Source organism: Mustela nivalis, assembly GCF_964662115.1.
Source record: "Mustela nivalis genome assembly, chromosome: 2".
Lineage (NCBI taxonomy): Eukaryota > Metazoa > Chordata > Mammalia > Carnivora > Mustelidae > Mustela > Mustela nivalis.
Genome location: NC_139021.1, coordinates 156,556,851 through 156,759,053, shown reverse-complemented (window position 1 = coordinate 156,759,053; position 202,203 = coordinate 156,556,851). Strand labels below are relative to the sequence as shown.

At 51.5% G+C, this 202,203-nt stretch overlaps 2 protein-coding genes and 1 long non-coding RNA gene across 4 annotated transcripts in view; 2 read left to right on the top strand and 1 right to left on the bottom strand.

Moving 5' to 3' along the window:
- Positions 1-4,637, top strand: part of ARHGAP19 (Rho GTPase activating protein 19) — a 63,154-nt gene extending 58,517 nt beyond the window's left edge. Inside the window, exon 12 of one of the 2 annotated variants that reach the window (XM_082722148.1) lies at positions 818-4,637. The gene's annotated coding sequence lies outside the window, so the exon portion shown is untranslated. The remainder of the gene's footprint in view (positions 1-817) is intronic. The other variant, XM_082722149.1, reaches the window with a different exon arrangement.
- A 31,331-nt stretch (positions 4,638-35,968) lies between these two features.
- SLIT1 (slit guidance ligand 1) lies at positions 35,969-200,182 on the top strand. Its single transcript, XM_082722141.1, has 37 exons — positions 35,969-36,549; positions 58,390-58,461; positions 60,501-60,572; positions 65,997-66,068; positions 149,358-149,429; positions 150,587-150,658; positions 151,259-151,330; positions 151,825-151,988; positions 153,152-153,299; positions 153,740-153,811; positions 154,357-154,428; positions 156,558-156,629; positions 157,376-157,519; positions 162,042-162,205; positions 162,927-162,950; positions 163,090-163,234; positions 163,844-163,918; positions 164,097-164,240; positions 166,834-166,977; positions 167,273-167,439; positions 169,354-169,486; positions 171,685-171,753; positions 174,394-174,465; positions 176,650-176,721; positions 177,545-177,616; positions 185,344-185,507; positions 187,247-187,371; positions 187,656-187,753; positions 190,397-190,536; positions 190,666-190,759; positions 193,254-193,391; positions 194,653-194,890; positions 196,345-196,475; positions 196,919-197,073; positions 198,099-198,387; positions 198,723-198,934; positions 199,720-200,182. Exons 1-37 carry the CDS (start codon positions 36,353-36,355, stop codon positions 199,956-199,958), a joined length of 4,605 nt encoding a protein of 1,534 aa, XP_082578267.1. The 5' UTR covers positions 35,969-36,352; the 3' UTR covers positions 199,959-200,182.
- On the bottom strand, positions 166,178-167,307 carry LOC309860277. Its single transcript, XR_014309294.1, has 2 exons — positions 167,075-167,307; positions 166,178-166,532 (listed from the first exon to the last, which is right to left on the bottom strand). It is a non-coding gene; the product is annotated as an uncharacterized lncRNA (long non-coding RNA).
- Positions 200,183-202,203: the final 2,021 nt, after the last annotated feature.

The following is a 202,203-nucleotide window of genomic DNA, read 5'->3' as shown; positions in this document are numbered from 1 at the left end:
ATTAATGGGCATTATTTTCATATTAATGGGCATTATTTCAGTATGCAGTAGTGAGAACCTTACCCATTCTTCAAAGCCCAACCTAAACCATATCTCCTCTTTGAAACCTTCTTTAGCTAATCCAGCCAGATGTACCTTTTCCATTGCTTATTGATGGTACTAAAACGTTGACATTTAGTATGATTTATTATAGTTATTGACTTCACATGTATTGTCTGGTATCTATAGCTAGTTTCTCTTCTGGAAGACAAGGGCCTGACTTAAGACTAGGTTTGTGACTTCCTGTTTTCTGTTCTTCTCTTCCTCCTGGTGCTGACAGTACCTTGCATGAACTAGGCATTTAGTAAACATTTGCTGGCAAGAGGCATAGTGGTGGGAAGGCCAGGAGCTCTGCATTCACTTAGGCTTTGGTTCAACTCCCAGCTTTTCTGCTTGTATCTATTTATCTTGGGGAAAGTTAATTTGTGTAGGCTTCAGATTCTTCACTTGTAACATGGCAAGAGCTTTATCTCATGTACAGATTGTTGTGAAGATAAATGAGATCATATACACAAGGAACTCAGAGCAGAGTCTGGTGCAAAATGTGCACTTAGTACAGCGGTAGCTGTTATTGCCATTAAGTTGTTTTAATGCATTGAGATTAAAGCACATAGACAAAGTAATGTTTACTTGGTAGAAGTCACAAATTCTCAATTAAGCTGTTTAATCCTCAGTTTGTAGAAAATATTAAGTACAACCTTGCTAGCTTTCAGGTGGGATGATTGCAAAAAGAAATATTTATGAATGTGCTTAATATTCTTGTTTTTTCTTCAACCTAGGATTCCTCTGAAGGATCCAGAGTGCTCCTGTTGTCCACCCGGAATTTCCTCTTTAGTGGGCCAGACGTCATTACTGCTCACAGAGAAGCTTGGACTTGCAGCTTGCTGTGTTTAGCATTGTGAAAGTCAACTAATCCTGTGACCTGACTGATACCTCTAACCGTACTCACTGGATAATGTCTGCAGACTCTGTCTACTGACTGGGTGCTGGCATCTCTCTCTTGTCTTTGAAAGCATTGTGGGGAAACCACTAAGCAGTCAGCCTGCTCACACAGCGCAGTAAATGGGCAGAACCAGCTGGGCTCCAGTGCTCATTCCATGAATTTGTTTTAGCAGATATTATTTTTAAAAATCTGAAAGTTCTCTCAACTACCAGTTTTTTTTTTTTTTTTAAGTGCTGTCAGTCCTGGTGGATGGATATTATTTTTAACTGATACTTGGGGCTTTTCTCTGTTTTGATAGTACGGGTATTATTTTGGTTATTTCTTGTTAATTTGCTGTTTGTTTTTTTAAAGCCATTTTTTGGATAGGTCTTCTAAATTATGCCTAAGACAGATACCTTTCCCTTGTTTTTTCACCATAAGCTTTGGGAAAGCTCTTAATCTCATGAGGCCGTATTCCTCAATACCGTTTGTCCAAAGAACTTCGAGCTTTCCTGGAATCACAAAAATAATTTCTTGGACCTGAGGGTATAGGATATTTGACCTGCGTTATTGAAAAAGGAGAATTCAGAATGATACCATATTTTAACAAATGTCAGTTATTAAACTTTGTCTCTTCTCCCTTCCTTCCCTCTCTTCCCCTTTCTTCCGTGGTGCCAAAGTGATTGTGCGGTTGCCAAACTCGTCGCCTTCATTCAGCCTCCCCTCGCCTAAAACATCTCTGGTGCCAATATTCTGTGCCAGATCCCTGTGACTCAAGGGAAGTCACTGACGGCTCGATAGAGATTTGCTGAAATATCTGAATGTACTGGAAACTCTGGAGTGTGACTAGGATGGGACCAGCTGGTTTTGTGTCCAGGGTGACTGCTGGTGGGTGGGATTATCTTGCATCCTTCTAAGGGATCAGGTGTGCAGGTCAGACTGTCCGCTGAGGGCAAGCTGGAGTCCCGGGAGGAAGGGCGCGTCACTCTGCAGGGCTGAGAGGATTTGAAAGAGCACATTCTCCTTTAGAAGCGGTTGTGGCTGATCACCAGTGTTGGAGGGGGGTTGCCATACCGCCCCTCTCCTTGTCAAGGTGGGCAAAGGGTAGTTTGGAGGTGGGGCTGGGGCTTTGACGGGGTTGAGGATGTTCATGTGTGTTAGAGGTAAGCAGCAGCGTGGCTTTGATCTGTTGTAAAAACTCACTGCCTGGGGGCGTGTGGCCAGAGGCAGGAGCGTTTGAGTGGGCCTGCTCTGTGGAGCCGTTGAGCTGCCCTCACCCTGTGCCAGAGCCCAGTCAGGCTCCTGGGGAGCGGCTGCCCTGCAAAGTGGGACTTGTTATCTTTGAACTCTTGAAAAAGCTGCATTTCTGCTGAAATGGGAGGATGATGCTGGCAGAGCACGGTTTGGTTTTGTGTCCAGCTGTCAGTCCTCTCTTCCGTACTTGTCTCACTGGCTACTCCAACAGTAGTGAAGAGAAGTGTAAGATTTGACCTTCCAGCCTGATGGATTGTGAACAACAGATGGTGAGGAGTATAAGCCTTGTAGAAGGCCCTTTCTCAGAGCATTTATATGTCTTTCTTAAAAATACTTGTTAGCAAATTTATTTGTGTAGGTTTCCAGTTAGCTTTTCCTTATTAAGAAAATAAGTGAATGCAGACAGAGACTGCTTTTGATAGGACCAGACTGAAATAGTGTTCTCCCTAACCCGAAGCTTCCTTTCTTAGTATACTAAGTGGTTCCTCCCAGAATGGCGTGGCATCAGGTGGAGAGTGCAGAGCAGTGACCTGATACCTTCCTGTCACCAGCTTTGTCCTGGGCTTCTATCTGAGGAGGCAGCTAAGACTTAGGAGACTTTCACTGGTTGAATGGGTTGGTACCCCAGGGAAGTGTGCCGGGCCTAGAGTGGTGGGAGAGGTGCTTGCCACGCACACATGATTTTGTGTAGCTCGCCCCCTTGGGCACTTTGTGTGTGAATTTGGGCATGTGTGTTTCATTTAAGTTATTTATTAAATATACTTTCCCTTGCTTAAAGGGTGTGATAGGTCATTTTTTAAGTTGAAGCTGTGATCCAGTTGGAATCCAAATTTGAGAAATAAACAGCATAACTTTGCCTTGCAATATGTAAGTGTTCCTATCCTGTGGAATCTTACAGAGAACTAACTACAAGACAAAAGCCCTTTATCATTTGCCACAGCAGGGTACTGTCTCCCTTTTGACTTGGTGGGTGGGTATTTTTGAGCCAGTATTTAACAGTTTTTTTAATCTATAAGTTTTTTTTTAATCTGATCTGTTTGTTTTTCATGTTGGAACAGTCTCTTTGGAAATCCCTCCTTTTATGTCTTTTAACATTTCATTTCTTTCTGCGGTTGTGATGGTTCTGATGGGGTGTCAGCACAGGGCAGTGTTTTTGTGCCAGCGGGCATAAACGTGAAGACAAGAGCACCTCCTCGATTCAGATCACCGGGAAAACCATAGACACTGGAGTTTCTAACCTTTTAGTGTGATAGACTTTTGCCCTGGGACCAGGGAATCTGGTTTGAAAACCTCCAGTGCCAAAGTGAAAGGTTAGAAGATACTGATTATACCTTTTTGTATCTGAGTGCCATGTACTTTTTTGTATCTGAGTGCCAGAACATGCTCAAGGAGCTGGTACTTAACAAATTGTAACAAACAAACCGCAGCCGCTCCTTCCCCAACTCATCACCCTAAATGTCCTTCTCAGGAGCACTTTGGGAAATGGAGTAGTACAGGGCAGTTGACTCTGGTGACTGCTGGGTGATCCAGAGGTGGCCATTTTCTTGGGTTGTAAGGAAGCCAGCAAATCCCTTCTCTCCGCCTGGACAGTGGTGGTTTTGTATAGCTTCCCTCCCAGGAGCCTCTGGATACAGAGAACCTGTGGTCCTTGCACCTGTGCCCTGCAGTGACCAGCCATGTGGCCCATGCATAGCCAGGGAAGCCATCTTTGGCAACAGACTTCTCTAGACTCTTTGCTGCTTCCTTGCATTGTACAGGGCCTCACACAAATGCTGGAAGGTCTTTTCTAAACAGAACTCCTTTTCCCAGGGAGATCTTCATCCCTGTCCCCTCCACCCTGAAGCTTTTGTACTGAAGACAGGACCTTGATCTAAACCTGGGTATTGGCATTTGGCAAGATTGCTGTAGAATTTGGGGAAAATTTGGGTCCCTAAAATGGACAAGCTTTTCAAACCAGTGTAATTAACCCAATCTAAAACTCCCCATGGAAAAGCTAGTTTTCCCAGGCAGCCAGTGCCAACCGACATCTTTCCACTCATGGAGAGTCAGTGGAGGGGCTAGTGAGGAGGTGAGTACATAATAGCCTGAGTGCTTGGGTTGCCATGGAAACTAAAGTATGCGAGGCCACAGCCAGGGGTGCTGAAGAGCCATTGAGCACTCCCCCAGACTTGGAGACTGGCAGAGCCTGTTGGGAAAAACACTCCCGCCCTAGGGCCTTTCGTAGCAGGGGTCACCCTTGGCTCTCCCTGAGCTTGCTCAGCAAGCGAAACAAGGTTTCTTAACTGTTTCACCATTTTTTGTCTTTCATTCTTATTTGACTATATATCATATATATATATGTAACTGTAAAGAAACAATCCTATGCATTGTCTTTGTTATTCATGTAATACTCTGAAATTAAATTTCTTTTGTTTCATATCCATAGGCTTTGACTGGTCTCTCAATTCCCATTTTGACTGATAGATTGTCTTAAAGAGAGGTTGCCTCTTTAAAAAATTTCCCTGTAGTTTTATTGAGATATTATTGACAGGTTGCTTCTGCTCTGAGGCTTATGAAACCTGGCTAAGAAAAGCACCTCTTCGGCTTGTTTCCTTTCTGGGCAGGTGAGTTCAGGAGGAGTGGGGCTTTTGGCTGATAGGATATGGGATTGGAACCCCTGGGAATTCTGAGCTTTCTGATGTGCTGTGGCTGAGTCTAGAATATTTTGCACAGATTTCAGTTTCTCACATAATCTTTTTTTAAAAAATAAGGAGTGACAGTTATAATAACACTAAAAATCAAATGACATTTTTATCTAGGACAGCAAGTAGTGTTCAGACAACTCTGTCTGAAATGTTTCTGATGTTTAGTATGTGACCTTTAGGGATGGCCCCTCATCTGTAAGGTAGGGATAATGGTATCTTGTCTCAATAATGACATGCTCTGGGATCCTAAGGGCTTAACACAAAGGGTTTTAATCTGGAGTCTGTGATTATGCTTTGGAACATTGTTTGCCCTTGTGATTCTTTGTAAAATTTTGTGTTCATTTGAGTTTTTCTAAGGGAGAGATTTTATAGTTTCCACAAGAATCCCAGAGGAGTCCTTGACCACTAAAATACTGAGAATCACTAGCCTTGCACAGTGCCTGGCAGATGGCAAGTGTTCATTAGATGTTAATTCCCCCTCTCTGCAAAGAATGCATTTTGTAATCAGCAGGTTATTGATGCTGACATAGTTATTTTTGATAACAAAAGAGTTACTTAAATCTGGAGCACAGATAAAAACCCTGCAGTTGTCTTTGCTCCATTATCTACCCATGTGCTCCTTTTTTTTTTTTCCTATGTTGGCTCTCTAGGTGCTGCTCAGACTGTCTGTCCCTCTTCTAATCCCCCAGGAGCAACTTGTTTATTGTAAAGAAAGGAGCCATGTCTTTTTCTTGAGAGTGAAGCATGGAGACTCAAAAAAAAAACCAACAACACAGGAAACTGAGTAATGCAAAAGAAAAGAAAAAGTGGTAGAGGGGACAAGAGTTATTTTGAAAAATAGGAGGATCAAAATGCCTAGGACAGGGCTGAGCACATAGTCAATATGTGAATTGTAGAAAGGAATGAAGAAGCAAATTTGCATTAAAGAGCAGAAAGGGAAGATGGGAAAACAGTTTGCCTGGGAAGAGTTTTCCTTAGTCTCCCTCATGGGCCAGTTCTGTGGCCTCTGTTCCCTGTGACTGGCTGCCCATGTTTTGTTCCTACCTACCTTTCTGAATTTAAAGCATATGGCGGTGGAGATGGTCAGGAAGGCTGAACCTCAGGCTAGAGGTTATCATGATTATATCATGATAGAGTTTATCATGATTGGTTTAGATGTTTTAAAGTCCCTGACTCTTAATTTCCCCCATAAAAAGCAAAAACAAAAACAAAAAACAAAAATGGGGGTCGAACAATGGCTAAGTCTTGGTCCAAGTTGGTCGTTAATATCTTTCACCAGCAGCATTCAGTGCCAATTCCAAGAGTCTTCCACCTTGGAAGCAGGAAGAAGGTTAGCAGGAGGGGCTGCTGATGTCATTGCTAGCTTTCCCCTTTCCTCCCCAGAAATAAGCTTTTTAAAATTTGTAGTGCCTTAGTAGTGAAGATTGCTTAATTCAGTTGAACCATACCTGGGGGCAACAGAGAAAGGAAACAAACTAAAAATTGTGAGTGCAGGAACCGTTGGCTAACATCTGTGTGTGTAAGTGGGGTTGTTTTTGAGAACTGCTGCTGTGCACATACTTCCCAATTTTCCCATACTGAAATAGGACCGTGATAGGGGCTCTATGGAGTTCAAGCCTCCTGTGAGTGAAAACTAATACCATCATTTATTGAGTACTTACTATGTACCCAGCTTTGTGCTAGCCAATTAATTCCTCATCTCACCAAAGTCAAACATCTGTGAAGTATCGTGATCTCCAGTTTTATAGTAGGAGACACATGAAGAATTCAATGTATCCAATGTCAGCTAAAAAGTGGGAGAGTCAAGATTAATCCAGGACTGTCTGTCTTCAAGAACTGTGGCCTTAACAGCAGTGTTTGCAAGAGCCAAGAAGGAAATACAAGGTTATAAATACAACAACTACTTCAAGAGATTGAAAAACACTGGGGGGAGCCAAATGCAGCTTCTCCATGGCCTGGATTGGGCCCACAAGCTGCACTCGGCATTGTCTTTAGGACACTGTGCTACACATCTTCTGGCTGGGCTCCAGGTCTGCGCAGGCCCTGCTCCTGAGCTGCTCAGTGCTGGCTCTGGGACACAGTAGGTGTGCCTGTTGGGAGTGGTGATGAACTACAGGAGGGTGGCGTCCGCCACAACTATTACCTGCCCTCCACCCACGCCTGCCACTGCTGGGAACTGTGAGGGTGAGTCTATCCTCATTTCCCTGCTTTCTCGTACACACTCACCAATAGGGTAGCCTCTAGTCATGTGGGTATTGAGTCCTTGAAATGTGGCAGCCTGAACTGAGATGTGCTCTCCATGTGAAATACACTCCTGAATTCAAAGCCTTAGGAAAAACAAAAAAGTTAAAATGTCTTAATTTTTGTAAGTATTACACATCAAAACGATATTTTGGACATACTGGGTAAATTATATTATTAAAACTAATTTTACTTGTTTCTTTTTACCTTTTTAACACTAGAAAATGTTATTAGACATTAGAAACCTAAACATTAGAAAATGTTAAATACATAAATGGCTCATGTTATACTGGTATGTTCTAGAACATCTGAGACTCTAATCCTAGGCTATCCTTCCTTCCCCCACCGCCAACCTACTCCTCAACTCCATTGGCACTTGTGGCCACGTCTTCTCTTTTCCTTTAGCCATGAGACAGACCACCCTGGAGAGGGGACGAAGGTCGCAAGGAAAGTGGTGAAAGGTTTATCCACTGGCTTTTCTGGGACTGGCTCCTGCCCACCATGGCTGGTTATGAGAGTGTGCCTCTGTGAGATCCAGCTGGTGGGTGTGCGTGGTCCCGGGCGCTGATGGCTACTTGGGGACTTCAAGTCAAGGTGTGTCCTGAACACGGCCTGCCTCTTCCAGAGGTGACTCTGTCCTTCAGTGTTTATCCATGTTGTGATCCATCAAGATATTTTTTAAGTTAATGAACTAATAATAGGGGTGTGTGTGTGTGTCCTCAAGTTTCAATATGGATCAAAATGCAGCTGTTAAAGTGTAGAAACTGAGCTTTGTGGATGTTAAGAAGGATCTTCATATTCCCAAATGCAGGGAACTAGTGATAAATTCTCTAAAAGCAAAATGAGCAGAAGTTGGGCTGGTCAGAGCAGGAGAGAAACATTAAAAATGTGACCTCCCTCCCCATGACCAACTACCTTGGGCATAAAGACCCATTAATTTTTCTGTTCAGCTTAGAGGCCTAGGGCCAGGCCTTCTGCCTCTCCCTGCTGAAAGACCACTGGGATTACGAGAAACCTAATGACCCAGTAATCCAGGCTTTATTAAGTACTTTAATGTAACTGGAATTGACCATTAATGAGAGGTCTCCTGTTGCAGCCACTTCTTGAACACTCGCTGCGGGTATTGTGTGGAATGAACCAGGAAGAGGAGGGGAAGGGAGAAGAGAGGCATAGCCCTTCTCTTGTCCCTGCTTCCCTCTTCTATGGGAGCATAAAAGCCTACTCTTTCCAGAGGAATCTAGAAACCATATGGTTTGGAGAAAGAAGGGATATATTTAGTCTGAGGCAAATCCCCAGCAGAGACAGAAGCAGTGCCTGTCAGAGCTAGGTGGGACTTGAAGACAATGGCGCCCTCTCATTGTGAGGAGGGGAAGGGGTTGGAAGGACACCATCAGATCGCCCCTGCCCACTTCAGCCAGGGAGCTAGCTCCTTTGTCTCTGGTTCACAGCAAGAATTTATTTAAACAAGGGGCCCGAAAGTCATCGAACTAGCTCACAAACCATGTTTACAGATAGAAATGGAGATTTACAAATAGAAATGAGGTGATACACCCAATGAGTGGCTGCGAGTCCCTGTGTGTGGACTTGAACCGTTTCCTTTTAAAGCAATTCTAAGCATACAGTTTGATAAGATGTATACATCCTTGTAACCACCACCCCAATTAAGATGGGCATTGCCATCCTTCCAGAAAGTTCTGGGCAGGGTGGGTCTTTGTGTGTTCTGAGAGAGCCTACACTTAAGGCATTGTTTCCCCCCAAGTAACATTTAGGTGGTACTTTGGATGAACTGCTCGAATTTTTAATAGTGTGTATTGCAATGCATAACAAAAATATAATTCACATATTATCCGAATTTATAGATTGTTTAGGACCAGAATTTATAGATTGTTTAGGACCAGGGTAAGGTGTATGTTTGAATTAGTGTCAAATTTAAAAATGTTGAGCAAGAAATAAGAAAGTGGTCTGCTTGTGTGATAAATATATTGAAGGTTTGCTAATGACAGGTTTGCTCAACATTACTGTAGGTGAAGAGGGCAAGGGGAAGAGTGTAGGATGGTTTTAGGTGCTGGGAGAGTTTCTCCATAATAGGATAGGGGGTCACCGGATGGAGGGGGTGGCCAAGGAGAAGGTGGGACCTAACCTCAGGAATCTGAGAGGAATAGGCCTGGTGTGTGTGTGTGTGGGGGGGTTGTAGAGCAGCGGTTCTCAAACTTCGCATGTCAGAGTCACCTGGAGGATATGTAACAACATTGCTGGGCCCACCCCCCGGCATTTCTGAGTCAGTTGGTCTGAGGCTTGGTGAGTTGCTTTTCTAACAGGTTCCCAGGTGAGGCTAATATTTTTGGTCTAGGGACCACCCTGAAAGCTGCTAATGGAGAGGTGGCACTGGGTGAGAAATTTGGGACCAGTCATAGGTGTGGAATATGGGGGCTGGAGAGGCAGGGGGCAGCTATATGGGAGGGGACAAGCAGGTGTATGGACGTGGTGACAGCCAGGCAGAGGCAGATTCAGCCTGGCCTGGTGGAGTGTGGAGCGAGTTGGCGCGGTGCCCAGGAGTGCTACTGCTGGAGCTGGTCCCCAGCCGTGGCACCCACAGCTTAATGAGAGCGTGGGACGAGGGAAGTAAGGCAAGAGCCTCTGACAGTACCTGGGGAGACCGTCTGCTCTAGTTCTCCCATTTTGATCAGCTCTGAGAGGAAAGGAACCACCTTCTGAGCACCTACTGCATCTCAGGAATTTTATACACCTTATCACATTTAATCATCACAATTCCATGATAAAGGTATCATTAATCCATTTTAAGAATGAGGAAAGGAAGGCCCTGAGAAGTGAAGGAACTTGCTCACTGTTATCTAGGCAAAGCTGTGATACTGTCAGCCCTGGGGCTGACTAATTAAGTCTCCTGGTTGTTTCCCACCCCCACCAAAATACTATCATTTCCACGTGCAATCCATTTTGTTCTTTTTTTTTCCTATGAAGAGTGTGTACCTGTAATCACCATGTCTACCACTAGATGGCGAAGGTGATCTTCCCCCAGTTAATGCATCAGGCCTTAGAGGTTGGGTGGGCGGGGACCTCTCTTAAATCTCCCTGTCTTTAATTTATTTGTTTATATTTTAGTCAGAAGTGAGCTTGAAAGATTGCAAACCATTATGAACGTACTCTAGAAATAAACATCTGCAGCTGGATCTGTGTACGTTTGGGGCCAGTTATATAACTGGGATTTCTCCACAATGACAACCATGTAAATTGCCATGTTCATTAGAAAAAACAGGTAGTAAAAAATGTGTTTATTTACAAATAAGTTATATATAAAAAATATATAATATATATACATATATAAAATTTATAAAACTACAATTTACTACTAACAGTAGCAATTGTTTAGAATTTAGGCAAACAAAAGGCTTTTTTGGGTGAGGAGTATTCTTTCACTTTAGAATTGCAGGTATTTGGTGATAATAAAAAGCAGACCAACTCCTAGTTCATTATTAAAAACAAAAAAACTCTCCATAAACAACTGATTCCCTTGTTGCCTGTACCCAAGGGGAACCAATCTGACCATCCCACCATCCCACACTTGGTACCACTGGTACCTGCTGTTCTGGGGCTTTCATTGTTTGTTTTTAAAGATTTATTTGTTTATTTTAGAGGGGAGAGGTGCCCAGGGAGAGGGAGAGAGAGAATCTTAGGCTCCCTGCTGAGCATGGAGCCTGCTGTGGAGCTTGATCTCATGACCCTGAGATCACGACCTGAGCGGAAATCAAGAGTCAACTCTTAACTGACTGAGCCACCCGGGCGCCCCTTACTCTGTTTTAAGAATGGGGAAACGGAGGCTGACAAGGCAATGTGCCTCTCTCCACATCAGAGGAGTGCTGATGGCTGGTCAAAACTAGAAGTCAAGCACTCCAACTCCTTGTCTAGGGCTCTTTCCATCATGTCATTCCATCTGAGAAGCGGTGGCAGCTGCAGCCATCTTGTTTCTCTGTGTCTGTGTACAAAAACCCTGAGCCTCACACCATGGCCAAGAGCCCAGCCCCTGCTGTGCCATCTCATCAGTAGATGCCAGTAGGCTTGTTTATGGGACCAGTTGTCCCGAAAGGTTGAGTTCTGCTGTAAGGGATGCATACTCTATGCTCTAAATCTGTGACTGTCTCCCATAGCTGTCAAGGGGTAGGAAGGGGAGGGCTATTCCTTACCCTCTAATTTACCCTCAGTCAAGGTTAGTTAAGGCTGGGCCAATGGTGCAGGGATACACTCAGAAAATCATTGTATGAATGAGGAAAGGAAGGAAAAAAATGCCCTCCAGACACTTTAGAAGCTCATCCTTCCTGAAGGTGACAGGGACCCGTCATCTGGTGGCAGACTGATCACATTGGACCCCTCCCATCATGGAAGGCATCGGTTTGGTCATCACTGCAATAAACACTTATTCTGGATGTGGATTTCCACCTTTTCCTGAAATGCTTCCACCAGCTTAACCATCTGTGTGCTCACAGAATCCCATTCACTGTCCTGATATTCTACATGATGTTGCTTCTGACCAGGGGGGTGTCCTCCCAGAGCAGTGTAAGGGGAACAACAGATTTGTGCTCACAGGAGTTCACTAGTCTTGCCACATGCCCTGTAACCCGGAAGCAGTTGGCCTGATGGAACGTGGGTTGATCCTCTAAAGGCTTGTTTACGGGACCAGTTGTCCCGAAAGGTTGAGTTCTACTGTAAGGGATGCACACTCTATGCTCTAAATCTGTGACTGTCTCCCATAGCTGTCAAGGGGTGGGAAGGGAAGAGCTATTCCTTACCCTCTAATTTACCCTCAGTCAAGGTTAGTTAAGCTAGTCGAGTTACCTTGAGGCAAGTCACTCCTCTAACTTACCTGCAGAAACTTACAGCTTAGCTGGTTTGAAGGCCTCAGTTGTGAGGGAGGTATGCTTCCATCAGGGAACACAACAGTGAGTCTGTTGAACTGAGACCACCATCCAGCCATGCTGGGCTCCTTGTGCCTCTGAACCAAAGGAAGTTGGGTTGCTGCTACAAAGTGGGGGCAAAAGAGCTATATCTGCAACTTTAGGGTACCTCTGAGTACAACTGGCCCTTGAATAATGTGGGGACTGGGGTGCTACCCCCACACCCCCACATACACAGTAGAAAATCTCTGTATATAATACAAAGTTAAAAAATGAAGTCCTCAGGGTGCCTGGGTGGCTCAGTGGGTTAAGCCTCTGCCTTCCCAGGGTTCTGGGATCGAGCCCCATATCGGGCTCTCTGCTCAGCAGGGAGCCTGCTTCCCTCTCTCTCTGTGCCTGCCTCTCTGCCTACTTGTGATCTCTGTCTGTCAAATAAATAAATAAATAAATAATCTTTAAAAAAAAAAAAATGAAGTCCTCTTTGACCCAGCATTTCAACTGTGGTGATGTCAGTCCAGTCCCCGACATATCACCCTAGCCTTCCTTGTTGTATTCTTACCCCCTTCCAGTCGAGAGGACTCATGCCCTGTTTGAGTTCCTTGTAACAGCTCAGTGATCCCCCAGGTCCTCTGTGTCAGGAAGGTCTTCTAACATGATCTGCGGGGCTCTTCCCACTCTCTTCTCCAGCCCATCTGAACATTCTCTGCCCATCTGCTACCCAGACTTTTGGATCCCAGAGCTTGCAGATGCCCTCTGGCCTCAGGACTTGTCTGTCCCATAATCAGGACTTGTCCCTCCCCCAGACCCCACCCAGAGGGACCTATGTGTCATCCCATGGCAGGTTGAAGGTTGAACGTCATCTCACAGAAGCCTTCTTGGGCTCCCAGCATCCTACGTGGTTCTGTCACAGCTCTTGCTACTTTTGGTAATTATAATCTCTGGCGATTCTTTGTTTTTCACTGATGTCTGTTGCCCCCACGAGATCATGGTCTTCCTGAGGGCAGGGACGTTCCGTATGACTTATTGTCGCGTCCCAGAGCCAGCACCGAGGCTGGCAGATAGGAAGCATTCATTATTCAATGGACAGATTCATATAAGAGGAAGGCATGTGCTGGAAACATCTTGGATGAAAGAAGTGTATGATGTTCTGGGAAAACCCCTCCTGGTTTCCTGAGAACACAGAGTTGGAAATGTTAGGGGGACCGGATCACAGGGGATGATTCAGATTGTTCAGATCCAGAGAACCACAGAAGGTGGCAAATGGAGGAGTGATGTGTGTGCCAGTCAACCCCTTTGGCTGTCTCCATGGTTGCAAAAGAAGAGCTGGGGGCCGGGAGGTCAGATGGGCTGGCACCACCATCCTGATTAGGGTCCTGGATATAGGTATAGAGTTAGCATTTGTGGCAATTAATCTAACCTCTTTGTTCTTCTTCCCTGAAAAAGCAGTATGTCTGTACGAGAGAGAGGGGGCAGTGGAAACCCAGAGGGGCCTGAGTGTGTTCCTTTGATCACAAAGAGATTTTCGCAAATGGTCCCTCCAGAGGCAGTCACCAGGACATGATTAGACAGCCCCGAGGCTTGGAACAGGGGCAGGGCCCTTGTCCCTATGGCCAGGAGCTGTGAGGACAGCAGAGCCTGGCAATAGTGAATGGAAAGTTGGCTTGTTAAGCAGTAAATCTCTCTCCAGCACTCCTTCATTTAGGGTTTGACACGGAGCCAGCGGAAGGAGCCTGGGAGACCCTGGAGCCTGAGAAGCCCCTGGAGCCTCAGCCGGAGCCAGGAAGGGGCTGCCGAGAGCTGGGTGTGTGCCATCCACCAGGAGCAGGCTGCCCTGGGACCTGTTGTGCTCCTGCTGTCCCAGTGCGTGCGTCACACTTGCGCTCCAGCCCCTAGGAGGCTTGTAATTGGTTGCAGCGATGGAGAGCGGGGCCACCAGGTCACCTAGCTCTTCTCCTCACAGTAAGTCACTGTGGGCGGGAGATGACAGGAAAGAGGCCAAGTGAAAACCTAGGTAATAGCTACCCTAGACTTGAATGCTTACTCCATGCCCGGAGTCAGTCTTTCTAAGGCTACGCATTCAATCTGAGCTCAGTTCTTTTCTTTCACTCCTAGTGTGCTCTGTGTTTGTCCTTTAGAACACTTAGCAGAGTTAAAACAGAGATATCATTTCCTGTGTTTGTTGATTTAATATCTGTCTTTCCTGCTAGACTATAAACTCCCTGAGGGCAGGGATTGGGTCCCACAAGGGTAGGGATTGGGTCCCAGCACCTCCCATGCCGCCTGACTGGTAACTGGCATGCACAAGGTGTTTGCTGGACACATGAATGACCTTCCTGGCAGAGCAGGTGCTGCTGCTACTCTGCTTAGTTCAGGACAGGTAAGCCGAGGCATAGAGAGGTTTGAGGGGCCAAGCCACAGAACCCAAAGGTGGCACTCAGCATCCAGACTTACAGTGAAGGTGTAGGGCCCAAGTTTGGAGCTGATAAAACTCAAACTGGGGAAAGGGAGGCCCCTGTCCTTTTTGGCCCTTGGCCGTTGGCATGTGAGATCAAGTCTACTGGTGGTCATGATTCCAGTCTAGCAGGGAGCTGGTCTGAAGGCATGGTGTCAGAGAGAAGCAAAGATGAGAGGGAATGGTCTGAGTTCCTGGATCCAGCCATCCCTTTGCCCTGTCTGCAGGTGAGAACGGAGCCCGTACATGTCTCTAGAGCTTAGGCTGGCTGGCTCCCACCCGTCATACTTGTAATGGAGAATTCCACCCAACATGGCAGTCAAACTCAGCTGCTCTGCTGGTGTGGCGGCAAGAGCCAACCTCCTGGGCTTTGGTTCCAAGTGCACCGGCACTGGCCCTCGGTATGTGACAGAGCAAGTTGTCTTCCACCTCTGGGTCTCAGTTTCTTCAGCTGTACAATGGGCATGATTGATTTCAGCTCTCCGGCAGGAGTGGGAAGCGCTGAGAGAGGAGCTCTCCGTGCCTGCCCTCCCGCAATTGCTCAGGAAGCTCTGGCTTCCTGAGGGAAGGCCTCAGGAAGGGCCTGTGGGCCTGTGTCGCCCCTCTAGGTGGCTTTTGGCTGCAAGGGACAGAAGACTCATGGGAGAGTAGCTTAAACCATGAAGGCTTTTAATCACCATGTGATAGACCAGGGGCTGGGCAGTCCCAGAGCAGTGGATTCAGAAGCTCAGCAGAGTCGTGAGGGGTCTAGGCTCTTCCTGTCTTTCAGCCTGCCATTCTCAGAGCGTCGTCCACTTCCCTCAGGGTCTCGAGGTGGCCAGCCATCTGCAGGCATCACCTGGTGTAGGCCTGAGGAGGAGGCGTTTCTGTTTATCTCCCCTTGTACGTGCGAGGAGACTTTCCTAGCAGGTCCCCAGTGGATTCCCCCTCAAGTTCGGTGGGCTGAAACTGTCATATGCCCTTTGTTACACCAGCATCTACAAGAGGAATAGAGTAACCCCACCCTAGGGATCTGGGGCAGGGGACTGAACACCGTTGGTTTTGTTAGCGAGGAGGAAGAGGAGAATAGCCGTTGGCTGCGTCTGCTGTGTTTGTCCACTGAGACGCCCCAACTGTCATCCACAGCGCCCGGCCGTAGTAGGTGCTCAGTAAGGACTCACTGAGCAAGTGACTCTGTGAGCCGGCTGTTCCAGCTGTCAGAGCAGAGCAGGAGCAGAGCAGCTCCATGAGGTTCTGCCATGGAGCAAGGTTCCTCAGATGACTGTGGCTCCGTGTCTTTCCTCCTGCCTTTGGGGAGGTACCCGAACTCATTGGCCTGCCACGGATGGGGGTGGGGCCTGCAGGGGAGGTTTGGGCTCAGTAGGGCCAGAGGGGCCAGGCTTCCACAGCTGCCTCAGTTCAAGGAAACAATCTAGGTCCACCCACTCTGGTCTGGAGGCTCCGAGGGGCAGGCCAGGCAGGTGGAAAGGAGGGAGCAGGTGAAGGTGGCTCCTCCAGGGAAGGCCCTAAGGGCTGCAGAGGTGGCAGGCTCCCTTGGGCCACAGCATGTGAATGGGGGAAACCTGCTCCTTTTTTACTCCAGTATTTAGCTCATTCCATGTATCTTCACCGAGCACCTGCGATGTCCCAGCATGTGCTGAAATCTGGTGAGTACTCAAAGGTCAGTAACACCAGCATGGCGCCTGTCCTCCTGGAACTGCTAGTCTAGTGGGGGAAGCAGATCCTAGTCAAACAACCAAAGGGGAGAATTTAAATGGTGGCCAAAGGAGTGACAAGGTGAGCGGCATGAGCCCCCCGGGGAGATGGCAGGTAGAGGGAGACAGGAGAAAGACTTTGTTAGGTGCTCAGAAGGTAAGGTCCTGGAGACAGGTCAGCAGTGAGGTGAGAAAGAGGAAAGAGTATGGGGCGCCCCTCAGGTTTCTGGTTCATCGAATTGGATAGATACGGCTGCTATTCAGAGAGATGGAAAACACTGGAAGAGGGTCAGGCTAGAGGAGAGGAGCAGGGGGAGCTCATGCACTGGGCTTTCCGTCCTGTTGAGTTTGAGCTATGCGTCAGCCAGCTGGATGAATAGGTCTGGAAGCAGCTAGACTTCTCCAGCCCTCCCATCCCCAGGACACGGGGAAGTTCTGTAGATGGGTAGATCCCCCTCTTGGCAGTTTTTTGTCCCTGGCCCTTGTGAGCCTGAGGCTTGGTCCTTAAGTGAAGTAAGGACAGGCACTGAGCACTTACCCAGAGCCAGGCTCTCTTTTTTAAAGACTTGACATATTTCAGCGTATCGAGGCCCTCTACCAACCCCAGAGAATAAACACTGTTGTAAACACCCACTTCACCTATGGGGAAACAGAGGCCCAGAGATCCTACGTAGCCTGTTGTGTGAGGTCAGGTGGCAGAGCCCAGATCTGGACCCTGCATTCTTACCCGCTGCCCCACCATACCATTTGCGTGAGCTTCAGGGACCCCGTGTTGGGTTGCTCCTCACCACAGGCTGACAGGAAGCTGTTCCAATCCTGACCCTGTGACGGCACATTATGGTGGCACAAAGATGTTACTAGAATTCACGTTAAAGAATTTGGGAACCAGAAAATGGAATTTGACAGCTGACAACAGAGGTGTCCGAGTCTTAAAACTTTGTGCTCCTCTGGGGAAGACCCTGGTTGTCGTGGTGCTGAGTCCTTTCCCTGTGACCCCTGGCAGAGCTCAGCTGTTTAAGCTCTGTGAGCAAGTCCCCAGGGGCAGAGGCAGGTGGTGCGCAGGACCAGGGACTCAGATACAGGGACGAGACAGGGAACACACGGGGCTGTCACAGATGTTCAGCAAGGGGGAGCTGAGGAAGAGCTGGTAGGCCTGGCTTCAGGCGGCCTCGCTCCCAAATCCTATTCTGTTAATTCAGCTTAAGTGGTTGTCTTACTGGAGTGTTGGTTGACAGGATTGTAGCAGGTTTCTTTATTCGTGGTTTTTTTTTTTTTTTTTTTACCCCCTTTACTTTTAAATTATACTTGAAACAGATAGAGAAAACCACAGAAGACAGAGGCAGAGTGAATTTGTATAAGGTGACCATTCTGGTAAATCAGCACCTAGATCAAGAAGTGGGCCCACGGCAACCTCTCTGTGCTCTGTCCTGAAGGCACATCTTTCCTGTCCCCAGAAAGTGGCTCCCCATCCCAACTTTTATGCTGATCATTGCCTTGCATCTCTCTATAACTTCATCGCCCAAGAGCACCTTCTTAAACTCTACCATTTAGTTTTACCTGCTTTTGCAAATTAGTAGTAAAAATTGTAGTAAAAAACACACGGCCTAAAATTCACCATCTTAACCATTTCAAGCGTGCAAGCGTGCAGCACCGCGGAACGTTCACGTTGTGCGATCATCACCACCGTCCCTCTCCGGAACTGCATCTCGCCGAATTAAAACTCTGCACCCGTTGAACGACTCTCTATCCCCTCTTCCTTCCCCTGCCCACCGAGAACCTCCATTCTACATTCTACTATGAATTTGATTACCTCACATAAGTGGAATCACACAGTGTTTGTCTTTTTGTGACTGGCTTTTTTCACTCGGCATTACTGTCCTCAGGGTTCATCCACATTGCTGCATGTGACAGGATTTCCTTCCTTTTTAAGGCTGCATCATAGGCCGTTTTTTGTTTATCCGTTTGTTTATAGACCGCATTTTGTTTATCCGTTCATCTGTGTGAAGGATACTTGAGTAGCTCCTACCGCTTGGCCATTGTGAATGAGGCTGCTGTGAACACGGGTGTATACTTAGCTACTTTTTTATTTGATATGTCTTCAAAGTCTCTTTTAACCCAAAGATTCTCCCATCATCCCTTACCCCCCTCTTTTAATTATATGGTGACGATCCCAGGGCATTGGACCAGTTGGCCTTCCCCAGTCTGGATTTTGCTGACTGCATAGTGGTGATGCATGAAGTTCAGCATCTGTATTTCCAATCAGTGGGTAGTGGGATACAGAGGCCTGATCAATTCAGGTTGTGATTTTTTGGCCACTATAGGTGGCGTGTTCTTCCATCAAAAGGTGCTCACAGGGATGCCTGTGTGGCTCATCGGTTAAGCATCCTGGGATCGAGTCCCACATCGGGCTCTTTGCTCTGCAGGGAGCCTGCTTCTCCCTCTGCCTCTACCTGTCACTCTGCCTGCCTGTGCTCGCTCTCTCTCTCTGATAAATAAATAAATAAAATCTTTAAAAAAAAAAAAAGGTGCTCACAATGTTGTGCTGTCATTTTATGTGTGTGCATGTAAGGGGGGATGCTAACAGCAGCTGATATTCAATACTTGGGTACATTAATTTGTGGGCACAAAATAATGTTGTTCTAATTTGCTCATTCCTTTTTCATTAATTAGCTGCAGCAACTTTCTTAACAGTTAACCATTGGAGAGAAACAATACTGCAACCAATGTGATATTGGTTTGGTGTGTTTTAGATATTTGTCTTTTGGATGAGGGTTTGTTTGAAGAAAGGGTCCACTGCTTTAAAAACAAAGAATGAGAGAGATGATGGGTAATGAAAATTGATTGAATATGTCCATTTTCACCCTCTTAAAATTCTACTAAATTGACAGAAAAAGGATATTTTGAAGGTGCAAGACAGAGAAAAGAGGGATAATAGCAACACAACTGTGGATCCACTGTAAATGGTTCGTCATCCTCAGAGATTCTTGAGAAAAAGGTACACGAGAAGTCAATATTTTCAGATATTTAATATGTGAAAATGTCTTTATTTTACCTTCACATTTGATGGATAGTTTGGCTGTGTGTAGAATTCTAAGTTGGGGATCCTTTTCCTTCACAATTTGCCTTCTGTGCTCTAGTGTTGTTGCTGTCGAGAGATCTGAGACCATTCTCATCCCTAGCTCTTTGTAGGGGAGGTTGTTTTTACTATTTCTGGAAGCTTGTGGGATCTTCTTTGTGTTCTCAGGATGCTGAGATGTTACAAGTGGCTTAGCTTGGTGTCGATTTGTTTTCTTACATTGTGGAGATAAGTTCCAAGAAGACCAGTCGTAAGAGGTGAATTTGGTAGCTCTCAGGAGGGGAAATGGTGGTGGTGGTGGTAGGGGGTGGGGACACCTGCCATTTTCAAAACCAATCTTACAGGATGACTTGGCCATTTTGGCGCATGTACCACTTTGATGTAAAAATAAAAAAAGAGAAGACAAAGAAGGAGCATGGGCTTTGGGGGAAGACAGACCTGCGTATGAATCCTGAATCCTTTACTTGCCTAAGAGGGTATTTGTGGGTCATACATCTTTGCTTCTGAGCCTCAGTTCTCTTACTTAAAATGGGGTGGAGATTCCCACTCTGTCCAGATCACGTGGTTGTTTGATGGAGGATGGAGGGGATTTGGGGAACCATGAGGCGTGAAACCACAGGAAGTTAGCATCCCTGATAAGATCTGACAGGGAGGCTATATTTCCAGCTGCTAGAAGACTTAGCATAAATCACGAGGCTGTCATTTCCCGCAGTCCAGCCTTTTCTTCCATCTTGTCCCTCTCTGTTCTCTGCTACTAGAGAAAAGCCAGTTTGTTCTACATAGTAGAATGCCGGCCCCCGTCGGACTGTAGCCTTTGCCAGGTGCCGGTGTTAACCTGTAGCTTTGAGTCATCACTTCGGCCTGGGATAGCTGTGGTCCCTCCCGCTCTCATTCTCCAGCTTCCTAGCCTGCTGTTCCGAAGCCATTTCTTCCTGGGAACTGCACCTGGAAGGGAGTGGTTGCCACAAGTCAGCGAGTAGAAGCCAGGCTTCTCCAAAGCATGGCCAAACGAATCAAAGAGGATGGCCTATCTTAATTAAGGTGCCCGTGTGCACACCAGGAGAAGGTAGTAGTTTCTGAGTCAGCACGATCTGGCCAGAGTGCGCGACTGAGAACGGTTCTGAACTGAGCTCAGCGAGAAGAAGGAGTTCGGTGGTTAATCAGTATCCCCAGGGAGGGGATAAGGGCAGCCCGCCAACCACGTACTTGTCATCCCTGATAGAAACATCCTTTTCCTTTTTTCTTGGGGCATACCCTCCATAAAGTACATTAAATTTAAGTGCACCACTTGGTGTCTTTTACACGCGCACATGTTATTACATCTAGATCAAAACAGAGTATTTCCAGTAGCCTGGAAGAATTTGCCACTCCTCCCTCAGAAGCAAGCATGACTTTGACCTCTATCACCATAGATTACTTTTGCTTGTGTTTTACTTCTTATAAACTGAATTAAACAAAAAAAAAATTAAACAGTCTTCTAGTGTCAAGCTTTCTTTCGGCATAATGCCTGTGTGATTTATTAATGTTCTTACTCATTATTCCACTGTATGGACACACCACAGTTTATCCATTTCCCCATTGATGATGAGCACTGGAATCTTCTCCAAGTCTGGGCTCTTATGAATGAGGCGGCTGCAACTATTCTTCTATGTGCCTTTTGGTTGACCAACCCCCTTGTTTCTTTTGGGTATTGTTCTGGACTGAGTGTTTCTATTCCCCCAAATTCCTGTATTGAAGCCCAACCCCTGATGCGATGGTATAAGGAGGTGGAGCCTTTGGGAGGCGATTAGGTTAAGATGAAGACCGGACAGAGAGTCCCGTGATGGGATTAGTGTCTCTACAAGAAGAGGAAGAAGCTCCAGACCTTCCTCTCTTGCTATGTGAGGATAGAGCAAGATGGCAGCTGTCTGCTAGCCAGGAAAAGGGACCTAAGCATGCAGGCACCTTGGTCTTGGACTTCGCAGCCTCCAAAATGATGAAAAATAAATGTCTGTGGTTCAAGCCACCCACTCAGTCTGTGATATTTTATCATAGCAGCCAGAAGCTAAGACATTAATTTACCTCTATCGATATCTCTATCTGTAGTTCTATTTCTATAGATATATCTATATCTATATCTATAATTCTACCTAGAAGAGAACTAGCTGGTTCATAGGTGGGTGAATGTTTAGCTGGATTTCTACTCACAAAGCACTGAACTGCATCAAATGTGAACCCAGCCTCTGTGCACATCAGATGTGGTGCTGGGCTCTCAGTCCACGTGGAACTGTTGAACTCTGACTCTGAGATTGGACATCAATTTCGCACAAGACTTAAAAGCAAACACTTATACAACCAGGCAGCTCCTTTTCTAAACTTTCACTATTTTAATATTTTTATAATATTTCATACTTTCTTTTTTTTTTTTTTAAAGATTTTATTTATTTATTTGACAGACAGAGATCACAAGTAGGCAGAGAGGCAGGCAGAGAGAGAGAGGAGGAAGCAGGCTCCCTGCTGAGCAGAGAGCCTGATGCGGGACTCCATCCCAGGACCCTGAGATCATGACCTGAGCTGAAGGCAGCGGCTTAACCCACTGAGCCATCCAGGCGCCCCATAATATTTCATACTTTCAATCACATGATTAAACTTTGGTTTTCTGCAGGCTTGCATAAATCTGGAATTACCTCTAATCCTTCCTTGACTTTTCAGGGGCTTTGTCTAGTTTTGCTTTGCCAGATGTCAAATCTTTAGCTCTCTTGAGTTGTTGTCCTAGAGTAGGTCTTGCCCATATCTGCTTGAAAAAGCCTTGGGATACTTCCCCGGTCCACTGATCAGTTCTCTATGCCTGGAAATTATGATTTTCTTTGCATCCAGAAAGCAGTAGTTTCTCTAAAAAAATGACCTCTTTTTAACTTTAACGCTTTGCTTTTGGAACGATGAGCTGCTGTGTAAACCATTTATATTGAATGTTGATTACGTTTGCTCACTAAATACCGTTGGCTGGAGAAAATTCTTGACTTACAAACTTCTGTCTAATTTTAACAAAGATCACACTTCTTGTTTCAGCAACACAGAGGCTTGTTCATGGTGGATGCACAATAAATATTTATTGAACGAACTTAGGGAAAATCATTTAAGAAAACATTATACAGAACTGTAACTGGAGGCTGTGGAAGTTTCCTCCCCGCTCGAAGTTTTTAAGGCAAAGCCCTCAGGTGATTTCCTCACCCTAAGCCCCTGGAGTAGGCCGCTGGAGGAAGGGTAAATAACTAATTTTCACAGCAGAATAGAGTAGAGATGCCTGGGCAGCAGTCCAGGGTCCCTGGTTGGGCCCATTTATCCAGCCACTAGCTGCTTTGTCACTGGATTTCTAAATTTTGTCTTTCCTCAAGGATTGAGGACCTGTGTTTTCAGTTCCCATTCTGGTTAATTTTGGTTTCACAAACATTACTGAGAATCTGCTAGGTCCCAGGTACTGGGCAAGGTGCTAGACAGCACACATGAACAGTGCACAAGCTGATAGATAGCCAATAAGCTCTGTGACCCTGGTTTAGTTATTTCTCCTGTAGGAGCTCTATTTCCTTATCTGTAAAATGGTCCTGAAGCTGGAGGATTGCAGTGTTTATCTCTGGAGAAGCACTGGGCTATGCTATGCTGAGGTGCTATGCATCTGTCTTCACAGAGGGAAACTGAAGACGTGGTGGCTGGAGTCAGGACTGGTCACAGAGCTGGACCAGCTCGGTGCTTCCTTGAGGGTTCCCTGCCCTCAGCTCCTCACAGATGGTGCCTGAAACCACCCAGAGGGCCTCTGCGCAGAGCCCATCACCATTTGTCCAGGGGTGCTGTCCTGATTGATCCGAGAAAAGTGCGTGTTTTCCTTGTGTTGGGAGCCCCCCCATTAGCAGACACTGCCCACCCCAGGGGGCAGGTCCAGATGGCCCCACCCCGCCCTCCCACGTCCTCATGTTGCCACCCTGACCTGCCTCCCTCTCTCCGGGGAACGCGCAGCAGCACCCCATCCGTGCCCTGACAGACAGAGCTTGCAGGAGCGAGTGTCTGCGAACCTGCTCAGGACGCTGGCTCCTGGGACGCTGCCCTGGCCACCCAGGGCCAGTTGGTGAACACTCATTGATGACGAGAGACCCTGCAAGGATCCAACCTGGTTTGGCAGAGCCCCAGACAACCTAACAGTTGATTTAAAAAATTCCTTCTGCCCTGCCTGGAAACCCTCCAAGCCTCCTCCAGCTCCAGCTCGGCCCCATTCCCCAACTCAATTTAAAATTTTTATTTTTATTTATTTGACAGAAAGAGATCACAAATAGGCAGAGAGGCAGGCAGAGAGAGAGAGAGGAAGAAGCAGAGTCCCCACTGAGCAGAGAGCCCTATGGGGGGCTCGATTCCAGGACCCTGGGATCATGACCTGAGCCGAAGGCAGAGGTTTAACGCACTGAGCCACCCAGGCATCCCTCCCCAACTCAATTGCAGGGTCACCTACAGATGATTCATGTCCTATGAAATCTTCAGCAGACATTTTTCCGTTGTGGAGTGCAGGGAGATGGGTTAAAGGTGTGACATTGGGAGTCACCTTGCCTGGGTTCTGTCCCCTGTCCCTGTCTGTGAGTGAGGATGATCAGCTTATTTACCTCTGGGTAGCAGTTGCTTATTGTTAGTGATAACTGCTGTTTTCATTTATTGGGTCCATTCTGGGCAGCTGGTGACAGACCAGTGATTGGACAGACATTCTATAACACAGCTTCTCCCTTAACGGCCCCATCACTTGTTATTTTTTATTGTGCTATCTTTCTATCTATCTATCTACATTTTAACCATTTTTAAGTGTACAATTCAGTGGCATCAATTACTTTTGCAGTATTGTGCAACATCACCCAATTTTCAAACAAACAACCTCTGTGCCCATTAAGCAATAACTCCCCATTCCTCCTTCCCTCCCACCCCTGCTGACTTCTAATCTATTCTCTGTCTGAGTTTGCCTATTCTAGATATTTCATAGAAGACATCACTTATTTTTAAAGCATCCTTTACAGATTTATAACAGCTCTTCAATGCAGGAGTGTAAAATGTATTTATTCAGTATTTGGTTTGCTTATAAAATAAATTTGGAATATTAAGTTTAGTGGCAATTTTATTTAGGCAGTAATTATAGATTTAGTGATTATATCTTTATTTCTAAAATAATATTTTTTGTTACAGCCTTTTTATTGTAGAAAATATGGAAAATATAAAAGTATAAAAGAAGAGGCTATCCCAATAACATTAATGTTTGGAAAGTTTTTTTTTTAAATTAGATTTATGATTACTCAACATAGTACTGGAAGTTCTGGTCAGAGCAATTAAACAAGAAGGAGAAATAAAAGGCATCCAAATTGCTAAGGAAGAAGTAAAACTCTCACTATTTGCAGATGACATGATACTTTATAAAAAACCATAAGGACTCCACCAAGAAACTATTAGGAATAATAAATGAATTCAGTAAATTTGTGGGTACAAGATGAATATATAGAAATCTGTGCATTTCCTCTATGCACTATTTCTTCTAGTTCTAACAATGAACTAGCAAAAAGAAAAATTCAGAAAAAGTCTCATTTACAATTACATCAAAAAGAATAAAGTACTTATTAATAAATTTAACCATGGGGGTAAAAAATCTGTACTCTGAAAACTATAAGAAGTTAATGAAAAAAATTGAAGATGATGCAAATAAATGGAAAGATATACTATGCTCATGGATTGGAAGAAATATTATTAAAATGTCCTTACAATCCAAAGCAATCTATGGATTCAATGCAATCTCTTTAAAAAATGTCAGTGTTTTTCACAGAATTAGAACAAATAATCCTAAAATTGGTATGGAAAAAACCTCTCTGAATATCCAAACCAATCTTCAGAAAGAACAAAGCTGGAGGTATCACAATCCCAGATTTTAAGATTTACTACAAAGCCATAGTAATTAAAACAGTGGGTACTAGTGTAAAAATAGACACATAGATCAATAAAACAGAATAGGGAGCCCAGAAATAAAGCTACATTTATGTGACCAATTATTCTGTGACACAGGATGCAAGAGTATGCAATGGGAAAGAGTCTCTTCAACAAATGGTTCTGGAAAAACTAGACAGCTACATGTAAAAGGATGAAACTGGATCAGTTTCTTATACCGTATGCAAAAATAAACTCAAAGTGGGGGTGCCCGGTTGGCTTAGTTGGTTAAGTGACCAACTCTTGACTTTGGCTCAGGTCATGATCTCAGGGTCGTGAGGTAGAGCCCTACATCAGGCTCCTCACTGGGCATGGAGCCTGGTTAGGATTCTTTTGCCCCTCTCTACTCTCTCTCTCTCTCTCTCTCAAATAAATAAATAAAAATTAAAAATGGATTACAGGCCTGTGCGTGAGACCTGAAACCATAAAACTAGAGAAAACATAGGCAATAAACTTAGATATCAGACTCAGCAATACCTTTCTGGATCTGTCTCCCCCAGACAAGGGAAATAAAAGCAAAAATAAATAGTTGGGCTTATATCAAACTAAAAAGCTTTTTGCACAACAGGAAAATATAAACAAAAAATAAGGTAACCTACTGGTTGGGAGAAGATATTTGAAATGATATATCTGATAAGGGATTGCTATCCAAAAAAATATAAAGAAATCCTACAACTCAACACCAAAAGAACAAACAATCTGATTTAAAAATGGATAGAGAGGGGGCGCCTGGGTGGCTCAGTGGGTTAAGCCGCTGCCTTCGGCTCAGGTCAGGATCTCAGGGTCCTGGGATCGAGGCCCGCATCGGGCTCTCTGCTCGGCAGGGAGCCTGCTTCCTCCTCTCTCTCTCCACCTGCCTCTCTGCCTACTTGTAATCTCTGTCTGTCAAATAAAAATAAATAAAATCTTTAAAAAAAAAAAATGGATAGAGAGGGGCACCTGGGTGGCTCAGTGGCTTAAGTCTTTGCCTTCAGCTCAGGTCATGATCTCAGGGTCCTGGAATTGAGCCCCGCATCGGGCTCTCTGCTCAGCAGGGAGCCTGCTTCCTCCTCTCTCTCTGCCTGTCTCTCTGCCTACTTGTGATCTCTCTCTGTCAAATAAATAAATAAAATCTTTACAAAAAATAAAAATGGACAGAGGATCAATAGACATTTTTCTGAAGAAGACATACATACATGAAAGCATACTCAGTATCACTAATCATCAGGAAAAGGCAAATCAAAACTACAGTGAGGTATCACCTCACACCAGTCAGAATGGCTAGTACCAGAAAGAAAAGAACGAGTGTTGGTAAGGATATGAAGAAAAAAGAACCCAAATGCACTGTTGGTGGGAATGTAAACTGGCCCAGTTACTATGAAAAATAGTATAGAGTTTCCTCAAAAAATTAAAAATAGAAATACCACACCATTCAGTAATTCCACTTCTGGATATTTACCAAAGAAAATAAAACAAAACAAAAAACCCTAATTCAAAAAGATATATTTACCCCTATGTTTATTGCATCAATTATTTACAATACAATTAAATTACAATTATTTACAATGCAATTATTACAATATATTACAAGGGATGGAAACAATCCAAGTGTCCATCAGTAGATGAATAAAGATGCTACACACACACACACATACACACATACATACATACACACATACATATGTGTGTATACATACATACATTCCATACATATATGGAATCGAATATTATTCAGCCATAAAAATGAATAAAATCTTGCCATTGATGGCAACATTCACGCTAGGTGAAATAAGTCAGATGGAGAAAGAAAAATACCGTAAGATTTTACTTATATTGGAATCTAAAAAAAAACAAAACAAATGAACAAGCAAAAAGAAAAACATAAACATAGAGAACAAACTGGAGATTTTCAGAGGGTAATAGGTGAAATTGATGAAGGGAATTCAGAGGGACAAACTTCTAGTTATAAAATAAATTACGAAGATGAGAAGTACAATATAGGGAATAAAGTCAATAATATTGTCATGACTTTGTATGGTGATGGGCAACTGTACTTAATTACGGTGAGCATTTTGTAATGCATATAATTGTCAAATCACTGTTATATATCTGAAACTAAAATAATATGTCAACTACAATTTTAAAAAAGTTTATGTCATATGCAAAAAAATTAGATTTACATTTAATTCATTTGGTGTTCTTAGGCTATAACCTGCTGAACTTGGGACTTTGCCAGTTTGAGAAGGACGGCCACATCTGAGGCTAGAAGATTCCTGTACTCTCTGATGGCAAGAAAATTCTGAGGATATCGGGTCTTTGTGTGGGTTATGTTGCCAAGCAGACTCAGAGGGCATTCATTTGCAGCAGCTGAGGAAAAAGGAGAGGAGGGAATCCTCTAAAATTAACCATACAATGTTTATCAGAAAGAACTTCCTCTAGATGGACTTTTTCTCTAAGCTGTCATTATTACCAGTTTTGGTTTTCTGAAAAAAATGAACACACTTACCATGGGTCTGCACACCACACAAGGCACTTTCATATGTACCTTTCATTCAATTCCACTTCCTCTCCAGAAGGTAGAACTTACCCCACTTTACATCCTGCCCCTGCCACTTAAATACTGTGTGACCTTGGGCAAGTTACTAAACCTCTCTGTGCTTCTAGCTTCTGGTTTGTAAAAATAGTCCCTGCCTCTTAAGTTTGTTTGGGAAGACTAAATGATTTAAGATGTACAACTCTTGGAATAGTATAAACTCTTAGAATGTACAGGCACGATGGAAGTTTTAGGTTAGCTGTTAACAAATGATGGCCCTGAAACTTGGGAGGATTAATGAGCTCCCTGGTGACAGTGTCTGCCATCTTCTTGAGTTTTGGAGAGAATAGAGAATACCTCCTCCTCTTCATGGATGGTTATGGGTACAGGATGGGCTTTGAAGCAGGGCTGTTCCTTTCTTACATGCCAAGGAGGCAGAGGGGCTGAGTCAGAGGAGAAGTAGAGCAGAGAAATGGATCATAGCTTACTCCTCAGCTTAAACCCCCCAGATGGCTTCCTATTCCTCTTGGGATTTGACTCAACACCTCAACAGATCTACTCAGCACTTTAAGATCTGTCCCTCTTTGACCACCACTCCAATCTCATCTCCATCCTGGAAAGCTACTCCCAGTCATGCCAAAGGCCCCGTGCCTATTTTTGCCTCTGGGCTTTCTTCTACCCTGTTCCCCGATCTATATTCAGGAATGAAGGACTTCTCCCCCAGCTGCAGGAAGAGCTGCCTGAGGATGGTTCTCAGCTGTCAGTCCTCTCTGGTGTTTGCCCTTAGCTGAAAAACCGCCTCATACAAGGCTACATCTCCCTTCAGGAGCAGCCTTGGTCCAGTGACTAGTAAATGCCACGGGATAAAGGCCCAGCACTCTTGCCACAACTTGGGACGGCTGCAAAGGAGCCTTTCTTCAGAACTTTCTGTAGAGCTTATCAAGTCCGCCATTGAACCGGCATTGTAGGTCAGCATCACCTCTGTGCAATCTTGCCCTTTCCTTTCCTCCCACAACCTTGATCCTGAGAGCATTCCCTAAATAAATGCTCTGTAAGCTCTTCTTCATCCCAGAGGCTCTTCCTAGGGAACCCAATCTGTGCTCTGTGCTGACTCTTCCCATCCATCCACTGGCTCGTTAAGGCCTCCAGAATAACATACAAGGGTCTCAGCCTGGCCTCTGGGTCCCTCAGCATCCGGGTCTCTCCCCAACACCCTAACTCACTGCTCCCTGGGGAATTATTTTTCAAGCCAAATGTGACTCTTCATTGCCCTGATTTTGACAGGAGACCTGCCTTTTTTGCACCTTTATTCTCAAGATACACCTCCCCTGAATGAGCCCTTCCTTATGCTTCCGTAGAAAATATTTTTTCAACATTTTCTGCATCCCAGTCCCTAAACCTGGCATCAGGGAACAAGATCAATGAGAATCTGCCCTTGTGGGGCTCCCACCTCAGAGGGAGGAGAGATCTTGTATAAACAAAGTCATTACAAGCAATAGTATCAGTGCTCTGAAGGGGTCACAGGGAGCCAGGAGACTGCATGACAGGGGAGAAGGTGGACTCAACCCAGGGTCAGAGAAGGCTTCCCAGAGGAGGTGCTGCTTAGGGTGAAAAGGACTAAGCCAGGTCGAGAACGGCAGAAAGAACATGCTGTCATGGGCACTGTCCTATCCAAGGAGTGTGAGGTGCTTTATGAACTGAGAGAAGCCCCATGTGGCTGAGTCCCCTTCCTCTCTGGCCAGTTTCATGGTACTTGTCGGAGTCAAGTGACTGCTTGGCTGTAGCTCCCTTGCATGCTGGGAATATTTAAAGGGTACAAAGTGTTGCTAAAAATCTCTTACAAACTTCTGTTTCTGTGCAGGATGGAGTAATGGGCCAAATTACCCTTCTATCTTAAACAACTAAAACAAACAAACAAACAAATGAAACAATTGTTTTCTGACGTTGAATAACTGGTAATGTGGGATGGTGATTTCTTCGAGAGGGAAAACAAGTATGGTGAACATTATATTTGACCTGGCATATAGGCTAGAGTTGCCAGGACACAGGGCAAGAGGGGTGCCCAAGTGTAGCACAGCACAAAGCTGAGTGGAAGAGTTGAAGCTGAGAGTTTGGGAGGGTCGGGGTGGCTAGAGTTCTCAGGGAGGTGGGAGAGGAAATTGCTGCGGAGAGAGCAGCCGGGGATCTGTAGATGGTTCCTTCCTGTGATCCATCCCACCCCTAGTCTTCAGCTGAGCACCAATCAGGGAATACTGTAAGCCACCTGAAGATGGGGAAAGTTCCACCCAAATGGAGTAGGCAGAAACAATCCTTGGTGCTCCCACAGATTTGGTGTTCCCACCAGCTAGAGGAGAAAGCCTCTGAATTCACAGGGCCTTGGGTAGAATATTCAGAAGGGTATCTCCTCAGTAGTGGGAAAATCAGCTCTAGACTAAAGGCTCCACTGCTCTTGCTTAAGAAAGTATAAAAATAAGCCTTGAAAAGATCAAATTGTTCCCAATAACTTGACTTTGTTCTAGACCAAGGCACAAGATTATTTTTTAAAAATACAAGGATATCCAGCACCCAATAAGGTAAAATCCACAAAGTCTGGCATCCAATCTGCAATTACCAGGATACAGAGTAGTAAGAAAATATGACCCAAAATGAAGAAAAAAAAGCAAACAATCAAAACTGACCCAGAAATGATTTTTTTTTAAGATTTTATTTATTTATTTGACAGACAGATTACAAGTAGGCAGAGAGGCAGTCAGAGAGAGGAGGAAGCAGGCTCCCCGCTGAGCAGAGACCCCAATGTGGGGCTCGATCCCAGGACCCTGGGATCACGACCCGAGCCAAAGGCAGAGCCTTTAACCCACTGAGCCACCCAGGCACCCCCAGAAATGATGCTGTTATTAGCATTCATAGACGTAGTTATTACAACTATATTCCCTGTGCATGAGAAGGCAGAGGAAACATAAAACACATTAAGAAGATACATGGAAGAGAAAGAAACACCTAAATAGATCTTCTGAAGATGAAAGCTACAATATCTGAGATAGAACTACGCTGGATGGGCTTACCCACAGATGAGTCACTGCAGAAGAAAAGATAATGAACATGAAAACACAGCAGTAGAAACTCATCAAGATGAAACACACAGAGAAGACTAAAACAATGAACAGAGCATCAGTAAGCTTTGGGAGAACTTCAAGTGGCCTAATATATGCGTAAGTGGGGTGCCCGGAAGCGAGGGAGAAGGAGATGTAAAAAACTTTTGAAGAAATAATGATTGAAATATCACATTTGATGAAAGCCATGAGCAAGATACAAGAAGCCCAATGAATCCCAAGCAAAAAATCTCTTATATTCCAATGCCTGGCTTCTAGTTGGCATGCAATCGATGTCTGATAAATGAATAAGCAAACTGCTGCCTGCAGACTCTCCCCACTGCTTTCTTCCTTCATTTTCTCTCCTGTTTTCTTCTCTCCCCTCTTTGCTTCTCTCTTGCTTCTTATCTGTCAGATTTGTCCTGCATGCATATGGTAGCCTCTGTAAAAGCCACTGATCTTAAGTCTAGTAATAGTTTCTTTCTGCTTTAGGCTTTTTCATTGAAAGCCTCAAGCAATCCAGCCAGCCTCCTTCAAAGCTGAGACGTTCAGGGATTAAAGGTAAAATATCCTGAGCACCGCTCGCACTACTTCCCAGAGACCCCTGGCTTTTCAGTTCCTATGGGAGTTGCAGGGTCAGGAGGAGTGCCCAGGTTGGATTGAATGCTGGGTTCTCCCCAGATGCATGGCCCAGCAGAGCAAGATCCAGTCTCATTCATGGCTCACCTCTGCCTTTGCCATGTGAGGTTAGGTTGCTAGTTTCACTTCTCTGGGCTGCTAGCTGTATGGTGGTGTTTGGATTTGATCATTTCTTTTCTTTTTCTTTTCTTTCTTTTTAGATTTTATTTATCTATTTGACAGAGATCACAAGTAGGCAGAGAGGCAGGCAGAGAGAGAGGAGGAAGCAGGTTCCCCGCTGAGCAGAGAGCCCAACGATCCCAGGACCCTGGGATCATGACCTGAACCGAAGGCAGAGGCTTTAACCCACTGAGCCACCCAGGCGCCCCGGATTTGATCATTTCTTTATCCTCTTGCAGCGCTGACATCTTGTGAATGAAGCCGCGATGTACCAGTGTCACATGGCTCTGTTCCCTCCCCTCCAGTCCCTTGTGGCTATCTTTTTCTTTGATGTCTCATCCTTGCTAAGAACATGTGGAAAATGAAGAGGAGGGAGGCAGACAGGCCTCAGACCCTTTGTCCTTGCTGGGCCCCTTCCTTGAGTGGCTCCCAGAGTTTTCAGGTCTGAGTTCAAACTCATTAATCCAGCACACCAGGCCTTGATTCCAGACCATGGTCTCTGGGGCATCTTGCATCAGAATCATACTGCCTCAGCCCCCTCTGTGCTAATAGTGAAGATTCTGATTAAGAAGGTCCTGAGAACTGGCATTTATAATAAGCATCCAAGGGGATTTAAAAATGTATTGGTGATTTAAAAAAAAAAAAAATGCATTGGTGGTGATGGAGAGGTTAAGTCATACTATATAGGTTAAAAAAATCCTAACAGTAGAAGCATATGCTGAAACTGTCTCCCTGCCATCATCCCAGGCCCTTCCATGGGAGCAACCACAGCCACTGGGTCCCGAGATAGTGCATTGCAGGCGCATGCGTATATGGGCTTCTGCTGGCACCCAGGGTAATTCTGCAAACCCGGTAAAGCCAGAATGGCTGCACCAGGGCATCTGGAATGTGCTCCTCCTCTCCTTCCCCACACCTCTCTGACCTCTGCCTGCATGAACCCCTGCCATGTTCTAGCCTTGCTGAACTTGCCCTAGCTCAGCCACTGAGGAACACCGCTATCATTTGTGTGCCTTACCTCTGTACTTCTCTCTGCCCAGGAAAACATTTCTTGCTATTTTCTTGCCCAGTCAATGCCTACTTATCCTTTAAGATTCAGCTCAAGTGATTCCTCTTCCAGGGACCCTTCGGGCGCATCCCTGAGCCCCACACTCTGACAGAGTGCAATTCCCTGCAATTCCACACTCCCTGTTACCAAACTAACCATGCAGAGTGGGCTTTCCTCTTTCTGTTCCCCACTGGACTGTGAGCCCAGTGCAGGCCTGGGCAGCTCTTACGCCCTGTTGAATCGCCCAGTCCTGGTTCTGGGCACATAGTACATGGATACTTAATAAATGGTGTTTAATCAATGCTCAGCAGGCATTTTGTCTCATTCTTGCATTTTGCAGCCCAGAGATCCAAGACACTGGGCTCTGCAGTCTCACCCAGCCTCTCTGCTTCTTGGTGTCTCAGAAGGGCTATTGGAGGCAGAGGACAGGCCCTGTGCAGAAAGCTGGAACAAGGCACTCCCCCAAATCTCCCCAAGTCACAGGCAGGAGGTGGTGGCCCTCAAAACTGAGCATCCGTGGCTGAGGGCACTGGAGAAGATTCATGCCACCAGGGTGGGGAGTCCCAGTCCCAAGTTGCCCTCCCCCGCTCGCCCCTCCGCCCAGGGGTTGCCCTGATGGTGGCCAGTGGGCTTTGGCAGAAGCAATGTGATAGGGCTACCTCTTCCCCACCCGTGCTGAAGGAGCAGGTGGCCCTGCTCTAGGGAGGGGGTAGGGAGATCCAACAGAGGGAGGGGCCTGGGAGAGGAAACTGAAGGGCAAAGCGGTGTGGGGGGTGGAGGGTGAGCTGCTGGCCAGGCGGTGGTTTCCGAGTAAATGTGCTAGGAACGCTAATGAGCTGCGTTCATTCATGGCTAGCTGCCTCCCAAATTGGGGATCCAGCCAGGTTCTGGGGTGGAGGAACTGGGGCTAGGAGCCAAGCTGGGGAGCTGCCTGGCTGCTGGGGCAGGGCCTCTCATGACTAGGCTGGCGTAGGGAGTCTTTGTCCTGGGTCTGAGGGAGCCCTCCTTCCTTCCCTCCCCTTTATAGGAAAGAGCAGACTTTGCCAGGTGGTGACCATTTGGGCTTCACTGTCCAGTCTAGTCTGGAAGCTTCTCGGGCACTGGCTGACTCTTGGGAGACACAGGCAGGGGTGATCTTGCCGCCCCCCTGCCCACCCCACCCCTCCTTCCGCTGCTTCACCGGACTACTCTGCAGCCCCCAGGGCATGTGGCCCAGTTAATCAACACTCTCTCTCTTCTCCACATGGGTCCTGGCTTCTGAAGAGCTCTCTGAGGTTACGGGGCTGGAGAGACACCGCTGGAGCCAAAGGTTGGAAACCGGACAGCTTCAACAATCTGAGCGCCTACTAAGTGCCAGGTGCTGGGTTGGTTAATCTCCAAAGTGAGGAAAAGAGTAAGCTCTGGGGGAAGGGGCGGGTTCTGCCCCCGGAGGAGTGTCAGGGAAGGAGCCACATGTGTAAACAGCTCCAGCTAAGAGGGGATAAACAAAGCAGCAGGCTCTGAGGAATGAGGATTTAACGCTGCCTGAGGCAGCTGGGGAGGGCCCGTGAGGAGAGGGGGGCTGAGCATCCTGCGGAGAAGCAGTGGAAATTTGTGAGGGAGAGGAGTGAGGAGCTCTGGCTTCATTTGTGGAAAGTTTCTCTAAGATCACACCCCCTGGGGACCCGTGAGAAAGCCCCTTCCTCCTCAGTTGTCTTTGAATTGATGCTGAAGAACCCATGGCCTTGGATGGAGGTCATGCCAGAAGTGTGTAAAAACTTTAAATAAAAAAGAACTGTCAAAAGCCCATAAGACCAGCCACATTAGTTGTGAGATGCTGGCCACAGTTCTCTCTGCGCTATGACCGTAGAGATAAAAAACTGTAAGATTTCCATCAAGATGGAAAAGAAAAACAAAGAAAAGCCCCAACTCTTGGAGACCTGGTGGATAAGGTTTTAATCCTGTGGAGCGTGTCCACCACTCCTGTGACAAGCGGTATCCATGCTGTGCCTTCTCCTGGCATCTCTTGGACCAGCTACCATTCTTCCTGGTTTCTCCCACCGGGAAACCCAGGTAGCCAACTCCTCGGAAGGAAGATGCTTATTGAGCTGCTCAAGTGTTTCTTCTTGCCAGCCTGTAGGCGGCCCAGAATCAGGGGACGGATGGACAGAGGACGTCTGGGTCCGACAGAGCCCAGGACAGCCATTGCTGTTCTTGAATTGGGGAGGTCCTTCATCTCTTCTGGGCTTGAGGGTGGTTCTCTCCAGATCTGGATTTCCTGTTTAGACCCACGCCCACATCTATGTCTACATCTTCCTTAGAGTAAGAAGAGTCCCTGCCGGAAGGAGGGTAAAATCTTGGGGTCTGACAGTGGTGGTTCGTGGAGCTACTCTCCCAAGCAGGCCACTGTGCCCTTTCCAGCTGTCTCTGCTGTCTTCTGATGGCAGGAATGAATATTCCTTTGCACCTGCAGAAATGGGAGAATGCTGGTGCGAGTGGAAGAAGGTATTTGCTGGATTTCCAACCCCCATTGCTACTCTGCCAACCCCCTAACCCTGACCTGGGAAGCCAGTATAGCCGAATGGCAGAAATGACATCTCTCCACGGGGCAAATGTCCAAATCAGGGTCATTTTCTTCTCGGTACAGCTAGCTTCAGTCTTCTCCGACAAGTGGGGTTGTTGCCATCTTGGTGGCGGAGGGGAGAAGACTGTACTCGATTTAGGGCTTTTATACACTCCTCCCTCCCCACTCCCAAGCTCTGTCTTCCAGGTCCCAGGCTCAGTAAAGGAGGCGGCTTGGAGTCCTGGGGCAGGGGGCTTGTTTTCACCAAGTATTGACAAAGCAAGTCTGGTGGGCCGGGGGAAAGGTTTCTGCCGTCGGGGGGATGGCGGGGAGGGAGAAAGCAGGTCTTTGGCCCCAGGGAAGGGGTCCAGGTGGCCAAATAAGATCTCCCTCCCCACTCTGGCCCAACTGCCTGGGCCGGCGTTCTGAGTGCGGGAGTCTCAGTGTGCACAAACTCGTGGTGTGTGTGTGTGTGTGTGTGTGTGTGTGTGTGTGTGTGTGTGTGTGATATTGCAACCGGCCAGGGCCAAGACTGGGCAGGTCGGGCCGTGGCCATCCTCCCATCCCCCGCGCAGTCCCCTGCCCGCGCCTGGCGCCTCGAAGGTTCCACCTTTGAAACTGTACGCGACTCGCTGCAGCCGCCGAGGGGTCGTCGGGAGGCGGGGGAGGGGGATGCTGGGGAAGGGCGGGGAGGAGTCTGGCTCTGGATGTGTGCTTTTCGATTGATGGATGACTGCCGGGTGGGAGCGAGCGTGGGGGTGTGAGTGTGTGATTGTGCGTGTGTGTGTGTGTGTGTGTGCGCGGGGTGCGTGCGCGCGCGGGGCCTGCCCATTTTCCTCCTCGCAGCAGTCAGTTGGGAGCTGGAGGGAGGGAGGGAGGGAGACGCAGCCAGCGAGAAACCGGAGAGGAGCCCAGCGCCCTCCGCCCAAGGCGCCCTCCCTCGGTTCGCACACAAGCGCCGTCGCTTGGAGGAGCGAGGTGCCTCCCGGCCCGTAAGGGCGCCGCGCACGAGCCTGCTCGGCGGCGCTGCCCCGGGACTGCACCTGGAGGCCGCCCCGGACGGGGATGGTAAGCGGCTGCCGCCGTCTGGCACACGAGCGGGACGCGGTGAGGGCACCATGGCGCTGACGCCCCGGAGGGGGCCCTCGGTGGGGCTCGTCCGGCCCGAGCTCTGGCTGCTGCTGTGGGCAGCCGCGTGGCGCCTGGGTGCCACCGCGTGCCCCGCCCTCTGCACCTGCACCGGCACCACGGTGGACTGCCACGGCACGGGGCTGCAGGCCATCCCAAAGAACATCCCGCGGAACACCGAGCGCCTGTGAGTATGGCCCCGTCCCCAGTGCGCAAGGAGCCCCCGAGGTTGCCCTCCTACCCAGACGCAGTTCGGGGCTGGGGTGGGGGCAGGACCGTTGGGGCCCCGGGCTCTGCAGCCAATAGAGGGGTCAGTGCCTGCCAGGGGCCTTCCGGAGCCAGGAGCCTGCAGCATCACTGTTTCCCTCTGCTGAGATTCAGAGGGCCCTGGTGGGGCTGTCAGCTCCTAGCCTCACACCTGCACCCTGCACTCAGCCCTGACAGGCCATTCCCACTGCGCCAGCACTTTATTCCTCCAGGGTGCTGTGTATTGGTGCCAGAAAGCCTTCCTGGCACCCAGGGTGGGGAAACTCCTCACACTGCCAGGCACCACATCTCCTTTCGGGGGCATGATCTTGGGCAGTGTTCTGAGCAGAGCTTGTGGACTGGACTCTGAGGGCCAGCAGGCAGGTGATGGGCAGCCAGATGGAATGGAGTTGAAGTTTCCAGTCTTCCCCTTCCTCCCCATTGTTTGCCCCAGAGCCTTAAGAATTCTTCTCTTGCAGGTGTCAGGCATTGGTCCCCCAACTCACATCCAGCCGTCCCCAACCCAGGCAGACAATGGGACCTGAGGGATTTGGGTTTGGGGCCTGGGGTATGTTACATCGACACCAGGAAGGGGTGGATGTGATCCTGCCTGGGAGCCCCAGGATCATGCCGAGCGGTCAGGAGCCTGGAGTGGAGACACTGACCATGAAAAGTCATTAAAAAATAATTTTTCTTCTCTTATTCTCTCCCACTTCTAAATTCTGGAGGAAACTCGGCTCTTTCCAGACCCTCCGAGCTTTGTAGGGTGTGTGTGTGTGTGTGCGTGTGTGTGTGTGTGTTTACCGTGTGTGTGTGTGTGTGTGTGTTTATGGACCAATATAATTTGCCTTCCTAGATTCTCCTGCAGAATGTACATCTGTGTGAATTCCTAGTATCTGTGGTGTCACCTCAGTAATGGGAGGTTGTGCGAGTCCCTGTATGTGATTTTTGGTCACATACTGGGCCTTTGTGCTGCCTGCAGAGGTGACTGCCTCAGGAGATTTTTGAACTGGACTTCGGAGAAGGCTGCCGGCTCCTTTGAAACCTGCATGCTCCTTCCCACACTCCTGGGCGACTGCAGTGGCTCTCAGGAAAGGCGTACAGATTTCGATAACTTGAGCACATTTTCATGGCTCCCAGCTGGCCAGAGGCAGAAATTTGACCCTGGGGAGAGCTGTCTCTTGGATCAAACTCTGTACCAAGGTCAGCAATTAGTGAGCACACATTTGCCCCAGACTCTTCTTGGCTGAGTCTGAAAAATTCCCGTGGAGGTTTCAGAGAATTTGCAATCTAGATGCAATCTAGATGGGAACGTGTGTGTGTGTGTGTGTGTGTGTGTGTGTGTGTGTACACTGTGTGTTGTGGGGCTGGGGAGAGATGCTGGTGTGGAGAGAGGGTGGACCAAGTCAAATTTCCCGTGCATTATGCTGTGTGGCTGTAGAGAGGGACTGAGGGTCTGAAATCTGCCCAGAGGACCCCTGAGGCTGCAGGGTCGTTTTCTATACCTGTTCACTCTGGATCTATTCTCTGTTCCTTTGCCCACAGGGTGTTTCTCCTGCAGTTGTTACCCTGGTAGCAGCCTATGTCTGAGACACAGCAGCCCCTTGCCTTTGCTTTTGGATCTGAATCTTGAAGTCATCTCATGCCTTGCTCTTTCTCTCCATCTTTAATTCTGAGGACAGTGCCTATTTTGATGTTCAGGAACTCATGAGCTCTCTTGCAATCAGAGTGGAATGGAAGTGAAATTTCCTGGTGCAAAAGAAAGAGGTCCAGCTGCCTAGGTTGCTGTGTGACCTTGGGCAAGTTACTTAACTTCTCTGAGCCTTAGTTGCTTTCCATGCAGAAAATGGGGGTGCTGATACTAAAGTCTCTGGTACTTGTGAGGACCAAAGATAATGTGTGAAAAGTGCCTAGTTCATGATGATGCTTACTGAGTGAGAGGCAGCATTATGCTAGGATCAGGAGAAGATCCCATTTAATTCATTATTTAATTCAGCAAACATTTACAGAGCTGGGAGCTGCCCTCAGTGCTGAGGCTCCAGCAGGGAGTGAGCAAGTCCCTGCCCTCAAGGGATGTACAGTTGATTGGCCCAGACAGGGGACACCTAACTGCAAGCTTTTGGGAGAGGGCAAGGCTGGCAATGTGATGGGGCTGTGGTGGGGAGCATTGGGGTGGGAAGCACTTTTCTTGGGGGAAAGGTGCTTCTCAGAGGATGGGTCATTTTTTAGCACAATTGGGGACCCAACAGTGGTTGGTAGGAGTGTGCTAAGCGGAGAGGGCAGACAGCTCAAACAGAGGGAATACATGAGCGAAAGGCCGGCAGGTGTGCCTGAGCCTGTCTGATGGGTGAACGGGCCAGCTGGCCCGGGCCGCAGTGGGCCGGGCCCAGTCCGATGTGATGGGGCTTGAGGCTGGGAAGGTTGGGAAGAATCAGGCAGTCTTTTCTCACTGGATTTTTCCCTTTGGGGACTTCAGGGATGGAATCCACGGGTGAGTTATTGTGGGGGAGTCAGCGGAGACCTGGTCTTTGCTGTGGGCAGAACTTCTTGGGTGGGGGAAAGGATGGAGAAAGCGGGGGGAGGCTGCCTTTGCAGCAGGCAGGCCTCGGAAGAGCCATTTGAGGAAGAAAAGAACACCCCGAAAAGAGGCCTTAGTGAGAGCTCAGGCAGACTCAGAATCACCGTAGCAAACCTCTCTCTCATCGATGTGGACGTTGTGCTGTCCTGGGGGCCCAGAACAGCAGCCTCAGAGGCCGTGATATTTGGAGAGACTGCAGCTGTGCATTCGCCTTTTGTCTCATGGGCAGTTTCTATGGCAGCCCGGGAGGCCCGGCAACTTTATGATCCTCTATCCCATGACTCTGGGCTTGGGCCTATCCCCCCAAGTGGGAAGGAATTGGTGTGCTGTGGGGACTTCTGGGAAGAAGCTGTGTGGCTCCGGGGCTGTTGAGGAAATTGGCTGAGCCAGAGGGGCCGTGGGGCTGGTGGGCTGGGCTGAGGAAGGGATGCTGAATAATTCACTGCAGTGGAACAATTAAAATACAGAGTGAGGGTTAGGGGTGTGGTGGAGGAGGCCTGGAAGCTTCCTCTCTTTGTAGAATTCAGCCTCAGAGGGACCCAGCCGTGGCCACTATTAATTGTCTTTTCTTTCACTCAAGGACTTTGACTTTCAGTTGGATTTTTTTTTTTTTTAATTAAAAAAGTCTTTTAGGCTAAAGTATCCAGGAGAGTGTGGTAAGAGAGTATATAGTGGGGGGGGGACACTGCTTTTCCCTTCTGTCTCAAGCACTTGTATTCTAGGCTTGTGGGCACAGGGTGCAGAGATGGGAGAGGCCTGAGGATGGTGGTATGGCCAGGAAAGGCCTTGGGGAAGGACCCCTGGCTTCTGTTTGCTCCCCCAGCCCAGGATGGTCTGCTGTTCATCAGTTTTGGGGGTCCCTCTCTTGCCTCCTAGCCAGTTGGTCCACTGCCATAGCCCACTGCCTGCTGCAGAGGCCTGGAAGGCCCTTGCCTTTTCCCGACTTGGCCCCCGAAACTGGAGGCCACATTCAATGGAGCTGGGTGGTCAGGCTTGGGACTTCCCAGGGCACCCCAGATGGATTGCCTGGGAGCCTGTTTGGAAAGCCTAAAAAGCCAAATCATGACTGGGTGGTGGTCCTGGGGAAGGGTCAGGGAAGACAGAAGCCACGTGTGTACCGTGGTCTCCTAGGGCAGAGCCCTGCAACTGTGCTGGGGAGGCTTCTTCTGGGTGGGGCTTGTGTCTCCAGTAGCACGTGCCCTGGGCTTATCGCTGGCTTCTGCATGACTGGTGGCAAGCCCCGGGTGCCATCTCTCCATCTGCTGTGAGACTCAGTTTCCCCATCTTAAAAGGGGAGGATGACTGTGTTGTAGGTTGGTGGCGAGGATTCAGGGAGCCAGTGCATGTAGAGGGCCTGGTGGCATGCTTGGCCCTGGGCTGGTGTGTGGAAATGCTTCGTGATAAAACTAGGTAATGATGTTATGATTATTTTTGTTATCTGAGAAGCTCAAGCGAAGGTTTGAGAGTTCAGTGGGGCAGCAGAGAGTTTGGGAGGTAAGTACGGGAGAGTTGGCCGAAGTGCAAGCCTGCTCTCCTGGCGTCTGGCTATGCAGGGTTCCCTTCCTTGTCCCCGCACATCTTTGTCTCGGTCTCCCGTGTTTGTAAGAAGGAGCCGGGGGTCGCAGGCAGGGATTCTCTGCAGGGTGGGTGGTGTGATGGCATGGTCCTTGAGCCAGCCTGCCTGCGTTGTTAGCACGCCTCTGCCCCGCAGCGGCTGGGGGGACCTTGGGCAAATTGTGGGTTTAATGAATTCATTCAACAGATAGCTGTCTATTGACTGTCTGCATGGAGCTGAGGGAACGGGGCTGGACACAAACCCAAACTGCTGTCCCTCCCTGAGTTTTAGTCCAGCAAGGGAGGAAGCGATGAATGGCACAGTATGAGAATAAACGCATAATTGTAAAGCGGGGTCAGTGCCCCGGACGAACGTGTGACATCTCAGCACCCCTGTTTCCTTGCCCCGAAAGTGGGGATGATGACAGGACCTGCTGGTTGAAAGGACAGGCTGGTCGTGAGGACTGCCTACAGGCAGGGCTGGGAGCTGCCCTTTGCATGGGCTTGGCGAACAGCAGCAGCGAAGGCCCTGTGAGTGGTAGTATTATTATTGTTATTAAGATGAAAGAATTGCAGGGACAGGAAAGGGGCTGGGGCACCACTCAGGGATGGATCCCAGCCTGGCTCTTCTCCCTCTTCCTCCCCGTGCAATCCCCAGCGAACCCTGCCCCTGCCTCTGTCCGGGCTCTGAGGCAGGGGGGTGGCTGTCGGCGGCCCCGGCTGCCCAAGGCTGCCAGCAGGGGCGGCCGTGCTCTTTGGGGCCGGGTGAAGGGCGGTGGGGACCGGCAGCTCCTGCATTATTGGAAGCAGACGGGAGCTTGGCGGAGTTGCCGCCTCCCGTTCTGTGCCGGCATTAGCAGCTCGGCAGGGCTCTTGCTTAATGGGATTTTCTCCCCAAATGCTGTAATTATCGCCATACAAATACTTATTACCCAGAGCAGATGACGGCCGGGCCTTGGGCAGTAGCCAGGGAGCTGGGCTGTGCTTGGGGTGGGGGGTGGGGGGGGTGGAGAATTGGCTCCTCTTTTTGATGGAGTTTGCGACCCCCTCCTCTGCTTTCTGGAACCCAGCCTGTGGCGGACAAACAGCTGTTGGGCACCTGCCGGGTGTGTAGTGCGGAGAGAGGTCCAGAGCGTGGACCCACTCCCCAGGGAGCCTGCAGGCTGGTGCTCGAGAAAGGTCTGTCTGCAGAACAAATGTGTCAAGATGTCTCTAGGGAGGGAAAGCACAGCGGCTGCCCGTGCAGGCTTTGGTGTGAAAGTGGCCTCTTTTGAATTCTGCCTCCATCAATGACCACCTGAAAGATCCCAGCTGGCTCCCTAGTGACTCAGTTTCTTCATCTGTAAAGTGGAGCCAGCGATAGCACTTAACCATGCCCGGCTGGGAGTTCGAATGAAATACTGGGTGTAGAGTGGTTAGAATAATGTTGGCGCACAGAAGGGGCTCTGTCGGTGTTAGAGATGAGGAGATGGGCGTCCGGATGGCAAGGAAGGGCTGGACCCCTGCACTGATGAGGCTTGAGGCCTGGGCATGACCTCAGGAGGCACAGAGCTAAAGCGAGGGTGGGAGAATCTGAGGCATCAGGAAGTGTGTGCCATGCATTTGGGGAGGAAAATGAGGAACAGAGCCAGCTGGTGGGGTGCGCTTTTGTGTTGGTGAGTTCCGAGAGAGGAGATTCAAGTGAAGGGTTGGTACCGGGTCATGGGGCTGGGAAATAGGGGGCCATCCGAGGGAGTGTATGTGTATTTTTATAATTTCTTTCTTTCTTTTTTTTTCTTACTATTCAGTGATTTTTTTTTTAATCTCCAAAGTTGTGCAAACATCACCACAATCTAATTTTAGAATATTTTTTTAATCACCCCAAAAGAATCCTTTGTGCTAGTTGTAACTTTTTATTATATTACAATTACAAATTTATAGAAAAGTTGCAACAAAAGTATTAGGAACTCCTATATATCTGTTGTTCAGATTCAATTGTCTATATTTTTCCCCATTTGCTTTATCATGTATTATACACATGCACAATTTTTGGGGAACTGTTTAAGATTAGGTTGGAGGGGTGCCTGGCTGGCTAGGTTGGTAGCGTGTACAAATCTTGATCTCGGGGTCATGAGTTCAAGCCCCATATTGGGCATTGGCATAGTGTTTACTTAAAAAAAAATTAAAATGAGAATAATTAGGGGTGCCTGGGTGGTCCAGTTGGTTGAGCATCTGACTTGGTTTCTATTCAGGTCATGATCTCATGGGATGGAGGCCCCCCCCCCCCCCCCCCCCCCCCCCCCCCCCCCCGTGTTGGGCTCCGACTCAACAGGGGGTCTGATGGAGATTCTCTCCCTCTGCTCCTCCCCCTCACTTGGGCATGCATGCTCTCTCTTTCTCAAATAAATAAATCTTTAAAAAAAAAAAAAAAGAAGAACATTACATTGAAGATGTAAGTTTTTTCCTCTAAATAGTTTGGTGTGTGTTTTTCTGAGAAGAATAAGGCTATCAAAATCAGAAAATTGAACCTTGATACAGTACTGTTCATGTCTGCGTTTCATCAATTGTCTCAACAGTGTCTTCTGTGGTGATCAGAGGGTGGGATCACACATGACATTGACTTGTCACGGCTCTTTAATCTGCTTTAATCTGGCCTAGTAACTTGGTCTTTCTTTGTTTTTCTTGACCTCTCCATTTTTGAAGAATACAGACCACTTACTCTGTAGAATGTTGCTCAGTTTGGCTTCATCAGGTCTTCTCACCATCGCATTGAGGTTATTTCCTTTTGGCAGGAATGCTAAGTTAGCGATGTTCTGCCCTTCTCAGTGGGTCGTGTCGGAAGACACCTGAGGTCAATTTGTCCCAGTACTGGTGATTTTCATTTTGATCACTCAGTAAGTGGGTGTCTGCCAGGTTTCTCTGCTGAAAAGTGACTATTTTCCCCTTTATCATTGATAAGCCATTTGTGGGGGCGGGTACTCTGGGGCTATGTAAATATCCTGTTCTTCATTAGACTTTCACTGGTGTTAATACGTATTGTTGAGACATTTCTAACTTCTTTTCTTCTTGGTTTATTAGTTGGCATTCTACTGTAAGAAAGAACTTTCCTTTCTCCTCCATCTGTTTGTTAGTTTATTACAATAGGGACTCATGGATTACTGTTTTATTCTTTGGGTTTTAATTCATTACTATCGCTATTTATTTTGCTGTTCAGAATGTCCCACATTTGGCTGGTGGGAGCCCCTTCATGCTGTCCCTGTGTCCTTTTGAAAAGACCCTTTGAGCACTTAGGCACAGGGGTTTTGAGTGGAGGGTGACAAGTGTAAAATAGTGTTTTAAGACATTCTGTTGCCTGGCTTTGGTGTGGAGGATGAACGGAGCAGGAAACCAGCTGGCAGTGGGGAGACCAGTTGGTTATGGTGACCGTGACTGTGGTTTCTGGCGTGTCTGTGACAACGGTTTTGCTGCCATCGCTATATTTTTATTCTTCAAAAATTTTGAAAACTTGTATTTTAAAATAATTTTAGACTTGCAGAGAAGTTGCAAAAATAGTACCAAGAGATTTGCCATATACCCTTCACGCAGCTTCCCCTAGTGTTCACGTCTTTCTTATCCATCGTGCAATGATCAAAACTAAGAAATTAACACGAGTCCAAGACTATTAACTGAACTGTGGACTTTTTTGGGATTTTACCAGCTTCTCCACTAATGTCTTTCTTCTATTCCGGGACCCAGTCCAGGATTCCACATGGTGCTTAGTTGTCATTTCCTCTTAATCTCCTTTAGTCTGTGACAATTCCTTAGTCTCCTCTTGCTTTTCATGACATGGACGCTTTTGCAAAGTACTGGTGAGTTACTTTGTAGCGTGCTCCTCACTTTGGCTTTGTCTAGTGTTTTTCTCCTGATTGAATCGAGGTTATGGATTTTTGGCAGGAATGTATGGGGATGGTGTGCCCTTCTCGGGACATCCCACTGGGGGGTCGGTGACACTGATATCTCTCATTGCTGGTGTTGTTAACCTTGACCTCTTGGTTATGATGGTGTTGAGCCAGTTTTCTTCCCTGTGACATTCTTGAATTTGCATCCACAGTTAATAACTATCTAGGGGAGATACATTGAGACTGCCATAACTTTTTTGTCCTCAAATTCTCACCTACTAATTTTAGCACCCATTAATGGATCTTGCCTGCAACCATTATTATCCAATTTTGAATTTCTATTTCCTTCACTCCTTCTACATTTATTAATTGGAATTCTTCTGTAGGGAAGAGCACTTTATTGCTTTTTAAGAAGCTGGTTCTTTTGGTGAGTACCTTGGGTTTTGAGTTTCCTGAGGGCAGGGGCTGTGTCTCATGTATCTTTGTATTCCCATTGCCTGGTGCATGGTAGGTGCTCACAAAAGGTGTGTTCCAAGAGTTGGGTTTTTTTTTTTTTAAATATTTGGTAAGACATGTTATGTTTCTGACCTTTGCTTTAGAAAATACAGTCATGGGCACCTGGGTGGCTCAGTGGGTTAAAGCCTCTGCTTTCGGCTCAAGTCATGATCCCAGGGTCCTGGGATCAAGCCCCGCATCGAGCTCTCTGCTCAGTAGGGAGTATGCTTCCATCTCTCTCTCTCTCTGCCTGCCTCTCTGCCTACTTGTGATTTCTCTCTGTCAAATAAATAAATAAATAATCTTTAAAAAAAAAAAAAAAGAAAATACAGTCATTGTGGATTGAATCATGGTCCCCAAAGATGTCTATGTTCCAATCCTGGGAGCCTGGGATTGTGTTGCCTTACATGGCACAAGGGCTTTGAGATGCAGTTGAGGACCTTGAGATGAGATGACCTTGCGTTATTGGGGCAGGGATGACGTCATCCCCAGGGTGACGTAAGAGAGAGGCGGGAGGGTCAACACTGGAGAGGGAGATGGAAGCAGTAACAATGGAAGCAGGAGATGGGAGTGGTGGCAGGAGGAGCCACGGGCCAAGAGTGGCCTCCAGAGCTGTAAGAGAATACGTCTGTGTTGTTTGAAGCCCCTGAGCGAGTAATTTGTCACATCAGTGGTAGGCCGTGGCCACAGTCCTCATGGAGTTCGGCCGCAGACGCTGAGGCAGGAAGAAGCAGAGAGAGCAAATAGGAGGGTGATGGGGCCCCAAGCCTCCAGCCTGAGAGAATGATTTTGTGAGTGGAGTGAACTTGGGGAGGGCCATTGAGCCTGGAGGAGAAGCCATGAAGCTGGCTTCTCTCTCTTTTGTTTGAGTGACCAGTAATCAGCTATGTGGAAAAGATGACCCTAAGGCTAGGGATAGGGAATGGTTACTCTGTAGAGTATGTGGGCTGGAGAGACAGTTGGGAGGGCGTCCTGGGGAAGAGTGGGAACAGAAACTTCTACGGATATAAGAGTTTCCTGGGGGGAAGGTGGGGTACCTAACTGGCTTGGTTAGTACAATGTGTGACTCTTATTCTCAGCATTGTGGGTATAGACATTACTCAAAAACAAAAAAAACGAAAAACCAAAAACCTCCTTTTTTTGTTTTTCAAGATTTTATTTATTTATCTGTCAGGGAGAGTGCACAAGTAGGCAGAGTGGCAGGGAGAGGCAGAGAGAGAAGCAGGCTCCCTGCTGAGCGAGGAGCCTGATGTAGGACTCGATCCCAGGACCCCAGGATTATGACCCGAGCCGAAGGAAGCAGCTTAACCCACTGAGCCACCCAGGCGCCCCCCAAAAATAAAATCTTTTAAAAAAACGAGAGAGAAAACTTCGTGGGAAGCTAGTATAAATGCAGATTCCCAGGCCCGTCCCAGAGATGCTGATTCGGCAGATTTTTGGCAAAGGCAATCCAAGTGATGTGGAAGCAGGAGGTGCCCAGAATACCGTGTGAGAAACACTGCTTCTGGCTGGGGTTCCCTGGTGAGGAAGGCACATACTTCGTGGACCCATGAGGACCACCTTCAGTTTCTGCCCATAGTAAGGTGGTCGGGGTACTGACTTCTAGTTATAAAACCAGTGAGTCCTGGGGAGGTGATGTACAGCACGGAGACTGTGGTTAACCAGCCTGTTATTGTGTATTACTGTGTATTTGAAAGTTGCTAAAAGAGTAGATCTTGCAAGTCCTCATCAAGAGGAAAAAAACATAACTATATGAAGTGACAGATGTTAACTAGACTTACTGAGCTGATCACTTTGCAATCTATGCGGACCTCCAATCAATCTGTTGTACATCTGGAGCTAATGTAATGTTGTATGTCAGCTGTGTATCTCAATTAAAAAAGAAAGAGGGCAGGCCATAAGGAGGAGAAGACAGAGAGGCTGGAGGAGCTCCTGGCCGTCTGTGCATCGGAACTTGGCCGGGGAGTTATTGCCCGTGCCAGAGAAGGAGCTCGTTGATGGGGAGGAGGCCGAGCCTGGGAGAGCAGCCAGGCTGTCTGAGGACGAGGGCCGAGGACAGCTTCTGGACCCGTGGTGGTGGTGATGGTGGGTGGGTCACTGGCCATGCTGGGCAGCCAGTTTCCTGGGAGAAGTGGGAGGCAAAGACAGATGGGTGGGAGCGAGCCGGTGGTGAGGAAGTCTGTGGCAGGAGAGAACACGCGGGAGCTCTGGGGGGAGCCGGTGGACCGGAGCACCGAGGGGAGGAGGGTGATTTGGAAAGGAGGAGCCAGACACGTGGGGGTGGGGGAGGTGGGTCAGAGAATGAGAGAGGCAGTGAGGAATTGGGGCGGTGCCCCCCATCCGGGCCAGGCTCAGAGCGATGCTTTACCCTCCTCTACCCTTTTACTGCTCACCACGGTCCTGGGAGGAAGGTATTATCACCAGTCTGCTGATGAGGAGATGGTCAGAGAGGCGTATCATGGGCTGGGGGGCAAGATGGCTGGTGAGAGGTGCCCAGGCTCTGGGTGCTCCTCGAGGCTCTGAGACGTGGACACGTTTAGTTTTTAATTCGGACTACCACACCGCATATCTTAATAAGCCCTGGCTTCTTTTGTCCATTCATTTATTAAACATTCGTTCAGCATCTATAAAACCCCCATCAGGGCCGAGCACTGGAGCATAAAGGCAAACTGGCCACGACCGAGCTCAACCTGCACACGTTTCCGGGGTGGACCCACATGCAGGCCAGCATGGGGAGGGCTGTCCTGCTTCTAGGTGGGGGTTGATGAGCAGAGTTGGGGGGGTGCAGGGAGGTGGTGTTACAGATGGAGGTCGGGGTCAGGGAATTAGCTGGTGGATGACTTCTCGGGGGTCTGGAGTGGGCAGTGGTGGGGAGGGGGTGACAGGCAGTGGACACAGAGGCTTGGTGGGTGGCAGTGGGGTGCAGGCTGCAGGGTTGTGGTTTAGGGGTGGGCGTCAGACCTGGGAAGAGCAAGGCCAGGCCTTGGTAATGAAGAGACCTGAGGACAGTCTGGACCTCAGAACAGAATACAGCACGGAGCTGAGGTTAACACCTGCGCCCTGACCCCCTCCTACCCATCAGGATGGCTGCTCTCAAGAAACAGGAAGTAACAGTTGGTGGTGAGGTTGTGGGGACATCGGCACCCAGGTGTGCTGTTTCTGGGAATGCAAAATGGGGCAGCTCCTCTGAAGAACATTCTGATCCCTCCAAAAATGAAACAGAATTACCATATGATCTGGCAAGTCTGCTTCTGGGTGTACACCCAAAAGACTGAAAATGGGGTCTCAAATATTTGTATACCTGTGTTCCTTGCAGCATTGTTCACAAGGGCTAGCGGGGGTGGGGATGGGGGGGCAGGAGCAGCACCTGTGTCCGCCTGCAGTAAAAGGGCTAAATCCAGGGGGATGTGTGCACACACAGTGGGATACAATTCAGTCTTAAAAGAGGAAGGACATCCCGTCATATGCTACAGTGTGGGTGAAACTTGAAGGCATTATGCTGAATGAAATAAGCCAGTCATAGACAAATCCTGTATGATTCCACTGATCCGAGGTATCTAAAATAGTCACAGGGCACCTGGGTGGCTCAGTGAGTTAAGCATCTGCCTTTGGCTCAGGTCTTGATCCCAGGATCCTGGATTGAGTCCTGCCCCTCCACCCAGCTTGTGCTCTCTCTCTCTCTCTCTCAAATAAACAAATAAAATCTTGTAAGGGCCTATTCAGCCAGAGCAGCCCCACCCCGGTTGAACTGCCATTTTGCTATAAAGCTTAAATTGACCTTGCCCCACCACCCACCCGCCAGGGGAACTTATTTAAAAGCAAGTCTGGGAAACCAGTCCCATGTAGCAAAGTCCAAGTACAAGGGTGGGTCAGGCCAGGTGGAGGTATTCAATCAGTGCTGGCGCAGACTGACTCCTAGCTACCAAGGAGTATGGGCCCCCGCCCTTTGGGAGCCTTTTGGCACCAGTCCTAACCAAGGTGTGATAGGCTGGTTCAAATATCTACTAGGGTAAATTGTAATTCAATTTGTCACCTAGCATCACTGTGGAGTTTTCTGTGTGTGTTACAATCTCATTGGCCACCTGTGTGTAGCCAGGCCCAACCACATGGCCTTTGCTCTATAAAAGTTAGTCTGGAAAGCAGGGAGGGGTCGGCCTCTTGGTAGGGGAGGCCCTGACTGGTCTGTTTGGCATTCGGTCTGATTCCTGATGCTTGGCGTGAAATAAAGCTTTGCTTGACCTTCACTTTACTGTATCAGTCTCGCTCCTTTAATCACGGACCCATTATTGGGGTACCCAATTTTGGGGGGACCCAACAATCTTAAAAAAATAGTCCAGTTCACAGAGACAGAAGCAGAATGGTGGTTACCTGGGTCAAGGGGGAGGAATGGAGAGCTATTGCTTAATAGAAACAGAGTTTGGGTTTTTCAGGATGAAAAAAAAATCTCTAGAGATGTTGTACAACAATGTGAATGTGCTTAATACTACTGAACCTAAAATGGTTAAAGTGGTAAATTTTGTTCTGTGTATTTTCTTGGAATTAGAATTAAAAAGGAAGGAAAGAAAGAGCTAGGCGCTGGAGTCAGACATGCCTGGGCTTGCCTCCTCTACCGCCTTACTGGTGGGCTAATCTCGAACAAGTCGTTTAAATGTTTCATGCCTCGGTCTCCTCATGATGTGAGTCCAGGCTGAAAATAAACCTTGGAATCAGGTGCTATCACGAGGCTTCAATGAGTCGGCTTGGTTGTGACAGTATAGGTATTGTTAGAATTTGAACCAAGGCAACAAGACGGGTCCCCAGGAGCCAGGGGCAGAGCGGGACCAGTGGCAAGTCTGCCCTGGCCTGGGGGTCCCTGGGCCTTCACGGTTTATTCCATTCTGGAGGGCAGTCCCAGCGCTGGGGTTGGTCCCAGGCCTGTGGGCTCTGCTGGGGCTGGGGAGGTTGGGGGAGCTTCCAGATCATGACCCACTGAGGACTGTGGGCAAGGCTCTGCCCGCTGATGGGAGTGTGGGCCGCCCTCCGGCTGCGAGACGCCAGCAGCAGCTGGGCTCGGGGCAGGACGGCTCCTTCAGCCTGTGTTTACTCTACATGTTCACTGTGTTCACTCTTACTGGGTTAGAGTGTCGGCCGGGAGCCGGCCAGAGGTGGCCTCTTCCTTCCTAGCCCGGTGGGACAGAGACTAGCCTTTAACAAAGGACATCCTATTGCACACGGCTCCAAATTCCAGTCCCAGCTCTGGGGGAGGAGCTGCGTGAACACAGAGGGGAGGCTGGCCCGGCACGGATGTTTCCATTGAAGTCCTGAAGGACAGTTGGGGTCAGTCAGGTGTGTGTGTTGGTGGGCAGGTGAGGAGGAGAAGACTGTTCTGGGTAGTTCTGGGCTGAAAGAGCAGCATGGGCAAAGGCTCTGTGGCAGGAGTGCTAGTGTGTTGAAGGAGGTAGAGGAGCAGAGCTGCAGAAACTCTGTGGGCTGGTATTTTCCTGTGAGAGCTACTAAGGAAAAATCCGTGTTTTAACCTTGAGCTGTGTGAGAAGTCACTGGGAACACTACAGTGTCCTCTGTGTGTAGAGATTTTCTTGGCGGATGTCCATTTGGGGAGAGCATTTTCTTTTTAATTGTTTTTTAATTATTTTTAAATTTATTTATTTACTTAAATATTTTTTTTATTTGTCACTTTAAAAATATTTTATTTTTAAGTAATCTCTACACCCAGCGTGGGGCTCAAACACATAACCCTGAGATCAAGAGTTGCATGCTCTACTGAGCTGGCCAGGTGCCTCCGGATTTATTTATTTTTAAGTCAAAATGTAATTGACATACAGTGATAGATTAGTTTCAAGTGTACAACATAATGATTTGATGAGGGAGACCATTTCCCTCCGATTGTTCCTTCCTTCCTTCTAGTAGGCGCCACGCCCACGGTAGAACCCAACATGGGGTTTGAACCCATGACACTGAGATCCAGACCTGAGCTGAGATCAAAAGTCAGATGCTTAACCAACTGAGCCACCCAGGTGCCCCAAGGGAGAACATTCCTTCAATTGTGTATTTCTTTGCTTTGGGGGTCAGGGAAACTCGGAAAACCTCCTCAGCTTGTGCTGTTTGGAATATGTCCATTTTAATGCAAGTCTGTTCATGCTTTCAAGAACTACGTCCTGCCGCATCTCTGAGGTGCCATGTACCGTGTTAGACCCTGAGGATATGATAGTGAGAAGAAACCAACACAATCCATGTCCTCTGCAGGGGCGGAGATAGCAGTCAAGGAAGCCCCCAGACCATATGAAATGGCCTCTGGCTCCTGCTGCCGGGGAGAGGCTAGGAGTATTCTAGGCAGAGGGGATGGCCTTTCAAAAGCCCTGCGACAGGAGGGAGTGAATCAGAATGGGGGCATGTGGGACAGGCCACATGGGGCTTGTAGTTCTTGGTGAGAAGATTTTTGTCTCAATTCCAAGAGCAATGGGGATTCATTGAAGGGCTTAAGTGGGGAGTGACACGATCAGATCTGCACCTTGAAAGGTGTGGCTGTGGCTAGGAGATCAGATTGGAGGGCAGACGGGGGAATGTGGGGTACCCAGGGGGGTGGCTCTACGGGACTCCAGCCCCACGGGCATGGGCGTGCAGCTGGGTGGCCTGCAGGCCGGGGTGTTCAACCTGCCGTCCAGGGGCCCTGGCTGGGTAGGGAAATTCTCTCTCCCCTCTGATCTCCCTTCTGACTCTGCAGGTGCTCCTTGCCACGGATTTGGCCAGTGTAGGATTTCAAAGGACAGAGCCGAGGTGTACATTTCCCCAGCCCAGAGGCCTGTCTCAGCCCCAGTCAGAGCTGCATGTTGATTTTTTTGGCGATCTAGCAGGAAGGGATTTGGGGGGTGGCCTGAGCCTCTCTGCTGCCATTGCAGACTTGGGGCGCCGTGGGGAGGTTCTGGTTCTTAGGGAACTGGCGTTAGAAGTGATGGAGCTCTACGTCAAGAAGGGCTCGTGAGGCCCATGGGACCCCCAGAACACACTGTGAGCGACCCAGGCTGTTTATTCCTGCAGCTCTAGGAGCTCTGAGGGGTTCTTTCAGTGTATCCCCAAATATCCAGGTGCTGGGGATCAGATTTTTGTTTCCTGACAGGATTCAAGAAATCCTTGTGGGCTTTTGTTTTTATCTTGGTTACTTGGCTTCAGAGAATTTTCTCCAAAATCTTCCACCACTGAGGTTTTTCCTTCAGGTTAGGACCACACAGAAGCTGATAGAAATCAGGGCCATCTGCCACTAGATTGTGTTTTCTCCAGGGAGAGAAGGATGGAGGAACACTCCTCACTTTTGGAAGAGAGAGAACTGTCTTAGGCCATCTTCTCTGGGTTTTCCCATCCCAGGACCTGCAGGCCACCAGCTGCTGCCGGCCCCTCACTGCTTAGCGGGGCCTGGCCTGTCCAACACCAGCCTGAGCTTAGCCTGGGCCACCACCCTCCCGGTGGAGCAATGTCGTTGAGGGAAACCGCAGCTAGAGCAGGAGCTGTAAACTAATCTCAGTACGTAACACTCATGTGGAGAGCCCTTGTGTGGGCTTGTGTGTACCAGGCATTGGTCTCAGTGATTCAGATGTACTAAGTCATGGGGATGCCTGGGCGGCTCAGTTGGTTAAGCATCTGACTCTTGGTTTCGGCTTGGATCGTGATCTCGGGGCCTTGAGATCAAGCCCCGTGTTGGGCTCCAGGCTCAGGGGTGGGGGGAGACTGCTTGAGGTTCTCTCTCCCTCTCCCTCTGCCCGCCCCTCTCTAAAATAAATAAACAAATCTTAAAAAAAGGAAAAAAGAAAGTAATATTAAGTCATTTACACCACACCACACCTTTAAGAGGTGGGTACTGTTGTTATCCTCATTTTACAAATGGGGAAGCTGAGGCATAGAGCATTTAAGCTAAGAGCTAGTGATGGTGGAGCAGGAATCTGAAGCCGGACAGTTTGGTTCCAAAGGCCAAGCTCTTAGCCACTAAGAACACACATGACGCAGCTGGCTGGGGACCTCCTGATATTGTTGCTTAAGCAGAGCACAGGGCCTTAGAACAGGGCCCCAGGGTTTCCTACTCAAAGCCTTCATGTTGTTTCTCATGAGCACTTGGGGTGAGGGGTGGGCTTGAGAGTGTCGTTGGCAGGAGGCATTACGATGGTGGGGGGTGGGGGGAAAGAACATGGAATCATATGGGCCTGGGTTTGATCCTAGGCCTACCCCTAGTTAGCTGTGTGGCCCTGGGCAATGGCTTCATCAGTTCTGTGCCTTAGTTTCCTCCTCAGCAAGGCAGAGTGAATACAACTCAACTCACTGTGAGGGTCAGTGGGGAGTGAGGTGAAGCGTGCTTGGAGTTGGGCCCAGAGCCTGTACCCGGTGGGTGCACAGTAGGGAGGAGTGGCAGATGTGGGCTTCGGCGACAAGAACCTCAGGGAGCCTGGGGAGCTGGGGATCAGGGTTCTTCCTGGAAACCACGCCTTGGGACCCCCCTGGAGGCTCACCCCACTTGGCTGCTCTGGCTGCGAAGGTTTTAAGGTCACAGCAGCTTCTCCCAGCTTCTTTTTTCCGGGCGGCTTGCCGGAGAGAGTGTTTCCATGGCAACACCCAAGGACCACCTGTTGGAGGAATTAGGTGTCGGAGAAAAATGACCTCCTTGCCTCATTCCAGCGGCCTCTGCTGAAGGTTTGAGGGGAAGCAGTTGGTCCAAGTTGGAAACGTGATCCTGGTGAGGGGCTGCCCTGCTGAGGGGGCAAGGGTGGGCTGCCCAGGGGAGGTCATTCTCTGGGCCCAAGTGGCTGCCTCCCAGGCTGCCTCCAGAGGGCGCTCCCCTGAGAGGAGGCCCTGAGCTCCAGCTTAGAGACCGAGGCTGATGGGGAGAGGCGGGGCCTGGGTGGGCTTGGGTGTCCGTGGACATTCTTGTCTGGAAGCAGCAGGGCCTCCTGAGAGAGAGGCTGTATTTGCCGCATTGTTCACCTGCCTGTCCCAGGTCTTCTCGTGCATGGGGGGTGGAGTGGGGAGCAGGAAGTGAGGAGGAAGGCAGGGAGCCACCTGACCGGCCTAAGGAACAGGTCTGGGGTCTGAGCAGTGGGGCCTGCGCCAAAGGGTAAGAAGAGAGGCATGTGGCAATGATGTCACCAGAAGTCCTTGTGAGCCCCTAGCCCCCCACCACCTGATGGGAATTCCATCCTCAGGGATTCCTGATTTCCATGTTGGGCCCTGCCTTGTTCAGACAAGTCTAAACATTTTCGTTTGCCTCAGTTTTGCTGCCTGTGAAATGAATAGTTATTGAAGTCAATTGTCGTATAAACTGTGCTTGACCCGGGAAAGAATGGGCCAGTTACTGTAAAGCTCATCAGCTTTTTCATGACTTGTGGCTGCATAATCCGTATCAAGAAATATAGTCCTCCCAAATACCCATCAAGCCTTGCGGAGTGTTGTTTATAATTGAATGATATCAAAACAGTTCAGGTGTCCTGTAGCCAGGGTTCAGGGAATGCCCCAGTAACGTGATATATTCGAATGCAGGGATAACTGATGGCCATTCAAAAATCATCAGTGGGGAACAAACAGGGCATAACATTGTGGAAGGAGTCCATACCATGTATGTCTTACTCGTCCCGGCATCTTCAGAACCTTGCAAAATGTTTTGCAAACAAGTCTTCAATCAATATTTATTAAATTATTTCAACTATATAAAGATTGTGTGCAAAGGAAACAGGCTTGGATGAAACTATTCTAGAATGTTAACAGGGCTTTGTTCCGGGTGATGAATTTATGTGTGATTTGAATTTTTTTTCTTTATTATTCAGATAACTGAAACAAATTAAACAATGTGCATGTATTACTCTTACTTTTATTTTTATTTATGTATTTTATTAGAGAGAGAGCATGCATAGGTGGGGAAGGGGCAGAGGGTAAGGCGAGAAAGAACCCCAAGCAGGCTCCACGCCCAGCACAGAGCCTGAAAGGAGGCCTGATCCCAGGCCCTCAAGATCCTGACCTGAGCCAAAATCAAAGGCCAGACACCCAACCAACTGAGCCACCCAGGTGCTCTGTATTACTCTAATTTTTAAATGCAATAACTTGACTATTATAAAATAGTTGGCTTATAAAAATACTGATATAATTTTAAAAATTCAAGCAAGGGCTCCTGGGTGGCTCAGAAGGTTGGGCAACTGCCTTCACCTTGGATTCTGATCTTGGGGTACTGGGATTGGGCCCCATGTTGGGTTCCCTGCTCAGCAGGGCATCTGCTTCTCCCTCTCCCTCTGCCTCTCTCCCTTCGCTCAGGTGCTCCCTCTCTCTTTCTTCCAAATGAATAAATAAAATCTTTTAAAAATTTCAAGCAGTACAGAAAAGCATAAAAAGGAAACTAAAACCACCATTTAGCAATTTTAGGCATTACTGCGTGGCAAACAGCCCCCAGGGAGCTTGCTCGGTGCACAGACCAGGATGGACGTGTGTGTGGATTTTTCCTGAGCAGGCTCATAGAATACAAGCTGGCTTGTGACCCTTTCACTGCAGACTGTATCATGGACATCTTGCCCTGTTAGTACAAGATGAGTTGTGGCCTTTTATTTTTTTTTATTTTTATTTTTTTTAAAGATTTTATTTATTTATTTGACAGACAGAGATCACAAGCAGGCAGAGAGGCAGGCAGAGAGAGAGGAGGAAGCAGGCTTCCTGCTGAGCAGAGAGCCTGATGTGGGGCTCGATCCCAGGACTCTGAGATCATGACCTGAGCCGAAGGCAGCGGCTTAACCCACTGAGCCACCCAGGCGCCCCGAGTTGTGGCCTTTTAAACGACTGCGTAGTATCTGGTTTCTCAGATGTGCTGGAAGGTCCACTAAACGTTGCTCTGGTGACGTCCATTGCAGCTTAACATTCTTGTTCTTGTCATCAGTGCTGCCAATGTGCCGTTATAATAAAAAAAATTAAAACAACTAAAAACTCCATGTGGTTCTGGGTTTGGCGATGAAGGTTTCAACAGGCTGGCCCAAGGAAACCGGCCCTGCTTGCAGAGGGAACCAGTCTGAAGGGTTTGTTGGTGATGTTCTCGAAGCTTGAAGCATGGTTATCGGCAAGAAGCAGATTAGGGTGCAGTGCAGGTGAGGCTTACAGGTGGCGGTTTCAGGAAAGAATCCTTCGTTCAAGAGAAAAGACCCACACGTTGGAAAGATCCTGTCTTGGGTGCCTGGGTGGCTCAGTCGGTTAAGCGAGGGCCTGCTGCTGAGGTCACGATCCCAGGGTCCTGGATCGAGTCCCGCATTGGGCTCCCTGCTCTGCAGGGAGTCAGCTTCTCCCTCTGTCCCTCCTCTTACTTATTCTTCCATCTCGATCTCTTTCTCTCAAATAAATAAATAAAATCTTTAAAACAAAACAGGAAAAAAAGGAAAGAAAGAGAAGAGCCTGTCTGATGTGGAGAAGACCTCCTCACAGGATTTAGGGTGGGGAGTGGCTCAGCCTGGGGCTTTCATCAGGGGCCCCCTCACCTTGGACAGGGCTCAATCCTCTCTCTTCAAACAGAGATCCCATTGGAAAGAGATGCACAGGGAATGAGTTTTTCAGCTGCTCCTTGGGATCAGGAGACAGGCTCAGGGGAAGGGCAGAGAGAGTGATGGGTAAATGTGTGTCCTGCGTGTCAGTGGCCCAGCCTGCTGGAAGGAGTGTGGGCCCTCAGATCAGACAGCCAGATCTCTGCTCTGTCGTGTCCCAGCTGGTGACCTCTGGAAGACAACTGACTGCTCTGAGGCACAATGTCCTCATCGGTAACATAGCTGCTGACACGACTTTTTAGCCCCTCATGACGGTGGCCCCAGAGTCCTGTGTCTGGAATGTGTGGAAACTAAAATATGGGGTTTGTAGTGGGTGCAACTCTAGAACACCTCTAAGCCCAACGTACTCCCCAAATGCTTACAGGAGAGGGATCTTGGTGTTTTTCAAAGCAGCTGGGATTTGGGTTGCCCGGGGCTCGTAAGTGAGGAAGCTGTGGGGGAACAGGGTGTGTCTGCGCGCATGTGCATTGGGATGGGGATGCTTAGGTTGTTGCCAAGACCCTGAGTGACTGTGAGGTGGTGAGAAAGAGGAGGAGATGGCGTGGATGTGAACACGGAGCTGCCACAGGGAGACAGATCAGATGCGGAGGTGACAGCTGGGTGTGGGGCCAGGCCTGACGGAGCTTCTGCTGTGTGTGGCTCAGTGGAAGAGCTTTCTGGGGAGTGCTGTAGCTGCCTCCTGGAAGGACCTGTTTATCTGAGGCTGCACCAGCTCCCTAGGAAGAGAAGCGGCCTGACAGAGGCGAGTGAGCTTCCCTGGGAGGCTCAGCAGGGGCCCCATGGCCTCTAATGTGGCTCCATGGCCAAGTCTGTGGTTGGGGAAGGCTGAGGAGGACCACATATAGCCTTGGAAGGGAGAAAGGGCCAGAGGCCAGGGTGGTGTGAGCAGAGGATCCGCTGGGGTCCAGACGGCGGGCCCCCTCCCTTCCTTGGCCCTGCCATCCTTCCCCTCGATGGAGGACTGTCCTCGTGGTGCCCTCCTGCCTGCGGGCCACCTTGTCTCCCTGTCTTCCTCTGCTTGCTTTCTCAGGCCCCCTGTGATCTGGATTCACATGCCCCCAACCCTGCTTCCTGCAGTTCCTGACTCCCAGCCTGTCTCCTCCCTCAGCCCCCAGATATTCCGGGTGTTATCTCCTGGAATGTCCACTCCATCCCTCTGGCTGGGCACATCTGCCTCGTCTTTTAGGCCTCAGCTTGAACCCCATGTCCTCAGCCTCCTTAAAATGCATGGCCCACCCTGCTCTCTCCTGCTCAGACTCCCGACAACATGTAGGAGCTTTGGTGTCTGCAACGGGGCCCGTTCCCGGCACAGGCCATGCTCTTTACTGTTTAGGCCCTGTGCTAACCCAAGGAGATAGTCGCAATTATTACCCCCACTTTATAGATGGGGGATCTACCCGAATAACCTCCAATGGCTGGTTTCCAAATTCTTCCCTGCAGGAATGTCTTGTCTCTCCAATCAGCCTGAGCTCTTTCTGGGCAAAAGCCATGACTTTGGCTCGCACAGCTCTCCCAGCAGCAAGCCCGGGCCCTGTACATTTCCCTGGCTGGCTGGGCATCTGTTGCAAAGATGGGCCTTGGCTTGTTGGGCCTTGATATGGACTTGGGGGTTCCAGGGCTTGGCTGGGGAGCACCTGGCCCCACTAGTGAGAAGACAGGCTGGAGTTCCGTGGAAGGGAGTATGGAGCTGGGCCCTGGCCTGGGGACGTGCCCCTGGCGTCTTACCATTCCATTCTCCTTTCCTCCACCAGGGAACTCAATGGGAACAACATCACTCGGATCCACAAGAACGACTTCGCGGGGCTCAAGCAGCTGCGGGTGCTGTGAGTATGGGCTGCTGTCCACGCTCCTTGCCTCCTTCCTCCCCCACCCAGGCAGTGGTCCTGGCTATGGGTTGTAGGGCTCCTGCCTCTGGAGTCAGTCTTTAGATGCCCCGAGGGGTCTGGGGTGGAAGTGATGGAGAGGCCCGAGTCGGATCAGCCGCCGCCTTGCACAGGGCTGAGGAGCTGTGCGTGGTGTAGGCCCCAGTGGTCGCCACCTGGCAGGACCAGGGCTGGGCTCACGGGGCGTCCTATCCTGGAATGAGGGAAGCCTGACTGACCGTGAGGAAGCTTTAGGCCTCTGGATTGGTCTGCTGGGGCCATCAACACAAAAGACTGCAGACTGGGGGCTTAAACACAGAAGTGTATTTTCTCGCAGTTCTTGAGGCTGGAAGTCTGATGTCAAGGCACCATCCAGGCTATTCGTAGTGAGGCCTCTCTTCTGGGCCACCTTCTGGCTGTGTCCTCATGTGTGCACAGAGAGAGGTCTCTGGTGTCTTTTGTTCTTCTATGAGGATACCAGTCCTATCAGATTAGGGACCTACCGTTCTGACCTCATTAAACATCGATTACCTCCCTAGTCTCCATCTCCAAATCACACTGGGGGTTAGGGCCTCAGTGTACGAATTTTGGGGATGCATTTTAGTCCATGACTGTCTCCATAGTTCTTTTGACTCTGTGCCTCAGACAAACTCCCCAGTGAGGCTACAGTTCCCACTGTCTTAAGAGGGTAGGTGAGTGGGGACAGTTGAGGACCGAGGTGGCTCTCCTTGGGTGTCTGACAGTGGCAGATATTGGAGGTGGCAGGTGTGGCTCTACTGGTGTCAGTAGCCAGCAAAGGAGCCATCTGTAGCATTTCCCTTGTCGAGGTGGGCAGGGGTGAGGTGTGAGGAGGGGAAAGAGTGGATCCCTTCACCTCTCCCTGCCCTGCGGCTCTCAGACACATGCATACTTTCTGACACATTCTATATCAGACAATCATAAGATCCTTACCCCGTACTCCCAGGGTAGTGCAAGTGTCCTGGGGCCTCAATTCTTTCAGAACTATTTTTCAGCTTGGAGGACCTTTGGTGGGGCTGGGGACTTTGTGTCTCCATCTTCTCCGGGGTCCTAGCTCTCAGTTGCTGGGCAGGGGTCTCTGCTGCTCCAGAACCCACCGACCCTTGACTCCTTCCGAATCTCCAGGAGTGTCTTCTGAGTCTGGGGGAAACCCTCCTTCGCTCCTGGCATCCCTCACTCACCTTGTCCTCCAGTCTGAGCTCCTCAATAGCTCAGGCTTCTGGAAACAAAGTGGAGGAAGAGAAGTGTGCGGTAACAGCTTCTGCCTCCTTCCCTAGGAGGGTGTGGGGTCCACATGGAACCTCAAGCCACCTGCTTAGGAGTGGAAGGGGGGAAAGGCAGGGAGAAAAATACACTCGACCATCTCAGAAAGTACCACGCAACAAGCAAACTGCCTGCCAGGCGGATGTTCTGGGCTGTAGGGACGTACAGTCTCATGGAGCCAGGTGGCTGAGTTGGCAGCAGATGGGGCCAGGCAGTGCAGGGGTGCAGGCAGAGGGGGTGTTGTCTGCCAACTGAAGAGTGTGTTTGCTACATGTGTGGGCTATGCCCACTTGGCACAACCTCCCCTCCCTCTGCTGTGGGCCCGTCCCCCTGCTCTGCCCCTTGGACACGCGCCCTCTGGGCCAAACGAGGGTATGTGCCAGCAGCCCCAAGTCGCTCCTGCTGCCTGGGTTCCCGGCTTCCCGGAGCAAGGATGCCTTTGGAGCCGTGGCCTGGTGCTCTGGTGCCCTGGTACCCCGTGGCCCTGGTGGCTGCAGCGAGCTCCGCACAGGCTCAGGGCCTGAATGTGTGTCTTGCTGTCAGGCCTGGGGGTGCTGAGGATACCTGTTGGGAATCTGCAAGGTTGGGGGGCAGCTGAGGCCGGGACCTGGGTGTGTGCGCGCCTGGGACCCTGCTCCCATTTCACTGCCGGCTGCCGGCTGCTGCTGAGAGGCCCCATCCAGCATCCTCCAGCTGTCCTTGTGTCTTTGCTTCCGCAGGCAGCTGATGGAGAACCAGATTGGAGTGGTGGAGCGGGGGGCTTTTGACGACATGAAGGAGCTGGAGAGGCTGTGAGTATCCACGGGTGCAGGCTGAGGGTGGCGGGGTGGCACTGAGGGGACAGGACGGCCGAGCCCAGCAGCGAGGACAGGGTGCGGGGAGAGCCTGGCGTGCCCCCCTCCACCCCACCGCCTCCTGCTGGCTGATGGGCGCCAGGGGCAGCCACAGCTAGGGAAGTGGTCACAGCGTCATCACGAGGTGACAGTGAGGACGTGGCTGGAGGGTGTCTGCACCCCACACTCTAAATGCCAGTCTCTTTGTTGTCTTTCCCTGATAATGCATTGTGGCAAAGACCCCACGCAGTACAGAGGAAGTGAAATTGCCTCCTCTAATCTCAGAGCCCAGGCGTGACCACTGTCTGTGCTTCTGTGTGTGTGCAGTGGGGAAGAATGGGTATGCCAAGGGGACTGTCAGGGAGACCCAGCGGCCACCTGAGAAGCTGGGTTTTGGACATTCAGGGCCACAGCACAGACACTGGAAGGTGATGTTTCTGACTTACATGTTGTCTCTAAACCCAGGGGTTTTGCATTTGAGAGTGGGTCTTGATCAAGTTTTGCATTTCAGGTTGGCAAAAATGAAAAAAAAAAAAAAAAAGGATTGTGGTATGAATGAGGTGGGAGAGGGACACCCATTCACTGGGGTCACTGGTCTCACTGTTCTGCTTTGGTTTGGCTCTCAAGAGGTGTCAAGAGTCCTAGAGTTCATGCCCTCTGAACCAGAAAGTCCATTTTACTTTAAGGCAGTTATCAGAGATGTGGCTAAAAAATGTATATATCCAGGATATTTTTTGCACATCTCTTAAACACAGCAACAAAAAAATGGAGAAAGCCATTCTGGTGGAGACATGGGTTATCAAGTCACATTTTTGAAGAATAGTTAAGGCCATTGGAATGTGCTCACAATATAATATTAAATGAAAAAGGCAGGAAGTGATGTTTATGTAAATCACATCAACTTCTGTGTATATAGAACACAGGAGGAGGAAAGTAATTGGAAAGATTAACCCCCATTGCACTGAGTGGTGGGATATCAGGTAACTTTAATTTTACTCTTTGTGCTTATCGTTTTTATGGATTTTCTTACAATGAGTTTATAATTATAACTATAGCTACAGTTGATTGCCTTATTCTGTGCCAGACACCAAGATAAGCTCTTTGCCCTACAATATCTCATTTAATCCTTAAAACAACGCTGTGGTCAGTGGTATTTTACAGAAGAGAAACAGAAGGGCACTGAAGTTAAGGCACTTGCATTATTAAGCGATTAAGAGGGGATTAGAACCCAGATCATTTTGCCTCCAAAGCCTGAGCTCTTAACGACTATGACCTTATACCTCACTTTTCTCTTTCACTTCAAAGAAAGTAGGGTATTAAACAAAGGGAGAAGACTATGGTTGTCGCCTTGCCTTCCTGCAGCCTGGAAGAAAATCAGGGCATGTCTTCTGCGTTCTTCACCCAGGCCCCAGAGTGAGCGATAAGGGGCCTGCCGTGAGAACAGAGGACTGGAGCTGTTTGTTTTCTTCCAAAGGCTCAGGACAAAGTACACATTCTTGACCGGGCTGTGAGGGCCTGATTGGGACCCGGACCGAACCCGCTCCTGCAGCTTCAGCTCTGGGTGCTGGAGGAGGAAAGGTGTGGGCGGTGGTGGGGGGGGGTTGTCAACACCCGTTGGGGGTGCCCGCCTCATGTCTGCCGCTGCCTTTGGGAGGGGGCAGGGCCCTCCTTTTTGAGTCCAGACTTGTCACTGCAGACTTTGTCCCTTCTGTCCTGCTCCTATACCTTCCTTCCTGTGCAGGTGCCCCACAAGTTCCCAGCAGGTGGTTCTTCTTGAGGGGTGTGACCGCTGTGTCCTGGGGGGTTGTCACCGAGGCCGGCCAGCACCCTCTCCTCTGACTTGCTGGAGACCAGTGGTGGATCCACTAATCCTACATGTTGCGTAAAGCGGGCAGGCATACACACTGCACGTACTCTAAACGTTCCCTTTTGAGCACAGACATGGAAATGTGCATTTATCGACCCTCTTCCCCACCCCCCCCCCAGGCTTTTCTTCTCAGTATGAGACTGGAGTTCTGTATTGCTTCTGTCACCTACACTACACACAAGTGATTTGCTTATGATTTTTGGTTTCTTTAAGGTAGAGGGACATGTTTATTTTTTTAAAGATTTTTAAAAATTTTTTTATTTATTTGACAGAGAGAGATCACAAGTCGGCAGAGAGGGAGGTAGAGAGAGAGGGGGAAGCAGGCTCCCCGCTGAGCAGAGAGCCCGATGTGGGGCTTGATCCTATGACCCGAGCCGAAGGCAGAGGCTTTAACCCACTGAGCCACCCAGGCACCCCATGTAGAGGGAGATGTTTAAAATGCCCTTAGAAGCAATCTGGATTAAGAATTCTGAATTCCGGGGCACCTGGGTGGCTCAGTGGGTTAAAGCCTCTGCCTTTGGCCCAGGTCATGATCTGTGGGTCCTGGGATCGAGCCCCGCATAGGGCTCTCTGCTCAGCAGGGAGCCTGCTTCCTCCTCTCTCTGCCTGCCTCTCTGCCTACTTGTAATCTCTGTCTGTCAAATAAATAAATAAAATCTTAAAAAAAAAAAAAAAAGAATTCCTAATTCCTTTTTAAAAAATTTTTTTTAAGATTCTATTTATTTATTTGAGAGAGAGATAGCACAAGCAGGGGAGAGGGAGAAGCAGACTCCACTCTGAGCAGGGAGCCCGATCCAGGGCTCAAACCCAGGACCCACAGATCATGACCTGAGCCAAAGGCAGATGCTTAACCGACTGAGCTGCCCAGGTGCCCCCGAGTTTTTTGGTGACCCTCCTGTCCTTGGCCCAGTGTTTTACTTAATTCAACAGCCCTTCAACAAACAGCTTTTGGTTTATTGACATTCTCAAAAGCCTCCAATTTGGTTTTGCTAGAGATGACTCTTCACATGAGTATTCTGTTCTCCTCTGTCACAGTTAATTACCTTGTAAAATTATAAGCGCCTCTGGTGTAGGTAGGTTTGGGAACAGACATTCTGGTTCTTGTAAGCAGTTCCTGTAGGCCCGAGTACAGAGGTGGAAGTGTGCCGTCGTGCTGGCCGTGGGGGTGGGCGTGCCATGGGCACGGAGCGGGAGTGGCACTCTCAGCCGCCCTGCGCTGGCCGTGGGGGGCTGCTGTGAATTGTGGGGGAAAAGCGCTCTTCAGAACCCGGCTCTCGTACGTGGCCGTGACGAGGGTGAGTCACTCACCTCTGGGCATCCCGGCTTCCTCAGCAATCACAGAGACAGCTCAGTGGACTCGGTTAACATCCTGAGCACCTATTAAGAGCCAAGCCATATGGCAAGACGGTAGAGGTAAAAATTTCCCGCAGGTTGTTGAGAGAAAGAAACGGGAGGGTAGGTGTGTGAATGTGAGCCCTTGTTGTCATGCTTGAGAGAAAGACACCCACCTGTGAGTTCTGCTTTCCCTCCGATGGAGAGGTAGTGCCCCTACAGCACTCGTCTCTGTGCCTGGCACATGCAGAGGGCTAAGGACCGGTCACCACTACTGCCGTCTGTTCTTAGCTACCTGCCCCTCCTTCACAATGCTCGGGCCCTCCTTTGGTCTTCTTTGATTTTCTACTTTATACTGGCTCTTGAATTTTTTTCCCCTCTCCAGTGTTTGCAGAAATTGAAGCTGGAAAAATGAGAAAGTCTTGGGGGAAAACAAAACAAAACAAAAACCCATGATTCCCAGGCAGTGTAAATACAGAATTAATTTACTGGACAAGGTTAAGGAACTTGGGGTAATCTGATGTCCACTCCTGTGCTTTAAGGATTCTGCTGGTGGTCTTTTTTTTTTTTTTTTTCCCCAAGGCAGTGATGTGTTTCCCTAGGAGCCTGACCCTTTGAGTAAACTTCTTCCAGCTGGTCTCCTTGTCTGCACCGTGCTGGAAAACGATGCTTTTCTCACATATCAGATGAAGGGTGACCTCCTAGGAGATAACCACAGGCCAGTTACTATTGGCCACAAACAATTATGTTTCTTCCTCCCTCCCAGCACAAGAAAGCTTTTGCCGAGTTGGTTTATCCTCGTCCAGTGGTGTTAAAGGACACAGTTGTGCGAGATCTGAACTGTGCTATAGTCTGTAGGGCCGAGGCTGGGTTTTATTTTTTTAATTTTTAAAAAGATTTTATTTATTTATTTGACAGACAGAGATCACAAGTAAGCAGAGAGGCAGGCAGAGAGAGAGAGGAGGAAGCAGGCTCCCTGCTGAGCAGAGAGCCCGATGTGGGACTCGATCCCAGGACCCTGGGATCATGACCTGGGCCAAAGGCAGAGGCTTTCACCCACTGAGCCACCCAGGCACCCCAAGGTTGGGTTTTACACCAGAGCTTCTCCAGCCCTCAGGAGTGCCTGGATCGCTTGGGGATCCTGCTGAAATGGAGTCTGACTCCACTGGTCTAGGGGAGAGGCTGCGATATCGCCGCTCTTAGCAACTCCCAGGCAAAGCCCCTGCAGATGCCCGTGGACCACAGCGTGAGCACCAAGCTTCCATACTTGCAGGGGTCCCACCCCCGGTGGGCGGGAGTTCCGTTTTACCGTGTCCAAGAACGAGCTGCTGACGTGTGGTTAGGTGTGGCTGCTTTCCTAGGACGAGACTGGGTTCTTTCCACATTGTATCTTCCCATCCAGGTCACATTGCAGAACCAGGCTTCCCACTCCTGTCTGTGTGTATAAAACTGAGTAGTTGTTCCGTCCCCCAGTCTAGCAATTAGAAACGATGGACATACCAGTCATTAAAATTAAAGGGGTTGTTCTATTGTCTGATGTGGAGAGACATCTGCAGATGGTTGGGTGAGGAAAATGCAGGTGGCCGAATCCGTTTTCTTCTATTATTTGACGTTTGTAAAGAATTAAGCATGCATTTTCATAAATAATAAAAAAAATCAATAGCACTCTTTTCATTTTGAGAAAAAGACCTAAAGCAAATAATAAAAGAAAGTTAAGTTGCCCCTGAGTTAAATGTGGGTGAAAGCAAGGAAGAATCAGAACCGTGGGGCTAGTCCCACCCCTGCTCCCGTTTCAAGTGGAGTCCGGTGTTCCAGCTCACAAAGCCAGCATAGTATTTCAGTCAGTGCCTTATGAATTACAACGGGTGTTGCGCATGTAACGTGATAACGAGAGGAGCTTGGGTAGAAATCCCGGGAGGGGTCGACTGCCCACCACACATCGGGTCCTTGGCGGGGAGCTTCCCCGGTGCTCAGTGCCCATCCTCCCCAAGTGTCGATGCCGAACTCCCACTCATAGAAACCGAGGCCCAGGGAAGCTCATTTTCCTGGGGGTAACAACACAGCGACCCTCTTCGGATTTGGACCCCACGCCCTCCCACTCTGAACCCAGGGCTTTCTGAAAAGTTTTTGTGTTTCCTGGACTGCAAGGCACCTTCCAACCCTTCCTTTCTTCTCTCTTTTAGACGACTGAACCGGAACCAGCTGCACATGTTACCAGAACTGCTGTTCCAGAATAACCAGGCTCTGTCGAGGCTGTGAGTGATGCGGCGACTGATGCTCTGGCTGTGGTCTTGTCCCTCACCCCGTGGGAAGGGCCGTGTCTGGCCAGGCCTTCCTGTAGGAAGGTGCTTCGCGGGGCGTTTCTCAGTGGTCATGCCCGCTGGGATCCAAGGCTCATTCAGTTCTCTGTGCTGCCTTTGACAGTGCGGGTGTGAGAATGTTCTTGGGAGGGGGTTCTTGTCAGCCATGATGCCAGAGGCTTTCCAGCCCGCACATCTGTCTCAGCCTTTGGTGTTCTGCCTTGGGTTGAATATTGATTCATTCAATGAAGCCCTTCTTAGACCTCTTTCTATTATCAGATTGGAGTCACGAGATCGGGAAGCTTATCAACCATGGCATAAGGTCATACTTTTATTTGCTGTAAATGTACTTCTTTCAAGCTTCAAGGGTAGTGTCTAATTCTGCTGCTCTATGGTTTGTTAAATGTGGCTGTGATTGTTCTACCATTTATTCCATTTTGGGCGTCTTGCTTTGGGCAGGACTTTAGAGATTCCCTAAGGAATCTCCTTTGCTGTTCCTTAGCATGGGGTCCTTCATTCTTTGCTTGGCTACCTCTAATGATGGAGAGTTCACTCCCTCTCCAGATAGTCAGTTACATTAATGGACAGATCTGCATATTAGAAATATTAAGTTTGAGCCCTAAATCTGTTTCCCAACAATTTACGTTTTTCTTAGCTTTGCTTTCTGTAAGCATGTAGAACAACTGTGTACTCTTGTTAGAGTTAAAAAAAAAACCCAACACATTTATTTATTATTTATGCCAGAGAGAGAGCGAGTGTGTGGGGGGGTGGAAGGGGCTTAGGGAGAGGGAGAGAGAATCCCAAGAAGATTCCATACCGAGCTCAGAGCCCAGTCCCACAACCCTGTGATCATGACCTGAGCTGAGACCAGGAGTCAGACACTTAACTGACTGCGCTACCCAGGGGCCCCTCTTGTTAGATTTTTGAAGGGCTGTCTGGATTATGAATTTTGACTTGGGAGGTTTTTGAGTCCTTTTAGTTGTTGCCATTTACAACCTGAAAGACCACTGGTTGGGACCTTCAGTGTGGCCAGCCGAGCACTGTGTGCATGGTAGTGAGCCTGCTGGTCTTGCCTGGAAAAGCTTGTAGGGCAGCACAAAGGTGGAGGAAGGGGCAGCAAGTGACTTTGACAGGCCTGAGGCTGTGGGGCTGGGAGGGAGACGGTACCCCAGTACTGCCCGAGTGCTGATAACATGATTGTGGGTTCCTGGAATCTGGATTCAGCACAGCCAGTTCTTTGCACATGTGTCACGATTTCCAGAGCTCTTGATGAGCCTAGTGGTCCCCAGATAGCCCCTGTGTCCTTGGACCCGCCTTCAAGTTTTGTCTTGAAGTTGGAAAGGGGAAGTGACCTTCTCAGGCTCAGAATTCAAGTCCCTTTTGGACTCCCCGCTCAGTGCTCTTCATGGTTTCGTATTTTACTGAAGAAAAAGTACTTCTGTGCTTTAACAAATTTAAATGACTGGATTTTATGTGTAAAGGCTGACACTAGGAACTCCACTCAAGGAGTGGAAAAGCCACTGAAGAGGACAGGAGTCTGCCTCACTCCTGCTCTTGGCACCCTATGGCGCTGGGAACCAGGGGAGGCAGTGGCCTCTAGAAACATCGGATGTTCTCACACTTGTGACCTGGGGCTGGCTCTCCTGGGGAGGGGGCCAGTCAGCAGCCAACAGAGGGACTTCCAGGAGAAGGGCACGCCTGAGAGAAGGCTTGGTGGTTCTTTGGGGAGTATTTCCAGGCTCTAGAGCCAGAACATTTCCCCAGTCCTACTGCTTTTTCCTTTTAGGCAATGGGTCCCTAACTCTTGGCAGGAGATGTTTCTTATCCAGGAGCATAGCCTGACCTGGTGGAGGGAAACTATTTTCTTTAGCTCTCCTGTTAATATTTCTGGAGCTCGGCTGTAGGGACAAGTGTGGCAGCCCGCAGGACTTTGGGGAGGACTCCTGTGCAGTGCCCCTGCTCAGGTCAGGCTGGGACTTGAGTTTAGGGCTGGGCCCAACCTGTTTTAGTGCCACCGGACGCTGCTCCAAGTCAGGCCATCTCAAAAGTGCACGTCCTGGGGGAAATGGTTAAACAGACCCTTTTATTGATCTGGTTGTTTGTTCTTGGGTTTTTTTACCTTTGTTGTTGTGCTGAGGAAGGATGCAGGAACACCGGGTGCTCAAAGATTTATTTGCTGATATTCTTTGTCACAACTGCACCCTCAATCTATTGACTTGAGCATCCGGCATTGCAAACGTCTCTGGTAACTGTCGCAGTCTGCTTGGTCTGGCCGAGGAACGCTTGGACACTCTGGGCTCTGGAAACAGAAACCCCCACAGGCTGGTGATGGGAATGGTGGTGGGGAGTTGCGAGGGCACAACCAGCAGACTTACACGTTCCCAGGACAGGAAGTGAAGTATTGCTGGGACCAGGCGGAGAGGTGAAGGGTGTTTCTATTTTTTTCTGAATATCTCATTATTTTCCTGCTTCTCCCTGCAGACCAGTGTCCTGGGCTTATGGGCAGCATCTCAGTTCCGCCATGACTTTGCTTAGCCCCAGTGCTGACTCCCCTCGTACTTCCTGTGGCCTTGGAGTTAATCCCCGTGTTTCAGGTCCCAACTCCAGATTTCTGGGAAAAGAATCTGATTGGCTCACCTTTGGTCTTCAGGTCATTCCTGGGCCAGGGAGGTGGGTTGGGGGTTTGTGGGATCGCCTGGTGCTGTCTTACTGGGGAGCCCACTCCTCTAGGAACTGGAGGGGGGCCACATTCCCTTAGGAGGCAGGGCCTGGTGGTTCTGTTGACCTCCCCTCTGCTTTGAGGGATCCATTGCTAATCCTTCCCACCTGGAGCAAATCATGGGCTTTTAGCAGAGGCCATTATGCTAAGTCAGCATGAAGCAGGTTTGAGAGAGACCAAATGTGTAGGTGAGGTGCTCACAGAGTGGGTCAGACAGCACAGTCCATATTTGGGTTGACTTTGTGTGTGGGGCTGTCAGGGGCTAAAATCATGGTACTGGCTACTCTTCAGGAATATTTCCCCTTTGTTGGTTTGGTCTGTCCATTGTGTTCCATATGTGGGACCTGAGGCCCAGAGATGTGACTTGCCTTGGACCACAGAGAGGTTTGGTGATGGGGCTGGAATTAGATACCAGACCTTCAGGATCTTTCCTGAAATCTCACATTTAGGGATCTAGCCTAAGGAAATAATAAAACATGAGCACAAACACGTTCATTGCAGCATGATTTAAAATTTTGAAATGTAGGATATTTCTTTTTTTTTTTTTTTTTTTAAGATTTTATTTATTTATTAGACAGAGAGAGAGATAGTATGAGCATGGAGGAGAGGGAGAGGGAGAAAGCAGGCTCTCTGCTTAGGGAGGCTGATGTAGGGTTCAATCCCAGCACCCTGAGTTCAAGACCTGAGCTGAAGGCAGACACATAACCGACTGAGCCAGGTGCCCTGAAATGTAGAATATTCCTTTATTGAAATATAGAATATTGAATATTGAAATGTATGTTCAGTGTTGGGGCAACAGTTCAGTAAATTATGATATAGCTACTTGAGGAAATATTTATATCACCGTCAAATGTGGTCTTTATGGAGGATGTAGAGTATTGTAGACAAATGTTTGCATTACCAAAAACCAGGATGCAAAACTGTACTGATGATAAAATCACTAAATAAATCACTGTAAAGAAGGCATGGAAAAAGACCCTAAAATGCCAACAGGGGTTGTCTCTGGGTGACTTATTTCTTTTCTGGTTTTCCCACATGTTCTGTAGGAAGCATGTGTGACTTTTATGGTAGGAGACCTCCCAGCTTTTACAAGTGCTGGAAAGCCTCTGTGGTTGGAGTTAAAATGAGTGCTGGCCATGTGATGTTGGAGGGCTTCCTCCAACCCCGGGGAAACCTGCTTTGCTCTTTTGTCAGATAAAGAGAATTCTGGCTACCTTGTAGGCTGTTGCGGGGATTGGAGAAAGATGTGACCTACTCTTGTGGCAGGTGTAAACTTTGTGGCCAGTGATAGATGCTCAGGGAATGTGGGATGAATCCACGTGAGGACTGGTTTGGCGGTGGCATCATGGTCTTCAAGTTGACCTCGCACTTGAGCATTTGTCCATCTGTCTGTTTTTGTGTAGAACCATCTCGTTCCATGGCAGGGATCTCTCCCAACAGGTTTAAATGTTTTTTTTTTTTTTTTCCTCCACAAGAGGCTGTGTTTCATGAGGCACACCTGCAGAGACACACCTAGGGGTTGTGGAGGGGGTGTGGTGTGCTTTCCTGCAGCCACGGGGCTGGTGGGGGGGGGGGTGACCTGGGACCGGCGTCACTCAGGCCCAGGAACTGCCAAAGGGAATGTGCCTTTTGTACTCTCGGGTACTTTCCTGGGCAAGCATGGAGCTGGTAGGTGATGTTGCCCTGAAATGTTTCTTAGGGCCCTGGAGTCACTTGTGTGCTCTTTGCTTTTTTGGGGAGACCCCCCCTTAAGGGTGGGCCCTGAGTTCCCGCTGAGCACCCTCACTCCCTGACCTCTTTAGAAGAGAGCACCCACCTACCCCTTGTCTGCGGGTAGAGGGAGTCGAAGCCCCTGCAGAAGTATGCCTATCCTGTGACATCTTCTTGCTGCCTGGGTCTCCCAAGACCGTCATGAAAGGTCTCAGGAACAACAGTTGTTACAGTAACTGTTAGGACAAATGGAAGGTCATTCTGTTCCAGGCTCATGGCGGGGGTGGGGGTGGGGGTGGGGAGGGGGACAATCTTCAAACATGATCTGATTTCGTCATCAGAACATCTCTGTGGTCAGCATTTCCCTCATTTGACAGATGCAGACATGTGAGCTCAGAGGGTTGGAGACATGCCCAGGGTGCTGAGTCAATTTCAAACCCTGGTCTCTCGGATGCTAAAGCTCATCCTTCCCTACTGGTCATCCACCTCCCTTTTCCATCCACCATCTCCTTACCACACATCCACTTCCTATTCTCGTCTACCGACTCACCTACCCACCCACCTACCTATCATCCAACCCCATCAATCTGTCACATACCCACCCCCCGCTCATATGCACTCCTACTTACCTATCTACAATACACCAGTCAACCCATCCATCTGCCCATCTATCTCTATTCCCTCTACCATCCCTCCTTCCACCCATTCTTCCATCGAACACACTCCCACCCCCCCTACTCCATCTGCTTTCCCATCGATTCTCCCACTCGCTTACCCACAACCATCACCATCCCCAGCCAGCGCTCCACCCAATCAATCTACCTATAATCCTACGCATCCCCTGCCCCTGCCCACCCATTCATTTAAAGGTTACTCAGGCCCTCCTGGGGGCAGGCGCTGTTCTAGGTGCTGAGAACACACGGAGGGGGCTGAGGGCAGAGGGCAGGCGCTGTCTCTCCGGGAGGGGAGGGTTATCATCAGCGCTTTCTTAGAGCGAGATCGAGATCGGCTTGTGTCTGACCAGCAGCAGGACGCAGTGGGTGGGGCGGACTCTCCCCTGGCTGGATCGCTGTCCCCTGCGGGGGCGGCTCCACTCTGGGGGCAGGTGGCCTGGGTTTGGGGCGTGCTTCATTCCCTGACAGTCAATCACAGGAGAAAATGGAGATGTTTTGTGGATGCGTACAGGGCTCAGGCACGCTTGAACCTCATGGCTCCTCTTATATCAGCAAAACCCTGTCTTCACGCGCGTTTGGGATGGAGAACAGTGAGGGTCAGACTCTGTGCCTCTGTCCTTCTGGATGTGGGGCGGGCTCTGTGCCGTGCCTTGCACTCCCTCCTCTCACTGGCTGCCTTCCCTTCCTCGTCCAGAAGCCACTTTCGGCAGCCCAGTTCCTCGGGGTTGCTTTTTAGCCTTGAAACCAATATGCGTCCGGACAAGATCAACCTTTTGTGTCTCTGCTGGACCTGGAAGGGGTGGGGGTGGGTGATTAAGGGCAGCCCAGGGCGCTTCTTTCCCCTTATTTATATCCCTGCTGTAAGGAGGAGCAGGATGGCTCATTAACAGGGCCCTGGTGTCTGGAGAGGCGTGGAGGTGATTTCCTGCAGGAGTCCTGTTGAAGAATGCCTGACCCCTCCGACCCCGTCTGGAGCTGGGTTTAATTAAACTGTCAGCACTGGTCAGAAGAACAAAGACTCCCTTCCAGTCCTGGTCCCCAGCCCCCATCGGAGGCGGGACGGCATTCTCTGCTGAAATGAAGAGCTGTTAAAAATGGATCTGTCTTGCCTCTGAGGGAAATTACCCGAAGCAGGAAGGTGACCTCGCTGTTGTGACATGTCCACTCCAGGCGGCAGGTCTGTGGAAAACTGAGCAAGCCATGCTGCCCAGGACCCTAGTTGCGGGATAAGGAGGGCTCCAGGGGCTGTCCCTCACGGGCTGGGGCCTCCTTCCTGCCAGAACCCCTGCCGTAAGGTGCTGTCCCTTACTCCCTAGGCTTCACGGTCCCCAGGAAGGACCTTCACGAGCTTTGTCTCATGAGATAGTAAGTCTGTGAGGTGATTCTGGCATTAGCGATGGATAGAAACTTCCTTGGTTAGACAGTTTGGGAAGTTCTGGGTCAAATAGGGCTCTTTGTAGAGGAACTGTTCAGCCTCTCTAACCTGCTGTGTGCCTTATGAAGCACACGTATGGGGGTGGGGGTGGGGGGGAGCGTGTCGTTGCCCAAACAAGATCTTACGAGCCTGTGGAGCTCTGACACAGTGAGGGGCAAGACCAGCTCAAACCTAGGTCCTTCTGACCCCAAACCCGTGCCCCTACCTCTCCCCGTTAGTGCTCTAATTAGTGCGAATGAGAGTTGTCTAGGGGAGTTTATTAAAATACAGGTTATCTTCAGAGACCCTGAGTTAGTTGCTTTGGAAGGGCCCAAGAATCTGCATTCTTTTTTTTTTTTTTTTTTTAAAGATTTTATTTATTTATTTTACAGAGAGAGAAATCACAAGTAGGCGGAGAGTCAGGCAGAGAGAGAGAGAGAAGCAGGCTCCCGCTGAGCAAAGAGCCCGATGCGGGGCTCTATCCCAGGACACCGAGATCATGACCTGAGCCGAAGGCAGCGGCTTAATCCACTGAGCCACCCAGGCGCCCCAAGAATCTGCATTCTTATCAAGCCCCTCTTTATCTGGTTCACACTTAGAGCAGCCTTGCTCTCGGCACACTTTGAAGAGCCTTAGGTAGACACTCCTCTATGGTCAGAGCCCCCTTTTGCCCCTGCCTGGCTGGGTTCTGCTGGGGGCAGGGGCATTCTAACAAAGGCCCTCCCGAGGGCAGACGCTTTGCCTCCTGCAGCCACACGGAGAACAATTTGGGGATTATGAGTTAGCAATTATGGAGCACTCTGAATTCTCAAAGTGCTTTCCAATCATTAAATCTGTGCCTGCTGTCAAGACTCAAGTGAAAAAGGCAAGCGTCCCACTGGGCTGGCCGGGAGCCTCTGCAGAAGAGGGCAGCCAGCCCGAGACTGACGTGCTGAGTGCCAGAGAGGGCTGATGCGCCCAGCATGGTTTAACGTCCTAAATGCAGAGCCGGCCGCTGGCTCTGACCCCGCAGCTTCAGAACCACACAGGCCTTCGCAAACACACACAGCCAGGGCCTAGAGGAGGGCTGGAGGGAAGAGCCGCCGATGGGTCAGACCCCAGGAGAATGCCCCGTGAAGACAGAGTGCTCTGCTGGGGACATTTTCCGGGGGCTCAAAGGAATGAAAGGCCCTCTCTTACAGCATTTACAAAAATCATCATGGAACGAGCTGAATCCATAAGCATCAAGAAGATTCTGAACAGAGAAGAGTGCACACAGGACGGGGCTATTGTGAATAACTTTTAGGAGAGTGAGAACTGTTTTTAAGCCATTTCAGAAATTATATAAATAATTTTGCCATGCCAATAAAGAAAGATATGTTTTTTAAGTTAAATAAGATATTTAAAAATACTTGAGCTATCATTCAAATATTTTTTTTAAAGATTTTATTTATTTATTTGACAAAGAGAGATCACAAATAGGCAGGGAGGCAGGCAGAGAGAGGAGGAAGTAGGCTCCCCGCTGAGCAGAGAGTCCGACGCAGGGCTCAATCCCAGGACTCTGGGATCATGACCTGAGCCGAAGGCAGAGGCTTTAATCCACTGATCCACCCAGGCGCCCCTCATTCAAATATTCTTTAAAATTAGTTTAATATCAAAGCAATATATAACTGTTACAATAACAGTAATTGCCATTTGTTAAGCTTTTGTGCACCGAACACTTTTTGTGAATTTTCTCATTTTAATTGTCAAAGTCCTATGCAACTATTATCCTGTTTTACAGTGGGGAGAACTGAGGTACAGAGAGGTGAAGTAATAGATTGTGTAGCTATTGTTGGCGGATCCAGGCTTTGAATGTGGGCCATACTTTAACCCTCGATGCTATCCTGCCTTTCGTGATAGGAAACAGAGAAATAGGAAGAGGAAAGAGATTGCTCAGGAGTCTTCTGGGGAGGCAAGAAGTTCTGAGTTGGGCGCCCGGGTGGCTCAGTCGGTTAAGTGTCTGACTTGAGTTCAGGTCATGATCTCAGGGTCCTGGCCGGGATCCAGTCCCCTGTGGGGCTTCCTGCTCAGCGGGGAGTCTGCTTCTCTCTCTGCTTCTCCCCCTGCTCGTGCTCTCTCTCTCTCAGATAAAATCAGATAAAATCTTAAAAAAAAAAAAGTTTTGACTCTGGTGTTGAAGGCTGTGGGAGACACGGATGGGTGGAGAGGATGGAGTTGGCCTCTGAGCAGGGACACCACAATCTAGAGTGTTGTGTGGATCTCAGCAGAAGGCAGTGTAGACGATCTCTGTTTCCTAGAGTGAAGAGTCTGGAAAGGGTTCTTATGAGCAGAGCAACTGAGTAGAGAGTAAATATGATCTTTCCTCAACACCCCATTGTCTCAATGAAGGCCCCCCTCGCCCCTCCCAATCTCTGTTCCTGAGACGCGAGGCACAGATGGGCCTTCATCCCTTCCTTGGCTTGCCTGAAATGCCACCTCCCGGTCACAGCTCCTCACGTCCCCCCTCCCCAGGCAGAACTGACTCTTGGCTCTTCAGAGCTTTCTATTTTGTTCCTTTATAACTTGTGTGTGTGTGTGTGTGTGTGTGTGTGTGTGTGTGTGTGTGTGTGTGTGTGTGTTAAAATAAACATAAACTAATACTTGCCATTTTAACCGTGTCTAAGTGCGCGGTTCAGTGACGTTAACGATATGCTCCTGTGTTGGGAGTCGGTGCTGTCTGTGCCCCCCGCTTCCTCGTCATCCCCAGCCCGCTGAACAGTAACTCCCCTTTCCTGGACCTCCGCCAGCCCTCGTCACCTCTCTTTTACTTTCCGTCTCCATGCATGTGCGTCTTCTGAGTTGATCACGCATGTGGAAGCAGACGACATTTGCCCGTGGGGGTGGCTTACTCACCCAGCCTGCTGTTCTCGGGGATGAAGGCCTGCCCGTTCTCGCTACCCCAGCACATGTGGCTTTAGCAGGGCCGGCAAGCCGTGTCTTTCTGGTGGCAGACATTGTCCCAAAGGCTATGGGAGAATGAATGGCTTCTGCTCTTTATAGGGGGCCCAGAATTTCCATTCTCTCTTCTCTGATCTTGGGGCCTGTGGTTTCACACTTGTGTGTCGTGTGTCAGCTTCATGGATTTGATAGACTCAGTCCTTGCTGGCCGATCTCTGTTCTACTTGACCAGTGGTTGACCTTGACCTGTGGCCCAGAAATATGAAGCCAGTTGATCAAGGGCCTAGTGATGGTTTGTAGGAGAAGTGAATTCTACTGAGGGTGGGCTGGATGGAGTCTCTGGAGAAGCAGGCAGGCGTATCCCTCTGCTTGAAATGGGGCGTGGAGAGTAGTTAAAGGGAGCCCCTGTTTCTGAGAGGCCATGAGAACTCGAGGGAGGAGGGAACCAAGGAGGAGGTGGAGATGGACTCGAGTCAGCAATAAACTGTCCCCAAGTGATGCCTGGCAGGGCTTGACTGATTCCATTTTTTGTTAGGTTGGGCCAGACAGACCCTTGCATGAGCTGCTGAGACCCTCCCCTCCATGGAACTCTGTGGCTTCGGTGGTTCTGTTTACTACTTGGGATTCTAGCCAGCTGCCCACAGGGCTTGAGAAGCTCAGAGAGGAAACCCTGGGGTTCCTCAAGCTCTTTGGAGTATGTGCAGTCAGGCCAAATGAGCTAACTCAATTATATTTTCTTTGATTTTTGGTTGGAATCATATATCAGTTTGGAGTAACACTGGCCACCTTTTGCTGAAAAGAAGATCCAACTGGCAGTTGATTAATTGGCTCTTGAGTAATAATAAAAATATGGAAAGATAGGGGCGCCTGGGTGGCTCAGTGAGTTAAACCCTCTGCCTTCGGCTTAGGTCATGATCTCAGGGTCCTGGGATTGAGCCCCACATCGGGCTCTCTGCTCAGCGGGGAGCCTGCTTCCTCCTCTCTCCCTCTGCCTGCCTCTCTGCCTGCTTGTGATCTGTCTGTCAAATAATAAATAAAATCTTTAAAAAATATGGAAAGAGATATTATTATTAAAGATATTTTATTACTATTATTTTTTAAAGATATTTTAAGGGCCCAGATATTTCAAATGTTTGGGGGGGTGTGAAGTAGAAGTAGCAAAAGGCATTCTTTTGGCAAATGGCTGGGAACCATTGGCTTATACGTTTGGACCTATTCCTATGCCCCACGCCCCACCACCCCATGCTGAAGGGCAAGGAGCCCCTGGTTGTTCTTCTCCGTGGTCAATGTGGCTTTGGCCCTAGTATTGATACGAAGCTTCTTGGCAGAGTTTCAGTCTTTGTCCCAGGACAGCTCTGGGTCTCTTGCTCTTGGTGGGGAGTGGGGTGAGTGGTACGGGGTCAGTAAAGGAGAGGCAGGGAGCTGATAAACCCATCCCAAATCTTTCCCAAATCTCTGGCTCTGTTCCCCATAATTCTGTGGGTTCCAGAGCTTTGCTGAAGAGATGCAGGCTTCAACCTGGCCAGTTTCGGGCACTGAGAAGTGAGCCGGCATGAGCAGACCCCGGTGTAGACCCTGGGTGAGAGAGTGGACTCTGGCCGGGGAAGGAGGAGGGTCAGAATTGGTCCTGATGAGAGCCAGGAAAGGTGTGCACTAACCTGAAAGGAAACGCTGGTCTTTTATGAAAAGTGGGCATCATGAAATGGACACTGTATATTCTTAGACCACTTAACACTTTGCAAAAAAACTTCTTAGCAAACCTCTTGGAGTTGGTATATGGCATATTTTTTCCACCTCTTAAGGAGGCAACTGGAGATTGGCTAACGGTTGCTGGCTCCCTGAGCTGATAAAGAGCACGGGCTCCCTCTCACCGTACTGCCTCGTGGATTTAATGAAGCTGCAACCACTTTTGCCTTTAAGGACTTTGACTTGTTTTGGGGATTTGTCCTCCCCCAGCAGGGACGTGTGAGGGGACACAGGCACAGCCACAGGCAGCTCTGCTCTCCTGTCTGGATTTGTTTCCTATGCTGCTGGGACAAACTGTCACAAACTCAGTGGCTTTGAACAACACAGATGTGTTATTACACAGCTCTGGAGGTCGGGAATCTGAAACAGGTCTCGATGTGAGGCTAAAGTCAAGGTGTGGGCAGAGTTGTGTTTCTTCCAGAGGCTGGGGGTGAATCTATTCCTTTTCTTTTCTAGCTTCTAGAGGTCAGGCACGTTCTTTGGCCAGTGGCTGCATCATTCTCTCCAACGACTTCAGCTGCCATGTCTCCCTGTCTCTCTTGAACCTTCTTTCCCTTGTAAGGCCCTTGTGATTACATGGGGTCCACCTGGATAAGCCAGGATAACCTCCCCGTCTCAAGATTTGTAACAATGCCATGTCTGCAAAACCCCTTTTGCCATGTAAGGCCACATTCGGGGGCCTTGGGGGGTAAGGACAAGGACAGCTTCGGGTGACATTATTCAGAATATTGCGCTGAGGCTTCCCTTTGGAGGACAGTATCTCTCAGTGACCAGAAGTGTGGCATAGCTCCTCCCTGCCTGGGATTATGGAATCATGGGCACGTACCATCGTAGTTCCAGAAGCTCTCCAGAGAAGTGCACCTCTGGGCAGTCTTCCTGGCCCTTCCAGGTCATGGTTAGGTTCATCAACATTGAGCCCTCTCTTTCCCTCTGATGATCATTTGGTTCCGATTAGCTGTGGGACTCTGGGTGAGTTACTTAACCTCTCTGCCTCTATTGCATCATCTGTAAAATGGGGAGGGGGATATTGTGAGAATTAGGGGTGTTTTGTACAGACCACCCAGTTCAAGTGCTGTGAATGCCATCATCACCCAAACCGTCATCCTGCAAGCAATGGAGGTGGTGGGTATGCATGACCCCTCCAACCATCTTACTTGGATGTAGAGAACGATCTGCTGTTCTAGAAGTCTTCTTGGGTTGCTTCAGGCAAGTGGGCTTCTCTGGCTCCCCTTTCCTCATGGCCTCAGCGGGAGGTTCCCGGCTAGGCTCGGTGCGAGTGTCCTGATTGCCTTCTTGCTTGTCTCCTTGGCTCAGAGCAGGGCCTGTTTCCGTTCCAGCACCTGTGCTCTCCATGTGGCCAGAGCTTCCCACCTCCCTCTGCATCTTGTCGAAACTCCCTCTGGGTCTGGCAGGCAGCTTAGCCTGTTGCCCGAGAGTTTTACTCACGCAGCCTCTTCTTTTCTCGGTTTTATAGGCTGAAAATGAGAGTGACTTCATACCAATGGAAGAATTATTTCTACAGCCTCTTTCTCTGAATGCCTTCCCCAGGAGCTCAGCTAACGGAGAGCGCTTTAGTAGATGAACTTGGCATGACTATCAACACGAATGATGATTCATGATGTTTAAATCTGTGATAGCGCAGGATTGAGGAGGGAAATGCTGGATACTGTTCAGTACCGTTTTCGTGAATTCTTAACCGGTGGTGATCTCTGCTTCATCTGCTCTTAAATTCCGTAACGTTGAGCCTCTTAGCATCAGCTGTTTGCCCAAGAACACACACGTGGCTTTGTTACTTTGGGATGTGAGGCCATCTTGGCCCCAGAAGTCCACAGGGGCCGTAGAGGTTGTCACATGCGAATGAAGGGCCGGATATTCCAGAAGTCTCCTCAGCTTTCACTGACGTATCTGTAGCTCGCTTCTGCTTCATTAAATTCAGGCTCTCATCTGCCCTTCCCAGTTCTAGTCTGTCCCGTCTTTTGTCAAATGTGGCTTAAAACAAAAACCAAAAAACCCACCGAAAAACTGTGACTAAAATCACATCATATAAGTTTTGCCAACTTTACCATGTTTACGTGTACAGCTCCGCAGTGGTAATTGCGTTTATACTGTTATGATGGGGAGCTCTGGAACTTTTGCATCCTGCGGGTCTGTACCCATTAGCCAAGTCCTCCATGCCCCTCCCCCCAGCCACCCGCAAGCACCATTCTGCTTTCTGTCTATGGATGTGACCACTCTGGAGGTCTCACAGGCACGGACTCGTGCGATGTCCATCTTTCTGTGACTGGCTCATTTCGCTCAGCTTCATGTCCTCAGGGCTCATCCATGCTCCCATGTGCGACAGGATTTCTGATTTTTCGGGCTGAAAGGTGTTCTGTCTCGTGTATCCACTCGTGTGTTGATGGACATTTTAGTTGTTTCCAGCCTTAGCCATTGTGAATAGAGCTGCAGTGAACACGGGTGCACAGATATCTCAAGATCCCGCTTTCCATTCTTTCGAGTATATTCCAGGAGTGGGATTGCTGGATCCTCTGGTAGTGCTGTTGTCAATTTTTTGAGGGGCAGATGCTGTTTTCTATAGAGATTTCACCAGTTTGCCAACACTTGTTATTTTCTGGTTTGTTTGTTTTTTTTTGTTTTTTGGGGGGGGTTTTGATAGTTGCCATTCTAGTGGGTGTGAGACAATAGATCATTGTGGGTTTGATTTGCATTCCCCTGATGATTAATGATGTCGAGTATCTTTCCGTATGCTTGCTGGCCACATGTATATCATTGTTGGAGAAATGTCTTTGTATTTAACCTTTCGTCAGATATATGGATTGCAAATGTTTTTTCCCATTCCATACATTTTCTTTTTGCTCAGTTGATTGTGTCCTTACAGGCACAGAAATTTTTGATGTAATCCCACATTTCTTTCTTTTTTTTTTTTTTTTAAAGATTTTATTTATTTATTTGACAGAGAGATCACAGTAGGAGAGAGGAAGGGAAGAGATCACAGAGAGAGGAAGGGAAGCAGGCTCTCCGCTGAGCAGAGAGCCCGATGCGGGACTCGATCCCAGGACCCTGAGATCATGACCTGAGCCGAAGGCAGCAGCTTAACCCACTGAGCCACCCAGGCGCCCCTTTGTAGTCCCACATTTCTGTTTTTGTTTTTCTTGTCTGTGCTTTTGGTGTTCTGTTGAAGAAATTGCCACGTACAATTTTGTGAAGCATTTCTCCTGTTTTTTTTTTTTTTTTTTTTCCCCGCCCTAGGAGTTTTAGGTCTTACATTTAAGTCTTCAATCCATTTAAAAAAAAATACTTTATTTATTTGAGAGAGAGTGAGGGAGAGAGAGCACAAGCAGGTTTAGGGCAGAGAAAGGGGGAGAAGCACACTCCCCGCTGAGCAGAGAGCCTGATGCAGGACTTGATCCCAGGACCCCAGGACCATGATCTGAGCAGAAGGCAGATCCTTAACCATCTGAGCCACCCAACCACCCCAGTCTTTGATCCATTTTGAGTTAATTTTTATATATGGTGAAAGATAAGGGCCTGACTTCATTCTTTTGTGTGTGGCTATCCAGTTTTCTGAGTACGATTTGATGAAGAGACTGTCCTTTCACCATTGGATGGTCTTGGCACCCTTGTTGAAGATCATTTGACCATACAAGTGAGGGTGTATTTCTGGGCTCTCCATTCTATTCCTTTGGTCTATTTGTCTGTCTTTATGCTAATACCACACCATTTGATCACTATGGCTTTATAATATGCTTTGAAATCAGGAAGTAAGAGTCCTTCAACTTTGTTCTTTTTCAAAATCACTTGGGGTCCAGTGATGGCTTTTTACTTGGAAGCACAAGGGACCTGTCACAACAGAAAAGAGGCTACAGAAACTTAGATCTCTGGATTCAAACGGGACAAAAGTCATTTGCTCCAGCCTCCACTTAAACACTTCAGTGATGGGGCGCTCACAAGACAGTGAGTCTTGTGGCGAGTAGCTCTGATGATTAGGAATTCTCACACTAACCTTGACCTGTTTTCCTGGCATGTTCACCCAGTGACCTTGGTGTTGCTCTCTAGAGTTCTACTCAGAGCAGGGATGTAGGTTTATCTTCATTATCTTCAAGGGACCGTGCAAGACTTGCATGAGAGGCTCTAGGTCTGAAGCTATCTTTAAGTGACAGTCTGTTATATAGAATCTTTCTAAAGTTCAGGGTGATTCTCAGAATCTTTGTTGGCCTCCTCGTTCTAACCCATTTTTCTCTCCTAGGACCTCCTCGTCTTCCTGGTCCTGTTTGAACTGGTCTGTTGGGTGGGCTACTCAGCAGCTCCCTTGAGAAGTTTAGGACCTTAGATGCTGGAAGCAGACATAATTTAACAAAGTAGGAACCTTTAGAGGGGCGTAATTTCCCTGTCTTCCTCTCAGGAAGCCAGCCCTTACCAGACCTTCCTGTCTGTAATCAGGGTTTCTTGGCAAGGAGGTGGGGGTACCAGAGGGCCGGAGAGAAAGTAGTCTGAGGGGGCCTGGGGACTTCTTGGCAGAGTGTGACAGAAACGAGCATTGGATTGAGAGCCAGGACGCTTGTGTTCTAGATCTGGGTCTGTCCCCCTCTGGCTGTGACACCTTGGACAAGTCATCAGCATCTCTGCACACTGCTGTTTGTCATGTTTATTAATGGACTGAGTGAGCACACTGAAGGGATGTTCAGCAGATGTGCTGGTGGCACAAAACAGCAAAGGGACAAGCGTTGTAGCCAAGGCGACAGAAGACTAAAAAAAGAACTCTATGAACGGGGCTGGAATCAATGAGGTGCAATTAAATACTGAGAAATATGAAGACAACTTTGAAAGTGCTAAAAGGGGGAGACCTGGTTTGGGAGCACTTGTTAGGAAAAGGGCCTGTGACTTTAAGATGAGGATGAGCTGAGTGTGGGAAGGTGGCTGTACGAGGGAATGTGGTCACAGGCTGAATTAATGGAGGCAAGGTGTCCTCTCTGGGGGAGGGGATAGACCTGTTCTAGTCTGTGCTGATGCACACATGTGGAGAATGGGACCCGTACTGGAATCTGGGTTGTGTAATGGACAGCTGCAGGGAGAACACCACATGTGTTCTGGACAAGGTTGGCTAACACTGGGAGCCTCTGGAAAACATTTCACGGGAGATGTAGTCAAGCAGCCTGAGGCTATTTGGTGTGAAGAAAACAAATGTAGAGGAACTCAGAGCAATTTTCTAATCTATCTGGGATGTCCTGAGAACAAGGGAGCTGACTGGTTGCAGAAGCAGAAGTGGGTCCAGTGTGTGGAAGGCGGGCAAGTGGATTTTGTTCTGGGCAAGGCAGGCTTGTCAAGAGCTGGCTGCAGACGGCTGGGCGACTCTGCTTTCTGCCTCATCCCTGGAAGAGTTTGAGGGAGAGTGGAATTGGCCTCTGCTAGGACCATGTGCCCAAGATGCCGTGAGCCTGGGTTTCGCAGTCGCGGCGGCTTGTGGATCTAGGGCCCTCGAACCAGCTTCACGGGGGTGGCCAGTGAGCGGGGGAGTGGCTGGCTCCAAGGGGTGCTTGGACAGGTGATCTGCTCGCAGACACGAAACTGGCCAGCGGCGGAGGCCTGGGAGTCTCCTAGCCTGAGCCTCGGTGCTGGAGGCCATCCTTCGCAGCAAAGGGTTTCCAGCAAATTCCGTAACAGAATATTTACCAGACCTCGGGTTCTAGCTGGCCCATATGTTGTAGTCAGTCCTGGCACAATACCTTTACCGCTTTGGAAACGGTATTGCCCTGTGAGAAGTCACAGAAAGGTTGCCCTCAGGAAGAGTCTGGTCCTGGAGGTGCTCAGAGGAGCCACACTCCTGGTCCCCTCTGCCCAGCCAGATGAGCAGTGACTCATTCCCCCCTTTGAAGTCGGTGTGCTATCTCCAGAGCCCTGGTGTTTGCACCCTCTGCTCCTTCAACAAAGGCCCTTCTGTCAGCAGATCTCAGGGGCCAAGCAGGGAAGGGTCAGAAAAGGACGGTATTGACTGAATACCAATAAGGAGGGGAAGTGTGTTCATGGAGGATGAGGGGCGCCAGGCAACTGGGGGCAGGGGGTGGGGTGGGGGGCTTGTGCTGTGCAAACAGAGCCAGAATGCCCTTTGGTGGGTTTGTTTTACTCAAGGCCTTGGGGCAGGGGTGGCGGGGGAGGGGCGGGGAGCGAGGGAGGGAACAGTTCCCGATGCTCAGCCCCCGGCTGGGGAGGGGCCCGCCTGAGCGCCTCGAGCTAACAAAGAGGCAGTGTGGGCTGGTGACAGTTAGGGGAAAACAAGGGGCAACTAATGGGGTAGTAATGGCTGGGGAGGAACCTGGGAAAAGCTGGTACAAGGAGAGCTGGCCCATAAATTCTGGTGGCGTGACATCCCCCTTGGCAGGGGGACAGGGGCCACTCTTTCCCCTCCCCAGTGCCAACGCCAGAGATGTTCCTGCTCCCAGGGAGGAGGCCATAGTGAGGGATGGCTGGGAGGGGCCCAGCGAGCTGGGGTTTCATGGCCCAAGGGGGCCTTGGGAAAGGATGGACAGGAAGGGAAGAGTGTTCCCTGCGGAAGCCCAGGCCCCAGGCTGAGGGCCAGAAAAGAGTGCAAAGAAGAGAGGTCCGACGGCCACCTCTCCATGCGTGGTAGAGGGCGATGTACCCAGCCGAGGCTCCGCCCCGTATTGGTGCCACCCCAGGGCACCCACTTGTGGGTCCCCCAGGCAGACCCCCAGGAGTCCCCAGCTGGCCAGGGGGTGCCACAGGCCCTTGTCTTTGGCCGACCTCTGCTGTGGAGGAGGACCCAAGACATCAGGGCCCTAGTTCACCAGCCTCATAACTCTGCCCGTCATTTCTAGAAGAATCTTTTGGATGCGTCCGCTCTCAAGGAGGCTTTTGGAGGAAGCCATTTAGCAGTTGGTATTTGGACTTTTAGGGTCTCCCTGAGGTTCCCCCAAACAACCAGGGCCATCCCGGAGTCCTGAATGGTGGCTCACTGGTGGAGGTTTTAGTTCTTTGTCCGTCACACAGCAAGTAGTTTTCAATCACATTAATATTCTTTTACTAGAAAACAAAACTTTTTAGCAAGCAAATCAACTTTTTATCTATTTGTTTGGATGTGTGACCAGCTCTGCTCTTCATAACACTTAGGAAATGTAGAAGAAAGAAGAGAGGGCACTGGGTGGGGGGTGGGGGCGAATCTGCCCCAGGTGCGGGTCTGGGGCATTAGTAAACGGGCATCACGTCGAGAGCCTCCCCTCCTTGGTGCTCGGCTGTGGGTGGGAATCCTTAATGCAAGTCCTGCTCGATGTTTGCAAAGCAACAACTGGTTCTCGGCTCCTGAGTGCTTGGTCTTGCTGCCTGGCTGAGAGGCAACCCTCCTTTTGAGTGTCACTTTGCCCAGCATGGCAGTGGGGATTCTGGGTCTAGCTTTCCTGGATGGATGGATGGATAGATGGATGGATGGATAGATTCATTCACCCAAAGAACTTATTACAAATCTGCTGTGCACTGTGATTTGTTGGGCTTGAGGAATATCAGGGTGAATTATCTATGGTCTAGGGCTTGGCTGGAGCTTGGCTGTTGGTTCTGTGTTTGCACATCAGGGCCCTAGTTCACCAGCCCCAAAACTCTGCCCGTGGGCTTAGCTGTGAGAGTTTGATGGTCAGTTTGTAGCCTGGCTTTTTTCCTCTCAGTGCTCATGAAATGGAAAAGAAAGAAAGAAAGGAAGGAAGGAAGGAAGGAAGGAAGGAAGGAAGGAAGGAAGGAAGGAAGGAAGGTGAAAGAAAACTAATAGAAGTGAAAAATCATATTTCATGGGAACAAATGTACATGCATCAGTTATACCATTGTTCAGACATGAATTTCCCCACATTGTATTGAAATGTCACTACACCTGGGCATTTCCCATTTCCCTTCTTCTAAAGGCATCTGGAAGATACAACCCAGTTTCCTACAGTCATCAGCTCCACTGATAGGAAACAAAGGGTAAGAAATTATTGCTGATAGGTACTTACAGTAAACTGTGGAAGCAGAGGCTGGACCTCATTTATCGATGATTTTTAATAGCATCTTTCACAGCCAGCTGGACACAGCACAAGACCTCTGCTGTCCCTACGGGAAAGCTGTGGTCTTTTGAACATTGACCACAGACTGCAAATGGCTCGGTCCCCCAGGGTTCCCTGCAGGGGTGCGGCCCTTGCTGGTGAGCGCCATCTGTTGATGGCAGGGGTGCACGGGCACTGGTGACCCAGGGCCCCTGTGAGAAGCCCTATGTGGCTTCCGTTTGCATGTGTATATATCCTCTGGCTGCCAAAATAACCAGAGCTGGTGGTCAGACATAACGTGGAAGTTAGGAGTTTGGACTCTGGAATCCAACAGCCCTGTTGCTACCGAACGGAACTGGGCAAATTGCTTCAGCTTGTGTGGACTCCGTTTTCTCCCCTGAGAAAAGGGCATAATAAAGACATCTCAGATTGCTGAGCAGGAATTAAATAAGATGATGCCAAGGGTGGGGCTGGGATTCTGGCCCACATTCTGCGTGTGGTGAACCACCACGAAACACTGAGCTTGTATTTTCCTTCATAGTTAAGCCCTAGCTCCTTGCCCAGTAGGAAAAGAAGGAAAAGTCACATTTCCATTACCCAGTAATCAGCCTCTTATTATCATTTTATTTTTTTAAAAATTTATTTATTTATTTATTTGACAGAGATCACAAATAGGCAGGGAGGCAGGCAGAGAGAGGAGGAAGTAGGCTCCCCGCTGAGCAGAGAGTCCAACGCAGGGCTTGATCCCAGGACTCTGGGATCATGACCTGATCCAAAGGCAGAGGCTTTAACCCACTGAGCCACCCAGGCACCCTTATTATCATTTTATACCTAGAATTTGTCAGAGCAAAATTTTCCAAAGGTGTTTTATTGTTGTTGTCTATTTGTAATTTGCTTTTTTTTTTTTTTTTTCTCCCTAAACAAAGAAAACTGGGCAACCAAAGGTGGCTGAAATTCTGGAAATTCATTCTGGATGGTAAACATGTTGGAGTCTTTCAAGCAGGATGGCAGTGAGCCATGAAAACAGTCCCTCTCTCCAAAATGGTTCTGTTAATCACTAATGTTTCCTGACTGAGCTGTGTGGTAAAGAATTCCCTCTATTATTTAGGAGGAGAAAACCATTATTTTTAAAGAAATAAAATAGAAATGTGATGGTTTTTAATGCTGGCTCTGGGAACGGCAGCTTCACCAGCAAAATGGTTCCTTTTCCTTCTATGAGACTCCACCGGCGTCCACGTGGCCCAGATGAACGGACGCCGCTCATCATAGCTCATTTAACTTGGAGAGCGTTGGGCGTGGTTGAGGTACAGGCCTGGGCAGGTGCCCGTTTGGGTTCTAACATGGAGGACTAGGCCCTGTTCAATGTGTTCCAGCCCTTGTCCCCGTTGTGAACATTAGCTCACACCCAGGAGGTCCTGGGGTGACATGCGCCCCCCCCATGTGACAGAGGCCACAGCCCCCAGGCATGTCCCAGCATGCCCTGAGGACACAGTGTTGCCTCTTTTTCACCAAGAATGTGCCTCCGAGTCTTGAAATTAGGGACTCTGTGAACATGGGAGCGTCATTCCTTTCTGCTCAGTTCGCAGCCTTGGCAGCCCTACAGGGCGAGCATCCTGCCAGTCAGTGCTCCGCCGGAAGCCCCACAGAGATGGCTGGTTTGTATTTTCATCTGAGGGCGAGATGGGTTTTCTCAGAGCATGGTTTTACTAGTCAGTCCCTAGTCTTTATCACTAATGCGGAATACAGACACCGAGGCTTCAGGCTAGCAAGCCCTGGGGTCCCACCCAGCATGGGTGCCCCCGGGGAGCCCAGGAATTCAGGAGCCCACACGGGGGTCTGGAGTGTCCATCCTCTTCTTGAACCCCACCCAGGGCCTGCTGGGTCAGTGCATGAGGGGTTTTTCTGAAGGGCGGACGAAATAGGATTGCCTAAAGGGAACCTCTCTAGAGGAAGACCCATTCCCAAGTCATTGCCGTTATTTAGAAAGAGGGGGCCTTGGGGCGTCTGGGTGGCTCAGTTGTGAAGCGTCTGCCTTCATCTCAGGTCATGATCCCAGGGTCCTGGAACTGAGCCCCGCATCAGGCTCTCTGCTCAGTGGGAAGCCTGCTTCTCTCTCTCCCACTCCCCCTGCAGAGGCGCTCTGGATCCCAGGGTCCGGTGAGAGCGGCAGAGGCTGAAGGGGTCTTCAGCTGAGGTAACTGCGGCACCCCTCCTGGGTATACCTCTGCTCCAGTTTCGGGTTTGGGACCTCAGGGTTGCCCCGCAGGAGACTACCACCCCCTGGGCATCGACACTGTTGGTCCAGTTCCCAGGGTCTCATCCTTGCTGATTCCAGTTTGCCCCACGATCTCTGCTTTCTCACTCCCTGCCTCCTGAGGGGATCCTACGTCAAGGCTCAGGCTGTGGGGGTTGCCAGAGAGGGCTTTGGAGTCAAGTTCCCTGGCTGCCACGTGGCTGTGGACCAGCGGTGTAACCGCCCAGCCTGTGTCCTCTGTGAGCTGGGGATATGAACAGGCCTCCAGTGTGGGGTGATGGGAAGATGAGGGGGCCGTGCCTGAGTCTCTGTGAAGGGCAGCTCTGGTGTGAGCGGTGGCTGTTCCGTGGCCCTGGCCCTTCAGGTCCACTGCTGTCTTTGAGGGGTGTCCCTTCTAGGGCGGAGGCTGCAATGGGCTGGCCCCTTGTCTTGCTCTCCCAGGGAGAAGCTGATGAGGTCATACGGTGCGTGGCCACTGGCCTTCGTTTGCCAGAACAGCACGTCAGTGGGCTCACCTGTCATCTTCCATCTAGTGAAGACGTAGGGGCACACAGAAGGGCTGGGAAGGGAACAAAATCCGGAGTAAGTTATTTGGGCTGCATGCTCCCAGCATGCTTCGCCGTCCTGTGTAGCTGCTGTTCTGAGAAGTTCATGCCTGGGAGTCGGCACGCCCCACGGCCTCGTGCTGGCTCTTCTGGGGTCTGATCCTCAATCTTTCATTTGTAACCCTGGTCAAAGATTTCTCTGCTGGCCTCATTCCAGTCTCTGGGGAGCGGAGCCGTGAGAAAAGAAAGGAGGTGATCTCTGCTTTCTAGAGCTGATAGGTCCTGTTGGGGATGGGCGTCAGCAGGACCTGGAGAAAAAGAGTTTAATTCAGAACTTCTGCCGGTTGGCCGGCAGTGCGGGACAGAACTGCGCCACTGAGGGCTGAGACAGCCACGGGTCTGGCACTCCAGTTGGGAACGATGAGGGTGACGAAGGCAAGGGCTGTAGTTCGCTGGGAGCTACAACGGGGGCCCTGGAGCTGAGGGCGGGCTGGGAGGCTCGAGTCCAGCCCTTCGCCTTCCTGTTCACTCGAGCTGCACTGTCTGACTCTGTGTCTGGGGGCCCAGCCTCGGGAGGTCAGATCTGCAACACCTGAGATCTTGTCCCACCTTCCCCAGCACTTCAGGATGCCCAGAGCCCTCCTGCTTCGGGACGTCCTTGGCCGTGGCGTCTTCTGACTCTAGTGTTTGGCTGCTGCCTGTCTTCTCCCTGCATCTGTGGTTGGGAGTTGGTCTTGTTCCTCTGGCCTGCCCTACCACCCCCCGCCCCTCCTCTAACATGTGCTCAGGGCTCCTGTCTCTGCTCCTGGCACTCTCTGCCAACAGGATGGCCGAGCCCGGTCCCAGCTGTGACGTTACCCAGCTGAGATGTTGCTGGCCTTGAGTGTCCTGTACTCTAGGATCCCCTGTGCGGAACAGGAGCCACACTGTTCCTCCCTCCCTGCCCTCGTGGGGATGGGCAACAGCATCAAGCCCCAGAAGCCATGGCAGAATGGCTGGAGAGAAAAGACATTACTCCAAGTTCAGTGAGTTCATGTTGCAGAAGCTGCCTTGGGTTTCCATCAGAAGGAATTTTTTAGACGAGCAGGACTTGGGTGAATTTAAAACAAATTGTGATCTTCTTTTCCTAGCACGCAGGCAAGCGTTATTTCACAATTAGTAGTCTTTACAACACAGTAGAATTCACCAGAAAGTTCCTGGTTTTGAAAGAAGATCTCTGGGACCCTCATCAAAGCCCCTTGCATCTGTGGGGAGCCCGGGGGCTGTGAGAGGTGCGCTTTGAGAGGTGGATGGTGAAGGGTCCGGGTCAGCCCCCGGACCTCCTCAGTCTCTTTCAGGTCACTCGGTTCTCCATTTCCACAGGGACAGAGGGGTTACTCCAGAACCCAGAAAGTGGCCTTGACAGCAACTGCTGGGTACTGAGCTCCTGCCGTGTGCCTGTGCTGCTGTGAATCCTAACACTCTCTGAGGGCATTCAGAGGGGAAAGGGAATGTCACTTCTGCAGGCAAAAGGTGACATAGGGCTCACCAGAACAGAAGTCTGAATGCTTTGGGCCAGCTCCGGGAAGCAAGGACAACTGGGGACTAGCAAGGAGGGCTGCTCTGGGGAAAAGAGGGGCAGGGAGTCTGTTCAAAGGGGCTTTTGTCCCATGAAGAGGCAGCCCCAGGTGGGTGAGTTCCAGCTCGCCTGGGAGACTTCCTGCAGCTCAGGGTTAGGGTGGGGAGGTGGGCATAGGAGGCCCAAATACCCTCATGGCTTGACTTTCCCTCCAGACTCTGCCTACAGAAGTGGGAGTTCCCTGTCCTACCCAGGGACGCAGAGAAAAAAGGCTGCCCTTTCCCAATCTGTGTGTGCTTTTCCCAGGGGCCATTGTTCCCAGTTGCCAGGAAACTGGGGCCTTCAGGTGTCACCCGGGAGACTGGCGCCTGGGTATTTGGGTTTAGGTCAGGCACAATAACGCCTGCAGAATGAAATGGCGTCCCCGGGACCTCCTCAGTCATTTGTCACGCAATTGCAGTTCTCAACGACAGTGGAGACACGGGGGTTTGGGGGAGGAGGTGGGTGGGGTCTGGATGGGGCCAGGGGCACGAGATGGGGCAGGCTAATGATCCCCCCCCCCCCCCAGAGCAGAGCAAACATACCCCTTTGAGGAGAGGAAGTGAGGCCGCCCCAGACTTCAGAAGGCCTGTGAAGGGTCTGATGAAGGTCCGGGACTGCCCGCTGGGAGCTGGGGGCTCGCCAGACCTCAGGCCTGATGATGCTCCCGGAAATCGTCAACAACTGAATGGGGGGACCTCTGCTCCCCGGCCCGGGTAGCCCAGGGGCACCGCTCAGCAAGAGACTATCCAAAGCCAATACCAAGGACACTAGGCTGTCCAAAAATGATAGCAAATCAGAGACCCAACTGTGGGCAGGGGCCGTGGGAAACCTGGGGGTAGGACAGGGACATCACGTCATAGCAGGCCCACGACAGGCCAGATCCTCCCCCAACCCTCATGCACAGCTTCTCACAGAGGCGGTTTAGAGGGCCCAAAGAGGAGCTCTGATATGTGTGATCAGCTTGCCACATAGCCCTCTTCCCACTTTGATTTTATTGTATTTGTTTAGATTTTTAGTTGTGTCAAAATATACAGAACATAAAGCTTCCTGTCTTAACCATCTGAAAGCACGCAGCGGGGCGGGGTCAGGTGCATTCACACAGCCTTGCGACCAGTCTCTAGAGCTTTTTCATCTTAAAACTGATGCTCTGTCCCCACTAAACGACATCTCTCCATTTCCCCCACAGCCGTTGGCAACCGCCCCTCTACCTTCTGTTGCTGAGAATTTGACTACTTGCGATGACTCCTAGAAGGGGACTCATGCAGAGCTTGGCTTTTCTGTGACTGGCTTCTCTCACTTTAGCATAAGGTCCATAAGGTTCACCCACATTGTAGTGGGTTGGTGGGTTGCTTCCATTCTTTGGCTCTTGTGAACTTGCTCTGAACTTACCTCTCCTTCATGTTGAAGCTCACTCTGACTTCTTTTTATGACTTAGGGACATTGGCAGGTGACTGTTGGCCTTGCTCCTTATCCAAATACTCCAGGCTTCCCGAAAGCAGGACCGCCAGTGATTCCTTTCATGCTTACCAAAGATACTTGTCTTTGGCTGTTTCCTTGTACTTGATGGCTTCGTGTCTTCATTCAGGCAGGGAAGGGGGAGGAGGCCTGGGAGATGGAGTGCTGGCCCGGCCAAATGCTGGGGATGTTGGCAGGGGGACAAGGCCCAGCGTCTCAGGTGCATGGCTCCCCAGCATACTGGCAGGTACTGGGGAGCCTGGTAATAACTCAGCCCCCTTTAGGTAGGGGAATGCACAATGAACAGCTGAGTGTATGTCCAGTGAGGGAGGATTTGGTATTTTGCAGTTTTGTCCAATGATAGTTTGGAGTTTAAAGATAGGAACAGGGGAGGGGGGATGGGCTGGTTACTGGATTGGTAGCCTGGGGTGGGAGGCAAGGTGGAGCTCACATGGATAATTCAAGTACAAGGTCTTGCTTGGCTGTGGGACTGTGGCACAGGCATCTGTTGTAGGGTGGCAGCTGGGGAGGTGGCCTGAGGCTTAGGGAACCTACTCTCAGGAGTCCAGGCTGGGCTGGGGCATCCTAGGAAATGAGGGGGTCAGCTTCGGAACCCCTAAGAAGGCAACTAAAGAAGATGTGCTACAATTCTCAATCCTTTTGCCATGGTGAAGGGAGGCACTGAGACTATAGGGGTGCCCTGAGACAGCTGCCTGAGAATTGGGTTTCCCCAAGTACACAGAGGGGCCCGACTGGAGTCTGCAGAAGGCAGGGAAGCCAGAGCCCCAGTTCACGGTGCTTAGAACCTGACCTATGAGGAGAGTGGATGCCCTGGGGGCCGGGGCCGGGAGCCAGGATGGGTATGCAGTCCTAGGGCTAAATGGAGCAATTATCCCGGAGTTTCAATTTTGCTTAAAAGTTTGGGGGCGGGGGTGGGCATTTAGGGGATTAAAAATGGTTTGGTGTATTACATTTAGATAATGGTTAAAGAAATGGCCTTATGGGCCAGGGTGGGCTCCGCATCCCTGCTTTGCCGTTTGCAAGATGTGTGACTCCCAGGTGTGTTGCTTGACCTCTGTTGGCCTTCGAGCCCTCATCTGTGACCCCAGGGTGCTAACAGAGCCCTCCTCACAGGCTTCTTTCGGCCCGTGAGCTGATACCTATAAAGAGGTCAGAAAAGCACTTGTAACAAGGCAAGTTCTTCATAGATAGTGGCTGTTCTTATCCTGACGATTGGTAGAACCAAATCTGGGCCGTTAAGGAGAATGCAAAATGGACTGGAACGTGTGACATAGAGCAGAAGGCCTCCAAGAAGTTCTGTGCTAGGAGCGGCTGTCCTTGGCTTTTGGGGTATTTGTGGGGAGCTGCTGGGGAAATGCCACGGGCTCCCAGAGGGCAGAACTCGGTCCATTGTTCACAGGGGCTCTCCAGAGCCTGGCTCAGAGTGGTGTGGCCACAGATGCTTGCTACATACAGGGATGGTGCCATCAGCCTGCATCTGGCCCTACTGGCAGGGGCCTGGGCCTGCATGCCCAGGGCGGCTGCTCAGCTCTCCTGCCCCATGCAGGGTGGGGTGGGTGGCCAGGAGACACCTTGTTTGCATTTTCCTGGCCACCAGAGGCAATCAACATGCAGGTGGTACTGGCTGAGATTAGCCGCCTTAGTGTGCCTTCCTGGGAGGGCAGTGTGTGTGTGCTGAGAGGTGTTGGCAGAAGGAAAAAAGACAGCAATGTCCTTAGACACCCAGACTCTGGGTAGAATGACACTGCTGCCCCCACCGATCACAGTAATGTGCTGATGTGTTTCCATGCGCTCCCTGTGTTCCAAATGCTCGACATACATCGACTCATTTAATCCTCCCGATTGCCCTCCAAAGTAAACGCAGTTATCCTCGTTGTACAGGTGGGGAAACTGAGGCACAGAATGGTTAAGTAACCAGCTGAAGATCAAACAGCTAGAAAGTAGAAGAGCCAGAATTTGAACCCAGGCATCTGGCCCCAGGATTCCTGTTCCTTCCCATTATATTAGGTTTCTCTTTATTTCTTTAATCTTCTTAACACTTCTCTAAAGTTGGGATCATTTCCCCTGGTCTTTCTACTGAGAACAATAAGCGCACAGAGTAACTGGTAACTGGCCTCTGAGGTCCCCCAGGTGGGTGGGGTGTGGGCTCCAGCGTGGGCTCTTTCTGTGGGATTCCGGAGCCCTGTCTGCATGGCCCCTCCCGGTGGCACCCGGACCCCAGCACCCACGCCGCTTGCTCCGTGAGCAACATGCGATCACCCCCTTACCTCCTAGTCTCCCAGTCAGTGGCCAAGGAGACCCGTTTCCTGGTTCCAGCTACTCTGGATAATGTGGGACTCAGTTGGGGCCAGGGGTTGGGTACTCTTTGAGCTTCATTCATGGGATGTTTTCTGGAAGTTTCCATCTCTCAGGTGAGAACTCACCCTCTTGTATTTTCTGGGCTCTTCCCAAATGGCCTGTTATTTCAGTCTTTTCCAGAAGTGTACTGTGCTCAGTAAGCAGCTAAATGGGATTTGGTGGGAAACCTTTGCCAGACTGTTTTTGCACGTATGATAAAATGTGTATAACATAAAAGTGACCCTTTTAACTATGCTAAGTATACAGTTCAGTGACAGAAGTATCTTCACACTGGGGCAGCCGTCACCACCGTCCATCTCCAGGACTTACTCCACCTTCCCCAGGTGACATCTGTGCCCAGTACAGTCTAACTACTCCCCATTCCCCCCACACCCCCAGGTCCTAGCAGCCTCCATTCCACTGTGTGTGACTACCCCGGCGCCTCTCGGAAGTGGAATCGCCCGGTATTTGTGTTTCGGTGACTGGCTGATCTCACTCCGCATAGTGTCCTCCAGGTTTGTCCACGATGCTACGTGGGACACAACTGCCTCCCCTTAGGGCTGAGGAATATTCCGTCGTGTGCTTCTACCACGTTTTGCTTATCTGTCCGTCTGATGACGGGTACTTGGGTTATGTCCACCTGCGCTGCCTGCATCACGCTGCTCTGAACATGGGTATACAGATCTGTGCGAGTCCCTGCTTTCAGTTGGTCTGTGTCTGTGCCCAGAAATGGAAGTGCTGGATCAAATGGTAATTCTTTGTTTCATTTTTTGAGGAACTGCCATACTGCCAGACTTTTTTATACATAAAAAACCCATGCATCAAGGATGTGTCCGATTTAGGATTTAGAAGCTTCACTTATCTGGCCCATTTGGGTGCTGTCCAGACACTCTCCCTTTTCCCCAGTGTCCCCTCTCCCTGGACCTGTGTCCTTGCGCAGGTGGGAGAGGGACACCTCTGCCAGGAGTTTGTTTCCTTCCGAATTTTCCTCTTGTTATCTTCCCCGCTTTTGGGATCTAGGGGCCAGGCCAGGCGGGTGTGCGTACTGGTCTCAGGGCCTGGGTGAGGAGAGAAATGGCCTTCTTCCTGGTCTGCTTGGGGGACAGGGGGAAGTGTCTGGGCTGCCTCTGGTGGTAAAGGGATATGTGTGGGCTTCATAGGTGGGAATCTTGGGGGTGGGGAGCAGAGCTCTGTCACCTTCTTCTTGTGCCGTGCCCAGGGCCTGAGGTGGTGCCAGCCGGGCGGAGATGAGGAGACCAAGAGGGCAGAGAAGGCTCCAGTGGCAGTGGCTCAGGGTTCCCTTTTCAGCAGGCTGGGGAGCTGGGCTGCTGCCTCTCCCAGGGAAGGGGAGAGAAGCGATGCTGGAGGGGCAGGGAGGCGGCCCTATCTTCCCCGAAACCCAGTATGAGTCAGTCACAGGACTCCTGGTTTGGACCATTTTGCAGCTCACATGCTTCTGCTCAGAATAAGGATCCTGGAAGATTTAGCTCTGATAAGCCACGTTTAGTAAAAGTGAGCATCTGTGGGTCTTATCTGAGAGCCAGGGACTGTGCTAAGTACTTTTCCAGGGTTACTGGACTTAATCCTCACAACACTTGTATTAGTCCCATTTTATGTAAGTAAAAATTGAGGCACAGATGAGTTAAGCAGTTTTCCCAAAGACACACAGCTGGTAAGCAGAGAAGCTGGGACTGAATGGAGACCATTCAAGCCCATGGACTGGACTTGAAGCTACTTCCCTACAGCGCTGCACCTTGACAGATAGAACGGCTAGCTTTTATCCTCTCCCAGGATTTTGTGGGGGGGAGGAGGCGGCGATGCTGAGTTATTTGGGGTATATATTTAAGGAATAGGGAAAGAATGGGGCTTTTAGCTTTTTTCTGCTGCCAGAAGGCTAGAAAGACTGAACGTCATTGGGTATAATTTCAAGTGAGATCTCTTCTTCCTCTGGCAGGATCTGGTGGAGGCTGAAATTCATCACAGCAAACACATCTCTCCTTTCCTCTTCATCTTGCTCTTGCACAAACAAGAAACTGCAGTCACGGTTCCAGCTGGGCATCCTCTGTCTCTTAGCAACCGCCATCAGCCCTGGGCTCTGGGCTCCGGGCTCCAGGCGTGCCTTTCTTTGCTATAATACTTTCTGTGGATCCTGCACACACAATGCACGTTGTGGGCTCCCTCTTGGAGGCCGAGCAGGGAGGGGAGGGTCTGCTGGGAAGTTAGGAGGAAGAGGTGAGCTGGTGGACGCTCACTCCCGGCTCTTTGCTGAGGAGTGTGTGTGTGTGTGTGTGTGCACGTGTGCATGTGGAGCCCAAGCAGCCTGGGCTGCCGGAGGCCGGCATTGTGCCAGGTGAGAGGCAAACACTCCTGGTTCTCCTGCTGTGCCCATCTTTCCAATTACACATGTCTGTTCAAAAGGCTTGTTTCTTAAATGCGGTGAAGAGCTCCCTGGGACTCTGGCTCAGGCTTTGCGTGGAAGGGGAGCGCTGGGACCCTGGGACCGTAGAGGTCTTCAGAGAGAGGGAGGTGTGGACGAAGGACGGAGAAGAGATCCAAGGCCAAGGCTGAGGCTGTCTTCTCTGTGGGAGGTGGGAGGTGGAGGGCCTGGCCTCCTGCAGGGTGGACAGCACCTGATGGTCCATGGTGGCTTCCGAGGGCCTTATTTGCTGGCATTGTTTAGGAAGCTGGTATGGAGCTGTGTCTGTCCAGGGCCATTGCTTGTCAGTTCGTTGCAAATCTTTGTCTCTGGGTTTCCATCTCTCATCATGGAGGAGCTACTGCTTTAGTTCTTCGTGAGCTTGAAGGAACCCAAGAGAGGTTCTAATCCACAGCCCATGTTTACAGATGCAGAAACAGAGGCCCATAGACGTGGCATGACTTATTCAATCTCTTAGCAGGCTGGGAACAGGGCTGGGAGCTGGACCCCAGACTCAGATTTCTACCTGGGTGCATGGTATTTTGTAAAGGGCCACTTGCAGACAGAAAAGGGAACCAGTAGAGCTCACTGGATTCGTCTTTGTACCCAGAGGACACGGTTTCTGATTAGTCCCTTGGTTTTCAGCCCTGCAGTGACCCTGCTGGGGAGAGACCTGAGTCTGCCTCTTAAGGACCGTGAGTTGCAGACGCTGGTATCTTGCAGGGTCTAGAATGACAGGGCCTAACGGGGGTGCTGTACGGGGCAGTGCTACGATTTCCCTGCCAGTGGGTCTGGATGCTTTACAAAAACCTCAGACCGGAGACCACCTTAAAAACCTCTAAAGCCTGAGGAGGGGGTAGAGGGAGGCAGCACATTGGATCTGGAACCAGTTGACTTCTGTGGACACTCAGGGAGCAAGCGGGCCAGGAAGCTTCAGGGAGGGTCGCAGATCTTGGGTCCCAGGCTTGCCTCTGTCCCATTTTGCCATGGGCCTTGAGCAAGTCTCACTTGTGCCTGGGACGCTGGGTCTTCCAGAAAGACCTTCCAGATCTAACCGTCTGTGAGCTCCCAGGCAGGCAGCCCACTCACAGGCACTCATTCATCCGTTCCACAGATGTTTGCTGGGTGGGTGCCTGTGCCTGGAAGCAAGCCGGGTGTTGGGGGCCGGGGGAACACCCCCGCTCCGGCTGTGAGGTGGCATGCTCAGACAGCCTGGTGTCAGTGAGACGAAACCCTCAGGCATCTGTGTGTCCTGCATTGGGAGAGCCAGCCTCTGGCCCTAGGGTGTCTTCATCAGACAGAATCAGTTAGTCCCCATCCTTATCTGGAACCCGGTGACGGCCAGTTCACACCCTGTCGTTGTCAGTGGCTCCTGAAACCTCTCTGGGGATGAGTGAGCTGTGAGCGCGTGGAAGCAGTGAGCAGTCTGTCCAAACTCATCGCTCCCCTAGACGTTCAGGTAGTGTCCTTCCCTCCAAGATGCCCATATCACACGTGGGACTCGATACGTGTGTGCCAACGAACAGCCCTTGGCACATCCATGGTCCTTTATGGTTTGAGAAACGATGCTCCCAGCAGGGGCACTGAATTTCCGCACCCATAAGACATTCCCCATCTAAGCGGAACAAAACCCTTGTGTCTTAAAGTTCTTGAAAATGTAAAACCTGGTTCAAAACATAGATTAGGACAAAGGCCTATACAATGAAAAGAAATCTGTCCCAGTCCAGACCTCCTGGTCCCCTTCTCAGATGCAGCTACTGAAACAGCCTCGTGGAGACTTCCAGAAATATTCTGTGCATGGAAAAACAGATGTACTTCTCTCCTACTTCTCTCTCTCTTTCTGCCCAGAGCTCGGGGGTGCTGAGTATCAGCGCATGTAGAGCTGCTGTTCTTTTCCTTGGCACTGTGAACTCTCATTGTGTATTCATGGAGGGTCACTGAACTGTGTTCCTTTTGCTTCGTAAACAAAATGAAAAGAAAGATCCTTGTCTGTCTGTCTGTTGCCCTTATGGATAGGTCTACAGGACACACTCCTAGCAGTGGAAGTGCTAATTCAAAATGCATTTTATTTTATGATGGCTCTTGCCAAATTGCTATCCAGGAAGGCTGTACCATCGCTACAGTGCATGAGGATCTCTGATTTTTCACACTCTTTGGGTATCATTAAGGTTTTCATTTTTGCCAGTTTGATGGGCTAAAAAAGTCTTGTTTTAATGTTTATTTCTTTAATTATAAGTGTGGTTGGACATCCTTTTTTCATGTTTTTAAGGCTGTTTGTATTTCTTTTCTGTTAAACCTCCTGTTTGAGTCCTTTGCCCATTTTTCTATTTTGACTGCCTTCTGTATAAGAGTACACTGAAGCTCAGAGAGGTTAATTCAGTTATCTTAGGTCACACAGCAGGCGCATGGCAGAGCCGGGACCAGAACTCACACTTCTGATTTCGGATCTAGTGGTTCTTCTAGTGCCCAGGCTGTCTTCCTATGTGAGAGCTGGAGGAGCCCTACCCTGTGTCCGTGGGAGGGGGATGGATCTCATGCGGGGCCTTCTCAGGAATACCTTTGGCCCTGAGAGGAATGTGGGGGTCTTGGAGAGGGTTTCCAAGCATAAGCCCTCTCAGGTTGGACCTTGACTCTTAAAGTGCTTCTAGGTCCTGTTTCTCTCTAGTAGGCAGTGTGGGCGCGTGTGTGGTTGTTCGCTTCCAGGCGGTTAAAGGTTTCTCCTGCCAGCCTCCTCAGAGGCCCCTCCCCCACCCGAAGATATCCAGCTGGCACTATTGTTTGTAGCCGTGAATTATTGATAAGGCATGAAATGGCCTCAGCCTTGGAATAGCAGGGCTCTCGGGGGAGGGCAGCCGCTGTGCTGAGGAGGAGCTCAGGGCTGAAAAGCCCCTGTCCCTAGGGCCCAACCTTCCCAAGGCCAGGGGTCCCTCCCAATGTCAAAAGACTTCGAAGACCTCTCCTGCCTCCACTGCCCTGCCTGGTCATGAGTGGATTTGGAGCCTGTGTCATTTCAGAAAATACAGGGACAAAGCTACTGTGAGTTTAATATCATTTTAATTTAAGTTATTTAAAAATTCATGAAGGTCATACATACTCACTTTAAAAATGTAGAGATCCCAGAACTGTGTCATAGGGAAAGTGAGATCCTGTGTGGTCTCATCCCTGAGGCTTCCATTGCAGAAATGCTTTTAAGTGAGTTTGTTTTTACTCATCCTGCTGGAGTCTGTGTACATGGGGAAGGCGCACTGTTTATTTAGGCGACACCGTTTGACGGAGGGTTTCAGGCCTCCTTGGCGTGTGTCCTAGGCTGCCCGAGGGCTGGCAAACCTCTGGATGAGAACGAAGCTTTAGGGCTTTGCTTTGACGCGTAAGTATTTCTGGTGTTTTCATGGCCAGTGGTTAACTCCTCAGGAAGGGGACCTCAGGACTAAGTTTCTCCTGGAAACTGGGGTCGGCACGTAGTAGGTTCTTGTTGTGGATTGTCCAGGCATAGCTGTTCCAGAGGAATCTAATTGTCTCGTCTCCCCATGGGTTACATTCTTTGTCAAACGAAGGGAGAGCCCCTCGTTTCTGCTTTGCTGGGTGGGGGGCTCACAGATTACATTCCACAGAACTTTTGAAGGAATCCATTCCTTTTGCTAGAATGTGGCCTGCTGAAGAGTGATGTCAAGTTATTAGGGAGAAGCAGCCTCATGTCCCTGACTTTGCCACAGTCCCTTCAGGGAGGACAGACAGAGCGTTGGTTTTGGAGGGTCATTTCTTTGGGAAAGAGGGAGCAAACAAGGCTGGGGAGAGACGACCAGCTCTGTGAGGTGGTGCAAACGTCACGCCATTCCCGGGCTCAATTTCTTCATCTGTGTAAAGGGAGATAACGGGCCTCCGAGGGGTGTAGTGTGGCTTTACCGGAGGGTGTCACACCAGGAGGCCCCTGGGGTGGGACCGGCTTCAGTAAACGTTATTAGCTGAGTTCCATTCCTGGATGAAGTGGCTGTAGCCCCTGTGGACAAGGACCAGCTTTGAAGTTCTAGGAGGTGCTGGAGGGGGTGACTCTTGAGACAGAGACAGATAAAATAGACTTCGGGGAGAGCTGTGAGCGGGCGAGATACAGACTGAGAGATGGTTTGAGGAGCCCCAAAGTAAGGCAGCTCCAGGCCTGACCAGGTTTGCTGGGCTTGCAAAGCAGCTGTCAGACAAGGTGGTCCCAGGGAGTGTCTCCGGCACCGGGTCTGCATCTGTTGAATGAGGGGGCACCCCTGCTGCTGTGCGGGGCACCAGCCTCCCTGAGCTCCTCATGGATGCTGTCCTCGTGCTTCTCTGGGCTTGTTCCTGTTGTTCCCCTGGCCCAGAACATGCGCTCCCTGGAGAGGGGCACCATAGACTCTCACAGACACACTGACACACAACATGTGACAGTTCCTGTCATCCTCTGGGCCTCATCGGAGACACTGCTTACTCAGCGAAGCCTTTTCTCATCACCTCATGGGCTGGGGGGGGGTCCCCTGCCATGTGTTCCCTCAACACTCCTGATTTAACCTCTTTGCAACATGCATCAGGCTTGGACACTTGTCATCCTCTGTCCAGCGTCTGTGGCTCCTGAAGGATGGACTGAAGATCTATTGTCCTCAGTGTCCCCAACATCCAGTGTGGTCCTTGCTCTCTAATGGACATCTAGTAGATGTTTGTGGAATGAGTGTTCTGGGACTCTTCCCTGTCAGTAACTGTTCACCTGAAAACAGGGATTCACATGCCCACAGTGGAGTCGTGGGAGTCTGTCCGCACCTACCTTGTGACTGCTTAGACCCATTTTCCTTCTTTTTTTTTTGTAAGATTAAAAAAATTTTTTTTGTTTGAGAGAGAGAGAGAAGGTTAGTGAGAGTGAGCATGAGCAGGGAGGAGGGGGAGAGGCAGGCTCCCCGCCGAGCAGGGAGCCTGACATTGGACTCCATCCCATGGGATCATGACCTGAGCTGAAGGCAGACGCTCAACCAACTGAGCCACCCAGGCGTCCCCAGACCCATCTTCCTTATTGATTAGGGTCCTTCCGTGTGTAGCGGCCTCTCAGGAATGTAGTCGGCTCTTTCCTTATGAGGGAGGATGGTTTAGAAGGCTCTGGAATCAGAGTACCTGGGTTCAAATCTCGGTTCCATAAGTTACTCCTGGGTGACCACGGTCAGGGCTTCATCTTACTCTCTCTGTCACATGGGTACGATAACCCCGCCCCCCATCACCTGTCTTACAAGAGTGTTGCGTAACTTAAATGAGGTAATCCAGGCATCTGGCAATTATCATGTAGTGAGTGCTTAATAAATAGAATTTATTCGTCATATCACTGCACGTGCATTCACCCTGTCAAGAATCTGGTGTCTGTGAGGCAGTGGCGTTGACCGGGGCTCTAGCTGATCAGGCAGGAATGGGTGTCAAAATGGAACTCAGGGGAGGGCTGCACACCCAGAAGGTCCTGTGCTAGAAGGCAGGAGGGAACGTGGATTTAGTGGAAAGGCAAGGGTGGCCCTGAAGGATCATACCACCTTCAGTCTGGGGGTATTCTGGTGTAGACCTAGGATTTGGATTCAAATCTCCACTACTTGAAAATTCAGCATTATTGGGGCAAGTAACTTCGTCATCTGAGCCTCAGTGTTCTCATCTGCAAATGGGTTGATGATAGTAACCTCCTAGAACAACAGGCACGTATGAAAGCACACGTAAGGATGCCTACACTGGCTGCAGTCCTGGGATGGGGTCAGTAAATGCTTAAGAGCAAGATGGCGGGGACTCCAGGAGGAGGGTGGACAGACCTGTCTTGTCCTGGCGAGAGATCGTGTAAGTCTGAAGAAAGGCGGGGTGAGCTGCGTGCGCTCAGCGTGGCTTTGCAGGGTGACACCACTTATTGTGTAATTATGGAGCAACTTGCATGAAAATGAAAATACGGGTCCAGATGGCAGGCCTTCCATGCTGTTGAGAGGCAGAGCTAATGAACTTAACAAATCACTGATAATTAATTTTCAAAAGCCAAAGGAAATGGGAGAGCAATGAATAGGTCTACAGAAGGAGAGAATGTAGAGCAGTGCCAACTGTCAGCCGGGAGAAAGGTGTGAGATGCTGGCACTCCCGGGCCGGTGACACAGATCTTGATGGCTTATAGATGCAGTGGGAAGGAGGGGAGAGGAGCCTTGCAGGTAATGAAGTTGGGACAACAAGCTACAAGCCAGGGACTGGATCGGCCCTGTTTCAGATACGCAGCTTCTCCTGTTGGGTGATGGTGGGAATTCGGGAGGTCGGGCCAGAGTCAGGGTGCTAGGAGGCTTTATGTTAGCACCAGGGAACAATGAAAGACAACTGTAATGCTACTTAGGATCTCCGGAGCACTTGTTGGGTGCCAGGCATTCAGAAGGACAAATGAACAGGTAGGGGCACAGCCTGTGAAAATGCCATGCCAGGAAAGCCTGTGCCTCTGTTTGGAGCTCCCCTCTGGACATGGTGTGGAGCACAAAGAATTGCAGATGTGGGTTCTGGCTCCGGTGCTCTGAGATGAGTCATTGCACGCTCCCAGATTTGTGTACCTTTCACTCTAAAATGTGAGTAGGGGATTTGAATCAGCAGGGGACGGATTTTAGAAGCAGCAACCTGTTCAGTCAAAATAAATCTCTCAGGGAACCCGAGATATATAGCAGACACTGGCGGGGAGGGCAGGGGCCCAGGCCACTCCTTTGCTGCCCCTTAGCCTCAGGCCCTACTCCAACATCGTGTGGGATACAGCTGGATGGTCACCCATGATTTCTGGGGTTTCCTTGGCTCTTGTTGGTAGAGGTTCTGTGACTTCAGCATCTCCGCCCTTGGAGGTCACACTGAAATTGTAGATTAACAAGGGCCTGGCACGCAGTCCTGGGCTGGAGTCTGGCTCTGTACTTACTAGCTGTGCAACCCTAGGCAACTAGCTTAACCCCTCTGGGTCTCATTTGGCTCAACTGTAAAATGGAAATAAGACTTCATTACATTGGTTATAAGGATTTTAAAAGGATTAAAGGTCGTAATGTATGTAAAGCTCTTAGCTCCGTGTCTGGTGCCTAGTAAGGGATCGACTCCAAAAGGGTCTTACTGAGAAACGACTATGAAACGCTAAGTACTCTTGTATATACAGATGATTTTCTTTCTTTCTTTTTTTTCTTCCTTTTTTTTAACCTTTAAGACAAGAATTAGGACTGGGGAAGATAGAACAATGTGTGGGCATCAGGCCAGGTGGGAACAAAACGACCTGTCTGGCCGATGGGGCTGAATGTTTGGGTCCCTTTGTCTGCCTCCCTGGCTGCCCACACAGAGCAGGCGGGGCGTCAGCCGGGCCCCTCCCAGCTGCTCCTGGGCCACCTCCAGCCCGTCCTCTGGGGGTCAGATGACAAAGCCAGGCGCCATCTCAGAGTCCTTCTGGCCACTCCCAGTGACCTCTGCACCCGCCTGCCGCACACCACCTTCTGTTCACGGCCCGTCAGCCGGCTTTCTCCCTGACTGCGCTTGGATTTGAGCCTTTGTCAATTCATGTTTCCAGATTAATTAGCGAGGCCCCATGTCAGATGCTCACTGAAACCCAGATGTCGGCTTGGTTCCTCTCATCAAATCATTTTGTACCAGTAATTGAAGAACACAGAGGCGGTGGTTAGGTTGGTCAGGAGCGGCTCCCTTCTCCCCCTCCTGTTTCAATTAAAAGATAAACAGACTCCCCCATCCCTCCGAGGATCACGAAAAGGGGATTTGCCTGCCATCTCGTGTAATAATAAAGATGGTGACGAGCGGATGCCCTGACCTTCACGTGGAAGGTCAGGTTCCCCAGAGGAGTTTCCTGTGGGTTTACAAGAAGGTGGCAGGGGCAGTGGGGAAGGGGAGCTCTTTCTAATGTTCACTGGAGCCAGAAAGCCTTTCCTAGGTAGGAAACTGGTGCTCTAGCAGAGCAGATGTGCGTCTAGCCCAGTGCCTGCCCGTAACCAACACGGTGTGGCGTCCTTCCAGCCTCTGGGGGACTCTGTGTCTGTCTGGGAAGTGGGATTTATTTCCATTTCTCTCTGAGCCGTATGTTGTGAATGTGTGTGAATATTTTTTTTAAACTACCATTTATTGAGCACTTCCTGTATCCCAGTCATCATGGTAACGCCTTAGGTCTATTATCTCTCTGAATTTTTACAGCAACACTGAAGTCAGATTTTGTTTTCCTCATTTTTCCAATGAGGAAGCTGGTGCAGAGAAAGTCGCCCAAGGTCACAAGGTCACATAGCCAGTGTGCAACAGAGCCGGAGTTCAAATCCCTAAGCACATGGCTTCTAGATGCAAAGTGTAGGTAGCTGTCGTAGCAAAGATTAGGCACCTTACCTTGCTCCTCAAGTAACGTGTGTTCTCCTGGCAGAAGAGAGGAGTGCAGGTTTTGATCATAGCCTTGCCTTTCTAAGTTGAATGTCAAAACCCACAGTGATGGCTTTGGAGTGAGAGGAACGCTTTGAACGATGGCGCAGGATGACACGATCTTCTGTTAGCTTGGGGTGGGGTCTGATGTCCCACGAGGCTGCCGAGAGCTGTTGAGAGCTGGGAGCAGGCCCTGAGCTCCGTTGCTTTCTGGGAACCCCAGCCCCACTGCACTGAGAAACGGAGATTGGAGTCAAGAAGGTTTTGGATTTCTTGGCAAGTTGATGGATATTCGAAAAATGAAGTTTTAGACCCAGCTCACTCAGCTTGTGCTCTTGGCGATTTATGGTGCCTCTTTGAGCCTCAGTTTCTCCATCAGCAAAATGGGTCTAAAACTGGTTTACCCTATGGAGTCCTTATGAAACTGCACTGAGTGCTGTGTAATATTCAGGCCCTCAGGAAATGTTAGGGTACCATGATACCTCAGGTACCTCAGATACCCAGGTACCTCAAAACTTCTAGATTTAACAAAGTGGCATCTTGAATATTACATGCAAGGACTTGGGGGTAGCCATTCTCAAACATTAAAGAGATAAGAGCCTGTTTGTTAAAAATGTGGATTTTAGAGCCTTTCCCCAGATATTATGATTTAGACTCTGAGGCTAGAACCAGACATCTGCATCTTCCTTTTTTTTTTTTTTTTAATTTGTCAGAGAGAGAGATTTTGTTTATTTGTCAGAGAGTGTGCATAAGCAGGGGGAGCACAGGCGGAGGGAGAAGCAGGCTCTCTGCTGAGCAAGGAGCCTGATGCAGGATCCCAGAGTCCTGGAATCATGACATGAGCCAAAGGAAAATCCTTAACTGAGCCACCCAGATGTCTCCAGAAATCTGCATTTTAACAGACACTCCTAGAGGTTCTGAAGTACATTTATAAAACTTCCAAATGTCAGAACCAGCAGAGGTCTTTAAGGTAGTCTCCCTTCATTTTTATAGATAAGAAAAAGAGTGACTTTTTTTTTCAAGGAGGGCTGGGAATGGAGCATGGTTTGGTGACTTTTCTTTTTAAGATTTTATTTATTTATTTATTTATTTATTTATTTATTTATTTATAGCATGAGAGCGGGGGTGAGGTGGAGGGAGAGAAAGAGGGAGGGAGAGAATCCCAAGTACACCCCTGTGTGGAGCCTAATGTGGGGCCCGATCCCAAAATCAAGAGTCAGATGTTCAACCGTGTAAGGCACCCAGGTGCCCCAGTTTGCTGATTTTTTGAACTAATTGCTGGTAACTGAGGGGTGACATGCATGTGGGTGATATGACCAAAGCCTCATGGCTCTTTCTCAGATTCAGCCACCATAGGGATTTAATATACTTCTCAGATTCTGCCCCTCCAATTTAGGTGCCCTGCCACGAGGTGGCAGTAGTGTGCTCCAGCCCCTTGAAGGTTAAACTACTGGAAATAGTCACATCCTATTTTTGTTGTTGTGGTTATTGTTAAACACAAAGATAAATAGCTTTATTAAATTAGCTCAGTGCAAGCAAACATCAATTAGCTATTGAAGTGGAAAGTATGTTGATAAGCAAGAAAATTGTTAGAGGTGAGAAGCTGTCTTTATGATTTTTAAATAGACATTGTTCCCCATCTTTCCTCTCCCTGTATTTGGTTCCTTTTGTGCCTATATAGTTTGTTTGTTTGTTTTTAAAGATTTTATTTATTTATTTGACAGACAGAGAACACAAGTAGACAGAGGCAGGCAGATAGAGAGGAAGGGAAGCAGGCCCCCTGCTGAGCAGAGAGCCCGATGTGGGACTCGATCCCAGGACCCTGAGATCATGACCTGAGCCGAAGGCAGCGGCTCAACCCACTGAGCCACCCAGGCGCCCCTGTGCCTATATAGTTTTTTGCACACTCTGTTTGTGTGTTTTATTCTCAGACCTGCCAGGGTGGGTTCCTCATGCCTCTTTACTTTTCTTCATGCCAAGTGTTTTTCTTTCAAACTGGTCTCTCAGAGGCAGAGATAAAGTTGCTTCTCTGTGTGTGGCTCCAAGTTCATCTTCTCTCTCCCTGGGAAGCACGGCACTGGCGTGTGTCTGCCGCCTGCAAGGGGAGAGAGGACCCTGGCACCTCCCTGGGTGCTGACTGTGGACCAAGTTCCAAGCCTTGTGTCTTCATGTTACTCTGTGACAACATAAGGCGGAGTGTGCTGTCACTTTCCAGACAGGGGGGGCCAGCCAGAATCCCAGGTCTGCTCATTCCAGAGGCCACCAATTCTCTTGTCTCCGTGGTACGCCTGTCACAGAAGGGACAAGGGTTTCGTGAGGCCCCCGTATGCTTACAGGGTAAGGCCAGGTGCCCTGGGGTGGGGCCTAGGCCTAGTGCAGGCTCTTGGCAGGCACCCTGCCTTCTCCACTCCTTGGCAGTGCTCGGGAACCCCCAGCCTGCACCTGAGAGGAGGCAGGAACACCTGGGCCTTCCCCCCCGCCCCTGCCCCGAGGAGTCCAGCTGCCACTGCAGCTGCGTTCTTGAGAGTGTTAATTGGGCAGGGTGCCCAGCCCCAGGTCCCACTGTCTCCAGAATGAGTGAGCCAGGGAGAGACCCTCACTTGTAAGGGAGTGGGGGCAGGCTCCCGGTCAGCAACACTGCGGGGAGGGGCCAGGAGGCCATGCTGGGCCTGGGGGCAGTGGGTGCATGTTTGTGGGTGGTCTCCACTCTTCCAGGCTCTGTCAGGTGGGGAAGGGGTGTTGACCCAGGCCTCAGGACAGCTCGTGGCAGGGAGGAACCTGGAATGTTTGCAGTGGGCTTCCTTCCAGCAGTTCAGGAAGACACCCTCTCCGGTGGGGGTGGTGTGGTGATGAATGGTTATTTCTCCCCCTTCTCCTGGTTCTTCATCATCATCATAGTCAAAGACTTTTTTAGTACTGGCCCTAACCCAGGCCAGCTAATGACTCTCTATACATCATCTAATTGTATTCTTACAACAGCCCTGTGAAGTATATTTTGTTGAGTCTTCTTTCACATTCAAGCTCAGAGAGGTCAGGCAACTTGCCCAAGGTCACACAGCAAGGGAGTTGACACAGCCAAGGCTTGAATGCAAGTTTCATTCCAAAGTCTGTGCTAGGTCCACTCACCCTTGATACCCACACTCTCTTGACAAGGAGAGAGCCCACTGCTCTCATCGGTAGGCAGCTTTCCCCAGCTGCCCAGCTCTCCTCAACTCCATAGTCCTTCTGGGAGGAGTAGATGTTTCTTCACAAACTTGGAATCTGACACAGGCTTCTTCTCTGAACCTGGCTCCTTAGAAGGAAGAGCAGAAAAATACTATTTCCATGGTGCTATGGGAGAATGGGGTGGTTCATAGGTGAATTAGATTTCTAGGGGAGAGGTCCCAGCACACCTGGGTGCCCAGTAATGGGTCTTGCTTATTGGCCCTCCCCTAATCAATGACCTGAATCACTGACATGACATTGACATGACACCCACAGAAGGATAGGAGAGACTCCAGGGACAGGATTTGTAAAGGTTTTTCAGGCCCAGGACTGGGGGTCAGGGAGGCCATAGGGGAGCTGAGGAAGGAAGCCTCCTTCCCTAGCATGTGTTGCCAGGCTCCAAGCTCTTGCCTGGAAGGTTTGCCAGACCCACAGGCACCCGGCATCGGCCCGTGAAGGGTCAGTGAAGAAACTGGAGCGATGTCAGCCAATGACTAGTAGGCTGGGGGGTGGTCCCCAGAGCTGCTGAGAAAGGGGGTCATGATGATGAAGAACCAGGAGAAGGGGGAGAAAGGAGGACGAGGCTTATTCTGCATTCTCCAGAAGGAGGATCAGCACTGGCAGGTCGGTGGAGGTCGAGTCCGAGGAAGAGCGGCCCGAGAGAGGATGCTGGGCCTCCTGCAGTACGGAGAACTCTGGCCCTGGGGGTGATCAGGCAGAGCCTGGTGGGTAGCCTGCCAGCGCCCCCCACCCCGCCGCCAGGAATGCCAGGAAGGGGCTCCTGAGCCCGACTAGCCCCCACACCTTGTGATCCAGGTATTTCCTCCCAGTCTGAACAGCCTCTGATGGCCCGATGGGTCAGTCATTTGCTGTTTGCTGAGGACCTAGTCCGTATGCAGGCATTCAATGGTGACGAGGTTGACACGGTCCCTGTTCCCAGGCCGTGTGCAGCTGACAAGCCTGCCTGTCAAGCAGAACCTCCGAACAGTAGGAAAATCCCGTGTCGGGGCCTCCTGGGTGCTAAGGGGTTTCGATGCCTTTTCTTATTTAATCTTCTCAAAAGTCTATGAGGTTGGAATTGTTTGTTAATATCTGCATCTCATAGAGGAGGAAACCGAGGCTCAGACTAGCCAGGGGTGGGGGAGGAGGCAGGGAGACCGAGCCTCTGTGGGCCTCTTTCTGGGCCAAGGCAGGACTCCTGGGGTCCAGGCTTAGTTCTCCCAGGGCCTTTGCTGTCCTTAGGGGAAGATTTGGGACTGTCCAATAGTGATCCTTTCTCTGCTTCTGGGCTCTCTTGGGCCCCCTTTCGGTGGAGTGGCCTCCCTTGGGTGGGCCCCAGAGTTGGAGGCCCTGGCCTTGGCCCAAATGCACCCTGTGTCCAGCCCGCTTCATGGGGCACTTGTGGCCTTGGCTGCCCCCACGTTGACCCTGAAGAGTGTGGTGAATTGCTCTTCCTACCTGTCCCATTGGTCCCTGGCGTATAGTCATACTGCGAAGTGGTCAAGAATTCTCAGGGCAGGGGCGCCTGGGTGGCTCAGTGGGTTAAAGCCTCTGCCTTCAGCTCAGGTCATGATCCCGGGGTCCTGGAATTGAGCCCTGCATCGGGCTCTTTGCTCAGTGGGGAGCCTGCTTCCTCCTCTCTCTCTGCCTGCTTCTCTGCCTACTTGTGATCTCTGTCTGTCAAATAAATAAATAAAATCTTTAAAAAAAAAAAAAAAAAGAGGGACGCCTGGGTGGCTCAGTTGGTTGGACGACTGCCTTCGGCTCAGGTCATGATCCTGGAGTCCCAGGATCGAGTCCCGCATCGGACTCCCAGCTCCATGGGGAGTCTGCTTCTCTCTCTGACCTTCTCCTCGCTCATGCTCTCTCTCACTGTCTCTCTCTCAAGTAAATAAATAAAATCTTTAAAAAATAAAAAATAAAAAAGAATTCTCGGGACAGATGGTGCTCCTCTTCTGGGTCACTCATCCTCCTCTCCTGTCCTGGGGGGAAGGTCCCTGGTGTCCTGAAGCCCTGGAGGGGTGGGTGTGGCTTCAGGCAGGGAGGGCCTAGAATGCTGGTGGGGGGTGGAGGGGGTCCTCCACCCCGCACTGGGCCTCACCGCCATCCTCTGCCTCACCCTGGTGGAGAGGGCAGGTAGCTAGTGAGTCTCTTCTTGTATCTGTGGCCAGGTCTCTGTATCGCCTTGTCCCACTGTTGGGATAACCCATAAAACCCACCTCAAAAGTCCTCAAAGGCAAATTTTCAGAGAAGCTGATTTAGATAGAAAATCCTTTGAAATTACAAAGCGGTACAAATCTCTAAGGTGTCCTCATTAGCCCTTTTTGCAGATGATTAAAAAATAAAAGACTCTCAGGGATCCAGAAGGGACAACTAAAAGTTGTTACTGCTTTCCCAAGATGCTTTTCAGGGCTTACGTCCTCCGATTTCTGGATTCTGAGGGAATTCAGTTATTTATTCAAAGGTTACCCACAGATCACAGGCTCTGGAGTCTGACAGGCCTGGGCGGCTGGCTGCATGATTTTGTTCCCGTCCCGGGACTTTTCTAAAGCTCGGTCTCCTCACTGGTGGAGTGGGGCTGGTGCGGCCTCACCATGTGGCTGTGAGGACTGAAGGCAGATCACGCTGCCACAGCTCAACACAGGCTGGCACAGGCCCATTAACACGGATTGCATGTCCCAACCCCCTGTTGTTTCCTGTGGCCCCGGGGCAGGAGGCTCAGGTGACAGCACGGTTTCTGCTGAGCTCTGAATTGGTATCTGCCCAGCCTCGAGGCTGGGGATATAGAAAGGGGAGCTCAGGGTCTGTGGTGAAGGATGGACAAGAAAACTGTGAGCTGGTGCAGAGGGATGAGACCCAGGGGACAGTTTGTGCAGGAGCGGTGGGGGCCCAGCTCCCTGGGGGAGGAGGATCCACTGCTGGGCTCTGAGCGCAGTGGGCGTGGGCTCGGCCTGCAGAGAGGTGAAGAAAAGGGGAAGGGCAGAAGGAATGGCCTGTGCAAGGACAGGTGGCAAGAGCGGAGCACGAGGCCTTCGAGAACCTACCACTGGAGCCCAGCCTTCCCTTCAGGGTGTGAGTGTGAGCTGTGAGCAGAAAGACATGAGTTCAGCCAGGACATGTCATTCTGCCGAGGCGTTTGGATTTCATTCCAAAAATGGTGGGGAGCCTCTGGCAGATTTTAGGCGGCAGAGAGGCATGAATTCCCTCACAAACACAGCATCCTGTGGTCCCAAAGCACCCGAGCCTTCTTTTCATGGTGTGTTAAGTTGATTATGATGAGTAGCGGGGCAGAGGGCCATCTGTGTAGGATGTGAGCGCAGACGTAAGAGTGCGTTCATGGAAATGAGTTAACGTTCCCAGGTGAGCCACAGCCTGCTCCTGCGGAAAGAGCCCCGTGTGTCTGACGCCAGGCACTTCAGAGAATAGGCCTTATCAAAGCAAAACATTTGGTTATAAATATTTATAAATATGTGTTGGACTGAATTGCGCTTTGGTTCATTCACCATTTATGTCTATAAATATTTGAGAGGCTGCTTGGCATCGTGGAACGACGCAGTCTTTGCAGGCGCGGACAGATGGGGAGCATCTGCTTTCTCCCTCCGCGGCTGGACCAGCTGGATGACCCTGGCCTTGTCACTTCACCTCTCAGAGCCACATTTTCCACGGCAAGATTAGCACCCAGTGTCCACGAGTGGAAATTAGAGTCAACCCTGTGGCGAGCCCAGCGTGGGCCCATGACGCGGTGGGCAGCTGCAGAAGCAGCGTATGATTGTACATTTGTCTCCAGTGTTTACAACCTGAACCCTCAGCTGGAGGGCTGTCAGTGATCATCTGGTTCAGCTTCAGCATTCCTTGGGGTTTCAGTCCGTTTTGGCCTTCGTGTGTCCCTACGGATATTACTGCCAGCCCTCTTTTTGAAAATGATTTTTAGGTGAATTTTTCATAATACAAAAAGAATATTTATAATGTGTTATAAATAATGTATACGTTAATGGTGAAGCATCCTAATAAAATGAGTATCCAAGAATTCACCAACTTATTTAAGCAGAAGAGCATTAGGATGCTGTTGGAAGGCTCCCCCCCACTCTGCCGCAGCCTCCCAGGACCAGAGGGGGAACCGCTCGCTGATTTTTGTGCTTGTTATTTTCTTGATTTTCTTTATATTATTAAGACATGTGTATATAAGCGTTACTTTAAGTTTTGCTGACTCTTTAAGTTTTTATAAAAGGAACCCAGCGATGTACATTCTTCTACAATCAGGTTTTTCCTTTTTCTTTCTCTCTCTCTCTCTCTCTCTTTTTTTTTTTTAACTTAGCACTATGTCTCTGAAGTTCACCCATGATGGCATGGGTGGCTGCAGCTCATGCATTGTCACCACTGTATACATTTCCACAGCGCATCCATTTTCTTGCCTGTACATGTTTGACTTGTTTCCAGGTTTTTTGGCTGCAGAGAGTGCGGCTGACAAAGTCCTCACGTGTGCTTCCCGGTGCCCGTTGGGGAGAGTTTCTCAGGTGAATTCCTGGGAGTGGGGTTGCTAGGATGCAGGCATAAGTCAACTTAACTGTCTCTTGGCAAATGGTTTTACAGAATGGTTGTACCAGTCTGTCTGTGCGTTTTCACCCTGTGTCATTCTCAGAGGAGTCTCCTGGGACTGTGACTGTTCTGACCACACACGGAGTGAGGGGCTAAGCCATACCTTTGTCGGGTTGCCATAGAATATCCTTGGTGCCGGGGCGCCTGGGTGGCTCAGTGGATTTGAGGCCTCTGCCTTCGGCTCAGGTCATGATCCCAAGGTCCTGGGATCGATGATCCGGGCTTTCTGCTCAGCGGGGAGCCTGCTTCCTCCTCTCTTTGTGCCTGCCTCTCTCCTACTTGTGATCTCTGTCTGTCAAATGAATAAATAAAATCTTAAAAAAAAAAAAAATTCTCGGTGCCTTCTCCCCAGGCATGATTCTCAGATGGGAAGAGAATGAGCCAGCAAATATCTTCTAGGTAAAATTTACTAGCAGGGGTTGTTGAATGGACAGCGGATCCACGAGCAAGCGATTGATGCTTTTCTGTGCTTCATTTGGGGCCGGTCTGGGAGGTTGATCACTGTCTGACCTGATGGCTGCTGGGGTGGGTATCTGAGCAGACTGGGCTGAGCACACTGCTCTCTTCCTCCCAGGTTCTGGCCCAGCCTATCTGACAGAGGTCTGCAGGTGGAGAGGAGGCCGGAGGTGTTTCCATGTCTTCCTGAGCAGAGAGGACAGAGCTGCGTTTGAAGCCTGGCTCATCTTGGCTGGGGCAGCTTTGTCAGTGATGTTTCTTGTTCATGTGTTGCGGAAGGAAAATGAAAGATGACTGATCAGGCACAAAAGCTGTGGGGACCGCACATGCCAGCTCCGCCCCTCCACCCTCCTCCGTGCTCTCGGGAAGCGGGAGGCAGAGCTCAGCCAACATTGACTTTGAAATGTTAATTTCCAGACTCCAACCTTTCACGCCTTCTTCTCAGTGTGACAAGGCTAACAGCGCAAAGAGGGAAAAAGGCAGAATTAGAGAAGAGATGCTGAGAACGGCAGGGGCCCCCAGCTTCTCACTGGAAAGGGTGCCTGCCAGGATGCTTCCAGAACTTTCTTCTGATCTGGGCCCTCAGTAGGCAGTTCTCCTCCCCCAGCATCTCAGAGGCAGTCCTCTGTTCTGCTTTTTTCCTTTAAGTACCTCTTGAGAGAGTAGCTGTGGCTGCAAATGACCTCAGGCTAGTCAGTGTTCATTACCCATAGCAATCCAGCATTATTATTACCAAAGTGACAGAACCTATTACATTTATTGAGACTTACTGTGAGCCAGGAACTGTGCTAAGTTCTTTAGAAACATCCTTTCATTTACTCCTTCCAGTAACCCTGTGAGCTTGTCATTTTTATCTCAGGTTTAAAGATGAGGACACTGAGGTTCAGAGGAGTAAAGGAACCTGCTCTCGTACTTGACCCAGGACCCACTCAGAGCAAGACCGCTAAGTTCAGTGCGGCTCTTAGTCATCGCGTGGGTCCCTTACTCCATTTTTGACCTTTCCTGATCACCCTGTGGAGTGGTTGTTCCGTGTTGTTACTGGGGAAGTAGATTTGGCTCTGTGCTGGGGACACGGGTGGGGGTGACCCAGAGCCCACACCCCTGAGGAGCTCTCCATTCCGTGGAGGAAAGGGATGAGTTAGAGATGCAAAAACTCAAGTTTATTGCATAAGCCAGGCTCTGAGCCAGATGCCTTCCATGAATGATTTCATTCACGCCTCAGTTCCATTCTCCCCATTTTACAGATGAGGCGAGGAGCTTTAGTGGCTTGGTTACAATGACGAAATTGGCAGAGCTGCGGTGTGAACCCAGGCAGCCAAGGAGAGCCTGCCTGCCTTCTTACCCCTACTTCCTCTGCTTCTTACCTTCCAGAAAGTGCTTCAGGCAGGTACCTGCCAGGTGCTGATCCAGTCCCAGGGGAGGGCACAGCCCCTGGTTGTGGAGAGGGGCTGGATGGAAAGAGGAGGAGGAGGGTGGACATCCCAGAGGACTTCCTGAAGGAGGGATCTCCTGGGCCTCTGTGGGAGGAGGGCAGGACCCCAGGGCGGGGAAGACCCAGGCACAACTGTGCCTCACTTAGGATCTTGTTTCCTCCCAAACCTTCAGGCAACGGCCTCTAGCTCTGCCCTCCTATTAGCAATCTGCACTTCTTCCGTGTGGGTGACACGTGAGTGGGGTACTCGGGGCTCCCTCTGCAGGGGTTGGGACCTCTCTGAGCCCAGCCTGGCTCCTGCTTTATTCTGAGTGCGGGCCCTGCTGGTGGGCTCCCTATCCGCCCTGGCTCACCCCACTCTTAGTTGGGATGGCAGCACAAGGGATAGGACAGGGCCTTCCAGTCTTGGAGGGGGAGCGTCAGCAGGACTGGGGTGGGGGGCAAGCTCTCCCAGCCAGCCCCTGGCAGAGGTGCCTTCCTCACCCTTTCCTTTGTTTCTTTAGTCTTTCCTGCAGCTCTTGATTGTTCCTCTTTGGGCAGTGAAGAGCTACGCTGTAGGGAATAAGATCTGGCCCAAGGCCAAATGGGCTTGAACATCAAGGGGAATCAGCAGCCCTGTGGGGGTTGTGTGGTATAGTTAGAGGTGAGGTATCCAGAGAGAGGAGACACCCAGGGAACAGAGGTGGCATCCTTGGCAAGCTGCCCTGCCCTCCCTGGGGAAAGGCTGTGGGGTCATCTTAACAAAGGAGGTTGAGTCTTCACAAACCAAGCAGAGTTAAAATAACCCACTGCCCTGCGTTTTACAGCACACTGTGGTGGAACACAGGCCCGTGTCATTCCCTGCTTCCCCACAGCCCGAGGTGGGCTGCGGGAGCAGCGGGGTTCCCCGATGTGATGATGGGACGGTGAGGATGTGACGGGCTTTGTTGCTGACACCTTTCTGATGGTGTTTACTGCTTTGTGACTTTTCTGGCTTCGGTCTGTGTCCTTGGCAATCCCCACAGAAGACTCTGAGGGCTCCGTCTGGCCTTGCGACTGAGGGCTCCGAGTGGAGTCACTGTTGTTCAGGAAGTTTAGGTGATTGTCCCCCTCACCCCACCCCAGCCCGGCCCCAGTGCTAGGTGGACTGTGGGCATTGACATCGTCAGCAGCTCTTCTGCAGGCTTCTGCGGCCCTCAGAGATCTTTCTGGAGCGTGTTCCAGCAGACGTGGCATTTGTCTCCCAGAGAACGTTATGCCTCATGGTTCCTCACGCAGGTGTTTCACTGGCAGCCCTCCTCTGGCTCGGTTCCCAAAATGTGAACTCCCCTGGGTCTGCAGCCCTCGGAGGAGCTCGTCAGGGCTCTGGCCTGGAGCCCTGGCCTGTTCGCCCAGGGGTGGAGCAGCACAGCTTGAAGATCACAGCCTTGGAGTTGAAGGACCCTTGGCTGTGATTTCGCCTGTAGTGAATCGGTTGACCCGGGAGAAGCCCCCTGACAGCGTTATTGTGAAGACTAAATGCAATGACACTTGCACCGTGTCCAGCAATAAATACTCACTACCCATTACCTTCCTTCCCTCGTTTGGAATCAAGCAGACCTGAGTTTAAATCAGATGAGGCCTGATCAGGGGCTTAAATGATGATACCAGGGTGTTTCATTCATTCATTCATTCATTCACGCATCTGTCCATCCATCCATCTCTTCTCTCTTTGTCTCTGTGCCCCTCCCCCCAAGTCTCTTCTACACTGGCCACCTTCTCAGCTCTCTCTGCATTCATGCTTCAAGGTGGCCACAGGAGCTCCAGCCTTCAGCTCCAATCCACCAGGAAAGAGTGTTAGCCTCTGTCCCAAAAGTCTCACACCATTCTCTTGGCTCTGATGGATTCCATGGCCATCTTGAACCAGCCACCGTGGCCAGAAAGATGATGGGGGCAGGGCTTGGAGCTGGGAGTGGAGTCACAGCTACCTGACCATGAGCGCAGAGCAGGAGGTGGCAGATCCCCCCCTCCCCAAAAATGGGTTTATCCCTGGGAGGTAGAGTGAGCCGATGCTGCAGAGGACAATAAGCAGAGCAAAACCAGTGGATGTCCATTATGGGTTCATTTACGGGACCGGGGATCCAACAGACTCTCCTTTGCTGGAGGCCTTCAGTACAGATTCTGGGTACCAGTTGCTTCTCTGGCTGGCTTTGTCTGGCTTTGTCTCTTGGGTTCTCGGCCATGGGCAGGGGCTAACCTGGGGCTGTAGCTTAAGAGAGAGAAGCCAGAGCCTCCCCTAGGGGCCCGGGGAGCAACAGCTCAAGAGTCCTGGCCCCATTTTCACCTTGAGTTCGTTAATTCAGACCCTCTGGAGCTGCTCTGGGGTCCTGTGATTTATCTGCACCTGGTTAGTCAGTCATCTAGAAGATTCTGACCCCTGTTTGATCTACCGTTCTCTTCTGCCTGCTTTAGAAAACTGTGTGGGAGTTCAGAGTGCTTTAATATGTCTTCTGTAAAGACAGGTGGTGAGTCGTGTTCCCCGCTGTCATCACACCACAGTCCCTGGAGGCCTCTGTGATGGAGGGGAAGTGCTGCCTACCGCTGACTTTCCAAGGATGACCTCAGTTCCTTTTCATCGGGTTCATGCCTGGTGGCTGCTCTGGGCCTTCCCGGACATGTGAAGGATGTCCCTTCTCCAGATGCAAGAGCTTAAACATGGCCATGTAGCCGTCCTAGACGTGTGTGTGTGTGTGTGTGTGTGTGTGTGTGTGTGTGTGTGTGTGGTGTTGGGCTGGGGTTTTGAACCCCTTCCTCTTCTTTATCATGACTGTTCTTTGTCTTGGGAAATGCCTGCATCTGTGCTCATGGAGTGTGGGGCAAAGCCTTTAGGCTTCAGAGGTGAACAGTTCTGATCTGAGCAGTTGTTACATTTATTTTTGTCTGTTGACAAAAGTTTTATACTTGAAGGAAGAAGCAGCTCCCCTCCTATCTTTCCTATTTATAATTAACTGGCCCCTTGGGCAGCCCGGCAGCCTGGGAGAGCAGGCTGCCCCTCTCTGCTTGGTGGAGTCTTGGCCAGATCTTCGTCAAGTGGGTGGGGGTAGGCAGGGGCTGTGCATTTATTGTGTTATTCTGCTGATCGTCAAAGTGGCTCATCCAGTGCTTGGTCTAAGCCCGGCCGGGGAGCTTGGTAGGTTCCTTCCTCATGGATGGCGGCAGGGGCCAGAGGTGGGGTTTGGTGGGCGGATGAAATGGGCACCAAGGATAAGGAGTTCCAGGAGTGGCACAGCATGCTTGGCTAATGGTGGAGACTTGAAATCTATCTGGGGCTGAGGGAAGCCTTCATGGAGGAAGTAGCCTTTGAGATGGATGTGACATTCCGTACGCAAGGGCCTTCAGGAGGAAGGGAACTGTATAGGCAAACGCAAAGAGGAGGAGAGGTGTGCAGGTCTAGAGAGAGTGAGTCTACAGCTGGGCCTATGTTGGGCTGGTAAGTGCGCATGGGGGCTTATGATAGCAGGGCTTGAATCTCAGACAGAAGGACCTGGAACACCTCAGTAGGGAGAGGGGTGTTACTGAAGGGCTTTTAGTGATATACGCATTTGCGTATGTGGGGTGCGTACATGGAAATTCAGGGGGTAAAGTCTAACAACAGCTAATATTAATAGAACACTGACTCCGTGCCACATATTGTTCTTAGTGACTTCGTTGTGCCATCTTATGAATCAAGTTGCTCTTCTGTTCAGAACCCTATAAGATGGCTTGCTGCTTCCTTCTGTGTGATATCCTAAATCCTTAGCTGGCTATCACTCTCCCCCTTTCTTACCCCAGCCTTCCTGACATCCTTGCTTTTCTGTGAACACTATGTAAACTTCAGCCTCAGGACATTTGCATGGGCTGTTCCCTCTCCCTAGAACAATCTTCCTTCCAGATATCCATGTATCTAGTTCCCTTCCTTTTAGCAGCCAGGAATGGCTGGGCCTGCCCTGCTCCCAGCTGTCCGCATAACTTGCTCTGGACACACCCTCTTGTCAGTTGGTTGTGACTGGGTGACAGACACTTAGGGACTGTGTGAGGTTTCTGGGGGCTTTGTGTTTAATGGCATCCTTGTTAGAAGGAACTCCGTTCCTGGAGGGCTTGTTAACCTGAGACATGGCCCTCTGAAGAAATCACTGTCTAACTAGGTTTGGAATTTCCAGTGTTCTGTTCAGTTGTGCTAAAATGAACATTTCAAGGAGAAAAAGAAAAAGAGTACAGCTGTTGTAAAAATTAAGCAGCTGTGTGGAAGCTTGTTAAAATCATGACGGAGGGGCCCAGGAGGTGGTTTCTACGGAGTCCGGCGATGCCTTGGTTTTTGGTTCCCGGCCCCACAAGGAGAGTTGCTTGTCTGCTACAGACCGGGGCAGTGTTCTGGGGCCTCTGGGCCTGTCGGTCGCCTCTACCCCAGGGCAGCTCGATCCTCCCAGCCTTGTGTCCCGCTGCAGGCAGAGAGGATGTGCAGCTGCCTGTTTGTGTGTTGGGGGAGACAGAAAGGAGGAGAAAGGATGTCCCTCTCAGTCTCCCCTGGCCCCCCGTGTCCCCTGCTCCCTGTCCTGAACCCCAGCACACACCATGCTCCCTGTGGGAGAGCTCGCGGTTCCTGCTCTGCCCGTGTGCTTGACACCAACTGCGGTCCTGGGACTTGCACCCACTATTCTCCGGTCCAGCTCTGCACCCCCCCCCCAGGGTATGTGGAGTAGCAGTTAGTCTCCGTCGCTCCTGATCACAGTCAGAGCTGTCAGTGCTGGAGCTCCGATCAGGGACCGGGCCAGGGCCAGATTTTCACCTGCGGGCTCTCCCGGCATCTGTCCGTCACAGTGGACATGTAGGAACAAGTCCTGGAGCCCTGAGCAGACTGCAGCGGTCCCAGGGCTGGGGAATAAGGAGTGGGTGTACAGACCCAGGTTGGGGAGCCTGGAACCTGTACCCCCCCAGACACTGTGTAACGGTTTCCTGACTCAGTGGCTGGCCGCATTGCCATGCCTCCCACTGGAGCAACTCAGAACCTCTCCACCTGAGCTCTTGCCGAGCTGGGCCTCTTCCGCCCTCCTGTTCGAGAGCAGAGGGACAGTGGCACCATGTCACACATGGTCTGTGATGGTCTCTGATGGTGCGCTGGGTGCCAGCCTGGCTCTGGGGCCCTCAGCTTTGGGTTTCCCCACGGTGTCCTAAACCAGGGCCTCCCAGGCTGGAAGGAGTGTCAAGTCCCCTGGGGGTCTCCTGTCTATGCAGAGCTTGAACCAGCAGGTCCAGGAGGGGCTTGCTGCTCTGCCTTTCCCAGGCGATTGGACCCTCTTGCTCCAAGGACCACACTTGGCGAGACAGCAGTTGAGCCCACAGTAAATAAACAGTTGAACCCAAGAGCATGGAAAGCACCTTGAGGGCAGGGTCGCAGCTGGGGCAGGTACAGTTAGTGTTTTCTAAGACCCTTGATGTCCCTGAGTTATGATAGTCCAGGACAGTTCCAACGGTTAGCAGACAGCATGAACTGAAGAGAGAGGCTTGGTTTTATTGGTTGTGACTCAAGCATCCCTGATATGCAAAGTCATAAACACCCTGAAGCAGGGCGGTGCTGTCCGGGCCTGGGGCCCTGCACAGAGGCTCACCGTGAGGCCAGCCACAAGTCCCGGCTACTACCCAAGGCTGGGCAGCGCTGGTGATGTAGACCACATCACACGCCTATAAGACGAGAGCAGGATCTGGACCTGAACGTTCTGACTGCAAAGGCCCCACGATGCCATAATGCTTCCTGGAGGCATGGCAGGTAGGGGTGTGGAAAGAGCACTAGCTAACCAGCTGGGTGACTTTGGAGAAGGCCCTTGACCTCTCTGAGTTTCTTACATTGGTCAGAGGAGAGAGTTGAACGAGGTCATGTTTAAATTCCCTTCAGGTCTTATTCTTTTGAGTATGCAGTCTCTGCTGGGGGTTTCCTTGGCTCGGATGGCAATCGGATGGTAAGAGAAAGTTCCAGAAGCAGAGACAGAGTCACAGCTTTGTGCTCTCTGAGAGCCTGTCCTGGGGTCGAGGGGGGAGCAGTGCTTGGATTGTCCCAAGAGGAGAGCTCCAAACCAATAGCAGGAGGATGTGGGCAGTCTCCCTCTCTTTTATTTTCTGTGCCCCAACTGGGACCATCTGGGACTCCCTCCCACCTCAATCTGGTCACCCTGTAGAGACTTCTGTGTGTTCCTTTTGGGGTTTACCCTCTGCTCGCAGCTCTGCATGGCCCTCAGAGCGCACCTAGGGATGCTGGTGACATTATGGCCCCTGCTGCCAGCAGGATGGGGTGCAGCTTCGGGGGACCATGCAGATCTCACTGCCCCTCCTCATAGCCCATGAGGCTGCTGGCCCTCCCCTGTCCCCTGCCTCCCAGCTCAGTGAGTTGTGCAGGGACATGTTCGTGTCAAGCCTGTTTCTGAGGGTGAGTCTCTCTGTGCCACATCGATCCACGGGCCTGGAGGAAGAGTCCCCCTGACGCTCAAACACTCTCGATACAAATCATGTGACATGGTGTCACTTGTTGTCAGTGGGGGAGATGCTTGGATTCAAATATTGTGTCTTGTAGGGTGACGGAAGTGAGAAAATGTGTTCTCTGGCCACACTCTAAGTATATATTGTCAGAGGAATTTCAGTACAGATAAGACATTTAATTATTAAATGGCTTTTCAACATGAGGCTCAAATGGAGCTTTCTAATTAGCTGTCAGTGCTGTCAGAGCCGGGCCGGGGGTGCCTGGGGCCGCTTGTCTTCTGATTTCATGTCTGATTTCCATCTCCTGGCAGGCAGCCGCTGTTGGGCCACTGCCTGGCTGTGTGGCTTCCCTCAGGCCAGACGCTTGCCAGAGTCTCCTTCTCCTCCTGGGGCTGCCTTTCCCCCTTCTGGGTCAGGGCAGCTGCTCAAGGGCCATTGAACTAAATTTGCTTGAAAAGGAAAAGCAGAACAAATGACTGACCGAAAGTGCCCCCGCCCTGAAGACCTAACACATGTATGCGGATAAGAGGGGCCAGGGCCTGGAGAAAAGGCAGGGGTGGAAAGGGGCCGAGCCAGCGGTCGCTGGCGGCAAACAGACGGACAGACACCTGAGTAGATGCACAACAGATCCGGTAACATTGGACCTCGGCCCCTGGAGAGTCTCATGACCTTTCTGCCATTCTTGCTTTTGGAAACTCTCCGGGGGCAGTGGCCGCATGCTGCTGTTGTTGAACCTGCTGCTCTGGGGGTCCCCTGGGCGCCTGGGAGATCTGACCCCTCCCGCCCTCTGACTTCAGCCTTCCCCTTCCCGAGGTGACCTGCAAATCAAGACTGCTCACCCGGACCCCTGTCCCCAGCCCCACCTCTCACTCCCAACCGCCCAGCAGATCCCAGGACCTCCCTGCCAGCCTGTGTTTCTGTTAATGTCATAAGAGCCGATGACCTCGAGGTACTGCGAGCTGGGTGCTAGGCTAAGTGCTTCACGCACATGAGCTTATTCTGTCCTGTAGCAGCCCCACTTGAGGGGCTACGGTTGTTCCTGTTTCACTTCTCGGGAAATACGGGACCAGAGAGGCTAGCTGTCTTGTCCAGGGCCACACAGCTGGAGAGCTCCAGAGCCACACTGATCTGTTGCCCTAGACATTTCCACATCTGGGGAAAGCCAGATGGCCCCCCTCCCTCCTTGGCCCTCCCTTTTCGGGCGCCAGGCATCACCTGCTTGGCCATCACTCCAATCGGTCCATTCTTGGTTTTGAAACTTCAGTGGTTTTCTTTGCATTGGCTCAGGTCTACCTTCCTTTTGCTGGCTTTCAGGGGCCCCTTGGCACCAGGCCCCTTCCAGGCTTGTTTCTCCCCATACACCCCGACAGACCCACTTTTCAGCTCTGTCCCAACACACCCTCAGCACCATGGGCGTGGTTCATCTTCTGCCTCTCTGAATCCTCATGTTCCCCTCAACATTCACCTGACTTCCAGTCACCCTCCCAAGCCTCTCCAGCCCAGGGGCGTTCTTCTACATGACTTCCTTCCATAGTCAGCTCCTTTGTGTAGCCGTCCCTGTGGGGGCTGGGTTACTGTTACACGCTTGTCCCATTGACTCGGGGGCCTGTCTGTCTCTGAGGATCCCATTTTTCTCTCTCTGTGTCAGGGTCCTGACTCTGACTGTCAGGGTTCTGTCCCTCACTGAAGGTCCTGTCTCTTTCTGTCAGAGATCTGTCTTTCTCTCTCACTCAGGATTATCTCTCTCTCTCTCAGAATCTAGTCTCTCTCTCTCAGGGTCCTCTCTCTCTCTCTCTCTCTCTCTTTCTCAGGGTTCCCCCTCCCCCTGGGTTTTTTGTCACTCAGGGTCCTGTCTCAGTCAGGGTCTGAGGTGGTAGAATGGACTTCACGGTTAATACTTTAGCTCTGGAGTAAGAATATCAGAGTTGGAAACCCAGCCTCTGCTTTCTAGCGGTGCAGCTTTCTCTGAGTTACCACATTCCTAAGTAAGCCTCATTTCCCCAGTTCTGAACTGAGGAGTGTGATAGCACTGCTCTACACTGTGGTGTAGAGCGCAGAGAGAGTTCCAGAACTCTCAGCTATCAGGATCACTCATCACTGTTAGTTTCGTCAGTGAGCTCTGTGAGGACATGCCTGCTTGTACTCCTCACACAGTCCAGTCACTGTGTTAATGTGGAAAGCACTCTGGGAATAGTCGTTCATTCTAGCTGTCACAAGGCGACTGGATTTGCCAGACATTTGATAGCCGGTAGTGTGATCAGAATTTTGCAGATTGAACTATATAATCTGGGCTTCCTGGTTCACCTGAAATGGTAATATCAAAACAATAACTTAACAAAATTGTTATGCTGGTGATTGTAGAGGTATATGTGGGAATGGCAGAGATGACAAGGCCCATGGCTGCCTGTGGACAGTGTGTGGCTGGGGATGGGCTTCCCTGAATGCTGGAAACAAGGAGAAATTTAATGTTTTCCTGAGGTGCACTGGATTGCAGACAAGACCACATAGCCAAGTGCTAAAAGACTATAAAGTCGTCTTCAGTGATCAGACTGGGGTAAATCAGGGAAGACTTCCTGGAGGGGTCTCCTTGAGATGCACAGGGTTTTTTTTGTTTTTTGTTTTTAAGATACCCACTTATCATACATTTTAGACTGTTTTCTTTTGTACCAGTACCCATATGCTTTTCACCTCCACAGTTTCAGTTACCCATGGTCAATTCTGGGCCAGAAGCAGGCGATCCTCTGAAGTATGGTCAGAAAGTCCGTGGCGACCTAACGCTATGTCCCAGTGCCTATGTGGTTCACTTCACTCCATCTCATGTCATCTCTGTGCTTTTAACAGCTCATTTCTCCTCCCAACAGAAGAGTCGCCAAGATCCTAATTCTCGCCTCTAACCCCGACCCCACCCCCACAACCCTAATGAACTGACATTTTAGTGTACTGAGTTGGAAATGCTTTCTCTGAAAAATTATTGCCCTGGTGACCCAGGAGTAAATTATTTCGTGGTGAGTCCGACACACTCCCACGAACCCTGACCTTGCAGAGCAGATGTAAAACATGACCTTGAATTTCTTCAGAGACAGTGAAGTGTTGAGGCGCTCCTTGCTCGCCTGTCTCTTCTTTCTGAGGCTCAACAGGTCAGCAGCTTCAAGGACCAGGGGTGATCGTAGCATTTGATGTGTGAGGTGTGCATGAGGGACGCCCCTGAGGGAGAGGGCGGCCATGCAAGGTGGGGAGCCGGCGGAGCCCGACTGCAGGCACCTGCCTGTTCTCATTTCACGGTCCCAGTAGCCTGAAGAGTGGGGATGGCGATCCCCTTTTAGAGAGGAGAAAACGGAGCTTTGGATATTGCAGAACTCAAGAGAGGGGCAGGAAGGCTGTTAAGTTCAGTAGAGTGATGGGTGGGTGGTTTACATGTGCCTAATGTCTAAATGGGGACAAAGCTGCCCAGGAGGGGCTCATTGGTGGCTCTCATTCAGTACAGTACTAAATGGGATTTAATTTTTCTGCTTCTATGAGTCTTTTCACATCGGTGCATTTCTAAATCATACCACGTGTCCTGAGGCTTGGAAGAGAAAATGTGTTCACAAGAACAAGACCCTGCTGGCCACCGGGCCGGGCTGGTGGGGGGCTGGTGGGGGGCTGGTGGTGGACCATGGCCACCGTAAGGTGGTGGGACAGCTCTGCAAGAGGCAGGAGGCACGCGTGTGGAGCTGCTGACATTTCATTCTGGCCCCTCCTGCTCTGTGAAGCCTTTTTAGCTTGGCTGCTGGAAGCTTGGAGCTGATAATGAGGAGGGAGTATAAATGGCAGCGGGATCCCAGCTTCAATCAGAGCTGTTAAAAATAAGCCTGGAGAGCCTCTGCCAGAGGTGAGCTCAGAGAGTGGAGGGGAGGGCCTGAGGAGTTGGGGGGACCCTGTCAGATAAGGGTGAGGGTGTGGGGGCTGGGAGAAGAGGACAGGAAGGTATCAAGGCTAGTTTCTGGCAAGTGGTAATTGGGGTTGGGAATCAGAGATGGAGAAGGAGGAAATACTTGTTTTCTTTCCTCGGCTGTTCTGTGATCGAGAAAAAAAAAAAAGTGACATCTCAAATTTTATTTGGAAAGGGAAATGCAGAAGGCAGCTGGCTAGCTCGCTGGGCTCTGTCCACAGCTCGCTGTTTTGTCTGCTGGGATGAAATCATAGAGGCTGGAGAGGGACCAGCTGCCAAGCTCACTCGGGGAGAGGCTTGCTTTCCCTGTGCGGCTGCTGAGAACGAGGCGAAGGGCCAGTGTTGTCAGAAAGGCAGACTTTCCGACCACCCTATGTTGTGAACCAGACCCCAGAGGACCTGTGTGCGCACTACAGCTTGAGCAACATTGCCATAGATATAGCCCTGGTTTATTAGGTGGGGACACTGAGGCCCCGAGGGGCCAAGGGACTTGCCCAAGGTCACACAGTGCAAGAAACAAAGCCTCTGCCTCAGGGTGCAGAGCATTTCCCCCTGTCAGCTTCCTAACAGTGCCCCGTCCGTTAGAGTGCTGGGCACAAGTGCAAGTTCACAAGGATGGCTGTCGTTTCTCTCCCTGCCACAGTTGGGATGGCTTGTCTCTGTCCTGGGCACTAGTTCCAGGAACTATTTGGCATTGACAGGTGAACTCCAGCTCTTCTCATTAAGACTCTCACTGGCACTTAACTCAGCGCCTCCCCCCCCTTCATCTGAGGCATGCTCACTTCTCTCTTGTCCCAGAGCTGGCATCCGAAGATGTGAAGTGTGACAGGGGTGTGGTGGGCCTGGAGAGCCCCAAGCAGAGGGACCTTCCTTGGGAAACGTGGTTAGTGCAGGACTAGCATTAAGGTGTGATGATGCCAGCAGCTGGACCCCAGCTGGAAAGCACAGATGGAATTTAATTCATTCTTGCTTGATTTGGTTTGGGTTTGGTTTGGGGGCTTTTTTGGTAGTTGGGGCAGGGGCAGAGAATTAAAGTTGGAATAATTTATTTCTTGAGATCATTTGCTTGTATTTATTTAAATTCCATAAATTGTAAAAGTGCTTTCCTCCCTCCAAGGGGCTGGGGGCTGGACCAATAAAATGATTTAAACAAGCTTTAATTAATTCCATAAAATCTGGAGGTATCCGTGCCCCCTCTCATTTTGCCATACGTTCTTGCAGTCCACAAATTATTAGACTGTGATTTTCTACTTAAGCCGTGTGCTTGGTCTTTATCACACTTATGGACAAGAGATATAGTAACTTCTGATCTTAGTGTAACTGTTCCCTGCTCCACATAGCTGCATTTTCCTTCTGAAGGACATTGAACCAGGTGCTTGAACTTGACATTGCATCTTTTTTTAGGGTGGAAATATCTCCTGCCTTTTTAACCAGGGCCCACATGGCCTTATGCAGTTGTCACTTAATAAGGCTGAGACATCATTAGGAACACAGCATTCAGCCAGTTTTGGAGCTGTGCGGTTGAAGCAGGTGTGGTGGAACCAGATGGATGTGCAAAGTCACTCTACAGTTGTGCAGGCTGTGCACTGTCCTAGGGCGTCATCTCTAAGGGATACCAGTCACATTATAAATGTAGACTTGTATATTTATTTTGATAGTTTCCAAGTAAATAAAAGTGTTTTGAGGAAGGGGCACCTTTCTCCAATTCCCACAAAGGTCCCCTGTGGCCTGGCAGTGGTCCTGAAGGTTCTGGCTTTAGGACTAGCCCCAGAACTTGCTGCCTACAGTTATTCCCACAGATTAACATGCTTTGGGAACTTTCTGAAAATCCTCATCTTTGGAGTTATCAGCTTCTCTGGCATTCACTCTCATTTTAACATCATTGTTGTGTCTTCCCACCCTCCCTTGTTACCTGCGTTAAGAGAGAGTCTGGGATGTGAAGGAAGCTTATCCACTCCCCATCTCAAGACTATGCTTCCTGCTGTGGTCAAGCCCAATGTCAAAGCCTACAGATCCTCCATCTGATGTTTCTGCAGATAGAATGCTGGGTGCTGCACAACTCTGCTGGTCTTCTCCCCCAAGGTGATTTCTGTGCCAGTTGGGAGGATTGAGTTTGAGTCTATATAAAGAAAACTAAAAAAAAAAAAAAAATTTTTTTTAATATTAAAAAGGGGGCTTAAACTAAGTATAGAAGTTTCTCTCTCACATCAAAGCATGGTAGTTCCAGAACCAGCTGGGATTCAAGGTCCCAAGGTCCTCCTACCTTTCGCTTCAACATCCTTAGGCTTTGTCTTCCCTCCTTAAGGTCACCTCATGGCTCGACAAGGCTGCTGGAGCTCCAGTCATCTCATATGGGTTCTAGGCAGAAAAAAGAAGGAAAGAGGGGAAGAAAGGATAAAAGGGGATCTCTAGCAATGAAAAGCTTCCAGAAAATCTCTATGAAGCTTTTCATTTAGCAACCTCTGCTTACCTCTTCTTGACCATACCTACATGCAAGAGAAGCCAGAAATGTACTCTTTTATCTGGGCAAATTGTTAGCCAAATAAAATCACAGTTCTAGTAGAAGGGACAGGGAAAAATGGATGCTGGCAGCCTCTGTCACATCTTGCTGCTTCTCCTCTTTTCCTTTCCATGAGCCTCATAATCACTGTCCCAGCAGCACAGGTCACATCTTCTGACTATTGCACTGTCCTCTTCTCACCTCACTTAATGCTTCCTTTCTCCCTGCTGTGGCTCTGTCCTCCGCCACCTCTCCCACGAATCGAGGGAGGCACTGTTGTGTAGTTAAGACCTGGACTGAGACAGACCTGGTCCAGGGGTCAATTTGGCTCCGCATCTCTGGAATCTTGGACAAGTATTTTTTGCTATCAATCTTATTTTTGGGTTGTGCCCTTGGCATGGCTTTTAGAGGTCTCATCAGTCAGTAACATATCTCTTTCCTCCTGGACAATTCTCATTTGGTCAGCAAACACTTGTGGAGCATCTAAGATGAACCAGGCTCCCTTCTAGTCCTGAAGTATTCGGCCAACAATGCCGATGAGGATCCCTACCTCTGGGAGCTGATGTTCCATTCTGCTGGGTGAGGCCCTGAGGCCTTTGGCTGCTCTTGTGCCCCTGGAAGTGGCATCTGAGTGGGTATATGTGTCCCTAGGCCTGGACCTTCCACAGGCAGTCCTATAGATTCTGGGCCTTTTAGGTACTTGACCAAGGAAATGGCCCAATTAAAAACAATGACTTTCGAATGGTTTTGTTCTCATAGTCACGAATGGGCTCATTTGGACAGGCTGACCTATGCAAGTGCTCGGAGATGAATGTGTTTCTTTCTCAGGCAGCTCATTTGCTTCTGACAGGGGCTCTCTGCAGACAAGGCAGGATGCGTCATCTTTTCACAGTTGTATCCCTTTGAGAATCGGAGGCAATGGGCACAGAGGCCAAAACGTGCACACAATCCCAGGAGATGTGCAGATTTTGCGCGGCCCCTCTTTGGTCCACTGGGGCTTCCGTGGCCTCTGGGTCAGAGGGTCAGAGCCCTGCTGACACTCTAAGAAGTGACTCCCTGCTGGAGATGGCTCACCTCTCCAGCAGGCAGGTGAGATTTCGTTGTGTGGCTGGCACTCTTTGCTCCTTGTGGGTGGCCTTGACCCAGCAAAGACCTGGGCTAAATGTCAGTAGACGAGGCAGTCATTAAGAGAGAAGTGTCTTTTCAGCTGTAGTTGTCCTCTGCCCTTCACCAGCAAGCCTTCTCGCTCCCATCGTCTCCGGGTCCGCTCCTGTAACATAAAGGAGTTCAATCAAGTCATTCGAAGGCCCCCTGTGCACCCAGATGACCCGTGAGACCGGCAGGGGCACTGGGACTGTGGGCTCCGGCAGCAGACTGCGGGGCGTCCAGGTTCTGCCTATGCACCTGCTGGCTCTGTGCCCTTCAGCTGATTCATTGGCTTCTCTTAGCCCCACTCGTCTCGCCTGCAAGACGAAGATAAACGGCGGCCCCAGCATTACTGTAAAAAAGCTAGAAACTTGACTCTCCTACAAATAGAAAATAGTTGTGTGCCAAAGGTTTATTTACGTCGTTAATGAGAAAGCCAGCAGGCTGGTGAAGTTGTCTCAAGGAGAATTTCAGGCACCGAGCGCTTATACGCAGTGAAAGAGAACGTGGAAGTAAAATGACAGCAAGAGATACAGAGCTGGTAAGTGTCCTACGGGGCAGTAACTAACCCTGGAGGTTATCTTCCCTGCCCGGCGGTAGTAATTTGCTACTCTGCCACACAAAAGTCTCCCACGTCGCGGGTAACTTCACAGAGTAGAGGCCCTAATTGGTAGTAGTGAGATGAACAAAGGTTAAGTTCCCTAGGGAGCCTGGCAGGCTTCATGGGAAGATATCAAGAGAAGCTCCTTTCCAGCGAGAGGATGGTGGAAATGACGCAGGGAATGTGTCTGAACAGGCCCACAGTCATGGGTTTTCTGATGCAGCTGGCAAGTCCATGTTAAATGGGAAAAAAAAAAAAAAAATCAAAATAAATCCGTGCTTTGAATTTATAGTGTTTGCCTTCTGCAAGGGACAGATGCTGAGTTCTGGGGATAGGGGATAGAATCTCATCAAACTGGAGTGTCCTTTTGGGACCAAAGTAGGGGAGGTAGGTGTCTTCTCGGCTTAGGGAAATGACCTCAAACACATCATAAAGGGGTTTCTGCCCCTTGCACCGCCTCTGACATTGAACAGCCCTCCTCCCATCACAGCGAGTTATTTCCCTCTATGATGGGGGCACGTGTGCTGGGGTTGGAGCAGGAAAGAGCTCTGTGTTCAGAACCAGGGCCCCCGGGGGTCTTCTGCCCTTCCTCAGCACCAGCAGGGGGCCAGCCTCCATGGACAGGGGCTTTGGGGCCAGCCGTACTCCGGACCAACTGGATGACCCTGGGATCCCAACTGAACCTATTCTGTAAGTGGTAACAGAGAAGGCACCAAGTCGTGGGAGACGTAAGCACTCTGTGGAGAGTAGTGCTGTGGGCCTGTACTCCCCTCATCCTGGAGCTGCTGTCTGGGCCTCAGCTTCCTCATCCTAAAAACCCTCCCTCCCTGGTTGTTAAGAAGGTTCAACTCTTGCTTTCACTGCCCCCTGCCGCACCCCGTTCATAATTCATTCATCTCCCAGCAGCCGGTCTTGAAGGTGTCAGTGGGACCTGGCCTGTCTCCTACCTAACAGCTTCTAACCCACATAGAGTCCTGCTTCATGTCCTGCCACACTCTCGAGGCCCTTGTTGGCTGGTCCCTGCCTCCGTTCTAGCCACGCCTCCTCCCTTGCTCATGCCACACTGGCCACACTGGCCACACTGGGCTCCTTTCTGTCGCCTGACACTTCCTTCCTCTCTCATTGTCTTTCCCCTGCTGCTCCCTCTGCCCGGAATGCTCTTCCCCAGGACTGTCTCGCTCCCTCTTTCTCACCACTTGGCTTCCCTTTGGACAAACAGGGCAGCCCTCCCTGACCACACTGGCCACTAGAACCTCTTCCTTCCCAGTCACTCCTTAGCAGGGTGCCCTGTGCTAGTTCCCATGTGGCACTCATCCATCTTGGAAATCAGCCTGAAGGTCTTCAGTTGTGCTCTTTAGTGTCTCTCTCTCCCCAACCCAAATGGAAAGCCATGGAATCATCTTCTGTCTTGGTTGCTGCTCCGACAGAGCCCCCAGCCCACCGGCCGGCACTTCCAGGGGCAGCAAGGATGCCGATGACTAACACACACAGCAATTACCGAGGGCCGGTCGGGACCGATCTGAACACTTTACACATATTCATTCATCGGATCCTCACAGAAGCCCCTGAGCTCAATGGAATTATTATTTCTTATTCCCAGTCTAAGGAAGAAGAAAGTTAAGGCACAGAGAGGTTAGGCTACAAGGTCAGAGTTACCCAGCTAGTAAGGGGCAGAGCGAGGATTCAAACCCAGACAGTCTGGCTCCAGAGTCTCTGTTCTTAGCTTACATGGAAAGTGCTTGTTGGACTTGTGGTACGCAAGAGAGAACATGAACGGTGCACCCAGCACGCCACTGTTTCCCAGAGGCCCCCCACCCTTCCACTACAATCTCCTTTCCCTACTGGCTCTGGCTCCCAGCCTACCACTAGCCTTCAGGTCCTTCTCTTTGTAAAAGCCTTCCCTCTCCAGCCACGAGTGAGGACAGCAGCGCCCCCCACATGTACACACACATGTGCGTGTGCGCGTGCGTGCGCGTGCACACACAAACGCACACACCCGCATGCACACCCCGGGACTTGATTCTGCCTGGAAGAAGCGGCGGTAGCCCGGGCTCCATTCCCACCTCTGCCCGGTGATTACTCACACAGGGTGTGTCCCTGAGGGTGGGTCACCTGCAGGCTTCACACTCATCATTGGAGCCTCACACCTCCAGCCAGGGGCAAATTACCCTAGCAGCCCTGCTGGCCAAGGAGAGAGGCTGGGGTTTGGGGGGGGCAGGTGTTTGAGCCCAGAGCCTAGGGCCCCAGCAGGCTCACACGCTGGTTCTTTTCATTTGCACCTCAGCGGCTGTCAGCCTTGACACAGGCTCGCCTCTGGCTACTGTGAAAAGCCAAGTCCCTGCCTCTGAGCCTCAGCCTCAGTCAGGGGGTCTCGGCCCCGCCGCCTTCTCTTTCTGTCTGGCTCTCTTTGTCTCCTTCTCTGAGCTGCTCTCTCCTTCATTCTCTTTTCGCCCATTTCTCTTTGTTGGTCTCTCATCTCCGTGTCTCTCATTCTGTGTCTGGGTTCCTTACCTTTCCACCAGGGGGTTTTGCCTTGTTCCTTGAGCCTGGGGGTGGGTTCTGCAGCTTTGGGGCTGTGGCCCTTCAGGTCTCCGTGGGGTCTTCCTCTGGGGTGCCTCCCAAGGGTGTGCTGGTGGGCTCAGAGGCGTTGCCTGGGATTCTGGCTTCGGTTCAAGCCTCTGCTGCTCATGTGTTAAATACACTTGGTCTGGCCTCTACCCTCCCTCAGTCTCTGGACCCTCCCCATGGCAGCTCCTGAGTCTGAGGGGAGTGTACTTGTGCAGAAACATTGGCACCAGAGTCACCACAAAGGGATGAGGGATGGGGCGCCTGGGTTGCTCAGTCCGTTAAGCGTATGCCTTTGGCTCAGAATGTGATCCCGGGGGCCTAGAATCAAGCCCCTGCTCAGCAGGGATCCTGCTTCTCCCTCTGACCCTCACCCACTCGTGCTCTCTCTCAATTTGTCTCATACACACTCTCTCAAATAAATAAATAAAATCTTTTAAAAAAGTTATGATAGATGTGGTCACCATCTGATCCTGTCACCTATGGCACTGGCCCCCAGGCTCTGCTCCTGACTTCTGAAAGTACTCTCTTACCCCCTCCCCTTTCTTTCTTTCTCCCTCCCACCAAAAATGTCTCAGGACAGCCCCCCATCAGTAGGAGACAGAGAGTGGCACATACACACAGGTAAACAGGCAGGTGTCTTTGCTTAACCATGGAATTTAATAATAAACTTTTACCTATGCTATAAATAGCTCTTTTCCTGTATAGTAAGTTTAGCTGAATAGAAAAAGTAAATTCAAGAGACCAGAAAAGCCCTTTCTGCTACAAGCATCTTCTTTACATTCCTAAAATGGAGCCGATGTCACCAGGGATGAAGGAATCCTCCTCTTTTAAAAATAACACATACTTCATGGACATCAAGGCTGTCAGTCATTCACACTCTAGTGTGAACTAATTTCTTTTCTTTTCCTTTTTTTTAAAAAAAGATTTTATTTATTTATATGACAGACAGAGATGACAAGTAGGCAGAGAGGCACACAGAGAGAGAGGGGAAGCAGGCCCTCTGCTAAGCAGAGAGCCTGATGTGGGGCTCGATCCCAGGACCCTGGGATTATGAACAGAGCCGAAGACAGAGGCTTTAACCCACTGAGCCACCTAGGTACCCCTGAACTACTTTTCTTGATACTCAACTAGTTTCAGTAATCCTGGTAGATTGGAAATCCTGAGAAAGAAGGGGTTGGAGAAGCAAACAGCATCGTAAGGGGAGGTACACTGAGTGGAGGAGGACAAGATGAGTAGTCTGAGGGGAAGAGAGGACAGGGTTAAAGATCACATGTGTAGAAGGATGTTCTGTTGTGGCTACACACTGGAATGGGTAAGATGGTCTTTCAAAAATCCCAATGCCCAGGCTCTACCCCAACCAATGAAATCAGAATCTCTGAGATGGGGTCCAGGCATTAGTATTTTTTAAAGCTCCCCAGAGTCTAATGTGCAGCCAAGTTTAAGCAGTAGTGCTCTATCCAGTGCTTCACAACTTACTTGTGCATGCAAGTCACCTTATTAAATGCAGAGTCTGATTCTGTTCCTCTGAGGCACTTGTTCTCCAAAAAAGGGCAAAGGTCTGGGATGGGGTCTGAGATTCTGCCTTTCTTCCAATGCCAATATTGTGCATCTCTGAGCACACTGTGAGTAATAGGGCTGTAGTTTTTACTGCGTATTTTCCAATGTGGCTTTGTTCTCAAACAATGACAGATGAAAAATGGGAAATATTGGCTGTGTGCTGATCCACACAATCTCTCCGGCGCAGAGCTCTGGCAAACGTGGGTTGGAGCACAGGGTTGGGCTGGAGGCCCTGGGCTCTGCAAGCTGGGATGTTACTGTCTCCTGGCTAGATGCTCTACACAGGAACCAAAAGCCGTGATTGGCAAGCTCAGGCTGGCATGCAGTGAACTTGGCATTCCGTGGTGGCGTGGCTGTGGCCACTTGTAGATGTGACCTAAATGTTGGTCTGTCTCCTCATGTTAGTCTGCCTTTCTCCAGGGGGGAAGGCAGAGGACAGATGTGTCCTTCCCAACAGCTGTGCTGTCCTTACTGACAGCCAGAGACTCAAGATATGCAATGTGAAACAGCAGATGCTTTTGTGAAGCATGGAGGAATGGGTAGGTGATGAGGAGAGTGAAACAGGGGCAGGGTGAGAGGGCCGGGGACACACCTATCCACACTGACTGTGACTGAAGCCCCTCATCACAGGATTCCAAAATGTGCCTCCCTGTCTTTCAACCACAAGGGGGGTTGGAAGGAGTGACTTAGGAATCTAGTTGTAAGAAGTCCCTCAACCACGCTCATCCCAGCCTGAGGCTGACATTCTGCTCTCCCCACGGCATGACTGCTCAGGGAAAAATACTTGAACCTCCTGCCATTTGTAAAAATGAGATATGTCTAAAAGTTACTATGCAGTCATCTCAGTTCTAAAACAGAGGGCCCTGAACGTAATTTAACCTTTTTTTGATGACTCAATGTCAACATTATGAGTGTTCATTACCACACTCTGCTTTTTAGGTTTTCACCTCCTTCCCCCAAGTTCATCAAATGTCACTGCTGACATGTATTTGCATCTAGATGCCTCCCGCCCACCTGTCCATCACTTTGATGATTCCAACGTGCTAAGCCAGTGTAGCATAGTGGGAGAACTGTGGGGTCTTCAGTCAGAAAGCCTAGGAAAGTTACTTTGCCTCAGTTACATTGTCTGGAAAATAGGTATGGTGATAATTTTTTAAACTGACTTTATTTTTTAGAGCAGTTTTAGATATGTAGCAAAATTGACTAGAAAACACAGAGAGTTCCCATACCCTCTACACATGCCCAACCTCCCTCACTGTCAACAGTCAGCACAGCCAAGTGGTGGGGGTATTTATCTTAGAAGGTTGCTTTAAAGATTGGGTAAAATAATATATATAAAACATATAAAATACCTACCACAGTGCCAGGCACATAGTAAATGTGCCCAATATATGTAGTTATCATTATCATCATTATCATTAATTATAATTGTGTGTTATACAAGAGTCAGTGATGACCGTTAGGGTCCTAAGGATTAAAGTTTGGTGGGAGGATCTGAGGGAAGGTGTTTGGGGACAGAGCCAGTTTTCAGCACCTCTCTGTGCTTAGGTTTGTGTCTGGGCAAAGGTCTGACTTCTGGAGAAATGGGGCAGGATCAAACGTAACCCCTATCTGGAAGTAGCTTCCCTGTGTGGATTGGGCTTAGCACATTCTCTAAGAGTGGGTCCCTTGCAACTCATAATGATGCTTACCTGACCCTCTCTGTGTATGCTAAAAGTCCTGTGGGCTTTTGGGGAAAAAAGCTCAATAGACAAGGTCTAGTTTGTGGGCCAGATGGGTAAGGTTGAAATTGGATGGGACCAAAATGTGTCTTCAGTCCTGACCAGAAGAGCAGCCAAGAGGGGTCAGGACCACGGACAGCTCCTCCAGATGAGGGCTCCTAGGACCATAGACAGCTCTTCCGGGCGAGGGCTCCTTTTAGCTCCTGGGCTTTCCCTCCTGGTGGCCCCTTGTGGATAACTGTCAGCAACTAAAGACCATCCTCGCCCTGTAACCAGCCAGCGCTCTGTTTTTCTGCCTGCCTGGGAAGTGGTTAGGGGTCTTATATTCTTTGGGCGCCTCTGTGTGTCTATGTGGAAGGGACATTAGGGGAGGTTGACCTCTCTTTTGCCATCCCATTCCCTCAAGCTCCCCTTTTCTTCTGAACAGCTCCAGAGGCCAAGACTTACAGTGCAGAGTATACTGCAAGAAATGGGGAGACATTGGGTGTTGCCTTTGGTTTAAAAAAAAAAAAAAAAAAAGGTGGTCAGGAAATAGAGGACTGGTAATGGCCCTGGGACTTGGTGAAACTCTGTTGGTTTCCTTCGTTCACTGCTCCTGCCACAGGCTTCAGTCCGATAGAATCAGGTATCTGTTGTGGCCTTAGCTCCCCATCTCATTGGTCAGGGCCTCTATCTTCTCCATGGGGAAGCTCAGACTGGCCACTTGGTCATTGGCACCTAATGGAGTCCTCTCCCTCGGGACAGCCTGGATTCTAGTTGCCCCAGCCTTGTTGTTCCCTCCCTAGTTCTTCCCCTTCCCAAACCACACTCAATCCCACCCATCCCACTCCCAAGTCCTTACCTGGGAGAACCCAAAGAGTGTGCCCCTCAGGTTTTTGGTGAGCTTAACTGAGGAAAATGATACAGGGGAGGGATGGCCCGCATGTTGTACCGTGTGTGTATCCCTCAAAGTAGTCTAAATTCCACCTTGGGTTAGGCTAGTCCAGTGGAAGGCTTTGTATTAGATAGTGTGGGGCTAATTAGTCTGCAAAACGGCTTCTCCTAAGCTCTGGTACCAGACCGGGAGTGTAAGTAATTGTCCTGTGAAAAACATCACTATGTCAGAAGCAGACCGATTTAAAACAAATGTCGTTTTGCTAAAAGCCAATTTGCCAAAAGTCAATTCACGGAATGGCCAATTTGTCAAATGACCAATTCATCACCTTGACTTACTTCCTTTAACTGTTTGGTATGCGTTGACCGGTTTGCATTTTGTCATTATTAGAGTATGTGCAGGACTGCTCCATTTGTCTCTACCCCTGCTCCTGGTGTTTGAACTATGGTGAAACCACCTCTAGTCTCTTCCTGTGGCTGCAGAGCAGGGAGGTGGGGCAGGGACAATCCAACTGATTCTAAGAGGCCGCTGGGAAGACAAATGGGAAACCACCCAGCTAAAACCAAATTGATAAAGGAAACAGTGAAATTTAGCAAACTGACCTCTTGGAGAATCGGCTGATCTGTGACTTGGCTTCTTGGGAAGTGATGGAGAAGCGAGTGACCTAGCACACTTGGGCCTCCTTTGGAGATGCTGATGAGGGTCTTGCTTTTCCATCCTTTGGCCACCTCTCTGGGGAGACTGGCGGGAGGCCTCGATGCTTGGTTTTGGAACCAGGAAAGGCCATGCCTCTCCCAAGCTTGTTTTCGTCTGCAGGTTCATAAAGTGCACAGCACTTCCGTCTCCACATTCCCCGCGGTCGGGGGAAGCCAGGGCCCCTGTGTACGTAGATGCAAAGGCTTTTACAGAGTGTATTTCTCTCTTGTTTTATTTGTTTATTTATTTAAAAGATTTTATTTATTTATTTGACAGAGATCACAGGTAGGTAGAGAGGCAGGCAGAGAGAGAGGGAGGAAGCATGCTTCCCGTTGAGCAGAAAGCCTGATGCGGGGCTCAATCTCAGGACCCTGGGATCATGACCCAAGCCGAAGGCAGAGGTTTAACCCACTGAGCCACCCAGGCACCCCTCTCTCTCTTGTTTTATATATGTCTACCCATTTCTGTCTGTCTCTTTGTCCTTTTTTTTTTCCCCACCTCTTCTGGTTTCTGTTACCTTACTCCATTTAATAATGTATCCTTCAAACTGCCTTAGCACCTTCTTGAAACAAGGCAGAAAAAGAATCCAGACCTGTTCTGAAGGCAGTTCTGTGGGTCCATTTCCCCCCACTCCTGCCCTGAGCTCCCCAAGATCCTTGCTCCTCCAGAAGCAGCATCTTAGCTCACCTGAGGTCTGATCCTGGGGCAGGGCACAGACCCCCTATCTTCGGGAAGATATGGAACCAAAACATGCATTGCTGTGTCTTCCTTGGGTGATGAAGCATCTTAGCCCAGCACAGACTCCTCACATGCCCACCAAGACTGCTTTCCCACGTCGGTGTCTGTTTGCAGTTAGTTCTAGTCCCTCCTCACTCTGGGGTGGGCATTGTTCCTGCCCCACCATCCCCTCAGTCTGCATATCCCCCCCACTTAGAATCATAAGCTCCAATTCTTCTGGAACTTGTCACCTGGCAGCTTTTCTCCCCCAGTTGCCTCCTCCAGTGAGGGGTCAGGGATACCCCGCACTGGCGTCGGTTGTACGCCTACAAAGCACCAGGGACTGAGAGTGGCATTGCATATGTTATCTTGAAAACCTTGTCACTGAAGTGTAACATACAAACAGCAAGCTGCAGCTATCCATGTGTGTGTCACGTATTTTCATATCTATATTCCTATATATCATCTGTATATCATATCATATCTATATTTCATGTCTATGAAATAGCTTGAGCTTTCACAAGCAAAACACTTGAGCTTTCACAAGCAAACACACCTATGTGCCCAGCACAGGGTCAAGAACTAAAACATCTGGAGTCCCCAGAATCTTCCAGTCCCTCTTTCCGGTTGTTGATCTTCCCCACCCCCAAGGGTAACCATGATTCTGACTTCTAACAACATCGGCTAGTCTTGTGCTTTATATAAAAGGCATGTGTGGTTTATAATCCTTACCACAACTCAACAAGAGGGAGCTGTTTTTAACCCCCCTGCACTCATGAGCCACCAGGCTCAGAGAGGTGGAGTGACTTGTCTCGGAGCACACAGGCAGTAAATGGTGCCAGAGCTTGGAGTTGAGCCTAGGGTTGTCTGGCTCCAGACCTCACATTCTTTCTTCTAGATCTTGACTCTTTCTCCTGCACTTGTGCTCCCCCCACCCACCACCACTGTGTGTCAGGTCTGGGAATGCCTGAGGTTATTGGTTCTACCAGCCTGTAGGTATCCAGGACAAGAGCTTTGTCTGCCCCATACATCTCTGCTCGGGCTCAGTAGAATGCCTGGTGATTCCTTGGGGGTCAGTGTGTGATGGTTGTGTATAGGGAAGGCCTTGCCCTGGCATTCAGATTAGAAGGGGCCTGCATCCCCCCCCGCCTTCTTTACCCTCTTGCCATTACTTTGTTCTTGCCTTGGTTGCTGGGACCCATGCCTGCTGGTTCTGTTTCCTGCTTGTCCCCGAGCTACTCACTTCTGAATGGGATGCCAGCCTCGGAGCAGCTTGTCCTTGGCAGGGCTCTGAGGTTGCTTTCTGGGGTGTGAGCATCTCATCCGAGATCTCTGTTGTGGGAATTGATTGCAGTGATGCTCAGCGGCTGCATAACAAACAGCCCGGTTGGAGGAGAAGTTACCCAGGCTGATTTTATGGTGCAGTCATCCAGGGCTGCATAATGTCTCTTCCTAATGAGGTTTCTGCAACATTAACTCTGCAGGGCTGCAGGGAGGGGCGCAGCCCCCAGAGAGTGTGTGGCTTCAGGGCTGACGGCACCTGGCCCGTAGTGTTCAGATCAGCCCATTTCTCCTGCAAAGCTCAAACCCCGCCATCCATGATGTCAGCCTTTAAAACCATCCACAGGAGTGTGGATATCAAGGGTTCCCTGGGAAGAACCTGGGTATTCAACGCTTGTTAAAAATCTCAAGACCGGGACGCCTGGGTGGCTCAGTTGGTTAAGCAGCTGCCTTCGGCTCAGGTCATGATCCCAGCGTCCTGGGATCGAGTCCCACATCGGGCTCCTTGCTCAGCGGGGAGCCTGCTTCTCCCTCTGTCTCTGCCTGCCATTCTGTCTGCCTGTGCTCGCTCTCTCCCCCTCTCTCTCTCTGATAAATAAATTTAAAAAAAAAAAAAAAATCTCAAGACCTCACAGAGCATGTGTGAGCTTTAATTCTGTGAATCTTAAAACCAGCGTGGGAGGGGGACGGGGCGCCTGGGTGGCTCAGTCAGTTGAGCACCCGACTCTCGGTTTTGGCTCAGGTCCTGATCTCAGGGCTGTGGGATCCAGCCTGCTTCAGGCTCTGTGCTGGGCGTGGAGTCTGCTAAAGATTCTCTTCCTCTCCCTCCCTCTCTGCCCCTTTCTCTTGGGAGCACGTGCCTGTGTGTGCCTATGGCACTCTCTCTCAAATAAATAAAATCTTTAAAAAAAAAAAAAGGCTCAGGACAGGGAGAGGAGAGGTGGGAGAGGGGATCGCCCAGCAATAATTCCCAGGGGCTGAAGCCTTGCTGGCGTTGCCATTGTCACCTACTGTGCGTGACACTCCTCTCGGTAATTTCACACACTTCTGTTTATTTACTCTTCTTACAAGCTTATGTTACAGATGAGAAAACTGAGGCACAAAGAAGTTTGTGTTTGAATCCAGGTCGCCTGGCTCTCTCCTCCCAGACTGGCTTCCTCCTGGCCAGCTCCTCACCATCACTGAGCGCCCCCAGAGCCCCGGGATACTGGTCTATCTCTTGGCCCTGCCCTTTGCTGGTTTGATTCTGCTGATTAGGAGAGTAGAGGAAATAGGGGTCAGGAGGGCACACAAGGATTAGCAGGGGAACTGGCTACTTAGGAGGGCAGTCAGCCCACAAGCAGGAGACCAAGGCAGCTCCCTTGGTCTTTTCTTTGTCTTGACAACAGCAGGGGCACTTGGCCAAGGCCAGAGGAAACTAGTTCCACCTTCACCCCCCTCCCCCACCGTGTGCCCCTTTGGCATTGGTCCCTGGCCACTTCTCCCCCGTCCTCTTTCCTCCTGTTCAAACTTGACTTCTGGAGACAATGAAACAAATTCATTCACATTGAGATCAGTCCTGAGAAAGTTTGCATCTCCTGGGAGTACCTGAGATTTCTAAGCAGACAAAGCCCTGCTCCCTATGTTGAGGTAGCTGAGGTCTTTGAGGTCGTTAAGGTCATTGAGGTCAGAGGATGAAGCAGCATAGTTTAGGTCCTTGCCACCAAATGCCTCTAAAAGACCGACCTTGAAGGTCAGCCGGAGATAGGTGCACACATAGGCAGTCCACCTACCAGGTAGACCTGGGGCACCTGAATGTCATCCCAGGGGCTTGGGAGAGCCAACAGAGAGGGGCAATTGCAGGACTAACTTCCCTCCTGGGGGGGAGGGGTAGAGTTTGAGGGCAAGCTTGAAGGACAGGCAGAGACAAGGTGGGAGTTTCCTGCCAGATCCCAGGAGCACCTCAGAGGAGGGTGAGCACCCCAGTATCCCACCCAGGAGGCCCTGCCACCCTCTATCCTGACAGCATACACTGCAGTGGGTGCATCCTGCAGCGAGTGGGGTGCAGAGGAGACCAGGGGGCTCAGTCTCCCAGGAGCAGTGACTCCTGTGCTGATTCCAGCCACAGCCCAGTTCTCCCCAAGGCCCCCAGGCAGTGTCCCCCTGCCCTGCAAACTCCACCAAGAAAGCAAGGAAGGCTATGGGGCCGGGGTGGTTGACACTCTCCCCACTCCTGTGGGGGCCTCCTCTTGGCCCATGGTTAGAGCGGGCGGGGGCAAACCAAAAGGGATCAGCCAGAGGCTGCTGCTTTTCCCTCTGCTCACTGCGAGAAGGTCATGTCCTAGTGCGGGGTGGGGGGCGGGGGAGTAGGGGTGGAGGGGGGTGGGAGGGGGCGTGCCCCAAGCATAGGGGCTGGTGCTTCTGCCCCTCGCTTTGAAATGCTGGCTGGGAGCAGGTTAGCCCTAGTTGAGGATTAGAGAATGTTAGAAACTTCTCTGCGTCCCTCCTGGGGCTTCTCGAACTTGAATATGCATATGAATGACCTGGCCGGCTTGCTGAAATGCAGATTCTTGATGCCTTGGGGCCGGAAATCCCGGATTTCTAACAGAGTCCCTGGGGGCGCAGCTGTGGCCAACCCAGGCACTGAGCTGCCCAGGGTGGGATGTGGGCATGAACCAGGGGGTAACGGGGGGACTCCTCACTAGCAGTAGCTGTGGGAGCCAGCCCCTACTCCCCAAGCCCCGCAGTCACACACCCATTTTGCTGGGAGGGTTGTGTTGTTGGATGGGGAGCCTGAGGGGCTGGGAGCTGACTGTAGGTCTCATCCCCAATTGCCAAGGGGGCTGAGGGCAGAACTGGTCTCAAGTCTCAGCCTCCGGATTTCCTGTCCTGGATTTTCCAACCCTGACCTCCCCACCCCTCCCTCCAGTGCCAGGTGTGGCAGCTGATGGCTCCAGGCCTGGCTGAGAGCCCTGCACACAGCCTCAGTGACGCCCCAAGCCCGTGATGACTCCTGCTTCACAGCCAAGGAGCCTCTAGGGGTTGGGAAACTTGTGTGAGTCCCCACAATGGGTCCACGGCTGGCTGTCCATTCCCAGGCTCAGGTCCTTCCCTGACAGTCTCCCAACAAGGAAGACCTGGGTGAGGTGACCTGTTTCCTTCCCCTCTAGGCCGCTAATTGGGTGGACTTTGGGTCACCAGTCAGGCTCTGAGGGCAAGGGGACAGGCCCGGGCTGCCTGGAGCTTCCTTGTGGCTTGAGAGGCAGACAGAGCGGGTCCTGAGCTCTGCAGTGGGGTTGGCAAGCTGGTGGCAGGGATCCTAGGGCCGAGTCTGGCCTTGGCTGGTGCCCAGCAGTCCCCGGCTGGGCCCCCTGCTGATCGCCTCGGAGGCCGGTCTGCCAGCAGGGCCCAATCTGGTTAGAGCGTGAAGGGGGATTAGCAGCAAGAACATGGGGTCCTGACCTCGGCTTCCTAGGCCCTGCTTTCCCCAGCCCTGGCAGAAGCTGGAGGGATTGGCAGAGTATGTGGGAGGAGGGGGCCACTGGGATAGCACCCAAGTCAGGGTGTGGGCCTGGCTGACCCCTTCTCTTCACAGAAAGGGGCCAGGCCTGGGTCTCTGGGGGTGGTCCTACACCGGGGGGTGCTGCAGTTGGCGGACGGTTGCCTCTCAGTGCCCTTGATATTGGGTGGTGGGGTTCAGACCATGAGGCTCTTGGCCTCAGGACTCTCAACTGGAGCTCCCCACCCAGCCCAGGTGGACTCTTAGCGACTCCAGCTCCCTGTCTATCTTGGGGGGGTCCCACCGGAGTCACCTTCCTCCAATGCTGCCCAGGCCTCCCGGCTCATGTTGCTGGCGCCAGCTCAGAACTACCCAAGGGTGTTCAGTTACTAAGGCTCCATGAGGGTACGTGAAGGGAAGGACAGGGTTGATAGGAAAACAAGAGTGACCAGTGCTTCTCCAGCACCTCCTCTCTGTTTCTGAGCTCCTGCTGGGTCTGCTGAGGCCACGTTAGCCAGCTCCGCTCTCAGTCACTCTTCCTTGTTTTGGCCAGAAAAATGCAGATGGATCACAGTGAGAGAACATACATCTAATATGGGAAACAAAAACAGAAGAAAAATTATTAAATTTCTTTACTACCTAGAGCCCACTGATAAGTTCTAAAGCAGAGTGACATTCCTCTAGGGACTTAAGCGCCTCAATGTTAAGACTTTGCAAAGGGCAAAAGGCAATCTTAGCCTGACCCCCACCCCCCTCAAGCTCCTGAAAGTCTACCTTAACTAAAAATTCCTTTGGAATCTTCCCAAGGTACATGTTGGCAACCATCCCCCAAGCATATGACCCACCGATATACATCTGAAGGGTTTCATGACCAAGGTTTTATTAAGACAGTAATAAATGACCTTTTCCCAACAATAGCTAGCCCCCTGGAAACCTTGTTTCCACAATTTCTTAGAGACTTACACCGTTCCTAAGCCCCTCACAACTTGAAAGTATATAATGGGTCACTCCTCATGACCCTGGGGCAGCTCTTCCTGCCCATGGGTCCTGTCCCCTTGCTTTAATAAAATCACTCTTTTCTCACCAAAGACATCTCAAGAATTCTTTCTTGGCTGTCAGCTTTGAACCCTAATAACATCTTTCCTACATCACATCCGCATTAGTTCAGTTCAGTTAAAAATTAGTGAGCTCCTGAAATGTTCTAGGTCCGGCGATACTGTAGGGAGCACAGGAGACAGTTCTTTCAAGAGAGAATGGTCTGGACCAAAAAAGACAGAGAGAGAGAGAGAGAGATGATGATGGTCTGGAGTGAGAGAAGGATGTTAACCCAAAGTCAGTATTATTATTCGGTATACTAATATTTCATTATAAACCTGGATTAGAGCTAAGAAGGAAAAGCATGGGATCTTAGGAGACTGAAGCAGAGGGAGCAGTCAGGGGAAGTGTCTATAGACTGAGATATGAAGGATGAGTAGGAGTTTACTGGGTAAAGGGTAGAGGAAGAATATTCTAGGCAGAGGAGTAGCAACTGCAAAGGTCCTGTGGCAGGAGGGATTTGAGGAACTGAAGGAATGACTGCATAAGTGGAGTAATAGGCAAGGATGACAGACCACAGCACCTGTCACATCAGATCCTGCAAAGTCAGTGCCACTTCTCATCCCCACCCCATTTTGCAGATGAGAACACTGAGGCCAGAGAGTTTAAAGTGACTTGCCCGAGACCATGTGATTCAAGTGGCTAAGCCAGGGCTTACTGAAGGGCTTACTGATGGCAGACCCATCTCTATGATGACATTCTGCTGTGGGCTTTCTCCTGTCCACACGCTGCCTCTCAGTGTGTGCTTCCTGGGCCAGCAGTATCCGTATCGCCGGGGAGCTTGTCAAAGCCCAAGACCTCATCCTCACCCTTAGAATCTGGCCCCAGGCCTCTATTTATCTCCCCAGACTGACTCTTGTCTGGCTGCTATGTCCTTGCTCTCCAGTCTGCCTTTCACTGTCCTGCCTGGGACTTCCTTCCGTGCGCCTATCTGCCCCGTGGCTCTGCCCCCTCTGCTTCCCCCTGCCCAGGGTCCGGCCACCAGCGGCTCCCAGTCTGGGTTTGTCTCTCCAGCTCCGGCACCCTCCGTGTCTCAGTGTATCTCATTCTGCCCTGACCATGTTCACCTTTGGGTCTGTGACAAGGTCACTGTGGGATGAAGGTAGAGCAAAAACACAAGATGTAGGCAAAATGGAGGGAGAAACATTACTTCAAAGAGGACTGGGAAAGACAAGACAATTTTTGACATAGGAGGTCAACTGGGGCAAAAAAACCTTGAGAATAGCTTTGTTTGGGTCTGAGCAGTGGCCAAGGCCTTGGAGGCCAGGGCAGGCTTCTGGTGCCCCCTAGTGAGCAAACTGGGGACAACAGTCAGACCCTCGGGAAAGGGACCGGCCCACTATGTTGGACCAGGGACAGAAGCCTGCTTTCTTAAGTACTGCCAGGGAGGTCCTAGGACAGAAGCGAAATCGCAAGAACTCATCTTCTCCAAACTCGTGGGTGTTGTTTTTGGGTTTTTTTGGTTGTATTTTTTTAAAGATTTAAAAAATTTTTTATTTGACAGAGACCACTAGTAGGCAGAGAGGCAGGCAGAGAGAGAGGGGAAACAGGCTCCCCACTGAGCAGAGAGCCTGATGCCGGGCTCCATCCCAGGACCCTGGGATCATGACCTGAGCCAAAGACAGAGGCTTTAACCCACTGAGCCACCAGGCGCCCCCACCACCATGTGATGTTTTTATCTCCGTTTTATAAGTAGGGACACTTAAGGACTCAGCACCTACCTTCTAGGGGCCCAGGTGATTAGTGGCACCAGTGGGCTTAGAACCCAGATCCACTCCTCCCAGAGTTCTGGCTCTTTCCAGCACCTCCTGTGCCTCAGGCATACTGCCTTTTCCCCAGGCTTTTAAGGCCCACCCTTTCCTCAGGTCTAGAGGCTGGCTTCTTCCAGGGTCCCAAGTTCCCTTAAGTTCCCTTTCTTTCCTGTGGGAGGGGCTTGCTCCTGGGGGCTGGCCCTGGGCCCCTCTGCACCCACCCCTGCACCTGCACCTGCACCCTCACCTCCTGGATGGGCTCTTGGTGTCACCTCTCCTACCTACCCTGGGGGCAGCATGTTTCCTCCGTAAGCTCTGGGGCTCCCGAGCAGTGTCTAAAAGGCCATTGGATCAAATACCTCTCTGCTGGAAGCTGTCCCCTTCTCTGGCCTGTTGCTGGCACTTTCTACTCTAGGCAAACCTCCCCACTCCTGGGTGGTGCCAGCCTCGATTAGGCCTCCTGCCTTCGCACGGACTATTCTGCCCCTTCCTTCCCTACTTAGCTCCCTGTGTGAGTCCTTATAGAATTGCATTTCCTGAATTGTACTTTGATGCAATACTAATATAAGAACCAGACACTTGAAACCCATTTATTATAAGGGTCTAGTATCATTGATTAGGCCACACTGTCATTTTTTATAAGGATTCCTGGAGAATTCTTGTCTCGTCTTAGTACCCTGAGCAGCTCTCCTCCTAAGAAACTGAATTTATACGTATACTGGGGACACTGCTAAGGGAGGAGTCCCCACCCCCTGTTCCATCAGCTCTCAGAGAGCCCAGAGCCCATGCTCTGCCCCGGACCTGGCAGATGTGCATGGGTGACATCCTGCCTTGTTCTTCGTCTCTGCCATTGATTTTTCTTCTCTTTGCCCCACTTTTCACTCTTGCTTTCTTGCTGTTTTGTAAATCCCTATAAGCCACTTTAAAGCCTTTCTGAAACAAGGTTGGCTTAAATCAATAAACTAATCGATACAAATAAAAAAACCTTCCTTGTAGGGTGGTGGTGGGGATTAAACAGGATAGTGGATGTGAGTAGCCAGCCCAGAGTTCCCTCCCAGGCTTGGCTGGAGGGTCAGCGGCCAGCTGGGGCCCAGATGACTGTCCCGCTGGAGTTGCCCACCTCCTGTGCGCCCTCCATAGTCCTGACTCTATAGAAGTCTCCAGGCCCCTGCCCCTCCCTGCCTTGTCTTGCCCTCCCCATCCATGCTTTGTTCTCCCTGGCTCCCTGTGGGGAGGAGAAAGTGGATGGCTGTGTCTGTCTTCTCTTATCCTGCCTTTCTCAGAAAGTGTGCTGTCAGCGATGGGCTCCCCTTCCCTCCCCCCCCGCCCCCCCCCCGGGATCTCAGATGCTCTAGGAACCAAACTTGCTGTGTGGGAGCAGTGTGGCTTGCCGTGGCTTGGGGTAGTCAGCATGTGGTGGGATTGTGTTGGGGGTGGGGGGAGGAAGAGATTTTCTGGTTCAGTCTGTGCGTTTGACAGACAAGAAAACTGAGGCCCAAAGTGCAAAGCGATGGGGCCACATTGTGAGCATACTTGGGCTCATTCACATCAAGTCTGAGTGTGACCCTGCCTTCCTCAGAGGTTCTCAGGGGCTGTTGTCAGAGCAGTCAGAGCAGGCTCTCCAGCACCACATCCAGGCCTCTCTCTTGGACCATCCTCCCAAAGTAGTCCTGCGTTAGTCATTGACTGTTGAACTTTGAAACACAGTGGCTGAAAAGAACAGCAAACATGTACTGTCTCACAGTTTCTGTAGGTGGCTGGAAGGTCTTGGAAAGGTTGCTGGTAAGACGTTGACTGGGGCTGTAGCTTAGTCAATTCCGGTTACTGTAACAGAAATACCATAAACTGAGTAGTTTATAAACAGGCACTATTTGTTCCTCACCGTCGTGGAGATTGGGAAGTCCCGGGTCGTGGTGCCTGCAGGCTGGCGTTGGGGAGGTCCCACTTCCTGGCTCATTGCTGTGCCCTCCCGTCTCAGACCTCTCTGGGGAGGCCATTCATCCTGTTCACAGGGGCTCCACCCCAGGACCTAAGCACTCCCCGAGGCCCCACTTCCCAACACCGTCACACTGAGCGTTAGGATTTCAGGGTCTGAATTCTGGGGGGGCGCATCAGTGCAGAGTCCAGAAGCTTGACTGGGGCTGGGTAATCTGTTTCCTTGATGACTGATGGACATTGCTGGAAGCCAGTGCTGGCCATTGGCAGGAGGCTGCTGGTTCTCTCCATGTGGGTTTCTCCAGAGAGCTGCTTGAGTGTCGTTGACACAGTGGCTGTCTTCTCAAGAGAGTGTGAGGAGGGAACCCGTGTGACTGTGTGCCTGCGAGCCCCTGCGAGCGATCTCTCATTTCCCTGTGTGGCCCGCGCAGCTCTTGCTCCCAAGTCAGAAGTTTATGCATCAGACCACCCTGCCTAGCGCGAACATCTACTTAAGAAGAGGGAGAGATCAAGGTCACGAAACAGGGGGACAGTAGGCCCAGGCCAGTACAGGGTGTACCTTCCTTGGAGCAATTACCTGCATGATGGAAACTGGGCAGGGGACAGAGCCACCAAGGTGCTGTCTCCAGGCAAGGAAGAGGTGACAACAGGATTAGCAGATAAGGAACGGCTCAAGAGCTCTCCTGTCCTCTCAAGACTGAGGAGCTGCTGGGAATTGTGGAGAAATGGGGAAGCGGTTGTGCTGGCTGGGGGTGCTGGCAGCAGGGTGGCAGGTAGCACAGGGTGGGTACACCAGGGGCAGCTGGCCAGGTAATGTGGGGTGGGGGTACGGGGGCAGTTCTGGGAGCAGCCTGTTGATAGAGTGTGGAGTGTGTCTCCGGGAACAGGGACAGACTAAACAGAGGTGCCTGAGATGCTTGCAGACAGCTGAGATCACAGCCCCTTGGAAGGAGCCAGAAGACCCGCCTGTTGGGTGGGGGAAGGAGAGGAAGGTGGGAGTCCAGTGTGAAGTGACTGTTGCATTAAGGGACAGAGAAAGCCAGCTGTAGTGAAGTAGGGCCTGAGCTGTAATGGAAAATGATATCGTTTTAGAGGAGAGAAGTGTCTGTGTCACAGGCTTGAGATGCTTTCCTTCCAGGAGGGAGAGAACAGGGCGCAGGCTGCTACTGCTGATGAAGGCTTCAGACCATAGGTGCCTGGGGCCACTTAGGGGCTGGGGGAAGGGGAGAGGCTAGGGTTTGCAGGGGAGAGAGATCACAGGCTATCCTGAGGGGACAGGGTTGGGGGACCTGGGGGACTGTCTTTGCCAGGCTCCTATCTGCACTTGGCTCACAAGGATGCTGTGGCTCAGGAGGGAAAGGGGCCCGACCTCCAGATGCACAGCCAGGAGGCCAGGGGGCTGGGATCAGAATGGCCTTTCTGAGTTCAGGGACTGTGCACTCTGCTACATCATGCTTCTGTTTCAGTCTCTCAGCAGGAAGACCTGGATGGTGGGGTGGTGCCCTCACAGCCCAGGGACTGTGTGCCGGGGGGCCCTGTAGGCCATGTTCTTGGGGCTGGCAGGGAACCCTAAGGCCTGTGGGGTGAATGGCTGAAAGGAAGGTCATGGTCAAAACCCTGTAGGCCTAGCCCAGTAGGGGCTGAGGGTCTGTGGAATTGCCCAGCATTGGATCCCACGTCAGGTCAGCCCCCAGTTGTCCAGCTCAAGGACCCTGAGGGCACATTTGAGGTTGGCTGTCCTGTAAACCACCTGGAACCCATCCTGCTTTAACCTTGGGCAGATTGCCTCACTTCTTGGAGCTCAACGCTCTCCTCTGCAGAATAGGGGAGGGTGTCCATACCCCAACTTCTAGTTCCTGCTCCTGGGGCAGCTATGCAAAGGGTTAGCTCTGGGACCTTCACTGCCTGGGTTCGGGTTCTGGAGCCACCACTCGCCAGCTGTGTTCCCTTGGATTTCTCTGCGCCTCCCTTTACTCCTTCGGAAAAGGGGAAAGTAAGAGTGTTTGCTCCGTGGTTAGTACCACAGTCAAGTGAGTTTCCGTATGTGACATGCTAGGCAGTGCTGGCCTGGGGCACATGCTTGGGACATAGTGACAGCTGAGCCCACCACTGTGGCAAGCAAAAGCTGCCCTGAAAAAGGACCTTTGTGAAAGTCTATAGGAAGGATGTTGAGAGGGGAAGGGAGAGGCTGGTGGGCAGGTGCCTGAGGCCCTGTCTTCCCGTGGGGCCAGAGGAGGTGTCCAGAAGCTGCTCTGGGCTTGCAGGGGCCAGGAATTTTCAGTCCCTGCGGTTCGTCCTCCCTCCCGTCAGGGCATTGATAATGTGGAGACTAATGTCCTCGGTGACCCCTGCTATCCGGGCTGTGGGACAGGGAGGCGGCCCCGTGACCCCCACCAGCATGAGGGAGAGGCTGCATGGGGCCGACTCCAGCGTGGGCTCAGACTCTCGGAGGTGGTTCGACAGACGGCAGGCCTGAGAGCACGGGACCCAGGCCGGACTTCATGACCTGATTCTGCCACATACTGGCCGGGTTCCCAGCGGTGCCTTCCTCCCAAGTCCTCGTTCCTTATCAGTGAAACAGAGAGTGGGTCGTGGGTGGGTTACCGCAGGTGTCAGGTAGCTAGGAGCTCATCAAGGAACCCCTCCTGTGCCTGCTCCTTCCTAGCGCTGGTTGATGCCCTGGGAGCTGAGATGGCCTCTGGGGGGGTCTGTGGGCAGGGCTGGGGTCTGGCGAAGTCAGTCACGGCTGCCCCAGGCTCGTCCCTCCAGCTGCAACCACCTCTGTGCAGAGAGGGGAGGTAGTGGGGGACAGACCTCCCTCCAGAGCAGGGCGCCTCTCTCCAGCTCCATCCTTCCTTCCTTCCTTCCTTCAACAGATGCTCCCCGAGCAGGCCTTTGGGTGCCCAGCACTCTTCCGGATGTGGGAGCACCATCAGGCCATCCCGGCCTCCCTGACTCATCGGGGGCACTCCAGAGAAATCTCTTCTGACCAGTGTTTTTCTCCCTCTGGCTTTATCCTCTCAGGGACCTGAGTGAGAACACAATCCAGGCCATCCCCAGAAAAGCTTTTCGTGGAGCTACAGACCTCAAAAATCTGTGAGTCCAGGCCTGGGAGGGAGAAGGGTATCGGGGCTGGAGGGCTGCCCCTCGCAGGGTCCCTGTGCCTCTCCCCAAGCCCTGCGGTCCAGGCAGCTCAGGAGCTGGTATGGGCCCTGAGACGGCTGGTGCCAGCAGGGTCTTTTGGAACAGTCTGGGGTCGAAGGAAACAGGCAGCCTTTGGGGATTGGGTAGAAAGGAGTGCCATGAACTGTGGGTGTTTAGGTGAAGTTCATGGTCCATTTGAACAGCACAGTCCGCATGCACTTGCCCTTGAGTAGACTGAGAGAGAGCCGGGTGTGAGTTCCTCTTCCAGGTACGTACTGTGGAAGTGGCCGCCAGTCCGTTAACTTCCCTGAGCTTCAGTATATCATTCTGTAAAATGGGATGATCATATTTACCTCCCAGGCTTGTTCAAGTGCTATTTAAATGTGATGGTTTCTTCCTACTACTCACATTTATCCCGGTGCACGCTTATCACCTCCCTGAGCTCTGACTGCGGCAGGAATGGCAAATGCCCAGCATGCTTGTCACTGCCTGCCCCCACGTCTCTGGTAGACAACTGAGCACTGCCTTCTTTCCCAGGGACCCAGTCACAGCTTCAGTTTATTCCAAAAGCAGCGTTCCAGGTGGCCACGGCTTGGCTACCGCTGCCCTTAGGAGACGTTGTCTCCTCGTCCAGCGGCCTGCACTTTCCGGTGGTCTCCAAAATGGGCCGGGGGGCAGGCGCCTGCTCCCCGGAGGATATCCAAAGTCAGGTGGAGGAATAGGATATAACTTTTTAAATATTTATTATTTTTTTTTAAGATTTTATTTATTTATTTAACAGAGGCGAGAAAGGGAACACAAGCACAAGCAGGGGGAGTGGGAGAGGAGAAGCAGGCTCCCCACTGAGCAGGGAGCCCCATACAGGGCTCGATCCCAGGACCCTGGGATCATGACACCCAGGAGCCCCTATATTTATTGTTTTAACGAAATAAGAAAGAATATAAGCTTTTGTTAGTATTTGCTACTTAGATGTACGCCTATATCCTGAACAAAGGACTGGGTGGGGCCAGGGCTCTTTGTTTTAAATTAACGGAGCCCTTGATCAAAACGTGGGGACGCCCCTGCCCTAGGCAGCATGGTTTCCTGCACAACTTTCTTTTGCTTCACAGACAACTGGACAAGAACCAGATCAACTGCATTGAGGAAGGGGCCTTCCGGGCCCTGCGGGGGCTGGAGGTGCTGTAAGTGAAACCAGGGAAGAGTGGAGGGGCTGGAGAGCCTGGCAACGCGGGAGCTGGGCTGGGCACCTGGACTGGGGCTGGGAGCAGCCCACGGGGTGGGAACCCCCCCCCCCCCCCCCCCCCCCACCGATGCTGTGCCAGCCCCACAGCAGAGGCCACACTCTCTGCTCTCCTGGACTCTGCACCCAGGGTGGTGGGGACACCTGCTTACACTATAGGGTCATGCCTGTAGTGTAAGATCCAGGCTTACCCTGCTCACGACCAAGCCCAGGGCAGTGTCTGTGTCTTCCAGGACTTTCTGACACAAGAGGTATAAAGGCCTCCCTGCCTGCCTCTGTGCAAGCCCGCACTTGCGGGCAGGCAGCCTCTCCCTCCTCGCCCTCCTGCTCCCTGTCCCGGCTGCCTTATCACCACTGTCCCAGCTCAGGCCTTCCTCGGAGGGTAGCTCTGTGTTTCCCGCTCCTCCTGGGGTGGATTCCCCAGGATCCAGCCCGGTGCTGGCTCCCCTGGAAGGTGGACCATGGATCTGGGTGTGAGAGCCTGAGGGCTGGGCTGGCCTACTGCCCAGACGCCCGGTGACTCTGGTTTCCCCCCAACCAGGACCCTGAACAACAACAACATCACCACCATCCCCGTGTCCAGCTTCAACCACATGCCCAAGCTGCGGACCTTGTGAGTCAGCCCCTGGGCGGCCGAGTCGGGGCTGGGGGTGGCCGGGAAGGGGGTGGAGAAAGAGCTCCCTCTTCTTCTTTGCATTCTCAGCAGTCCGTCATCCACTCAGGCTGGGGTGGGGGGGGGGTGTCGGAGTCCAAGGGAGAGGGAAGTGACCTAAAATGGATGTTGAATGTCATTTCTACTTGATTTTTCCTCCGAAAACAAGTGACTTGTTTTTGTGTTTAAAAATGACTTATGTGCTTTTGGGCAGCGGGTCTGTGTGAGCTCAGGGAGATGAATCATTTCTGGTCACACTCAGGCCAGCGGCTGCCCCAAACAAGCTGGGAGGGAGGCAGCGGCCGCTGGAAGCATCTTGCTGCTGCCAGTGACCCCTCGTGAGCCTGAGCGGGCGGCTGGGGCTATGTGTAGCACCCCACTCCCTGGCAGGGGGTTCCCACTGTGGGGCTGGGGCCCCAGGCGGGTGGGTTGCGAGCTGCCCTCTCCCCCGACAGCCGCCTGCACTCTAATCACCTGTTCTGCGACTGCCACCTGGCCTGGCTCTCACAGTGGCTGAGGCAGCGGCCAACCATCGGGCTCTTCACACAGTGCTCGGGGCCCGCCAGCCTGCGTGGCCTCAATGTGGCTGAGGTCCAGAAGAGCGAGTTCAGCTGCTCAGGTGGGTGCCAGCCCTGCTGGGACTCTCCACGGCCCAACCCCTGCCTTCTGCTCCCCCCCCCCCATGTCTTGCTCCCTCCCCTGACCACCGTCACCCTGCACTAACATCCAGTCCACCCATGACCTCCTCTCTTGGCCCATCACTTTCTGCTCATCGCCTCCTGTCCTTACCCACCACCCCTGGACTGCCCACATCTCCTGTCCTCGCCCATCACCTCCTGTCCCCTTCCATCACCTCCCATCGCAAAAAACATGTCTGAGAATGTTCAAGACAGCCTTTTTTCGTATTAACCCAGAGTTGGCGACAACCCAAATGTCCACCAGCAAGGGACAAGATAGACTAATTACGGTCTGTCCGTACGACAGAATACTGCTCAGCAGTGACAGAGGCAAGCTGCTGAGATGCACAACAACGTGGGTTAATGTCAGAGTTTTTGCAGTGAGGCCTGCAAAGATCAGCAGGCCAGATCTTTGGTGGCAGGTCTCAGAATAGCAGCTGCCTTGGAATAGGGGTGTAAGGGAGCCCTCTTGGGGAATAGAAATGTTCTGTGTCTGGGGACAGTTTGGTGGGTGCGCCTCTGAGAACTTCAGCCGCTGTACACTGAAGATGGTAACAAGTGTGTTATACTTCAATTTTAAAAACTTATATCAGCCTCTATGCTTTATCCTGGTTTTGTCACCTATCAGTGTTGTGTGGTTTTCCACAAACTAATTAATATCAAGGACTCAGTTTTCTTAGCTGTAAAATGGCCACGATGGGTTAAATGAGGTGCTGCGTGTATAATCCTTCCCACAGCATGTGGCCCAGAACGATAAACGGGGTCCCTGCCATTCTCTGGTGACCAGTGAGGAGACTGAGGCTCCAGAGTGTTAGGCGACTCAGACTAGAACCTGGAGCTTCAGAGCGTGGGCCAGGATTTCCTCATGTATGTACCACACTCTCAGGCAGCACAGTTAGGTTCAGATTCAAGCTTGGCAAACATTCAGCCAGCACGTGCTGTGTGCGGGGCGCCCGCAGAGTTGCATGGTTGTTCTCAGTGATCTCCTCCGGTTTATCGGGATGCAGAGAAACACTGTCTGCCCTGTCCCCACCCGTGACGCCATGTCTGGGGGTGGAGGCACGGGCATGGGATGCCCCCAGGTTACCACCCACCGTTTTCTCAGGCCAAGGGGAGACAGGCCGATCGCTTTCCTGCACCCTCTCCTCGGGCTCCTGCCCAGCCATGTGCACCTGCGGCAATGGCATTGTGGACTGTCGCGGCAAGGGCCTCACCGCCATACCCGCCAACCTGCCTGAGACCATGACAGAAATGTGAGTATGGGCCAGGGCGGGTGCTGGGATGTGGGCCCTGGGGCCGGACTGGGCTCTGGTGGCCCAGTGAACAGCTCGCCTGACGCCCCTCCCTATACACGGAGGAGAGACAACTGGCCTCGGCTGGCCGGAGCCCTCCACCCAAAGCTGGGAAGCTCCAGAGAGTTGGGAGGGGGTGTCCCTCTGGGGTCCATTTGTCCAGCCCCGCGGGGTGAGCCTGCTGGAGTCGGTTTCTCAGTAGTAGCCTGATTTGTGGGCTCCTTTTGACCACAAAATCTGGGATCATGGGACTCAAATATAGCAGCTCCTTTCCTCTGCCCGTGCCAACCTGTCTGCTCCAGATGGAGGATGGGAGCAGGGGCAACGGGTCTGGTTTGGGCAGGGAAGTCTGGGAGGTGACAGTCAGGACCCCGGGTTTCCTCTGTGTTCTCGCTCTGCAGCCGACTGGAGCTGAATGGGATCAAGTCCATCCCCCCAGGAGCCTTCTCTCCCTACAGAAAGCTGCGGAGGATGTGAGTGTCTCCTGCTGCTTCTTGGGAGTCAGCATGGGGCAGGGGGCAGGGTCTAGGGCTGGCAGGCCACGGCCATGGCGCAGGTCTTGACTCCGCCTCCAGCTTCTTCTGTGAGCATGGAGGGTGGTGGCGGCGTGACCTCCTCACAGTGTCAGCGTGAGGCCCACGCCGGGGTTGGGGGTGTGGGGGGGGGGTTGTTGAGCCCGAATCCGGCAGGTGATCAGAGCTGACTGTCATCCTCCCATCTCAGCGGGGCACTCCTAGGAGCAGTTGCCGATGTGAGAGGAGATGTAGGGCACAGCTGGGGCGCGGGGTAAAGTTTCCTCAAGAACAGACCAAGGCTGGATGGCCCAGCCCGAGCACGAGCCTCAGCCTGCACAGGGAAACAGTGGCCAGGGGCTTTTCAGGTGGATGGCAGAACTGGCCTCTTATTTCTCTAATGTCAAAGAAATGCCTGCCCTCCTGTGGCACATGGGAGGAGGGGCCAAGCAGGGCTTGGTGGCTGCCAAGGGATTCAGCCATCTTCCCTCCTGCTCACCTTGTAGAGACCTGAGCAACAACCAGATTGCAGAGATCGCGCCCGACGCCTTCCAGGGCCTCCGCTCCCTGAACTCGCTGTGAGTAGCCATGCCAAGTCTCCCAGGGTCCAGGATGCTCCCGCCCCTGTGCCAGGGCCCCTCTGGAGGGGGAGGCTGTGTCCAGCTCCCCCTTCCTCACTGGTGGACACTCTGCAGCTGGGAAGAGGTAGAGGGAATCCAGGCAGAGCTGTTGCCCCTGGCAACTCTGATGGCCCTCCTGCCAGGAAAGGGATTTTCCCAGCATTCTTTGCAGCACTCACCTGACATGGCCCAGCCTTCGTGTTGGCCCTGCCTCCCCACTGAGGCCCAGGGTTCTGTGCTCCTAAACCCTACTCAGCTTCCCGATAAGGGCTGCCACTCTCAGCTCCAGTTGTGACATCGGCCACACCTTGTGCCTTTCATCCCAAGTGTGCTCCCAAGTTGTGGCGGGAGACAAGAAAAAAGCATTTTCCTCCACCTCTCCCCATTTCCCTTCCCTGGAGGGTTTACTTGGGGGGCGGGTGTTGTCCATGAATCTACAAAATGCCACGCAGCGTCAAACATTCTCTTGGAAATGTTACTTCATCTCTTTTCCCAGTGCCCTTGCTCGCACCCCCCAGGTTCACCAAGCCCCTCACTGTCTGAGGTGCACAGCACTTGTCTATACAGAGTACACTCAAGGCACCCTATAGTTGGGTGAGCCCCCATTGTGAGGAGCCTTCTGTTACTCTGAGGAGTGAGTGTTTCTGCTTATCCCTGGCAGCACTGGAGACATGCCTTGCATAGATTAGGGGTCTGGGAAGTGAAATAGGACAGAGCTTCCCCTTGGGGCCTGTAGGAGGCTGCCAGCTCAGTCCCTCTGTGTGCACCCTCTTCTCTTGGAGTGGAGCATGAGTTAGTGGGTGGGGCCAATTGTGAATGGCACCCCTTAAGTTGTGCAGTGCACAACCTACACAGCTGTACCTGACAGCTTGGTGATGGGTCTCTCTCATTGGCTGAGGAGATCAGATTTTGGAGGTGGCCTGCCAAAATGCAGGGCTCTTCATCTGAGAAGTGAATGACACCTTCCTAAATTGGAACATGACAATGACCCATTTAAGTGGGTTCCTGTTGCTCACAAAGACATCTCCCCACTATATGGGAACTTGTGTGCTAATAGACCTCACTGACAGTGTCCACCTTGGCAGAGACTGACCTGGTCTCCCTGCTTCAGCCCCTGCCCCCTCCACTCTGATCTTTCCAAATGCAAATCCGATCCTGTCTCAGAGGCTTCCTGGTGCTCCCCGCCCAGCAAAACCCAAGCTATTATTCCATTTGTTTCTTCTACTCAAGCCACACCGAGCCCCCCTCCAACACCACTTCCAGGCCAGCCAGGATCCCATTGTGGGGGTTTTGCTTCTGCCATGCCCTCTTCTAGAAAGGATCTTGAAGCACATACTGTTTTTACACAGGCTGAGTTGTTTCCAGGGTGGCTTGTGGGGGCTGCTTGCAATATTGGAATTGGAGTACACCCTGTCCCCAAGCCCCGTTGATACTTCTCCCTCTGCCTGAACCCATTCCTGCCTGCATGGCTTTGTGGAACCTTTGCTTTTTTCCTAATCACACACGGAATTCCTGCTTAACACAGAGAACTAAGGTGAAGAAACCCACTTGCACCCCACTGCCTAGACCTCTGCACAACTAAACTTTGACCTGTTTTTTTCTGGTGTGTTATCTGTTGCTTGACGTCAGAGCTCATTCTGTGTATAATGTCTGGCACTCGTGGTTTTTTCTTGTAATTCTCTGGAAATATGCACATTATCCTGCCCATGGGATTGTCTCCTCTTTGAATGTCTCCTTTTACATCCAGGGCCAGATTATTCCTGTGAAGTTTCCCAAAGGGCTCCTTTGCAGGCTTCTTTGGGTTCCATGCATGAGACAGAGAGTGGGTATTGGGGGAATGCTCAGCAGTAGTGGGGGTCATGGCTGCCCCAACCCATAGGGTACCTTTCGGAAACTACAAAAGGAGGCTCCTATCTTAACACACTTTACTGCCACCTGCTGGCCACTTGTTAGAGCCGACCTAAACCCCTGCACTGTGCCCTGTGAATTGTTTAGAGGTGGTGCCATTATGTGGGGGCCCCTTGCAAAGTCATGCCCACCTGGTGGCTGTCCTCTTACTCTCTCTTTCTGCTGCCTTTTGTCTCCAGGGTCCTGTATGGGAACAAGATCACAGACCTCCCCCGGGGTGTGTTTGGAGGCCTGTACACCCTACAGCTCCTGTAAGGACCCATCCGCTGGTGACCTTGGGTGACGCGCAGGGAGGGGGCTGGTATTCCTCTGGCCTCTCAGACTAGCCTTGCCAGCCTCTTTGGGGTTTGGGACTCAATGAGGTGAGGAGCTTGGATGATGGCAGAGCTGGGGGTGCCGCGAGGGACTTCAGGGCTCTGCGAGTCCAGGGAGGGAAGGGGGTCAGGTTCAGAGCTGATCGCAGGACGCCAGAGCTTAGAGGCTCCTGAGAGGCAGCCTGTGTTCCCGAAGAGGTCAGCAGGCCTGGGGACAGGATTGTCTCCTACAGGGGGACACCCCAGCTCAGGCTCCGTGAAGCACGAGAGTTCAGGCAGGGGTTCCATCCCAGGATCCCAGAGGAGCAGAACCCAAATGGTCCATCTCAGATGCCTGGCAACCCAGCAGACTCTGGAAAGGAGGGGAGCCTCCAAAATGCCTTTGGGAGGTGGCCTGACCATTGTGCTCCCTGCTTCCCAAGAACCTTGTGAGCACTCGTAGCAGTTCCTTGAAAGGGAGAGGAGCAGGGGGGCAGGACAGTCCCTTGCACAGAGAGGGCAATTGGAGTTCTCAGCTTCCTGTATGCAGTGGACATCTGGAGGGCTAGCCGCCCTGCGCCTGCTCCTGGGCACTTCTCCTCGACACAGTCATGCTTGGTGCCAGGGAGGTGCCCGAGGCAAGCTGATGCAGCCGATTCTGCACCTCTCCCCCCCACCACCACTTGGCCCTGGTCTGCCCACAGGCTCTTGAATGCCAACAAGATCAACTGTGTCCGGCCCGATGCCTTCCAGGATCTGCAGAACCTGTCACTTCTCTCCCTCTATGACAACAAGATCCAGAGCCTCGCCAAGGGCACCTTCACCTCCCTGCGGGCCATCCAGACCCTGTGAGTGCCCTCTTGCCCTCTCCCCTCAGGCCCAGCAGGAAGACCTAGGGAGAAGGGACAGACTCTGGGGACAGGCAGCTGTCTTGCCCTGTGCCTTTTGCTCACCAGGAGTGGTCTCTTATACAGGAAAGAGCACAGACTTAGGGTTGGATAGTCCCGAGTTCAACTCCTAACTGTGCCTCTTACTAGCTGTGTGACCCTGGTCAAGTTAATCAGCTTCTCTGGGCCTCAGTTCACTCATTTATAAAATGAGGATACTCTTTTCTTCGTAGGGTTGTTAGGAGACAAAAGAGGACGTTTGTACAGAACTGAGTTCATTATAAGTGCTTCTTAAATGCATGCTTAATGGGCATTTATTATAAATTTTGTTGCAGCCATTGTTTATCTGCCAGATAGTGCTCTCCATCAGATAATATCCGCATCGGGGAGGCAGCACAGGTGTGAAACAGGTCACATAAAAGGCACAGCTCCTACTCCCTGGGGACCCTGTGCATCAGCAAGGATGTGAGCCACAAAGACAAACTTGTTAAAGCCCACACACGCCCGTCTGCCGCCCCTCTCCTGCTAATTAACTTGTGGCAGGGAGAGGACGATGGAGCGCAACAGGGAAATCTTGCCAAATATGTGAAATCAGAAGTTATAGGGAGACACGGGCAAGGTGGAAGGTTTTATACAGCTGGCGGGATGTCCAAGCGAAAAGCACGAAAGAGATTTCGTTGCTGGGGACCGCCACACAGGAGAGCCTGGGGGGATAGGGACCAGGACGGAGGGTCTCCCTCTGTGGGTGGAAGCAGAGCAAACACATTGCACGGATGCCTTCCTGGAGGTGGCTTCTGTCTTTGGTGGGATCTCAGAGAGCGCTTCTGCCTGCCAGACACCAGGCCTGAGATCTTGGCCACTGCCGGCGGGGACTAGTGGGGACAGAGCTGGGGCAGAACCTTGGAACAGGAAGTCTTCCTGCAGGCGAGACAGAAACAGTGGGACCCTGAGAACAACAGCAGTCGCTACTGATTGTCGAGCCCTGACCCAGTGCCAGGCCGCGGCTCTCTCCATGTGTTATCTTCCTGAACTCTCACAGTGGCCGGTGGCCGGACAGTCTGTCGTCCCAACTTTACTGCTGAGGAAACTGAGGCAGGAAGTCATGGGACTCACTCTAGGTCACACAACACTCACAGAGCAGGTATCTGGTCTCAGGTACCTCTTCACCATCCCTGAGAAGTTAGTTAGCTTTGCCCTCGACTGTGCTTTTTCCATCAGAATAGACCTCGTTAAGGCAGGAGAGCAGAACTGGACTTTCATGAACAACTATTATGTATTAACAACCAGAGTACGGTTTGGAAGAAGAATAAAGGAAACACAGACCCAGGAATAATCAGATACTCTAAATACAGGTTTGGAGGGTTAAACGCCCTGACTGAGTCACGGGTCAGGCCTGCGTGGATTTAAACAACCCACACCCTGCTTGATCTCTCTGAGATCTGTGGCCGAGTGCCTGGGACCCACTCCTGACTTTGCTGCTGTTTTCCTTGTTCCAAGAGATTTTTCAAAGTGTTGTTCTTTTTTTTTTTTTTTTTTTAACAGCTTTAATGAGGTATAGCTTATATACCATAAAATCCACCTGTTCTAAGCATACAACTCCATGATTTTTTGTAGATTTCCAGTTGTCCCATGATCACCCCGGTCACATTTTAGAAAGTTTCCCTCACCTCCCCCAACTCCCTTGTGTCCCTTTTACAGTCAGTCCCGAGTTGCTGCTGATCCCCAGGCAACCCATAATCTAATTTCTCTCTCTGTAGTTTGTTTTTACTGAACATTTCATAAAAACGGAGTCATCATGGGGCACATGGGTGGCTCAGTCAGTTGAATATCTGAAGATTGATTTCGTCTCAGGTCACGATCCCAAGGTCATGAGATCCAGCCCCAAGTTGGGCTCCGCAGTGGGTGTGGAGCCTGCTTAAGATTCTCTCTCTCGAGGCTCCTGGGTGGCTCAGTGGGTTTAACCTCTGCCTTCGGCTTGTGTCATGATCCCAGGGTTCTAGGATGGAGCCCTGCAACAGGCTCTCTGCTCAGCAGGGAGCCTGCTTCCCCCCTCCCTCTCTGCTTGCCTCTCTGCCTACTTGTGATCTCTGTCTGTGTCAAATAAATAAATAAATAAATAAGGTCTTAAAAAAAAAAAAAAAGATTCTCTCTCTCCGTCTGCCCCTCCCTATCCCACCCATGCTAGCTCTCTCTCTCTCAAAAAAAAAAAAAAAAAGGAATCATCATGATATGTCATGTTTTGTGACTGACTTCATATTTTTGAGGTCCATTTGCACCTCGGTATGTATCAGTGCTTGGTTCCTTTTTATGGCCAAGTGATTTCCCACTGAATGGATCGACCACATTGTGTTTATCCTTCCTAGTTGATGGCTATTGGATTTGCACTTTGGGATCATTATGAGCAACGCTGCTGTGAATATTTGCTTACAAATCCTTATGTGGACAAATGTCTTCGTTTCTCTTGGCCTTTCTGGGTCTCATCGGAAATGTATGTTTCACTTTTTAAGAAATTGTCAGTTTTCTAAAGCGGAGGTAAATCCTATTTTACATCCCTACCAGCGGTGTTTTATGAGGATTTCAGTTTCTCTGCATCCTTGCCCATCCTTGGTATCACTTGTCTTTTTCATTATGGCCACTCTAATCGGTGTGAAGTGGTGTCTCATGGTAGGTCTAATTTGACTAGTGATGTTGAGCACTAGCCCCAGAAGGTTTCTAGCTGGGACGTCTTAATGCGTATTTCAATCTTCCCTTCTGCCTTCTACTCTCACAAATGGTCATGGAGGGAACAGCATGGCCCCACGTGCAGCTCATTTCTGGGTGTGCCTTTAGCATGATGCTATTTTCCCAGGCAGGTATTTTTTTCCTTCTTCCTGAGCATTTTCCCTTCTCAGCTCCCTGCTCTTTAGGATGGTTAAAAATTCCAATTTGTGTCAAATACCTAAGCCACTTGTCTCTGTGGGTGGTTCAAGTTTGTATAAATTGGCTTTGACACAAATAACCTGTTCTTAGAAAGGATATATTCTACCCCACACTCACTGAACATTTTAATACATGCCTGAACAACATAATTGCATTGATTTTAAACAGAGTTCTCTACTGAGATTGTGATAAAGGGAAGCAATTAGTTCAGGCAGAGGCCTGGCAGTGCGGCCTGAGCCAATGTGGCTGGGCGGTTGGGCGGATCCTGGAGCAGGGCACGAATCCTCATGTATTTTCAGTCATTAACGGACTTCGCCTTGGGGTGTCAGCAAACGTGTCTTCTCTGTGCAAACTGACGGTTTAAATGGGGAGACAAATGTCCAGTGAGATGCAGAAGGGGTGGGGGTGGGGCTGGATTACCTGGCGATGCTGACAGGAGCCTGGACTCAGGCAGGAAAGTGAGGGCGAGCCCAGGGGAGTGGCAGGGACATCTGGGCAGAGAAGGCTCCGACCAGGTAGCCCAAGTAGGAAGCAGAGCCCAGGAGGCGACAAATAGGAGCAAGCACAGCCAGGTCAGAGCTGAGCTGGTGCAGACCCTGGGCAGAGCTCATGCCTCTGTTTGCACAGCCCTAGATCCCCATCAGGGCCCTGAGCTGAGGCCAATAAGTAGATGGCCTACCCTGGCGGCATTCAGTGGAGAAAAGCGGCCGTCCATGGCGAGTCCTCGAGCTGGCCCCTGCTCTGTCTCTGTACTTGCACACAGAAACGTTGGCTCTCAGGTACAGGTGCTAGAATATTATTTCCTGTGTCCGTTTAGAAAGCAGGGCCTGCCCAGGGCTGTGATGGCCACGATACAAGCCGGCAAGCGGGCTGCTGGCGGTTCAGATGTGGTTGGTCTGAGCCTTATTGCGGGGGGGAGGGCCCACGAATGGGAAAACCACCCATGTGGTCGCTAGAGCACCCCGGGTTCCTACAGTCAGCATCGCCTGCCGGCTGTCCCCTCCCACATTTATCCTGCTGGTCGCACAGGCAGCCTGGCAGGAGAATATGAGTGGTTGCCCAATAAGTAGCTGTTCAGCCATGTTTTAGGGCCCCATTCCCTTCCTGACAAAGGCTATGGAGAGAAGCTGCTGTTGCCCAAGGCTGCCGGGAGAGGACGACCCACGACAAAGGCCTCTGGGCACCGACAGTCCTGGACTCTAATACCCGTTCTGTCCCCTCACCCGTAGAAGGCTGGCGTGGTCCGGCCAGTCCCCAGGTCACTCTTGCCTCCGCTCGTGTCCGTGAAGTGTGCTGGGGGGTGGGTGCAGGTGGGTAGAGGGACAGAGGACAGAGTGAGGCTTGCGGGGGGTTCAGCAGGGACAGCGGGAAGCTCCAGAGCCTGTGGAGAGCCTTCCCCGCTGCCAGGTTCTGGCAAGGCTTCTCCGTAGTTGGTGGGCGAATCCAGGCGGTGGCCCAAGGCCATGCGTTTCAAGCCACCAGCGAGCAGCGACCTCCAGGCCGAGGTCAGCACGGTTTGCCGCCCTGTCTCTGATCCCCGCTCTGCCCCCCACCCCCGGGACAGGCACCTGGCGCAGAACCCTTTCATCTGTGACTGTAACCTCAAGTGGCTGGCGGACTTCCTGCGCACCAACCCCATCGAGACGAGCGGAGCCCGCTGCGCCAGCCCCCGGCGCCTCGCCAACAAGCGCATCGGGCAGATCAAGAGCAAGAAGTTCCGCTGCTCAGGTAGACATCCGTCCACCCTGCCCCGCCCCCGCCCAGTCTCTCCACCGGCCGGCCTGTCTTCAGTCTGCTTAGGGACCCGTGATGATTTCTGAATGGCCCCAACGGTGTGTCCTTGGCCACTCCAGACCCTCGCTAGAGGGACCCAAATCGTAGCCCCAGATCTGAGTGGTCGGCCAGCCCCACCCCGTCTTGCACGGAGGCTTAGGGAAGACCAGGGCTGGCCGAAGGTCCCTGAGGGAGGCCTGCCCAGTCAAGGATCCGGGTTCCTCTGCTCCCAGGTCAATTTGCTTTCATGTACTGCTTTCAGACTCAGGAAGCCTGGGACCTCTCCTCGGTGAGAGAACTGCCTCCTCTAGGCTCTGGGGGCAGCAGAAACTGGCTGGGGGCAGTGTGGGTCAGCTTCTGAGCCTGGATCCTGGTCAGGGACGTGGTGCCTCGCAGCCCCATCCTTGTCTTGGGCCACTGACCATGAGCGTTCTTGTGTTTTTGGTGCTCCCTGAGAGGTTCAGCTGGGGCAGATACTGTCCCCAGCCTCAGCCCAGCCAGGGAGCATCCGTGCTCTTCTCCAGCTGGGGGCTGGGCAGATGGGCTCTGGAGCCCGGATTTGGGACCCCAGTGTTGTTCCTGGGGTGCCCTCACCTGGGCAGTGGGTTTGGAGCCTGGGCTCTTCTGTAAGTCCTAGAGGATGGCAGCTTCATGGTGTTTCTGCTTCTCTCCCCAGCCAAAGAGCAGTACTTCATTCCAGGTAGGAGAGTGGGGGGGACTGAGGCCAGTCAGGGGGGGCCGATGATAGTGGGTGGGCAGGGGCAGCAGGCTGTGGGGGGGTGGCTGGGGAGGCCCTGCCCCGGGCTGCTCAGCCCCCAGCCCCTGCCCTGTCCCTGCAGGCACGGAGGACTACCAGCTGAACAGTGAGTGCAACAGCGATGCCGTCTGTCCCCACAAGTGCCGCTGTGAGGCCAGCCTGGCTGAGTGCTCCAGCCTGAAGCTCACCAAGATCCCTGAGCGCATCCCCCAGTCCACAGCTGAACTGTGAGGCCCCCTGCCCTCTGCACACCACCCCTGCCTGCCCCCAGCCCCACTAACCCCCCTGGATCTGCTCTGGGTTTCTCTCTGATCCAGCTCTGTCGGGGAGTGCGGAAGACCCCAGTGTGGCAGCTGCGGGTGTGGCAGGGAGTGGCTCCCCAACCCCCGCCGCCCCCCACAGCCCCTCTGCTCCCAATAACAGCCTCAGACCCTCACGGGCAGGTCGGGCAGGTCGGCAGCCTGAACTGGGGGAGCTATTCTCAGTCATGCTTTTGCCTTCTTCTGGGGGATAGGATCCCATCAGATCAAGTTGGCTCTCAAGCCATCCTTCAGCTGTTTTCTTTCTTTAAAAATGTAAATTTGTGCTCACGTGTGTGTGCGCATCCGTGAATAGCTACACATGCCTGTCATTTGTGTAGGTACATTTTCATGGCATTTTTAACGTTAAAAATGCTCCCCGAGTATGCCCATCCATCCTTCCTTTGAAATAGGATCCGTTTGCCTTGCCCCATAAATTCTGGGAACCCTGTCTGAGTCCCAAATAGTCTCAATTTAGAAGATACTCTCATGTCTGTCATTTATGAATGTGTGAGTTCTCTTCATGGCCTCTTACAGACGATTAAACAACAATGAGATTTCCGTCCTGGAGGCCACCGGGATATTTAAAAAACTCACTCATCTGAAGAAGATGTGAGTTACCCATTGGCGGGAGGTGGCAGTGAGGACTCCGGCTGGGGAGGGAGAAGGCGGATACTGGGTGTGGGGGTGCTCCCAGCGGGGAGGCAGGGCTCCTGTGCAGGGGGCTGGAAGGCGGGGCCGGGGGGCGGGGATCCCCAGCTCCATCATTGCACTGCTGCCTCCCGTCCAGCAATCTGAGCAACAACAAGGTGTCGGAAATCGAAGATGGGGCCTTCGAGGGCGCAGCCTCTGTGAGCGAGCTGCACCTGACCGCCAACCAGCTGGAGTCCATCCGGAGCGGCATGTTCCGAGGTCTGGATGGCCTGAGGACCCTGTGAGTGTGTAGTCCAGGGAGCAGGGCCGGTCTGCTCCAGGCAAACCAAAGCCAGAGTGCGGGCGTCTGCAGCAGAGAGGATGAGAGACTCCCTCTTCCCCTAATCCCAGCTTGCAGCGGCCGAGGGACAGCTGGGGACCCTGCCTGCGGTGGGGCCGGTGATCAGATGTCACCTGGGGTGGGGGGAGGCCGATGCCTGGTGAAGGGGTGAGCAGAGGTGGGCCCCACTGGGGGTTCCCCTGTGTGTTCGTTCAGGAGCGGACAGCAGGGATGGAGGTGGGAGGGCTGGGTGGCCCCAAGGGGCACATGGCTGAGGTGACTCAGCCAGCACAGATGGAGGAGCAGGGAGGGCCCATCATCTCTGAAATTCTAGGCTCCTGTGACCCAGAGCCTGGCCAGAGCTGACCAGACATTAGGACTCAGTAGGATCCTGGGGTTCATCCCTGCCTCAGGGAGCACCCTCCCTCCACCCAGACAGCGCCAGCCCTTCTGGTGACCATGTAGACCTTCCGAGTGTGCAGCAGACGTGCTGTCCGGTCGGGTTTCCTATGTTGACTGAAGTGTCCCACGTCCACACTATCCAGTCAGTAGCCACGGGTAGCTCTGGAGTTCCTGACGTGTGGCTAGCGCCACTAAGACACAAAATTCTGAATTTCATTTCATCTTAATCATCAACAGCTCCATGCGGCTGATGGCTACCACGCTGGGCAGCACATCTCCTGACGCCGCCTGGCTGGGTTTCCATCGCCCCCGGCCCGGCTGTAGGGCTAGCGATCTGTTTCCCGAGCACATACCGTGGGATTCATGTAAAGGAAATGAATACATGGAGGGATTTCCTGTGGCTTTCTGTGTTTTCCTGTTGGCTTGTTTTACAAAATGGGGATTCCTTTTGTGTTGTGTTTCGCCACTTGCTTTTGTCACGTGTGAATCGGGTGGGGCTGCTTTCCCAGGCTGTGCTTCCAGGGCTGCCCCGCTTGTCCTCACCCTGGCCAGGTCGTCCTTGAATGAGGGTGTTGTGGGCTCTTCAGTGCTCGGGGTCCCCATGAGGGAGGCTTGGAGGGGGACGGAGGAGAGGGGCAGAGGGGTGCTGGGGCAGAGCTGGGCAGAGCAGCACACAGGAGCCACAGTGCAGGCACGGGAGAAAGGCCAGAACCCCGCCACCACACACAAATGACCGCTACCACCTTTCCGGTCTCAAGCACCCCTATGTACAATGGCATTCATACACACCCGTACACCGCACACGGGATGCTTCCATGTAGCTATTACTGAACAGAACCCTAGAATCCATTTTATTCAGTGGCCTGCTTTGTCCTTAAACACAACGCGAGCACCTGTACGTATCATTAAAATTTCCTTGACAACATTATTTTAAAGGACTATGTATTATGTAATTATTGGAAATTTGGGCTATTTTAATTTTTGTTATAAGCAATATTGTGATTGATATCTTTATCACGAAATTCTGTGCCCCTCCAAGATTCTTCCCTTTTTTTTTTTTTTTTTTTAATTTATTTATTTGACAGAGAAGATCACAAGTAGGCGGAAAGGCAGGCAGAGAGAGAGGAAGGGAAGCAGGCTCCCTGCTTTTCAGAGAGCCCGATGCAGGGCTCGATCCCAGGACCCTGGGATCATGACCTGAGCCAAAGGCAGAGGCTTTAACCCACTGAGCCACTCAGACGCCCCAGGATTCTTCCCTTTTGATAAATTCCTAGAAGAAGCCTGGATGGAAGAAAGCATGAAGGGCCCTTTCAGGGTCTTTGGTGCCTGTCACTTCCAGGGAGGCCCCGAGTCACTCTCCTGCCAGCCCAAGTGTCAAAGTGCCCGTTCCCCCACAATGACCCTGGGCATTATTACTATATTTTTATTTATTTTGCTATTTGTCAGGCAAAGACTCAATGTGCTTATGTGTTCTTAATGACTTGTAAGTTTAAACATTTTTTATCAACCTTCATAAGCCATTTTAATTTCTTTTGTAAGTTACCTATCCTGGGTCAAGCTTGGTTTTGTTTGTGGGGGTGGGGGATTGAACCAGGTTTTTGAGGGTGAACAGGGACTTTCACAGACATACGTGAGGAAAGGAGTCATTCTAGAAGGAAACCGTAGCCAGGGAGGGGCATGGTGATGCAGGCCTGGGTGGCACGCCCGCAGGCCAGACGAGTGCAGGTGTGTCGCTCTCTATGGAAGCGGGCAGATGCTTGTCCAAGGCTGTGTCAGACGGGCTCCCCCAGGTCACAGTAAAGAGAGGAGACGTTATTCTTTGGGCAGTCAGGGCACCCCTGGGGCTTCAGGCTGGACAGGAACACAACCAGGTGTAGGTTTTAAGCAAGTGTCCCTGGAGGTGAATGTGGAGCTGGCCTGGGGGTGCCTTGGGCACCCAGGGAGTGAAGGCGGTGACAGGATGGACAGGGGAGCATCTGGGGGGGAGGGTCCAGAGGGGAGCACAGGTGCAGGGGGTCCTGGTGCTGCAGTCCTCCATCTGGGCTCACTGCCTTGAGAGGAGACTTTGGGGGGGGGCTTGGTAGGGGGGCACAGTGCGGGCGGCTCGATGGCGGCAGGGCACAGTGGGGGCTGCCCCCTTCCCGCCCCCCAGGATGCTGAGGAACAACCGCATCAGCTGCATCCACAATGACAGCTTCACGGGCCTGCGCAACGTCCGCCTCCTCTCGCTCTATGACAACCAGATCGCCACCATCTCGCCCGGGGCCTTCGACACCCTCCAGGCCCTCTCCACGCTGTAAGTCCGGCAGGGAGGGAGGGCGGGCGGGCCTGGGGCTCTGGCAGCAGCGTCCGCTCCCTGGCGGCCACCCGCCCTCCTCGCGGTTGTTACTCACTGAGGGCGGTGTCGGGCGCTTGTGGTCCCTGGGGTCCCACTGTGTCCGGGTGCCATGTCTTCATAAGTGCTGGCCATCTGGGAGGGGGCCCCGGGTGGCTGCGTGGCTGCGTGGCCTGTCCGTGGAGGCGCGAGAGGGCTCTGCAGGGAAACCGTGCCTGGCAGGGTGTGTTGCTGGTCACACGGCCGCCTCTTCCAGAAACCTCCTGGCCAACCCTTTCAACTGCAACTGCCAGCTGGCCTGGCTGGGCGACTGGCTGCGGAGGAGGAAGATCGTGACCGGGAACCCGCGGTGCCAGAACCCAGACTTCCTGCGGCAGATCCCCCTACAGGACGTGGCCTTCCCGGACTTCAGGTGTGAGGAGGGTAAGCTGTGGGCTCCTGGGCAGGAGGGGAGAGGCGGGCTGGCAGCCCTGGAGAGGAGGGCTCCGGTGTGTTGGTGGGGGGAGCAGGGAGACCCCCCTCTTCATCCTGCACCGACCCCTGCCTGGCAGCGGCTTCGTGGGATCTTAAAAACAAAAATATGCTTATTGTTTTAAAAATGGGGAACTATGGATAAAAGAAGAAAATAAACATTACCTATTATTCCATCACTCAGAAAAAAATCACAGTTCACCCGTTAGTGTGTTTTTTAATAGAAGTATGCCTCACGCAGGGACGATCTGCCTCCTGGCTGTGCCTCAGCGCTCCAGGCTCACAGCTTCCCCATGTCCGTGAGGGGCAGTGGGACGTTCCTGGGCCTGCCTCCTCCCTGTGGGAAACCCGGTCACTTCTCACAGCCGTGTCTGGGTGAGCCTGGCGCGGGACTTGACCCTAGACTTGATCCTGGGGCTCTAGGATCATGACATGAGCCATGGGCAGACATTTAACCAATTGAGCTCCCCAGGTGGTCCCTCTTTTTACTTTTCTTATTACAAAGGGAGGCATCATCATTTCCTTCAAAAGCAACCACAGACAATCCAAAAGAGTAAAAAGATCACAAATATGTCCCCCCTCCTGCTTCCCAGCCCTGAATGACTCCTGTCACTATTCGCTGTGTGACCTTCCTGAGCTTTGCTCTGTGTGTGTGTGCAAACACACCTGACACACCTAGGGTCATATAGTGCCGTCTGTGCAGACATTTGTGACATGAAATTCGTTGTCTGGAGAGTGTCGGGATGGATTTAACCACCCCTGCTGCTTGGTGTTCGGACACTCCCAGAGCTCTGCTCTCATGCCGCACTCTGCCGGACGGGTCATCCTGACAGACAGCTCTCTTCAACTCACCCCCACAGGAGAACTTCCTCGAGGTGAAAGATGTGATGTTTTGCTGGGAGGTAGAACGAGGCCGTTGAGCAGGCAGGCTCTGGTGGCGGCCGGCTTCCATTCCTGTCCTGTGCCACCGCTTCCAGGCTAGGGGGACATTGGGCACGTTACCCTACCCCTCTGCCCTCAGTTTCCTCATCTCGAAATTGGGTTCGTAGCACACCTGCCAGAGAGCTGGCTTGAGGACTCAGGGAATTCATCCTTATTGCACGGTGCCTGCCCACAGCCAGCCTCCCCACTGTCATGGTCACCTGGTGCCCTCAGCCACTCCTGCCGTGGTGTCCTTATTAGTCGTCCTGCCCCAGTCAGAAGAAGGGAAGGCAGGCAGAGGCCTCTCAGCAGTATTTCCTGAATGAATGGATGAATACATGAAGGACGTGTGACAGGAGCCTGTTCTGCATCGGCAGGATGTGGGGGTGGACCCTGAGATACCTCTGAGCAGCCTTCGGAGGTGAGCAGGTTAGGGACCCTCTCCAGGCCTCAGTAAAGTACACATCCATTCATGTGTTCACTCAGCTGGTCTGCTTTGAGGGCCGCTGTGGGCCAGGCTCTGCTCCAGGGGCTGGGCTCCTTCTGGGAGCAAAGAAAAGGAAAGAGACAAGCTTCTGTCCTTGGTACATGCGTTCTAGGGGAGTTAGTGGCCTGTTAGTGCATGTTAAAGAGATGATGGTCAGCATCGTGTCTGGCACACAGTAGGTGCTCAAGAAACGGTGTGTTGCCATCCTCCTTCTGTGCTGTGCCTTCGTCCACCTTGGATCTGAGGCAGGAGATTGACCCAAGACCCATCTCAACCTCAGAACAGGTCCGGGGGCTTTGTTCCTGGGGGGAAAGGGGTGTAGCTAAGAGGAGACTTCCTGGAGCCTGGGAGACTGTCGGAGAATGTCTTCCCAGGCCTCGTGGAGCGGGGCCCCAGCCACACGAGGCCCTAAGAAGGCCTGTCCCCTCACTGACGTGGCTTCGGGCCTTCTTCCCCAGGCCAGGAGGAGGGGGGCTGCCTGCCCCGCCCCCAGTGCCCCCAGGAATGTTCCTGCCTGGACACGGTGGTCCGATGTAGCAACAAGCACCTCCAGGCCCTGCCCAAGGGCATCCCCAAGAACGTCACGGAACTGTGAGTAGCCCCAGGCCTGGCGTCGGGGGTACAAGATGACAGAGAATGGACAGTGGTTGACAAAGGCTTGGAGTTAGGGTGTTGCAGGAGACACGGGTTCCAAGAAGGCTATGAGCTTTGGGGTGACACCCCCTGTAGTCACCCGCTAGCCTGAGTCACCCACAGTGGCTGCTTTCTCACTCTCAGCTGATGCCTGCTGTTCGAATAAGAAGTAACGTGTGTTTTCCACTTCACATCACCTCCTCAGCGTCCCCTTCTGCGATGAAAGCTCCCACAGATGTGTATTTTTGCTGGCCATATGCTATTCTACCCTATGACTCTACTATGATCTACATAACAAACCCCCTTTGCTGGAGAGTTGTTTCCAATGTTTTACTAGATTGTATTATTATAAATGGTGCCAAGGCGACTATCCCTTCAGTGAAGCTGCTAGTTAAAGAATAATGCATTGTTAGGACTCTTGCTGCCTTTTGCATTAACAGCCTTCCAGAAAAGTCCTTGCCTTTGCACCCCCTACTGGCCGGGTGTGGAAATGGCCTTCCTCCCACCACTACCTCCCCACCCCTACCCCATCAATTCTGGGCATCATGATGCTAAATTCTTGGTTGATTTGGATGTGGTATCTGACCTTGCGCGGGGGTAGAGATAGTCTGTGTGTGTGACACACAGAGATGGAGCGCTGGGCTTCTTCAACAGACACCCGCAAATAAGAGGCTATGGTCCCTCCCCTGGGATTGGTCCCTCCAGGCTGTGCTTTTCTTCCCCTGCAGGGAGCACATGAGGTTCTCATTTGTGTTTCTGTCTTTACCAGTGAGGCAGGCTCTTTCCTCGCAAGCACATCAACCACTGCTGTCCTTGTCCTGTGGCCTGCCATCCTGTCCTTTGTCCAGTTTTCTATCATCCCGTTAGTGACCTGCTTTCTCCTTGGTGCCTCATAGCAACCTTGAGCATAATGGGACGGGGGGACAGCCTGCTTTCTTTGATAGAGGTTGCTGGAGTGCGGAGGCTGGGAAGGTCACTCGACTTCTCTAAGCCTTCATTTTCCCAGCTGTCAAATGGGGCCACTGGGATATATTGATAATGGGTGTATTGAGTCATTGAGAGGGTTGCATGAGATGGGTAGGAAGTCACTTGTATGACACAGTGATGGGTCAGAGAGCAGCAAAACCAAGGCCCTGGTTTTGCTGCTCTCTGGATCTTTGGAGGTTGGGGGCAGGCCATCCTGAGGGCTGTGGTTGGTGGGGGTCCAGAGCAGGGAGCCCAGCTGCGAGTTCAGCTCCTGGTCTTTGGGCCACTGCTTAGCAAGGATGGCTGGGGGCAGGTAGGTGACCTTCACAGCATCTTCAATCCCAAGCACCATCCCACAGACAAGGGGAAGCTTCAGGAGTGTTAGGATTTCTGGTGGCCTTGGCTTTGAGAACCACAACTTGGGAGGTGGTGTATATAGTGGGTCCCAGCAGGGAGACCAAGGTGGGGGGAACAGACAGAGGCAGCTGCAGGAGTCCAGGCGTGGGCGATTGTGTGCAGTCAGGGGAGATGTGAGTCTGGAACACGGCAAATGAGCAGCGACCAGTAGGCAGGAGAGTCAGCGGCCCTGGGGCACTATTGAGTGAGTCGGAGCATCACCATCAGGGTCCTGAGCCTAGGTGGGTAGGACATGGGTCCGATGCTGATGGAGTCAGAGGAGGCCAGTTTGGGTGGAAAAGCACTGAGCTCCGGTTTGGGCCTGTCTGGGTCTGGGGCTTCCATAGGACCAGCCTCACACACTTTGCCGGCAGGAGCAGAGGGGCCCTGCTAGCTGGTGAGGGGCCTGGCAAGTGGGCCTGGGAGGGACCAATGTGCAGATCAGGACTGTCTGGCCAGGAAAACCATGGGGCAGAGTGGGGATGGGTGAGGAGCCCAGCAGTGAGCCCCCGGGGGGTACCCACCAACAGGGAGGAGGCTGAGAGGGTGAGGCTGGGGAAGGAAGGAAGCCGAGGGAGGCTTTGTGTCTCAGGTCTTTTACCAAGTTCTTTGGCTGGCACCTACCCACGTGCTTAAGAGAGTTCATGTTTTCTCCGGATAGCGATTCTGGACCAGTTGTGTGGCCTGCGTGGAGGGGAGGAGTGGAGCAGAGAGTGGAGCGGAGCAGAGCCGGCAAGCCTGCTGGGGCAGGGAGGCTTCCCAGCGCCCACTAACGGTTGTGTTCTCTCCCGTAGCTACTTGGACGGGAATCAGTTCACACTGGTTCCGGGACAGCTGTCCACCTTCAAGTACCTGCAGCTTGTGTGAGTATCCAGGCCTCTCAAGGATCCCAGGCCTGCCTCAGAGGCCAGGGGGCCCCTGGTATCTAACCCTCTGGCTCCAGGTTTCCTGGGATTCCCTACCACCCCACTTTGGGCTGATCAGGTTTTGAATTTTGCCCCTTCCCGCCTAGAAGGTCCTTGCATAGAGCTGTGTTGCCACCTAGTGGTCGTACTTGGGAATGGCATGTTCCCGGCTCCCTTGGGTTGGACCCTGTCCGCTTCTACCCAGCGCATCACCCCAAGCCTCCCTCTGGGCTGAGAATGATTGCTAATGTGGGTCATCCTGGCGAAGGAGAGAGCCAGAGCAGAAGAGGCTGATGGGAAACTTCTCAGCTCCACCAAGGTCCCCAGGCCAAACATGAAATATGGCAGCTACAAATTCACAAATTCACATCTGTGACTCTTTTTCTTTAGGCTAACATCTTTTTCTGTTATTTCACCCCACGAAAGTACATGAGATAAGCCTCAGAATAACTTCAGTTCCTTTTAGCTTTCCAGCCTAATTAACACTTCATCTCAGTTGTCCTGGTCTGCTCATTGGCCAGATTCTCCCCCAAAAGAAGTCCAGAGAGATGGCCTTCCATCTCAGTCAGGCTTGGAGCGGAGCTCCGCAGGTGCAGTAAATAAACCAGGGGTCCCTAGAGGACTGTTTGTCACGGGTCCACAGCTAGATAAGAAACTTGCACCAGAAGGTAAATCAATGTCTTGCTTCCTTCACTGACAAAGTGTTACTGTGACAAACCTATTAGCTAAACTACATCGTGTGTTTCAGTGTCCTAAGTGATATGGGCTTTGGCAGAAGTTTCTGGTTGTGGGACATTTGGTTCAGGGACCGGCTACTCTGAGTAGCACTGTGGCTTCCAGGATCTTGAAGCTCTGGTGTATCTGTCTTTGCTAAAGACCTAGCAGATGTGTTTTGACTTTTCCCATGGTGGGAAGGAGACAGAGGGCAGTGGTTTGGTGGCTGGTGACAGAGTAGCAAAGACATAGACAACCTTTCTCTGCTCTGATTTGGGGCAGCTGCACTGGTGGCTCAGATACACCTGGGGGTAGGGAGGGAGAGAGGACTGATGTGCAACCAATCCTTGCCCATCACAAGGAGGGGCCCCCCAGTGTGCTGAGTGCTCAGGGGAAGAACCTCAGTGGTTCCTAAGAACAAGGGGCTGGTCTTGAATGAGATTAGCTAGAAGAACGTTCACGAAGGCAAGTTGAAGGCAGGGCATATGGTTTCATGTTACAAATATTTCCTGAACCAAGAGAGGCATGAAGTGAGGAGATATGAAGGCCCCTAAGCCATGGCCCTCCCCCTAAAAGTGGTGGTCTGGGGGGCATGCAGAGGGAGACTTGGGGCACACAAAGTCATGGGACTGATGAGTGTTCCAACAGAGGGAAATGCACATTAGGGCTGTGGCTCAAAGTGGTGGTGGAGGGGGGCGGCAGGTGGTGATGGACTCAGTGTGGGGGGCTGGGGTGGAGGCAGAGCTCACCAGTGGGCAGAGGAAACAGGGGCAAGAGAATTTCAGGAAGGGTAGCAAATCCACGCCAGGCACGTGGGAGCCAGTGAGGGAGAGGTGGACCAGAACCCAGAGCACTTAGCAGGTGTCTGGGCCAATTTTTTAGGCAAGTGGGGGCCACTGCAGGATTTGGCAGGGAAGTGACTTAGTCAGACTTGTGTCTAGAAGGATGGTGGTGGTGCCCATCCATGTGGAAGATGGGTTGAAAGGGGGGCAAAGCTGCAGGTACGAGAGGAGGTAGCACCTGAGCCAGAAGCTGGGAGAGAGATGGCTCAAGTGAGCAGAAGGGGAGAGGAGGCTGAGAGAGAGGGGGTAGTGGGGTAGCGGGGCTGGTGTTTCTGGGTGGGTGGGGGAAGACGCCAAGATGTGGACTGTACTTCGAGTGTCTCTGGAGGGGAGTTCACAAGCCAGGCTGCTGGCCCCACAGAGGAGAGCACTGTTGCCTGTGGTGGGGAGGGAAGCCTAGAGCATCCATCTCTGTCCCCTGAGGCTCCCAGAGTGGACTACCGGGAAAGAGTCTGAAGGCAGGGTTGGCTGGGAAAGAAGCTTCACCCAGAGACTGAGGAGGTGTGGCCAAGGAGGTGGAGGGAAGTGTGGGAAGTCCGGGGTCTGAGGAAGGAAAGATGGGGAAGCGAGAAGTTTGAGAAGAGGGGTGTCAGCTGTGACCCTGGACGGGCTTCATCTGAGACCGCGTGTCTTCATTTGAAAAACGGTGGTTACTGTCTCCCCACCGGATTGGGGCAGGGCTAGGAAGGAGCTAGCTAAGTACTAGCAAGAGGAGAAAGCACAGAACCCACTAGATCTGGTAGTTCAGAGGCAGCCTGTCTCCTCGGTGGGAGCATTTCCAGGAAGGAAGGGGGCAGAAGTCTGGGGTGGGGGTAAGGAAATGGAGACAGGCAGCCCTAGAGATGGAGTGGGTATTCAGGGAGCAGAACAGAGCGCTGTAGCTAGTTGTGCACCCAATGCCCCTCTCTACCACTCCTCAACACCCCCCCCCCCAACCTGGCCGAGAGAGGGCAGCCATGGACAGAGTGGGGGAGGGGAGGAGCCCATAGCTGAGAGCAGGCTAGAGTTCTTCCTTTCTAAACAATGTATTTTTGTCTTCCAGGGACTTGAGTAACAACAAGATCAGCTCCTTAAGCAATTCCTCCTTCACCAACATGAGCCAGCTCACCACCCTGTGAGTCCCAGGGCAGGGAGGTAGAGGGAGGGCACAAGCGCTCTGGCCACTGAGATGTCCCCCCGAGCCCCACTGGCACTCATGGCATCATCCCCGGGGAGTGTGCCTGGGGCCTGCCAGCCGGAAAGAAATGAACTAAATTTTTTTATTTAAGGGAAATGTAGCATTTACACAGAAAAATGCAAAAAAATATAAATGTACCATTTAACAAATAGTCATAAAGCTGGCCCATATGTGAATACCTAAGGCAAAAAAATAGAATGCAGCACCCCAAAATTTCCCCCATCCCTTCCTGACCCTTCCCCCTCTCTCCCATCTCCAGACTCTGCCTCGCCTGACCTTTATGGCAATCACTTTTTGATTTTCTTTACAGTCTTGCCATCTCCCTATGTAGTCCATACAAGGAAGTTTCATTTTGCCCATTTTTGAACCTTATATTGAGCCAAGACCCAGGAAACATGGACAGGGTCATGACCCAGCCAGACCCACCCCTGGAGCAGAACGTGGGCTTGAGGCCATGAAATGCTGGTTCTAGTTTCCGCACCTGTGCTTATTTGCCATGGGGTCTAACATCAACCGGGTGCCCTGTCAGAGCCTTCCTGAGCTGGTGCTGAAGCTGCTGTCGGCTGGGCTGATTCTGCCCCCTCGGGGACATTTGGTCACATTGGAAACACTTTGGGGGGGCGGGTCATGGCTGGAGGGGGCCAGGGAGAGCCACTGGCCAGGGTTTTGCTGCTAAACACCCACAAAGAGTTGTCCATAGTGCCGGGGCTGGACAGTCCTGCTCTCAGTGATTCCGGCCCCTGTAAGGGGACACAGAGCCCGTCCCTGGGACAGGAGCATCTCCTCACTCTCATTATTTTAGAAAAGCCAGTTGTACGTACTGAAAGCCCACAGGTGGCTACAGCCTGACTTATGTTCCCATCCATGGAACCATCACCGCAATCCATGCAGTGACCTCTTCCATCACCCCCAGAAGTCTCCTCACACCCTGTGACAGCCCTTCCTCCGCCACTCCTGCCCCCAGCACTGCCCACCCAGACTTCTATGGACGAGTGTGAACCACCTGGAGTTTTACGTGAAGGGACTCCTCCCACAGTCCTCTCTCTTGGTTGGCTTCTCCAGCCAGCATAGTTTCTCTGACCTTCCTCCCTGTCCCTGCACGGGGTCGCTCCCTGCTCCTGGTCAGTGAGCGGTGGTCTCTCACTGTATGGTTTCATATATGTCACACCGCTGACAGACATGTGGGGCTGTCGTGAGAGTTGTTTCCTTTACTGCTCTTTCGTTCATTTGGAAGCCTTGGGGGAGAGTGGTGTAGCCTGTGGACCCAGGAAGCTGAGAAGGTGACTTAAAAAGCCAGCTTAGGGACTTACTTTCAGCATCCTGGGGAAGTTCTCTCTCCCTGTAGGGCCTCAGTCCCCATATTTATGATGGAGGGGGTGCAGTCACAGCCCCTTGCCAACACCGTCACAAGTTCTTCTTTGTCTTTTTTTTTTTTTTTAACACTTTATTTATTTATTTGAGAGAGGGAGAGGGAGAGACCAGAGGGAGAAACAAACTCCCTGCTGAGCAGGGAGCCTGATGCAGGGGTCCATCCCAGGGCCCTGAGATCAGGACCTGAGCCTAAGGCAGAGGCTTAACCCACTGAGCCACCCAGGTGCCCCCATCACAGCTTCTTAATAGCACATCACTAGGTGGGCCCGGACTTCACCTGTCTTCTCCAGGAGTGAGGCTGGGACTGGTCAGGGGACAACTTAACAGGGACACCAACTCCGGCCATCACTGGGGCAGCCTCAGCAGGGAAGTGTGCCCAGTGTCCTCACTGAAGGCTCACGGGGAGCTGGGCACAGCACGGTGAAGACTTCACCTGGGTCATTTCCCCTTACCCGCAGGAAAGCCCTACCAAGTCGTCATCGTTTTTGTCCCTGCTCTGCAGCTAAGGGAACTGAAGGAGGCATAGAAGGGCTGGGGCACGTGGCCAGGTCACAGGACTTACTAGCCTGGGGCTCAGCCTGTGCTCCCTCCCATGCTCAGGCCTCCCTTATTTTGCGGCTGAGCAACACCCCACCCCCTGCAGCCAGCCTGCAGGGGCCGGGTCCCTAAGTTGGCGCCGTCCCCTCCCTGTCCTGTCTCTCCTTCCTCACCCCCACCAACCCCTGGTCCCTCATCCTCCTCTTCTCACAGGATCCTGAGCTACAACGCCCTCCAGTGCATCCCTCCACTGGCCTTCCAGGGGCTGCGCTCCCTGCGCCTGCTGTGAGTCTCCCCGCTCTTCATTCCTCCATGAAAATCCAGCCCACGATGGAGGGTGGGGGGGACTGTGGGCAGACATGTCTCCATGTGTGTGGCCCCAGCAGGGCCGATAGTGTCCCGAGATAGCAGGCCTGCCCGTGCTCATTCAAGCCCCTCGGAGGCTGAAGAACGAATGGGAAACTGAGAAATGGGGGGTTGTGATCTGCCCCACATTGTGTTTGAGGGAGCAGTGTGTGTGGGGAATGCCATCGAACATAAGGTGGCCCCTTGTTTGCCTGTGAGTTTCCGGTTCAGGTGGAGAATGTTCGCAAGAGATTTGTGAACCTTTTCTAAGAATTCCCACTGGGAGGTTTTTGCCCTGTGATCAAAGCCCACCGTCATGCCTGTTAGGAGGGCCCCTTGACGATTCGTGCACGGGACCCACCCCCGGCAGCCGAGCCTGGGGCACGGGGACATTCTTTACCCTCAACCTGTGGCTGGCCATGGTAACCTGTTCACCCAGGAGGAGCCTACGCTTTAGGCTCGTCGGCCAAGGGTGGGCGGGCACGGGGCCGCGCACGTTCCATTGGCTGTGTAAATAGAAATAGAGCCTTGAGTTATTTGTGCTGGCAAAAACAAGCCCTCCAGGAGGGCTGGGCCATGGGGTCGTCACATTGGGTTATGAGGGGCTTCCTCTCCCTGCCAGTGACTAGCGGGGCCAGGTCTCTGAGCTGAGGGCCATCTCCCTCTGGCCATGACAGACCCATGGAGGAGCACAACACACGCCTCCATCGGTTCTCGGATCTCTGTCCCTGGGTGAGGCACCGACAGCCTCTTCTCTCCTCAGGTCCCTGCATGGCAATGACATCTCCACCCTCCAAGAGGGCATCTTCACAGACGTGACCTCCTTATCTCACCTGTAAGTAACTTCGGGCCAATTCTCGAGGCCTTTTTGGATTTCCACAGAGCTTGGATTCCGAGGGAGACCCCTCCCCCCACCTCCTGAGCTGGCAGAGTTGATGGCTTTTACCCTGAAGCTAGTCAAGCTCCTGAACTTCAAGCAGCCCCCATCTCAGACCCTTCCATGTTGTTTCCTCAGTCTCCGCAGAGGGTCTTGAGGACTGTTCTTCCTAAGCAGTCCTACGAGGAGTAATGCCCTTATGGACTGCATCAGCTGACCTAATCCTCACAACCTTCCCTCAACGTGGGTACAATGATCCCCATTTTACACATGAGGAAACAGGCCCAGAAAATGGAAGAAGTTTGCCCAAAGCTGCACAGCTGGTAGGGGCCAGAGTCTTCTGGCTCGGAAGCCCGTGCTCTTAAGCATGGCTCCTCTCTGGAGCCTCTGACTTCCCAGGGTGGGGGAAGAGCTCTGGACGTTCACTACCCCCCAAGAAGTGCTGTATTCGATGGAGGATTGCTTCCAGAGCCATTTAGCGGGCAGGACCACGTGGGCTTGTAAAAGGCAGGATGTTCAGTTCCTCAAAAGGCTAAATGTGGAATTACCCTGTGACCCAGTAAATCCACTCCTAAGCGTCTTTCCCAGATAATCGGAAGCAGATTCTCACGACAGAGAACTCGTACACCCGGCACATAGCTGTATCCTTCACACGGTAGTCAAAAAGCAGAAGCAACTTGAGTTGTTGGACCAAAGGTGGTGTCCACATACAATGGGGAAAGAAAGAAAGAGGGAAGGAAAGCCTGGCTCCGTTACCAACACGGCCAGGCCTTGGTGACATGCTGAGGGACGTAGGGCCGACGTGAAAGGACAGATGTGGTCTGATTCTGCTGACGTGGGGTACAGAATGGTCGACTCCCCAGCTAGAGGCAGGGGAAAGGAGGCTTCTGGGTGCCGGGAGCAGGAGCACGTGGCAAAGTCTTGTTCAGTGGGTAGGGAGTTCCTGACGAAGCACTTTAGAGCCTGAGAGTGGTGAGCGTTGCACAATATTGTGCTCATGGATGCTCCTGAACTGTACACTTAAAATGGCCCAAATGGCAAATTTTGCGTTGTGTGTATTTTTACCACAACTGAAAAAAAAAGAAAGAAAAAGTAGCGGGGCCATGATAGGCCCATCCTGCTTCTGGGGGTGGGTCTGGGTGCTGAGCTCTCGGTCCCAGGTCCCAGCTCCAGGCCGAGGCCGGGATCAGGCCAGGAGCACGGCAGCCAGGGCGCCGGGGGTTCCTGGGACCCAGACTCACGTGCACACTGGAGCCCTGACGCACTCCCTCAAAGAGCCCTCTGGAGCCCTCAGCCATCTAAGGCTCATTCTTCCCGTAATCTCACTGGGTTTTCTCCGTTGAGAAGACTCGCCTTTTCTTCATGCTTGTCTCTGAAATCGTAGTGTATCATAGTGTAGGGAATGAAACCATTACCTACAGTAAATGATCTATTTAATATGATAATATTTCTTCTCACTTCCTGAAGCATGTTACATCGGTAGTGCGTTAACCTTAGACTTGAGGAAATAAATAGTAATATGTACTGTTTATCGAGGGCCGGTACTTAACTGTGTGTAAATACTTTATCTGTGGTGTTTCGTTTACTCCAAGACTGAAGTGAGAAGTAGGTATTGTGCTTACCAGTTCTACGAGTTTTGTTTTTTTTTTTAAAGATTTTATTTATTTATTTGACAGACAGAGATCACAAGTAGGCAGAGAGGCAGAGGAAGGGAAGCAGGCTCCCCGCTGAGCAGAGAGCCCTATGCAGGGCTCGATCCCAGAACCCTGGGACCATGACCTGAGCTGAAGGCAGAGGCTTTAACCCACTGAGCTACCCAGGCGCCCCCAGTTCTGCGAGTTTGACGGGGACTGATTGAGCCCACAGCGAGGATTCCAGTGCCGGTCTGGACTCTGTGAGAAGAGTGCAGTGACTGACTTGTGATGTCTGCCATGGGATGAAAGGGAAAAAGGGCTCTAGGTTCTAGGTGGTAGGATTTATTATTTTCATTTTACATTTATTTACTTACATTTATTATTTGCATTTATTTACATATGTTGTTTATATTTTCCACTCAGGCTCAGGTTCAGAAAAATGAAGCAGCTTCCCTAGGTCATAAAGCTAGGAAATGACAGAGACAGGATTGGAACTTAGGTGAATCTGATTCCAAAGCTATTTATTTATTCTATATTGCCTCAATAAATTATAACCTCAGTGAGCCAAGTGCTGAAGAATTTACTACCACCAACTTTCTGCCTTCTGTGACATTAGGGATATTATAAAGCACATTTAAAGGCAGCAGTGACTAACTTTGGGGAAGTCTGAGGAGCTTCACAGAGGGGGTGACATGGATGCCGCCATCAGAAAGGGACTAGCTAGGGATTTGCCATTGGAGAAAACAGGAAAGACATTCTAGGAGGAGGGAACAGCATGTACAAGGGCAAGATGGCAAGAAAGTAGATGATCTATTCAGGGATGTTGTCCAACATAGGATAATGGGGGGTTGGTTGGGAGAAGAGTGTGGGGTGGGAAGAGATGAATCTGGAAGGAGGCGTTGGAATTCCATTGTGAAGGACCTTTTGTGCCATGCTAAGGAGCGTGGACTTTATGTTAAAAATAGAAGGAAATAGTGGAACAGTAGAGTTGTAGAAAGGTCCTGGAAAGCCATGGTGACGTGTGGGGGCCGGCTGGCATGGGACGAAGCAGGAGGGAGCCTGGCTAGAGACAGACGGTGGCTCTAGACAAAGGCCAGGCAGGGGCCACATTGGTCATTGCTCATGATGACTCCCGTTCAACAGGGCCTTGTTTCCATTAGTATTTGGTGGTTAGTGGTTAGTGGTTGCTCATTTTTTGCCGAAGTTTGGTATCCTGAGGACCTAAATTAGAGATGCTCCTCTCCAGAGTGTACCTATGCTTGTCCTAGCGGGCACCAGGGCAGGAGTCGCCCAAGAGGTGGCATTCAGTGTCCCTGGCTCCTGGAGGTGCCCTTTGTTCCTACTATGACTCTGGCCTGGGCCTCTCCTCTTCACTAGCTCTATGTGGTGGGGAGGGGCTGGTAGGCAGAGGGTGCGGTGGAGGCTCAGGTCCACCATATTTAAACCTCTTGAACTCAAGAAGATCAGGACTTATGGTGTTAGGGCCTTGTTTTGCCATCAACTTGCAGTGGGATCTCTTACAATTCATTCCTCTCTTTGGGCCTCTTTCCTCGCGTGTACAAAGGTTATTTCCAAGGTCCACTGTGGTCCATATACCATAATGATTGTGAACGCTCATCACCATCCTGGGTTCCAATACCGTGCACACTTCTCTATTGTTGTTAACTTTTATCTTTACTTTGCAGTTAGCTCATCTTTCCTCCACTTGTCTGTCTATCCGTCCATCCATCCATCCATCCAACCATCTCCTCATCAGTGAATATTTACTGTGCCAGTCCCTGAGCCAGTGCTCCCAACATCATTCTTCATCTCTCTAATCTGGCATTTTGTTGTCTCTGATTTACTGCATGTCAGGAAGCTAGATTCCGAATTCATTAAGAGTTCAGTGTGAAGGGGTACCTGGGTGGCTCAGTGGGTTAAGCCTCTGCCTTCAGCTCAGGTCATGATCTCAGGGTCCTGGGATCAAGCCCTGCATCGGGCTCTCTGCTTAGTGGGGAGCCTGTTCTCTGCCCCCCGCCTGCCTCTCTGCCTACTTGTGCTCTCTGTCAAATAAATAAATAAAATCTTTAAAAAAAAAAAAAGAAGAATTCAGTGTGAAAAGTAAATACAGACTGATGAACTAGATCATGGCATGCCCACAGGACAGCATAGCAAGTAGAGCATTATGGCACCGTAATTTACTATTTGATGAAAACACAGCATAAGGAAGACCCGACACTTGGATTTTGTGAACACACATGTGTGAACACAAGACCTGGAAGGGAATACACAAAAATTAAATTAGTTCCATTTATGGGACAATGGAGGATTCTTTTCTTTGTGAATTCGCTTTGAGAGCTCTGTGCGTTCCTCATGCTTTGGGGCAGGGTCAGGGTTAGGCTGCTTCATGGACACTCCTGGGCTGCCTGCTGGTGTCAGGAAGCTTCAGGGCAGGAGAAGGAGACAGTGCAGGGCACGAGGAATTTGCCGGGGAAGAGAAAGGGCAGAGGAGGTATGGCTTGAGTGGAGACAATTCTGAAGTTCTAGTACGTGCTAAATCTGGGAAACAGCCATGGGACAGCTATTTTGGCTGCAGTTACGTTAGCCAAAGCTGTTTCAGCGATTTCCAGGTTACACCGACGATCAACAACATGGGATTATTTATACCCTGGTGAGGGTGTAAACCTGAATCATAGCCCTTCTGGCTTGACAGGCAGCCCTGCCTACTGTCCCCACCACTGCGCCTCGGCTGGGCCAGTGTTTCTCCACTCCACCCTGAGTTCTCAGTCACTTTGGATGGGAAAAATAGCCCCGGGCGAAAGTGAAGGGCTCTCAAACCCCCAGCCTGCGGGTGGCGGAGAGGGTGAGTGGTTGAAACCAGGTGTGGTTCAGAGGTGCTCTGTAGACAAAGAAAACGCGGGTGTCAACCCTGACTTAACTTTTGGATAGCAGTATTGACTTCGGGAGTTTTTATTATTCTTCACTGTTATTTTTATGTAAAGAGTCAGAAGGGGACGCTTAGACTGGAGGTGCACATGGGGCGCCTGGCTGGCTCAGTGCATGGAGATCGTGACTCTTGATCCCGGGGCTGAGGGTTGAGCCCCACTTTGGCTGTGGAGATTACTTTATAAATAATGACAAACCTGAAGAAAAGATTTGTGGTGCACTTTTGCTGCCCTTTATGGGGGTAGGGTGGACATAGGGGGAATCGGCATTGTGACAATCCTGACCTGTCAAGGTCTCCACATTCACAGTGGCTTCAGTCTCTGGAGCATTTTCTCTAAATGAGCTAGCTACAGGACTGAAAGAAGAAGTCATTCGTAATAAACTTTCAGCTCATGGCTCATTAGCAGACCACACTCTTGCAAGTGCACTGCAAAAGAAATTTTTTTAAAGTCTGTATTGACATTTTGAATAACGTAATCACATTACCTTGCACTTTTTATGTTAAAAATATTAATCTGGTTAACATGAACATTTTAAATATAGCACAATTTTTGTATTCCTGTTATTCACAAAAAGTCTTTTTTTTTTTTTTTAATTTTAATCACACATAGCTTCAGAAAAATCAGAGCCTCTGAGCTTCCTCGACCTCTGGCAGCCCTGGCCCTGTTCAGTGGAGAGAGGAAGGTGTTACCCCTTGTCCCATTAGCCAGGATGGATGCTGTCAGCACATCAGGACAGAAAAAATGAAACACACACGTCGAGGTTGAACTGGCCGTCTTTTCCATGCTGCGTTATTCCCTTGGTGCCCATCTTAGGTTATTTGTGCTTGTCTTCCTGCTCCCCTCCAGATTGCAGGCTCTTTATCGAGTCGTAAAGTGAGCCCCAGAGAGGGGACTTGGCTTGCACAAGGTCAGCGGGCAGGGAGCAGCCGCGCTGGGGCCCGAGGCCAAGTCTTGCCCAGCCGCCTTGTCACACTGTGCAGTCATCCGCTGGCCTATTTTGGAGGCCAGAGCTGCTGCTGTTTTCATCAGACCAAACACACCTCGGGGAGCCGCTTCCTCTCTATGACCCAGAAACAGGTGGAAAAGGGCAGCGCAGCCGTTATTTAATAATGTGCCCATTCTCATTATCATCCCACAGCCTTATACTTACAAAATAGTGTTGATATCAATGAACGGCAGGCCCAAAGCTCTGATTTTTCTCTTTGCTGGACCCAGGAGCTCTGGCCCCTGCATTCTCCCAAAGCTGGCTCTCGCTCCTCTCTAAATCTCCCACTGTTCGTCAGGGAGGTGTTGAGTGTGGCGGCTAGTTGGTGAACACTGCAGGGCTGGGGGTGCGGGGTTGGGTCGGGGTGAGGGGGCAGGCCTGGCCTGATGCTGCTGCCGGCCAGCACGAGCTGTGCTGAACATCCTGTCTGAGCTTCCTCTGTGACCCGAAGCCCACTTCTAGGCACCTGTTCTAGAGAAATGCTCACGCCATTGGAAACCACCAGAATGTCTGGCAGTAGGGAAATTGCTCAGTAAGCTGTGAGCTATCCATTCCTTTGGGATGCTATGAAGTACTTTGATAAAATGAGGGGGGTCCCTTTGTGCCGACCTGGGAAGATCTCCAAGACGTGCCACTTAATGACAAGAAGCTGCCCGGTGATGATCCAGGAGGTGTATATACTTTGAGCCCTAGGTGTTGGGGGATGGGGATCCAGGAGGGCACGTGATGTAGTGAGCACTGGCTATTACAGAAGACTGATGAATCACAGACCGGGACCTCTGAAACCAATAACACATTATATGTTAATTAATTGAATTAAAAGAATTTTTTAAAAAAGAGCCCTAAGTGTAACTCTGGGAGAAACTGGGAGGCTACAGGCCTGGGTGTGGTGACCTTGTGACATGGGTCGTTCTGTGCTTTTGGTAGTGATGGGTTGGGGGAGTGGGTGGGCAGCCTTTCTTTGCATCGTGGATGTATTGTAGTTTCTTTCTATTGCAAACAGTGCCGTGATTAGTACCGCTGCGCAGATGACTTTACACATCCAGGCAGGTGTATCTGTGAGAGAAACTCCCCAAAACAGAATCGCTAGGTCAAAAGGCCATTGCATGGGTGATTTGATAGACATCACAAAACCCCCTGTGTCGCAGTTAACGCCATTTTGCTCTTCCACCAGTCACAGGAATGGGCCTTTTTGAAGAAAATTAAGGGGATGTTCACGTAAGATAAAATGAACCATTTTAATGTGTACAATTCAGTGGCATTTAGTACGTTCACCATGAGGTGGGGACTTTGTTTGCGGTACTTGGAAGGGGCTTACACTGAGAATGCATTTGTGACTCCTTGTTTAATTAAAAATGAAAAGAAAAATGAGAGAGTATGGGCTTCAGAGTCAGACGGCCCTGGGTCTGGAGCTGGGGGCTGCCCTTCACTGTTGTGTGACCCCAGGGAATTTACTAGGTCCACGTGAGGCTCCGTTCCCCCTGTTGGAGACGGAGAAGAAAGCTCACACCGTGGGGCTAATGAGAAGATTCGATGTGGGGCCGTGGGAAGGCAGCTGGTTCCTCTCAGCAGGAAATGGTGGCTCCTTCCCCCCCTCCCATGCAACTCTGGAGGCGGCCCTGTTCTCAACAGCCCTGGTTCAAATCCCACCTCCCCCTTACCTCTGTGCCATTGTAGGCAAGTGCCCAACCTTTTTGAGCCTGTTTCAACATATGCCATGAGAAGAGCAGGCTGTGGGGAGGACTGAGAAGATAACACACACGGGGGCGCCTGGGTGGCTCTGTCCGTTAGTTGTCTGCCTTGGGCTCGGGTCAGGATCCCAAGATCCTAGGATCGAGTCCCGCCTCAGGCTCCCTACTCGGCGGGGATTCTGCGTCTCCCTCTCCCCCTGCTTGTGCTCTCTCTGTCAAAGAAATAAATGAAATCTTAAAAAAAAAAAAAAAAAAAGAAAGAAAGAAAAGAAAAAAGAAGAGAACACATAGGAAGTTTTTAGAGCAGCGCCGGCTGCGCAGTAAAGGCTCACGCCATGGGGACCATTAGGATTTTTGGCAGCCCCTGGCTGAGTGCCTGGCAAGCTCAGTGCCTGCTGGGTGAAGGACCCCATTCGGGATGACTGCTGCCCTCTGCTCTCTGATGCAGGGCCATTGGGGCCAACCCTCTGTACTGCGACTGCCACCTCCGCTGGTTGTCCGGCTGGGTGAAGACAGGCTATAAGGAACCGGGCATTGCCCGCTGTGCGGGGCCCCCAGACATGGAGGGCAAGCTGCTCCTCACCACGCCTGCCAAGAAGTTTGAATGCCAAGGTGAGCCCAGGAGCATGAGAGCAGGGACTGGGGCGGGGCTGTAGGTACACGGTTGCGTCCCCACCACCTGCTGCCAGGGGCCTACGGGACCTGTCTAATTCGGGCAAGGCCTTCCAGGGTCTCCTGTGTCCCCATGGTGACCAGCTGAGTGGGGGGTCAGGTGGCAGGAATGATGGGCCTGCTGCTTGTTAGCATGGCTACCTTCTTTCTATTCTTGATGTCCAGCGAACGAGAAAAGCTGGGTCGAACAGCTCAGGCTGTGAGGGCCTTAATCCCTCTCCCTGGGGTTACGTAAGGAAAATAAAAATAGTAGCAGCGTTTCCCAACACTCCCAGCCTCTCAGCCGCAGGAGGGCTCAGGGCTCCCTTTGGTAGAAATTGTGCTTGGCCCTGATCCCCCCACCCACCCCCAAGCCACTGGACCCCACTGTCACTCTCCTGACATTTGCAGAAACACAGGGCCCGAGAGTGATTGGAGACTCCACACACTTTGCCCTGAAGCTGCCTCACCTGGGGTGTCTGGAAATTCTCCTTCAGAGGTGGATTGGCTGATTGACTGATGGCCCGGGAGCTCAGCTGAGCCGAGAGGGGGCTGAGGGCTGCCCCAGGTCCAGCTGTGTGCCCCGGGGGGCCAGCAGGGGGCCCAGCCCCTGCGCTCTGCAAGCTCACAGCCCTCCATCGGAAATGAAACTGACAGCCCTGGGTTAATGGTCACCTGGCGTGCAGGCTGCTGTCACGGGGGTAACCTTTCAGAGGGCCCTGATCTGTGGCTTGGCTGTTGGCAGCAAAACATTGATTCAGTATTTAACTAATGGTTATTAGATGGTATTGGTAAGTTAAGAACATTTTTTGTTGAAATATAACATTCATAACATCAAGGGACACACATCATAAGTGTGTGTGGGGGGGGGGGTGTCCCTGGATTTTCTCAGTCTGAACACACCAGGGAAATAGCACCCAGAGGAAGGAACAGAATCCCAGTACCTGGGAAATCCACTCATGCTTCCTTCCAGTGAAAAGTGTTTGTCTCTTAAGGCTCACGCCTCTTCAGCAGGACCAATATTTCTCCATTTCTAGAAAGAGACCGGAGTGGAAACCTGAGTTTTATTCTTGTGAGGTCCTCATTCCCTCACAGGTGGTGCCCCTGGCAGCCTGGCTGCTGGCTCTTGGCCCACTTCCAAGTTCAGGGAAGAGGACGCGTGAGTCCTGCAGGGGCTGGAGAAGGTCCTGCCTGTGGTGATGGGACAGTCTCTCCCACCCCCTTTCAGCCTTGGAGAGAAACAACTTGAAGGCAAATGTACTTTTTCCTCCTGAGCATAGTCCCTTGCAGACCCGTGCCCCTCCCTGCCGAGGTGGCGGCCTGCAGACTCCTGCTCCTTGGGATGGGGCTGGGGTGGGGAGCCAGAGCCCACCTCGGTCATTGTGATTGTGACGCCCTCACACTGATGGCTTTGCCCTGACCACTATGTGGGGGCTCCATGGGCATCCAGCACCCGCCCATTGAGTACATTCCAATTAGCATATTTAGTCCTCATGGCCCCCGAGGAAGGTGCTGCAACTAACCTCACTTTATAGAGGCTGAGGGGAGGCGGGCTGAGAAAGGAGGGCGTGAACGTGACCCAGAGGAAATAGAGAGAGGGCCCAACATTTCCTTGGGGAGAGGACTTCCGCCCGCCGCTCTCCCTGAGGGCTGTCCTGCCCTCCTCTCTCTTCTGCTCTAACACCTCCCCCCCGCCTCAGGTCCCCCAACCCTGGCTGTCCAGGCCAAGTGTGATCCCTGCTTGTCCAGCCCGTGCCAGAACGAGGGCACCTGCCATAATGACCCCCTCGAGGGCTACAGGTGCGCCTGCTCCAGCGGCTATAAGGTGAGGGGAGGCTGGGCCCGGGGAGGAGGAGGGCTGTTCTTTCCAGGAAAGACGGGGTTGGGCTGGCTTGTTCACCGCTTTGCCCACCGTGTCCAGGGCAGGCGCATGAGGGAGTGTTTAATCATTGACTCAGCATGTGAACGAGTGAATGAATGAAGGAAGGAAGGAAGAGGTCACTCCTGGGCCAGGGCGGCTTGCTGCTGCAGGGCTGGCTGTTTCTGTTGGCTCACAGCAATCCCGGGGTCTTTCTGAGGTCCTCATCACTCACTTTGCCCCCCGCCCAGGGCCGAAACTGTGAGGTGTCCCTGGACAGCTGCTCCAGCAGCCCCTGTGGCAACGGAGGGACCTGCCACCCACAGGAGGGCGACGATGCTGGCTTCATGTGAGTTGCCTGGGGGGCGGGGGGTGCCAGAACCTGGTGGGAGGGGTGCTGACAGTTCTAGCACCCAAGCCTGGGTGCCCTCCCTCCTCCAAGTGGGATGACCCCACGCTCCCTGTGTTAGAGGAGGAGGTGGGGCTGTGCTGGGGAGGGCAGCTAGAGACCCCTCCGTGCCAGGCTGGACCCCTGTTGCCCGGAGAGATGGGGGCCTGCTGAGTCTCAGCAGCACGGAGGGCTGGGGCTCAGAGCTGTGGGGCATGCCCATCCCTGCCCCAGGCCTCTCCCTGCTCATGCCAGGGGCCAGAGGGTCTTCTGATGGTCCTGGTAATCCGTGGCCAAGGGCATATGTGGTGGCAATGCTGACAGGCAGTGCAGGGGTGTTTTAAACCCCCTTAATCTCCACTAACTCCCAAGGCCTCTGACCTGGAGTCAAACAGCTGCTTGCTGTGCCCATGTTGCCTGAAGGCAGGGCCCCTCACCCACTGCTTGGTATTAGGCTGCCTGTAAGACAGGTGGGAAGGCCTTCCCAGAGGTGGGGCAAGTCCCAGGCCATCCGTGGCCTCTCCCCATGATCTGGGTCCCACTGGTCACATCTGGGTAGCCGATGCCCACCCCGCCTTGGACTTGGTGAAGGGCCAGCCCTCCTGACTCCTGTCTGACCTTCCCATGTAAGCGCCCCCACCACGGATTTCCCCCAGGCCCCTTCAAGGAGCCCCCCACCTCCCCAGAGCTCTCCTGGAGTTTTTCCAGAGGAATATATAGTGTTTAGTTGCTGAAAATAAACTGTCAAGTGAACAAATCTTCTCTCTGGAAAATGATGTTGAATCTGCTTGGCAAGAATGGCCAGACCTGCCTTTGCAAACCCGAATGGCCAGATGTAAAAAATAAAACACTAAACAGGCTCTCACAGGTCGTCACCTTGGAAACAGCATCCTTACAATCGTCTCCCTCCTCCTCTGGGCTTTGGCAACTGCTCCATCCAGCCCACCCACCCCCCACACCCTCTAGACTCTTGGGGAGGGGTGTTCTATGGAGCTTGGGGGGCTGAGAGGACCCCTCTGCAGAGGGCGGGTGCAGCTGGGGTAGCCCCCTCCAAACTGGAACTCTGAGCTTCTTACCTTTGTGCACATTCACCCGCGCCAAACAGATGTTTAAACTACATCTCCTCTTGTACGTTCTTAGAGTGACAGCCAGCATTTTTTAGTGTTAGTTGAACTGTTTATTATAAAAGAGTTAATTTCCAGGATACTGTAAATATGAACCTTTAAAAATCTCCCTTTTTAGTTCACTTTTATCATTTTCCAGTGGAATCTGATAAACACAGCAATTTGATCCCATTTTTTAAAAAATCACCCCAACAAGCTCATTTAACAGCATAAACCTGTTATTTCCTTCCTTTCCTCCTCGAACTAGTATTTCGATTTTACTCCTCACCCCCACCTCCATTTCTCTTCCAATGTCTATGTTCTGATGCTTGAGTCTGTTCGTAAGCCCGCTGCCCTATTTCTCTGCCACCCATGTGGGGATATAAGTTTATAGATTTTTGTTTCTTGTCACCATCAACCTCTGAAAAGTATCCTTTGCAGAGTTGTCATTACAGTTGTCAACAATTGTAATGACATTATCAGCAACAATCGTAGCAACTCTACAAACTGGTAATTGTTACACATGAAGGAAAATGTTACAACTTGTAGTGAGCTAGGTGGGGCATTTTGTGTGTGCTTTTCTTCTAACTGGTTCCTGTGTCCCAGGGTGAATGGGACAGAATGAGAAGGCTCAGCATCCAACATGTTCCTTTTTTAAATCTATGTAGACAGCTAGAAATGTTGGAAAGTTTGTGCACATAAATCACTGGGATTAGAAGTTTTATTGTAGCATGTCACTCAATTATTTGAAACCCTTCCGAGTTTATATGCCCAAACCCCAGACTGATCTGTCATCAAAAGTTATTTTTAATGCTCGATCAGCTGACCATTCAGTGATTTTTTTTTCTTTTTTAAATACACAGAACTGGAAAGTCTTGCAAAAGTGTTTGTCCAGTCGGGAAACCTCTGCCTTCTTAATTGTCCCTTTATTTGGTGCGTGAGGGTTTTAGGCTCCAGCAGTTCCAGCTCACACTCAGGCTGGGGAGGTGTGTGTGTGTTTCAGAAGCTCTGGAGTAGGTCTTTTCAGGCAACAGTTCAAGTTCTGTGCAGAACTTGAAGGATCTGGAAAATTCTCAGACCTCTCTGACCCACCTATCACTTGGAAGACCCCCGGTGCTCCCTGGGGGAAGTCTCCATGAGCCGACTCCTGCTCCCCCTCCAACCTTGTTCTCACCTCATCCCTGATGTATGAGCTAAGTGTCCCCGGCCTCTGCCCACCCTTCCCAGCCTCCGTGTGGCACCATCCCAGGACTTCCCCACTCTCCTGTGGTTGCCTATCTCCTCGTTGTCTCTCCAACTAGATTGTGAGTAAGTTCTCAGAGTCCAGGGCTGTTTGATTCACTCTAACCCCAGCACCTAGTGAGGGCCTGGCCCGAGATGGGGACCAGAGCTCTGGGATGAGGATAGTCCCCAGGAGACACGGGCTTCCACCGGTGCCTCAGGAAGGCTGCTGGCCTGACTCGGGCCCACCTGGTGCGCTCTCCTCACCCGCTGCCCTCAGGTGTTCCTGTCCCACCGGCTTTGAAGGACCAACTTGTGAGGTGAATACGGACGACTGTGGGGAGCACGCCTGTGCCAATGGGGGTGTGTGTGTGGACGGCGTGGGCAACCACAGCTGCAGGTGCCCCCTGCAGTACACCGGTAAGCGCGGTGGGTTTCACGTCCTGAGCCTGTTCCTGGCGGTGGAAGGGCCGCGGCAGGTTTCTGCTGGCCCAGCTGCCTGGCAGAGCATGGCAGCAGCTTCTCTCCTCCTTCCTCCTTCTTCCCCAGGAAGGGCCTGTGAGCAGCTGGTGGACTTCTGCTCCCCAGATTTGAACCCATGTCAGCATGAGGCCCAGTGTGTGGCTACTCCAGACGGGCCCAGGTCAGTGTTGCCGGGTTTCAGGGCCAGACAAGGGCATGGGCCTTGAAGTCCCCTCATCTCTGTTCTCCCCGTTTTAGTTCCTTCCTTGTCAAGTGGGTTTGGTCCTGGCTACACAGGGTCCCTGTGAGTCAGTGTGGGGACAGGGTAGTGGTGGATGCCTTGACTGCTCTGAGCCTGTCTTCCCCTCTGCGAAGTGGGCCTCCCCCCAGCCCCGGTGGCTTCCTCCTGGGGTGGTTGTGAGGGTCAGATGAGCAAACGCGTGGAAAGCGCTTTGCTCCAAGACTGACATCTGGTAGGTGCTCTGTAAAGGGCTCTTAGCTTTCCAGATCCACTATTTCTCCTCCCCCCAAATACAAAATGCACAAAACTCTGAAAGGCAAAAGCCCACTTGATAGCAAAATCTGGTCTGACCAGAACATATTTGGTAATAAAACCTGACTCGCATGGTTACAAAGCTACTTAGGGTCACTATTCTTGCCATGTAGTTTGAACGTACGTAGAATTTGCTGCAGAAATGTGAACATGTTTAACTAAGGAGCTGCCCCAGATCCCATCGCTGTGTTACATAATGCTTTAGGCCTTGTATAACCTTTCCAAAATCCCAAAACTTCAGAATTGCAAAACCTGTCTGGATAAGAGGTCTTTGACTGTTGTCACCTTCCTTGTTACTGGCTTACATGGAAGTGCATGGTCACAAGAAGAAGACTACATGAAGGTCATGGGCTTTTAAAATGTTTCCAGCTGCAGTTTTGTAAACACAGTCCCATTTCTGGGACCCGTTCCACCAGTCAGGACAGCACAGGTGGCCAGGGTTGAAAGCCTGCGGCTGAGGGACCAAACCCCAGGGACTCAGGCGAGGGTGGGGAGTGGCGCTCACGGTCCAGCAGGGGCCACCCACGGACAGGGGCAGGGAGCAAGAGAGCGGGGTTCCTGAGGCCTGGTCTGAGACCGAGGGGGTGCCAGGGAGCCGAAGCTGCCGCACTTGCCGGTGAGCTGCTGGGGTGGAGTTGGCACAGCAGACGGAGCAGCAGTGGTAGACCAAGGGGCTGGACCTCAGGTAGTGGACTAAAGCAGGACTGACCCCCACCCTCCCCTTTGGAGGGAGGACGGGCCTCACTGCGCTGTGCCTGGGACTCAGCGGGCATTCAGTACACTCACTGAGTGAGTGAGTGGGCAGAGGCTTAGCTACCGCAGCATTGTTCAGACTGCAGCACAAGCCCTAGTCGTGGCCTGTGAGCCAAACAGTGGGTCAAGATGAACATTAAAAACTAAAATAGAGGGGTATCTGGTGGCTCAGGTTGTGATCTCGGGCTTAGTGCTCAGGGCGGAGTCTGCTTGTTCCTCTCCCTATGCTTTTCCCCCTGCTCGTGCTCTCTCTCAGGAATTAAAAAAAAAAAAAACAAAAAAAACTAAAATAGAGAAACTATCTGAAAATCATGCCATTTTATATAGTAAGGAGTAGTAGTATGGTGTAAACTGGCTTTAGGGGTGTGTGTGTGTGTGTGTGTGTGTGTGTACATATATGTACCCATATGTATTATTTGGGTAGAAAAGTATTTAAGAGCTTGAAAAACAGAATAAAAAATATCCAGGCAGGAGCAGAGCATCAGCCTGCCAGGTTGTGTGATTGAGCTGTGGATTTTGCAGTTTAGTTTGGAGGAGTTTCCCATAGGGATCTCTTGATGGCAGCTGGGAGGGCTGGAGGAGGTGTGGTGTTGCCCAGGTTGGACTGAGGCAGGGAGAGAGAAGAGGATGTGCGAGAATCAATAGGCATGAAGGCAGGGAAGTGCTGGTGGGGTGGGGATTGCTGCCAGTAGAGACAGGTCTGACCACAGGGTGGGCCTAATTGGGGGTGGGTGCAGAGCAGGGGGTGTCTTGCAAGGCTGTGACTGAAGTTAGGTGGAGTGTGCTCTGTCTGTGACAGGCAGATGGCTGCTTTCCAGGTGATGGGAGCAGCACAGTAGAGCTGGGGGCTGGGGACTGGCCTGGCATCCCTGAGCAGGGGTGCTAGGTTTGCTGGAGCAGGGCTAGGAGGCTGGTCCAGTGAATTCGGGGATGCTGAAGAGAGCTAGTTGAGCCCTACGATGCAGGGCTTTGTTCTGCTGAGCAGGTTGAGAGGGGCTGAACTTTGGCCTTGGATGTGCTGTCAGTGGTCAGGGTGGGTCCTCCGTGATGAGCTCCCCTTCTCCTGCCACTGGATAGCCAACCTCCCAGCCCAGAATCTGCCCCCACACAGAGGCCCACACAAGCTCTCTTCCTGTACCAGAAAAGGGTCCCAGGATGTGCTGGGGGACATCTTTCTCTCTAGGGCTCTGTTTGACCTCCTGGTTGTCCCACAAATGCATGGGCCTTAAGGTTCTCGGTCACACCCATGGCCCCCAGGCCCCACAGGCTTCTGAGGGACTGACTGCCCCCCCAATCCTCTCCCTCACCCGTTTGCCCCCCACTCCTGTTCACCCCTCCACCCATCCCCCCAACCCCGTTCGCCTCCCAGGTGTGAGTGTGCACCAGGTTATGCAGGTGACAGCTGCAGTGAGAACGAGGATGACTGCAGGGACCACGGCTGCCAGCACGGGGCCCAGTGTGTGGACGAAGTCAACAGCTACTCCTGCCTCTGTGCTGAGGGCTACAGGTGAGTGGCCCCAGGGCACCGTGAGCGACTGAGGCCTCCTAGCCTCCAGCCCCAGAGCTGGCCGGAGCGCCCAAGCACAGCTGGTGGGAGGGAGGAAGGGTCTGAGCCTGGAAGTTGGATCCTGGGGGTCTGACCGTGGCTATGCCTCCCCAGATGTGTGACCTTGGGGAAGTTCCCCAGTCACTGAGATCATAAGCACAGGGTCCCTAAACTGTTTGGTGGAGGGACTGGGAAGTGGGTACAGAGTACTGGCCAGCGCCTGCCACATATCTGTCCAGTGAGCCAGTGAAGACCCGTCCTGGCATAAAGGTGGCTTCTCTGAAAGGTTGGGGTGGGGCATCCCTCCCCTCCTTCGGGCCAGCTACCTCCCATGCTCTCCTTGAGTCTTGTATTTTTTTTTTTTAAAGGTTTTATTGAGCTATAATTCACCCAGTTTCTGTATATAATTCAGTGGCTTGTAGTATACTATCAGGATTGAGCATCTATTAACCATAATCAACACTTCCATTACTCCAGGAAGAAATTCTGTTCCTATCTGTCACCCTCCACCCCAGTCTCTGCTCCAGGCAGCCAATAATCTATTACTTGTGTCTATAGAGTTGCTTGTCTGGGATGTTTCCTGTCAGTGGGATCACACCATCTGTGGTCTTCTGTGACTGGCTTCTTTCCCTTGGCATCATGGTTTTGGGCTTCATCTGCGTGGCAGCATGCATTAGAACTGCATTCCTTTTTGTGGCCGACTAGTATTCCATTGTATGGACAGACCCGTTCCTCCACGGAGAGACCTTTCAGTCATTTCCGCTCTCCGAGGCCATGAGGCCTGGTGCTGGGGATGTAGCGTGGGTCAGAACTCCCTGCTGGTGGTCCTGTCCGCTTTTATTTCTTTAGTCATTTGAGTCTTCTCTTGCTTGTGTCTGTTTTTTCTCCTGTGGCAATAGTAAATTTGCTGGCAGACCTGACGGCCCTGAGCTGTGAGTGCTTCTCAAACTTTAATGTACACACAACCTTATTAAGCAGATTCAGGTTTTCTGTTCTGACAGATGCCCAGGGGAGAGCGATGATGCTGTTCCAGGGACCACCCTTGTCTCTCACCTTGTTCTCAGTATCCTTCTGGCTCCTAGTTCTCTTGGGAAAAGTGTTCGTTAGGAGCATCTTCTGTTTCCCATGATGTTCAGGATTTCTCTCCAGGACCATGGGAGACAAAGCTGTCCCCTTGCCCCTTTTACTCGGCCTCCTCTGACCTGTATCTTTCCCCTTTCAGTGGGCAGTTCTGTGAGGTACCTTCCCCTGCTCCCGCCCCCAGAAGCCCCTGTGAGGGGACTGAGTGCCAGAATGGGGCCAACTGTGTGGACCAGGGCAGCGGGCCCGTGTGCCAGTGCCTCCCAGGCTTTGGCGGCCCTGAGTGTGAGAAGCTGCTCAGTGTCAACTTTGTGGATCGGGACACCTACCTGCAGTTCACGGACCTGCAGAACTGGCCCCGAGCCAACATCACGCTGCAGGTGCGTCGTGCCCAGGGTGCCCGGTCAGAGAAGGGAGTCGGGCAGGTCAGAGCAGTGAGGGGCATCCCTACCTGGGAGAACTGGGAGGAGCCTGTGTTAATTAAAACTCTTTGGATGTGGGTAAAGCAAATGTGGGAAGGTTACTGGCTCACAAAAGCAAACTCCGAGCAGGGAAGGAGGGAACAGGGGAAGGGGTCTCGGGGTCCTCTCCCGCCGCCCTGTCTCGCCTGCTCCTCAGCACCAGTCTCCAGCACTGCACACTCTCCATATGCTGCAACACAGCCAGAGTTGGCTCTGGGCTTGAGCTCTGGCCTTGTATTTTTAGCCTCCTGGCCCTGGGGCCCTTACTTTGCCATTCCATGTCTTGAATTTCATCTCCCAAGGTCAGTTTGTGGAGGCCTAAAAGCACATCCCACTTGAATGGCACTGTTTGCCCAGCAGTTCTTGGGGACAGAGAAGAGGGAATGGTGCACGATGAAATGATCCAAGTCCACGTGTCCTCCTTGGCCAGCTCTCTTCCTCCAGCTGCACTCCCCACCCCAGCAGCCACGTCTTTCTCCTTTGCTCCCAGAGCCCCTAAGCCTCCCAACATGCTCACTGTGCTCCCCCATTTCATCACCTCGCTCACATCCCACCCACGTTCACTGTCTACACTACAAGAACACAGCTAGCCTAACTGCTTGATAAAATGAATTCCCCCACATCCTCCGGCACCTCCAGAGGTGGGTCTGCCCTGCTGCCCCGCTGTAGGCTCTGCCCTGCCAGCTGGTTGGACAGCAGTCACCGACCTCAGGGAAGATTCTGACTGGCCTGCCTTCAGTCACTTGCCTGTCTCTGGCCCAGCCATGAAGTCCAGCCAGATGGGGTGCTATGCTGGGTCCAGCCTGGGCCCTGTGCCAGCCCTATGCGACCAGGGAGTCGCTTTACCACTACACAGAGAAGTGGTGGGGGAAGCAGGACAAGGCAGGATCATGGCCCCTACAGCACTGTAGAGCTCTCCCTCCCAAGACAGCTCCAGCTTTTGCACGCATGGCTCCGGAGACAGGTACTACCTCATGAATGGCTCCTTCCAGCTTGGGGTGGTCATGGCTGTTAAGAGCCTTTGTTTACTTGTCCTCTTGGTGGCTCCCAGAGGTCCACAGAACGGGCTACCTCACGTCCATTGGACTTTCCTCTCTGGGCAGGTGCCCTTAGGTCTCTTACCTGCCCCTCTTAGCACACAGTTTCCAGGCCTCAGCTGGTCCATCTGCCTCTCCTACTGGCAGTGGATGGCATGTGAACCAGGGGCTACTAGCTTCTGTCAGCATCCCTTGGAGGATGTGTCCCCTGGGTAGGCTGGGTTGTCAGGGGCCACCACTCTGCACATAGCACTCGTCTTCCAAATGTGGATCCCCCATCTGCCCCACCTCCCTGGGCCACTGCTATGTGGGAGAGAAAGTGCCCTTGCCCCGCAGGTCTCCACGGCAGAGGACAACGGGATCTTGCTGTACAATGGGGACAATGACCACATTGCAGTGGAGCTATACCAGGGTCATGTGCGTGTCAGCTATGACCCAGGCAGCTACCCCAGCTCTGCCATCTACAGGTAAGGCTCCATCATGCCCAATGCCCTCCCTCAGGGTCTCCTGGTTCAAGAGCAGGCAGTTATTGGGACCACCAGAATTGTGCTGCTCCAGTGGGAAGGGCCTTTGAACCATCTAGTGCGGCCCCAGCTTGGAGCTGAGGCCTGAGCAGTGGGCTCACCCTTCCCTATCCCATCTCCTCCTCACTGGGGTTTCTTTAGAAGGGAGAGAGAGATGGTAAGTCGGAAACCCCTGTCCCAAACTGCTCAGCTTTGCCCAGGGAGTTCCAAGGAGGGAAGCAGGAGGGACTAGGCCCTAGGCCACAGTCTACACACCCTCCTCCTTTAGACATGTTATTCCTTGGGAAGCAGCTGTGTACCAGTGGCCTTTCTGGGGAAGGGCCCAGGCAGAGATGGGCCAAACTGAAGCCCATTCCCTGGGGTGGGGGCACCCCATCTTCTTCCAGTGCCGAGACAATCAATGATGGGCAGTTCCATACCGTTGAGCTGGTCACGTTTGACCAGATGGTGAATCTCTCCATCGATGGAGGCAGTCCCATGACCATGGACAATTTTGGCAAACACTACACGCTGAACAGCGAGGCCCCCCTCTATGTGGGAGGTAAGGACCTGGGGCCCAGGGAGAGGCTGAGGCTCACTTAGGTGATGGTGACAGCCATTCCAGGTGGGGCCTCCATTGCTTTCTGGCCTAAGGCTTGCCAGGAGGGCTGGTGCCCAGGTCACTGGACTGGGGGGTATTCCAGCCCACTGGTGGATGGCCCTTCCCATCTGGAGTCTAGGCTGACCGAGGACAGGTACCTTGGGTTTGGCCTGAGGCCTGGCTTTAAGGGGAGCTGGAGCTTTCCCAGTTGTTTTAAAGAGGGAACCTTTCCTCTTGGCTTTGGACCAGCAGGAGCTTGTCAAGTGTTCAGGGTCCTCGGAGCTCTCCGCGGCCCAGAGCTGCTGCATGAGGCTCCAGCACAGAGTCCCCGCATCAGCTGGGGTGCTCCAGCTGGATTTCCATGCTTTGTACCTACAGACATTTCCAGGTCCAGACAAGTCAGGTTTCTGCAATAGTGGGGTTTTCTCAGTGCTGTGGAGGGCCTTGGTGAGACTCTTGAGCAGGCGGGGAGGAGAGAACTCTGAGTTCTTATTCCAGCTCTGTGGTTTATTAGTTGTACAACTTAGGGCAAGTCACTGAGTACCAGATGGGGTTTAGCCATTCTGACCTCAGAGGGTTGCTGTGACGACCACAAAAACAGGTGACAAAGCTCTAGACCCAGGTCCTCTGGCTGCTCTTTGAGTAAGGAGTAAGAGCTGGTGTCCCACAGTGCAGGAAGGAGCCTTGGGCGAGGGCAGCCTGAGCTTAGGCACCTGGGGCTCTTTGTCAGCTGGCTGCTACAGGCTTGGCGCCCCTGGGCTCTAGTCATATAGGGCGCAGGTTTTCTTTTTCTTCTGGGAAAGGAGTCTGGACCCTCCAAGGTGGCAAAGGACCTTGGCCCAGGGTTGCAGAGACCGAAGGACAGAGGCTGAGGGCAGAGGGAACCCTGTGCAGATGCCCAGCGGACCTCAGTGGTGAGTGCCAGGCATGGTCTGAGCCTGCCTCAGCCCAGCTCTGTCCCCTCCTGCCCACCCCCGGCCCCCCAGGGATGCCCGTGGATGTGAACTCCGCCGCCTTCCGCCTGTGGCAGATCCTCAATGGCACCAGCTTCCATGGCTGCATCCGAAACCTCTACATCAACAACGAGCTGCAGGACTTCACCAAGACACGGATGAAGCCAGGCGTGGTGCCGGGCTGTGAGCCCTGCCGGAAGCTCTACTGCCTCCATGGCATCTGCCAGCCCAATGCCACCCCGGGGCCCGTGTGCCATTGTGAGGCTGGCTGGGGGGGCCTACACTGTGACCAACCAGCGGACGGGCCCTGCCATGGCCACAAGTGAGCCCTCACCCCCTGCCCCACCTGCAGGTTCCTTTCCCTTGCCCGCCAGCTCCTCTCCCCAGGGTGAGGGCTGCTGTATGGACTGTATTCTTAAACCCCTCCAAACTGGAACATGTGGCCCAACAAATGATTTTGATTTTTTCTAGTTTTCAGTTTTTATTAATAGGAAGAAGGCCCTAGGGGTGGCCAAGGGTGACAGAATCCCATTTTGCTCCCTTTTGTTCTTGGGTACAATATAACATCTCCTGACACCATGATTGGGATTGTGGGGTGCCCTAGGACTGGACTGGCTGCAGCCTATTCTCATCGTACCTTTTCTCCATCCCCTCTAGGTGTGTCTACGGGAAGTGTGTGCCCCTCGACGCTCTTTCCTACAACTGCCAGTGCCAGGATGGGTACTCGGGGGCTCTGTGCAACCAGGCTGGGGCACTTGTGGACCCCTGTGGGGGCCTGCGGTGCCTCCACGGCCACTGCCAGGCCTCGGCCACCAAGGGGGCACACTGCGTGTGTGACCCTGGCTTTTCGGGCGAGCTATGTGAGCAAGGTCAGGGGCCCCCTCCTGACATGCCCTCTCCACAACTTGCAGTAGTGACTTGACTTTTCCTCCTCCAAACCTGGCATCCCCTTCTGTGCCCCCTCCCTTCTCCTGCACCCTGGACTGCTCTTGGGCTGTAGTACCTCTGGGCTTTGAGCCCCACCACCAGACACACGGCCCAGCTTGCCCTGAAGCCCCCTTACCTAGGGCATGTACCCCCTTTACCCATGACCCCTGTAGCTGAGGGTCTCCCCTTACAGAAGAGACTGCCCAGGGTAACAGCTCCTGCCCAGACCTCCACATCTTGGCCCTGTTACCTTGGGCCCCTGGGAGCAGCAGAAGTCTGAGGGTTGGGAACTCTTTCCCAGGCCCTCCCTGGCCCCTGTGACCAAGATGCTTCTGCTGGAATAGAGACTGCTGAGGCTGGGCAGAGGGAAGTCCAGAACGCAAGCACCTTCAGGGTCCTGCAGACCCCCTGCTCCTGGCACAGTTTCCTTCTCTATTTTTGCCTTCCCAGCTGCCAGCCTCCCCTTGCACGGAGCCCACTTACCTGGCAGCCCACGCTGTCCTGGAGGGTCCTGGCAGCTAGAAAGTTCTTCCTTCCGACTCACTGGACTGTGGGCCCAGGAGGAAGACCGTGCATGTGCATGTCTGGTGGGGATGGAGGTGGAGTCTGAGCGCTGGAGGATCTGGTCCTTGGAGGCTGCCTCTCCTCCTCCACTTGCCCTCCCCCTGGGCCGGCCTTGGCCCACGGGTGGGCCCTGAGGCTCTCTCTTGGTGTCTGTCCTATCCAGAGTCCGAGTGCCGGGGGGACCCTGTCCGGGACTTTCACCAGGTCCAGAGGGGCTATGCCATCTGCCAGACCACGCGCCCGCTGTCGTGGGTGGAGTGCCGGGGCTCATGCCCAGGTCAGGGCTGCTGCCAGGGCCTGCGGCTGAAGCGGAGGAAGTTCACCTTTGAGTGCAGCGACGGGACCTCTTTTGCGGAGGAGGTGGAGAAGCCCACCAAGTGTGGCTGTGCTGTCTGCGCGTAGTGCCTGGCTGGACAGGGAGGGGTGAGGTGGGCAAGGGGACACGGCAGCAGCAGAGCCCCATGGCCTGCAGCCGGGCTGGGGGTGTGGTCCAGTGGAGCGGCTCCTGGGCCGACCTCCCAGAGTAACAGCACTGGGGGCGGGATGGGGGGGCGGGGCCCGGGCTGCAGGCTGCCCTCTCCAGAAGTGCCTTGCACAAATAGGCGCTTAATAAATATTTGTTGAATGAATGTGTGCTTGAGGTCAGGCCAAGAGTGCAGAATGATGACACCCCCTGCTTGCTTACTACTTGGGTCTGAAGAAGGGACTGGCCCCTTCCCAAACCAGCTTTTCCTTCTCACCTGTAGCCCATACTGGCCTCAGAAGGCCCTTGCCCCCTGCGGATGACCTTGAAGCCTCCCCTGGGGTAGCCAGCCTGGCTCTCTGCTCTGCTTGCTGCTGCAGCATCCGCTAGCAGTAGGCCAGGCGGCAGAGGGGAAGGGCCCCTCCTGCTGGCCAGGAAGGGACTGACCCTTGCCCCCTGGGCTGAGGAGCCCTGAAGCCACTGCTCCATGGGGATGGAGGCTGGGGAGGAAGGTGGGTCTTAGGACCAGACTTCTAAATCCTAAAGTTAGGGGTTGACCACAGTAGCTTCAAGGAAGGTGGAGGCAGTTTCCCCTGGGTCTGTTTGGGGTGGTGATCCCATCAGAGAGAATGGGGGGTGGGGAAGTGAAGGGGAGGTTAGTTCTTGGCTCCAACTGAATAACCACCCCATCCAGACACTGACCACCAAAGGGGTATTGGTGCTGTGCTCTCCCAGCCCCTAGCCAGGGAGGGGTCTGCTCTCATGGACACAGGGCTCAGATCCCTCACAGTGCAGACCAGTAGGGAGCAGCAGTCCAGGCACCATGAAACCTCTGCTGCCTCTGTGACTCTGGGCCTCCGTCTCCTCAGCCATCAGATGGTGAGGTGGTTTGACTGAACATAGGTAGGAGCAATGTAGACCCTCCCACTGTGGCTCCAGAAGGGAGGCTGGAGGAGCCAGAAGGTCCACTGTCATTAATCGCATCAACAGGTATTTACCTGCCTAAGGGCTGCTGGTACGGGGCTGCTCTACTGGACAGATACGAACGAATGTAGTGCATCCCAGGAGTAAACAGGATGCCTGGGAAGAGAGGAGCCAAAGGCTCCAAACACCAACCACAGACACTGGCCCAGGCTAGAGCTGCTCACCTAGGCATTTGCAAGGAAGGACTCTTTGAAGAGTCACTGAATGGCCACGTGACTACAAATCCTTCTTTTCCATGCAGAAAACACAAAAAGCTTATCTTTAAATAGCAAACTGCCTAGAAGATAGGTCACTCTCCTGCCCAGATGTCTCCCCAAGAGTGTGTGGCCCCAGGGGACCGCAGTGGGCAAGGGGAGTGAGCATGTCCCTTTCCTGACCCCTTCCCTCTATAACCAGAAGACAGGGTTGGGGGAGCAGGCTGTGGTGTGGCTGAGGTGGTCTTGTGCCCATATCCTCAGTCACCACGGGGCGGGGAGAGGGAGGGGAGGAGGGAGCTCTGGATGCTGAACAGCAGAGGGCTGGAGCCCCTTACAACTGGGGAAACCTGGCATGTTCCACTACACTGGGACTCTGGCCAGTGAGTTTGAGTTCCGGAAGTCCCCTAATGCAAAGGGGATCTGTCCTGCCCAAGTGCAGAGGTGTTCTCATGGCCGGCTCCGCTTTTCGCCAGGGACAGGGCTCTACTGTAGTTCTGAGCAAGGCTGCAGCGCCCCTCCCCTCCATGCACAGCAGTGGGGGCTTTGAGAGGCTTCTCCTAGGTCTGCATGTCATCCCTCTGTTACCTACAGTTTCTGGGCCCCTGGGGTACTGCGGTGAGCAGCTCTAGCACAAGGCAGGTGCTGATCTATGGATGAAAGCTCAAGTGTAGCTAGCTCACTTTGTGCGGAAGACAGGCATTCTGGGAGCACCGGCCCTGAGACACTTACCTGCCTTTGGCCATCACTGTTCCCCATCGCCCTGGAGTAGATGAGGCTCCCTGGGCTTGAGGGGCCCGACCGACAGCAGCCTCTTCACCTGCAGATAGGTGATGGCTGCCAGGAGTCCTGCACTCCCACATGCCAGGGGGTCGGGGGGTCTGTTCACAGGGAGTACCTTGTGAGCTGGCCATGGCCCTCACCCACCCCGTGACACCCCACATCCCAGCCTGGCTCCACGCTCACCCTCTGTCAAGCTGGAAGGCTGGGCTCTGCCACAGGAGTG

Excerpts from the sequence above, each read along its gene's own strand:
- SLIT1 (XM_082722141.1), top strand. The coding sequence starts at position 36,353 with ATGGCGCTGACGCCCCGGAGGGGGCCCTCGGTGGGGCTCGTCCGGCCC. Across the intron at positions 58,462-60,500 it reads CTCAAGCAGCTGCGGGTGCT|GCAGCTGATGGAGAACCAGA; the intron begins GTGAGTATGGGC and ends TTGCTTCCGCAG. Across the intron at positions 190,760-193,253 it reads GCTACTCCAGACGGGCCCAG|GTGTGAGTGTGCACCAGGTT; the intron begins GTCAGTGTTGCC and ends TTCGCCTCCCAG.